The sequence below is a fragment of the Micropterus salmoides genome, unplaced genomic scaffold (genome assembly GCF_014851395.1).
Source record: "Micropterus salmoides isolate LMB-PRFRI ecotype aquatic unplaced genomic scaffold, ASM1485139v1 Ms_hic_scaffold_15, whole genome shotgun sequence".
NCBI lineage: Eukaryota > Metazoa > Chordata > Actinopteri > Centrarchiformes > Centrarchidae > Micropterus > Micropterus salmoides.
In genome coordinates, this window is record NW_024040596.1 from 25,553,661 (window position 1) to 25,842,018 (window position 288,358).

The 288,358-nt window shown below is 39.7% G+C and overlaps 6 protein-coding genes across 8 annotated transcripts in view; 4 read left to right on the forward strand and 2 right to left on the reverse strand.

Annotated features, from left to right (window-relative positions):
- Nucleotides 1-8,963: 8,963 nt before the first annotated feature.
- Nucleotides 8,964-86,128, forward strand: cntnap5a (contactin associated protein family member 5a). 2 transcript variants are annotated; one of them, XM_038721288.1, is made up of 25 exons: nt 8,964-9,214; nt 24,944-25,054; nt 26,291-26,484; nt 34,408-34,555; nt 37,366-37,569; nt 38,060-38,244; nt 40,059-40,202; nt 43,036-43,303; nt 51,282-51,425; nt 51,533-51,692; nt 54,503-54,609; nt 56,396-56,515; nt 60,398-60,598; nt 62,934-63,014; nt 64,555-64,711; nt 65,782-65,909; nt 67,721-67,891; nt 69,073-69,291; nt 73,236-73,475; nt 75,444-75,671; nt 78,463-78,596; nt 80,138-80,225; nt 80,435-80,635; nt 81,923-81,997; nt 84,007-86,128. In XM_038721288.1, exons 1-25 carry the CDS (start codon nt 9,142-9,144, stop codon nt 84,198-84,200), a joined length of 3,975 nt encoding a protein of 1,324 aa, XP_038577216.1. In that variant the 5' UTR covers nt 8,964-9,141; the 3' UTR covers nt 84,201-86,128. The 2 variants fall into 2 exon arrangements, with proteins under 2 accessions (XP_038577216.1, XP_038577217.1); XM_038721289.1 differs by lacking the exon at nt 62,934-63,014 and having other exon boundaries at nt 8,966-9,214.
- A 7,980-nt stretch (nt 86,129-94,108) lies between these two features.
- LOC119903700 (proline-rich protein 2-like) lies at nt 94,109-94,868 on the reverse strand. The gene is made up of 2 exons (XM_038719923.1): nt 94,784-94,868; nt 94,109-94,674 (listed from the first exon to the last, which is right to left on the reverse strand). The coding sequence occupies exons 1-2, from the start codon at nt 94,866-94,868 to the stop codon at nt 94,109-94,111; spliced, it is 651 nt and encodes a 216-aa protein (XP_038575851.1).
- A 20,260-nt stretch (nt 94,869-115,128) lies between these two features.
- ndufa10 (NADH:ubiquinone oxidoreductase subunit A10) lies at nt 115,129-124,700 on the reverse strand. Its single transcript, XM_038721290.1, has 10 exons — nt 124,545-124,700; nt 122,788-122,956; nt 121,993-122,208; nt 120,710-120,796; nt 120,310-120,431; nt 119,951-120,030; nt 119,051-119,105; nt 118,854-118,939; nt 118,523-118,631; nt 115,129-115,351 (listed from the first exon to the last, which is right to left on the reverse strand). The coding sequence occupies exons 1-10, from the start codon at nt 124,617-124,619 to the stop codon at nt 115,283-115,285; spliced, it is 1,068 nt and encodes a 355-aa protein (XP_038577218.1). The 5' UTR covers nt 124,620-124,700; the 3' UTR covers nt 115,129-115,282.
- Nucleotides 124,701-133,746: 9,046 nt separating this feature from the next.
- Nucleotides 133,747-170,246, forward strand: LOC119904529 (aryl hydrocarbon receptor-like). Its single transcript, XM_038721292.1, has 11 exons — nt 133,747-134,232; nt 144,055-144,245; nt 159,464-159,570; nt 162,046-162,135; nt 162,563-162,677; nt 162,801-162,928; nt 163,137-163,330; nt 163,580-163,689; nt 164,064-164,205; nt 164,360-166,076; nt 166,795-170,246. The coding sequence occupies exons 1-11, from the start codon at nt 134,174-134,176 to the stop codon at nt 166,870-166,872; spliced, it is 2,931 nt and encodes a 976-aa protein (XP_038577220.1). The 5' UTR covers nt 133,747-134,173; the 3' UTR covers nt 166,873-170,246.
- Nucleotides 170,247-192,853: 22,607 nt separating this feature from the next.
- LOC119904531 (aryl hydrocarbon receptor-like) lies at nt 192,854-237,259 on the forward strand. Its single transcript, XM_038721294.1, has 11 exons — nt 192,854-193,459; nt 197,180-197,367; nt 221,554-221,663; nt 225,222-225,311; nt 227,752-227,881; nt 228,881-229,014; nt 230,644-230,846; nt 231,201-231,310; nt 232,334-232,475; nt 232,802-234,422; nt 236,026-237,259. Exons 1-11 carry the CDS (start codon nt 193,419-193,421, stop codon nt 236,173-236,175), a joined length of 2,919 nt encoding a protein of 972 aa, XP_038577222.1. The 5' UTR covers nt 192,854-193,418; the 3' UTR covers nt 236,176-237,259.
- A 15,530-nt stretch (nt 237,260-252,789) lies between these two features.
- Nucleotides 252,790-288,358, forward strand: part of kalrna (kalirin RhoGEF kinase a) — a 155,225-nt gene continuing 119,656 nt past the window's right edge. The window contains exons 1-2 of one of the 2 annotated variants that reach the window (XM_038721295.1): nt 252,790-253,088; nt 287,460-287,534. In XM_038721295.1, the coding sequence (XP_038577223.1) occupies nt 253,022-253,088; nt 287,460-287,534 (142 nt within the window). In that variant the 5' untranslated portion in view covers nt 252,790-253,021. The remainder of the gene's footprint in view (nt 253,089-287,459; nt 287,535-288,358) is intronic. The other variant, XM_038721296.1, reaches the window with a different exon arrangement.

Below are 288,358 nucleotides of genomic sequence, written 5' to 3' on the forward strand. Positions count from 1 at the left end.
TTCATACTAGCCAGATTTAACACTTATGAATCCTTTGTCACAACTTTGCATGTATCAAGTCCTACACTTTCTAAATAGTAAATGGCAAATAGCATAAAAACTAAGTAACATGCTGATTATGTACCAAAGCAGACAAAAAAACTAAACAGGGATGTGCAACACAATAAGTGGTTGAAAACCCTGTGAATATCTGTTTCATCAAAATGAGAGCGAGGTGCACTGCGAGTCCATTTAATTAGCTGCTTTGTGAATGTGCTGCAGTCATTGTATGTGTTAGAATGCGTGTGACGTAAATGCCGCCAACTTTCTGCTGCTTTATGCATTTCTCCCATCAAGTAGGAAAGAAATGAGAAATGAACAGAGAGAAGCACAAATGCATCACACTCGTAGATTATTAAATATTTGACATGAAATTCTTTGACTTTTATGAACTGTAAGCCCACAGTACAATGTTATGAAACCTCCCACACCCAGTTACTTCAGCAAATCCCCTGCCAAATAAGGCTCTTCTGCCAGGTACCGCAGCATGTTATTGTGTGCAGGGATGTACTGGGACTGAAATTCAACCTGGGACTTTGAGGCGGAGAGGCCTTTTACGTGAGCGCCGTGTGGGGGCGCGGCGAAAGATTTTTGCAGTTATTTTAATAAATAGTGTGGTACATATATACAGTCAATTTCATAATGATGAAGACCTTCAACAAACTTTTGTGACACCCACTTCTTAATTTTGTATAAGCAAGGTACCATTGCACAGAACAAGACCAGGTCAGGCAAGCCTGAGTCAGTCACAATGCTAAAAAAGTTAAATATAATCAAAAACTACAACACAGTCCAATAAAATAGAGCTGTGTGTGTGTGTGTGTGTGCATAAAAAACAAATCCCTCAGCTTCAGCTCTGAGTAGGCCTCTCCCTGGCTCAGCTTCCCCTGTGCTGGATCCTGCCCAGCCCTGCATAGGCCCATGTACCTGTCACTGCATCTCCTCCTTGTCCTGCTCCTACAGCTCCTCCTGTACCTCCTCCTCTTCCTTCTTCCTTCAACTGTTTATAATATGTAAATATATGATATAGCATATATGCCTATACATAAAAGCATATATAAATAATCTCAGGTTATAATAAATGCATTCCTAATCAGTGGGTCCTGCCTCATCTGTGCTGCCACAGCACCTTTCCACAAAGGAACAGGTCGGTTAATTAGGCGCATTTAGCTGCCTCTTGTGCCAACACTTTTCTCTTCTAAATTCTTGTTTTTTCAGCTCCACACAATTCTTTTTCCTCTTTCTTTCTTTTCGACATATGTACCTGCTCTGTTGTGCTTGTCACACAACCCAGGGCTGAGTTCAGCCCCGACAAAACGTATTGAGATTAAACTCGTCCTAGATGGAAAGTAAACTCAGAAAAAGAAAAATCAGATTTCAGCAAAAACGAGGATAGGTCCAAGTTGGGAGGGGCCGCCCATACCCTACCTCAATATTGAAAGTATTGGTTTGGTCCAGTCAGATAGACACAGACAGCATTCACCGCAGCTGACCGGCCAGCACAGTCGGGGATCTTTTAGAGTTGAACATAAGAAACTGAAAAATAAAAACTCTTGAAATGGACCAGCCGGTCGGGATTGTTCCCAAAGATGGCCAGTCCGCCCCCTGATTGTGTGTACAATGTGACATGAAGGAATATAGCAGAATACAGCATCAGTGCAAGTGCTGAAGGTGGACATTGTGTTAGCTTGGTTGTAAATTGACTTACTAGTGCAGATAGCCCAATGTGGGCACATGAAATATTTCATAGGACAAAATGAACCTGTCTCCTGCTTGTTATAACTACAGTCCTTGGTTCAGGAGTTTTACAGAAAAGTAAAATGAACCCATGATATTTTACAGAGGAGGCAGTGACTGAAGATGCTGCTTTAGTTGTTTCTGCCAAGTCAGGTTCCTTGATTTAGTACAGTCGTCTTCTATTTATTATCCAGAATGATTTTATTATATTATAGAATTTTAGTATTTTTTGTCGTTGCCCTGGCACTGAATGCTGTTGTCCCCAACCTGGAGATCAGGGCCTCCCTCAAGTGGCTGCTGAGACGTGACATGATTAAAAGGACTGGGAAGAACAAACATATTATATTGCTAGAGAAAATTGTTGTTTCCTTTTCTCTGATCTTTGCTTTTTCTTTTGAAATAAACGAATAGTAGTTTTAGCCCTCCATGCTTCTAACAATATTCAAATTAAACAATCTGAGAAGTTTGATTTAGCATGTGAAACCACTAATCTAATTTACGCTCAGCTGATTGGTGGAGGATTTTATTTTCAACTCAACCCACCCTACTGCATCTTTTCTCTCTGTGCTTTTTAGATTAGCTGGTTTTCTCTAAATTTGCTTTTGTAACTGCTGAGGAAGTCTTGCATTGATTTGCTTTTCAAACACTTAGAGAGGCTATTTTCTGCTGTCCCTGGTCTGACAATTGATATTGTCTCCACCAGAGAATAAAATCAAGGAGTTTTGTCAGGTTCCAATAGAGGAAAAGGGAACTTCTGTCAATGTCAAGACCAAGAGACCATGTGATGAATGTGACAAAAGAGTAACTATTGTACAAGATTTAAAAGAGCTTGAATTATTCTAATTATTTCATCTAGGTTTTTGTGGGAAAGAGAGATTGTTCTGCTAACCCCCTAGACAGTGGTATGACCTCTTTCACATTTATGTGAGCATTTTTTCTTGGGGTGGACAAAAATGAGATTCAAATGAAAGCATGAAGGGACTTAATTGGCTTTTCAGTGGAAAGAAAAGCTATGAGAGAGCAATAAAGCAGGGAGGAACGTGAAAGGCAATGAAACAAGAAACATTAGCTTTGGAAACGAGCTCCATAATCCATGCAATTAAAATGAAGTGGTCGACAATGTCAGTTGGCCATTTCCTATTGCTATTGTAGCATTGCTCGTGTTCAGCCCCTCGCAGCAACACGCTCCTTTGATCATGACTCTCTGGAGCTCAGTACAGAGGAGGGGAACATTTTGGAGCTTTTGGTTCAATGACTACAGCTGTAGGCTATTTGAAAATGAGCTACTATGTTTGCATTATGTGGACACAAAAGCCCACATAAAGATACAGGAACACATTACGACCATTCAAGCTGAGTCTAATTCCCCTTCTGACGCTGGAATTGCAGGGCTTCTGTCCACTTGGCAGCTGTGAAATGATGTTGCTAAGGCTGTCTGGGGGTGCAAAGTATGGGCTTCCCTTTTGGGGGCTCACAGATCACCTGAATCTGTGACACCTTTCTGATTGCAGCTTTGTCAGAATCCTCTATCTGGCACAAAACTACTGAGTGAATCGTCCTCTGATGCAGCCACTGTGGAGAATTTAATTTGGGAAACACAGACACTGCTGAGAGTTTCACTCTTACAGATGATGGATGAGCAAGAGTTTTCAGATGCAAAGAACTCTCACATTTAGGCCTAAGCACTTCTGTTGACAGTGTCCTTGAGGAAAGTGTTCTCCTTCATAATCAGTGTCCAACTAACCAGAAAACAGGTAGAAATAAGTTACAATTACACTTCCAGGTTGTGATGAAAACCTCTTCCTGAGTTCAAGGGCGGATGTTAAGGTAGGAAACTGCCTGAACCCCCCCAGCTATGAGGACCCAAAATGAAGAAATAAGTTTATCTCAGTGGGCATTCCAGTCACAATAACAGGATAATGGTGTGCTAAAATGGAAATGCTAAAATGTAGCTCTACAGTAGCAAGAGTAGCAAAGAGTCATATAATATTGTGTTTTCTTTTTTGTTGTTTGTTGTTGTACTGCCTTGTAAAGTGTACAGAGACTCTCTGGGTGATATGCACTTTAACTAAAATGAAGTTGAAGTTGAAAGAGTCATAAAGTCAGCAGGCTGACACACTAATGTCACTTACACAGCAATATCCATCTAAAGTTTGATCACATTAGCCACCACAAGCTGCTGGTCATACCAGACCGAGTAAGGCTGTGGCAGTAAAACCCATCAGAGTATTAAATTTAGTGTTTTATTGCTTCTGAGTTAAACTTATTATTTGTATAAGGATGAATATAGTATATCCTTATGTAATATATAAATGGCACCCCTGAAATCACTAGGAGAGTTACTAATAGTACAACTACTACTTACATGACAGGAGTCAGTTGGAATTTGTTGTCAGTACAGCCTGGTAACAAGGCTCAGCTCACAGTGTCAGCAGCACATCCACAAGACAGACATGAATATAACATATTGCACAATAAAAACAAATTCCCAGTTTTCCTCGGAAGCAGTGAGTTGCATGCTCAGAGCAAGATTCACAAATGTATGGAGGCATGCTGGTGTTTCCCTGCTCCACCTATTCACTTGTTAGATGAAGGCACGACGGATCCAACTTCCCTTGATCCTAATTACAGTGACCGAGATAATGCAAGAAAAGAATACTACACTCAAGCAAGAGGGAAAGAGAGAAAGGAAAGGCACAGCAGCATGATGTGTGAGTGATGGAAGATGTTTTCACATGATTTATTGAAAGCTTTAAAAACATTTTTACATATTGACAATCAATCAAATAACTTCACGTATTGCGAAAAAGTTCACCTATTGTGATTTCCATCAGGAGTTGGTGGGGGATCAAAAACAGAGCTAAAAGAGAGTGAACTGGACTTTGACCAGGTGAACACAAACATGACTCTAAATGAATGCTAATGGTTCTCTGTGTCTTCTTTATAAATCAGTAAATGTTTGCTAACACTTGAATCAACTTTATAAGGTGATAATATGTTGTGGTTACAATTCATTCAACTGCTCCACAAGTGGCACAAATAATCAATAAATATGGGTTTAAGTAAAAGTGAAAAATGCTGCTATATATATATATATATATATATATATATATATATATATACTCCATTACAAGTAAAAGTCCCCTACTTAGTAGTGTTACTATTATTACATACTGTGTACTAATAACAATGTAATTAGGGGTAACACTTGACTTGTTAGAGTGTTTCTCAGGAAAATAGAGACTACAGTCTGAGACAGTTAAGTTAGCTGTGTTAATTTTATAGCTGTTGATTTTTCAGAGGAATGTCTCTGAAACATTATTCTCCATATATGTTGATTTTGTACACTTGCCTGTAGCAAAACACTCAATTTTTCCATTTCTTCAGCTGACCTGCTGTGCACTGAATAAGAAACTATCCAGCTTACACTGGAGTTAACTGGAACTGATTTGCTGTGGACCAATTGTACGCTGTCTCAATAGTCCCATTTTAAATTGTATTGTATTATATTAAAATTATAAACTGCTTTATATCTCATCTTATAATATCTTTTTTTAGGATATGTTTTCAATGATTTGTTTTTCTACCATTATCATCTGCTATGTAGTTTTGTGATGCATATCAGGAAATGCCACAAATTCAACACTCTCAGACCAAAACAAAATCCAACATTTACGTGGGGAATAAACTGACTTTGCCAGGGAAGCAGCAATATGTGTCAGAGCCTGAGGGAAAACGCATGAAATTGTGTTGAGCTTCTTCAGAATCTGTCCCCTCTCCTTGTTTTTTTCATTTATTTTATTTTTATTTCTTTCTATAGCTCTCAGAAGAACCACTGTTGAAGTATATTTCATCTTATCATATATATATTATTTCTATTGATTTGTCTTCAATAATGTGTTTTACTTCATTATAATGGAGTAACAGGTGTTTAGTGTAACATAGTGTCTGTTGTACACATGCTGATGAATGCTGTTTCTTCTATAGTAATATAAAACACATTTGTCATCTATTTTACATTCTTAATCATTTATGACATGTTTTGGCAATACTGTACTTGAAGAAGTAGAAGAAGCTAATTTGAACTGAATTTAGGGGTAAACAGGTTGTTTTTCTGCTATTTGTGTTAAAAAATATGACTAGATGAAATCATGACAATATGAAAGCCCTTTTTTCAATCCAAGGAAATGCTTACATTTTACAAAAGTCACCAACTGTCCTGGAAAGGACAAATACATTACATACTATCTGCTACTCCAAGCTTATTTTGTTGTATTTGGTATTTCAAAGTCAGAGGAAAAACTTTTACCAAACCCATCCAACAGAACTAAAATGTTATTATATGGTAGTCAAGTCCCACAAAGTGCAACAGTGGATGTTGAACCAATACTAAGCTCTGTATTGCCAAAAGAAGAAGATGGAGAGAGTTTCCCTCAACCAGCTGGTCATGAGGCTCAGCCCCCCCTTGCAGCAGATGGCCTGCAGAAAAAGATGAGTGCAACAGCTCCCGGTCATCTACAGCAAAAACGCGTAAGTAAACTTCAATGCTATTTAGCGCTGAACAGACAACACAGAGCGGTAGATTATCTCAGTAACGTGACCAATCAAAAACTGAGAAAGACATTAATAAATGAAATTAAAAAATTGGATGACCACAAAAGTGAGCACAAATTGGCCATTGAGATTGGTTGTCACAGAAAATCCTGGCAACCCAGAGAAAACAGACTGACTCAATTCTGCCAACAAGATGTGGAGACAGAGCAACACTGCAGCCTGTTTAAAGATATAAGAATCAAGTTCTTTAGCAACATAAAACTCCAATACCAAGAATACAACACTTTCTCAGACCAAAGGAAAGACTAAAATCTGACCATACCATTCAGAGATATAGCCAGAGGGAAAACCACATAACAACACATAAAGCTGTAACGAGCTTGGAAATCTGCTTCCTCTTTTTATTATCTATTTTTCTAGTGCTCACTATATCACAAATACTTGTTAAACTATATTTTATATATTTTATTTTACATTAATGATGTATTGGACCATTTTTTTCCTGTTGTTATAGTATACTAATATATACACTAGAGTAACAGTGTTGTGTGTAGTAATGCAAACTATTTGTTTTGTCTCTTTCTCTGTTATGTTCAGATTTTGCTAGAGGCATGGCTCTAAAGATGGCATTGTTGAGAGGTCCACCACTTTGGTTCAGGCTGAAATATCTCATAAACTGTAAAATGGATTACCATGAAATTATGTGCAGACATTCGTGGTCCCCAGAGCATGAATCCCCCGATGGTTCCCCTAGTGCCACCAGCAGGTTGACATTTATGGTTTTGAGTGAACTGCTTCAACATCTATTGGATGGAATTTGGTTCAATGACTACAGCTGGAGGCTATTTGACATTCATTTCCTCCTCAGGATGAATTGTACAGACTTTGATGATCCCTTAACCTTCCATCTGGCACCATCAGGCTTGAAGCTCGGTAAAAAAAAATAGACTGTAGCACAGTGTAACCAACTGTCCCTGAAAAAGTTTCTGCCAGGTACCTCTAATTTAAAACAGGACACAGATTTATATTGGATGTATTCTACTACATTTAACAGACCCATTTATGTCAAACCAAAAGACTTATGAAATTAAGTATTTTTGAAAAATCCTCTCACAGCGTTTCAAAAATGTATTCAAAAGACACCAAAACAAAAAAGCAAAGCAAAACGAAGGTCACGAGGGCCCATTCAAGGGGTACCAGACAGGACGCCACTGCATTATATTACATTTTATATATTTTATAGTATTTTCTGGCTTACAGAATACAGTAATGAGTTGTTTCTCAGTACAAATAATCAACAACAGTACAACACTATTGTTGTGGACTCTTAGTCTTGTTCACACATATATTGTATATACGGTGCCACATTGTTTGGCAGTTCGATACTTAAAAATACACAATTACTTTTAAAGTGGTTATGAAACAGCCTCAGTTTAATAGTGATGCCTTTATATGACCTACATAAGCAAACAAGCCCATATGCAAGATGATTGGTTATTTATCCCTATGTAGTTATTCTAAATGCCAGACCAGAAGAGCCTATGTTTACCCAGGCAAGTCTAACAGTGAACAGTAGTTAGCCAGTCAAACGGAGGCAGGAGGAGTTTTCGTTTGCTCATTTTATTTTTTGACGTTGTATTTTGTGGTTATGGCTGATACCAGGGCAGGGTGAGCAAAGAGAAAAATGCAGTCAACCTTGGTCGGTCATTCAACAGATGGAGAAACCAATCCTCAAATGGCTCTCTTCCTCCAAGACAGGTAGGTAATGTGTCTATATTTTATCTGGCTGTGTACAGCCCATCGAGATAAAGCTAGGTCACGGTGAACACTACTGTAATACAACTGGCTTATAATGTGAAATTTTATGTTGGCCTTGCTATCGAGCTATATCTTGCTGTTGGCTTATTACTATGAAGACATCTATTGGTTGTAGGCTTACATATAACCTAGGTGCATGAACCTGAACAGTAGCCTACAAAAACTTTGTTTTACTATTGTCATACTACAGTTATACATCTCGCATAGCCACAGACAGATACATTACCTCATCACTATGCATCCTGCAAACAGCTGTATTTAAAGAAAAGAAAATCAGTGTAAGAAACAGGTTTTCTTTCTTTCCCAAACAAACAAATGCATGCACTAGCCAGACCATGATATGTACATGAGGCGGTGGAAACACTACCGCGTCTGTCCACAGGGGCCGCCAGAATCAACACAAATTGAAAGCTCCGTGCTTTAGTTATGGTCATGGCACTAGATTTTCTGCTCTTTGCACATAAAAAAATGAAAAACCTCCCTCCAAGCTGATGCACAATGATTTGTTCCCCCACCACACATACAGACGCTATAATAGCAGCGAGAATTTCCCCAGCCCTGCCAGATCACTCTGCTACTTCAAGCTCAAACCATACTTGCAATTTTACAATAAAGTTATGGGAATTCACAGAAGCATAGTATACAGTAGGAACTAGCCTAATGCTGCATACGCAGCTTTTTTCTGTCCATTGTTCTGCATTTCTGTAGCAATGCTTGGGCATCACAATGCTCTTCGCCTGCCAATAAAGACTGAAACAGAGAGAGAGAGACAGAGAGAGAGACAGAGAGAGAGAGAGAGAGAGAGAGAGAGAGAGAGAGAGAGAGAGGTGGGCTGTGGCTGTACCTCAGTGTTACAGAGTGTCGTCGTGGGAGCGGTTTGCTCTTCCACATCAGACTCCTTCTATCCCTCCGTGCTGGAGGAGCGAGGAGGAACCTCTCCTCTGTTTTTCCCCTGTGCGGACACACGGATAATACCACACCACGGCTGGGAAGATGGTTTTTCTGCGGCATATGGTTACCCTTTATACTCTGAGCGTCTTTAGCGGAGCATCCGCCGCCACTCACTGTGAGTACTTCCACATAAGCTCACCTGTAAGCTCCTCTCCTCTCCAGTCTGATAAGTGAAAGCTGACGGCGGGGCTGGTTGGGAGAATCAGACAGAAGCTGCTCAAACCAGCCAAGTTTTCACGCCTGGCTGGTACCTGTGTGCTCCTATTGTTGCAGACGGACTCCGGGGCATCGTGACTATTAAAGCTGTGCTGTTGTTGGTCATTTCAAGTCCACTTTGAAGAGTAGGCTACTTAGACGGTTTCCTTTGTGTCAGGATCATGCAGATGAACAAGTTGTAGGCATTACCTCGGCTGTGTTTCCTCACCTCTCTGTGTGCAATGAAGGTCAAGCAAACAGGTTCATTTATTTTCATTCACAAGTCAAACGCAGACCGGGCTGCAAAAGCCTGCTGTGCTCACTCTGCATCCCGCGGTTACTCGGTACACCCCGGGTTATTTAGCACACAGAGCCTTCATGTGATATTTTAAGAGTCGGTCTTTGGACATGTTTTGCTGATGTGCGTTGGTGAACAGAAACTGCTGACTGGCCACAGCTGTACTGTACAGCTGTATACGGCTGCTGTTATCGGTCGACTCCTATGTGAAAACACTATACACTGACACAGCCTGCAGAAGCTTCCACTAAAGACAGATTGCTTTTCCCCCAGGGGCTTTTCATTTTTAAATTGAAGCTGTACAGGTTTGGCTTTGTATTTAATTGCTTGAGTGGTTCCAATAACATGTGGAACAATTTTGAAAAAACATCAATCATTTAAGTCATTTTTCAAGCAAAAATGACTAAATGTAATATTTATTCTGCTTCTATAATGTGAAAGCTTCTACTTTCCTTGGTCTCTATAGAAAACTGCATATCAATGGGTTTTGAATAGTGTTTGTTGGACAAAACAACCATTTTACAGTCAAAATTGCTTGTTGTTTTTTTTAACCATTATTAAATATTTCAAAGACAAAATGATTACTGAAGGAAATAATCAGCAGAATAAAATAATCGTTGAAACACTATTATCTTCTTTAGGAGAATCTGTGCATATCGTGCACTTGTAGGCCGATATGTTTGTTGAACCTATTGTCTTAATTTATCTTTAAGCCATGTTGCAGTAGACCTAATTCACTTAGAAATATGCAGTGGGAACAATGAGCGGAGCTAACAGGTTAAAACTCTTCATACCTGAACTAAAGACAAACCCTGCAGGCCTAGATTGCTGTTAATACAAAAAAAAAGTGCTTTCTTTCACACATAGCAACTTTACACTTTGCCACACAACTAGCTGACATGTGTTTAATATTTAGTCACATATGGAACATATGGTTTCATATGGTTAAAGTGTTAGTTTCACAACAATCTACAGGAAACATGTCTCCATTTCCATTTGCTCTATTTACCACACACTATTATATATGTGTTGCCAAAGCATAGTATCACCCGGCGGCCCTGGTCTTCAAATGTCGCTTTACCGATTCAGTCTAACATGCTGATATTCAGGCTAAAATAATCCTGTTAATTCTCATCCAGCTAATTTGGTTCTTTGAAAGCAGTCGAAGGATTGATTTGTTAATTCTGTGTGAATTGATCCTAAGTAACTGTGCATTTATTATGAAATAAAGGCAAAATGAGTAGAGAGTAGAGAGGGTTGAAACCATGATCAGCATCCATATAATTGGCTGATCATGTGGTTGTGCTTACATGAGGTAGGTGTGTCAGGAACCCTCCCAGCATGCACTTGGGCAACACATTCATTCATAAGTGTAATTTCATGTGTTCCTTCATTTTATTTCAACATTTTAGTTGAGTTCATGTCTTTTGCTCAGTATCTGAAATCTCAAACTTCATTTTGATTGGTTCTTTTTTAATGTACAAACTTTTACTTTGTTGTTTATTTGAGCATGTATAAGTCAACTATATATTCAAATTTATTAATTAAGATAAACCCCTTAAGATGCACCATCTTGTTTTTCGAGGGGGTCCTAACATATATCACAATCACAACAACAGAGCAGTGACAAGAAATACTTTGTCAATTTGTTAATGTACAGAAAGACAGCAGACACACATACACACACACACACACACACACACACACACACACACCACCACCACAACAACAACAAATACAAAACAAACAAAAAAGAGTTAGTTAACTCGTCATTATGACATAAAAACAGTTTATAATGATTTAACAATAACCTGCATTTAGTATTTTAAAATCATTATTATATCGACATTATTTCATTTTTAATCTATGAAAGCCATTTGTATTTGAAAATTTCTTCACGTAAAAAATCTTGGCCATGATCCTGCTAAACCTGCACGTTTGCAGGTTTGGGCTTAAGGACATGTTGTTCTGACAAAAGGTCCAGAAATCGTCATCATTCTAATCTGGACAGCTCTGTTATCTACATACAAAGAACAGGAAAAGTTGGAAATATTCTAACATTATAAATTAGTATGTTTTGCTCCTGCTTCTTTTCTGGATATTTTAATCTGGTTTCCCACATGTCCCTGGAACTGGTACTGGTACTGGTACTTTACCTAGAAGAAAACTGTGGCACACTGTAAGTTATGTGTTTTAACATAAAATTAAGATTATTGTTTTAATAAAGAATTGAGGTTGAGTCACCATGGCTGAACAGAAAGATATCCTGACAAACTCAACCCTTTGCTCCACGGGTTACCAGATTTCCGTTAATTTCCCTGTGTATATTCATGCTAATATATCCACTTAAAACAAAATCTAATGGGCAGATTATCATTCTTTCCATTTTGGGGGTTTCTCTGAGTCTTGTTCTAGCATCACTTTTATTAATTTATTCACACAACAATCTATTATCTATCAAAGGATGGTCAAAATCAAGGGCAACTGGACTTGCTTGAAGATGTTTCACCTCTCATCCAGGGGGCTTCTTAATTTCTGCCAAACCAAGTCCAGTTGCCCTTGATATTACCCTTCCTTGGATAACTACGACCTGGATGACTGAGAATCTTCACATACAGTCTAATTTAAAATTATAAGCTAATGATCAGGTTTCAGTTGGCTTGGTGGCACATTCTTGCATACTCCCAAGAGTATAACACTTTTTTTTTGTCATGTCTTGTCATATTAAAAATGTAAAAAGTGATACAGTAATTGAATACATCCGAGGCGTGACATCATTTGATCTTTTTGTTTGTGCTCTCTGAGGACGAGTGTGACACCATGCTTGTGTTGGGGGTTTGGCAGTTAATATTAAGGTGAATAACTGAGCTAAACTGACAGCTGCATTACTCATTTATGACAGTCCTGTGGTTCTCAAATGTGTGCAATGATCAGGTCTGACATGATGTGCTGATGTGAAATGGTGAGATGCTCCTGGAGGTCAAAGAGCTGCTCTCGTATTTAAAACTGGGAAAATAAAAGGAGGGGGGCAGAGATGTGTCATGGCGGGTTTGGTTGGCCTTTGTCAGATGGCAGCTACTTCCTCTCAGAAAGCTTTTTGCACTTTGGCTTTACAAAGAGACAATAACAAGTACGTCATTGGATACATCAGCATTCGATCTGTCATTTTTCAGCTGGAGTTAATTGATACTGTATGGGTTGACCTTTACAGTACTTTCCAAGTAACTGGAAATCGAGGAGCTATTCACAAATGTCTTTAAACAATGTTTGCCTTAATCAATTATTATATTAACACAGTACAATACTACTTGTTCACTATTGGAAAGTTGTCTTAAAAACATCAACCCGCAAGGTGGTGTCCAGCAATTATGTCAGTAAAAGTAAAAGTGAGAAAATTGATTATACAGCGGCTATCTTTTAAAATACATTGAGTTTTGGATTCAGTTCCGTGCAGAATTCCCCTGCTGGTTCTTAAGATTTTTTAATTACTTTACTGGCAGCCCCTGCCAGGATGCTGAATTGTAATTGTTTTTTACTAGTGCCTTGTCCAGAATATTCTGGCCTAACACCAAAGCCATGTGCATTGCTGCAATACTGAGTAAGATGTAAGGGATTACAATTAGAAATTCATTAATTACATTAGTTACTTAACCAAGTGAAGCTCCCTTACTCAGACATTTTTGAGGTCAGCTTCTTTGCTGTCATGTCAGGAGTTGATGGGAGGGTTGGTATCCAACACAGTCTCATTCCCAACGTGTCCAGTATGGGCTCTTGGTCAAGATCTTGGCGTCGCTTTTAAACACACTGGATACCACTTTAGAGCAGATTTTTTTGCACGTGAAGGGCTCTGTGGTAAGCAATAATAAATATGCAATGTGCGGTTATACATATAACACACATGGTTAACGTTGTAAAACTGTTTCAGTTTGGATAGGTTAAGGGAAAGATCATAGTTTGGGTTAAAATGAGTATGTTAGTTAAGTGAAGTTACCCTGGTTAAGTTACGTATGTCACATAAATTATACACATTATGTAGCTTACATACTAGAGGTACTGTATTTGTATTCAGACAGACATTTGAATGTTGGTGTGGTTTAGGAATTTGTATTTTCTAACCCAATATTCATTGGAAATGCAATTGTTTTGCCTTCAACACACCGAATTGATTATGATAATATATACTTTTTTCTCTCTCTCTTTTTTATTATTTTTTACTAAACTAAGTTTTGCGAGATGTCTGGACCCGACCACCACCATACATACGCTACAGAAACAAAATAATTGACACTTAAATGGCAGAATAAATCTTCACCGAAGCAGACAACACAACGATGTATAAACTGAATAAACTCCACATTGACTGCACATATCAAAACAAAGAGAGCTGCACAGTTTTCACACGCCGCGTAACACGCTCACAATGCTAGATTGCTTGGTAACAATGGTTGTATCTAGCTGTCTGAACGTGATTGCTTGGGTCTTGTGCACATCAACGTCCTAAACAATCTGCTCTTGGTTCAACCTCTTTGCTTAGCCTCTTTGTCCCAATATAACAAGTCCACCACTGTGTCTCCCACTGCGCTCCTCAAAGTTTCAGTAATGTATAATGAATTATGTCTTCAGATTTGGGTACATCCCTGTTACGTATCTTAAGTCCATGCTGACTATTGGTTTCACACAGGAAATGAACACCGGTGTCCTGGTGAAAGTCTGGTGTTTTTATGATCCACAAAGGCATTAAAAAGTTAGGGTTGTGGTGTCAGTTTTGTGTTGGTACATTCTGTGAACAGACAAGTCAGGGACCTTAGCTTAGCTTAGCTTGATGTCGGGGCTGGAGGTCCGCCTAAAAAGGGGAAATATGACTTCCTCTAACTCTTTTGTTGTACTATTTACAGTCTCTTGCCACTAATGGTTTTGTCTTGAGTTGGATGTTTTGTGAACAGAAGATGTGATGTGTGTGTTGGGCAGCTTTGGAGCTATTAGAAGGCAATTTTGAGTGAACTAAGTAGCAGATAGTATTGTGATTAAATGATATCTGTTGGTTAAGGTATTGTAATTACTTACATCATGAGTGATTGATTACAGCAATTTATACAAATATCTTATGGCTGCAACCAATGATTATTTTCCTTAACTCTGATTTTCTCAATTATTTGATAAATAATTTGGTCTATGTCAAGTTCATCAAAACAGTACAATTTCCCAGAGCCTAAGATGAAATTGTTAGTTTTGTCCATCAAAAAGTCCAAACCAAAAATTATTTAGCTGTCTACAGTGTAAAAAAAGAAACATTAACAAATCATCACATTGGAGAAGCTGGAACCAGCAAATGTTTGGCATTTGTATTTGTTAATACTTATTAATTAATTGATTGATTCATTGATTATCAAAAGAGTTGATTGACTAATTGTTTCAATGCTAATCTCTCTAGATATTTTATTAGATAAATTTAGCACGTTACATATTTATCAACACAGGGGTGATTGCCATATCCTCTATGGAATTGCTGATAACTTTCCCAATCTTATTTTCCGATAGACTGATGTAGCACCATTCATTCGTGTAATCTGCTTCACCTAGCACGTCAACTTTTTGTATGTACCCTACCTAAGCCATGTCATGGGCAAATGTGAAACTTTTTTAAGGGAATGCATCCTGCCATGAGTAGAAACAAGAGTTTTAAAAAGTTTTTTCATACGGCTGGAAAAAGCAAAGGCTTTTATTACCTGATAATATGACACTCTTCACCACAGGGTCTGTGGGAGGAATATTGCTATACCCTGTCAGTGATTCCCTCGCAGCAGGTGGAGGCCGCGGCATCAGGCATCCATCTTTTATGAGCTAGAATCTGTTTCCGGTGTGGCAAAGCACCACACACATATATTTACTTAAAATGTCATGCTTCAAGTTAGCTCAGCGAGCTGATACTTCACAACTAATTATTTCCCATCTGAAGCACCTGGAACATGCTCGAGCAGAGTTGGCATTCAGCATCACAGCAGAAGTGACGTTGTGTGTGTGTGATGGAAAGATGCAGCTGCACATTCACTCGGCTAATGAATGTGAAGCAGGCACTCAAGGAACACCTACTGCTATACATATTCAAGGCCTGATGAATTTATCAGAGGGTAAATGAGGCAGAACACTGCTGTGTGACAGCACAGGCACTTTTCCTCATGTTTAAACATATAATACATTTCTTCTTAGAGACAAAACTAACTGGAAGGCATGTGCAGTTTAAACACCTAGATACATAGGCTTTACATTGTGATATAATTTTCATTACATGATATATGATGCTTTATGACAGTATGTACAGAAATAGTACATGATTATGTCCCGAGGATTATTGTCCTCATCATCCTGATCCCACTGTGAATGTAAACTGTTGGCACAAAATGCCAATTATTAGTTTTGATTTTATTTTGTTATGTCATATTTTGTTTTGTCTTTACAGTAAATACAACAAATTGTATTCTAATCTGAACAAAAAGATATACTCTCAAAATGAACCCCACTGAAATTAACTGAAATGAAACTGCAGCATTTTTATACAAACATTATCATAAATCATTATTAAACTTGTTTTGTTTATTATGAATTTTCTAGACATTGTGACTTCTTTTAATCTCGCTCAGTCAGTTGAGGCTCCCAGTCACTTCTTTACAAACAAAATAAATGAAATCAAACTCCAGGCACTCACACTGTGAACCCTCTCCATCATATTGAGGCTCTTTCACTGTGTACAAAGGGACACAACTGCCAAACTAAAGCCATCATCAAGTATCTTAGATGTTGCACCTGCCAGATTTCTGAAGGAGGTTTTAATAGTGTTGGTCCCACTATTTTTTTTACTGTAAATTGTTAAATAATGCACTTTTCATAACTTTATAACAAAAGTTTTTTCTTAATCATTGCACACTATTTTATCTGTCTGTTTCATTATTATTGTTTTTTTTTCTGATGTTATTGTTGGGTATTTTATTCCATTTTATTTTTGTATTATTTCTAATTGTCTGATTTTGTTTGTCTGATTGCCTCCTCCTGTAAAGCACTTTGTAACTGTATAAATTAGTTCTTCTTCTTCCTCTATTAGTGCAATTGCTATGTTCCTGTAATATTTTGTTTGGTTCTGGATAGATAACTGGGTCTACTTCATGTGAAATATCCACAAGATTATATTTCTATCATGATCAATCTACATCAGTCTGACTTGATTTTCAAAGCTGAAGTTGAATAAAGAGCACTACTACAGAGGACTGTGTTTATTCGGTTAAATTGAGTAAATACAGCATTTCAGAGCTCTCTGCATGATCTCTGACTGACTGCAGAGGCATGAAATGAAGAGACTTTTACAGTTTTTATTTTATCTTGGCCCAAGCATTTTCTTTCTGATGCATTGCTGTTTAATTATTTGGCTGCATGGAGTGGAGACGATACACAGACAGACGCTGCTGTCTTCACGCTGTTGTTTCAGGTTTTCAACCCAATATTTGAGTGAAATGTTGCTTGTAAAGTAATTTACTCTACTGCTACACTACAATCAGTGTGGCATCACGGCATATGTCATTTTATAACACGTAATCAATATACTATATATTTTCATATGTTACCTTTTCAGGAAAATGCTTTTAGAATTATTTTATTGAATAAAATAACCAGACACGAATGTCTTTTTAGCTAAATTAAATACCTGAAAAATCTGTAACGGTCTAGTTCATCTATAAAAATTAAAGGGACATATACCACATTGTGGCAACATCTTTGACAGTAGACTCATTTATATCATGTCACAATATTTATTATTTAATCACCCACCCTTATTGGACCAGAAGCAGCAATGCCATGCGGTATATGTGATTTTACTGTCTTAAGCTAATGTTACAAGGAAGCTTTTATACTACTGTACTCTTCAGATTCAGTGTACCAGAGCAAAATGCTGTTTGATTGTAATGAGTAAGAAGAAAATACATTAGATACATGATATAAGACTATTTAGAGAAAAAATTTGTCCGGTCCCTCAGGACCAGAAAAAATCTATTGTGATAAATGTGGCGCCAGTGGAGGCCTTTCCATTTCCAGCTGTATTGGTCACACACTTATGCTGCACCAATTCCTAATCTATAGTGCAATGAATATGCTTCAAATAGCTGTAGAGTCTGTAACTTTCATCCTCTATTTATTTTCAGTATTACTGGCAGAGGGTTTGAAAGGATTATCAACACCCACTTTCTATCGACTGTGCCAATAAGACTGATGCAATAATCAGCAAGGGACGGTTACAGTGATGAAAAATGAGACAAAAAAAAGATTGTTTTCAACATGCACTCTCAAAAATGGAAAAATTAGGTGTTAAATTAAAAGGACAGAAACAGCTATGGCCTGCTCACACGTGCCTAGCCATATTTCATGTTCTGTATAGCACTGTTTATTATATTATCTAATTACAAGTGTGATTATCTGTGAATCAGACACAGGCCTGCATGTTCACACGCTATGATTTGATATTGATTTTGGAGTATTCACAGGGAACTGGAATAAACACTTATTATCTGGATGTGCTGGTTCACAGTATCAACATGCAGAGTGGAAGAAAAAGGAAGCTTTCTGGACTAAGATGCAGAAAACAGTCACATTTCACATATGTACAGCAGTGTCGCCAATCAAAGTATTACATTGCAATACAAAAAAACAGCAGGTTGTCTACAGTGGTCTAGATTACAGTGGTCTAGATACTAAGAGATATAAATGTATTTTTTGGTTCAGTATATCTTCTGTTCACTATTTAGACACTGGCCGTCAGGAAATGACCCTTAACAACATGTTATAATTTAGAGGACTTTATAGTTAACTAGGGATGCACCGAATGTTCGGCCACCGAAATTAATCGGCCGAAAATATCAAAAAAGCACTTTCAGTGTTCGGCCTAATAAGTCAAAATTTTCCGAACAATTATGTTGACATCTCTGCAGTGTGGAAGCATTTTAAAGTGTCAGAAATTGCCGTTTGCAGACACTGTTCTGCTGAATTGTCTCCTAGCACATCAACTTCATCTGTGGCTGACTTCTTAGAAAAGGCCACAAACGGTCTGACCCGCTTTGAGTGTTTCCGTCACTCTTTTATGAGAAGTCGATTAAGCTAGCCTTCTAAATTTGGAGTGCACACGTATTCAGGCCTTTATGGTAAATCCACTGAAACGGACCAGTGCGAGCTGACAGGCAGGTTAGCGACTTTATCCTGTCAGTTTCTTCTGTCTTTGCAAAGACAAGTGTTGCAGTATGAGAGTCCTACCTGAAGAGAGGCTGTGAAGTCTTCATGTTGCGCGATACAAGAATCACATACAACATTATTTATCAAATTGTGTCGAACTTACACATGTGGATACACATATGACAACGTCCGGTTTTCAAAATAAGGTGTCTAAACAGGATGGAAATTAATTAATTAATTTCCAATTAATTTAATTAATTGGATGATATTCACAGAAAGTATAAAACATATTACATGTGTCCATTAAAAGAAAATTGACACATATAATTTACTTTACTGGACCCTCTCAGGCCTCGGACCCACCCAACATAGTCTCTCCATGTCCTGTGGGAAACAAAAAAAAGCACATTTTGACTATTTAATTAATTAATTAATGCAATGGAAAAAAAAAAACGGAAAAATAAAAGGCAAAAATGTGAATGTACTTGTTCGGTATTCGGAAATTTTTTTCATTATATTCAGTTTCGGCTTCGGCCAGGAATTTTCATTTCGGTACATCCCTAGAAGTAACCAGCAGTGTATATTGAATGCAAATTGTGCAAATTGAGTGCTGTTGTGGTTTATTCAGCCCTTCTTCAGCCTGTTGCAGCAGCTTTGAAGTAATAATTATCTCAAAACAGACGGAAGGCAGCACAGTGACACAGGCAGCATATCTATAAATGTGTCTTGAGTTACTGCACATGCACCACCACCCTCACATACATAATTATATGTAAAACTATAAGACCAAAACACCCTGAACCTCCATTTATCGCTGCTACGGGAAAGCCTCTTCCTTTTAAAAATCTGCACTCCATGTGACCCACTCTGTCCAAAGATGTTTTCCTCTTGTCTCAGCAAAGTCTGACTACTAAATCAATATAGTTTGTTTTTACTCGAAAGTAAATTGAGCCTTTATTGATATATTTGTGCCCTAATGATACCGAGAAGATGCGATTTCAATTAAGTCTCATTTTAGTTTGGGGCCATTTTAAAGCAAACTGCCCACTTTTGGACAGAAGCCAACAATCAAATCAAATGCAACAAACACAATTAAAGACAGACATTATTATGATGTAATTACTAAGCTGTTCCATCCCCTAATCTTACCCTATTACTTAATCCCAACCCAAATATCATAAATACATCATTAATGTTATTACCAATATATTAGCAACTCATAAGCCTAACTAACTTTGTAATTAACACAGCAGTACACATTATTACGCCCTTGTTAACAAGACATTATCTATTATTACCCTGTCTTATAAAGTCGTTATAAAATGCTCACGGCAATCCTACAGAAAATTAACACAAACGCTCTTTCACTTCATTCCTGAATGAGGGTTGAATAATTAATGTTTGACAGATGAGATGTGTATAATTACTGACACTATCGATAGCCCAGTAAAACATCCTGCAGGCTGCCTGTAAATGCTTACAGGTCCCTTTAGATTATATGCAGTGTTCAGAGAAATGAAGTGCTACAGTAAACTAGGCCGTGTTTCTCAATCATTTGTATTGATGTGTGCTTCCTTGAATTCAGCCAGCATATGGGACTAATTGTCAACCGATACCTCAGCTCTACTCAGGCTATCTCTGGGCAGAGGTCATTGAGCCCCAAAGCCTGTTAGTCCATGCAAGGTATCATATGAAACTTCATCAATACCACACAGAGGTCTGAGGTCGCTCTGTTACCAGATACTATCGCTTTACCCTTTGATATTATTGACTCTGTGGTCTGTGTTTGCTCTTCTGGGGTTTATCGCTGCTTTAAAGGTGCTTGGTTTTAAGCATTTCATTGCCCCAGCAGAAACAAAAAGAAATATACAGATACGGTTTGACATATGTTTTTTATGTTGTGACAGGATAAAACCAAACAATTAGCATATTATTGTATATATTTTTGATCAATAACAGTGAAGTAATGGTTTAAACCACTCCAGAAGTCATCGCAAAACAATGTCTTGCGTTTTGCCTATAGACTTTGTTCTGTGTTGCCAACACATTAGTCAAAATAATCACTCAGAGAACATTAATAGCTGACAACTTTGATAAACCGCTTAACTCATTCATCAAGTTAAAAATACAAACAGTCTCTTTCATGACTTTTAGATTTAAGGTTTTGCGGGGTTTTTTGGACTGTGTGTCAGAAAATTTGAAGCCATTTGAAAACATAAGCTGTGGCAACTTGTAACAAGCATTTGACATTTTACAGACCAATGATTTAACCCATATTGCTGCTTTTCAGATTTTGTTTAATGCTAGTTTGAATGCCTTTTTATACCCATTACTCAGTTTTTATCCTTATTCTTTATATCCAGTTTTGCAGCTTTTCTAAATGTTGGATTTTATTTTGCTTTTTGTTTGCAGTCATGCAAAATAGGATGACTTGCTCTTATTGGACCACCATGTATACATGAATGAATGAATGATTATTCTGCTAATTCTGCTAAAAAACGTTAAAGGGAGGAAACATAATTTGCAGCTATAGTTGTGGAACATAATCTGACTATTGATAAGCTATGAAAAGCTACACAGACACACAGAGAGACTGCTTTTTCAGCTCTTCAGTGATCGAGAAATCTACGACAAACACGTAGGCTTTTAGAGATCCATTCTAGTTATTAAGGATTTCAATTTCATTTTCTTAGGCTTTACTATATATATATATATATATATATGAAACAAGAATGTGTGCTGGAAAAGTAGAGGCCATCTATCTAGACAGATGGATGGATGAATGGATACTCCATTTCAATAACTATATAAATATATGCACACAAAAAGACTAATACATCTATTCATACATTGTCAGGAAAATGTAGTGACAGTGTTATATTATTGTACTACTACTACTAATATATAGGCATTCATGTTTAAACAGCATTTCAATGTTGTATTTTGTCAAATATAATTTTGATTATTTTCCTGTACATAGTGACTACAATTAATCAAATTGCCTCGTGTTTTTTTTAGCTCATATATTTTGTATATAAAATCTTAATCTACAAAGTAACCTTCAAAGACTTCAGCTGTCAACTAAATGTAGTGAAGTAAAAGTAAATTTTCCTCCAAAATGTGGTGGATTAAAATTATGAAGTTGCATAAGATGGAAAAACTAAAATAAAGTACACATACCTTAGATATCAACATGTAAATCACTTACTCAGATTAATTGGCATAAGTCAAATATCTGTCCATTATCATTGCTACTGCTCACCTCTGTGAAAAAGTGACTTCATTGTTTTGTGTCAAGCTGCGGAGACCTGTTGATGTCACAGTTGTTCGGTTTGGGAGCTCATTAAATTGGCTGTCTCTTTGAGCTATGTATGTGAGTTGCACTCTGAATTTGCAGCTGTAACTTTAATCACATGGGTTTGATGTAACGTAAAGGGGCTACCAGAGGATCAGCTCAGATTGAGAAGCCTGCTGCACTCTGCTCTACCCTTTGCCTATCTCCCTTGCCTGTTATATTTTTAGAAAATCCCTTTAGCATTTTTTTTTTTTCAAATTCAACTGTTTGTGCATTTCCTGAGACCATATATACAAGAGGAAACTCAGGATTACTCATATCTGGTGAGCCATGTTTATTTGATTTGGGCTCGTAGTTGTCTTCAGGTGCGATTATGTCTCTGCAACTAGAGCTTCAAATATTCAGCCCATGTGTGCTACGCAGCGCACTTTGTTGTGATAATTGAGTTTGACTGAAACAGCATCTGTTTTGTGCACTCAAGTTAAGGAAGGCTTGCCAATGAGTAGAGGAGACCGTTGGAAAAAGGGCTATATTTACAGTATGGCTGAGTCACTATCAAACAATGAATCTAATGTATGTAGCTAACAAAGAAGAGGATGAGTGGGTAGTTTTAAAGAACTCATGTTCTCCTGGCTTAAAGTGAACCCTATAGCCAAACAGTATTTCTTTTTGACTTCCAGACGTCTGATGTCATTCAAAAGGTTATTTGTCACACACTGTCATTCCATATGACATGACTTTAGATTTAATGATGAACAGCTGACGGGACCAAATGCAGAGTGAAAGCTCATTCTGAATCTGTTTGCAGTCATTCATTTGGAATGAATGGCTAAGAAGAGGGCGTCTTTTATTTTAAAAATGATATTACATGGTAAAGGGTATCGGAAAACAGCATTACAGGATAATGCCGGCAATATTCTATGTTTTTCTTATTGTCAAGAAATCCAATGAATAGATGAAAACCAACGAAACATATCAATAGTAACCACTTGTTTCAGTCGGACATCAGGTCAAGTTTGACCCAAATAAATTTGCAGCTTGGATTCAGTGTGCAGGCTCTCTTTTTCATCTATTATTTTTTATCTCTGGTGTGCTTCAAACCCAAGAGCGTCAACATGACACTTCTGTGCTGGCCTTCTGTTGGTCTCTACAGAAAACATCATCCTAGCAAACTGAAACTGAAAGCTCTTGCTCTATAGCAGTTGATGTACTTGTGATTTCAAGAGAGATTAAGTGTTCCCTCTTGGCTGGCAGATGTGCGCATGTGTTTATGTGTATGTGTTCAGATGCACGTCGTCTGGGTTCATTTGGCTATAAGATTCAAGCCCCTGAGCCTTGCATAGAGATCGTGACTCAGCTTCAGAGGATTTTCACTCATCCCACAGGCCAAGGAGCAGCTTTGCAGACAAATCATCCTCCATCCATAAGTCTTCCTGACTGACAGCCGGGCATTTGGCTCAAGACCAAATCTGTAAACAACAACAGGGTCTGTAAGATGCACATTTTGAACATGGAGAAACCTTCTCTGCACCTGCACATCTCACATCTGTCAATTTGAGAATGCGTGTTATACCATCAAAGTTTTGTTGGTTTGTTTCACCTTCACCTGAGATGTCAAGGTCTCGTTGAATATGGTGGTGTAAAGGGTGGATTGACTGAAGGAGCAAAGCATTTGCCCGGGTTTTGAGGTGTAACCTCACATCCGAGAAGTTTTGTCAGCTCCTCAACCAGAGATGCATTGTGCCAGAAAGGATGGATGGATGCTGATTGAAAGAAAAGATGGGAAGAGTGAGAGGGATCAAAAGAAGGATCTGGGAGACTTTTGACAGATTAAGAGTGCTGTGCTTGCATAATAAGCCCAGTTCCACTAGTGGCGTGTTAAGATTGCATGCCACTGTTCTCATTCCCCCAATGAACATGAGCAACTGCAGCTCAGCCATAATTTGAGTCTTGGACAAAACAGCTTGATCCACTTTAGTCACACTTGAAATCAGGATTAGAGAAATCTCTTGGCAAGCGATCTGAAAGCAGTCAAATCAGGTCAGTCGAGATTCGGTGGGACGCCCAAAAGCAGAACGAGCTCATGCTGTCAGTTCTGCTGTGCTCTTGTCTACCAGATGGATGGCCAATTGCCACTCCAGATGTGCTCAGAATCCATCTGAACTCGAAGTAGAAAGGCATCCAGAAACAAAAAGCCTCTCGCACTCAGAGGGGTGAACTGCACGCTGATGGAGAGAGTACAGGGATAATTGTAATCAGGCTGGTGCCAGTTTTCATTACGTTCTCAGATACAGGCCTTAATGCAGCTCTGCACTCAAGGAAAGCCAAACAGCGGAGAAGCTGTTGTTGTACGACTCGCTGCTCTTATTGTGGCGGGCAGGGTGGATCAGAGGAAGATGAGACTGACAGGTTTAGATCACTGGACTCTTAATCTGTTGCTGCCTGTTGGATGTGATGTAATCTCACACTGTAGGATTAAAAAGAACACACACATACACACATAGGGAGCCATAGTGTTTTCTGTGCTATTTTCAAGGGTCACGGCATGGGTTAATAGACAGTTTAAGGTGTCTGAGAACTGGATAAGTGAGCCAGACCAGTTATTTTCCCCAGCTCTTTCTTTAAAACTCTACCACTGACAGGTAAAGATGCACTTTGAACCAACATGTTTAACTACTCAAGGATGCATTTTCTATTCTGTCAGCTGAATAAATCCAAGTATGGCAAGCAGTGAAACCCCTTTAGAACCATTCTTCAAATAGCCATATTTACATGTGACATCAACAAATGTGGTGAATTTAATGGTCTCTGAATTATGAATGTTTTCTCTTTGTTGTCTTCCTCAGATAATTGCAATGGTCCTCTGATATCCACGTTACCCCATTCATCCTTTCAGAGCTCCTCTCAGTCCACAATCAGTTATGCTGCTTACAACGCCAAGCTCAACAGAAGAGATGGTGAGTACAAAAGAGGATATTCTTGCATGGATTCAATATTTATACATGCTTCAGATATGCACACTCCCCCCCCCCTGCTCTATCATTACCAGTGGAGCTAAACTGTAGAAGTTGCAGACCATAAAATGCTCATATGAAGCGTTTTTGTAATTGGTCGTATAGGTTGTTTTTGAAGGCAATAACAAATGGGCTATGAAGTAAAAGGACTTGCTGCATTTACCACATGTTGCAATTCAAAGAGATGCTGTTTCATTATTTCAAAGAGATGAAAAAGAGATGTATACTGGTAGAATAAAATAACATAAGTTAATTCAAACTAAATTCATAGAAGAACACAATACAAATACAGTGACTGGCAAAGAAAGTTACTAAATCTTTGTATTAAAATGACAAAAATTCACTACATTATAGCAGGGCCATAAGCAGATCCGGGTCTGTTGTCACATGGGCACTGGCCCGTCTTGGACCCACCCCAGAGCAGCCCAAGAAGTCAACTGGCCATAAGCAAGTCAAACAGCTACAGTGAATATAGAACATGATGGCTAATAAAAGGCAGATGTAAACAAAAAAGATATGTACTGTGGCTATTTAAAATATCAAATCAGTAATAAGGAAAAGGTTTGATTAATTTGATTTTGATTCTTGTGACACAGAAAACTGGCTTGTCATCATCTCTTGCTGAATTAAAATTTAATCTGCAGTAGAGTAAGTAGCATTCAACAACTACAACTCCCATGAGCTTTGGACATACTTCCAAGATGCCATCTAAACCTAATTAGAGCTACAGGTGGTGAATATGAAGATAATCATTTATAGATTGTAGAAGGGGTATGGAAATATTTCTAGCAGGTGCATTAGTGAATGGCTTATAATATTAACAGGCAAACATTTCCCCTTTCAGTCTCCGCAATGACAAATGACACACATTATTGTTGAATACTTTGTGGAGCAGAGGCTTTCAGGAGCTATCAGGATTCTGCTCTCTATAAGATTTCAAGCTAGACTGTACACATTTCATAAAGAATCAGCTGTTTTCCAAGAGAGGACCTCCACTGGTGCGGCTGGAGTGTAACTTCACCTTGAAGCCTTTCATATGCAAACACTCCCCGTGTCCAAATCAGGACTGTTTTTACATTTTTGCAATCTGAGCCCAGTGGCCACTGAACCACAACAATCCAACAATGTTCATCGACAATATCGATGTTTAATGTAATGCATTTCTCTGCCCTCCTTCAGGAGCAGGAGGCTGGTCTCCCATGGTGACTGACCAAGAACCCTGGCTCCAGGTGGACCTCAGGGAGCAGATGGAGGTGACGGCTGTGGCTACGCAGGGACGTTATGACAGCTGGGACTGGGTCAGCAGTTACCTGCTGCTCTACAGTGACACGGGCCGGGCCTGGAAGCAGTACAGACAAGAGGACAGTGTGGGGGTGAGACTTCACACAGATGTTTCACTTTGATGTTTCAGCTTTCTGTGTGACTTACATTGCTGATTTGTTGTTTACTGTTTACTGAATCTAAGAAGAATCAAGTTTTTTTTTCTGCTTGTGAAATAAATTAAACTATTTGGGGCTTATGGAAATGTTCAGATCTAGTTAATGTTCAGATCTATTTAAGGCTTATTCGTGGCTATTTGTGATTAAAGGAATAGGTTAACATTTTGGGAAATGTTTCTTTTTAGATTTAGAAGAATTAATTATCATAGCTTAGCAAAAATACAGGAAGCGAGGTGGTTCTGTTAGCTAAAGTTCACTAATTAACTTTTTTGTTCAATGCATACACACACCAAATTGTGAAAATGACAATTCAATTTCTTGGCTCAAGCTACACAAGCCATTTCCTCCTCCATCTAGTGCCTAATCAACTCCCGGGTCTGGGCACCACATTTAATGCACAGACATAAGAGTGGTAGCTTATTGATCTTCTTGTCTAACTCTCTGCAAGATGTTGAAGTTTTCATTTAGAAATGTAGACAAAAACAAGGAAAGCAAATAATATAAGTAGGCTGTGACATTGGTGTATTCCTACATATGCAACATTTTTGCAGGATTTTTATGGTCAGATCATAAACACTGACAGAAGCCTTCTGTCACATGGGATATCATCTCTTATCTGTTCTCCGTGGTGCCAATCTATTGATGACATTGCAGGTCCGGGTCAGATAGCACATTTTCTCACTTTTTCTGACACATTTCAAGGTGTGGGAAGTGTCTGGTGTCAATGCAATTATTATAGTGCTTTTGTAATGTCACAACTTGTTATGCCAGCCTGTACAAGGACTTAGGGTCTAAGAAAATAGCCTAATGTTGGCACATGTCATTAAGTCTTTATTGCGTTTGCCCCAGTTATGTCAAGGGCTGCTGACAAGATGTTAAATAGTATTTCTGTGAGTTTTTCTGCTTGGCAGTCCAATTAGCAGAGTGTGTAGTTGCCCACTGGCATGTCACTGCTGCAAAGTGGGTCTCTTTACATTGTGTTGAAATGTGTTGCGTGTTGTTTTTAATTATTCATCTTCCTCCATCTTTTTAAAAATGCATTATCTACTGGAATGTAGGAATTAGAGATGAAATAAAACATCACAAGGTTTAATAAGACAGTTCTAGGTTCTATGAGACAGGTCAACTGTCTTTTGAAGCCAAGTCAGAACCCCCCTCCACAAGCCCTGCAAAGATTTTGCAGAAACTATTCACTAATACATTACTACCACTAACACATTAAATGTCTATCAATCCAAGGCTGACAACCAACAAACCCAACATACTAACACACTATTTACTTCTGTTTGAGTAACGTTTACAAAGCCATTTCTAACATGTCAGCATACAAGGAATTTAGGATAGATTTTTGATGTCTTACTTCCAAAAACAACTATTTAACATATTACATATCTTGCAATGTGCAAATGTGAGCAATCAAATTCACAATAAATTGCTTAAACAATGAAATGAAAATGAATAACTCAAACAATATTTCAATTTTTATTATAGAGGGTTGTCTATATATCATATAACAACAAATAGTACTTAAACACTTAAATTATGAGCAGAGGTTTTCATATGTGTAAGCCTCTGATGGGAGTAGTTTAGCAGCAGAACAGTCTGGTGATGACTCAGACTAGATACTGAATGGTGAAGATTTCATGTACCATCTGGCACAACCGTCTTCTGTCTTTTTTATATATTTAACCAGAGGTTTATTTGTTTATGTAAACAGGAACACAGTAACATAGCTCAATATTGAATTAGTGCCAAAAAAAGAAACATACGTGTACAGTCCCCCACAAATAATCTGAAATATTTAAAAACATTTTATTTATGTGTGATTGACCGGTTGAAATATCACGATAAACAGCTCACAGCTTCTTCTACTCACTGTCAGTCCTCATATCATTATGTCTGAGAAGGGAAAGCTGTTGTGCAGCGAGAAGACGAGACATTATGTATAGATATTACCAATATGACCTGCAGCTATCGCCCTTTGTAAGTAACTAATGAGAGAGAGAAAAGAGTGCTGTACTTATTTCAAATTTTTAAATCATGGCATTCAGTGCCGTATCATACGAGTCAAAACAGGAATCATACTCTGAAACTTGGCAAGCATTAAAGCTATGTGTGACTGGTCTTTAAATTTACTGATGTGTATTAAATGCACACTCACACAGACAATTTAACCATCCCCCCTGTTTTTGGTGTTTGTCTGAACTTGGATCTAAAAATATTGCAGGATGAATGGCAGCCAATTAGTCCGCAATCTTTAATGGAACTCACACCCTAGCTGACTAACTACAGCTTTCACCAAGACCTTACTGATACTAACTCACATCCGTCTGGCATTTTAACAAGTGAAACTCAAAGGTAACGGCTGACTGCCAGGAACTGAACTGAGGGGCACTAATGAGAGAGCAGCAGCTGCTGATATGAATGCTAGCTCTCAGCCACTCAGAGCTAATGCCGAGCCAAATTAGCTCCATAGAAAAATTACCTCTGTAAAAAACAGGGCTAAATGTCGACAATCCTGCTGGCATTTCCATCTCCTGTAATGTTTGAAAATGAAATGGTATGGAACAAACAATTACCGATAATTGTGATATTCCCTCCAGTAGTCTGTTAAAATATATGGTGATATATAACATAATATAATATGTATATAATGTTTATTTGATGTTTGTCCTGAGAGTGGCACAAGACAAAGTCAAAAAATCATTTATCCTCTTGAGATTAAATGACATTCTTAATAGATAATTAGATATTTTGAGTGCAAAGCACAGTTTTTGAGATTAGTTTGGGGAAAAGTAAAAAAAAAAAACACTGAAATCAATGGCTTCCATCCTCAGATAAACATTTTATGTACACCATCTATGAACACATCTTTCCCCTGGATCAAAGCGTTGGAAGCCCTGACCCACAGAGATCTTCATCATTAAGCTCCACCACTTGCTATAAAGACACTTAAAAACAAGTAAAAACACTGACAATGGAAATGAAATCGCATATAGTCTTGAAAACAAGAATGCATAATTTCTTCTTCTTGTGCAAACATTGCGATTCCATAGTTTCTTCCTTTGTTCAACTTTGTGTCTTTTTAATGATTCACCTGCCTGTTTTTTCCCTGACCTCAGTAACAGAGCTGACATCATTGTGTGTTCCTGCAAACAGTCGCCTGTCTGTGGGAGTGTTCTGAGCAAAGCCTGTTGTTACACAGTAGAACCATGTGAATCAACAGGATCGCACTACTTTACAAGCTGATAATAGCCTAATTAGTGCAAGCCAGGGGAGAAAATCTGTGAAAATCTGTGGAAACGATGTGACGATGTAGAGATGAAATGGGGACTTTTATCACCTTGTGATGATGTGAAACTGATAAAACTACTGACTTAGAAAAACATACTCTTGAATGTTTGCGCCTGATGGTACCTTTAAAGGTAAACTCTTTAAAAAGGCCCCGGTTTAAAATCCTGCTTTAACCTAATTCCCTGTATAATATTAGCATTCTACCCAATGGTGAATTTACTGGATGCTCTTTGCAAATATTCATAGGTGGGGAAGGGGAATGTATTCTAGCAAGGGGTTCCAGATTACCTTCATTATCCTTGAAAAGCCTTATTTAAAAATCTATTTTTAATGCAGCTGTGAATAAATGTGTGAAACAAATTCTTCTCCTTTAGGGGAAAATTTAAGCATTAATGTGCATGCTTGTTAGCTGTTCAGGTAGATGGGGATCTAATAAGGATTCAAATGTGTTGGATGCTAATTTGTCTTTTATCTGAGTAATTTTCTGCTCCCAATTTAATGTCTTTTAATAACGTAACAACAACACCTCAGATTGGACTTTGATGATTACGCCTATAATTGTGTACAGCCAGATCTCACAGGAAATTCAAACATTAGTATGTTCAGAACACATGTTCTTAAGAGTGCTTTTTCACCAACACAGAGGGGTTTTTGTGGGTGTCAATGTCAGTCTGTTGGTCAGTTGGTTTACCACCAATACCTCAACAACTGTATAATGGATTGCCATGCAGTTTTGTACAGATATTCAAGGTCCCCTGAGGTTAGAAAATATCAAAACCTATAACTTTTTCCAAATATCTGACCAAATATCTGCAAAACTACTTTCACCGGCACTAGTTGGTCAGCACATAGTTTGAGGACCCGCCCACTTACACCATCTGGTCCTGCTGCTTTGTTGGTGTTCACATTCTTGAAAGCCCTTCTGATGTCATGCTGGCAAAGGGTGATAGGTGTGAAAGGTGCACTCACCCATCCATTAACCTCTGCTTCAGCTCTTTTTGCTTGTTGGCTGCTGATGCTCTCAAAGCAAGCATAAAAGTTGTTTAGCTTACTTTTTTTTTTACCTTGCCACATGCTTCTGGGACCTCTCCTGGAATTGTCGTTCCGCTTTTTTCCCGTTGTCACTTTTTGCCTCAGTCATTGTTGGCTGCTGCTTTATAACTGTCCATGTATTCAGACTTTAGCCAAAAGTTGCAGGCTGCAGTGTGTGTTTGTGTCACCTCGGATGGTTCTGGTAATTCATGGTTTCTGGTTGTGACTACTAACTGTAGTTACAGTCAGCCTCTGTTCTTACCTGTAGTGGAAATGCAGAATGGGCTGAAAACTGAACCAACTACATAACTCTGAAACAACCACCTTTATATTGGGATATTAATGAGTGAGGCAAATGATGAGGCTGATCAATCAAGGCAAACTATTGGGCATTACTCCCTGCTAGTAGATTGAGCCCACTGGTGTTTATGTCATGCACTGCCACAGACCAGCTCCAGAATCAGCACCATGGACAGCTCATGACAGTTGCCATGCTGATGTTAGCATTTAGCTCAAAGCATCACTGTGCCTAAGAGCAGCCTCACAGGCCTGCTAGCGTGGCTGTAGACTATTGTTTTGTTTTACATGAAAGAGAAACCTCGACAATACCTGAATCTCACCACCCAAAATTTTACTCAATAGTTGTAGTAGACATTTTCATTGACAACAGAACAAAACAGAAATAACTAAGACCCTCTGCTACTAGCTAAGATATTGAAAAATATCTATGGTCTTTTTGATCCTGGTCTGGGGACTTATGGCTCACTGGCAATCAGGGATTGCTGTAGTATTTTCACTCATGGCAAGGTCATGTACTCGTAGCTTTCTCTTTGCTATGTGTTCCCTTGGGCTGTTCAACTGGCCAATGACCTTTTGGAACATACTGTAGCGTCTTCATTGCCAGCAGCAGGATTTATCCCCCAGTGAATTGATTAAAATAAACTTATCTGCCTGTGCTGCATGCAGCACAAAGGAAAACTGACACAAGGGAGCTCATCACTGGAGAGGAAGAGTAAAGAGTCTTAATGAATGGGGAGGGAAACTGTTCCACAGTGACAGAAGCATAAATAGAAATAATGATGTCACTGTTGGGTGAGGACTGTTTATGTGGATAAGGACGGTCCTCTGGACCACTGGACCTCTGGACCTCTGGAAAATCCCCTGCACCCTCAGGTCTTTATATTGAGACTTTACTTCATCTCCCAGCTGGAACACACAGGATGTTCTGTTGCGAGTTTTTCCAAAGAGGAAAAAAAAACAAACGTCATAGCTCAGGACAGCCTCAGTTGTGTTCTTGTAGTGGTATTGCTCTTGAATACTAATGACTCATGCTGGTGTGAGATTTTCATAGCTAATGAACAGTTAGAATGACGGCACTGCAGCCTCAATCAGAGTTCATTTGGTTCATTAGATTTTCCAGACATTCAGTTGGGAATCAAGCGGAAAAATTGGATTAATAAACAGAGCAAAAAAGGAGAGGCAGTTTCACAAGCTAGGTACTAAACATATACCATACACACAGCATATACATTGATTTTGATTCTTAGGCTCTCTCAATTGTGGTTATTGCACCAGAATTTTGTATTTCTGTTCTGGTCATTGCTTTTCACACTGGTTTGGAATAGGCTCAAAGGTGATGTCATGTATTTCAGTGAACCAATCAGTTTGGAACATTTGAATCAGAGTCTATTACACTATTTTGCTTGTTTGCTTGCCAGTGCTTAAGTCTCTGACTGTTTTTGACTAATAAATAATTACTAAAGAGGGTTTTGTAATTGTGAAGAGAGTTTTTTTTCTACAATTTAATGATTTAATGATTGATACTTATCTAGTCATGAATATATTACATGAATGTTATAAAAAAATACTAGGATAGAAACTAGGGTAGGTATTTCAGAAGCATTTGTTATTATATTTGTTGAAATTCATCCTGACAGCAATCAATAAATCAAACGCTCTGATATTTTTTTCCCAGTATCTGTGGCTGTCACAGGACTGTAATAAGCCTAACTGCCTGTCTACTAACCTTCCTGCCCTGTCCACACTCTGCCTGTGTGCATGAAAATGTGTTTTGGGGGAGTGGCTTTGGAGGAAGGCCTGATGGGAGGGGGGCGGATGTTTGTGGTTGGATACTTGCAATATCTAATTGTCTCTCGCTAGTTTCTCCAACGTTACCAATCCTAGGTTTAAGATTTTACATCACATCTTCAGGGGTTTTAAATTACAGCTGTTTTATGCCGCGCAATCAAAAAGTCTTCTATTACACAAAGCCTGAAAATAACAAGGTCACGGCTAGAGTACTGTCTGACAAGCACAGCAGCATGTTTTCATCAGCCTGATTCACAATAAAACACTAATGACTACATTTGATTTTTTTCGCTGAAAGCATTTAGAAAACCATGTCATGAATATGTAGGTTTTGGGGTTTTTTTCAAAGCCAATGTGCTTTTCTTATTTCGTTTGGTCTAAAAGCTGTTTGCAGCTCTGAAGTAATACATTTGTTTTGACCAAATGCGTAAGCCCCGGTGCCATTTGTTAATCCCTCCTGTGCAGACGTGAATTACTGTGCATGTGTAAATAAGCCTGGCTTGTACGTGTGTTAAGATTCAGCCACAAGGCTCCACTCAGCAAATGGCTCATGGGAAAGCTGTAGCATAAATCACCATAACAGCCTTAACAGTCACACTGTTGCCTTGATTATCTACCAAGAAGCAGCATCTTGGTGCACTTAATGATGCTTCTGTTTTGCAGCATTCTAAAAACATCGGAGTGTCATTTATGCTGCTGGTCACTGTGTTTCTGTTGTTGCAGAAAGCTGAATTATTGGCCTTGTCCGACTGTGTTGAACTATTCACAAAAGCCTGGAGCTCCACTGTCAATGATCTATATGTTTGGTTCTTTATAGTACGAGTACTTATTGATTTGATATGTCACCTGCCTAGAATCGGTTATGAAGAAGGTGGTAATCAGTCATTTGAGAGGAGAGGTTGTTTGTCTCCCGTTTCTGTCTCCATCTCTCACTCTTTCTCTGTTTCTCTGTTTATGTCCCCTGGCTTTAGAGGAGGAAGAAGAAGAATGACATCTCACAATTGTACTCAGAGGTTTTTCTTTTTAGCTCTGCTTTAGCTCTGGGAGAAAACACAATACACAAGCCCTTACTTTGCCCCTGGCTTCCTCAGTGGTGATTTTTCCTTCGTCTCACATGGACCTGTTTGAACGGATATTCTCATATTTCTACACCACACGATGATTCTCATCAGTTTACATCAAATAGTATGTTCAAGGATAAGAGGAAGACATTGCCCTTGGGTTCGCCTTGTCAGCACTTTGCTGTTGTCTGTTGTCTATTCAAGGATTTAGATTTTTATTCTGCTTATATTTCAAGTGTTCAGCTAAAACACAGACTTTTCTTCTCCCTGGTGAAAATATTACTGTTCATTTCAGATCGGAGGTAATTTCTCATTGGAGCCTTGGTCACTTGTTTTATGCTGCCATCATAACCACAATCTTTCTCCCTCTGTGGTCTTGCAGAGATTTGTCGGGAACGTGAATTCGGAGGCTGTTGTCCAGAACAAACTGTCCCACCCAGTGAGAACGCGTTTCCTGCGTTTCGTCCCTCTCGATTGGAACCCCAGTGGCTGGATGGGCCTCAGAGTGGAGGTGTATGGCTGTTCCTACAGTGAGTAATACACACCCTGCAGTTAATACCACACACTAAAAGCACTCAGTCGACACATCAAACCTCTGTAGTTACAGCACCTAGAAGGAATTTCTTCATTTATACATCCGGCTTTGCAGCTACATTCTTGATGGAGAGTAATGAGGCCTATTTTCTCTTCACTTGGATTTAATACGCTGTTTGATACTCCAGACAGCAGTAAAACGATGAATCAAAATCCAGACAGCCATGGTGTGAAACATATATTATGCACAGTGATCACCTCCTGTTCCAGAAATAAAAAGGTATGACTGCTACTGTGGCTCTGGGTTCCAGTTGTTTGCAAAATGCTAGTACAATTAACTCCAGTATCATATTTTCACACTGAAAGCGGATATTATTTCAAACATGCGTGTAGCTTTGTAGACTGTATGTGTTATACAGCAAACTCTAAAATACTCAATATCATTACATAGCCTGATTATCTATTTTTATCTGCATATTTATTTTCAAAATAAACCAAGTTCATTGTAAAAAAAACCCAGATAAATAAATAAGATGTTGATCATTGTTTTCTGGTTGCCACAACTGAAAATACGTTTTTATCTCAGGATATGATAGCATAGATTGCTGTTATTCTTAGAAATCTATCTCGTCATGTGGGTTTTATCACTGAGTCATTGCAATCTGCCATGACAGAAAAAAAAAGTATCCCACATAAAGGACACATTAAAAATGACTAAGGAAAACCTAAGTGGGCTTATTCCATGTGCAGCACACACTGGCTAGCTTCAAGTAGAGAAGAACACACCAGATGTGCTAATCCTGGGGGCAAATGTGAAAATTGTTGCTTTTCTGGAGCATCAGCCTATGAGGAGGACGCATGCCAAGACTCCGCTGGTGTGTGGGCTTACATAGTAAACAATGACTACAGGTGTCAGTGTGTATTGCCTTTAATGCTTGGCTTTATGCCACCACGAAATTGCATAATTGAATTAGTATTTGGGAATAACAGTCTTCAAAGATTTAATCATACATTAAAATAATTCCATACTTGTAACTGTAATAATATACAAAAACCAACAGGACTGTACGGTAGATGATTAAAAGAAATTCTGTTTAGACTCAGAGTAGCATTTATATCCTGGGCAATCCTCAATAAAATATCTATAATGGGGTTTCACTGACACACCTCTCCCACATATTGTGAAGCAGCACTAACTAGATGAGCCAGTGAATTAATGCACTGTGAAACACAGTCAGAATATCCCACAGTGATCGGTTTTATGATGCCCAACCACCACACAGTAGTGAAGTGTATTACTGTTGAATAGAAGGTATAAAACTAACACTACCTCATATACTACTTGTTCTTTTCTTTTTGGTCTGCATATGTATATAAACTACGGGAATTGCCATGTTAATCACAATATAGCTGATGAACGGCTTTAATTACTGAAACTGCTAATCTGGCAAGAAAGACTGAGAAAGAGATACGTGCAGACAAGTTACATTGTTATGCAGCTCGTTCTGCTGCATTACAGACTACAGTAATCTATGCAGAACTCTCTCTCTGAAGCAGGATTATATAGAGGTGACACTGAGAATGCCCCCATACTATTAACGGATCGCAGATATATTCTTCAAGACTCCCTGAAATCAATTGTATATGAATGAGGAGATTGAAACAGGGAGAGTGTAATAGAGATTGAAATTCTCTCCCAATTTGAACGCTGTACTGTATAACAGCCGGGCTCCCAGCACTGCTGCAGTGTGACAACGCAAAGCTAGACCACTTTAAAACAGGGACCAAAAGAACTGCACATCTGCTGAACCTGCGCAGTTATTTGGGTTTGAGTCCACTGTGGAAAAACTGTGCCAACTGTTACTGCTACCTAATTACATTTTTAATTGTCAGATTTTTTTTATATTGGTAATACTGAATGGATTATTGTGCTGTGTTTAATTGATTGTGGATACATAATATGTGCTATGCCTTGAATTAAACGCCTGGTCACTAGGGGTGGGCATATCGATCCCCAAAGTATTGTTAATAAATCTTGTATGAGTGTAGAGTCTAGCATCACTAGAATCGATGTCCAAAACATTGATCCATCTCATGTTAGATTAACATGAAACATGAACGGTCACACATGTTATTTACTATTAGACATTGTCTTGTGTCTTACTATGCATGAGATTCATTAATTGACAGTTGATAGTTAAATGAAATGACTACGCTTGGCAAATTATTTGGAAGTAATTAAGATGGAAGTAATTAAGATGCTTCCTAAAGTATTAATAATGAATCATAAATTCTGATTATGAACCCCCCTCCCCCTTAATAATATAAGGTATCAAATATTGGTATGGGTAATATTGGTATCAGATTCATCCCACAGAGATTAATTTTATCAGCAAAATCAACCACTCCGACCCTCCTAGCAACCATAAAGTGTTATATTAGTTGTAACAGTAGTAATATACAATCTTACAATCCAGTATTTCTGTATTTGAATTTAAAATGAAGCCAAATTTAAACCGGTAACATGCATTACATCATCAATAAATTAAACATCATCAAAAAACATGTTCAATGCAGTTTGATGAAAGTATATATATTTTTAGTTTTTTCTACAGTTGTGAATTTTACTGACATTAATTTTTTTCAGTCAAGCCTTCCTTTAATGTTTTTGACTAAATTGTGAGAGCAATCTTCCAATATATGACACTATAGAAAATGCATTTAATGCCACTTGTACAAGAATGTGGAAGTTTTTGGAAGTACAAAGTACCTTACTGATGTAAGAGTTATTTTGATTTTCTTTTAGAGTCATATGTGGCAGACTTTGATGGCAGAAGCTCATTACTGTATCGATTCAACCAAAAGTCCATGTCAACGGTGAAGGACGTGATCTCTCTGCGTTTCAAGAGCCATCAGGCCGAGGGTGTTTTGCTGCATGGAGAGGGGCAAAGAGGAGATTACATCACCCTGGAGCTTCACAGGGGAAGACTGGACCTCTACCTCAACTTAGGTGAACCACGCTTTCTCTCTTTTCGAAAATCAATTTTTTATTTCCACAAGAATTTAGTCTCACAGTAAAGGTTAGTTTGAGAAATATTGGTAGATTGAGGAGCTATGAAGCCTTTAAAAAACGTGTATTTTGGAGGATGTTGTCATGATTGAGACTTTTCACACCAACGTGGTCGTTGTCATTTTTACATCCTACCTCATTTCTACCCAGTAATGACAATCTTTTTTCACAACATACCAAAGATGTCTTGAATGTCTTCAAATTGATACATTTGTCAGACAGGAAAAAAAAACAAAGGATATAGAGGTATAAGGATATTCAAGTCAGATTACAATATGAAAGGGAGATAATAAGAAACTGGTCATATTTGAAAAGTTTAACCGAGCAAATATTTGCAGTTGAGCTCAGCCTGGGTTCCCTCACACATTTACAGGTTCACTGATGTAAAGCTCCTCACTGTGATCTCGCTGTTTTCTTTGTGTTGCTCCAGACGACAGCAGGCTGAGGTTCACCAGCGGTCGTGTTGCTGTCACTGTGGGCAGTCTGCTGGATGACCAGCACTGGCACTCTGTTCATATAGAGCGCTTCAACAAGCAGGTTAACCTCACAGTGGACTCCCACACACAGCACTTCCAAACAAAAGGAGAAGGACACTCACTGGAGGTGGACTACGAGGTGAGTCCATGGGATGATTAAATTACATAAATTGTAGGTGAGATGGCTAGAACAGCTTTGTAAATGTGAGTTCATCACTTAGTGAATTTATCCAGTGAAGGCCAGACAACCCTATCATTAATAACACCGTATGGAGCAGTGGAGTTAGTAATGGCCATTGGAGCACTATGGTAAACAGAGAGTAGTGCAAGTAAGCCCCGGGGGAAGGGGCATGTTTTGAAATGATGTCTCCATTAATGAATGATAGAAACGAAAGAAATAGGAAAAATAGCAGACGCAAGGTATTTTTGTTGTCTCAAGGGAATAACAGCCTGCCACGAGGATTGCCAACCTCTTAAGACTTTTGAACAGCATTTAACATTGTTTGACTCTACACGGTATGCTGTGGAAACTTGGCCTTTTTGCTTGAAGCCAAGAAAAACTGAAATTATTGGCAATTTGCATTATTGTTTTTTATTCCAGTTTCAATATTCTCAATTAACATATTGAAACATACATATTCTAACAAAAAACAAGATTATGAGATATGCTCTCTTACAGTAATTTAGAGATCATTTAATTGATTGTTCACTAAACCCCTCTCCCAGACAGCAATTTTCCAGTTCTAGTTTAGCAACCGTAACTAGGCATGGCAGGCCTGTCAGGCTCTGGATTTCTCCACAGAAGTGGTGTGAACGGGCCTCTAAGAGCAATATTCCATTTATTATAAATGGTGAATAGCTCTTAGAGCCAATTGCACACCAGGTATGAAGGTACCAGGTAAGAAGAGAGCCATCCTTTAAACTTTTTTATTAAAGAGTTTAAAGGACGCCTTTTTTCAGTGTTTCCAAAACCAAAAAATTCAAGAGGATCGCTTTAGTTCCAGCCTTTATAGCTCTATCATTATATCATTTACTCATTTGGCAGCCACCAAGTATATAGTTAACACTCTTTTACAGGATTCTACCTTTAAAATGAATCAGCCTGAGAGAGTGCTTTCAGCCAACTCAGGGAGCTAAGGTTAATTAGCTAGCTAGCCAGAGCTGATAAAATATTCTAGCTAAGGGTCAATTCCTAAAAATATCACCTTCAAAGATGCAATTTGAATTTGCACAATTAGAGCCGATGCTTAAATACAACATACATACTTACTCCTGGCTTGAGCAAACATATGTGGACACCCGAATATTACACCAACATGTGAAAATAATGTTATTCCAAACAGGGATTAATCTGCCTCCGCTCTTCTGGGAAAGCTTTCAAAAAGATTTTGGCTGCAGGGATTTGCTCCCATTCAGCCACATAAGCATTAGTGAGGTCCAACGCTGATGTTGGGTGATAAGGTCTGGCTCACAGGCAGAGTTCCAGTTCATCCCAAAGGTGTTTGATAGGGTTGAGGCCAAGGCTCTGTGCAGCCCAGCCAAGTTCTTTCATGCAAAAAAAAGGACCACTCTTTGTCCACGGGGGCACTGTCATGTTAAGAAAAAGGAAAGGGTCTTTCCCAAACTGCTGTAGCATTAATATTTTCCTTTGTTTGAACTAAAGGACATTCACCAAACCATGAAAAACAGCCCCAGACCGGAGGTACACACACTGTATCCATGTAGTCGCTCTACAGTGTATGTTTGACTCCATTGAGTGGGTGTTGTTTTCTCACTTGCTGAATCATTGGCTCAGCTGTTCGTGCAATTGCTGGTGTATGTGTGTGTGTGCATGTATTTTGGGACTATATGTGTATACAATGGTGATAGATTATCACAAATTCATAAAACACAGAACATATATTTATTTCTGAAAATGAATAAACATTTCTGAACTTTTTCCCTTTATCAAAGCTGAGTTTTGGAGGCATCCCACTGCCTGGTAAACCTGGCACCTTTTTGAGGAAGAACTTCCACGGCTGCATGGAAAACCTCTACTACAACGGAATCAATATCATAGACTTGGCAAAGAGACGAAAGCCACAGATACACAGCGTGGTGAGTTGCATAGAGTTTCAGAGATACGATTTTTAGCCAGTCAGCTGCTTTTCCACCAGCATTAAATGCACATGTACTGTATCTGGCTATCAAGATTCGTCCTGAAGAGCTTGAGTTGGATAAAAAGGGGTGAACACAGAAATCAATGTTTGAGCTTTTGAAAAACTGATAACAATATAGAATTGTTTTTACATAAGCACATTTACATAAGCCCACAAGATATCTTAAATTTGATTATTAAACACCAAGAAATATACTGAGCTAGACATTTGACAGTTGAAAATGAAAAATAAACTTGTCAGTGCTGTCTGGTGGAAGCTATGTAATAATGAAACTGTTTCTAAATGACCTCAAACATACAGTATCTTTTACATGTTTCTTTTATCTTAACAGCGACATATATCTGTGATGATCTGCCATTATGTCAACCTATTGGTTGGCTCTATTACTGACAGAGACCGGGTCAGGAAAAATCTTCCACTCTCCCTGTAGATCCAGGCATGAGTCTTTTCAAATGACTTCTTGGAGCTCGGAATAGTACTGTGCTTCTCTTCCAAGAACAGATTTATTGCATTTAAAAGCTCAGTGATGTGAGAAAGCACTTTTGCCATTTGAAAGCCATCTTACAGAGCAGAGCATCTCTATTAAGGATAGAAATAGATTCAATGATATTTAAAGAGGGAGAAAAGGAAACAGAAGGCGCACATGTGTGGGCAAGCAAGAGAAAGTGGGCGAGTGAGCATACTGAGAGGAGAAAAGTAAAACGTTAACTTAGCTTGATTTGGAAATCATTCATTGCATACTGGAGCCTCTGCTAAGAGTGACAACCAGAGATGAACCTATGACATGTGAATAATAATATAGCCTGTGTGGATTGAATGGACATGTTTTTGTTCCATTAGCTGTGACTTAACTGTAAATGGCTTATAGATTATTGCAGTGCCGCTTCCAGGTTCAATTGTGTTCTCCTGTATGGATTTTACAGTAAAGCGTGTTCAAAGTGTTTTGGTTGAACCAAAATTTAATTTTGTTATGAACACTTGCCAAAACAAAAAAAAAAACAAAGACTCATGCAGAAACATGCAGTTAATTTTCCTTTACTACCCACAGCAAAAAAAATAATACTAACAACAATACCATGCTAGTGGCTCAGTGAAACTTTCCTTAGGCCTACTTAGTGCAGCGCTGCTTTGAGCTCATTGCTAACATCAGCATGCTAAAATGGTCACAGTGATAATGATAACATGCTGATGGTTACTAGGTAAAAAATTAGCATTATGTCATTAATTTTGCAGGTGTTTTGTCCTGGACAAATACAAATGTCAACCTCATGATGGCGCTAGAGGAAAAGTCAAAGGATCACCAAAGTCATTATGATTTTTCATCAGGGGCCCCTGTATGTCTGTACCAAATGTCCTGGCAACCCATCCCCTAGATGTTTAGATATTTCTGTCTGGACTAAAATGGGGGGCCGACCGACCAACAGACCAGCATTGCCATCCCCCAGAGCCATGTGGAGCTAAAATTTTGTGTAATTTCTCATTGCTGTGAGTTTTCACGTTTTTCTCCTTCTGCTGACTTGGGACGATATTTAATCAGTCAGATTTAAAGTATTCTGGTCAGAAATTGGAAAGAGAGAATAACGTGAAAACAATCATTACATATATTGAGATCCTAACTACTATATCATTAAGTCAAAGTGTGTGAAAGGCATCATCAGCCTCCCACACAAATCAGACTGGTCGGCCAGAGATCCACATGCCACATCTCATCTGAGACACCCTCTGCCTTTAAAGTCTGATTGCTGCGTTAAAAGGCCTTTACTGACAACAGAAGCAGAGAGGGGGAGACAGAATGTAAGCTGTAATGGAATTTCAATGGGACTATCTCCCTGAGGTTGATGGGAGTGAATCACATTGAGAGTCAAAGAGCTGTGATTGCTCTGTGCTGCCCTGCAGGCACTGGGACTGATAGGACTCTGACCTTAGCAGACACGACCAGTCTGTGTTTGAATGTACCTAACACAACCTCTGCACTGCACAGAATTAAACTGAAATGTACACTTAATGGTTGTTATATTGGCTGCTCTACCATATTGGTTTAGACCAAATACATTTCATAGATTCATCTTCCCACATTTCTGCTTACTTTGGAGTTGAGACAAGTTCCATGAACCACATGGACAAGAAATGGAATAAAGGTTTTTAAGTATTTTATTAAGGCTCTCAGTGGCTCCATGTGATATTTTTAAAGGAATAGTTCAACATTTTGGGATATAAGCTTATTTAGTTTCTTGTTTAGAGTTTGATGAGAAGATTGATGCCACTCTTACTGAGATATATCATATTTATTCATGAGCTTTAGAGGTTGCGGTTTGGCTTGCTACCTTGGTACTGAGCCAGCTAAGCTATGCTAATCATCTCCTTGATGATACTTAATGGACAGATATAAGAGAGTGTGATGTTCTCATCTAACTATTTTTACTGAAATTGGTTAAATTTTCATATCATGCACTACAAAATGTAGCAGACCTTCTGTACCATTACTATGAATTTATATTTTCATCTAAGTAGTACAAGTTGCTGCTGATGATAAATTGACAACTGTTGACAAAGCATTTAGTTTGACTGGTAAAAGGTTACCTTTAATTATTTTGGTTGGGGTTAGGCTAAGGTTTTGCTCATGTTCTTTAATCACATGTTCCCTTTTTCTGCATATCAAGATGACATTAATTTCCAGACATGTCACAATGAGTTTCCCATGAGACCAGCTTGCCCTAACATGTAGCTGAATAGACGTTTAAATCTGTGTCCTTGGGTTTGTCGTCCTCCAGGGCAATGTGACCTTCTCATGTTCGCAACCCCAGCTGGTGGCCTGCACCTTTCTGAGCTCCAGCAGCAGTTTCCTGTCACTTTCATCAGCAGCATCTGCCACAGGGGGTTTCTCTGTTCGCTTCCAGTTCAGGACGTGGAACCCAGACGGGCTGCTGCTCTCCGTGCAGCTGAACCCGGAGCCCCAGAGACTGGAGCTGCTGATCAGCAACAGCCGGCTGCACCTGACCCTTCACAGCACAGGACGACAGAAATCAGAGGTCTCTGCTGGTGAGTCCATAGGCCACACATCCATATACAAAAAGCACACATGAAAACATGTATTAAATTCTGTGTTTGTGAGGACCATCCCTGACTTGAGTTTTTAACCTTCTGTTTTTTTTGTTTAAAAAAATGTTTATTGTGAATAAATAATTATGATTATCAGACATTTTGTGCATGTCGTACTTTTAGTAGATTTGATAATCTCCACAGATCAGTTCACCTTTAAACCACACAATACATTAAAATACATATAAGGCATTAAACAGAAAACAGTGTTTATCCTCAAAATTACATTTAAAATATTTAAGAGTTTACTTTATGTAGTAGGATGAAACAAGCCAATTTGGTGTTTGAACTACTCTATACTACTAAATATTCAAGATTTTCCAGGAATTTTTTTCCCATGCAAGAAAATGGAGCGAAGGTCCAAATCATCCTAATACCGACTCCACTTTGAAATGTCACTAGTTTGGCATACTTTCAGCTACAGACTAAATTTAAACTTAAATTGGCCATAAGAAGTTCAACTACTAAAGTTGTTTGTTTTATAGTAAAATATTGCTGTTTTATTTTTGTGCTTTTTTTAGCTCTTCTGTGAGTTTATAATGGGTGTATATTGCGTGAGTTAGAGTGTGTGACATCGATAGAGTGGAGAAGCCTTGGAAAGTGATCTTAAAAAAATTGTCTTTAATTCGCTGGCTTGACTACAATTTTTAACTCTTCATGCATAATTTTACACCAGAAATGTAGTAAATCTTGTTCTGGTTCCTCACATGGGCTTATTGAATCCATTGAAGAGTCACAAGCGACTCTGGCTCAAATGCCATTTGTAGTGACTTCATGTCGCCGATATGACCTACAGTTTAGGCTTTTTTGAAGCTTTTTTGAGACTTCTTTGATGGAAATTTTCAGAGGGATTTTACTGTCTTATCTGTGTGGTAGAGCTGGTTACTTTGGTGATGTTAATTAGCTGCTAACAGATAAAAGGACTTGGTCCTCTGTACTGATTGGTGGACTGAAGTTGAGCTGTTTTTTAATACCTGTCTGGGTCCTCTTCACTGATCTTCACTGTACTGCATACTGACAATAGGGTTTATAAAAAATTACACTGAAATACTGACACATAAAGGCACAACAGGGCTGACCTCCAGTAGTCGAAGATTCCATGCTAGGATGGGTGTAGCCTGATTAGACTGTCAATCTCACACTCGAAGCTTCGCAGCGAAACAAGGATCATGCCATTTTGGCGATATGGGGGTATGATTTACATAGAACTACAAGTTCATATACAGCCTATTACAATATATATTCCAACGTTTAATGCTGAACTTGTAAACAGAATAAAACTTTCAATAAATGTTTTTAAAAGTGCGTAAATAAATCCAAACTTGTAACCCTAACCCTGGGTCGTCAGTGCGCGCGCGTGTGTATGTGCGTTTGTGTGTGTGTGTGTGTGTGTGTGGTGGCTGGAGAGGAACACTTGCTGAAGAGACCGAGCCCCGGCTTCACTGGTGTTGCGCCCAAGTTGTCCGCACCTCGCGGGACTTTCGTAATTTATCACCGTTGATGAACCACACAAAGAATATTTTATCGTTTTTACATAGCCGGCTACTTGAAATAGACCCGCGAGGAACCGCGACTTGCATGCAGATGTTGGCAGCACAGGCATGCACACCAAAGTCACACAAGACTGGTGAATGACAGGCAGAGAGAGAGAGAGAGAAAAGGGTTTTCAAAAGCCTCAATTTAGCTGGAAATGTACAGTGTAAGTTGAATGAATAGAGACTGCAGCTCTGCAGTCTGCATTTTGAAAAGTAGTGTACAACCGATGGTCACCAGCCAAACCCTGTATACTATCATGCATTGCGCTGAAAAAACGGTCCACCAACTGATTGTCCGACGGCAATGACATAATTAACGGCGCTGTGGAGAACTTTACACACAACAACTACTTTTGCTACCTTTGTGGGGACTTTCATGCACCAAACCTGGCTTTGCCATCTGTTTTGCTACTGGATAGATGATTTTAGTCATCAGAACAGCCTTTGATTTTCTAGACCTTTGAAACTGAATGCACATGCAGGCTCGTTTGGTTGAAATGATACACAGTGGCGTCTCACTATTCCACTGATCTACAGGTGGCAGTAACACTCCAAGATATGCTGCAGTGCACTAGCAGAGGCAGGGTAGAAGAAAATCTTGATCTAAACAATTCTGAATTACTTAAATCGGCTTTGTAAATCTTTTAGGGAGAAAGGAAATGTGTTCAGTTGTTTGTTTACAACAACACTCCATGGGGTACCTTTACCAGAACCACTGACTTTTTTTTCTGCATAAATTAAAAACCTTAAGGAAAGAAAGAGTAAAAATCTAGCCATGGAAACAGAACTCAAATACATTTGGGCTGTGATGTAATTTGACCTTAGAGATGAGTACACTGGGGCATATTTTTTATCTTGCTTTGACACACACATCCACATGTGCATGCTGACCCCTAAATGCCCTGTTTGCAATATGGACTGCACCAACTCCACCTGGCCTCTTGTTTGTGTGCTTCACACTACTGAGACAAAGTAGAGAGAAAGACAGAGGTTGTGCAAGTAATTTCATCCGACTTACTTTTATCACCTTTGTCCTCAGTAAACTCAAAAAAGTTTATTTTCTTGGAATTACTTGGAGAAAAATATCATTCAATCCTCTGTATTAGATTGCTTAGCAAAGATAATACAGATAACCATGATTGTTTGGGGAAGCTAGACATTCAGCAGATGGTGGGCTGCAGGGAAATATAGATGAAGAAGACAACCACAGCTAAGGAACAATATTCCCTTTTATATAATTTACCTCAAGCAGCATTAAATTACCTATCTGCACTAGGGACTATCAGCCCTAGAGCTGCAGCACATGAGGAGTATGACCTGGAGTCGACTTGTTTTTTACAATAACAATGTGTAAGTAAAAGTTTCACTGCAATTTAATTTAGCAGAATAAAGAGGTAATCTGGTATTAGTTTGATATGAATAGATTTTTTCTCAGTAATTTGGCGAATCTATCTATTTATTGACCCACTTATTAGGATTCCTAGCTTTACTTCTTCCTTAGAGGGATTTTTGGAGGTCACAGCTGAAATTATTATTGAGCCAGAGCTCTGATAGGATCTTGCTTACAAATTCAGGGGGCTCATCTGGCTACTCTGCACAGAGACCGGTAACATTTTAAACGTACTGAGAGATAATCCCTGGGATCTAGTCTGTAAATGTGTGTAAAACGCAGATTTGCTGTATCAAACACAGACATGGGGGTGTAAATTCCTTAGTTTCATTCGGATCCCAAAGTAATATTAGTTCTGTGTGAAAAGGGCGCATGATACTGGGAGCTGCAGGAGATCTTCTCTATGATAAATGTTCTGAATCATAACCAAACAGTGAGATCCAAGCAGAGAAAACCGGACTCACCGCTCATAAATCTTTATTGTTCCTGTGGTGCGTAAAGATTGGCTGGGTCTGTAAACCTGAGTATGTTGTGCAGGTCAGGGGTTATTTTAAGACAAAAGTAACATGTTGCTGCCATTTATGTGATATTATTCTCAACTGCAAAATACTCAAAATTATTAGTAACGTGAAATTGCTGCACCGGTAGTGAAAATTCATGCATTTCTGTATGCATTGCCAGCAGTGTTAAAGCAACTAAAAGGAGCAATAATTTTGTGTTGATTCTGGCAGCCTCTGTGGATAAAAGCGGTAGTATTTCCTCCGCCTCGTAAAGATCTAGATCTGGCTGGCATGTGCTTTTGTTTTGGAAGCGAGTGAAAAGCTGTTTTGCAGGATGCAACAACGAGGTAATGTATTTATATGTGAGATTAATAACTGTAAAATAATAATTGTGAAACAAAGTGAACTTTGTTCCAGTACTGTTCAGACACCTATGTGACATGTAAGCCTATACTAACAGATTTGGTTGATCAGTAATAGTTATTTTGTTGAGAAAGTTATCAACAGTTATCAATATTCCCTTGTAATGTTATATCTCTGTAATAACTATACCTCCATATAAAATAGACATATCACATACCTGTCTAGGAGGAAGAGGGCCAATTCAGGATCGGCTTTGAACCCTTTAAATTCCTGCAATTCTCTCCATCTTTTGAATCACAGACCATGATCTGTTCAATGTTTTTGTCTCTTTGCTGATCCTGCCCCAGTATCAGCCATAATCATAAAGTATAACGTCAAAAATAAAATGAATTCCGGTCATTTAGACAATATAAATAGCCATTCTTCTCGCTTATGGTCTTGTTTGCTTATGCAGGTTACATAAAGGCATCACTAATAAATTGAGACTGTTTCATGAACAGTTAATAAATCCTTGTAGTTGCTTTAACAACCAGAGAGGGAAGTTGGAAGTCAAATGTATTTAAGTCAAGTTTATACACACATATAATATTCTCACATTTCTCCCCACTTTCCTCCGAAGTTATAACAGTATCACATACCTCACAGCAATACGCAGCGAGGATGTGTCAGTGCAATCATTAAGCTGAGCTGCAGGGCTCACCAAAGTTGCTGCAAATCATAAACTTTTTTCTAAATTTAACCTCCTGTTCTTCTTCTGCTTTCAGTTTTATTAGAAACGTCATTCTTTAAAACTGTTTCTTTTTCAGTTTGACAAGTAGACAGTAGAATAGCTTAAGGATAAATGCAATTGGACCTGTTTAATAAAGTGCTGTACTTTAGCTAAGTGCTCAACAGCATTAATGTGGAAAGAATATTGATCTGTATCTTCTTCAGTTCAGCCCAGAAATGATCTGCGCCAACACTACAGGCTTGATTTTCACACAAGCAAAGCTTTGGTTTCATTCACCTCATTCACCTCACTCTGCATCTATTGCCAGTTGGGGTTGTCAAGGACTTGAGGCAGCTGCCACAGCATCCTGGTGCAGTAATGACATGAAACTGTCACATGAAGCTGTGCATTTCCTGGAGGCAGCAGTGGGTCGTCTCAGACAGAGGAAGAATAGGCAAATGTTTTATTTGTCTTAACAGTTGAATAACAGTCATGCAGATCACTGATGTGATACAAAAACATTAGATTTGTGTCTTAGTACTTTGACACTCCAAGCTTGGCCAGCAGCAGGACAGCAAGGGCATTATATATATATATATAAGCTGAAAGGGGGCAAGGGAAACCCCCCACTGATGCTCGCCAGCAGTCCCCCGTGGCTACACTGCTTATTCCATGAAACAGTCAATGGAGTGGAGAAAAAACACCCATGGCACTCACAGTCTTGGGATAAAAGGTTTTTCTGTAAGCGACAGGCATCATTGGATTGTGAGTGAAATTCTTAAGTTTTTTCCAAGAGCCTGGAAGGATCTGATTTTAGACTAACTAAAATAACTCCCAGTGTGCACTCTGCATGACCATCTTGTCCCCTCTGAGCTCCCAAGACACAGCACAGCTCAATCTGGATGCTAATTTAGTCTGGGACCGACACAGCCAAAATGGAGGTGTGGCTCAGTAATTTCCATTCACAGCTGCCATTGTGGCGTTAGGGCCTCTTGAAAGCTACAGCTCTGTGAGATGAGCTGTCACTGTCAGTCTCAAGCTGAGATGTCTTGTTACTCATCTTTTTAGAATTTTATTTCCAGGTAAAACATTTTTGGGTTAAGCAAATGGAAAAATAGACACAAAGCTGGTGGGGGGAAAAAATAACGCAGATGAGCCAGACTGACACAGACCTGCGTATTTCGATCATTGCTGAATGCATTGCATGATGGTTAGTGATTTTGTCCAACTTGCACTTGATGCTTGACTTGCTTGAAGCATGGATATGGATATGTCGCTGGACAAAGACGGGTGAGCTAGAATAGAATGAATCTTCATGAGCTGCAAAAGCAAAATGCTTGATGGGAAACGGCTTGCCAAAAAGTGGAGCTAAGTGCTCATGGACAGTTTTTACCCTGTGGTATTGATGAAACTCTATTATCAATTTTCATCATTAGTCCATAGTGTTTATCCACAAGAACTTAAGCAGTAACGCTGCAAACACATTCTCACTCCCGACTCGTCACATATTGACGCTTGGTCAAGGCCCTTTGGCGTCACTTGTTAACACCCCGGGTACCCTTTTTGAGTCATTTTTAGAAGTTCAGAGCTCAAGTTAGCATCGCTTAGCAACAACAAATATGCAGCGTCTGGTAAAGTTAGTAATAATATGCAATGCCCGGTTACACTCTTACGCTAGTATTTCATAACAAGGCCATTTTGAAACGGCACTTTATTAAAGTTGTGAAACATCGCAATTTGGTTATGTTTAGGCAAAAAAACGACATGGTTACGGTTAGGTTTGTGCGTTACAAACTGACGCCAATGGGTCTTGACCATGCATCCGTATGTGACGAGTCGGGGAGTGAGAACGTATTTAATGAGCACATTTCTGACATTATCAAACGAAGGTTGAGATCAAGGGCAACTGGACTTGGTTGAAGATGCTAGAAGACGTTTGGTCCCTCCTCCAAGAGTCTTCTTCAGTTCTGACTGACTGGTAGGGAAACTCAGCTATTTAACCTCTGGGATCGTTAGCTAGGATCGTCGATACTGCTGGTTCGTTAGTGCTCCTGGCTGTGGTAAAGACAGTCGTCATGGTCATTAGAGCCACCTGTGGCCAAGTCTGAATGACCATTGTTGGCATCTTTACCTGAGGGCAAGAGGAAATGCTTGTTCAGTTTCCTGGGAAGTGATGAAAGGACAGAATTGTATGTGGGGGATAAGTGGTGGCGCAGACCCCCTCCTCTGTTCAACGACGGCTTCTCAACGATCCTAGCTAACGATCCCAGAGCTGAGTTTCCCTACCAGTCAGTCAGAACTGAAGAAGTCTCTTGGAGGAGGGACGAAATGTCTTCTAGTATCTTCAACCAAGTCCAGTTGCCCTTGACCTCAACCTTCATTGGATAACTATGACCTGGATAACTGAGAACCTTCACAGACATTTCTGACATCACAACCTAAAGGTTCAATGTGTAATATTTAGGAGGATCTACTGATAGAAATGCAATATAATATCCATAACTTTTTTTAGTTGTGTATAAAGACCTTTCATTACATTACAATACCGTACAACAAGTAACATTAGTAACATTTGTAGTAGTAGTAGTAGTAGTAGTAGTAGTTGTCTGGTTTATTAGAATTAATAAAAGAAGAGAGATTTGGACAAATGGATTCCTACATGTATTATTTAGCACAAGAGGCGACAAAGGGCTTCTGCTGCACACTTGGAACAGGAGGGAGGGGTGAGAGGTGCATTCATATGGTGTCAGAATAATCAGAATTTTTTTTCCTCCTTAAATCTTTATTACAAAAAGAGAAATAAAGTGTACATGGGACATAAAGAAGTACACAGAACTTAGAGTTGTACTTAGGCCTAGTTGCTTTGCCCCACTGGTGGTAATGTACATACAGTATTTGGTAACAATAATTACACGGAGAAGCTGACTTTACCGTCATTCCTACTCACAAATTCATCTAAATGATAAAATATGCCGTAAGAATTTTGTTGACAAGTAACAGAGCGTAGGAGGGAGAGATTTTTGTTTTGAGGCTCAGAGTGATGGAGGAGGCTTGAAGCTCTGTGACTGTGTCTTGTGTCAGTGAAGCGAAAACATCTGTGTGAAGGAAGTCTGCCGAGAGGAAGTTTGGGAATTTGTCTGCAATATTGGCAAATATTTACAAAAGTAGAAGTGTATCAGAAGTCTATTTTCCCAAGCAAAGGTAAAATTAATATTAAACTGTCATCTTCTTCTGTAGCCATTGTTGTGCTGAAAACAAAGGTACTGGTGTCTGCTGAGAAAACTGACTGGTTCACACTCAGATGAACCTGAATTTTTCACAGCTTCCAGGTCTACAGGAAAATGGGCTCAAATACCTCCTTCTGCTTGCAGACCACTGTTTGCCATTTCAGCGAAGCTTAATGTGAAATGCTCTTCTCTAGGTCACAAAGTCAACGACGGTCTGTGGCACTCTGTGAGTCTCAACACAAGGAATTTACAGATCACTTTGGCTGTGGACGGTGAGCCATCCTCCACAATTGAACTGTGGGAACAACTGGAATCAAGAGGCAGCTTTTACTTTGGAGGTTAGTATATTCTTCCAATCCAATATTAAGATGCCTTCATTCTTTCTCTTGAACACACACTGCAGAATATGTCTTGAAATGCTCCATCATGTGTTATTTCCATCCAGGCTGTCCCACTATGGACTGTCAGTACCTGACCCCAGCCTTCCAGGGTTGTATGCGGCTCATATTCATCAACAGCCAGCCGATGAATCTCAATCATGTACAGCAAGGATTGCTGGGAAATTCTAATGAGCTTCAGTTTGACACCTGCAATATAAGAGACAGGTAAAGTAGTTTGAATTTCTCAGTTACAGCTTTAATTAGAGGACAGTTCTTACAGAGATCTCACAGAAAACTTTGACATTCAACAGTGAAAATGTGTAAAACATTATCCAAGTAGGCAGCAGAAAGATATCCATGCACACGTTATTTTGTGGTTGCAGTGTGTTGTGTGTGCAGAGCTGCCTGAAAGTCACTGACATCTTGTCCTATAGAGACAAACGCTGACAGGATCATCCAATTAAATTGTAACAGAAACTCGGCAACACCTTCTATAGCTGAGGACTATGCTAACAAGCTGCTCCCTACTGTCCTGTGTGGCATCCCTCCCTGTCCCTATCCCTCATTACCCTTCGCAGCAGTGGGCCCTGTGAACAGGATTGGCAGACCTACGAGCTCCATGAATGACTGCATGTGGCTCTGAACATTTATAGGAACGAGACAAACATGCAAAATGCAGTTTTTACCTTGTATATGCCTTGAGGAGAGTCTCTTCTTTGTCAGATTTCATATTACCTGCTTCTAGTCTATGTTGTTCCCCGTCAGAGGATGTGCAAACACAACAGCGCTGCCAGTGTGTTATGTCAGTGACCGAAGTGATGCACTGTAGGAAATGACAGAATAATGGAATGAAATGTTTTCTTTCCCAAGTTGAGATGCGTTCGTCTTTTGCATGTGTAAATATTTTGGGTTAAAAAAATATAAAATATAAATTTAATACTTTGATGGATTAGTGCAAAGGTGGTGTGACAATCGGGGAAAATAGAACTTCTGTTATAAATAGCTCTTGGTAAAATCTTTGTGAAGGTTACAAAAACACACTTCGAAACAAGAAAAATTCTTAAAGCTACACTGATCACTTTTTGGCCAGTAGAGGGCAGAAGAACTCCAAAACAAGATGACAAACACAGGTCCTCAATATTATTTCATATAAAAATGTTATGGTCAAGGTGTTAGCAAACTGTTAATCACTGTCACTGTGATCTTAAAAGTTTGATGTAGCAAATTTGCTAACTGCCTATTTACACATCAAGCGGACGCAGAACATCATGATCATTAAGTCCATTATTCCCTCACGTTTTAGCTCTGGTTTGGTCTTCACCAACTCCTGGGGGAAATATCTAGTTCCAGCTGCTAAATGTTCTACTTCCTTCACCAGCTAGTCATTAAACCACATGAATAAAGAAAGAGGTTAAAAAACTCTAGAGAGCTGCAGAAACGATTGATAATTTTCACAAAGCATTCATAACAGTCATTTCACTTGTTAATATAAACAACAGTGATTATGGAGTTGTGAAAAACTACTGTTACTATTGAGGCAAAGTAGTTATGACATCTAAATGCGAAATGTTACATACATTTTAATGTATTTTCTTTGAAAAATATTTATCACTGCATAATGTATTTCCTGTCCTACAAAGGAAACAACCCATCTACATGCATTATGCAGTGTATATACAACAAGAAAGTCATGCACAGCTAAAATGGAATTTGTGAGTTGGTGACATTATCCAAACTTCTTTTTCTTTGTGATATGTAGTTGATGTCTTTGCAACATCCTGGGCTGTCGTGAGGACATGACATGTGCGACTTCTCTATTCAGCTTTGCAAATGTTGATTACATTGATGTGATTTAACTTACTGTGGCCTTTTTAATGAACCCTGAATATGAGAAAATTAACTTTTATCTGAATTATTCTCCTTTTCTTGTTTCTAATTAAATCGTGTGACTCAGTATATGGTCAGTGTGTACTTAGATGTGCTGGCTACTGTAATTCCATGACCTGTAAGGGCACCAATGAACACAACAGAAAATAGCTTGATGGTAATTAAACCAATGGCTGCAACCTTATCCATGTTGCGGCCGGCCCGCTCCGCTGCAGTTAATAGGTGGGAGATGAAAGTGTATGAAATTATAGATGCATGCTCGAAAGGCTGGCAATTATGTGAAACTGAAGGAGGCTTGAGGAAGGGACTATTAATCAGAAGAGTGTGGTTTGAAATTTCTATGAAGCGCTCATTGTGTCAAAATCCCATTAACAGGCATTCTAGTCTGAAGGTGACAGTAATGCTTATATTTTTAGAGAAACTCCGTGGCGTGTCAGCTCTTTCAAATTCAGACAAGGGCACAGTATGAGACACCATCATTTCACAGTTGTTTGGGATTTTTAATGAAACATGAATAAACAGCACATTTGCCTTTTGGGTGAGTTCCAAAGCGTGTGTTCATAATTGCATACAAAAGAATAAAGAGAACAGTGAGCAGGGGTCTTGCTTACCTGATAAATAAAAGATCAGGTTTGTAAACACTAACAAAAGAAGTATCTCTATTAGTGCCTAATACAAATGCCTGAGAGGTTTGTATGATGTTTTGTTTTGTCAAGAAATTGTTCTTGTTTTGTGCTTCTCCTAGCTTAATTTGTACTGAAAGTATCGACATGCTGGAAATTTGACAAACCTTGAAGATAAAAGTGTATTATAAACTAAAGCTGATGTGACGATTGGATTAGTTGATTGACTTAATTTGCAACTATTAACAACTATTTTGAAATTCAATTATCTTGTTTTAGCTTTTTAAATGGGCCTATTTGCCTCTCTATTTTTGTTTTATACCATTATAAATGAAATACCTTCACATTTTCAACTGCTGGTTAGACAGAACAAGCATGTACATATATTGTTTATTGTTTTCTGACATTTTATAGACAACTAGACTCCTAATTGAGTTATCAAGAAAGTAACGACCAGATTAATCAGTAATGAAAATAATGTCCTGACAGTAAAACGGCTGCGTTAAAAAAAGTACTTTTTTCCAGATGCCTTCCTAACCTGTGTGAACATGGAGGCCGCTGCTCTCAGACTTGGAGTTCCTTCTCCTGCGACTGTTCGGGAACCGGATACTCTGGAGCAACCTGTCACAACTGTGAGCAGTTCATCTCGCTTTCATTTCTCCACCTAGTCTCGAACCTGCTATTACACCCTCTGCACCTTCCCATATATTCTAGGTCTACTGAGCTGTGTCATTTGATTTGGCACACACATCTTTACCTGTCTTGCTCGTAGCTTTCTTCACTTTGCAACTTAGAGGCAAAGCAAAAACTCGTGCTCCTTCAACTTGACATGACCTTACAATCATTGCTGCTATTCTAGCTTAAAATTTTTTGATAATCTGATATTTACTTTTTCTTGAAATAGCTTTAGACTTGCTTACTTTAGACTGACTCTACATGTAGAGTTTTTCCTTACTGGTGTCATTTCTTGACATCCTGCAACATCGCCTTGATATTTGCTGTGGAGATGACTGTTGGAAACTATGCGTGAAATTCCCCTGCCCCAGAATACTGATTTCTTGTTTATATGCAGGCAACCGCATTTCTTTGCATGTCAGAGGGAACACGACAGATAAGAGCATCTGCTGAATTCTAAATATTTTTAATTTCCAAGAGGCTTTATCAGTTCAGAACTGAAGAAGCCTCTTGGATGAGAGGCGAAACATCTTCCAGTGTTTTCAACCAAGTCCAGTTGCCCTTGATTTAACCTACCTTGCTAACACAGCATTTCTTCCAAAGCTAAGTAGGATTTGTGGGGCAACATAAAATAAAAAATAATCAAAGTGCAGTAAAAATAGAACATCCAATGGGTAGTATTTTCCCATGAGGCTGACTTTTTTTTCTGGAATCCTGTGGGTCACAGGATTCCTGGGTGTTCCTGCGGGAAAGTCAATTCCACTATTCATCACAGAACTGGGACGAGACTGGGAAAAAAAGTCAATGGAGTGAACGGGATGGAAATCATAGATTTATAGTTTTTATATGTAATTATGCAGCTTTAATATGAATAAATGCCATTTTCAGATTTTTCTATCAAATAATTTTTGTGCGAATGGGACAGGAGTAAAGATCCACTCCCAGGTCACCCTCTAGTTAGTGGCTCCGTCCTTCTCTTTATTTAATTTAGGCAACTTTACATTTATTATCCAAAATAGCATTACATTCCCCTAACACACTGGTTAGGCTTTATCCTAAAAGCCTTTTAACAAGGTTTGTCCGTGAAAATTGAAACTTATTTTAATAAAATAAAATATAACAATAAAGCAGAAGTCTAAACTCTGTCTTTCTTGTCTAAGTATGTAGCAGGCAATCGGGGTTATGTTATAATGAAATACAAGTATATAACAATAATCTTGTATTTTTCCCCATGATACTGATACTAACTAGCTCCATACTGCATAACGACATCAAGGCTGCTTCTTTATTTACATGTCTAACTATCTGGCGCCATTAAAACTGTAAAGGACTGTGAAAGAACAGAAAGTGACATAGCAACAATACGGGGGTGGGGCTCAGTGAACAGTCGGTTTGGTGATTGATTTCAGATACTTTAATGTGAAGGATTACATGTCTATTAAGCAATGAGAAAATTACATTTGGTTCATAAATCATGTTCGAATCCTCGACATTTTAAAGAGATACACAGCTTTAGCTGGAAAGTGAATACACAATAAAATTATATAGTAAATCAATTCTGATCAGGCCTTTCAGTAATCATATATCCTCTATAACTGTAGTATCCAAAAAAAGGAGTGGTTGCTGTGCCATACTGCTCTGGATAGAACAGAAACATGTCACCAACAGCCAATACATCACTTCTTTTAAAGTATGAAAACATTAGCACAGTTTTGATTTCTGTCCCCTATCCACTTCTTCCAGCCATCTATGAGTCGTCTTGTGAGGCCTACAAGCTGATTGGCAGCTCCTCAGGCTTCTACTCCATTGATCCAGATGGGAGTGGTCCCCTAGGGCCCACACAGGTATACTGCAACATGACAGGTGAGATCATTGTAGTTCGCATGTTGTCACCTTTGCACTTTTTGAGTTCCGCTGAGAACTGGCAGAAAGCTCTGAGTCCACTCACTTAAAGATGCACTGCATCGATCTATGCCACAACGGCTATCTGACAGTTTCACATCCAGTAAGAAATCATTACAGCCATTTGGCAGTTCCACGAGAGTTAAGAACATATCTGTGGGAAATCAATATTGTAAATATCCATGTGGTTACAATTAAACATCTCAGTGTCTCAAGGTGATTTCACAACAAACTTGTTTGGTTCAGTTAAAACAAACCATGGTGTATTTGCCCATTTAGTGAAGTTCATTTTGGCAGGTGGAAATGCTGTCAATTGAACCCTGGTATGGACCAAACAATCGGGCCGAGACCTCTTGAAAAGCAGGGTCTCAATCCACTTACAAGCGGAGGCTGTTGCGGTTCGTTTGTGGTGTGAAAGCAAACCAACCACAGTATTTTTAATAGTAGAAAAGGGATTTGAGCGTGATTATAAAAGTTAAACAACTATTAAATCTATCTTATGACTGTGACATGTTGAGGAAGCGATCCTATAATCGATCTGCTTAAGTGAGGAGGTATATATTTATCTAAATCCTTTGATAACCACGGTGTCAGCAAGTGAGTGTGGGGATTTTCCCTGATTAATCAGACAGTCAAAAGCAGTTCCCATGAACTTCTGTCCTACTCTGTGAACAGTGATTGCAGTTGATTAGGAAAGTTATTATTAAAACAATATTTTTTATTTGCCTCTTTTTCATCCTGTTCTGATAATGAGCTGATGGTGCAGGATAACAATGACCACAATTGTCCAATCAGCTAGATACATGTCATGTTTATGCCCCTTGGTTTGTTTGTAAAAAGCCAGAGTGAACATGATCCAGAGGAGAACTAAAATGCAACAGTATATCATTTTTTCCTTTGGTTGGCTAAGTGAAGCAAACTTAAATAGTCCTTAAACAGTCCTAAACATTTTTTTTTTAATATAAGAGAAAACAACCTTACAGCTAATGTGTGACAGATCATTATGTTTAAACTGCATCCTGCCTTATCTTGTCTTAAACTTTAATTAAAATGGAAAACAAGCTACCTTAGTGCCCCAAACAATGCAAGCACCCTTTGGTTCAGTTCAGTACATCTTGTGCTTTTCTTTTTTTTTAGGTTTTACTGAAGTCAGCCATGTAGAAGTTATGGCTTCTCAAATTCAAAAGAGTCATGAAAAAATTACAATTTAACAAGCTTACAAGTCTGACGCCCCACTAGTGGACCCAGTTTTTATTAAAGCATGGGGTCATTAAAGTCAAAAGGGTTAATCCCCATGGGAGCACTAATCTGCTCAGTAAATTTCACGGCCGTCTGCCATTAAATTATGAGATATTTTGTGTGCAAGACTGACATTTTGAACTGAGGGTGGTGCTGTAAAAGTGTGCAAAATGCAAATACATTTGTACATACCGTACAATAAATGCACAATACATTTCACAATGAATTCCACAGCAATCTGCTGTTAGATTTGGATTTTCCTCCATACAAATGAGACCACAAATGAAATTTCAGTGATGAGATCACAGAAATGTGCCACACGGTTGATGTTAAGGGTAAGGAGTCGATAAAATCATAACAAAACATGCTCTGGGCAGCACAAATATCCATACTAAATTTCATTGAGTTTTAGAGATGACGATTCCCATTGGACCTTAAATTATTTACATTATACAATTAGTATAATTTGACAGTTGGATTTGTATAACAAGTTTTATGTAGATAGTGTAGAAGCAATGGTCTTTTGAATTTGAAAACCTGGACCTCACATTTTGTCGCCCCATTAGACCTACTATATCAATGTGATCTTTTGATGGCAAGAACACAATGTGCTCTGTATCACCTGACTTGTCACCTGAGATGTGACATTTGACAGACAGGGAGAGGGACACAACCTGATCCACGGTCTTCGTGACATATAGGACAAAACATATTCAGTTAAGTTTTGACACTGTAGAGACAGTATTCATCACTGAGCTGTCACAACTTTCTCAGCTACTTTGTCCTTTGCAAGGTTAATGTACCGGTGATGTTACAGAGGGGAGCGCTACCACCACTTGCTGTCTGGTTTGGGCATTATGTAGTTTCACTCCCCCTCGCAAATCTGAATTGTTCGGCAGCAGATGTGCCTCAACTTGACCTCAATTAAGGAATCTATTAGAAATGTAAATAACTCTAAGCCTGACAACCTGATGTGAATAATCACAAAGTGGAGAGGGATTTTCTCTAAGGCAGAGTAAACATAAAATCTGTATAATGAAAATTGAGTTGGGATGGAAATAGGATGAGTTGCTCATCTGATTTTATTGTACAACCCCAGTGACTCCCTTTGTGAGGACAATAATATAAAATCAGTCAATTCACAATCAGCAGGGGTTAGAAATTTAAAGTCAACTGTCTCATACTATAAGCAATAAATGCAGACTGATAGCAAAAAAAAAAGTTCTTCTGCTGTGATACATTTGTATCTGGTAAGGTTCAGGATGTTTGATGTTTTAGGTGTTCACAGATTGGGGTTAGAGAAGGTCGTCATATTGTTGCTTGGGAACAAGTGCATTCATTGGATTTTCAATGGTGCAAAACTGCAAAGATTTGTGTTAGATGATTCATCCAACAACACAATCATTGACAATAGCCTTTGTATAGCAACATGATCAATCAAAACACCTACTGTAATACAATGTGATTTATTTCAATTCAACATTATTATTAAAGTATTGTGCGATATTTTATGTTATATTATCCGAAAGCACGTATGCATAGTTTGCATTTAGTCTTTAATTTGCCTATTTGATTACAATTTTTGCAGTGCAGGGGAGGAGGAGGTTAGTGACAATAATAAAATCATTCCAGGTTGAAGGAAGCAAGGAGACAGATTTATCAGTATAGTTTGGCGTTTTATTTACAATATTAAGTAACCAAGGTACTCTCAAAAAGGTATTTCAAAAACAACTTCCCAAAGACAAAGAGGAAGCGCCCAGTTCAGGTTACAGTTAGGACAACACTCCAGCAAACTAAAAGGGTAAATACCACCCTCCCTCCACTGAGGGAGTGAACCCCAACACGAGGTTCAGACTCGAGCCACACCACTGCAGTGTCACCCAGCGCTCCAAGCCATCTGTCTATCCAAGTCTGCTCTCCACGCTCTCCACACTCAGTCTGCCTGCTCGCTGCCCCTTATACCAGCTCCTGTGCTCCTGCTGATTGCAAACTGGGGACAGGTGTGCACACTAGCCGCCTGGCTGCAACATTGAGAGGGGGAAGGGCAGGACCTGCAGAGGACAGACAGTAGACCTGGGCAGATACACACGGCCTAAGGGCCGTAACACCTGAATTTAAAAATGCTAAATGATGTAATTATTTTATGTAGCCAATCATTTGTTCTAGGAAATAAACCTACTAACAATATAAATAAACCTACTGAAAGTATGTACATTTGTATTTAGAGGAAAGGGTGAAAGTGAAGTGTTTCAAAGATTATCACAACTTTTCTGTATGACGTGTGGGTGGTATGTTAACAGAGTAACATGTTTTTGTATTTGGAATCTAACAGTTTTGTGTTTAAAGGACATAATAAGGACATTAGGTTCAGGCTAACACATTTTATTTTTTAGAGCGAGAGTAAAAGGTGTGAACTGTGGTTTCAGGCTAACAGTTTTTTTTAGAAGGTGAGCAAAATGGAATCATGCTAACAGGATAACCTTTAACACAATTTTTTGTTTGTAGAGGACAAAGTGCTGATGAGATCATGCTAACAATCTAACATTTATTTAGGGAAGGTGTTTACAGTGGGTTCATGTTAACAGACTAACATTTTTCTTTTAGAGGAGAAGGTGTGGACAGTGTTGACACACAACAGCACAGCTCCAGTTACAGTCAAGGGCTCCTCTCTACGCAAACCTCACATCATGAAGTTCAACTACAGCACCTCAGCTGAACAACTTCGTGCAATTGTGTCAGGGTCAGAGCAGTGCCAACAGGAAGTGATTTACAACTGCAAGAAGTCCCATCTCTTTAATACAAAAGGTGAGTATTATTTTCCTCTGAATGTCAAACTTGCCCTGAGCTGTAGGATTTATGAATCTTTGTTTTATGCCAACAAAAACTGTAAAATATGTCTCTGAGAACAACTGAATTGTGAGTGTGGCACGATTAAAACACAGTGAATAAAGGTTGAAAGCCAGTGAAATTGAAATGAGAACGTCTTGCACTGAAAGCTGCTACGACTTATAAGCTAACAGTCAAGTTGGGTTTTATAGGATGGGCTACATTAGCTAGTCTTTTACATATATTTGGTATATACCAAGAAATAACTGGACAATTGACACCTGGTTACACGTGATTAGATCTAGTAAAGAAAGTGTATTTCAGTTTAAAAAGCTGAGATTTAGCATGGTTAATCATGTGAGTGAGCTGCTTGACCACATGTTGCCCGTGATGCCGACATACTGAGGAGAAGGAAGAAACAGATTTTGGTGTTGTTCTTTTATTTTGGAGACTTGCATTAAAAAAGGCAAAGGTCTGCATTGGTGGAGGCGTGTTGCTGAAGGAAATGGTGAGACATGAAATACGAACAGGAAGTGTAATAACAGATGAATGCGTTTCAAGGGTTAGCTAAGACAGCGTTCATGTTGATTGGCCAATGCAGCACCTGACATGACGTGACGTCATATTGTGTTGGGGGCAAAAGATGACCCAGGTTTTTCACACAGGACTAAAGTTAGTGTGGACGGTGAGTCTTGAATGTTCTGTACCTTGCAGCATCTGTGGAGTGTTTCTTTTTACACTGAATTGAAAGTCAGGCTGTCTGCATTTTGTCACACTGAGAGCTGCTGCCCCTTCAACACCCTGTCTTCAGCTTCACTCTTGTTATATTTTCACAATAACTAGAAAGTCGGTCTCCAATCTTCTTGTGTGCATTCATCCTGCACTGTTCTGGCACCTATGGTGTCGCAAACATCCAAACATTTGCTCTTAAAACATGAAACATTCATGAAGTCCCAGATTCCGCCATTCCCCCGGTGCCATGCATGTGCAAACAAACAAGTTCATTATCACACCAGACATCAAAGAGAGACAGAAAACTGGCTATTTTATAGATGCATGAACACTTTCAGAAACAGTCTGAATTTTTTGATGGTTGCCTTTGTTGTTTGAGCCTAGACATCTCCTGTGGAAGAAGGTGAAACCTGTCTTTGCGCTTCACTTTGCTGAGCATGTCGACACAAACAATATTACTCTTGACAACAAACATACTTTACAGCTTATTCAAATTAATTATTGGACAAAATTGCACGTATGCTAATTTACAGGGGAAAAAAACAACAACCGCAGCTGTTCGAGGCAGCCCACTGGGATTATAGAGCCAGGCATGTGCCAAGAAGTTCTGAAGTTCACCTCCATTTGTGAAGTTTAGCTGTGTGAAATGTCCCCTCTTTGCCATCTTTCCCGTCAGTCTTCAGTCTACACTTAAAACACAGATGTTCAGCCATTTAATGTCTGTAATGATTTGCGTTGTTTTTCTTTATTTAATACCTGTAATGAGTTTGCTTTGAGGGAACCATGATACCACTGCCAATGTGATAGTGAAGTAACAAACAGCAATTTAACGGCTTCTCTTCTTCAGTCCTGCTTGTTATTTTCACATTCTTATTTGTCTCCAGCGATCCTTTTTTTCACAGTTGTTATTTGTTTAGGTATTTCTTTGTTTGGGTATATTGGATGAGGCAACTTGGCATTTAGAAAACCTTCATTAAAGCCTACAACATGCTCATCTTTATCCACCTGACCGGTGTGGTTGTTTGTGATTCATACTGATTCACAAAGCCCAATTTTACATTTAGTTTAGAAGACAATTCTTTTTCAATCTTGTATATCTCAGCTACAGATGGGGCCTCAGAATGATGATGTTGGCCTATTCAGCCAGTCGCTGTTCAGACGTGTCTTGTTTTTTTTGTTTGTTTGTTTTTGTTTTATTAACGAAAGCACTTGTACTGTGGTGCTCCATTCACGCTGTTACTTGTTTGAGATTGATGCAAAATCAATTTTCAATGATAACAAGCTCTAGTTCCTAGAGAGTTTAAATACAGTTGTTTAGTACCATTCAAATTGGACTGTCTAAGTATTCTAGCATCACATTTCTTTTGTATTGTGGCTGTAATGAACATTGCAGACTCGAGCGGCTGCTTGTGGGGCCTTTTTCACTGGTTGTCAAAATGTTCATTTCCAGTCATTCCAGTAAAGGAGAGCTTTGCTGCTGTGAACAAGTCCTGTCAATATCTAGCCAATTTGAGGGAGAGTGGGACTCACCTTTCCTTCAGGAAGTATTGATTGTTGCCTTTTCTTATCTGTACCTGTTCAGGGTCTGGAAAGTGTTTTAAAACAAGCCGCAGAACAGGGTGGAAACGGATGACTGCAATGAGTGCCATGACAGGGAGAGAGGGTAAAGATAATAAAGTGTAGAATAATTTTAACCTTTGAAATGCAAATGTTGACTGGTTGGCTACTGTTCATCTAGCCCACATTATTTCTTATCCTGTCTGTGTTCCAGCACTGCATACAAGTAACCTTTGTCTTTCCATTTTTGGTCAGATTGCAGACATCAGATTCTTTTTGGGTTTAAGTGTTATCTATACAAGAGCAGAATTTCACAGGGTGGACTGACATCATTGACCAAACATTCTTTGCACTCTCAAACCCACTTGGTGTCTTAGATAATAATAACAATATAATATGTGTATCCATAGATTAAAAAAAAAACATTGCCTAATGCAGCTATAAGGTATGCTGGGGAGAAAGAAAGCACAGCATAAGCGTGACACTTGATTATGTATTGTGACATGTAGCTTAATGGGCTTTTCCTCGCTCGCATGGCCTCATCTCCAATGCAGGGTCATGTTGTGTGACAGATGATTGAAGCTGGTCCACTTAACCTCACAGTGGAAGTAATGAATTGTGCCTGCCTTTATGGCTTCGCTGTAGCCTCATTGACACTCACAGACAATGCATCATAAAATGTCAGGAGAGAATCAAAACAAATAAATTCATGCAGTGAAGACAATTATGCACAATTCATAAGAAAATAGGTAGGTCTAAATTGAAGAGAAGTATCAGAAATGAACTGCCTGACTTGGAAGCTCTGTAACCAAATCTCTTTTGCGAATTGTTTTGTTTTTTAATAGTTAATTCTTTTCTCTCCCCCATTTCTTTTAATCAGTTTGTCCTGAAATTGACTTTCTATCCCTTCTCATTATATTTCAAATCTAACCAGGGACGGGGGCTGCAAATTAGATGTCCTATATATGTTACATATGTTATATTGCTTATTTGTATGTAGCAGTGTTTATCTGAATGGTCCCTATTAAATACACAAATAAACAAATACATACATATAAGACATGTGCTAGAAGCTGAAGGCTTATACAGAGACCTTTCCGCAAAAAGCTTTCCAAGATAAATACACTAAATTAAATAGAGGTTAGTTGATAAAACAGATTTGGGTTTTTAAAAAACAGGACATATAAAACCGTCTACAAGTCTAAACGTGTGTGCTTATGTGTGTATGGAGTGACATCTAGTAATAGTTTTGTCTTTCCCAGTGTTTGAACACTTAATCTACTGACTTATGACCAAAATGTTTATTATCTGAAACCTGTGTTTTTCTTTATTTTGTGATCGAAATGCCTCACGTTATGTAAGCCTCTCAGCACAGCTGTCTCTGACAGAACAGGATTTCTGAAGCATGCTTATCTAATAAATCTTTCATTTTCGTTTGGTGTATTTGTTAATCTTTCTTTTTTTTCAATGCACTTCCATATATATGTGTACTTACTTTTTGAATTCTAAGATAAAGCCAGTGAAGCAAAAACAATGCAATCTTCCAAATATAACCCATGACCTTGACCTACTTGAGCTTGAGCTCTGGGACCGGGCAGGCATCGGGCTGCTGCAGTGGTCGCTGACTATCTGGTGTGTTGCTGCAGATGGCAGTCCGCTGTCCTGGTGGCTGGACCGGGAAGGAGAGAGACGAAGCTACTGGGGAGGCTTCTTGTCTGGAGTTCAGCAGTGCTCCTGCAGCCTGGAGGGGAACTGCATCGACATGAACTACTTCTGCAACTGTGACTCTGATACAGACGCATGGTAAATACACACATATACTGGCATTTGTAGTCCTGAAACAATATTTGTATTCCATTTTTTTTGCAACATATTTTTATTAAAAGAGAGGTTTATATTAATTTGCCTTTTGTATTAGCGAGGGTAGGCTTAACACAAACACCTCTCAAAATAGTTTCAACAAAAACTGAACATTTAGTTTAAAAAATTTATTGCAGTACTGTTGTATAAGACTGCATTAGATTTACTGTAGCTAGGTGTACCTAATACACTGGCAACTGTGTATTACCAAATGTATGTCTAACCCACACTTCTAGGATCCCCATCCTACTTAAATATGAGTTTCCAAATATGCATAATTAACAAACATGAAAAATAAGAAAGAAATAGACCAAACATAAAAACAAATAATTAACATCACTGATCTTTCAGAATTGCTCTGTGGTATATCCATAAACTACCACCCTGATATTCAGTAGATGCAGATAGATACAGAAGAAAAACACTAAACAGATTCTGGACTTTGAGCTGCTCTTGCTGCTTTTGTTGAACACCCACTGAATTGACTAGTTAGTCATAAGTACAGTACATAAGTACAGTAAAAGTGGGTATATATGCAGTGTTTTGAAAATTAATGTATAGAATACAGTGTCATAAACATACTCTGATTTTTGCTCATTATCTGTTTTCGATTGTGTCAGTATTTGTTCATCAATTTTTTTTTATATATATATACCTACGTTTTTACTCTGAAATGATTAATTACAGCTCATACATAATATACAGTTATGATCAAACTAATCAGAATTTCTAAGCACTGAATGAATAAACAAAGGCTGCATTATAGTTTTGTTTCTGAATGTCTTTGTTTACATTATGTTAATCTACTCCAAAGCTTCTCTCGATTCAGCCCAGTTTGCATATTTCCAGAGGCAGTTGTCTGCATTGTGATAGATTGCCGTATTTTTAATGTGTTTACTCTGCGTTCTGTGCTAATGCAGAGGAATGGATGCCTTTATCTGGACCCCCATAAAGGCATCCAGCCTCAAGGGCTCTGTGTTACCATTTATTTATTTCTTTTTTGTGTGTCACAGGGCTAATGACACAGGAATCCTCTCCTATAAAGACCACCTACCAGTGAGCCAGATTGTGATTGGAGACACCAACAGAACGGGCTCACAGGCCGTCTACCACATAGGACCTCTGCGTTGTTATGGAGACAGTAGGTGATCACCTCAGTGTTGAAGCTACTGTGCCAGATTTGGTTGCAGATGGAGCCCTTGATTTAGAGGCTTAGTGCTGATCAGAAACAAACCATGCTCAGATGAAGTCTTTATGCCTGTTTTGTTTATCCATGGATAGAGAGGTATATACCTCACCTGTTCTGTTACATGTCGAACACCTGGCTGTGTGGACTTTAACCTCTTAAAATCAGCTAGAACTACCAGTGGGTCCCTCTTTACAAACTCATGGTGTGCTTCCAGGCAGGGGTGCCAAAATGTGAGGAAACACGGGGGGAGAAGCTGGACAGCGGCAATGGGACATGAAAGAGATTGTAGACATTTACAGCTTCATGTCCCAAAGTGAGCTGTGGACACAGGACAGGGAATTTTTAGTAGCCCATTTGCAGTCAAATATGAGTCCAAACCCCCATGATTTTATTTTAAAGTGGAGATACCATCGTTTCCTAAAGACATCAAATATGTCAGGCTGAAGTATGTCTAGAATTAATATTGTGCAGAATATTTCCAGGACCAATAAACTGTACCTATGATTTGACCTATTTTAGGTTTCTGTCTGACACTAAACATTGAGACATTTATAATCTGGACGATAATAAATGTATGAACATTGACTTTATCTTTGTTCCTGGAATTTCTAAAGAAATTATTAAAGTTCAAGCTCCATCTGATTGTAACAATCTGCCCACTTCACTTCTATTACCTCCTTTCATTTCTTTAAGGCATCTCTTCTTACTTATCTTCAGACATCCTGCTCCTGCTTCTAATTATACTGAGATATTTAGCTCTAACATGTAGGTACATGGAAATACATGTATGGGTATGTACACATTTACTGTGTGTATTTCCATTGAATCAGTGGGTGTAGGAGTGGCTAGGCCTGGGGTGGCTTTTGTCTGTGTGGGTGTGAGTGTTTGTGTTTTACTTTATGTACTGTATTCTCTGTATGTTTGTGTTAAAGTCCCACATAAAAATGTAATCATTCTTCTCAAGGGGATAATCCTTCTAATAAATGTTTCTTGTTTCCACTTCTGCGTGTCAGTAGAAATAGCTTAGGTAATTTGTGTTAAGTTTCTAATAATGCTGCAAAACTAAAGACAGTACCTTGAAAGAGTCCTTTGCTGCTTCAATAAAAAAAAAAATCTCAGACATAGTAACAGAGAAACTGATTTACTTTTATAATTTTTAATGGTGTTTTTGACATCATTTAACCCTGGTACCATAGCATCCCATGGCAATGAGCTCTCCTAACAAAATTTGTTTAAATGTTTTATGCGTTTCGATAAAAAAGCTCATTGAAAAACTGTCACCTGGTGGAAATTATCATTCAATGTGAAGCACAAAGACTCACCACAAATGCATTACCATTGTTTTTAACACTTCAAATGCTTAAAACTGTTATCTATTTTGATGTTTTCCTAACAATGGACCTCTTGCAATTCCATGACTTATGTATATGCTCCTTCAGTGGAAAAGGAAGCATCACCTGTTAGGGATTGTTATACTAATGCAAAACCTCTTATGAACAGTCTGTTGGGTGCACAAAGTGTGTGAATTTTGACACCATATATTGCAGTTTGCTTCCTGTTTCCTACCAGAAGTCAACATTGAAACATTGGTGACAGATCAGATGTCAGAATTCATTAAATCCCTTCTCTATTGTGTTTTGTCAGTGTACATGTGAGGAAAGGATGCAAGTGAGGCAGACAATTTAGACAAATGAGACCTTATTTTGGACTTTCCCTCCTACCTCCACTTTATTTTCCTCTTTCCTTTCTTTTTTTTCTTTCAGAATCTATATGGAATGCAGCATCTTTCTACCAGGAGTCCTCCTACCTCTACTTCCCCACCCTACAGGCAGAGCTCGCCTCTGATATCTCCTTCTACTTCAAGACTAGCACTCCTTCAGGAGTGTTTCTGGAGAACCTGGGCCTCAAGAACTTCATCAGAGTGGAGCTCAGCTGTGAGTCAACAAGAATAAAAGAAGTGCAGCATGCACAAAGAACATGACAAGGTCATGCACACTGAATGTGAGAAAGAACAGCCACACATCCACAGCCACACAAGCTGTCAGAGTTTTTTTTTCTCACATGGAAATGCTAGCTGTTCTGTAGTTGACAGTTTAATTTCACCGAGAAGCAGGCTGTCAGGTCTGCACAGCATGATGTAATCCTAATGACACAGTCAACAGCAATGCCATGCTGTCATAGCAGACATTTAAAGCATTTCCGTACTACCCATGTAGCGAAGCTGAAATCCCAACCCCTTCTCATTCCCAGGCCGTCAAATACCGATGTATTGTCATGTCCCTCGGCGTCTCCTACAGACATTCGAGGCACCCTTTAGCATCTGTATGAGACGCCTTCAGAAACTACTTGGTTAGGTTGTTATACATCACGAGACGCAAGCAGTAATGTGACATAACTTAAAAGTTTGGTGAGGTTTATGCAACAAAACTACTAAGAAGTCAGTGTTGAGCTTTGAGATTAAAATCCGGTGTTTGTTTGACCCATCCATCTATCTTCGCACTTTATACCACGGCACTTGACTTTTTAAAGGCTGTCTGGCAGCCCTGTGCGCAGGGGGGAGTGACCAAAATGTCTGGGCTGGAAGTCCTTACACCAGATGGATAAAGAAGCAGGAGTTCATTAAATTACCTTGTAAAATTTACTGTAATAAAGGAGGAAAAAATGCTGCAAATCAGATAGATTTACACAAAAGATTCACTCGTTGACATGAGGACCAATAAAGAAATACACTGTAGAACTAAGGGACATGAGCTACTTACCAGACAGCATGTTTAATAAGAACAGGGTCCATATCCAGTCCTCAGAGAGACAGTTTAAGTATCAGTGGATTAGTTTATTTATTATACTGTAGGTGTTTTCATCACAAACCTGGGGGAGGAGTTCTCAGAATATTTGGAGCCACTATGTATTACTGCAGCATCAGAGATGTTGTGAAATATTGACGAGCTGTCAGCTGAGCCTCCTCATAAATCTATTCAGGTCATCAACTTTTCCCAGCAGCATTGTATCACATTGCATCAGAGAGGGAAGATAGAGAAGCACATACAAAACCTAATATCACATTCAGTCTGACCTGACTGTCATGTGTGTGTACGATTTCCCACTGGCCTCCCAGATCCCTCAGTGGTGACTTTCTCCTTTGATGTGGGAAACGGTCCAGTGGTCCTGTCCGTGAAGTCTCACCTCCCTCTGAATGACAGACAGTGGCACTACGTGAGGGCAGAGCGCAATGTGAAGGAGGCCTCCCTGCAGGTCGACCAGCTTCCCCTCCGCTTCCTGGAGGCTCCAGCTGACGGACACCCCCGTTTACGGCTCAGCAGCCAGCTGTTTGTAGGTAGGCTCGCCATCAGATTGAATAAACCTCCACCAGGGATGGGTTTTATTTAAACAGTGCAGGAAGCGGAGAGTTAAACCTCTTTTACAAGTGAGATCTAGCCAAGACAGGGTCACAGGGCAGCATCCAACACCCAGCAACAACAACTTCAGACCACACAGCAGCAATGGGTAGAACAAAAAATTCATTATATAATAGTGCATTAACAAGCCAGCAATATTTATCCATGTGTTTGTTAGTTAATTAAATCATCTGCAGCTAGCAGTAACCAATTAAATTTTTAATAAAAGTTTAAAATCTTTTAAACGGATAAAAGTCTCAAGTTTGAGCTTGGCCTGCAGATCGTTTCATGATCAAGGACCAAAAGAAAACCTCTGTACTGGTAAAAGACTCGTTATACTGAAGCCATTCATCACGTATAAAGTTTATATGATTAATAAGAAAATAATAAGCAAAATACCTATACTAAAGTACAGCTGAATCTAACATGAGGTTTCCAAATCAAGTGGGTATCTTCTGACATTTTTTTAGTACTGATTTTCCTCTTCATGTTCCTCCTTTGTTTCACAACTACCAGGACAAAGATACTTGATTTGGTTTTAGCTGAACTTGAATGCATCTTTACAAGGACTGTGGGTTTTGTCCTCTATCTCTTACAATGTATTCACACTGAGAAGGTGTCCCTTCACAGCCATAATGGAAAGGAGAAGTGATAACAGCTAACAATAACTCTTTAAAAGTATATTTGACCTGTGAGTATTGTATAAATATAGACTTGAAAGAATGCAAACCTGTCCTGTAAGCTACTGTGAAGAACTAATGTATTTAATTATTATTTCATTACTGCTCTGGTTCAGGAGCATGGCTGCTCTCTATCTCATCTCGCATTTCTCCAGAAGCCTTTCCCCCTCTGACATTTTAATGTGTCTCCTTAATAATACACCAGCCCTTTGGAGGAGACAGAGACACCTTTTTTTTTCATGTGTTCTCCATTTTAGGCCTCAGTTCATGCACTTCATGGATCATTTACTTTAAGAAATAATTTATCAGAGTGAAATGACAAATGGAAGCAATAATCGTCTGTGGACCTTAGAAGAACTTGTCATTAGATGAAGATTTAATTGTTTTCATAAGAAGGTACAAAGGTGTCACTTTATGAAAGTACGCATCCATTCTGCCAGAAAACTAATCAAAACTAGATTGCTAGTTTGGAACAGTAGATAATAAAAATGACTAACATTTTACAAAATAGGAAGTGGGAAAATTAAAAAACAGTGTTTTACTGGGTTTTTATTTTAAAACAGAAATCTTTCATTGCCAAAGTGCACAGTTCATATACGGAACCTGGTCAGTAAAGGTTCACACTATAGAAATAATATCTACAGGTACATACAATATATTCATTGAAACAAACAAAATACCATTATGTAATTTTGCTTACGTATTATTATTATATTTTACCTAAAATGTTTAACAGATTGTTAAATAGAGCACTATTTGCTTTGCTTTATTGTTGCTAGTCCTATTATTATTATTGTTATTATAATCATTAACATTACGATTGTTATCATTAACACTATTATAAATATCTGTACCGTTTTTCGTTTAGTCTGTAGCAACATTACCTTCACTGTGTGTACCTCTGTGTGTGTATATTGTGTAGGCTGCTTCCCTCCCCTCTCTCTCCTTCCATCCCTCTCTTTTTCTCTCTGTTCCTCTCCTGCCCTCTCCCTCTCCCTCTCTCTCTGTCTCTCTCGCTCTCTCTCTCTCTCTCTCTCTCTCTCCCTCTCTCTCCTTCACCCCAACCGGTCGAGGCAGATGGCCGCCCACCCTGAGCCTTGCCTCTGTCGCCTAGTGCTTGCTCTTGGTGGGAACTGTTGGGCTTCTGTAAATAGCATCATAGAGTACGGTCTAGACCTGCTCTTTTATGAAAAGCGCTGTGAGATAACTGTTGTTGTGATTTGGCGCTATATAAATAAAATTGAATTGAATTGAATTGAATTGAATTTGACAGAAGACAGATTTAGCTTGTTTGTCTTGTGATAGATAGCGGGATATTGGAGTGCACTACGCTGAATGAATGTTGAATTTCTCACCTAATACATATAGGATCATTACTGTAAAAATGTTTAAATATACAGTAGCTCTACACTATATAATGTAACCCAGTACGGCTGTTAATTATTTATTCAGAAGCTCCTTTCATTTTTATAGATTTTAGCAAACAGTGACAGATACATCGTGTAACAGAAGTTGCTCTTTACTATATAATGTTTCTGTATAATTACACTGCAATTACACTAGAAGGGTGCAACCCCAAGCCATATTAAATGCCTTCATTCTGATAGTCAACATGAACAGACATAGACAGTTTCCACTTTCCACAAACAACCGAGGATAAATGCAGTTCTGGGACAGAAAACACGTTTAGCTTATATAGGTAAGTAGGTAGGTACATTTATTATCACAAAATAACAGGATATATAATGAAATTGAGCTTTGTAACTCCCTTCTGCTACATAGCAGACAATATACATTAATACAGAAGCAATTAATAAAAGAGGAAACAGAAATAAACAATATTCAATGATCATTGGAGCAGTGCTGAGGATGAATTAAAGTTTAAGAGTCTGATAGCATGGGGGAAAAGCTGCTCTGCAGTCTGGTGGTGCAGCAGCAGAAACTTCTACATCTCTTCCCAGAAGGCAGCAGGGTGAACAGGCTGTGGCTGGGTTGGGTACTGTCCTTTAGTATCCTTTGGGCTCTTCACAGGCACCACACCTCACCGATATCACTGATGCTCGGGAGATGGGTACCAATGATCTTCTGAGCAGTTTTAATCACCCGCTGCAGAGCCCTCTGGTCCTGGGCCGTGCACATCCCATGCCAGTTTGTTATGTTTCCATTCAGGATGCTTTCTAAAGCTGACAAGAACTTGGCGTGGGAATTTGGCCTTCTTAAGCTTCCTCAAGAATCTCCTGTTTCCTGAAATCAATGATCAGGTCCTTAGTTTTGCTGACATTGAGTAGTAGGTTCTTCTCTGAGCACCACTCTCCAAGATTATGAATTTCCTCCCGATATGAAGTCTCATCATTTTTTGAAATCCAGCCGATGATGGTGGTGACATCCGCAAACTTCACAACAGAGTTATCTCCATGTCAAGGATGCAGTCGTCGGTGTACAGCGTGAACAGGACATTTGACAGTTGTAGCATGTAAAGTAGAGATACAAATGTGGTTCTCATCTTAGTATTTCAAAAAAGGTTTTTACAACATACAGGCTAAAGCTAGCTAACGTAACAATGAAATTTCAGTGAGATACGGCAGCTAGTATCATCAATTAATAATAACGCTAACCCAGAAAACACAAAATTGGCTTTTTCAGGTAGTGAGAAATGGCATATGTGTGGTTGTGTCTCAGACTATCAACAGGCTGCATTGGTAAATAGTATGAAAGCCACCCTCACATTATATATTAGCGCTGTAATAACAGTATAAATGGCCCTGATGTTGCCATCAAAATGTACCCAATGTATAATAAATGCCTGCAATAGCCTATATACAGGCAAAGCTTCACTGCATATGAAACAGAACAGGATTTAACAAGTATTATTTATCAGCCTTACGGGGTCATGCTAGGAAATTATACCCACCTGTTTGTATGTTTTTTCTCATAAATTATTAGCATAACAATGTGATAAATGTCCCACCCCTCAGTCTCCTGGAAACTCGTCTGGTCCATAATTGCATTGTATATTTAGTCTTAATGAGGTTTCATATGCTCAAGTGCCTACACAGTTGCCCTAGATGCACACTGGAATTAAGTAAATGTTTGTCGTAAATCCTCATCAGCCTTAAAGAGAATCATGGTTATAAAATCATCAAAGATGCTTCTCAGCACAGCCTGCAAGCATTTCATGTGACTAACGACTGTCCTCGCCTCAGGAGGAACAGCGTCCCTGCAGAGGGGCTTCCTGGGCTGCATCAGGACTCTGACCATCAACGGCGTGAGCTTTGATCTGGAGGAGAGGGCCAAAATGACGCCAGGGGTGAGCTCTGGTTGTCCCGGCTACTGCAGCGGCTCCAGTAGCCTCTGCCACAACAGGGGGAGGTGTATCGAGAAGAGCAACGGCTACGTGTGCGACTGCTCCCAGTCCGCATATGGGGGAACAACCTGTAACCAAGGTGAGCGCTGATCCACAACAAAAGCTTCACACTTAATGGAATTCTTTTAATAGATTAATGTTGATTGCAACAAACAAATAATCGATCATTGTCAAGGTTATTCCATTACTGCGCATCAATAAAAATGCGAGTAATGCAAGAGGCAATTAATACTTGTCCTGACTCTAGACTCCAAGAACATTTAAAATGCATTAGACCAAATTATCTCCCGCAATATGTGAGCACAGAACAGAGCACAGACGGCAACTCAACTGAAACCCACCAACGCCCAGTGCAGATAGAAGAGCAGGAGTCTGTGCAAACAGCCGTGTAGACATGGCATTGAGAGACAGTTTGAAGGCGTATTCTGAATGACAAGAGATGAATATTTTGGCTGCAAATGTGGATAACCACAATGCACTATTTACACGGTTTCCTCCTGTTCAGTGTGTTAAATATGAAAGTGGCACTCTTGCCAGGAGACAGCTAATCCAACTGCCGTTCGAAGGTATTTCTGGTGTATTGCAACTTAGATCTTACCACAGTTATTTGTGTTATTGTGGTTAGCCTATCAGATATTTCACCTGCAGGTTAGAGACACTCGCTTTGATCCATGTCTCTCTGTGAGTCGAACTTTATGAAATTTCAGGAGTAAAGTGCAGTTAAAAAGAGAAATGCTTCCAATGGCATGATGAGATGATGGCAGATTTTCCAAGCTCTGTGATGATGAGGTTTTGACTTCATATGATGAAACAGTGAACATTGCCTCTTTGCAAAGGAAACTGTCACTTTTTTTCCTGGTATTTATACAACGTATAAATATATTTGTGCTTTTGTGAAAAACAGTGCACCCAGTAATGGCATGCAGCAACAAGCAGAGACTGTAGTACTGTCATTGTAAATGTGTTACTGCAGCAATGTGAAACAAGAGAGTGATTTTATGGTGTAAGTTGGCGTACTGCGGTTATCATCCCTTCCACCTTCCCTTAGTCCCTTTTAACTCCAGGAGCTCTGTATTTGATTTGGAATTTTGCCTTTTCACACAACAAAACACAGACGAGTAAGTAAATAACTTTATTTATATAGCACCTTTCAAAAGCAGAGACGTAACAAGGTGCTTCACAAAAGCAAAGGAGCACCCAACGTACATACAGACATAAAACACCATAAAATACAAATAAAGTAAAAGAGTGTTTTAACTGTCAGCATATGTTTTCTTTCTTTCTAATAAAGTTTAATAATGTGCTTTTTTTAGGAATTAGAAACAGCTTTATTGCCATATAGATTCAGGAATTTGCTTTGTTATTTAGGTGCCTAACAATACACATAGAAAATATTAGAAACATATAGCAAGTGTTTTGTGTGTTCACTTCATATTTGTAATAGTGCGTGTGCATAATTAGCTAGCTGCTCCCTTCCACCAAGTATGTGGGCTACAGAAAGAAAGCAAGCAGGTTGGCCTTTTGTTTCTCGAGTTAATCCTAAACACCACGTTTATTCAGGCTTGGTGCCATTTTTGGTGGGACATCCATGCCTAGCAGGAGGGACGGTCTTAAAAGCTCAGGGAACAAAAGTTTCCAGTGTGCAGAGTACACAAATATTGTAACATGTTTTGCTGCAAACTTGCTGTGCAAGTTGAACACTAATGCGTATCTCTTTTTAAGTAGTTATACAGTAAATACACCTGTGCAGAGAGTTCCCATGTACTTGCATGCACACACTGCTACACCTCTAATGAAAGACAGTGCATTTGGACAAATTTTCATTCAAAACATGGTCTTCCCTCTTGTTACACCCATTGGGTAAACTAAATTCTTTTATATTTGATAAGGTTGTGTTGTTTTTTCACTTTTATATTATGCAGCATAATGAACATTACAGTATCTGGAGGCCATGAGCTGGGCTTTAATCTTTTAATCTTGTTTTAGAAAACGTTGTAATAGAGCTCCTTGCACTGAAACCATTTTTTCCCTGTCCCTGTGTGTGCAGAAGTGTCAGTGTCCTTCGACATGGAGTCCTCAGTGACCTACACCTTCCAGGAGCCCTTCTCAGTGATGCAGAACAGAAGCTCGCAGGCCTCCAGTGTTTCCACAGAAAGCAGCAGCAGAGCCAGAGAGGACGTGGCCTTCAGCTTCGTCACCTCCCAGAGGCCCACCATGCTTCTGACTGTCAGCACCTTTAACCAGCAGTATATCGCTGTCATCCTGGCCAAGAACGGTACATAGAGGTTTTACGCGGGCAGCTGTGGTTTAGGAGATAGAGTGGGTTGTTGTTAATCGAAACATCGGTGGTTCAATCCCCTGCTCCGCCAGGGTGCATGTCAAAGTGTCCTTGGGTATGATATTGAACCCCGAATTGCTCGCTGTTCTACATTTACTTACATTACATTACATTACGACTTACATTTGAGAAACAACATACAAGTATCAACAAAGCATCAAATACAGATCTACAACTGACAATACATACTAGTAAGAGCAGCAATAAATACTAGTAAGAGCTCATGGTACATATCACATCAATGGGGTAAATACCTAGGGAAGGAAGTAAGAGGGCAAAAAAGTGCAATCAATACAAAAAAGTGCAATCAATACAAGATAATTGTAAGGGGATAGAAGAAGAAGAGCACAGGAAGTGCATGTTAGAGGTTAGGAGTTAGAGGTGTTATAAGACGAAGTGTTCTCGGAAGAGATGAGTTTTCAAGAGCTTCTTGAAGTTAGAGAGGGACGCCCCTGCTCTGATGATATGTGGTAGCTCGTTCCACCATCGTGGTGTCACGTGAATGAGAACAGCCGGGACTAGGATTGCTTTGTGTGAAGTGATGGCAGAGCCAGGCGGCGTTCTTTGGAGAAGCGTAGTGGCCGAGGAGGAACGTAAGTTTGTATTATGGAGTTTAGGTAGTTTAGTTCTACCAGTGTGTGAATGTACGTTTCTGTTTGAGCACTGTATGTATGCATGTGAATGGTGAATGCAATGTAGTGTAACAGCGCTTTACAAATACGGAGCAGTTACATTAATACATACATATCAAAGAAACACAGTAATAAATTATGGCATTGAGAAATGATTAAAAACGTCTTTGAATGTGATATTTAGCCTTTATCACAGAAATGGAGAATTATTATTATTATTATTATTATTATTATTATTATAATAATCACATCTGCATTTTTTTACTGTGCTGATCTTTGAGGAAACAGGAAGTAGCGGAATCTCAAATGGAGGAAGCCATTCTATCTTATTTGCTGTGTGACACCATCCAGTTTAATGTAACCTCCTCTGTCTGACTCTCTAGATGCACTGATTAATTTTGCTGTGCCATTTTCTGATGAGACCTGGCCTTAAAGATGCTGTCACACCCGTAGTATGGTTTACTAAAATATTGTTGCCCTTCTATTTCTAACTGTCCCTACTGACTTATTACAAGCATTAGGACCAGAACAGGACTTGGGGTTGTGGAGTTGGACACAAGCTCAACACAACGTGGATGCTGACCCCGAAGTGTGAAAAACACAAAGTTGTTCCCCCCAGTAAATAATTTCTGAATAAATGTCATTGAAAATATATACTTCAAAGATATTCTACCCATCAAGAATAAGATTTTTTTTAAAAGGAACAAGACTGTATTTACCGCCTCAATAAATTAACTTATTCCCAGCCAGATCCATGTTTAGAGACAGCTTCACATGTGCAATATGCAATGTAATGTTACATTGATCCATGTTTGTTGTCCCCCCCTCGCTAACCCCCTCAAGCTGTAATCAATTCTGCGCCCTTGCAACACACTTCTGTTTTCTGTTAAACCCCTGTTCGTTGTCTTATACTCAGGAAAAATCCCCGCACTCACAGGCTGACACAAATGTGTTCCCATGGTTACCAAATGACCTTGCATAAATACACCAGAGTTCACCTGAAGCTCACACAGATCATCCTTTTTAGGCAGAAAAAAATGTTATCCACTTAAATAGCAAAGATTGAGTCATAATCCCATTGCACTCCAGTTACCAGAGTAGTTTCTTTTTACTGCCAAAAAGAACCACTTGAAAGGACATGTGCAGAAATGCCTGTTTGAAAAACGGGATGAGTCAGGGGGTTTGGGGCTACTTACACCTAATAGCCTGAAAACCTCAAAATCACATTTTTGGGAAAGTTTATTGGCATGTTGAAAGGGGTTGAACAGAAAATTAGGCTGACAATGAACAGGCAGTTAATATGTATCTTACTGGTGCCACAGCTGCCATCAAGTATTTCAATCAGAGCCGCCTCTGCAACTTTGTGCAAACATATTATAGGCTAATGAATAGATTTAACCCCCGTGGTTCCGCTCCTCCTCTGCATCTTTAAAAATACCAATAAACTTAAACCAATCCATATGTAAAATAAAAGCACTCATTTATTCAAAAGAAACATTTTTCAAAAGACCTTTGACAGTCCTCGCTCAGCAAAACAATAAAAGAAAATCACATCCATGTTCCTCAGGTCTCTGTAAACACTGAAGGGCAGAGGAGACACTTGGCCACAGTGACCTTCATCTATAGGAGCACACTTAGGATTTGAAATGAAACACAACACAAAGCCCTTCACCAACAGACCGGGAATTGTAATATTGACCCAGCTCCACCTGACAATGCATATCTTTCTGACTCTTTGATCTGGCAGCAATTGTGTGTGTGGGAGGAACACTGAGCACATATTGACTTATTCAGTGTGGGAGCGAAGAGCTATGCGATAAATATCTCAAAAGGCAATTGAAGAAGTTTAGATATAGCAGTCTATTTATAAATAAGCAGCTACATCATCTCAGTAAATGTGTGTGTTCTCTTCTCCTATTTGGCATTATAAAGCAGTGTACACATACTTGAAGCCAAAGTAGGATGTATTAAAATATGTCTTTCATGTAAATGGACTGGACTTGAGTCTGTGGCTTTTATATTTGCATTGAGCACAATATTGAATCAGTCATCAGAAAAGTGAGATTGCTACATGTCTTGTCATGCTTTGTGTCCAGGGAGTCTGCAGATCTGGTATCACCTTCAGACAGATAGGAGTCCAGACGTGTTCAGTCCTGCCCTCGGTAACCTGGCAGACGGACGACTCCATCGAATTCGAATCCATCGAGTGGGAAAAAACCTTTATGTACAGGTGAGCAGTACATGAGTGTGAACAGAGGTCAAGGAAATTATTTTCTGAAATTCTGTTGCGATACCTCACAATATTATGACCTCAGTGCGAGTGGGCGTGGGATTGAGACGAACTGAAGCTGCGATTTTAACTATGGCCTTTGGATGCAGCCGGAGATTAATGACCATATCCACAGTCACAGCTTCAACCAGCACAGCCAAGCAGAGCGGCTGCAGATGGGTTCCCAGCCACTGGCCAATAAATGCAGCATGTGAAGTGTCATGCGATTGTTTCCCTAACCTGGCACTGTTTCTGGATGGCAATGTGCTTTCCCCAAATTGTAATTTTTCCAATGCAAAATAGTTTGAGTCAGCCAAACAACAAAAAAAAATAGATAAACAGCAAGCAAACAAAATCTAACTAAGATGCAGAGCTAATCATCTACACATCTTTTGACCCAAAAATCACCAACATCAACGCCTCCTGGGTAGGCAAACATCTCAAAACCACTCGAATGGAAGTTAATTCTTGACCTTTGAATTCATAGTTTGACAAAATATATATTATAATATTTCTCACGGTCCACTTACTAGCTTTTTGCAGAGCTTTCACTCTCATATAACAGTCTTCATGAGCAGATGGAATTTGCTCTGCACAAAAAAAAAGTTTCTCCAAAGTTCCACACTTTCTACATGTGATAACAACTGAGCAAACTGATAAGATAAGACGAACTGTTAGATGTGGAAGTGGAGTAAATATTATTTTGAATCTGCAAGCGCAACCACCATGTATGTCTGGATATATTTCCAAAACTATTAGAAAATGGTTAAGCCTAGCTGAGTAGCTGAGTAGCTGAGTAGCTGAAGCCTCGTCATCTCAGCTCACAACTGACCTACCAACCTATGTTAATGACAGTGAAAAACAATTTGTGTTTCCACCCTGTGATTCGGATCTGCTCCAAAATGCAATGGGTTCTTCCTTGGCCCATGCTATAAATTGCCACTAGGTTTCATGAAAATCAGGCCAGTAGTTTTTCCATAATCATGCTGAAAGTCAGATAGATACACAAACAAACGCCACTGAAAACATAACCTCCTTGGCAGAGGTTACTAATCTACTTCTGTACAATAACACAACTCATCATATCAGCAAAGAACTAGAATTATATTTTCTATCCAAACACTTAAAAACAGATAGATGGTGTTAAAAATCAATTTTCCACTGCAATGAAATCTATTTTTAGCTGGGTCATCAGCTGGTCTGTAGATGGACCACTGTAGGCATTTTATAAACGGCAATGGACGTCATCAAAATCCTGCAGTGTTTTATTGCAGGTCATCAAGTTAAGTGATGCAACTGAGTCAGCATCATAGTGCAGAAGTGAAAGGTCTAAACCACTTTAAAGCTATCTGTGGGCGGATATGGTTTTGTGTGAAGCTGTAGAGAACACAATTCTCAATCTATAATGTATTGAAATGTGCTGCCTGCTGCTGCTGCTGGTGTTACCTCGGTTTAGATTTCTTGTAATCAGCTTGTTATTTGATTTCTCTCCACTCAACCAGATCGACCAGGACATCCACACAAAGTACACACTGTCATCTGATGCAGAGCTGATCTTAATCAGATCCTTGACATTGGGCAAAGTCACCAGTAAGTCCTCCCATGGTGTTTAGAAAATTGCATCTGCGCCCTCTATTGTTTGCCTGCACTCTTTTGTTCTAACCAGTCACCATTTCCTGTCACCATTTTTTTGTCAGTCTTGACTTGGTTGTTCAGAAATTAATGTAATTCAAAAAAAAATCAAACATGTGCCCATCAGTAACAACATATCTTTTCTCTAATCGACTGTATCTCTGTAGGGATGGAGAACTTCAATGAGGAAGTAATGCAAGCAGCATCTAAAGGTTTCATTGGCTGCCTCTCCTCGGTCCAGTTCAATCATGTGGCACCGCTAAAGGCAGCGCTGACAAATCGAGGAAGTTCACTGGTCACTATTCGTGGTCCATTGGTCCAATCAAATTGTGGAGCACTGGCAGAGTCCACCTCGCACATACTGCAAGGTAACAAACTGTCACACACTGCTGTGTATTTATGTGCATCTCGACCATGCACAGCACCACTAAATAGTTGTTTCCCGGTTTAGCTACATGTAAAGCAACAAACAGTGAGAACCGCATTAGCTGGTAACTGTTACACAAACATTTGAATGTTTGTGTTTGAAACTGTCAATCAGTGATTGGTTGTCTGCATCGTTCCAGCTATGCATTAGGCAAAAATATCACTATATTAAACATCTCTAAAATGAATGAGTTAGAATTAGACTTAACGATAAAACAAAAATTGATTGACAAAAAAAATACATCGTTGCAGATCCAATTAATTTTTCTGCCTTTTCCTCTGCACCAAGTGTGGGGATGGCTGCATTGAAACTGAACTCACGGCATTGCATATTGTCATGTCCTTTAACGTCTGATTGACATCTGATTGACATTACACTTGTTAAAGCACTTTGTAACTTGTTTTTGAAAAGTGCTCTACAAATAAAGATTATTATTATTATTATTATTATCTGTACCGCTGTACCACCTTTTGAGCAGGTTAGCTTTATGCAGCATGAGTACTACATTGATCTGTCCCAGTTAGAAGTGAATTAAGCCAGAATTAAAAGTGAGTTAAGCCTCAAAAACAGCTGCTAGCCCACTCATTTTCTTTTGTGGTTCAGGCCCCAGGCTGTTTTCCAGCCTCTTAAACCTTACCATTACATTTAAAATCTGTTGGGGTTTTTTCCAATTATTTGTGTTTTGTGTGAACGGATGCAGTATAATGAAGCTCACAGTTGTGGTTCGAGCTTTTTAATAAGCTGCAGCAGCTAATGTTTTGACATGAAGCATTTTGAAGCAGTGCCAGTGACTCTCATAGGATGGACAAGTTGTGGGAGCTTCTTACATCTTGCCAATGTCATATTGCCGCAACATATGTAAATATACATCATAAAAACTGTGATAGAAAAGGTCCCAGAAAAATTATGTAAAACGATAAAAGATGACACTTGACATTTAAAAGTCATTTAAACAACCAGAGAGTTGTAGTATAGAGAAATACGTTGGACAGACGTTGTCGCTTATACGGAGAGTCAGAGATAAGTGAAACTGAAACTAATTTGGTTATCGTGTGATATAATTCTGTGAAATTCTAGAGCCAGGCAGTGAGGTGTAACAAACTACCCTTCACATGTAAAGATGACAACCTGCATTTCAAGATATCCTACTGGCAGACATACATCTCCTGTATGATCATGATGATGAGACATTAATGAATGTGTCTGTTTCTCGTCTCTGCTTCTCTAGATCAAACTGTAACAGCAAATAAAGATAAGGAGCAGCATGGTAATGGCACCCAGAAGGATTTGGCTGTAATAGCAGGTCTGTTTTTTCTCTCTTCTGTGCTGGTTTATTTGTCTTTGGTTAATTGAAAATGAGACCCAGCTATTTGTTATTTGTCTTTCTCTCCATTTGCATCCGCCCCCAATTTCTTTTTTTTTTCTGGTCTCTAGATAAGTCAGTTTTAGCTCAAGCTCATTTTCATTACTGCCACTTGCTGTTTTGTTTAAAATTGAATTTACGTTGAAGATGATTATGTTAAAGGATGTCTCTGTGACGTCGGAACATTTATGCATTTGACTTCTCCTCACACTTGAACTGTATTGTTGTTGATTGACATAGAGATGCCCCGAGCTGATCTGCAAGATCAGTATGAGACCAATAAAATTATTTAAAGGAATATTTCGACATATTGGGTAAAACACTGTAGCTCTAAAACCAAATGTTATAGTATAGTTAGTTGAAGGGATAATTGCTTTATGGGAGAGTTTGGGGTTAAAAATAGAACCAACTAATGAACTGAAGTCTGCGCAAAACTTAGTTTGTATTGTATCAACACATGCTGCAACTTTTGTCAAAACACAATAAATAACTTGAATTTCACATTTGCTGCTTTAAGACATTGTCACATATGAATGTTGTGATATTATGAGTAGATACAGTTTTTGCAACATCATGTTTTAGATAAAAGCAATGGTTTGTTTTTTTTGGAAATCGTGCTTATTCGCTTTCTTACTGGGAGTTAGATGAGATGATCGTTAGCTTAGCTTAGCTTAGCATGAAGACGTGAGGCAGTGGGAAACAGCTAGCCTGGCTCTGTCCAAATGTAACATAACACACCTTCCAGCACCTCTAAAGCACCCTAATTAACATGTCTTATTAACAGTGTATCTTGTTTGTTTAATTTAACCAAAGTGTAAAAACCTACTTTTTCCATTTTATGGAGGTTTTGTGCAAAACTATATCTTGGCTGGGACCAGTTGCCCGGCAACCAGCGGAAACTACAAGAAGTCACCGCTCCCCCATATTTACAATATTGAGCGTGGTCTTCTAATCCTCTAATCTAACAACAAAAGGAATAAGCATATTTCATAATGTCAGGCTTTTCCTTTGGGATCAAGGATTAGATGAAGGCATTTTTTAAATTTATCAAAATCACCTCTAAAAAGGCGTTTCATTCCTGGACTTATTGATTATATGCTTGCATGTGCTTCAGATTAAACCAGCAAAATAATGTGGATCTTAATCAACTTTATTGTGTTGTGCTCAACATTTGTGATGTGCATTACAAGATGTATGTATGTATACAGTTAGAACATTGTGTATTTTGTAACAGTGATGCATTATCAAATGATCCAGTCCTACAATAACAAATTCTGATTCTGAAGCAGAGCAAAGTACTCAATGATCATTTCTTGTTTAGATTATACAAATATGTGATTAGATATTTATTTAATGCTGTACTTTCCTACATGTTACCCTTGTTAATATCATGATTTTAACTCTACTTCTGAAACAATGTTGGTGTTTTTTATACCAAACATTAGATATATGTATCACTTCTATGTTTGCTGTAAATCATCCTAAATAGAATACTTAAACACTTGAATGCTGGCAAACAAAAAACAATCAATGAGACTGCAATTACATTGTTAGCGTAAACAAACCACTATTTACATTTACATTTAAATTACAGTGGTGAAATAACTGCCAATTGTGCTTCTCATTATTATTAAAATACAAGACACTGATTTAATGATTTCTATGTCCTTAAACACGGCACTAATATTAGGTGGCTGTATTCTGAAAATTGAGCGTGTGGTGTAGGCACAGCATTGTGCACAATTAAAGTCTGACAACTGATTCAAAGCAAATGGACATTACTTTAACCAATTTAGATCAGGATCAGAAGAAACCTCATGGGGACTGCCCTGGTTGAAAGCATTGTCAGTGGGCTTTTTATTGTGTACAGTCTCTGACCTCCATCCTTAGACCCTCAATTTGGATTCCCCTTGGTACTTACTAACCTGCCTTCCTTGCTGTGTTCTCAGGTGTGGTCACAGCGGTGGTCTTTATCGCTGTGTGTGCTCTGGCTGTGATAAGCCGCCTCCTCTACCAGCAGCGGCGGGCCCAGAGGAGCAGCAGCATCAAAGAGGAGAATAGACACAGCATGTACACAGACTACAGGACAGAGCTGCACCTCCACAACTCAGCCAGAGACAACATGAAGGAATACTACATCTGACCACAGTGTGCACTCCATGGACCTAAGCCACAAACGTACCTCTCTCTTATAAAGGACTAACAGGTGGACGTGCTGCTGCTGCTGCAAAAAACATCTCTGTGCCCTGGAAGTCTCTCAGGAACACTGCAAACGCCTGTAGCCTGTAGTCCACTCTTATAATGCTCCAGTACAAGCAAGTGGCTGAATCTTTACGGCTGTTAGTGTATTTGATGTTGGTGAAACTGTCAGAATCAAGCTGCTGTGATTTCTGTCATTGCAAAATGTGTAAAGCAAAAGATGAATGTTCTGCAGGGGCGGAGAGAGGGACAACACGAGAGCAGTGAGTGAAAGCTGCTGTCCATCCTGAATGCGCACAACTTTAAACGTTTTGTTAGAATATTTCCACATTTCAGTGGGGCTCACTAAATTGTACTTGGAAATGTAGGCCAGGCCTGTAAGATCTGCGTGCATTCGCTGCTGTCTTTGTTTTTTTTTTCCCAGTGGTGGTGAATGTTGTAGAAGAAGAAAGAGGGACAATACTGCCTATACTGTATGAGTGCCTAATTTGCATACAAGTTTTTATTTTAGCATTTTAGAAGTTATTTAATGTGTGTTGCACAAAAAGCAGTCCCATTTACACATAGAAGAGCTTATTGTCATTCAGTTCTGCACCCGGCACTACAAAGAATAAAAAGGAATTTGAATTTCCCAGTCATGCACAATGTCTGCCAGTTGACCATTAGTAATGGGTGACTCTCCTGCACTGAGTTGTTTTCCACTACACCGTTTGATGTAGCATGGAAATTAACAAACCTAAAAAGTCCAATCTTTTGTTAACTGGATACGCTCCAGGTCTGTAAGGTTCAACACTTGTCTTTCAGGTGTTTCAGGTTTTGAAATCTTGTCCCTAGCAAAAGCATTGTACACCAGTCAGGCCACATATATTTAGTTCTAGGCAATATTTTGATGATGACTTATGAAATTGTGGATTTTTTGTATTTATTTAATTGTGCAAATTTTACTTGTGTATTATTTTTCCAAGCATATAAAATCGAAAAACACCTGTGTATATTATATCATCAGAGTAGCAGAAATAATACATGAATGGAGAGAATTACAGTATTTTATAAATAAATAGTCATTTACACAAACACATACAACAACCGGGGTAACTATCAACCAAACGGCAGCAGTCGAGAATCTCAACAAAAACACATACTGATAGTGGTATATTAAAAAATCTGGCAAACAACAAAGCACCCACAAGGTATTTTGGTGTTCTTTGGCAGATGGGCAGCAGTTTGATATGTACAGAGTTCAGCAAGTACTTACCGAAGCTGATATAACCACCGAGCGAGTTGAGTCAAGTTTGCAGCAGTATGAAACAGTCACAGCAGCAGGTTTATTGGGCGCTTGTACAGCTACAGTAAGTTCCGGGGTAAAATGTGTTAGTCAAAACCTACTCTACTACACTTTGTCACAGTACTTTAGTGAGTTTGTACCACTGTTAAAGGTTGTAATGCTTATATCTCAGTTGCTAGCTTGGCAAGAGAAGGTGGGCCAGACTAAGATTGGGAGGCTGTGATATTTCTTGGAAGTATTACTTACCGGCGTAGACTCCGGTACGTACCAAACTCAAAAAGTACTGGTACAAAAGTTTAGTTTGTCCCTTATTTTGCAACGCTAGCCAGCAGTGCTTAGAGCTTTTTGCAACCAAGAAAAAAAAAACACTGTTACCTTGTTTATTTATTTATTGTTTGGATTACAGGGATACGTGGTGTTTTCTATATATTTCAATCAGAATACTTTTTATATGTCTTTTACTGGTTGATCCTAAGAAAAAATCCCTATTCACACAAGCAAGACAAAAAGTCTAGAGCCGACGTAGTGGTCCTGCAAGCCTGTTATACACAATAAAATTACAGTAAGAATAAAGCATGGATGAAAAATGGAGATGACTTTGCTTTTTTTTAAGATCCTTTCCACTAGTGGGGCAACACATACTAGGTTTGACCTGAAGGTTGTGCCAGAGGAAACTCAATGTTGCATCATCAGATTTAGCTCATCATCTTCAGCATATCTGGCTCATGCTAAACATAAGGGTTAAGCCCAAAGAAAATCTGAAGCTGACAGGAAGGCATTAATTGTTTTATCTTGACATGAACTAAAGTGTTGGTCATTATAATTCATCCTCTTGGGATCATGAATGTCTCTACAGCAATTCAAGTAAAGCAATCCAACAACTCAAGATGTTTGATTCCAATGTTTGGACTAATGCAATGATGGATGGACAGATGGATGGAAAGACTGACAAACAATATCACCCTTCCTGGAGCCCTACCGTTACCATGGCAAACGATTACATGACTGAATGTGACACAGGAGAGTGGCATGGTCAGAAGATAGGGTCTTGATCATTTGGACCCCGTCTGTGCATGTCCTTGTTATCTAAGTATGTCTCAAGATGTGATCGTCTGCAGATCTCCAGTGTCAGTGAATGAATACATACCTCTCAGAGTGTTTCGGTTTTATTGCAATGGGTAATATCGCGTGGTTACTTCTTCTTAATGATTTGTATAGCTGCAGTTTTATTAAGGATCTATTGTATAGATGTATAATTTAATAATAAAAGTGAATATATTGTTAATCCTCTGTTGTAAAATGGCTTGACTTCAATAACTTTAAACGGGATCTTGTGACCTGTGACTTCTTTCCTGTGGCAGCCCAGCAGTGATTTCAGTCAAAAGTCCAATGCTGATCATGGTGTTTGCAGGTGGGAAGTGAGTGAGGTATAAACATCCTTGTTGCAGCGCTACTTGGACAGACCCGCAGACGGTGTGATCTGGAAAGGAACTGCGTGAACCTCCCATGTTGTGCCCAACCCATGAAGGTCCTTGCTTGCAGGTGAAAATATGTATTGCTTCTTTTATTTTTTTTAAATTATAGCAACTAAGTGGTTAAAAAAAATCTGACATGTGGCTACCAAGTTTCTAATTTGGCAGCAATAACACCTTTTGAAGACTAGACTTTTCACAATATTATATGGTGTCATTGCACCAAATGGTTGGTGTTTAAAAAATTCAGATTTGCATACAGATGGACACTTATTTTGGTCTAAATAATTTTTCTTTGCTTTCGATAAACATGGATTTTGAAAATATTTGAGTCAGACTCCTAAATGCTGAGTTATAGCCATTTAACTGTATCATGTTGCTGTAAATTACTTAAAATTTTGTTGGTTTGCTTGGAATATAATTTGGCTGCATAGTCATGAATTACAAATACACCATGCCCATGCAAATTTGGCAATTATATGGAAAACAGGAAAATGCAGTGGAATATTATAAAACAAATTAAGTATTTCAGTTAATTCACAAATGTCTTGTGCTTATTTTGATGAATTCTGCATTATTTTTGTAAGAAGAATGGTGAAAAATGACATTATTGCTAATAGGCAAAGGTAGTTTTAAGCATATCCATTCATGTTGACAAAGAGTGGATAGTTGCTGCACACAAAGATCAATAAAATAAGAATGATAAAGTAAAGTAGTTTATTAATAATATGTTATAAGCTTACATTTAATTACAGTCAAAAAAAAGCACAAGCTCAAGCTGCCATATCAAGAGGCTGGTGCAGTAGAGCAGCTGGACATGACATCTCAGATAACTACTGCAGAAGCTTTGATTTTTCTTTCCTTTTTGGAGCTCTTCCATTTCAATTTACTTCCTTTCTACTTATTAACTTACTCATTTAAAATCTTCCAGCCCACATAAAATAACTCTCCAATATTAAGGAGCACTTTATAAAAGCGACTGACTTTGGTATGTGGTGCTCCTGAGAAAATGTGACTCCTTTTTATATTCTCCATGCCTCTTTGTGCCGTTGTTAGTAGTAAAAGTAAAAAGAAAATTTCACATTGTATTTAATGGATTCTTTTCTTTTTCCACTGTTGACCTACCTTTCCACTGTTTTTATGTCAAGCACGTATTGTGTCCTGCTGCACATATTAATTTGACATGAGAACTACTACAACTCATAACAGATTACCATTATGTTTGATACACCGTGTTCCAATATTGATGCATACAAAGGTATCAATCACTTTAGTATTTTTCTCTTGTGCGCTTGGTTGTTTCCTTCAAGGTTTTCACACCGCTTTACAAAAAGCAGCTTCCCCCGTGCACATTAAATCCAACATGGATGAGAATTCTTACAGTAAAAGACCCAATGGCAGCGAACAAATTGTGCAAGGACGCCTCCACCACTTCTCACTAGTTGCTGTGGGCGAGTCACCTACCGATTTACATTTACAACAATTTGCACGACGTCGTTCCAAATAGCACTTCCATTTTGCTTGTATCAGTAATCCTGGAGGGCAGGGACAGAGAAAAGAGGGATCCCAGAAACTACAATAATGGCCTTCTCCTTCACAGACACAGCAGGTAGACTAAATTTACTGGCCCACCACTGTGGACCCACACCACATAACGGATAAAGCTTCAATTTTTCTAAATAAACTTGTGAAAAGAAAGAGGAGACTTGTCATATCAAGAACCTCATGTGTACTGCAGCCACATGACAATTAACCATAACCTCCTAATGGTAATCTTTCTAATTGGATGGTATAAATAGTTATTCTGTGTGGCCAAGAATTGAGGGATTGTGTATGGATTTAAGTCAGTCAGTATTTTTCTTTTGTGATATGTAATTCAAATCGATTGCTTCTTTTCAGCATGAGCTTACTGCAGAGCAACACTAAAATTTGCTATAAATTTACACCAAATAATTTTCTTGACCACTCTTGACATGAGTTATAGTTATTAGAGCACTTTATTTCTCAGCAGGGGTATTGTAAAACCAGGTACAAATCCCAACTTGCCGCATTCAGCTGTTGATAGCATTAACGTCCATGGCAATTATACTAAAACCAATCAGTGTCGTCTGTGTGCACAAGGGACTGAAAAGTAACTAATGATCTGTCTGAAAGCAGCTCTTATGACAGTATTTTTTTTTTTTTATATCTCCTGCTGACACAGGATGATAGGGGTGTTATATGCACAAACCACTGAGATTTCAGTTTACAAAAAAAAAACTCAAGGACTTGACTTTGGTCATAATAAATGATAGTAACAAGGGTAGTATGCAGGCAATAAAAATAATGAGGAAGGAGTCATTATACAATATCACATGAAAGTACAGCACTAAGTAAATAATTAATGGCTTTTTGTATAATCTAAACAAGAAATGACCAGTGAGTACTTTGCTTTGATGAGAATTACAGACGTCACAAAGTGTTTCACACTAGAAATAAGGCAACACGAAGAATAAAAGAACAACAAAAAAATGAATGAATTAATATAAGAGTAAATCTGAAAATTACACAACGGCAAGTCTAAATAGGTGCATGGGTCTTGAGCTGCTTTTTAAAGGTTTCCACAGAAGTCTGAAGGGAGAGAGTCACAAAGTTTACAAGCCACAACCTCAAAAGTCTCCTTTGGTTTTAGGCCTGGATTGAGGAACAACCAACTCTATTCAAACAGCACAACAGAAACAACCAGCACACAGATCTAGGTCTTGGTGCACAGACAGTGAGGCCAGTCAAGTGGACCTCTTACTTTTGCTTTTGGTACATTGCACTAAAGTGCCCGGTGTAGAGAACCACAGTTGCCAGTGTTGGTGTACAGTGTTATTCTCAGCTACCATGACCTTAAGCGACTCAATCCATGAATATAAATGAGTCTTGTCTACTTGTCTAATTGTGATGTTTCTAGTGCAGATGTATTTATTGCTGTATTTTATTTACATTGATCATGTTTTTTCATCAAGTTGTGCACACCATTAAACTAATTCTTTTCAAACTTGCATTTGCACTCGGTGGATTTGACTTTAATTTTTAATTTTTTTATTTAAATGTTTTAATTTTTCTAACCTCTGTTGAGGTGAGTTATGTTTTGTTTATTTTTCCAAGTATTCAGTGCCAGCACACTGGCATTGCTTACTATTGCTGCCACATCATTCACTGGCTTATACCATTAGTGTCTAAGTGTACACGAGGGACCAACAAATACTTTAATGACCTTCTTAAATCAAGCAGGTTGGAAAGCGTCCAACGGTCTAAACCAGTGGGAATTCAACTTCTGAAAAATTGTAGTAGTTTTATAGTTTAAACTTAAGACTGGAATCAAGTGAAGTCTACAAGTAACTGCTGCAACTTAAAAGGAATGATCATATTGAATAGGGATTCAATTGATGGCTTCTCCCAGTCTGTGTTCCCATTATTGTTTCAGGATTTTTGAGCTCCTGGAACAATTAAACAACAGCTTAAAGTAGGTGGGTTCATTGGATTTAGTGTGCTGCATTTTGAAAAAACTCTCAAACTCTCATTACATAAAACATTATGGAAAACAACTGCATGCCCATTCCTGCCACATTATTAATTATTCATAGCAGTTTGGCAGTGGCTGCAAAAGGCAAAACTTTGCACATCACAGAATTTTGCAATATTTATTGATTTGAGTCTCCTCAGCTTTTTTTTGTCCTCTAGACAAGCTGGGTACTCTAGTCTCAAGGCAGAAGACTCAACAAAAGTCAAGTCGCAAGTCCTCAGTTTCACAACTCAAATCTGACTCGAGACCAAGTCCCAATTCTCAGGTCTACAGCTCTGCAGCACAGTATAGAAATGGGGACTTTTTAACACTAGGTTACCTTTAATAAACAGTAATAGTTACATCAGACCAGCATTTATATTTAAGGACCTGCATACACATGAATGCATATAGGCAGATGCACAGGTGTATGTCCAGACATAAACTCAAGTGGTGACACTTGTTGTGTTTTGTCTAAAAGTTATAACAAAGTACAAACACTTCTGCAAGCCAAAATCAATCCTGTTAGCAGCATAGCTATTCTGAAGTTGCTATGGTGACACAAATGTGTGACACTATGCAATTATACATTTCAACTCTTATACTTTATATCTATAACAGCTTTGTGTCAACAGGCCGGTACATGTAAGTGTGAGAGATTTGCTGTGTGGATTTGTTCTGCTCCTGACTTCATGCTGGGCTTTTCACCTGCTGCACTACACAAGTGTTGATGGGATTTGGGGGCTACTGTCAGATAACAGCCTTTCTCCTAGTGTATAACCAGTTTCCCCCTTTTTGGTCCACAGTTCAGTGAAATCCTGTCGATACAGAACGAACTTGTTCCCTACAAATTACTTTTGTATGCAGCTATTCTGCATTAGCAATTATAGTCACTGTGGTAACATCCGTTGGGGTGTGAAAGTCGAGGTGAGGAGTTAGTCAACACTGCCACAGCAGGTTAACAGTCAGTCTTAAAGGTGTCATCATTGACAGTTTTATCATTTAACCCGGACCATCAACTTTCCCTAACCTTGATGAAGAGGTTTAGGTATCCATACTAACTACGTGCAGCAACCATGTCCCCTAGATACTGTTGCTACTCCTGTCAAGCTTTGCACTCTAGCACTGCATCTACGCAGTTTAGAATGATAACAATAGCAGCTTCACCACTCACAATTTGTAGTACCTTTTGAAACAATGTGTCCTTGATTTAAGACAAAAGTAGACAAAAACAGCTTCTAGCTTGTTGCCTCAAATGACAGCTGTTATCTGCAGATTTCATAACACTAACTCTGTGCATTAGTTAAAGCTGTAAATTGGTCAGGAACATACATTTAATGCAGCCACTGGACACTTTGGCTTCATGCGTGATAATATGATAATTTAGTAAAAGATAAAGCATAAAGTAAATGGTCAGCATCCTCACAAGTAGCTGATCCATGGATTACATGGAAATTAAAGAGCAGGTAGTCGATAGAAGGAAGGGAGAAAATGTAAGACCACATTTAATGTTATTTGTTTTTAACTTGGCTTTGTTTGGATGCTTAATGTTATACATGAAGGTAAGATTTATTTTAATTTTACAAGAGAAGGGGTTTGTTGGGGACTTCTGCAAATGTTTCTGATATAGAGTTCAGTACATTTCAGAGGGAAATGTTTTAACTTTTTACTCCGCAACATTTACTTAACAGTCACTTATTACCTACTTGCCCAGTTATAGTCGTTAACCTGTATTGGACAATCGCTGGGGTTTAGCGTGTAGCCAGTTCATGTTGCCTTACAGTGAAGCCTCATATCAAAATAGTCAGGCTAGTCACAGAACCTTTTGCTATTTTAATTTCAGCACTAGTCTTTGCAAACTGTGCAGACTATTGAGCTCAATAAGAGGGCTACATCTGTGTTTATCATGTTAAATTGGGCAGAAAATAGACATTACCAGAATTGTGATAAGTGAACATCTATCAGTTTAATGTAAAGAAATGATAGATGTGATGACTCCATGTTGGGAATGGCCTCACAGCTGGCACTCATTTAAAATTAACCCAGATGGATTCACATGTATCCCATTCACCAACTGTTGCCCTCCATGTATTTAAATTCATCCCTCCTTTGTCCCTGAGACGCTAATAATCACACACACACACACAACACAAACAGAGAAATGAGAGGAAGTGGTTAGAATCACCTCCACTGCTTATTCATTATATTCAGTACTTTCTGTTTTGACTTCAGGGCCACCTACACAAACTCCTGGGAGCACAGGTACTGTTTTTAGCATTAAAAAAAGTTGAAGACAAAGTTTGTTTCCTGACAAACTTCTGAGGTAATGAGCTGTGGTGTATGGGATGCTCTTTCAAGCGCACTTTTAACTTCCTGTGTGGGAGCTATTTGACTGAGTTTTCAACTAAAATATTAGAGGATTTAATGTAAAGATATGTATAATGAATGCAACAGTGCTGTATTTTCACAGCATGAACCTCTCCATGAGCCAACACGCATACAGTGCAGCTGCACTATATGTGCATGCAGAGGTTTGTGACTCACAGAGGCAAGCAGTATCTCAGAGATGGCTGCTGTTCAATTATTTCAGGTCCTCATTGTACATGTAATGACAGCCTGTAGATACTGAGCCAGGGGGGTTTGAGGATGAGGCAGACTTTCGAAAACTAATTAGATTCCATTAAAAACATCCAAAAGTAAGTAGAACTAATTCAGGTTTATTTAGGCTTCTAAAACGTCAGATACTAGGCACAGACAGGTAGTAAACCACAGGAACATATTTCAGCTTTTCAGGGAGAATAGAAAAAGAAACCTATACAGCTGAGAGCCAAGTGACAGGGTGGGACTTCACTAGTCTGCTTGCAGATGTCCACTGATGAAATGCTTCCTGTGGAGACTCCACACTTGGGGTAGAAATACACAGAACACAGCACGGCCACCATGAACCTCCTACACTTTGCTGTCCATCGAGCTGTCAAACCAAATGCAGTGCACTGCTACTTCCACTGTGTTTTTTCAGCTCCCAGTGAAAAACAGGCTTATGCAGGAGATGGATCTGAAGTTTTTAAAGGCGTAAAATACTGAGCCGCAAATTACATTTAGTTTAACTAAATTATATGAGAATCTTCTGCAACCATTAAATGCGTAGGTGCACAAGATGAGATCCCAACAAGAGTTAAAACAACAAAAGGCACATGAATTGTGACAAAAACAAGGAAGGTGGTTTTATTAAGAATATTCCACCTGTCAATTTGCATTCATTATCCAGCATGCCAAGAAGAAACAAAGTATCACCAGTAAAGTCCTTATGGGAAGCACAACACAGTAATAGTAGTAAGAGTAAAAGTAAAATAGCTCAATATGTTAGACCACCAGTAAATTAGCAGTTAGAATGTTGTCTTAGAAAACCATCCTCATGAACTGAAAGCCCAAAAAGAGTTTAAGAATCACCCAATATAATAAAATATCTCCACATAGACCACATTAGCATGGAGAGAATGTCTGCTTAAAAAAAAGCAAACTGACAAAATTCCAGTCTCTCTGCTCCCCATTTATCAACTTTATCATTCGGTGGGGATGGCTGTTTGCGACCTCGCTGCTCCGGTGGGTCTGGGGGTGGGAGGGGGGATCGATTCTTGGTTCTTTGTGGTGCGGGCGTGGGGGATTTTGATGCGATTGACGGGTGTCGGAGAATCGATTATGTGAATGTTGATTGATGGCATGGTGTTGGGGGGCGGCCACAGGCAGCATCCGGGCCATCTGTGGCCTGCGTGTGGGTGGTGATTTTGGCAGCTGTGCAGGTGTGGTGGCACTCGGCGCTTGGCTGGCTCCCTGTGGGTCCTGTGTATGGGGCCGGGCGAGTGGGGGTGGCGAGCGGTGGAGCATGGCGGTGGGAGTTGGTGGGGGGAGGTGCTTGCAGTGGGTTTCTGTCTGGTGGTGTACGTGCAGTGTGGGTCATGGTGTGTCCGTTGGTCTGCGGTTTCCCCGTCGAGGGGGTTGGTGGGCTTGGGGTTGTGGCTGCGCTGAGTTGCCTTGGGAATGTGTGGGGGCTTGTGGTTTCGGGGATCTCTGCGGTGGTTCTGTGCCCTGGTGGGGCTGGGGATGGGTGGGGTTGTCGCTGGTCTGGGTGCTGGCGGTGCATGAGGGGCTCTTGCTACAAGCCCTGGGCTGGAGGGACCTGGCGTCCTCCTGCCTAGGGGGGTGGGGGACAGGGATGAATGCTGGGGTCAGTCAGGAACCTGGCCCTGGAGGTGGGGAGCTCCCCGGCACGGCTCTCTGCTGTTCTCCCATGGGGCGGGGCGGGGCGGTCTCTGGGCGCCTCATGATTCGATTTGGTTGTGGTTCAGAGGGCTGCAGTGCCACTGTATGTCGATTGTAATGCATGTTGGTGCAGGGTCTCTGGATGGCTGCTGGGCATTTAATTTGCGCATTGAGGTCCGGGAGGGGCATCTCCTGGTTGGCTTGGAGAGACTAGTTTGTGTCCCTGTCGGGCATTGAGTGTCGCTGTGCTCGCACAGTGGGCCGGTTGAGGTTGTCGCTTCTGCATTGATGTTGATGATTGTGTGCCGTTTTGGTAGTTTGGTTGTTCGTTCCGCGGCGGTGGTGTGCTGGGTGCCGCAAGTTCTGGCATTTGCGTTCTGGTGGTATTGCGTTGTCATTTGGCATTTTGATGGTCGTTTGTTGGTCTTCCGCGTTAGAGTCACGGTGCGTATGGGAGTTGTTTGTTTCTCCCACCCTTAGTGGCAACTGGGGTTCTTGCCTGCCAGTCGCTGGGGTCGGTGCAGTGTGGTTGTGGCGTGCCATTCTTACTAACAACTACACTCTGTAACAGGGTTATACACACACAAATATACACACACTGACCTAAGCCCCTCTCTCTGTTCTCTTACAGGCTTCGTTGCTTTCTGCAAGTGGTGTTTTCCTCTGCTATTTCCTGTTTTCCCTACCCCCCATCCTCTTGCAGGTGTTGTCCTTTCTCTGTGGTGTCTGACTGTGCGGCTCATATCCCCATATCTGTCCCCCTGTCCGGCCCAGTGACAAATCAATATATATATTTAAAAATAATAAAACAGACAAAGGAGTATATTAATAGTCTCTTCTTAAAGTAAAATCTGTCTGGCACAACATGGTATCCAGCTCCTCATACTCTATACCAGGCTGCTGGTATAAAAAAAAAAAAAGAAACACATTGGTATCAGAGAGCTAGTATAATGACTAGCTTGGTTAGCATTTCTGGTATTTTCAGCACTGTATCTGAAGAGTGCAAGCTTCTGGTACAAGAACATGTGACTGTTGGCGTTATCTTGGGATTTGCACAGTCATTCAATGAGTTGCCTGGTATGGCAAGACTTTTTAACATTTATTAGCCAAGTTTGACCCATTGGAATTATCAACAATGTCATTTTGACTAGTTTTAATTTGCATTCAAGATGTCTCTAATGTTATTCTCACTAGAGAAAATGACTGTAGAAGATTTCTGTAATTCAGTTTTGACCAGTCAGTACTGATTTACAGATGCAGGCAGTGATGTCACAGCAAAACAATATTCAATTCACCACATATCCTGAAAGACAGTTGCAGATGGCTCAAACATCATCATGACTAGTCTAGCAATGGCGGTCACCGTTGTGGATGGTTAGAAAATGCTAAGAAATAGAAAAGAAAAGAGAGCTTTGTTCACTAAAGAGCTTGCGTAGAAATGTACAACTGTCAACCAAGACGAGAAGGAGGGTAGACGGCTCACCCGTGAGCTTCTTCCATCATCAGCTCAGGATAAAATGATGTGGCTCCCGACTACCACAACTTGCTGTACCTTTTTACATAACTACAGATATCTGCAACTTAATTTTGCCTAGTCACAACTCTAATTCAAGATATCTGTAATTACATTTTGACAAGGCAGAATGAAAGTTAAAGATATGTACAATTTGAGATATCAATAATTAATTTCATTTCAAGACATCTATAACTAGATAAGTTAATAGATATCTACAATTCATTTATGACTATTTATCATTTCATTTTAGATATCCATAACATCCTTCTGAGTAGTTATAATTCCAGTTTAAGATATCTATAATGTCATTTTGGCCATTTAAAACTTTATTTAAGATATCTCAAAAGGACAAGATATATTGAATTGGGGGGAATTCAAGATATCTTGAACTGGAATTATGACTAGTAAGAATTAAATAGTAGGTATCTGAATTACAGCTAGTCATAATTCAGTTGCAGATATCTACAACTGAAGTGTAGATCTATGAGAAACTCAAGTCAAAATATAGTTACGGTTTTCACTTTATTACAGCTTTGACTAGGCAAAATGACCTTGCAAATATTATTTAAAAAATATCCAGTCTAGCTAAGAGATGTTAAAACAGCTTGCCTCAGTCTAATGTATTTACTCAGTCAGGAGTAGAATTAGAGACAGGCTGCCATGGTCACGGCAGCCTTTTCCCTTGTTTTCCCCTTCACCGGTCTCCCCTACAGTGTGTTTTGTCTATCTCTTAGTGTCTGTGTGGGCATGGCTACTACTCTCTCACCTCCCAGATTCCTGGTTACCTACCAATGACACACACCTGCTTCTCATCAGCTCATCAGCCCTGCAGTATCTCAACCCTGGTTCTCTAGTCACTTCTCGCCAGATTGTTCAATCAGCTACTGTGGTAGTTAATTTTAGGCCAATCTTGTGTCCTTTCTAATCTCTAGTTAGTTCTTGTTGCATGCTTCTTCCGTTTAACTCTCTAACTCCATGTGTTACAGGATCACACTCGCCTCCCTGCCTGCCTGCTCTCAGCCAGCAATGCCAAGCCAGCCACCATTTTCATTCATTCACCTAGTCTGCTCCAGTCTCCATCCACCATCACTTACCACCCTCAGTCCTTTGCCTTCCCCAGCAAGGTCGCTACTCTCACCATTCACATTCCCCGTTTATTAATAAATAACCTTTTTCTCCTAAATCTACCAAACCTCAGGAAAAGTTTGGGTCTGCCTTGGAAATGTTTTGGTCATTATATGATCTAGCTTCGATCTCATCCAAGTGATGTCATTTTCGACCCCGGTCATAGTTCATTTGAACTTCCCACCTGCCTGTATCAACTGAAAGGTTAGAGATCTTCCCATAATTTGTTGTCCTAGCCAACTGCAAAAACGTTATTGCGTTTTCTTTTTCATATTGAAAGCAGTGAAGAAAATGATTCATTTTTTGAGGAAGTCAAATGTTTTTCTTTGTGGGTAAAATATTTTTCTCCTCTCAGGATACTGTATTTGAATATTCAATGGAGGTTCCACACTCAGAACATCTCCACTGTTCTTACAAGTAGCACCACCAGTACCAGTGTTCCTGGTGCTGCGAACAATAATAAATATATATTGGATTGACTATGTGGCCTCTGGGACTGTAGCACACTTGTTGTACATATGCATTAAGAATTTGTGTAAGACAGGAAATTTAGGCAAAACCAAAGAAAGAAGAAAGGAAATGAAATCCTCTTTATTGCTCTAATTGCATGAAAGCCTTTTATGTTCCCTCACACTCTCTGCTTTTTCAAAAATTGCAAATTAAAGCAATAATCTTCAATAATTATCATGTTGTTTAGTGTGTCAGAGTGGGCTGCACATCATGAAGCTGCAAGATTCTAACACGACATGATGCATTAATTGTTAATAAGTGCTAATGTTCATACATATTAAGCATTGAAAGGTGGCACCATAAGTGCTTGAGATGATATATCTGTTGATCAAATTTACAGTAAAATCATTGAATGGTGTTAATGCCTCTCTAATCTGCTTTCTCTCGCTCACAGATTTACATCAACCCCTTATCACCTCCATCACCATAATGATAGTAATTAGTACAGAGTGGACAGCCGCAATCATAATTAGCATATTCTCAAAGCCAAATACTAATGGATCTGGTATGCACTGTGTGTGTGTGTGTGTGTGCGCTTGCCCCACCCCTGTCACAAGCCTGCATGTCTCCTCTTGCTCCAAGGGAAAATTCCAATTAACCAACAACTTGCTCTCAAGTGGAAGTGAGAGATTGAGAAACTCAGACAAAAGCACAGGCACAGACCAGACTGGAATAACAATACAGGTCACTGACTATAGGAGCTACAACATATTTCTATAACAACTAACCCAGGATTTACTAGGATGAATTAAAAATAACTTTACCTGGACACACAATGGGTATGGTTACACGTGCATAATAATCACAATATAGCCAGTAAAGCTACACTAATTAATGTTTTAATCAACAACTGAAAAAAATGACTTTGTGTATTGTGCGTCACTTGTGCTCATTATTCACCTAACTCTGCACTTCTAAGTTCTAAGCTTCATGGACTGTATCAGCATCTTTTAGCTCATTGTTTTGGTTTTACTACAGTTTTTTTCATGGCGTATAGACAAAGTTATTGACTAGCTGGTGAAAGGAGCACACATGAATAGGTGTGTGTCATATGATGACCTCAGAAGTTGCAATACCCCATGCAGTTACTACTACATTTTTTTAACTTATACTATGTATTTAGCAATCAATTCTCGATCTCGTTTAGTTGATTAATGTGTCTGCTTTCAGGGTGTTTTCATTCTTTGGCTTCTTGTTTACTTTTATTTTTAACCATTGCTTCCTTAGAGTTCCACTTCGTGGTTGAGAATGATGCTCTCATGAGCAGGCGGACATGAATGCAGAATCAATATCCAAAACAAAGAAAACAGAGACAGGAAAATAGCAGCAATAAAAATGGCGACAAGCATGCGTGAGATGAAACATATGTCAGTCACTACTGATCATTGCGTTGTTGCAAATTAACACCACCACAAAAACAGTTAACAACTAACACGACTGGACCATTATGAACCAAATGATGATAAATCATGTCAGAGTATCAGAATAGGATTGTGCTGTCTTATTGGAGATATTTCTCACATTAATTTATTTTATTGACCTTTCATTTCCAACCTTACATGACAAATTGTCAAATTCCTCCTGATGGTAGCTTAATACTATCAGTGTGTGCGTAAATGGGTGAATGAGAAGCAAAACCCTTGTAAAGTGTTTTGGATAAAAGCACTTTATAAATGTATCCATTTACAATGTATTCAATCAACAATCAATTATCCAATGAGAAATACATACATAGTTATTCTATAAATGATGCTATGCCTGCAGTGTATAACTCATTTGGTCGATTGATGGGTGAAAGTACATAGTCATCATAGGCGGAAATCGTGGGGGGGTTGGTGGAGTCACTCATCTGCTGGTGCTGATGTCATTCATATCACAATGGCTCCATCGGTAATTAACAACAAGCCTCCACCACACGCGGCTCACCTGCTGCTGTGAAAACGGAATCGCAGGTGAAAAGTACGAAACGCAAGTTGTTTTTCATAAAACTGCTGACAAATAAAGCCAGAGCAGACAGATACAGGCAGAGAGTGAGAGAAACAGGTGTAGGTGTGTGCTTGTGTGTCTGAAGGGAAAAAGTAAGGTGAGCAGATCACTGTAGATTGTGAGTAAACACTAAAAGAACGTGGAGAATTAAGTAGAATTAAAATGGTGGTAAGTAAAATACTAGAAAAGGGGTAATTTATTTTTCTAATATTTTCAGTTGAAATATACAGTATTTTAAAATGGCCTAACTTTTTTTAGTTGGATTTTAACAAAACAGCTCCCTCCAGTGAAAATACAAACGTAATAATCAATGTTTCATTATGATCATACAATTGAATGGATCGCAGTGCGAATAGCCAATGTTTATACAGCTTTTTTAATTACATTTTTAATTTAATTAATTTAATTTTAATTAATTATTTTTTTATTATTTAGTCACAATACCCCCCAACTTGTTGCTATACATTTCCCTCTCATTTGCAGTAACAGCAGTGTTTAATGGAAACCTTGCATCCAGTCGTACACAGCAGGTTGCTGCAGTTCCCAGCTCCGTGTTGAAGATGTGTAGGTACAGGTATTTATTTCTTTGAAAAACCACAATATGATTACAAGAAAGTCATTTAGTTTTCACAGCAAGGCTGCCGACTTGAGAAAACAATTTTTCTGTGATCCACACAACAAGCTTTCAAGCTGACAAAAGACCGAACGGACACAAGACCAAATGACTAATGAAATGGGCAGTGTGGTGCAAGTTCACACTTCAAAAGAGGTAGCTCAAAGTTCAGTTCAAACATATTAAAATGAACTAGTTCACTAGTCCTGCAAAATGAACTAAGTGACATTAGTTTTTCCCTTTATTTCCATTACAGAATGCTCTGAGTTTGACTTGGGTGGAGGAACTTTGCGACTGATGGCTCGTGGTCTCACCCTTTGTTAAGGATTTTATTGTGATCATCATGCACTCACAGATATTTCCCAAGACTGATCGGATGCTTCAACTCCATGTGTCTTTTCACATTCTTTGCTGACATGCTGGGTGCCATAAAACACTGTGCGTGTGTGCATAACTCTTGCAGGAGTCAATGATGCTCACGTTCAAACCAATACGTTCAGTTCACCATTCACCAAAAATGTTAGCACATTCAAACAGAGCATTCATGCAGAGAGCAACGCTAGCAATGGGATCTGAAAAGACTAAAGCTGGGTGATATTGACAATTTAACATTTTTAACAAACACTACAGGTGTCTTCCTAAAATATGTAAATAGCAAGCATATGGTACGGTGAAGAAGCTGTTAGAGGCATTAATTGTTTTTTTGGATGCATCTGATTTCAGAAAATCCTGGCAGATTGCTGCTTCGAAGCATGGAGGAAGATGAAAAAACTATAATTAAAAGAATAATTGCACATTTTGAGGAATACACTTGATAGGAACACACTGAAAGCCTAGCAGGGGGTCTAGGAAGGTGGTAGAAGACAGACTCATAGACGTCTATGAAAAAGTCAGTGTATTTACACAGTGCAACCAAGTACACATGTAACAAAGACGAGAAAGAAATCCTTCTCTCCTGACTGACAACATCAAGAAATGCTTTTTTCCCTGCATAATCAGCTTTAGTCAGAGCCGCATTTCTCTGAGTCTCTGAGTCTTCAACACCTACAGGTAAATGACAAATGTTACTTGCATCAGTGAATATTATCCATCAATCACTACCAAAAAAAAACATCAATCATGAACAAGATATACAGTATATACTAATCAATATGACAATTAATTGGATGGATGGATGGACTTATTGATCCCTAATTGGGAATTTCTTGCAGGTTATCCAAGCATTGCACATGAACAATAAAGACAAAAAAAATATAGGGTACATGTCAACACTTGAAGAGAGAAAAATATATCGATAGAAAAATAAACACAACAAATAACAAAATAAATTAAAATAGCTCAATACAGAGTACAAGAAAAAACCTTAACATACTCCATAAATAAATTTAGTATCTAAAACACAATTAAAAGAATATATTTGAATATACTAAAAATATATAATGTACATATCAAATATAAACATAGGACAAGTGTGCAAAGTTGTTGATTTTTTCTAAGATGCAATGAGGTAAATTCACCATGAGCAAAGTTTTGGAGGCGCGAAGAGAGGGGATTTGGTTGAGGCAAAACATATAGAGCTGAGAGTTCTGAGAGTTCTCTTTCAGACAGAAGGGAGGTGTTGCAGAGGATAGGATAAAAAAGAATAGAATAAATATAATTCCCCCATACTTTTGGTTGTGTCAGGAAGAGCATAAAACACCCCTTTCAACCCCTGAAAGGATGGTGAGTATGGGTGAGTACAAAGAAACTGGATACATAACTCAGACACTCAAGATTGAAAAATAAATAAACAATAATTGAATTCATGGAATACTTGTCTGAGTTTTGATTTAACCAGAAAATATTGATTGTAACGATGACAAAATATAAACTGGGATAGTAAGCAAATTAAAGATGTAATACTGGTTAAACAAATAAACAGCAAGCATAATTAGAAATACATAAAACCACAACTTTAATATAAATGAATGAGATTTATTAATGAACTTTAAAGGTACTCGTAGTTAGATTTTATTACCTTTGGACAAAGCTAGGCTAGCTTTTTCCCTGGCACCAGTATGTATTGTAGCTTCATATTTAGTATACAGACATTACAATGGCAGGCATCACTGCACCCGCCGTGGTGCCTGGTCCAGTTGTTTGGGCCGGGTGGATCGTGGTCTGCTGCTCTTTAATCCAAAAATCCCGTCTTCATCTTCCAGTGACTGTGTTTATCTCAGAGGAAACATGTTTTGGCAATAATGCCGGAAAAAACAGATAAAAAACAAAAGTATAGCGAAGTTTGAAGTAGCTACCGGCAGCGCTACATTAAATCTGAGCCCCATTTATAAACAGAGTCCCTTTAACTGTCCGGGTGGGGCTCACGTTTCCCAAATACACATTACCGACAGAATGTGAAGAAGTTACCGCTCTGACTTGTCCATGTATAGTCTGACAACTTTTTTTTTTACTGCACAATCAGTTTAATCAGAAGCACATTTCTCTGAGTCTCTCAGTCTTCACCACCTAAAACAGGTAAATGACAAATGTTACTTGTATAAGTAAACATTATCTATACAAACAAGACTTATTCCTTATAAGAATTTTAGTCAGACTAATTCTGAAGAATTTTAGTTTAAAACATAAAAAAAATGAACAAAGGTTGTCAACAGAATGATGTCAAAGATGTCTATGTATTTTTTTTTTCAGCGATATCTCCTGAAGTTAGCATGCTAACCAGCTATCTCCTGCCCGTCCTGTCTTGTAATACCGTCGTGCCTCAAAAGGAGATAGCGAGTCACTGTAGCGTCCAGTCTGCCCCTCAGTCCAGCATGAGAGGATGATGAAGTAGAGCTGCCCCGAGGGCTTGTCAATCAATGCTGCTGTACTGCTCTGCCTCCCCCTCACGCTTGTCGACCTCTCATCCTCCGCTACCTCTATTTTTTAGCGTCCTGCCACCACTTGATCTACCCTGTCTCTGACTGGGTGTGAAAATGTCGTTGTCCAGGGATACACAGGAGGCGGGAGAGCCCTGAAGCACAGCACGCTTCCTGGTAAGAAACACACTGATAATCAACTTAAAATAATATAAACGATGTAATATAAATGATCTGATTCTAATGAATTATGAATTATGTGTCCCATACTTGCCAATCCTTTTGATTTCTCTGTCCCTCTCACCTCTGTTCTCCTGGAATTTCAATTCTCTGCACATAATGAAATATCAAAATCTGCCAATTCACTACAGTTATTAGAAATAGTATCACTGCTGTTTGTGATTGTGTTTATTTAAGTTACGTACTTATTTCACATATATGTCAGTTGTGCCTAAACAGAGTGACAGAATGGAGCAGACACACACAGACAGGAAAGAAGCAAATGTTGTAGAAGACACGATACCCCGCTAATCCAGGAAGACATAAAAAGCATAATTTATGAGGTTATTATAAAGAAAAGCTCTAATGTTGCATGTGATTAGAAAAGAGCAGGGGAGCAGAATCGCTTAGAGAGTAGCATGACACAGCGGGGAGGAGGAGGTGAAACGCTGCCTCCTATTTCCTTGGAGCACGTGGGCAGGAATTACACATTGTACCTTTAAAGCAGCAGATGCCATCTCTTAACATGTTGAAATTCAAGTTATTTATTGTGTTTGGATTTGTAGACTAAAGGTGTAGCGTGTTTTGAGATCAGCCTCTTTTTTACCTTTTTAGTCCAAACAAAAGACGCCAGTTCATTTGTCAGGTCCTCAGATTGGGTCTTTTTGAAGACCTCTTTTCACCTCAATCTCCCCCAAATTTGGGTAAATTCAGCTCAACTTTGTTATTCAGACGGATATGATTTCACCTAAAATTCTCCCTTGTGCAGCTTAAACATGATGAACACGTCCTTGTGCTGTCTAATTCCCAAACTTGACTTCTTATTCTTAGCGAAAGGGCAGTAGGTCCTGCAAGATAATTCAGCACTCACAGGGGAAGATTAACAACCCCACAGAGGGCTTGGCTGTAGCTTGTCAATCAGGCAACTCACTGCTCCTTTTCAGTGCTTTGTTCTTTGAGCTGATGCAAAGGGCACCTACTCATGTCCATCACTTGCAACTTCTTCAGAAAATCCTTGCTGAAGTGAGTCAAGAGAAAGACTTGAGAATGAAAAAAACACCACCACAATTGTAAGATGAAACAAAGGAATAGTTGTCATTCATCTCATGTTCATATTGCCCCACAATTTGAGAAGTAACGCGTTTTTAAGGGAAAGCAAGGCAAAGATAAGGAAATGGCTAGAAATTACATTTATTGTGCAACCATTTATACCAGTCACAAGATAACAAAGGACATTTCTATTCACATTATCATCCTTTGCAGACTTATCAAGAACCAATTGTAAATTTATCCTGCAAGCCTATATCACGCACATTAATTAGCAGAAGTTTTCAAGAGTATGTGTATAGGAACATCTGTCAGATATATGCTGTGCAACTGGTGCAATTAAATTTTCTCTACTTCAAATGTTATGAGGAAAAATCAAAGCTGACAAAGAAGAGGAAGTCTTCACTTCACACCCAATATTCTTTGAAAACGCCCAAATGACATATTGTCCATCTTTTGAAAGTGTGTCAAAGAAGTATCACAATGCACTGAATAAAGCAGCTCAGGGACAGACAATTACTGGCGGCAATTTCAGTCTGGAAATGGCACACTGGGTGGTGTTTTGCACAAAAAGACAAGATACATTCGTCCGTTCTTCATCCTATGTACTGTACATCCTGCAGAGCGTCTTGGACAAGCTGCTCCTTTCCTGCTGCTTCATGTCCACTGTTACACAGCAGGCAGGAAGTCAACAATGGTGATAGATACAGAAAGGAAAATGTTGTAATACTTATGCATTGATGGTCTTAATTTAAATGTTTTTACTCAGGAATTTGCAGCAGATGGAGAAAGCATTGATTTTGTGAAACTCCTTAAAATGCTGCAAGTTTTGACATGGAGATAATAAAAAAGAGAATAAGAACACAGCAACAAAAGAAACTAAAAGCTCTTGGCTTTGCATCTGCAGCTCATCTTCCCTAATCAATCCATATCTAGTTATGGTTAAGATTACACTTTGCTCCTATCAGAGATTTTACTGACATTGCCTCGCCAAATAGCTGGCCATGTGTTTAGATATCAACATTAAGCCTACATAGCTCTACAGGCACATATATGTTGGAGAGAAATATTGCTCACACTTTTGAGAAACAGATTGGATGAAAATAACAGGTCAGATCAATGGTGCATAGCATCAAGAAAGTGTACAGTTGAAAGCTGGTGGAAATGTCCATGAGTACTGGAGGCACTTTCACTCATATATTAGACTTGAATCACAGCAACACATAAAGTACTGAGGTGACAGATTATCAATAACCCTATTATATGACTTGTCAGGGGATATGACAGTGAACCCTGCCACCATGTCACGTCAAAACATCCTGCAAACATCATCTGTTGACAATCCAAACGGATGGCTCATGTTTTTACATTCTCACGCTCAGTGTAAGTTGAATGTGTGAACATTTTAAATGAGCTGCTTTTTGTGATAACAAGGTGAAGCGTGATGCCCCTTAACCAGGTGCAGGAGCCTTCACTACAATTATGTAGGTGTAAATTAGTCTCAGGCTGTACCAGAAATCCCCACCTAGTGCCTCAGTCTGTCTAACAGGATGCTGTGATTGATCATGTCAAATGCTGCTCGTAGGTCTAGGGGTACAAGGACTAAGCACATGAAATCATCGGCAGCCATTAAAAGGTCGTTGGTAACCTTGAACAAGGCAGCCTCAGTGCTGTGATACTTCCGGAAACCAGACTGAAACTTTTCAAAAATGTTTTTTCCAGTGCAGAGAGAAACTGTTTGGACACTGTTTTTTCTAAAATGTTTGATATAAAAGGTAGCTTGGTCTATAGTTTTGAGGGATCCGGACCAGACTTTGTTTTTGCAGTGGGATCACTCAAGCAGTTTTAAAATAATCAACCAATAGACAAGGAATCGTTAAAAACAGAAAGCAAACAGGACCTCATAGATTCATTACCTTTAATAAGAACTTTGTTGGAATTACATCAAAAGGGCTGGAAGACACCGCTCCTGAAACATCAGACATGGTAATTGGATAAAACTGGTTAAAACTATCTTGTTGCATTTGTGAGGGAAATCAGAGGTAAAGGCAGTGGGGGTAATAGAGGCTTTAATTGACTCCACTTTATCAGTAAAATAAGATAAAAACAATTCACAGCAGCATCACTTTCAGCTGGGGCCCATGGAGGAGCTGGATTTCCCAGCTGATTGACAGTATGAAATAAAAATCTAGGGTTACACTGATGGGCAAAAATAAGTCTGAAAAATAGTGTGTTCTCACATCCCTAGCCATTTTGTTATAGTGTAATAATAACTCTATATAATAATAACAATAGTTAGTGAAAATAAGCAAACTGAATTGAAACGGTCAGCCAGATCATGTACATACTTCTTGGCTTCTATCCGACACTGCTCAAGTCTCTCAAAATCAACAGAAGACTGATGTCCTTGGAAAGTAGAAACAGACTTTAGTTTTTCTCTCATGCTTAGTCCAATCACACATTGACTGTCCCAACACTTTCCAAGTTCCTGTTGTTATTATCCATCGCAACAATAAGGAGAAATGTTCTCATTTGTTCCACAAAATGAGATATGCTGAAACAGGTACCCCAGACATAATTCAAAACAAGTGATTTTGCATGTCACATCCGTCATTATCACAGGAATCCACAGTACCTGTGAAAATGACCCTGAGTCAATTGATTCCTGCTCGGCCCAGACCGGATGTCAGATCCTTCTCTAGTAAGAATTTTTATATTAAAGATCTCCCCACATGGTCTTCTTTATTCTTTATTCTTAACCAAATGTTGGCTAACCTCACTTGCCTCTGCCAAATTGGGGGGTCGCTGAGGGTTGCCCCTCCCCCCACCTAAAAAAATCATTAAATAATATAATGATATATACTTAAAATATATGTGTAAGTAGTAAAACAATACAAACATAAATGGAGCAATAAAAGTGCGTTTTAAATTTAGAAACGATTTGAGTCCCCCCTCCCTTGCCTCACAGTGGTTTGGTCCACAGCCTGCTTTTCCCCTTTCTTTACCAACACACAACTCTCTGGAGGGAGGTACAGTTTGAACCACATCAGTAGTTGTGGGACTTCAGTTAGGCTGGCATAGCTATTTTATTCACTTTATCAACATCAGATGAACAGATTTTTTTTTCTCTTTAATACAGATGATGCCGAGTCATTAATAAATTAATTATGACAAAAAATGATGATGAGTGATATATTTTTCCATGAGTCAATCTATTATAGCTTGTTTGGTCACTGGAATGAAGAAGACACAACACTCACTATTTACACCTGCAGAGAAACACACAGAAAGAGACGCATTTTTATATTAAGTTAGAAGACACGGTGGATATTTAAAGCACAGACCAGGTTAAGCAACCGTGAACACAGATGTTGGTGCTGATGTCATTCATACATTCCCATTTCTGAGCTGTTGTTTTTGGGCTGCTTCAAAACAGTGTAAAGAGACTGTTGTTGTAAAACAAATCCTTGATGCCAATGCTAGGACAAGGTTTTAAGATATTATGCATAATTTTCCTCCATCTAATGCTTGCTCACTTGATGATCTTGTGCATGATTTTAATAATTGTTTTAGGTCTTTTGACATTGCTGCTCCTCCAAGAGTAAACCACTCCTTAAGAACTGGTATTTGACCAATTACAAGGTAATCTGACTTTCAGTAATATACACGATAAATTCCTGCTTTCGAACCTACCATAGTACTGAGATTAACTATAATGACCTGAGAATTTTCAACCCACTCAAACAGCTGTCCTCTGTTTGATAGCTTTGTGTGGTGCATTCGATATGATTGGTCATACCATTTTAATTAATAGACTGGAGAAAAGGGTCATTTTCTCTGGCACAGTTCTTGACTGGTTTCGCTGCTACCTGTCATGAATGAAATGTGTTTGTAAGCTTAGGTGACTTTGTGTCACAGGTAACTGACATTGAATATAATGTTCCTCAAGGAGGCAGCTCCCTCTGGGCAACATAATTAGTTGCCATAACGTCAAATATCACTGTTATGCTGATGATACATAACTTTATTCTCTGTTCTGCCAGACAACCCAGGTATTTTAAATATTTGTCTCTTACCTGTCTCACTGATATTAACATCTAGATTGATTTAAATCAACATAAAATAGATATTCTACTAGTTGGTCCAAAAAGCAGAAAGGCAGAGACTAGAGTCAGTGTTTGCTAGCCTGCCTAAGCAAATTAAACACATGTTACAGATCTGGAGGTTGCATTAGACTCTGATCTTAATTTTATTAGCCAGTTTAACAAGGTCTGAAGAACAATGCCAAAATTAGACCTTTTTAAACCAGAACAATGCTGAAATGCTGTTATTTGCTTTTATTACACACCGCTTAGATTATTGCAACTCTTTTTAGGGATCTCCCTAAAAAGTATTTTTAATAATTACAGATAATTCAGAATGCAACAGCCAGGGTTTTGACCAATAGAAAAAAGGAGGCACATCACATTACTCCTCTACTTGCATCACTGACCTTGCTACCTTTATCTTTTAGAATTTATTTTTAAGTCCTTTTTACTTACCTACAAAGCCTTATCAGTGACTGCCTCTCATTTTATGTCCCAACAAGAACTCTCAGATCTTCCTCTGCCTTTCTTTTAGAAGCACCTAAAGTATCCCAAAAGAAATCTGGTGAGGCTGCTTTCTGTTTAATACCCCTTAGCTGCGGACTCCCTCCCCTTGGATCTTGGAACAGAAACTCCTTTGGTATTTTTAAAAAGAATTTAAAGACCTGTCTTTTATACTAGGTTTTTATTTGGGTTGACTTTGTTGGTATCATTTTTATGTTTAATCAAACTGTTTCTGTTTGTTTTTTTCTGTTGCCTTTGCTATTTATTTTTGATTTTTTTTTACCTATTGTTTGTTTGATCTTGTTTTGTTAAGCCCCTTGGTTCTGCTATGCAAGTTAGTGACAGTATAGGTCTAGTCGTACTTTGTGGTGAAAAAAACACATGTATAAGCTACATTTGTATAGTGTGGTGTTCACCGGAGCAACTTCAATTGCTGAAGCTTCTCTCCCTTTCCGCTATGTAGCCAAGATGGTGATAAGTGTCCAGCGTGTCCACACTCAACTTTTCGACCATTATAAGTACACCATCTGGGTACTCAGTGCACTGCATTTTCCATAATTGTCAGTGTGTAGACACTTATGATCACTGATGACTCAAAATAGCAAGTGTAAGTACAGAAGTATGCAAATTGAGACACAGCAAAAGTCTTTGTGAGCTTTATCTTTTATAGATTTACATCTAGGTGGACAGAATGGGCTTACAGATGAGTGACAAAGTGAGGAAGTTAGAAAGCATTGATTATTGACAACCTAACGCATAGTTGGTTTTGGTCTTTTCATGGGATTTACTGACAAAAGGCAAAATATAAAAATACACCAACCTTTAAGGAGAGAAGTGAAATGAGCAAGGAGCATTTCTGTAAGAAGCATCCAAGCTGAAGATTAAGTTGCAGTTCAAACAGCAAGAAGCAGCTAAGGCTTTTGTTTTGTAGAAACCAGATACAATATTTAGCAGTTTAATCTAATTTATCAATTAACTTTCAGATATTGGGTCAATTTTGGAAGAAATTAGCAACTATGGTGCAGTGTTACCAACTGAAACAACAAAGCATATTGAATTTGCTACACTTTTGATTTCACCAATGACTGGCTGCTTCTCTATAGTAACAGCTGCCAAGGCTCATGGGCATAGGGCCAGCTGCCATAAGGAACTGTGAAAAATGATGATTTCTCAGAACAAAAGATGAAATAATTTAGACTGATGGGCAACACATACTGTACCTGCAGTATTGTTGATGACCCTGTGTGTTTCTGCAATCCATCCATCCATTTTCAATATCCACATATCCTGTTTTTATATCTTGATGAATACTGAGAATATCAATAAAACACTTTGGGAATATCCAATGATCTCTCACTTTGCAGCTCCACACGGCTATCCTGCAAACAACAGCCACAGTGAGGAGAAAAAGGTGTTCACACAATTTTCACATAACTCAAGTGTGTATTTTGCCATTCGGCCGTGTTACTCAGAGGCACATATGCCCAAAGCAACATACATACTGTCAAAACAATACATTCTCCTAGACCTTGCCTTCAGACGGCATGCTTCCAGATAGCAACACTGCCATCTGCTGCCTCCAGTCTAAAGCCTGATCAGACCAGCTTGCTTTTTAGCCGTTCCTATATACAGACACCCTGAAAAAGATGTTATAAAGATATTATTTTACAAATTGGTTATGTGCACGTGCTTAATGAATGGTAATTAGCCTTGTTAATTACAGTGACTTAACCTTGCCTTTACCTCTTGCTCGGGTTTTCTGTTCCAGGCTCAGGGGCTCCCATGACACATAGCTACAGCTCAGTGCAGCTGAGAAATGAATCCCAGCACCAATAATCTTCCCTCGGCTTCATCACTGAGTCATTGCAAGGCTTCCCAAGGCATTATTATGGCACGAATATTTGCTTTCTGGTGCAACACGTTCAATACCAGTCTGCTGTATAGCGTTAAATTAGCTTTAATCCTGGAAGCTGTGACTTATAGATGAAAGTTTAATGTCGGCTTTTAGTGAAGTGCTCTGCAGGGATGTAAATCCCTAGCACATGACAAAATTCCTGTATCCATCATTTGCTTCCAAAACCCAGAAACCCATTCTGTCTTTTGGTACAAACTCATACCACTGATTTTTTTATCTTCAAAATTCTAATCTTTATTTGTATTGAACTGTATATTGCAGAATCGCTTGGGCCAAGGCAAGGCAAGGTAGGATTAGATCAAGTACAGTAAACAAGGTAGGTTATATAAGGTAGTTTATGTATTGTTATAAAACACAAGGATGTATAACAAAAAGAAAGTATTGTTATATATGTTGGAAATTGATAAATACGGTAATAATACATTTACTACAAATAGTATGGTATGATTTGTTCAAAGTGAAAAAAATAATTGGAATAATGTTTTATGTAATAATAATACTGGTCAGTATAAATATTGAATTGGATATTTTTTTAAACAATACAAGTAATTTAAATTAAAGCAGCATTGATTAAAAAAAAACATTTGACCTCTTGGCAGCAGGGAAACAAGCTTAATCACCTTTTAAAAGTTGTTACAAATGTGTTAGCAAACAGTAGCATTTCCTTGGAGTAGTATTGCTGGCCACCTGATGAATGTAAGTCCAAGACTCATTCTGTTTGTACTCTTTTTGTCTGCCCCCAGCTCTCACTATATTCACCAAGTAATTGCTAACTTTGTCTGCTGTTTGGTGCTGGGCAGGTAGTGTACAGTGGGCTGAAAACAGCTTACTGCTGCAGCTGGAAACAAGGTTGATGAGAGGTGTGAAACTGGACCAAAGCAGTCAAGTTGCAGGCTATATAACAAAAACAAAACAATTACATTAGCTGAAACATGCTGAAACGCTTTGTAGTGCTGAGGATGTGTAATACTTCTGTACGAGTGACACCTTTCACATTACACATAGTCATTTGGTCTATTCTTAATATAAACATATTGGTACTGGATGTTGTGCAGCTGTAAGCATAGGATTCTTATTACAGGCATTCATGATTTCGTGAGGTTAGCAAGGTAGCTAATGTGCATGCTTGAATATCTCGCTGGCTGGTGTGGATAGTTTGAAGTGTGAAGGTACCAGTTCAGAACAGCTAGACTGTATCTCCTCAAAATCATTTTTTTTTCTGGCTTCAGTAACTGGCAAAGGTAGTGAGCAACCACCCCAAAAACCTCAAACTGAAAATGTTCCCATATAAAGTGACATTACTGGTGCTGCACTTATTTTCTCTGCAGTCTGTCGATTTCACTCCACCAATAAGTTGTGTCTGCTTCCAGATCAGTCCTGCTTCTGAAATGTCTGTAGAGTTACAACTCCATTCTGCAAAATAATCCACCTTTTCCCCTGTCTGAAAGGACCTCTGTGTTACATTATACCAGACAGGATCCGGTGCCAGCTTCCTTTCTCCAGAGGTCATGTTTTCTATCCTCCATTAGCTCAATGTGACGGCACCAGGCTGCTGTGCTGTCAATTATTCACACTCCCTTTGTCTGAGTAGCCCTGATGTTCTGGCACTAGGAGTGCAACCAGACAACCTCTTTTCAACCCCTGGCAATCATCTGGCCTCCACTGTCTGCTTTTTTTTCACTTAGTTACACTTTGAGTGACCTGCAAAGTACTTATTTTGTAGCAGTACTCAGCTCACAACTTTTTTTGTTAATTTGATCAGTCAGTTTGCATGATAGCATAATTAAGGTCTTCCGACACTTTTTAAAGTTTAAAGTATTGTATACACTACATGCTAGCTGATAGTATAACAGATTGGGAAACTCTCTAACAAGCACATTTATTTATTTTTTTCCTTCTGCCTGTAGGTGACTTTTCCTTCACTATCATTTCTCGCCTCTCCAGTTCCTCGGGCAGTTTGAGCTTGTTAAAAGGGATGTAAGTGTCTCCCAGACCTGAAATCTAGCAACTGCTCAGACAGAAATTTCCCCACTGCTCTGAGCATCTTCCTATTCAACATGGAGTATTTGGATCTGTCCAGGAACCTTCTGACAGAGCTCCCCTTGGGCTCCTTTAGGCACTTTGGGTTCTGGAATGGTGGAAAGAAAAAACATCACTTCTGTGGAAGTTTAATCTAACTCCAAAGTTTACAGAGGTTGAACCAGCTCTTTGTCCTGGGGGAGACTTCTCTCTGGGAGCTTACTCACACAGCTTGTCCTGGCTGAAAACTTCCACACTGTCCTGGAAAGTGCAACTTTTGAGAACCTGGACCAGCTTGTGAAGCCGCCTCAACATCATCCAGCATGTCAAGGGCAGCAGCTCTGAGCAGCCTGTTTTGTACCAGAGATGTGGTGCTGGAGGCTTACTGTGATCATTAGGAGCCAGTCATTCTATTTCTTTACGTTGAAGACTCATTCATGGGGAGATAATAATTAACTACATGCAGGTGGAAGAGTTATGTTTCACACTGCAACCTGTCGCTACATGATACAGGAATTCAGAGTAAAAGCTGCTTTTTGATGATAAGGCAGCGCATATTTTCTTACATAGCTTTTATCTGTTCTGTCAGAACGGCTTGGTTTGGGTCCTTGGAGGCTCTAGCATCAGGCTCATCCATGTCTGGCCTTCAAGATGCTAGAGATGCAAGAAATGCCAGAAAAAACTGATTGTCCTGATGACACACAGTACACTGTCACTCATACAACAGGTACAGACTCTGGTTTTTGATCATTCTCTTACCAGGCTTATGGTTACACACTGAGGCACATTAATTAGGCTACTCATTAATAAAAGCAGAATGCAAATTACTTTCACAGCAGCATAAGTGGAAACAACACTCTTCTTGTGCTTTTGATGTCTTGGGAAGCAGCCTAATCAGCTATCATGTGACCAAGAAAGGCATCATAATTTCTCTAGATTTCAGGTCATTTCAAACTGGAAAGCTAAAAGGATAGCAGGTGTTGTATAATTCTTCCATGCATCCATTTTAACATTGCAATGCACATCTGGCGATATGTGATTCTGTTTATCCTGTTGTATTCTTGGTCTCATAGTTTGCTCTTCTTTCAACCAGGGCTCAAGAGGGTATCTTGGACAGCTGAAAACATATTACGGGGTCTTGGATGTTTTGCAACCTGTTCACTATCCACTTGTGAGAAATCTAATATAGCTAGATTAGATTGTATCTGGGCGTTGTACCAGATTGTTGCGGTGAAATGGGAGCTTCAGTCAGAGGATGAAGGCGTAGTCGAGTGAGATCTTTACTAAGATCTGGCAGCAGGAAGCAAGTTACTGGAGATTTGCCCACATCTTTCCGTATACTCTGCTATTGAGCCCAGTTTATCCTTGTATCTGTGCTGGTGATCAACTCTTGATTAGAGCAAGAGCCTCAGCCAGTAAATAGGAACTCAAGCTAATCACGTCTCTCAAAGAGGGGAGCTCTGGCCCAGTCTTTCAAAATAAAACTCAAGGCCAAATAAACCGACTTAACACAACAGAGATGTCAAGCGCTGATGGAGGTTGGGATTGGCTAAATGATAAGAGAGCTGTGATTGATGACTACACCACTGACTGACAGGAAAAGTGCTCTTAGGAAATAAATCATTATTACATAAAACATGTGGGGTTTTTGCCCTTTATTAGAAAAGTTATATGTATTATATAATGTCTTGACAAAAATCCCTAACTTTTGTCAGAAACATACGTTTTTCCCCAATAATACAGCAGTGTTAGAAACAAAAACTGACTTTCCACTGCTACGTTCATTTTAAAATAACTGACTGTTCAAGCGGTGTCGCCCAGTTCTTCTCTAATCATGGAAGAGCAATCCATCCTTGTTTCATGATCCCATGGAAAGTGAATTTTTATCTTCCCTTCATGGCATGCAGAGTCACAACAAAAGAGAACACATTTTATGGATTCAAAGTGATTCTTTTAATACATACATATTATTTAGGATGTACAACAGAAGACAGCTGGATCAATAATGGATGAGCGGTCCGGGTTCACTCAGGGAAGCTGATCAGCCAGTGACAAGGGCTGAATTAGTGACAGGCCTGTTGCCTCACTTCAGCCAGATATATTTGTCGCCAACGTCTGCATTATAACCAGGGGCATACTTCTTCCCAGGGAGCTACAAGGAAAAAAACAAATTGACAATTAAGCTAAAAAGAAACAAGACTTAACATTCAAAACAGCACAAACTCATACAAATAATTTTTCCAACAAGCTTAGGCTTGTTAGAAAAATTAAGTATAATTTTGTTTTTCAAATTAACTGGTTCTAATTGCTAGGCTGCCTGCTGAATTCATTTCATTATTTAATTATTTGATACACTAAACATAAAGACATTTACCTTACAAGTAATGCAGGGAGGTTGATTATTTAATTAACAGTATTACTCAATGTTGACAGCTGATTAATCAGTTAAATCACACGAGTAAAAAACAAAAATCTTTCTAAACTTCAAACTGAATGCTTTCAGGTTTTTTCATGACTGTTAAACTATTTTTTTTTTTTTTTCCATAAAATGTACAATGGAAGCTGCAATACATCAGTGTCGCAAACGTCCTTCCGTGACTTTACTTTTGTCATCTGAAATGTGCTGAGGGAGATTACACCACTACAGTTCTCATTCTCTCTCCACAGAGATCCAGGCTCAGAACAAAATGTCAGGTCACAGCCTCCTGTAGCATTATGCAGCCTAATTTTTGCAGCACGGGGAGACAAAAAAAAAAAAAAAAGTCTCCAGTCAATAAACAGAAAAGGTCAGACTCAAATGTTTCCCTGCAAGACTGATGATATACCAAAAGCCTTGTAGAATATTCTGCATCTGACATTTGCCTTCTTCAAACTATGAGTTGTTCAATATTTCAGCAGAAAGAAATTAGTGTCATCAGACTGATGCACAGGCTTCACATGGCAAAGGGTAGAGAAATAAATGTTTTTAATATAAAGAGAACAGCAAAGGTTTAAACAGAGACAGGGTTCCTTAACATGATTTTGTAGGTTTCAATAAACACAATAATGTTTATCCTCAGATAATAATAAAACATAAAACCCAAGGCCAACTCATGCTCCTGCAACTTAACAATGGTTATTGGACAACACAGCTAATTACTGTTGCGCCAATAGCAACCAATGTCTAATTAGGGATGTCCACAGCTGATCCGCAGGATCTGCATAAGGACAGAAAAAACTCCTTTCTGGGTGATTGGTATTGGTTATACAACCATCATTCCTGATTCTGTTTACTGTGAAGTATAAGCACGGTAATAGATTTGTATTGGCTTATCAAAAATACAGAACATCTGTATTTGCTTGTATGTCAGCCAGTAAGTAACAACATGACAGTACTGAAATTTCAAAGATGTATTCACATCACAGAAAAACAATTGTTGCACATGCCTCTTCTTCATTATGTGGCGAGTCTCCCTGGATGCTCGCGGTGCTCAGAGCAGATCGGGGGTGGGTGCCAAAAAGTTAACATTTGTTGAACTTTGAAATTTGTTGACCCAAGCTGCGCTGAACCTTGTGGCCGCAACAAATTCCTGTTGACCAATGCTTGACTGAAAGACAGTTTCTGAACAACCAATTGGCCTGACAAGACCACACGGGATTAAAAACAAAAAATATAATAATAAAATATTCGCTTGGTAAAATGTGTAGATGCAGCTACAAGATTTGAGTCTCTAAAATGTAACAATCTGCTGCTAGCTTCATTAACATTGTAGCTAAGGCCTCCATATTGCATTGAAAAAGGTATACCTACACATTTTCTTACACACACACACACACACGTTTATATTCAGTGTTCCAATCCAAAATGCTTGGTGTGTATCCTTGAAGCCTGCATCCGTGATTCAGACAAACAAGGACAGGGACTCCATAGCACCATAAGCAAGTCATTAAATCCACAGGGTACATTTAAAGGATCCTTTTTAAGTCTCACATATATATTGTATCAGGCTAAAAAAATTCAGCATCAATATTCAGTATCATGTAATTTGAACCAGTGTTTCAACTCTACAAACTGTGTCACTAAGGTCTCTTGAAATACTAACACACACTGCTGAAATAAAAAAAACAGCCAAATGAACCATAAAAATAAATGCCAGTGTTTGCTTTGCTCACTGCAGTCCAAAAAATAAAATATAAACTTACGCACTTTGTCTGACAATTTCAGCATTTCTCAGACCAACGATGCCTCGAACGTGCTGGTGTTTTTTGAAAACTGGGTTTGAACTCTAGTATTTCATTCACTCCAAGGATCAAGAGCTGCGACAACAGAGCCACATTCCTATTCACATATAGGAACACTATAGAGCATACATCCAGCCACAGGACACCACTCAATAACCACATTAGACACTATAGATCAATGTGACATGACTATACAAAGCACTATAAAAAATAGAAGTTCTGAAGTAACGATAGGACACCACACAAAACCCAAATTAAAGGAAAACAATTCTGATAAAGCCGTGATGCAGATTCTTTCTGATGCTGAACTGTTCTCCTGTTAGAAATATACATCTCAATTGAATTGGCTAAGTGCCAGTCAATCATTCAGGATTTTCACTCTTTCCACAGCTGTTCTGCTTCATGCAGCAGCTTTCTAACATGACATGTGTGCAACCTGGGGTGCTACTTGAAAAGACATGTCTCTGTATATAATCTACTGCAGTGGTTCTCAAAGTGTGGTCCGGGGACCCCAGGGGTCCTTGAGAGGGTTTCAGGGGATCCCAAGCAAAAAGGGGAATAGTTGATTTTAACTATAATTCCATCCATAAGTAACACAAAGACAGAATGTCTGACTATTTTGGTCACATACACGTTCTGTAAGAAAACATCTAAAAGCAAAAATGCAACCAGATGAGTGACCTTGGGACAAAATCTTTCGTGGTCTAATGTGTGTTTCAGTTTAAGGGTCCTTGATGTGAAAAGGTTTGAGAACCACTGATCTTCTATCTCTATGTGTAGAGAGCGTGAGATAGAAACAGAGAGATAAATGGAGGGAGAGAAGGGCAGGGTTTGAATTACAGGGGGGGATTGAGGGGGTGTGACCCCCACTAATAAATAAAGACCCCCCCCCCTCCTCATTAAAGTCTATGCCTGCCAAAGGAGACACTGACGGATAATGTAAGTAGACTTTGTAAGGACGTTTGACTTCAAAAGTGTGTGTCGTCTGTTCATTATTATTATGTTCATCAAGCAAGATACTGTAGGGACATGGGGAACGACATGCCTTAAAAGGTACCGGGCCAGACCAGCAAGTGAGAATGAACATCTTGTCTGTACATACCGATTTATAAGCATAGTATTTTTCATCAAACTCGTGGGCGCCGATGGTTATCTCTGGCAGAAATCTTGGTATGTGGGTCAGGGTAGCCACCTTCTGTTTATCTTCCACGCTGTCAAACATGGAGAAAATAACAACACAAATCAGCAAAGTGTTTGAAAGCCCGCAGGGTAGAAACAGTTCTCTGTGTGATTCATTTTAGGTACTTTGCATTTTTATCCATAATGAGTATGACAAGGCTGAGGTTGCAATATGTTGGTGTCAAGCTTGAAGATGTTTCTCTGTGTAATTTGCATTTCAATTAGGAAACGTATAACACTAATCAAGAACTTACAGCATCCTCATGTGGTGGTAGGTGACATCATCCTGCTCCAGCCACGGCCCTTTTTCAAATTTCAAATACTCAATGTCTTCTGCCACCTGTGGACAGCACACAATAAATAAGCCGTCGACAGAACTAGTAAATAGTTCTTAGTGGTTAAAATAATATCCAAAAACTGATTCACCCAGCTACTGTCCACATAGTCTTACCCTTTCAACATCTTGGGCTTGGGTTGCATCATAAGCAAGCAGTTCTGATGTTTCGCTAAAAGAAAAACACACGAACCTCGCTTTAGGCACAAACTCGCAAATCATACACACGTAATCTGACAGTGGTCAGAGATCTTACAGGGCTGCTCAATTGCAGAAAAAAATCATAAATCACGATTATTTTGGTCAATACTGAGACGTGATTACTCAGTCTTCATCATATCGAGCATTTTTTGAACTTTTAAAATGGACAGCGTCGCATTGACAAAAAAAATCTAAAATAGTCCATGAAATAAGAAATGGTACTCAATAATTAAACATTTTTAACTTTATACAGCATCTGAGAGCGAAAGAGGATGACAGCAATGCAGTGTTTCCCCTGGGTGACTGCTTGGGGGGGGGGGATGGGGCGCTGCGTGTGTGTGTGTGTGTGTGATGACAGGTGAAGTTGATGACTACTCGTTACATTACATATGCTGAAATCCCACCATGGTGTTCTGTCGGGAGATGCAGTTACTTAAACCAACAGTGATTAAAAACAGTATGTTAGGCAATGAGCAGAGGAAAAATCCACTAGCCGCTAGGCTAATTTATGCAATGTAAAGTGCCGTAAGCTGAAGCTTATAATGTTGACTACTAAGTTATAGCAGTATAACCTCAGGTCATCTTGGGTCGAGCTGAACTAAAAATGCCACAGCTTGGCCGAGAGTGACTTCGGCTTTTGGGGGAGGGGTGGGGGTACCGAAGACAAAGCTAGAGCATCAGAATGCGGCACAAAGATTGTTTTATGTCAATTATCCTGTTTTCAGTATTTTTTATTTGATTTACAAAAAATTGTAAATCAAATAAAATCAGATTAATTGCACAGCCCTAACATCTATTACACATCGTTTTACTGACCTGATTTTGGGCAGGAAAGACTTCTTGTAGCTGTCCTCTATACTCTTCAAATATGTCAGCGGCACATTCTGAAGATAAGACTGAGAATAAAGAGGTTCCATTTTAATAAATGATTCACATGAAGCTTAAAAAGCCTGATTAGAAGATGACACTTTATACTGTCCTTTTTATATCAACGTTTTATTTGCAGTCAGCATATTTAATCTCCTATGTTTTATTCTTTGTTGTTGTTCCAGCTGAAAATAGAAGATTATGACCTCTTTTAAAAGTTAATGAGTGAGACTGAAATATTACATCGTCATTTCAGTATACAACAGAGGTAGCAGTGTCTGGTGGTTTCAGGGAGCGGGTCTCACTACCTTGCTGCTCTGTTTCAACTTCTTCTGCACCTCCTCAGCTGGCAGGTCAACATAGATGGCGAGGTGTGGAGGCAGGAACTCACAGATGCTAATGTCTTTGATCTCATTGTAGTGCTGCACACCTGCAAGCCACACGACATTTCTTTAAGAATGTGTGGACCACACTTTGGGTTTTCGCAATACACATCATGCATTTCTTTTTATTATTAACTAAATGAGATGGAAACAGAACTGAATTGGGAAATGCTTGCCAATACGTTTTATATTCACATGTATTTGAGCCTATTGAAATAAAGAAAAAAACTTAATGGTTGTGCTTGATAAGTGCTGTCATTTTTAAGTCAGTGGGAAGTCAAATCAAGATAATTTGCCAGCATCTTTAGTGATATTGAATACTCACACTCCTTCCTGATGTATCCCTGTTTGAACATGGCCTCCAGGAAGACCATGTCACTGAAAGGAGAACGCTCCAGGATCACTCCTTGGCCTTGAACACAAAAGATCAGGACATAGATGAGTGATTCTGTTAATACGCCATAAATCTTGTAATTCCCTTTACACAGTAGCAATCAAATATTTCTTCTCAACTTAAACATTAATGTAATCAAATTACATATTAAACCAAAGCTATTTGCCACACAGGGCATTAGCTTTTATAGCTTGTTAAAGCAAGTTACCATCAGAGTCCAGTTTTCTTGGGGGGGGGGGTTGTGAACAGGTATCAGCAGAAACATTTTTCTTTTATCAGGGAGCAGCGTAAACAGTCTATGTTCAGTAGCAAGTGTCCCTGTTAGAGTGAGGTGAAGTCGTCGTCTCACGCCCGCCACCAATGTTGAAACATCTTGAACTTTTTGTAAGTGACGCTCAGCACAAATCATTGGAAGAGTGACTGATCCTCGCTGTTTGTGAGTTTCCAGAATCTATTACTGTTTACTAAACAGGACATCAACAGGAGGGAATTCTGGCAGAGCATCCCCGCAAAACTAGATGTAGACCTATCAGGTAAAGTTACGTAGCCTATAACTTTAACTTAAATTAAATAGGCTACAGCTGTGTAGCACACAGAAGCCGTTGCCATGGTTACTCTCCATAGAGCGCCTGCCGCTCCTGTTTACCTGAGGAAAGAGCAACCCCGCGGGGCCATCCGACCACTTTGCGATTTTAAGGATGTTTCTAAGAGCGACATCTTCCCCAGTACTAATCAGCGTGCAGTGTGAAGCTTTCCACTTCGCTATGGCATTTGATCTCGTCTTACTTCTCCCACACGCAGCATCCTGCTGAAGCCTCCCTCCGCTGCTTGTCTGTCCTGTGACCCATGGTTTGGCTGTATGTGTATTCAGACCCAGTGAGCAACAGACTTTCAACATCCATTTAAAAAAAACAAAAAAAAAGCGTAAACGTGCTATAAAATAATTGTCGGCGTTAATTAATTAATGCGTTAACACGATAATAACGCGTAAACATGCCCAGCCCTAATTATAACTGAAATCAATTATTATTATTACTGACATCCAAATGACTGCAAACTTGTATATGACACAGAAACAAGATGTTCAAGATATTCACAATCCCGCTGTTTACCACGTGAAGGAGACAGGGAACTGAGGTGCGCATCTTAATTCCAAATCTGATTTCCTCGTTAGTATAACACAGGAAACTACAGTGCATCTGAGTCAGTGATACCTGTGGTGAGCAGGTGCTCGATGGCGTCGGCATACTGAAGCAGCCTCATGGTGTACATCCACAGCTGTAGTCTGTAGCTGTTTCCATCAGCAGCTTTGGGGTCGGTGTAGAACTTCTCCAGGCTGCACATCCCGTTGAAGTCAACAGGAAGCGGCTCCTTCTGCCCGGTCATCTTGTCCAAGTAGAAAGTGTCAGGCTCCGGCATGTAAAGCATCCCTTTAGATACAGACTTATACGTTACTGTTTCCAACACAAATACTGGTCTTCCCATAAATATATCCAAGCAGCTCAGCTCAGACACTAGCTGTGTTTACATGTGAGCCAATAATCCCAACTAAGACAACAAGCAAGTATATTTCACAAAATGTCATAAGTCTGCCTTTAATGCAGTCCATAGTAGACCCTTACAGTAGAGCCAAATAAATTGGATGGCTGTTATTATACTAGAATTTGCTTTGATGCTTTTTAGTTATCGGATTAATCGATTTAATTGATGAATCGTTTCAGCTCTATTTTGTATATGAATTAAATTAATGCATTTGATAAAGAAAACAAACACTGACAGATTCAACTCCTAAATGTCAATCAGTACTAGCATCAAAAGTACAGTATCAATAAGCATTATAACAATAGCATTTCAGCCATTTAAGCCTCATAACTGAGCAAATTCAACATTTTAGCTTGTAAACGCCTTCATCTATTCACTGCATGACTAAATAACCCTGAGCGAATCACTAATTGCCGGTGCAAACTCTGGTGAAGGATGGTAACAGATCCCTACAGTTAGACCATTACCCAGCTTGTCAGCCAGCTTCTGTGCCAGAGCGCCTTTCCCTGAGACCAAGTTTCCATCCACGGAGATGATTTTGCTGTACTGGCTTAACCTTGGCGTCGTCCTCTCGCCCAGTGCATAGGACCACCAGCCATACCGTAGGCTTCTCACTGAGCTTGTGTGGACACCTGCCTGGATGACAAAAACACTACTTTTAATTGATAAAATGGGGTTAACACAGGCGAGAGCCCAATTAATACACTAGCGGGCCCCAGGGTAAATATTTGCTTTGAGCCCATACTTTTGTCCGAAGTCCTAAAACCCACTAAATTAAGAATTTCTACACATCCTGCCCCTGGTTTACTGTTTGCAAGTACAGTAAGTTAGTTTAAGAAAATTTCAACTCAAATGTATTTCAGAATATGCATCACTTGAACTAACATATTACAGGTATAAAAACTAGATATGACACAAACAAGACAAGGGCCTCAGGATTAGGTACAAACAACTATACTGCCTTTACCATTTCAGTTTTGATTGTGTTTTAGTGGTACACATTACTAAACAAATTATCCAATTATTTATAATTACCACACCAACAACAGGGCCCGGCGCATTTTCACACTTGGCTCAGTTAGTCAATAACCAGCCTAACTGTTTTCATAGTTTTACTATAAGCGGTTTTTAATGACAACAACAAACTATACACATTACAGCTCACTGATAATGTGATCATGAATACTTAATCTTAATAATGATGTTTGTCTCTGGACACAGATCGAGAATCAAAAGAAAAGAAGAAAAGAAAAAAAGTCTCCTAAAACTACAGCTGTAAGGGTGCTCGCAAACACCGAAGAATACAAAGTGGTCACAGCAGTTCTCAGATCTCAGCACTGGCTTCCACTGCGCCAGAGAGTTGATTTTAAAATGACTGTATTGTTCTATAAAACTCTAAATGGCTTGGGCCCAAAACAGCTTATTCCATATGAACCATCAAGACCAAGCTCGTCTCGGTAAGGGACTAACTAGTTGTTAATAGACCTCAGACAATACTTGGTGAATCATCATTTAGTTACTTTGCTTTCCACACCTGGAACAAACTCCCTGAATCTCTGAGATGTGCCCCAACTTTGGGAATTTTTAAATCCTCCCATAAAACCTCAATGTTTTGTAGGGTCTATGAGTACTGACTTGTTTAGATATATGTGCAGCCTTAATTGTCCCATCTTGTATCGTTTTTATTCAATCTACTAATCTTTTAGCCTTTATTTAAATTACTTCTATTGCTCTCTTCATTTTTTTCCTTCCCATCATATTATTTTATCATGTAACCTCTCTATTTTTATGTCAAGCACACTTAAGTGCACATGAGCATGAAATGCGCTCTATAAATACATTTGCCTTGTCTATATGTAAGCATAATCACGGAGTAGTGTAACGTTACGCAGAGTCGAGGTAACAAGTTGGGCTAACGACAACTTTAAACAGGCAAATGCTCGGTTGACTGACTGGCTAGCTAAAACCAAATGGCATCACGACTAGGTGGCATCTCGACGTGTTTGAATAGGAACACACATGACCAACACACAACTTGTATGCGTGAATAAAATATCTTACATTTGGCTTTCGACCATCAACAACATCATAAACAAACTACCAGGTGGGATGTTGACAGACTGTGATGCTAGCGGCTAGGAGGCTAGCTAGCAAAGTTAGCTTGCCCTTGTAAACTTGAAACGTGTTCCAGGACACATACGGCCCGTGTAGTTTCTGTCTTTACCTTCTGTGCAATGTTCGCCGCTTTAAAGGCATTTGCTCCCGATGGGATGACCAGTCGGATCACCCTCAGGGCCATGATTAACTGTCCTCCAAAAACCCTCCGACCTGACCCGATAACCACCGCAAACCGGCGACTGAATAATACGTCAGAGGCAGGCGCCTTCTAGGGCCTTTGCTTAGTGTTGTCTCATACATTTTACGTTTAACTCGTTGTTGCCTGAATTTTTTATTTTTATTTTTTTTGTGATGAACCAAACAACGTCTGAAACTGCTAACAATTATAATAAAATACATAGCTGATAAAAGTGCATTGATTGGTAGGGGGGTTGGGAATAAAAATGTATAAATTATTTCATTATTTAGAAGCCCTCTTGCAGTGTTCGTATAAATCATTATTAATATTTTGTTTTGCCCATTAAATCTCGGAAAACACCGAAAAATGTCCATTATAATTTCCCAGAACCCAAGGTGACAGATTCAAGTTGCTTGTTTTATAACAGTCCAAAACTCAGAGATATTCAGTTTATTACAAAGAAAAAAGCTTTTAATGGTCCCATCTGAGAAGATGGAACCAGCTAATGAAATATTTAGCTTGAACACATGAAGCGATTACCAAAATGTCTCATTCTTATAATTATATTTTATTCCCGATCATAGATTCCACCCCTAACATTAATCTCTTCACATATCCTTGTGAGGGCCCGCTGGGATGCTACAGTAGCCTATACATTAGTCCATGCCTAGTGTGTGTCTGTCTTTTCACCAGCAGGTGGCAGTATTCATTTCTTTTCAGTAAGCCCGCCTCACTTTTGATGTCAGTAAATCTTTAAGGCGTCTGCTCATTAAGAAACAAATATATTTGCAGCGTAACCATCTGCAATGAAAAAGTAGACTAATACAAATTGGCCCCTTCTTTGACTGACCCCTGGGTTTTCATCCCCCAAGCTTAGCAGAAACCGCTAAAGGTTGGAGCACTTGCTTGGCCCAAGCTCATGAGGCAGATGGGATTAACAATTTAGCTAGGTCTGTTTTCCCACAAGAAATGTAAATGGCCGCAACATTATAATAACCGTCAGACAAAACAGGCAGGGAGATGTAAAAACATAGTGTGTATCAGGGGTAGGGAATGCCCCTGGAACCGGAAGGGGCATGATCTCAGTTTGGCCCTGAATTCAGCATCACATCAAAGGGAAAACCCTGAATGTCAAGTAAGTAATTTTACAAATGTTCAGCAGGAAAATATGGTTTTAATGTTATGAGTCTTCATGATCTGAACTGGAATTTACATAATGTGGGTCCAAACAATGCTTGGCTATGCTATGACTCACCAGTGGGGTCAGGGGTCATTTAAGAAGTGTGGTGGAGATGCTGTTACTTAAACCATCATAAGCAAGCTGTTATTGTAACACTGGTCTACTGAGAATCATAACAAAACAAATGATTACAAATCCCTCTTTTCACACTGGTTTCCCCATGATAGTAATGACTTCACACGTCTGCAGTGACCTTCTGTTTGGGTTAGGCTAATCTTTTCCTACACTTGCACTTTCCCCTACAGCTACAACCTCACTACGTTCACAAATGCAAATGCTCGAGACTTTACATAACACCTCCAGCCTGTCAGCATACAAGTGTGACTCACTGGCTGTTTCCTCTGCAGGCTAGGAAACCACCAATGCAAACATGGATGACAGTCAACTTCGCCACTTCATATTTCAGGCCATTCAGTATGAGCACTAGTGTTTCAGCCTTGCACAGTCAAGACTGCTCGTACAGACCTTCTGGCAGATCTAAATCCAATTAAATTCGTGTGGACACTGCCCACAACACCAATAGCCGTCTATTTATAGCATCTATTTCTGTTTACCAGCTTTTCTTCTGAGTACTCTTCCTCCCTATGTTAGTCACAGCTTGGATGTCGCATCTTGTTCTAGGTGACAGATTTTATATTCACAATGTGAGTTTGTAGAACTAAATGTTAGTAGTGCCCCCTAGAGGCTACAATGTTTATGACACCCCACAACGTTAAGGTGCATTAACATTAGTGGGAATAAACTGAGGATAGAGGTCAAGGGACAACCCTGTCTGCTAAAATACAATTTAAAAATTATTCAGCATTAAAAGGAAACACTTTTACAGTTTGCATTATGTTAATACAGAATTTCTCTGCAAAATATTCAGTGGCAACATGTTTTATTTGTTTCCCCTATAATATTCATTTATGGCCACTGAAGCATGATTAAGTTTCTGGTTATGTTCACACAAAGTGCTTGGTAACGGGTTTGGGAAGGTTTGTGGTCTTGGCGGAACACAAGACAGGATGTGTGTACTTTTTTCATGTAACCAAAACCACAATCTTTCCCAATCTCACCCAAGGTGTTTCCATTGTCAAAGCCCTTTACATGACTTCTGCGCAGTACAAGAACACAGCAGCTTGAGGGGCTTTGCCACTGAACATAAATTCTCATTTCTCCAAAAGATTATTAGGTAAAACTATTTAGTATAAACATAAGTTGTATGAGACAGAGTAGCAAGGAGGTCACCTAAACAAAAGGGTTTATCCTAAAGGAAGTAGAACATACTCAGCAAATTTCATTGACTTATCTTTTGTGCAACCTGGTGTTTACACTAGAGGAAAAGTCAGGGATTCATCTTTATGGCACTATGAAAGCAGCTATCACGGCAGACAGGTCAAGGGCTGTCAAGATTTATCTTGTTTTGGATAGATGGATGGACTGATGGACTGACATATTAATTAATTTAATGTCAATTTTTTTGACATTGAAAAATAACTGTCAAAAATAGTTTACTTTAGTTGACTTCACAGCAGATTGGAAAGAAGTTCAGGGATACGGGGGGAGAAATGTATGCAATAGATCTTTGCAGCCAATGGAGAGAAATGGACACACACTCATACACACATACTGTGCATGTACACACACGCACACGGTTACAGTACAGTAGCAACACTTTCCTGTGTACACATCCTGCCACACAAAGACACACACACCCACAGGAACCAGAATAATTAGTCAACAGTAAAACAACAATACTCCACATTCAGGTCTCACGGCTGAAGCCCTGTGAGGCCAGCCGAGGGGTTTGGCAAATCTTTCTCTGCCAAATTTCCCCTGGTTTTACAGGAGGTTTTATACCACTCCTCTGCAGTTTGGACTGGCTTTTAACTGTGCCAGTAGGGAGGAGGTTTGCCTGCATTGTTTATCATTAAAACAACTCAAAAGCATGGCAACGAAAATTGCCTACATTTGCCGCTCCACTCTGCATCTACCTTAAACTGTACAAAGAAACAGCAGATGAACATACTTCATCTTGACTTTACAGTGGTTATATAAAACATAATACTCTATGTTCCAGGGTTTCTAACTGTGATTTGTATCTTGTCTCGCAATCTAACTTATTTATCAAACACATATGACATGGATATGAAGTGTGATGTTGATAGATTAAGTGAGTGTTATAATTGTGAGGGGCATTATTCACTATTTTCTGACATTTTTAGACTAAACTATAAAAACCCTGAGAGGCGAGAAAAACTTTTTTTTCACCTGGCAAAAAGGCAAGTTTAATTAATTTCTCCATGCCCTCTAAACACAAGGTACAAGGCAAATTATGTAACATTATTGTCATTTTTTTCTTTCTCTGCTCTTCACCTGAAAGAAAACATTAATGCTTTTAGTCCTATTAAGAACAAAGGGTAGTTGTGCACTTCAGTCTTTCATTTGTTTCCCCCTACAAGCATAATGATGGCTATTTTAGGCAGATTACACCACAGCATTTGAGATCTTGGTAAGACATTTAAAAAGCTGATGCTCATGCTCTGGCATCATGTTTCAGCACTGATCGAAGAGTTTAAGTAGCCTAAAGTAATCCTAACCACGTATGGGACACAAGGTGAAAACCCCAAATAATGTTCTGATTAGCCTACTTGTATTACATACTTCCTGTAAAGGGTGCTCCCCCACTGACAAGATTTTGTTGTCAAAAGGGTTCAATTCTGTTCTACTTTTTTTTCTCGCAGTGGGGTCCCTCTCCCTCTGGCTGCCCACCACAAACACAGTAGTAACTTCCATAGCTAACTAATAACATCACACTTGAAACTATCTGACCACACAAGTGCAAATTAACAGAAATTAACAGAGACACTCACAGGGTGCTTTAACAACCTGACGTTCATTTTAAGGAGCTGTGGTTGAGGGTATAATGGATCTCAGTTACATCTCACTGTGTTCAAAACTGCCCGCCTGTCCTTCACACGCGATTCTTCCCTTCCCAGAGGGCAGCAGTCCTGCTTCTTGTCAAGTCTCTGGCTGTTTGAAAAGGACTCTGCAGTTCAGAGAATATCAGATGGTAAATGCAGAGTTGTCTACTTTTCCACTCATTACTTCAGCTGCAGCATCAAATCTTATGGAAACCCATTCCCACCACCAAAACAAATACACTGATAAAGTTTGAAGAGCAAAGGTGAAAACTCCCATGAGTATGTCATAGTAAATCAGAATTAAGACTTAAATGAGTGCCTGGTGTATATAATAACTTATATAGACTTGAAAATGAAGGAGAATCTCAAATTATGAGACAAACTTTTAATTTTACACTTCATTCAGAATAGGTTTGCTGACCATGGATATTTAACAATGTCCTGCTCAACGCTCACACTTTCATGCAAATTGTGAAGAGTTTTAACTATAAGATCATATAATTAGTACGTCAAAACCAGGTTACCCCTTATTTATGACTATTTATGATTCTATGATGAATACCTCATAATTATGACATGTATTTGTTACACTCTCAACTATGAGATAAGAAGTCATACATTTGACTTAGTCAATGATAAGTTATCATTAAACTAAGACAACTTTTGATTTTGATACCTCATTTTGCCAAATGAGAATTTGTATTTTTATCATAAATCCTTTTTTAAAAATGTGTCTATTTACCTGGTTGGAATGAGCTTCTATACATCTTACTCAGAGCAAAAGAAAGAATTAATCACAGAGGATGTCTGACACATCCAAGTGTCTAAGCCTCATTGCATCAGCTTCAAGTACTTTGTCTCGGAGGGCAACAGACCCCAGGGCAAGACTGAACTGTTCAAAGGATGAAATCACGTCAAACAGTAAAAAGCAGTGTGGTAATAATTTTTAAGGAAGTTATGGAGTAGGTGGAGAACAATAAAAGGCACTCAGGTAGCTGGCTTTCCTAAATGAAAACCACTGCTGGGCTGGATAAAACACTGTTCTAAAGTTAGTGTGAACTGAAGACATTGCGCCTGGTGTTGATGGCCATGCACCAGTGGCTGTCACAGGAATGCAATGGGGCCAAATAAACAAGCACACAGAGTGGGTTAAACGCGTGGGAACAGTTGCACAGCACTCACCAGCAACCACATGCCAAATTCTGTGGTACGGCAGCTGCCATATTCACATTTCCCATTTTCCTCAGTACTTGGCTGCTACTATTATTCTCAGTGTGGTGGTCTCTGTCACTTCACACAGCCTGTGGACGGCTTGGTTAGCTTTAACTCGCCCTCAGGGGAGTGGCCGGATGGACCAATGTCAACATAAACTGAATGGAGGGTGCTGAAAAAAACTTCTTTAACTTTATTTATTGTTTTTCAGATGCAGAATTAGAAAAAAGAGATTCAGTAAATACAACAGCATTATTGATTACTTTTACGTGAAATATAATTGCATCTTTCCAACAGCTTACAGCGGTCTCTAAAAGGTCCTTCCCCTCCTAGTTCTCGCTCCACAACATTGTTAACAAACCACAAATTTTGAGCCATTTTTTGCTCATTTAGTGTCACTGATTGGCACTATGGAAACATAGCTCTTAGTTCTGAGTTAGCCTGCAGGTGGGGCGGTGAACTTTTTAGGCTTTAAAGAAGTCAGTCTTCATTTTTGTGAAACATTATTGCATGAGGCTAATCTGAGAGCAAAATGAAGACTGGCCAAACACTTCAGACCGGTCTAAAATGTCCTTGTTGAACAGGCCCCAGGAGCTATTCTTACCGTTATAGCAAGAAGTGGCTCTTTTTCCACCACCCTGCCACCAGTGTTGGGGATTATCTAGTTACATGTAATTTAGTTACATAATTGGCCTTAATAGTTTATTCTAAACTTAATGTAAATTCAAAATAATGATTGTGTTTTTTCCTGTGTGCATGAAGGACAAGCTATGACACTTCTGTTGTGAATGATCATCCCTGAATAGACACTTACTCACATATTTGTACATCATTGTGTTAAATTGTTTAATTTAGCATATTTGCCTATGGTCTACTTGCTTAACTGATTACTTTGTAGATGGAGCAACCTCATTATCAGTGTTGTTCATGCTAACATAGGTTATTAAGGATGATGTAGTTATGCGGTTAACTGTATAGTACTGCTCACAAGAGAAGTGTATGTATTATTGTGTGCTGATGAGAGTAATTCTGTACTGCTTTGTTAGTGCATAGTTGAAATGTTTATTACTCTCCTGTTAAAGGTCTATGTGCCACGTACCATTCCTTATTTAAACATATATTTATTTCAGACCAGACATATACCTGTATATTCAACTCAGGTTTTGGAAATAAACAATTGCTCCTACAACAAAGGATTCTCTGACTGGAATCATTTCTATAGTGTACCAACACATACCAGTTTACTGAGGCTACGCTTCTGCATACTGATGTTTTGTACAACATAAAACTACTTCCCTGTGGTGCAAAGGTTGTTGCACGATGTGGCTGACAGTGGAAGGTACAATGAGCAAGACCTATGTGTGATATTGATACAGACAGTGTAAGTGAGACTGATTAGTGGCATACAGAGTGTGATAACGTGTGAAGACACAGTATCAAATGATGATGTTAATGATAATAATGCTGTTCACAAGTTTCCTTGCAGAGATCACAAACAATAAAACTGTGTCTGTAAAAAAGCCAAAACATAATAATTCCCTCAAGCCAAGTTCTTTACACCCTTTTGGACGCAGTTAGTGCCAGACCTCAAAATCAGGAGAATGTAACCTTGATACCTATTGCCTGATCCTATCCTTCCTCAGAGACGAAGACATGGCAGAGCTTCCATGTCAAAGCCTCCACCTCGGGCGTCTCTCAGTCATCCAGCAGCCAAACTGCTGTCAAAGATGAGCAAGTAAATGTGCAATCAGGCGTTAAGGAGATTGTGCACTTTGCTACTTTTACTGGTACGGAAAGTGCAATTTGTAACTATTGGATCGTGCAATATACAGCAGTTGTGGGTGAATATGTAACTGTTTTTGTTATTCAACTGCAATTGTTATGATGGTTGTGCGCTGATGCTGTGGTCTCTTGAATGCCCAAGATAAATTTCTCCCAAGGGAGACAATAAAGGCTAATCCTATACTATCCTATGATCAAAAGTAAAACGGCATTCTTACTAGAACCAACGACAAACGTCGAGCAGGGAATGTGAACATGACAGACAGCTGTTGAGGAAGTAGAGTGTGCCCAAGATAAACACTGCTGTTTACAGAGGCAGGATGGGGAAAGCTTAGGGTGTGAATGGTCTCCATGGGAACATTCGGCAACATGTCTCTAGCTGTCACTGATGTGTGGTGAGGTGAAGTGAGGTGATAAAAATCTCTTTTGCAACAGCCTGTGTTAAATGCCAGAAAGCTGCTTTTCAAATAATAAGGAATAATAATCATTCCTTAATCAGGAATAAGGAAATAAGAACATCAAACAAGCATACAGAGAGGTGTTTCTGTGATTTAGCCTACTCTCATTTAAATACATGGGGTGAGCAAAATGATAAAAACAACAAGTTGATCATAAAGTTGAATCAACACCTCTCTAAAAAAATTTCAATAAGAAGTGAACAGCAGGATTGTTGTTTTAGACTGCATTTGTTTTACGCATACCTAATAAAGTGGCAACTGAGTGTAAGTTTGAATACACTCATAGGATGAGTTACAACTGTTGACAAAAAATTCTACATCAATAAACACTTTAAAAGGTCTTTATATCTGCTCACAACTACATTATAGTGTGGTACAGACCACTTATTAAACATTTAACTGCTGCTTTTAACTGCTAAATGTGGGGACTAGTGTATCACTAAAGTGTTACCAAATAGTGTCCTAAATATAAGGGGACACATCTGTCCACATACATTTGAGTAATTTTGGTTTTTCAGATAGTTTGGGGGAAGGCTCGAGTTCCAAGAAAAGGAAGTCTGAATGCTACAGCATACCATGATGAAGACAATAGTGTGCTTCCAATATTGTGGCGGCAGTTTGGGGAAGGCCTTCGCGTGTTTCAACACGACAATGCCCCTATGCACAAAGACGGGTCCATGAAGAAAAGGTTTTCCAGTTTGGTGTGGAAGAGATTCAAGCCAACCCAACATTAGAGGCCGATCTCACCACTGCTCTTTTAGCTGAATGGGAGCAAACTGCTGCAGCCGGGGTCCAGAATCTTGTTCAAAGCATTTACGGAAGAGTGGAGGTTGATATTAGCAGAGTAATGCCCATTGTTTTGGAACATGGGTGTAATGCCTGGGTGTCCACATAGTTTGTTTGCATGTTAACATAGTTTTGACCATGTAATAAAATATGTAGTATGAAATTGGTATATAGTTTACAAGTTAAAAGCCCTCCCTTTTTTAACCTCTACCAGGACAAATCTCTGTTTATCCTCACCCTTGCATAAAATCTGCAGTGCCCAGTGGCCATTCTGGACATTGTATTGCTTGAAGCTGTGTGTCAGCCATATTAATTCAATAATATGCTAATAAAGGTTTTTAGAATCTATCTCTAATAAGAGTCCCTTGGAGTTTGTTTGCTTGTGTTGTGTCTGTTATTAGTTGAAATAAATCATTGGTGTGCAAGTATTAGTTTATTCTCAAAGAGAAGGCACAGTATATGTTTGTATGTATACAGTAATGAAGTGGAGAAATGATACTAAAACCAGGATGTAGCGAGTTACAAAAACAAGATCATGTGTGCATCAGATATTATAGAAGTTATTGGGGTAATATTTCTATAATAGTCCTACTTCCTACTGTGGTGAGAATATTCAGCCAAAGAACATGTTTCCCTACTAAGTTAAAAAACAAACAAAAAAACAACACATTCTGGATATTACAAAAGCTTGACAGTCACAAAATGTCCAGTCCACCTTAAAACACAGCTCTGACAGAGATACACATTTCCTGAAAACGCCCCGTTCAAGAAAAAGAAGGAAAACTCGAGTGCTTCTGAATAATAATAATAATAAGCCTGGGTTGTTTATCCAAAGACTCGGGGGTTGGACATAGGCAGATTCTGCTCCAGAGTTGTTGTTTTTTTAACTTCTCTTACTTCCCACTCCGAGAATTTACTAGCAGCATGAACTTACTCTAGTGCGTCAACCTCACCCGCAACGCACCGCCAACCAAGGTCAGCGACAGCGACCGCCCACGGGATTTGTCAACGCGGCACCAAACCTGCGCGGGCCCCGGCAGCTTTTTAACTTTGCAGTTTGGACTCAAAACCGACTGTCGCCGGATGGATAGAGCGAGCCTCGGAACCGAAGGATTGAAAGAGCCAAACAAACGTTAGCCCAACCTCAAGTTTGTGAGCATTAAACGAAGCACCATGTTGGGAAACCCAGGGTCTTACGCCAACAAGAAGAGGAAGAAGCCTGTTCTCAAACAGTAAGAATTGTCAGAAACTGTATTACTGAAAAGATTTGGGTGATTTAAGAGCCATTGTACTTCATGCATTCAGATTGTCGTTTTTGTCGTTAATCCTATTATAACCATGTGAAACTGTACGCGATTCGAAGTCCAGCATAAAGTTATACGTTTCTCTCTGGCCAGTGCAGTAAATGCACCATAGAGCCAAAGCCCCCTGAACTTTCAGTTTACCTAACGCACTGCCAGTTATAAAGAGGTGGGTAGTGCATTTAAGGAGTGTTTTCTTTTCAAAACTTGTAATAAATTAGACTTGCTCATATTCGGCAAGCTATAAAATCTAAATTTGAGATTAAGCAATTAACCTCATCCTCAGTGTATCAATTTAACACGTAACTCGAACGCAAAAGCTGCCAGAGGAACGATCAGCCTACTACTCGGTAATGAGGCCGTGTGTTTTGTGTTGACGGCTGTGGTCTCCTCTGGTTTTGTTTTCCACTTGTTGTGGACTACCTTAACTGTCTAGCTCGAAACTGGCATGGATATCTAGCCCTCGCGCATTAATCACAATCAAGTTGGAGAGTCGGCTGCTGCTCTCACGCGATGCTCCGAGGAGGGGAGATGGGAGGGAGAGGGGCTCGCAGGCTCCGAGTATGTTATTGTAATCTGATATGGCCTTGCGCTTCATGGTTTTGGGATCACTGCAGGTTGTGTGTGTGTGTGTGTGTGTGTGTGTGTGTGCGCGCGCGCGCACTGTAGTGCCTGTGCCCCTTTCTGTTCCTCCCGTCTTGTTTTGTCTTCTTACCTTTTTAAAGTTTATCTCACAGCAAATTACAGCTAGGTAGGAGTACTACATAATACAACATCAAAGAAATAGGTGCATTACAAATTAAAGTCCAGGTTTTTGTTTCTTGCCACCATCAAAGTGTACTTAAATAACAACAGAAGAAGGGCTCTTGTCAGGGTTAAATTATCAATGTATTAACATACAAGCAGTATTTTAATGTTGGTGCTTGTCCAAGTGTAGTCTGAGAGAGTTTAAAATGCATTAGACTATGTGTAGGATGCAACAAACGTTTATTTTTAATATCGATTAATCTGCAGATTATTTACTTGATTAATGGTTCATGTAATCTCCATCACATTCTCATAGGACAAGTGGACATCTTCAAATACCCTCTGATTTGTAGTGTACACTACCTTCCCAGCACCAAAGGACAGACAGACAAAGTAAGCGACTAGCTGGTGAACAGAAAGGAGCATCCATGCTGAGTTTCAACCAAAGGAACTATACGCAGGAACTAGGAACCTTTGGAGGAACTCACTGCGTTTCCACCGAAGGGACCAGGGTCTAAATTTAATTCTAGGGTCTTTATTTTACCAGGGGGGTAGCACTTTCTGAAAGTACTGGTACTTGCCTTGCAGTGAATTTCTGAATGGGCAAGTAGAGGCTACCGATTTTAAATCAAGCGTGTCGGCTGTTTTTCTACAACTGCTCCTCTATTTTCCACCTTGTTTGCAAACCAATAAATCACAATCAACAGTCAGATAGCACACAAGTCTCGCCAATGTCCGCCTGAGATCATACATCGGCATTAAATGTATCGCTCAGAAACAGCAGCCAGTGTGCAGCGGTGTGTTACAGCAAACAGCTGATGGAGTTACGCTAAATACTGGGTCCAGAGTTCTTTTAAGTTTTCATCAGTCAGGAGAGCCAAAGTCGGTCCCCTCCTCTCCAAAATAAGTGGAACAGCTGATTACAGCAGGTAATAAAGCTCGTTAAAATCACGTACCTCCGAAGATCAGGCCGACACAGACGTGAGTCTGGCCAGCTGATCTGCAGCTCTTGTCGGCTGTTGTGTTGATTTCTCTGTGCTGGAGTTATTTTAAGAACTTGTAACTTTATCCAGTTTGTTGTTAAATTTGTAACATACTTTATCGCGTGTCTCTTCATTATACTCCCACACAAAAAAAGCTGTTTTTAACGGTCAAGAATAGCCTTTAGCTTTTCATTATATTCCAATCAAATCTGATGTTCATTTATAAATTTTGTGGTTACTAAATAATGATGCCTGTGCATCGCTTTGTACGGCGTACAGGTCTTTAGATCACGGTGGAAATGCACACAACAATGGGCTGAAGGAACCTTTTAGTGAAAAGAGATCCGGGGTCGAAACACGGCTTTAGTTGCTCCAAAAAGCAAGATATTTTTCTCAGAAGTTGGTGGAGACCAAAATCAAGCAAAAAGGAGAGTGAATATTGGACCGACCCCAAATGTGATACTTTAGTATGAAACTTGAGCAATATTATATAATTCTACCAGACTTCTGTTAATTAGAGACACATTTTCTGGTCCAGTTATATATCTTTTGTTACAAATCAAAACAGGACTATTTCATACTTTTGCTTTTGAATTTAGTGACATCTCTTATAATACAGGGATTAACAACAGATAACAAATAAAATCCAAGTTGAGGTTTTTTTCACAAGTAGTATTTGTGTATCATGTTAGTAGTTGTAACAGTACCATTTTACAATGATTTTAAATCATATTTATAAACAGATGCAATATGAGTCCGCACAGTGTACTATAGATATGTCTTAGAGCGATCTGGCAAATTGTGTATTGGCTGTTCCCAGTGAAAAACCCAAAATAAAAAGGTGGCCTGTGTGCAAGACGTCTGTGTTTCTGAAGATGTGGGACTGTGTGCAACAAGGACTGAGGTTTCCTGGAAGGCCAGCTGGGCTCAGCTGCACAAAGGCACCATTGAGCCTGACTGTAAAAGGCTGTGGTCACTACACAGGGGCATTCCATGGCAGATCTGGCCATCCAACTTCTCTGTTTTATTACCCAGATGCCTTCTGTGTATGTTGCCAGTCTTCTTTGCCATCCATCCTACATACTATATTACTAAAAAATGCCTATCTAATTTATTAAATATACATGCACCTTTCAAAAGAGAACAAGCGCTACACTCTTACAGCAGTCATTTTTAATTCATTTGCAAGCAATGTTGTTCTCATGCATTTAACTACTTAAAGTCTGGGTCATGTACTTTACTTCCAGTGTCAAAAATGCAAACCATGTGCCAAACTGGCAACCATCATCTCATCACAAACCCTCTTGTAGTCCATCAAATTGACAACTAAATGACATCAAATGGCAATGGTATTGCAAAACACAGAGAATCATTCCTGCTTTTTTATACTTTCTTACCACATGCGCAGGATTGGTTTTAAACAGTAGCACCATTCCTACAGGTTGCTGTGAAAAATGAATTATCACATACCACATTTAAATCCCTTCCCCCAGAGTACAGCTGTAATGTGTGTTTGAGTGCGTACTTTAAACTGAGTGGATTATAAATTAAACACTTTATAATATGACTATGCATTTATTTAACAAGTAAGGGTGTCCTTAATAAGAGGGGATAATATGCCTCACCAATGGAAATATTTTTTGCACAGTAATCTAAAGGGATTGTGAGAAACACAGACATGCTGATAAGAGATTTGGCAGGACACCAAAGCACGCCTGGTGAACAGCAACAAGTTGCTCTTTGTTCTTTGCCCTTTGTTTCATTTTTCAAGAGGAGTCCACACAAATACCATTTTAACAGTTTTTATCATTGTCTAACAGTCTTACAGGAAAAATATCTCCATTTATGAAAGACCTTGATTTAAAACCTAAATGGTGAGTGTACATAGCTAACAGCTAACAACAGATTAACTAAAACTATAGGTTGTTGTTTATGCTAAAGTTGTGACAGGGTATAAATTCATGTAGCTTACATTTTTTACTGTATTCAATATCATTAATATTTGAAAGATGTGATGTTTTTCAATCAGTCTAATATATCATTAAATAAATCTGCATAGTGGAGTATAGGGTAACAAATGAGGCGACTTTTGCTCAGAGGAATGAGCTGGTAAGCCATTAAAAGTAGGGCTGGACGTTTGACCTCTGGCTATACCTGTCCACATGTTCAAGTGCCCTACAGGAAGACACTGAACCCCAAATTACTTCAGATGTGTTCAGGTGAAGGACAAAAGTGTTGTTTTGTATAGATGTGTCTGCTAAATGAATGTAATGTATGTAATGTGGCTCGGGCTGGGAACTCATGTTTTGGACTTGATTTTTTTCCAGATGTGGATACTGTACAAGTACTTTGGAGCAGTATCTCTAAAAGTTAAATAAAACAAAATACTAGCAACCAGCCCACCCCAGTAGGTTTCTACTCAGGCCATAGGTTTTTGCCCAAACCAGTCACAGTCCAAGATCTACCAAAAAACGTTTGGTAATAACCTGAACTGAAGCTACTGTTTGAAAGAGTTTGTGGCTTGCTCCTTCACAGAGGATAGTAATTTCTCTCTTCTCATAAAAACTTATGCATCCAGTTCTTCACTGCATATCCACATGTTTCAGACAGTTTCTCTAGAACGCTGTTGCCTTTGCTTAACTTGGAAATTTAGCAATTTATTGGCAAAGTGATGCCTCAGATTCTGTCTGTCTGTGGTTTCTGTGTGCAGTCAAATGATCAATTCAGCACATTAAACTTTTGCATGAGCATAAAGTAACAGAGAAGTTTGGATTAACTGCAGAGCTCTGTAGGATATGGTTAAAAAGAATTGCTTTTGTTGTAACCCATTCATCATCTTTGTTCTTGTACATTTATGTACAACATATGTTATTTTGTGGGAGTTCTCTATTATGTTTTTTTACCTCCCTGTCTGGAAAGCTCTTTGTAGGCTAGAGCCTCCTTTTGTAAACTATCCTACTTGCAGTCTGTGTTTGTCAGCCGCCAAACATGTGTATAGAAAGCACACTCTCCATACTTGTGAGCCACTGAGTCATCCCTCTGGATCTGGCAGTGTTACATACTTTGAGCAAATGTGTTTCATTTTCATTACAGCTGACTAAGTGCAACATGGGCTGCCTAGACTGTGAGAAAGAGGTGCTTGGGTTCAGACTCTCTTTTGTTCTTGAGATAAGGAATCCTAATAGAAATCGAGGGATGAGGTAAAACATCCCCCTTCACGTCCTGATGTCTGCTGCTCAACCCCGTGATCCATAGCAAATCAAGGTGGAAAAATGGTTCTGAATGCTGGCTTTTGTCTCCACTAGGCATTTCTTGAGAATGAGATCAGTCCTGCTCCATTTCTGAAAAGGTACAACTCGGGTCTGAAGCCAGCAATGAAGTTCAGGCTGTATTCCCAGCAGACTATTCAGTGGCAGTGGGGGAAATTTTATTGCGTGTCATTAACCAAAGTTTCAGTAAAAAGAGAAATTTAAGCAAAGAAAGAGCATAAGAAACCTGAAGCTGCAGACATTCTTAGGTAGTAACTGACCTGGAAAAGTCTTTGACACTAAGTACTCTGATGTGTTTTAGGGCTGAAACCAACTGATAATGTAATTAGAATTTACCGGTCTGATACAGATTATTGATTGGTTCCACTTCCTAAATGACTACAGATATAAAATACTGATGCTTCTCTGAATGAGCCACTGCTTTTAACTAATGTCTAAGAGTTACCCATAAGGCTTTGTGATACCTTCATAGCAATTGTATCAGTTTTGAGTGTAGCGAATTGCCTGAGTGACAGCATCTGAGGGCCGACCATGATCAACAGCTAGAGAACCACAACCATAACCATGACAAAGCAGGCAATGAAAACACAACAACACTTGAGGGATGTTCATTTCCATGCCTTACCAGATTTCTTCCAAACAATGGGCCATTTGTCATGAAAGCTTATTTTCATTATTTGTCATCAGCTTATTTTCAGAGCATACTTAGTTGACACCAATCTGTTCACAATAAATAAATCCATATACCATCAATAATAATTTTACATCGCAAATGTCTTTAATGGAACAGATTGGCATTGCTTGCTACAATCTCAACCACACAGATCCGTCAGAGCTCAGCTGTCCCTCAGAGGCATGCAATAATAGGTGTCTCCTGCTTCAGCTGACCCGAAGCCTCGTTTACCGGCTTCTCAAGGCCCGCCTTACTCTGCTTCTGATTGGCTAGTAGTCCTTAACTAGGAACTGCGCATGTACAACTCCCAACAAAGATCATGTAGAGGTAAGATGAATCACTCCATAGCTATAATGAAGCCTTCAACACACAGGGTGAAAAGAGGAGCTGCAACAATGTGCAGTATGACAAAAGATATGCTGTTTTTGAAAATAAAACCATTTAAACCTGTTCTGGTACAACCCCTAAATAGGATTTTGAACCAGAAAATTTGCATAATACCACCTCTTTAACCTTTATAATTCATATTTCATAAGCAGATCATTGCCATTAATTTAATTGATTTAACAGTGCGCACAGCAAGACGTGTTTTTAGAAGAAGGCTTGGCACTTGTGAGGATTTGTTCATCATTCAAGGGGGATTTTAATGCCTCCAAGAATTGATTATTTTCACACTAAACCTTTAACTCCTAATCCTGCATTTGAAATTTACTAGACTGAACTTGCACAAGAAGATTATTCCTACTAAGTAAATTGTATCTATATCTATTCTATCATAATTTTATTTGACAATGTCATAATTGTAAGATACCTATCTCTTGAGACTAGGGCTGCAGCTAATGATGATTTTAGTAATCGAGTATTCTACAGATTAATTCATTGATTCATCGAGTACTGTTGCTTGGCGCCTCCCCCCTCAACGGGATCAGCTGTGAAACTCATGACTCTGACATTACAACACAAACTCACAGCCCAAATTACAGAGTTGTTGTTTTCTTTTAGCTTTAAACAATCTCATACTTTGGACACTTTCTGTGTTTTTTTTTCTGACCAGTCTCTTCTTCGTCCCTCGCTATTTTCTCTCTCCTTCTCCAGTTTGCAAACAGTGTCATCAAATCACCTCATCTTAGCTTGATCACAGCGTAAGCGCGATGAAAGACAGGAATAAATGTCTGTGAAACAGTTAACATACAGTTAAATGGATTAAATGAAGCATCGGTGCAAAGAAATTGTGTCGATGCTTTTTAGTAATCAAATTATTTGAAAAACTCGATAAATCGTTTCAGCCCTACTTGAGACATATCCCTTTTTCTCTACCTATTTAATTCTTGACAGATATGAGTTTCCATATATTGAGAATGAATTTCTGAAAACTCTAAGACAGTTCTCTAATATTAAAAGTTGTAAAATATGAATAGGCTTTTTAGGACCTGAAAGCTGTAAGCCGGTGTGTAGTGGAGGAATGTCAACAGTGGTGTTGTATGCCGTCCCCATTGCTTCCTTTCACTGATACTTGGTTTCACTCCTGGTGGAGCATGTGTGTCTGATTTGTGAGTAATGACATGTATCTCCAGCGAGCCTTGTGAGTTTGCATTCTTGCACTTGAGCATGGGTGGTCTCAAACCCTGTTTGTAACCCTGTATCCCTAAAGTGAAAGTCATGCAGAGCAACTAAAGCAGCTGTCATGATAAAAACTGGTTTCCATTTTGACAAACTACATAAGTAGCAAATGGAATGACTTGTGGTCACGTTGTATATTTTGCATTCTGGTGTCTGGGAGGAAAGATTCAAGTTTCCTTGAGAGAAAAAACCCCCCACTGTTGTTTTCATGTCTGAAAAGAAAGAGAGTGGGCTGTCTTGCTGTTCAAAAAGATGCAACAGAATGGTCCAACTTTCTCTTAATAAACAATCTTGCTTATGTCAGTACTTTATTTTCAGGTACAGAACAGGTAGGCAGTTGTCAAGTGCCAGCAGTGGACAATCCACCAGTTGAAAATTTAAGCAGCAAATGTCACTGTTTAATGTTTATCACCTTAAAGTGAAACTTTGGTATTTTTCAACCTGGACCTTATCTTCCCATGTTTTTGTGTCTATGTGACCAATTGGGACAATTTAAATAAAGTCCTTTTTGTTTAACCAGAAATAATCAGTATATCACTATTGTCAAAGCCACCAGGCTTCATTGTTAAAAGCGGTAATTTTACCTCACAGAGCTAAGGAGTTGCTGGTCTAACACTGCCTCGATCTGGTGGTGTGTTTGTGTGTTGTTCTTGTTTGTTTCTGTTATTGTGTGACTATGGTGTTTGTAAAGGTTTAAAATGACAGAAGTCGCACAATAAGACAAACCAACTAATATAGGCAGAGGTAGACCACAGAGGTAAAATTGCAAGTTTTGTCAAGGGAGTCTGGTGACTTTGACAATAGCGATAAAGTGACTACAGTGTTTCCCACAGGATTTTAAGAGACTAGCATTAATTTGGTGCAAATTAAGAGGCTGTCTATGAAGAACTTGGTATGCTTGTAAACAATGTTGTGCTCTAATAAACTATTTGATCATAAACCCGTTGTAAATGGTGATGAAACAGCAACAAAAGTCCACAAATTTATTTAATGTTTTCCCAAAAACCCTGAATCAAAGAATAGAAGACAGAATAAGTAATTCCCTAACATTTTATTGTTTTATTTTTTTTACTTTTATTGGACATGTTATATGTTTTAAACTTTCTGTGAATATATTCCAATTAATTGTATTTCCATGCTGTATAGACACCTTATTCTGAAAACCGGGCGTTGTGTGTATCCTCGCGCTAAAGTCCAACCCGAGTACGAACCGGCACGAACTTGATAAATAATGTTGTATGTGGTTCTCGTATCGCGTAAAATGAAGACTTCACAGCCTCTCTTCAGGTAGGACTCTCATACTGCAACACATGTCTTTGTAAAGAGAGAAACAGGGGCAGGATAAAGTTGCTAACCTTCCTTTCGGCTCGCTCTGGGCCGTTACAGTGGATTTACCATAAAGGCTTGAATATGTGTGCACTCCAAATGGCTTGCTAAATCGCCTTCTCACCTTTTTATATACAGTCTATGCTTCTCACAAACGAGTGAAAGAAACAGGTCATTAACGTTACCGTAGTTACCTCAAAAGAAAAGTGGATCTCTGCAGGGATAATTAACTTACCATAATGCTGGACACTTAAAATAACAATCTGACCCTTTCAGTGGCAAAAACAAGCACTTTAGCAGAAGTACTGATGGGGCGCAATTTCCCATAAGGATTACTTTGCAGCCCGGATTTGCTGCCGCAGACTCCAGCACACTTATTTAATACTGGAACGGTTTCAAAAGATGTTGTCCCAATTAGTCACAGAAACAACAACATGGGATGAAAGGGTCCAAAAATTTCAAAAGTCACCCTTAAATTGCGCATAATTTTGACTTAAAGGATCCTCTGAGTCTGTGAAGGTATAAGCACAAGCAGCTGAAGTGAGGAGGTCAAAACCTTTTACAGTATTTGAATGACGATAGGAAATAAGGTAAGAAGGAGACTTTTCTCTCAATGGTGGAAAAAAAGAAACCCTGTGAAGATGGTGACATCCTCAAGTTTTGTGATTCTTTTTATGAAGAACCAAGATGTTTGTGATGCGTGGTACAGTTTTATGTTGTCCCTCTATAAACAGATAAGCTAGCTTCTGTTCCACTATCTTTGTCTCTAGGTGTAGTTCCTCATAAAAGATTTCTTTGATCTGTTCTGAAAAGCTGTTACTGCATTCAGCAACTCCAGCTCTGATAAGGTTTTTTGTATAACACTCTTAAAGGGAGCTGATTTACTATTGACTCACCTTAACTGCAGTGTTTGTTGGTCACATCAATGGCTGACGCTCTTCTCCCTGACTAAGTTTGAAGCTATTTGGTGCGTTGCTAAAAGTTAATATGGCTGGTGTTTAATTGGCCTGTGTCATACTGCACCTCATAACAGATGGCATGCTGTGCAGGGCTGGTTAGCAAGGCCTAAACTGAATCAGTCTTGGTCCACAATCACAGGCTTGCTCAAACAGCTATATATTTTTATACTCCACAGAAAGAAGATCTCTGAAGGTAATGGAGTTGTTAAATCAAACCCTTCGAAGCGCCACCGGGATCGGCTAAATGGGGAGCTGGAACGCCTGACGGACCTCCTGCCCTTTCATGATGAGGTTCGCTCTCGTCTGGACAAACTGTCGGTCCTTCGCCTCAGCGTTGGATACCTGAGGGTCAAGAGCTACTTTAAAGGTGAGGAACAGCCTGGTAAAGTTTCAGCCAAGTCTGTAATTGCATCTCCTAAAATTTACTTCAAGTAACTATGTCAAAATAAATGCCAACATTGACTGTTTGTACAAGTCAGGATGTGATCCCGGGACACCAGTTTTTAAGACACATGCTGATAAGCCCATCCATCACTTTGACCTCCACACCTGTACTTTACACTGCACTGTATGAATTTCACACTGTTTAGATTGACACAAGCTGCATTGTTTATTTAGCTTTAAAGCTTGAGCATTTTTTCATAGTGTTTTTTTATTTTATCTTAAACACAGGAGTATATGTATGAAGACATACACGGAGTCAAGCTTGGGTAGAGTGGCTTACATAGAATTAAAGCTTGAATAAATGGGCAAGACAGAATTGAGGAAACTAAGCCAGCACTTACAATCGTTGGAATTGGAACTGATTCGAGAGTAACATATGCAATTGCCCCAGCAGTGCAGCTGACAGCCAAGGCAGGAATGAGAAGCATGCAGGAATCTAGTTTTAGGAAACAACACATCCTCAATACTTGTAACCTTACTCCACCCTCTTTGTTAGCAACACAATAATCACTTTAGATAATCACAAAAAAAAAAAGTTTTGTGTCTCCACTGTAAGTTGATTAAACTTGCAGGCACCCTGGCTTTGAAAACCAGATGAGTCATGTGTGAGTCAATTATATGTGAGTCACGCATATACCATCTCCACCACCCCCAGATGATAGCTTTCTTTGAATTAAACAAACGTTTTAGCTGAGGTGTTGGCAGACAGGCTGCTGAGTAAGTTGCTTGTTTGCCTCTGGATTCACTCATGTTAGAATTGATGTGTCTTGTCTCTGTTGCTTTTTACATTTTCTGTGCACTGTTTTGCCCATGTGGCCTTATAGTTATACTGGACATGTGCCATTAAATCTCTCCATCAACAAAAACCCTACTGAATTTCATTAGTGACCAGCAAAATACAAATAAAATTGCTTTAACCAGTGTAATCTTTATAGGCATTGGTTAACCATTGGTTAATGATAGAAAAGATGTTTTAATCAAAGAATAAAAACATCCAAAAAGAGTTGTACTGAGGAAGTGACCTAAATGTGCACAAAATGTATTCTAACACCATGATAATATCAGGATAAGACATCTTTATGGTCTTGCTAATTTTCACTTTTCATTAACGTACTTGTTTGTGTGAAAGGGTGGCAGTACATTATACCCTCATCCTTCTATAATGTATTTAAAGCAACCTTAATAAGCACCTGTTATTACCTAGCTAGTTCTTAAATATCTAGCAGTGTTAACCCAGTGAAATGATGAATCTAATGAAAACCTAGCAGCCAAAAAATAATCAACAGGTTTGTAGCTGCAGACTGTAATTCCCTTACTTGCTAAGTTGTTGCAGTGTAAACAGCCAGTATGAATGGACATGTTACGTGCAGTTAGAGGAGTTGTGACATTCCAGTGCTGCTTGTTCTCACACCCTTTAGCATACTTTTTTGTTATGCAAGCAAGATCTGATGGAGTACTGTAGTTGCGCCATCATTTCAGATAGTCTCCATAAACTTTAACCTGCATTTACAACATGACATTTCTAATCTATGATAAACCTTTCAGTTGCTTTTATTATCTGCTTTGCTTCATTCTGCAATAGTTCCATTGATAGATGTCTCGGAGATTCCTTTTAACTAATATGCAGCGGGTGGATACCAGGGAACATAACTTATATGTAGTTTGGATTTGTTCAATTATATTATTAAGAGGAGTTTGTCAGTTAGCTTGTGATTCTCTATTTTTAAAATAGGTAAAGAATGGAATGTGTCTCTCATTCAAATGAATGGTTTTGAATTATAAAATTAATTGTTTTCCATTTTAATATATATGGATATCTGTCACAGCCAGCCAGCACAAGTGGAATATCAGTGGAGCCATGTGAAACTCCTATCCATAGCCTGGGGCCAGATAGTATAAATTATGCTTAAACACTAAAACTATGCACATGCCATTTCTCACACATGAAGTGGTATTGATAAATGAGGAACATGCAGTGAGAATAGGTGCACATCATGCATACCTCAGACCAAATACATGGTTTTACAGTGCCAGACATGTACTATAATGATAAAAATAAATGAGACACTGAATCAATGACAGCATTTAACTGCTATTCTGCTCCTACTGTCCTAATTTTCACCCACAACACTCTAGTCAAAGGTTAACCCAAAACATCCCTGCACCAAAGTGACATATGCCAATATCCACACAAAACAGAAATGTAACTATTTTTCTCTGCAGCCCTGAGTCGGCTACCTGTGTTTGTGTGTTTGGTGCATTCATTTGCAGTCCTTTTGGAAAAAATGACATCCTCAATCAATTGTGGTTCTGAATGCAGTGCTGTTTTCTGCAGTCTGGTGTTGGATTTTAGAGGTTTGACCACAAATAAACTTTAAAACGGTGGGAAACAATAACAACTGCACATTTAAAATATCCAGTGGTGTTTGGTCTTTTGTTGAACATCTCATTTTTAGTTTTCAATTGAAATAGCAATATGAATTTTTAGCTCAACTTTAGTCATTCTCTTCAGACAGTTGTGGAGAATTTGATGGGCTGTCATTTTTATTTTTCTTCCTGAAGTTTCTCCAGTATTTATGCCAGTGCTCGTCTCCCTGACACTGCCGTACTCTTTATGCCTCTCCTTCAGTTCCTTTCACATCAGCAGTAATCAGGCACACTGAAAAGATGGTCTGTACCCTGTAGCTGTGAAGGGCAGGATCAAAATCACATGTCACATCACACTGCCCATGTGCAACCCATCAGCCCATAAATGCTGCTGCTTTGTTACAGCAGATCTGCACTCACAAGTCTTATTTTTTTTTTTTTTGTGCTGTGTCAGCAGGTAATAAGAAGCTATCTTTGAGCTGTTACAGAAACACTGTCTTGATTATATGGTCTGTTACTCATTAATTTGGGTAGAAACACAAAATTAGCCAGCTATAGCTGAGAATCACAACATTTCACAGGGGGAAATAAGGATCGTTCTGTTGATATTTATGTTTCAGTGCTTGGGAGCAGAATCTGTGAGTTACTGGCTGAAGACACCCCCTCCACTTGAAGATATTTATTGCTTTCTGAAAGATGCACCACTCAGTAAATTGCTGTTAGCAGGCTGTTTAGCTAGAAGCTTGTTGGAGCTTTGAGAGCATAAAAAATGAGACAACAATGGAAAAGACAAGTAGGGATACACTGATCTGACTTTTTCAGTCCCGATATAAATACCTGGGCTTTGGGTATTGGCTGATGCTGTATACCAATCTGTGTGTGAAATGAATAAGCTCTATTCCTCACTATGAGGAAGAGACTAAGAATCTTGTTCTTTTGCACAATGCTGAGCCCTTGTTTTTAGCTCCCTCCATGCTATGTTTCCTCTCCTAGTGAAATGTTGGGGTCTGCTGGCGAACTGCTGATGCATTGTGTAGTAAGCGTGTAATTGAATTGAATAGATCTGCCCCTTTATCACCGATACAGATCTAGCTGTTTGAATCAGCATTGGGCCAATATCTGACATCAGTGTTGGATCGGTGCATCTCTAGAGACAAGTTTGAAGCATGACATTAAAAGAACATCTTTGGTGTGTTTCATACAGCAGTTTACTGACAGCTGATGGAGAGCCATTGATGGTTTCCATATCAACATTTGAATGCTGCACAGATTTTTTTTACCCCATGCCTATCCATTCTGCAGCACGCAGGATGTGAGGGCGGGACTCTATAAATCGCAGCGACCAGGTTGCATCGCTGTCTTCGTCTCTCTCTTCTGCTCTCTGTCAGGTCTGTGTGTATGTTCGTCCAAGGGCGGGGCTGAGCTACACAACATACGCAAGCACAGCGGACATGAGGAAGCGTGACTTTGGCTGCATTCACACAAAATCCAGCAATGTGTCCTTCCTGCAGGGCTGTTTGGAGGTGTGGCCATGTTTATTTGTGCTTTAGAACATAACCGCCATGAAACAATCAGAAATAAAATCTTTTTATTTCTCCAATTCACTGCTTTGTTCTTGCTAACGACGCTCCCTCTCCTCATTTGTTAAAGTCAGGATGCCGCATCTTCTGCTGCTTTCATATTTTCGATTTTTTTGTAATCTGTCTTTTAGGAGCCCACTAACTTTGTGGAAATGTAATACTAAATCAATGGACTACACTGTGATGGATGTGAAGGTAGCTTTTATTTCTGATGCCCTTTTCACACTGACACAGTGTTGTAGATCAAATCTGGTTTAACACACCGGACATGAAACTCCTCCTGAACTGGTTGAAAGTTAGTGGGATGCTACCTGCCCGTGTTGACCGGCGTTCTTTATTAGGGATGTAAACTTAATATTGTTGATGTTTAAACGTTGACTCTTTGAAGGGAAAGTGCATGTTTTGGTGAGTGAAAAGGAAGCTTGACTGGTAATTATGTACAGCAGACACTGTGCTAACAGTAACAACCAGAGATTAACCCGCGATAATCATCCCATATGAATAGGTCCAACACTGGTTAAATGCCTGTCTCCTGCATGAAAGTGGTATTATGGTGTGGATTAAAACGGAACGCCCCTGAATGCTTTTACAGGCATCAAACACGTTCTTATAGACACAGCCTGTCACTCTTTACCTGTTGGCATTGGCATGAATGTGACACGTGATACACTTATAACAATATGCAGTGTCGGCTATGCCAACGTTCTTTTTGTGTACCAGCTAAGCTCACCTGAAAGGGATCTGTGAAAGCCAAAAATAAGTGAGTTGTTCATTATAAGGTGGAATATTAGAATGCAGCATTTTGTATCTCAGCATTTTGTTTGTCTACTTTCAATAAAGTAATCAAACAGCTTTCATATCACTTTTGGGAGGACAAGTTACTGTTTATTCCATCTAAAGTTATTATGATTTTGTTGCTGTTACTCATGACAGACAGAATATTAATTCATAAAATCTTAACAAACTAGTAAAATGGATATTATCAGATTATACACAAATGCAATTTAATCTTTGTAAAAAAAAAAACATAAAAGCAATTGAGGGCCCTAGTTTTATGTTTTACAAATATTTCTTTAACACTTCATTTGTGGGCGTATGACTGCAGAAATATTTTATGAATTCTCTGTATTCTAACGTTAACATAGTTGCCCATAACAGTTAGGCTCCTCATGCTTATAACTTATTTGAAGGTGGGTCTTTGAGACTGACAGCATTGTGTTAAGAACATAGATAAACTAAATCATCAGAGTTAACATGACTGCATTTGTTTTGGAAAAATTTGTGCAGCGGTGTTCATGATACCAACCATTCAACTCAGGATTGATTAAGGAATCTTTTCTGCGGGAAAAAGCTGGCAACAATCCTTATTTCAGCGTAATGTTTTGATTCAAATTGTGCACGAAGAGGAAGGGCTATTCAGACACGGGTCTGTTGTCAATTGTTTGTGAGAGAGAGAGAGAGTGAGCGAGTGAGCTGCGTGCAGCTCTACAATGAAATTCGATTTTACCCATTTTAAATAATAAAACGAAAAATGAACATCAATATGTGGCGGTTAGCATTAGTATTGTGTCTGGCTGCCACAAATAAATCAATGTATGAAAAACACTGCAATGAGATGAATGGTGGCCTGTGATGTAGAAAGTTTCATCTTTCATCTTATGTTGCCTTTGGGTGGAATAGCTGGTACAGCTACCTTACCATACCTTTAATAATAGAGTGCATTTTAATTTTTATTTAACAGAATGTGCACTATACGCAGTTGTCAACTCACTGCATGTTTTCCAGTGAAAGTATGTGTGAAACAAACACACATTAATGTTAAGGAAAGTGTAAGTGAATGGATGAAGACAGACAGGGCTACAGAGGCAGGATGAAATGATGAGGAAACTTTTGAGGGATGTGTAAGAATGCCCTGGCTTTGACATCAGAACTACCAGTGTTTGTACAAAAAAATATATAATTCCACAGACATAAGGGCCCTGATTCATTGTCTAATTGTTGCCCTTAAGAGAAAAGCCAGCGTTGGAGGGATGTTACATACACTGAACAAAATTATAAATGCAACTCTTGTTTTTGCCCCCATTCATCATGAGCTGAACTCAAAGATCTAAGACTTTCTCTATGAACACAAAAGGCCTATTTCTCTCAAATATTGTTCCCAAATCTGTCAAAATCTGTGTTAGTGAGCCAGAGCCGGCCGAACCACCAAGCGACCTTTGCGGTGGCATAGGGCCCCGTGGCCAGCAGAGGGCCCCCGACAGTCACTGCTTGCTAGTGGTGGAAAATATTCACTGAAAAAAGTAACCTAAAATAATGACATAATATGAAAGACAGCTCTCTATATATTACGGTACCATAATAAGCATAGTGGTTATTGTGAGTTATATACTACGGAAAATCTGCTGCCCTCATTGGTCAGCTCGCTCCTGACCCTGACAGACTGTCATGCTGAGTCAGTCAGGCTTGATGTCTGACAAGAGAAGATCATATTTATCTGAACTGAATGTTCATTTTTCTACCATAAGCTGTCTCCAAAGGTTTTTCAGAGAATTTGGCAGTATATCCAACATTCCAGAAGCCACAATCAACAACCTGATCACCTCTATGTGAAGGAGATGTGTTGCACTGCGTGAGGCAAATGGTGGTCACACCAGATACTAACTGGTTTCTTGACCACCCCGGGCCCCCCAATACAGTTAAACTGCACATTTTCGAGATTTTGCCAGATTTGTGAACAATATTTGAGAGAAACGGGCCCTCTGTGTACATAGAGAAAGTCTCAGTTCATGATGAATTGGGGGGGGGGCAAAACAAAAGTGTTGCATTTATAATTTTGTTCAGTGTAGATGCAAAGTTCTTACGGTTCAAAGTCCTCTGCACTCTGGAGGGAAATGGCTTAAAATACAGTAAAAAATCACTGGATTCATGCAGTTTAAGTCAGCGACGTTTCCCCCAAAACAAGCTTTTGTGAGAAAGTGCAGAAAGCAAACACACTTTTACAGTTTTACACACGGCTGTGCAGTATGATAGGCTCCAAATCTCCACCGTATTGGAAACTCTAGAGTTAAATAACTTAAAAATTGCCATTTTAATTGTATCAAGTTGAACAAAATGAATTTGCATTTCAACAGACGATAAACATAGAGTCTTTGCTATATGTCTAAACGAGATCACCAAAGTTGACTCTCAGGTTATCCCAGTCAAAACATAAGTCTGGGATGGGTGTTCAAGTGGGGACATGCCTAGAATTTAAGATAAAGATCCCATAAACCTTTTGAGTCTTGAGAGAAAAGAACAAACATAAGCAATTTCAGGGGGAACGAGTGAGATTTAAAGACCTGATAATGAAACAACTATTTATGGCTCCCTTGAAATGGCAGCTCTCTCTTTGCAAGCTGTTCGCCTCATAGCGTGACTTTATGGGGCAGTACTGGATATTTTGAAAGGCTTGTGGCTCACTGCTGCTGACATATTTGTGTGACGCTGTTAGAAATTTGAGAAATATGTGGACTGGCTTTCCAAGTTCATTGAAAACATCCAGGGCCTGTTAGCAATCATAGTTGATGTGGTAACACTGTGGCGTGTGCTATAATTTCATATAATTTGGTATTTGGGATATCTGAACCATGTACGCACAAACCCATACACATGACACAAGTGTAACAGGGAATGAAAAAGGTAAGTCCTCGCAAATGTTTGCAGCTTAGAGGAGAGAGTACCAGTATGGGGACGCCCAGTCTTGCTTGTTATTATGGGCTCATTATGAGAATAATTTTTTTGAAAGACGTGTATTTTACATATACGTGCCCTGAAAACCTCAGCATAATTCACCTGTCAACTCAGTATTATAATATGTGAGAAGAGGGCATGTTGCTGGGGTGACAGTAGATGCCTGTTGGCTCTTGATTCCTGACTCGCCTTTCAGTATATCGTGAGAATGCAAGCAACCGCTGGGAGACAGATTTAGTCATGTTTTCATTTTTTCCAATTTCCATTCTCTGGAAGATTTGTTCTCTCCAGCTTTTAAACCACAGCGCTACATCTCCCTTCATACCCAAACTCTTTTTTTTCTTTCTGGTTCCCTGTTGGCCGGAGCTGTGCTCGCCCACCAAGGCTTTCTTTGACATTTAGAGTCTTCCAAAAATGCTGTTGTTTGTTTATGTGTCAAACCAAAATCAGCTGTCGTCCCACTCAAACTTTGGTTGGAGGAACAGTATTATCACATTTATTATGACTATGATTCAGATCTGTCAGGGTTCAGAAGGAATTTGAAAATATACCCATAATATAATATATTACCCAGGACACTAAATTAGCTTTTAGTGTTATAATTTGCATATATTTCCAGACTTCAAACATTTATGTTCATCCATCTGCCAGCAGCTTTAACATCCAAGTTCTCACTATTTGATTCGCCAGGGCTAAATTTAGACATCTTGTAAGATTTATTTCAGCCTCAAATTGTTGCCTTACATGATTCCTTCTTTCTCAGAGCTTTGACTGACTGCTTGGAGACTGATAGGGATCATTAGCGATATGAAATGCGAGGCACGCCTAACATTGCACCTGAATTTTGCTTTGTTTTGTTTTTTTACTCTGTCTGTGCCCAGTTTAAAACAGATGACTTGCTTTTCAAACAGATAGAAAAGAGTCCAGACAGCCAAAAATAGCTTGCAGTGTTGATTAAAAAAACAGATACAACCAGACTCTACTATCAACACTGCCACCATCAGCAAAAAAGACAATGGGGCTGCAAAAACCACACATACGAACAGATTTGTTATTAAGTGGCTCTGTGCGAGTGATTTAGGAGAATTTGTCATATTCACCAATTTTCCTTTCGTAGGAGTCATGTGCAATTAGTCTGCTGTTATCCTAACCTAAGTTTTTCACTAATGGATTGTATTCAGTAAAACTTCAGTTAATAGCCGAGTACCAAATAGCTATCTCCTTTACTGGCCTGGAGTTTGAACACATTTTGCCTCAATTAAACGCCTGGTATGGTTTTTATAGAAGCTCTTTGGATGAATAAATCCTCTGAAACCCCGCAGGGTTGCCACTTTAGCTGCTTCTAAGCTGCTTAGATTATTAATACAAACATTAATGTTTAAACGTATGATCAATATGTTAATATGGACATGCTGAACATCCTTAGATCAGTTAGATTCTCCACAATACCACTGTTAAGTTCATTTAAGGGAAACAACAAGACCCACATTCTAATTCTTCTGGATTTTCTGGTGTAACCTGCATGGTTACAAGAGAGGAAAAGGGGAAAAAAGTGCTTGACAGGTTGACTTTGAATCGCTAGTTAAGTCCGCTCGTTAAGCTCGAATGTGTCCGTTCCTTGATTATTTATATTCTATATAGTCTGTAAGGGTCCACCAATCAAAAGAATCAAAACAGCTTTTCATAAAAATGAATCCAAGTTGTGAATCCTGTCACGTGAAGTCCATTGCTCTCGGTCTGTTAACTTCTCTCATCCTGCACCGTGTTGTTATGGTGATGTTACAAAATAAAAGCGCATAAGCCGTCTGTCGGAGCTAGATCAAATGAATGATGTGTATTTGATATTATTTGTATTATTCTGTTTGAAATAAATAAACTGTTTGATAGTAGTGTCAGTTTTGTGCTAAAAGAATTAAAGGCCTGTCCCAAATAAAGGCAGGGTCAATTCAGTGATTTTAGCAAATAATTATTACTATTATTCAAAGTTTTAAATATATATTTTTAAATGGGTTTGTAAAATATATAACTTACACTTCATAAGCATGTTAAACATGATGCTGTTTGACTCTGTAGTTCTAATTATCATATAATTCAAACTGTATTCATACAGCCCAACAGTATCATTAATTTAAACTGGCTATTGATGCTACTGTATAACACTACAATATGAACATCTAAAACTGAAAAACAACTATAAATAATGCACTAATGGAAGGTAATTTGACTCTGTTTATAAAAAGGTCAGCTGGAAGTGTAATATTTTGGATGCCTTGGCTCATCAGGCCCCTGGAAGGGCGTGACAGTGTGGTGATATATTGGCAGAGACAGTTTAGGCTACAATGGGCTTCTGCAAATGTGAAACTTGTTAGAGCTGCAACTCCACAGACACTCCACTGCTGACGCTGTTAAAAATGTTACTTTCTTTATATGGATCTCCAAAAGCAATCTCAACCTTCAATCTCCAAACTCGTAAAGTTTTTATTTTTACTCTTCAATGTAATTTTCATGAATGAATACTTCCTGACATATGGGGTAGGATGCCTAGCCTTATATGGTATTACATGAGAATTTACAATTCTCATGAACGTTCACTCCTTTACACACAGGAGGTATTTATCCTGTTTACGCGGGTCATTTACACAGTTATCTGAATCTGGTGTGGCTCACTCGTACAAGCCCACCATATGAAGAACCATAAGAAAGATAAGAATAAAATCTGGCATGAGGCCCATTGTGTCTTGAATAATATATAATCACTGTTTATTTTGATCATCAAGGTTTGCTCGTGCTGCAGCACACAAAGCTTTTTAAACCTACAGGACTGGCTTTTTGGGGCCAGAGTAAAACATTCCCGGTACAACTGAAACCTTATGCATTATAATTATAATTATTAGCAAATGTACATACTTGCAATTTTAACATACATTCAATGATTTTGTAATAACACACTGAAATCCAACAATTTGCTATGTTAATTCCTTGTTTTAATTGCAAAACAGTGCCCCCATATCCATAATAAGCATTGGGCTGCCTGTGTAAACCTTTGTTTTCCATCCAATGCTGCTCTTTCCTTCTTTTCATTGACTTGCCTAGATGACACTGTCTAATCATGAAAAAGTTGAGGCTGTGTCCTTCCCCTAAAGTCATGGAAGTAAACGGGGACATTAATCAAAAGAACCTATGGACTGAGTGACCCAGATCATTGGCTGTTATTTGTTACTGCCCTTTCCTGCACATCTGCGTGAGAACAGAGATCTCTGTACAGGATCTACTGGAACTAAATGTTTTCAAATCAAGATAATATTCCCCTATGCATTGCTGGCATGCTTTATACTCTCCCTGACTCTGGCAGACTTCCAACCCGTGACAGCATTTCCTTTCGTCTCCTTCACTGTGTGCAGACTCCATACCACATACTAATACTTTAACAGAGAAACTGTGTAGACAGGTAATTGCAGTTCAACTTAAAGCATTTCAAGAATTGCTTCTGGTTTAGTTTCAGTTTTCTTTTTTTCTATCACCATCCAACATGTCGAACACTTCACTGTTCAATGCTTCAAGCTTCACTGCCACCACTTTATACTGGAATTTGTTTTCCTTTGCTTTAACTTGTTTCCCTGAATACTCAGACTTTATTGCGTATAGTATTTCCCTTAATTACCCCATGATGAAAAGATGTAAAATCTCTTAAAGGTTACCTCATTCGGGGAGTTTCGGGGATGTTTACCTGAAGTGAATCTTGCATTAAAAGTCTATAATGGCCTGATTTCTAAAACAGGAACAGGAAGTTTGATGTTGAAAGTGGCCTCTCTTGGTGTCTAATTACACCTTGGTTGAAAAATAAAGAGTTTGAAGGTATTGGAAGAAGCTTTTAGGGCGGCTGTGAAATATTTAGTATGAAAGTGTGTCATTACTGTTGTCATTAATATGGTAAAGGGACTGAAATTCAAACGTCAAAGGGAAAGCTAACAACTATCTTGTGGTTCATGGGTTTTGCAGGATTAAATCCCACCCCAACAAAGCGGTCCAAGTTAAAACAACTATGGTAACCTTCAGCTTTCATTCTTTCTTAGGTAGGTTCTGCATAAGGTTGGTCTAGATACCCTTTCTCTCGGAACTAGATGAAATTAATGATTCGTAATTGAAATGTTATTCAAATATTTCAGTATTTTTCATAAAAAACAATTTGACAGTGTTTCCCCATCTCTGCTGAGCAAGATTTTTATGTGAAAGGAATTAAAAGCCTCTCCCAATATTGGCGCCTGCCCCAATACAGGCAGGTTGAGTTCAGTGACTGAAGCAAATAAAAGCCTGACGGTAAGTGGTTTCTGAGCTGTTAAACTTATAAACAGTGAATAGGCCTAGTTTGTACTGAACTGAACATAACAGGTTAAACCAGCAACAGACCGAATGTACTACTGAATGGAAGGCAGTTAGCCCTGTAAAAGAAATGTATCCATCTAGTAGGGATGCAACCTATTATTATTTTAATTATTAGTTAATCTGTTCATTTAAATTAATCAGTCAAATCATTTAGTCTATAAAATGTTTATGTTGAATGTATTTCTTGAGCAACAGTCCAAAAGTGCAAAGTTTACAATGATATAAAACAGAAAAACAGCAGAAGCTGTAATGGGACAGTTTTTGTGTGATAAATAACAAAAAAATGTTGTAAATTTTCTGTCGATTTACTAATCACTCAATTAGCACTACACTCATCTATCTAGTGTTGCAGTGGTGCTGTGAAAATCCTGCACTGAACTGTTAATCAGGTGTTATGCCGTAGCAATCAACAGCATAAAAATATGAATAAACCTGGTGCTTCTTTCTGGTCACAGCAGCAACAAAGATACCATCAAATGATGACTTCTGCCTAGAGTGGAAGTTTGGTTATCGGTTTGCAATAATGACACACATCTCCCTAGTACAGAAAAAAATGGGACGTTGCCAAGTTTGACATGTTGTTGACACCCAGTGGCTCAAATGAATACTAGTGGTGTCTATTATTTCAGGTTCTTTAAATCACATGACCTCCAAAATGGTACAGATGAAGCTGGGAATCACCTGACATGTTTGAGTACAGTCACATATGTGATTGGTAACTGGCCTAATTATAGTAACAGAGTCCTCTGAGTGTATTTGCCCTCAGAGAATAAACCTGTGAAACATTTTCACTCATATTTAAAGGAGTGTTTCTTTTGCCTAGCCACGGGCTTCAACACAGATACCATCAATATATATTGAAGAAACTATTGTACAATATTTGGCCTTTCCTGCTGCTGTGAAGGCAGTGTGTGTGTTTTGATGTTACTTCCTTCACTGCCTCCCACAAACTTACAGCAGTCTCTTAACAACCTCTGGTCAAACTCTGACCAGGATCATTGAACATATTTCCTACATATCCTGCAGCCACATGCACATGAACAACTGTGCAGCGCCATAAACTGTTAGCAGCAGAAAAAGATGGGAAAAGGGGAAAACACAATGCAGAGCTCACCACTGGGGAAGAAAACTAGAATGAACACAGACGGCCACAGAGGCCCACTTACTCACGCAAACTCACTGAATAGAGAAAAAAACAAAAAAACAAGAGGGATGTGGTGGGTTATCCCGATTTGCACTTGAAGTGGCATGGTCTACATTTGTTTACATATGTTTGACTAAAGCAGTAAGTATTAACTACATGTGTGTTAATTCTTACTGCTTATTTTTAATAGCTTAACTTTAAGTCTATCTGACAGTTTGTATTTCTATCCTGTACTGCCTGCACATCACATATTATGCTAATTGTGGTTGTATGCAGGCCTGCAGCTCTGTGTGGTGTAAATGTGTGATTGTAGAGCTGTGCAGGTCTGGTGTTTAAACGCCGTGTGAGTTATAGCTGAGTGGTGTCTGTGTGTCTGTGTTAGAGGGGGAGAGTGTTCAGGGGCCCCTTCCCTCCTTAAAGAAGTTGCGTGACAGGACTGGACGGACGGGTTGGGAGAGGCCATATCCTGGGATTTTCCTGTAGTGGCTGTCCAGATAAGGGGAAGCACTCTTGCCGGCTATTGCTTGCAAAAAACCCCAAGGGGCAGATGCAAGAGAACTGAGTGTGTTTGTGCGTGTTATTTCTGTGCATGTTATGTGTGTGCAGAAAGGCAGGCAGCCAGATCAGTTCTCCAGCAATGAGAAAACCTGTCTTCTGGCAGGGGATTAACAATTGAAGCTCGACTCAGGCCAGCGAGCCAGTTTTGCTGTTGTTTTTTTTTTTATTGCTGCTGCACACTCGTGATCTAATATTCAGATTATTTATAGATCCCTAAAAGAGTCACACAGTAAAAACAATCACACACAGGCAAAGGCAACTATATGCCAGCACACAGTATGCCATTTAATATGGATTTTCCCTTCATATAACAAGCCATCACCTCATACATCTCCCTGATATAAAAACACAAGGGACGATGCCAGGTTTTTCGTAGTCTCTTACCAGGAAATGGTTGTCTAAACTGACTTCTGTCTGGCATGTTTTTGACACCCAACAGCTCAAATGAATGCTAGTGGTGTCCTATTACCTTAGGTTCTTTAAATCACATGACCTCAGAAATGGAACAGATGATGGTGATTGCACATAGTGATTGGCGCACAGGCCTTTTAAGTGACCCTGTTATATAGTTCACTGAGTGTATAGTTTAACTTTTTACTTCTAAATGGATAGGCTAATCAAGCAAGCTACTTACATACATCTGGAACGTGTAAAAGAGACAAGGCTGCATAGAGGATGTCTTCAGGCAAGATGCAAGATTTGAGCATACTGTCATGTGACGTATCATTTATTTCTGCAGTAAAGACGTGTGATTTTTATCTTATTTAGTACCGTCTGAATGTGATGATGGTCTCTACAGTACTTTGTTAGAGTCAATGATGATGGATAAGAAGCAGGTCTAAGAAAAGACAGATTAAAACTAAGTTACAGTGATGTTGGTTTGTTCCCAGATCTCAGCAAGTACTGTAACTCTAGTTATTAGTGAAAATAATATAACTACAGTTTAACTAATGAAAAGGGTTTCCAAAATAAATATTTGAATATTTCCTTTTAACACCTACAGAAGGTCTAATGCCTACCACCAAAGCCTTTTACCCGTTTAAATCATTGTCACACAAAGTGGAGTCAGCTGAGGGTGCAATCCATAACTGTGCTTAAAATGCTTAAAACCTTTAAGCTGGAATAGGCAACATGCAAACTAGCAAGAGATTTTTAAATTATCCCACTCCCTCCCTTCAGGCTTCCCTCCAAAGCCACTCCCCCAAAACACATTTGTGTCAGAACATTTGATTTATTGATTTCTGCCAGGATATTAAAGGAATTTCAACTAATATAACAAAAAAGTAAAACAATGCTTCTGAAATAAATGTCCTACACCAGCTCTAAAATATGTTAATATTATCTCTGCTGAGTCCTCTTGTTTTGTCATCTTCTGTGCAGCGACCATGAAGAACAGTAACAGCAGTCTGATGTTTCCTGTAGTGAACGGGCAAAATGGGAACAGCGTGGACAGCACGGGCTTCTCTGAGGGGGACCTACTGCTCCAGGTAAGAGACGGGGCCAAGTCAAAATCTGAGGGATAACTCCCATTCAGACACTGCATGTAAATGTATGTTATGGGTAATATTTGTAATAGCTGTGACTCTTATCATACGTTACTTATTTTTCTAAATACCTCTGTACACTGTCATGCCATGTTTGGGACTTGACAATTGACAAATATGACAATTGAAGTTGAAGATAAACTCGGATTTTACTGACGTGACCTGCCGTGATGAAACTGCAATGTTCTGAAGATGGACAACAAAAAGCGCATCTTTGACACTGCGCCCCATGTTGTTGTAATGCAGGCCATCTAAAGGTGCACAACACGGTGGAAGATATTACTTCATAACCAAGATAGCAAAAAGGCAGATAAGGTAGCCTACCAGTCACTAAATAAAGGACAGGGTTGTCACATTGACAATGCTTGCTCACATTCACCCTCCTGCCCACCCATAGGCGTATTTATCAACATGAATCCCATTTGTATGTAAATACAGTGTTTCCCACAGAATGACAGCGTAACTGTGCCGAGAGAGAGAGAGAGGAGATGCTGAGAGAATATATATGCTGTGATCATCATCAAATACGATTTTACCCATTTTTAATAGTAACAAAATCAATCGAAAATCAGCGTTGATAATGTGGCAGGCCGCCACAAATAAATCAGTGATCAGGGAAACGCCTCCTGTAGGTTATCCAGCTTGATCTTTGCCTTTATTAAGGCGAGGGTGTCAGCATCTGTGACAGTATTAATTTGCAGAAGGCTGCAGTACATAACGTGAGGCTACACACTGCAACATTATCCTCACTTTGATCACGTTACAAGACAGCTCGCATGGGTTATTGTTGACAGTTATAAGAGAGAAAAGGCTTAATAGCCAATGGTAACTTACATGGTGATCAACCTCCTTTATCCGTCATGGATGGTTTAATTTTTTTTATTATTGTAGAAAACACTTTATAGCATATTTCAACAACCCAAAACATAAAACGGTGTTGAAACAGCATCAGATTACAGCAAATCCAAAAGAAAACAAGCCAAAAGAAAGAAGGAAACTGTGAGAGTCTTATTCAAGAATCATTATGTGCGTCTGAATTGCAAGGATCTTGTTAAATGTGGTTGATGGATTTTATCTAATTCGAACAGCTCTTATCATGGCTGCCACTTCCAGTTCACTTCACTCAGTTAGGAACCTTCCTAAATAAAAAAAAAAGACTTTTCGAACGCAGCCACTGTTTCCAGAGTCTCCAGTCTTCAACTCTAGTTCCATACACGCTTTCAAACCATAATATTACACAGAACATAAGATACAAATGTACTAAATCAGATTAAATAGAATGGAGCACCAAAATTAGTTTCAAATGATTTTAGTTTATTTTACAACATGCTTACACTTGCACTGTTTGCCTACTTCTTCTACTACTTTTTTCTTGATATTTTAAGACTTGTCATGGAGTAGTTACATAGCGTAAATGTAAGTTAGATGTAAAGAGCAAAAGAGAAATTTCCCATCCCCAAAAGATACACCTATTCTTCAAAGCTAAGTCATGAAGCCAAGTCAGATGAAATGTTATTTACCCTCTCTGATCAACTACCACCACAGGATAAAGCTGTGTAACTGTCAGTCTAAAAGCAGCACTAGACAAAATGACAGCAACCAGCAGAGTAATAGATTAAAGCCAGAAACTATAAATAGTGTAAATACACCTTACACAGTTTCAGAGAATGTTCTTAACAAAGCCTGTGCTCGTCAAGTTGCCTGCACCTTGTTTATTGACACTTACCTGTCAGGTTCATTTTCACACTTTGTTCTGCATAATGATCACATCAGACGGTGATTATGTAATATGAAGGGCCTTTGAAAAGCAGCTGTTGATGTGGTTTTGGACAATAAACTGGCAGCAGGATTTACATTTCAGTGTCCTCTGCAAAGCATCACTCAGACTAAAAAGTGGAATGTAGTTAAAAAATACAAAATGACATTACACAATCCAGATTCAAACCACTTTTAATTGACAGTTCGGGATTTAATCTGTGCTTTGTTAACCTGTAGTTTCAGTTTTTTATTTGCTGGTTCTTACCTGTCCTAGTCAGCAGAGGAGCCTGTTTACTGTAAACTCTGAACTGCCCTCTGGTAGCGGTGTCACACGTGTAAAAACGGTCCTAGGTATGTATTAGATTAGACTTTCATATTTTTAACGATTGTTCTAATTTAAAGAAAACAAAGGCCTTACTGTCTTAAGGTAAAAAGCAAAAAACATAACACTGCTTCTTGTTACATAATGTTATTGTACAATGTGTTTACATCCTTAGCATGTGTAGCTGTTTTGTGCTATGAGTGATTTGGTGCCTGTTACAGTTGATATGTGTACCTGATATGCATATGTCCATGTCTTCTTGGTCAGTGTGTCAGTAACATACCTAACATGTATGCATGAAACCTCTGTGAGTGCTGAATGTTCTGTTTTCTGTGCAGGCGTTGAACGGGTTTGTGATGGTGATCACGTCCGAGGGATCTGTGTTTTATGCCTCTGCCACAATCAAGGACTACTTGGGCTTTCATCAGGTGAGATGCAATCAGATACAATATTATTTTAGTGTCAGATATCATCATTTGGAGACTTGAAAGGTAGCTGTTCAAAGCTGGTACTTTCCTCCTCGAATACATGTCTGCTGCCATCAACAGATGGGGTGAAGAATTAAAGTGGTGGTGGAGATTGCCATCGAACACCTGTGTCTTAAAATCTAAACCATAGTTGGTGTCCTAGCTTATGATTCATATCATTTTAATTCTGCAGTATAAACCACTCATGAGTTGTCATTTTGTTGTCAATATGTTCTAAACACTCGTGGTTTTGCCCCCCAAAAGAATTCTAAATACATTGCTTCTATTTCACCACAATGTCACAGGAGGTGGAGCCTGATTGGTATACTCCTCATGTGTAAATGACTTGAACTGTTGATGAAATTTGTGTTCTCTCCTCTGCCGACAGTCCGATGTGGTTCATCAGAGTGTGTTTGAGCTCATCCATACTGATGACCGGGCTTCGTTCAGGGAGCAGCTTCACTTTGCTCTAAATCCCCCAACTGTTGACACGGATGGAGATGGTAATTAAAAAATTAGGCATTTCTTTATTCAGGCTTTAACCATGAGTTTGACATAAATCAATGGTTCACTGTTTAGGTAAATCATTCTGGCTCCTAATCTTTTATCTGAACCTGTGTTCTCAGTCTTGCAGAGTTTTGGTAATACAGTGATGTACAGTCCTGAGCAGCTTCCCCCCGAGAACTCTTCCTTCCTGGAGAGGAGCTTTGTGTGTCGCTTCCGCTGCCTCCTGGACAATTCCTCTGGCTTTCTGGTCAAAACTATATTTTCATATGTTATGTTTTGTCAAAACATTGCCATATTTGGGTGTAATGTGGCCTAATTACCTTTACTTAAATTGAAAGACTCATCTCAAACAGCAGCAAATGCCGTTCTTGGGAGCCATTTGAAGAAACTGTTTCCATCCTAAGCCCTTAAAAATATCCCCAAGTTACTCATCTAATTTTTTTAACCCAAACCAGGCTCTGAAGTTCCAGGGGCGACTGAAGTACCTCCATGGCCAGAGGGAAAACGGCACCTGTAACAAACCTCAGCTGGCGCTGTTCACCATTGCTATGCCCGTCCAGCCTCCATCCATTGTGGAGATCAGAGCGAAAATGCTCCTCTTTCAAACCAAGCACAAGCTGGATTTCACACCCATGGGCATCGATAGCAGGTGCTACTAATTGTTCCATTCTTCTTTTTCAATGTATTGTTTTGGCTAGTGGATTCTTTTTAAGGGCAGGTAGTTTTGATCTCAAATGATGCCCCATCTCAAAACACCATCTAGTGTTGGGCAGTTTTCCTAGGTCTTATTACAATACAATTAACCATGGCTAATTTCTTAAATGGTTGCTTGTTAACAGAATTTCATTCCGGCAAAACAAAGTTAATGTTTTGCTGTTGTTTTTTTGTCTCTCACCAGGGGGAAGATTGTTCTGGGCTATTCAGAGACTGAGCTGTGTATGAAAGGCTCCGGCTACCAATTCATCCACGCAGCTGATATGATGCACTGTGCTGACAATCACATCCGCAGTATGTTGGCAATTTGAACTTGACTTTTACATTAGAATTTGATAATTTTATTTTGTATTAAATGGAGATGCAAGTAGTAGTCCAAAGGAAAATATTTGTTTTTAAGAAAATAAAGTAAGAATCATAGTTAATGTTGAGTTCTTTGTCCTGTTGACTAACATTATACAGAATGTATATATGATTTTTATTTAGATCTCTTACTGACTGTTAGAGTTACAGCGTGTTATGATTTTATTCACCATGGATTATGGTATAATAAAATCATGACAGGCTAAAAAATGTCAGGGTTACCTTTAAGAATAATTATAACAGACATTTATTGCCACTATACTGATAGCCTCTCTTTGTGTGCTGTTTTTGTCTTTTTATCACAGTGATAAAAACAGGGGAAAGCGGTCTGACTGTTTTCAGGCTCCTGAGTAAGTCCGCTGGCTGGGTGTGGGTGAAGGCCAACGCCAAGCTGATCTACAAAGATGGAAGACCTGAATTCATCATTGCTTTTCAGAGAGCTTTAGTGTGAGTGTTTAGTCCTGTCTGTGGCTCTATCGTTTGCTAAAATTATGGAATTAGACAGCAATGGCACACTGTCAAGCGAGGGCAGGTTGAAAAAAACCTCTTCTACAACATGTCTTACTAACTAGTAAAACCTGTGCTATTTGGTCTGTTTCAGCAACGCTGAGGGTGAGGAGTATCTGCGTCAAAGGAGGCTGCAGCTTCCCTTCAGCTTAACCACAGGAGAGGCCGTCCTCTACAACACCAGCCCCACAGTGGACATCACACAGTTTCAGTTCAATAAAATGTTTAGTAACAATGACACAAACACGGATGTGGCCCCCAGCTCTTTGCTGGACTGTTTCCTGAGACAGGATAAAAAGGCCTACATGCAGACAGTGGACCCCCCTTTACCTGTGGATCAGGTGTTCATGGACAGCCGGGCCCTGGTCAGCCTTGCCAGTAACACGTGGCAGGAAAGTGGGACTGTACCCACAACAGGTGTCGTGAAAGAGGAGGCCACACAGTCAGTGATGGCTGTGATTGAAAACCTTGAAGGAATTGCTCAAAATGGTGATTTTTGTACAGCGTTGCAGAATCTGGACGTCGGTGATACAGAGCTGGTGGAGTGGGAAAATGCCCTCAAGAGATTAGGTCAGGGTGAGAATCCGGAGAACAATGTCAGGTCTGAGCTAGACAGCATCCTCACTAATGAGATATTTGACTACATTGAAAATGTTTTGTTTAAAGAAAAGGAAGAAGAATGTCTAAACGCCAGCCCTCCCAGCTGCCTCACAGCAGTCAACAGTAATCAGCAGGACCCCTTCACTCAGGCTGCTCAGCTCCCAACCAGTGGACTCTGTGAGCCACAGTTGTTTCAGACACCAAGTCCTGATTGCACACACTCTCCAATGAATGGTCTCTACGCTCACCAGCAGGATACAGGGAATGGACCAGTGATTACAGGGCAAAGCTTTGCAGAGTCTGCTCAGATATTCAGCAGCACCCAGACACTCCACCATGGTTCCCTGATTACTCAGGCTGACACCAACATGCCCCCACTTCAACAGCTGCAGCTCCAGGACATTTTCAGCCTGTCTATAGACCTCCCAGAGCTCACTGCCTCAGCTGATAATGCCTCAGCCTCTTTTCAATCCTGTGGACAGGCATCTATCAGCCACACGGGCTGCCCTCAGGGGATTTCTGGACAGATTCTGTCCAGCCAACGTTTGCTGTATCCTCAAAATAATTTTCAAGCTCCTACAAAGGCAGCAAATGGACAGATGCTGCAGAGCTCTTTTCAACAACCAAACAATGTAGCAGACGGTGTAATGGACATTTTGCCACCCCTGATTCCTTGCAATGGCTTTAATTCTCCAAGCACACCTAATATTCCCATTCCCTTTGCCACAGCTTCTCTGCAAGGAAGCCCCCCTTTGAAAACGCACAACCACCAGGTTCAGCAGAACCAGCAGCAGAAGCTGCCTAATACTGGCATCATGCAGAATGGACATGAGGTGATGCCAGTATGCCACAGCCAAACTTCAGAAAGCCAAACATTGCCACTTGCTGGCCTTTGGCCAAGTAGTGTCACTGGACTGAACCACACTCAGCAGGGAGAGTTGGCATGTGGCCAGGCAGCTACCCACAGCAGCTGCATGTTCAACCAGCACTTTTCTTCCAGTCCAGCAGGCGGCGACATCCTGGCTCTCTCTGGGTCTTCAGGCCTGAGGTCTGACACGTCTCTGGATCAGGGTTCCTGCTACTTCCAGACATGCACATCAGCTGTCACCCAGCAGAGCAACAATATCGGCCCTCTGACTGCTCCGTCCAACGTGTCGTCTTCACAGCACGCAGTCATGCAGCACTACCTGGAACGCCACAGACAGAAACAGGTAAACATGTCCCACTGTGGGCTGGATAATTTCACCCAACAGGAAAATTATAAGAGAAAATGAATGATAAATTATTTTTGTTAAATATTAATTCTATTAATTTTTAGATGAATCGATTCATTATTAAGCCTATATGATATCAGAACACATGAACAAATGCCATTTACAGTTTCCAAGAGCCAAAAGTAACATAATCAAAATTTTTGTTTCGTCAGACCCAAAGATACTATTTTTTGTGATATAAAACAAAAAGTGGCACGTTCTCCATATTTGAGAAGCTTTAATCAGTATTAATCAATATTGACTATTTGAATGAGAATGACCTGACTTGAATATTTTCAATTATTAAAATAGTTAATATATTGTTTTAGCACTAATTAAATGTAACAGGAAAAAAAAATCATTTTGAAATGATAATTGAAAGTGGAATTGTAAACCAGAATTATTAAGAAATCTTCTGCTAAAAGATAGAAGTTCACCCACATCTCTATAAAACAGTGGAGGTATATGTCATTTTATTATGTGCTGCATAAAGTTCTGATCACAGATTAATTTCAATATACACATACCTTTACCAATTAGCATTTTTCTAGCATTTAATTTTATGGCTATTTTCTGTTTTTCAGATTTACATTTAGTGTTTTTATTTTACTTTTGGCTTTGTTTTCAACAAACAAACGACTCTTTATTCATGTATCCTCTCTACTCTGTTCTGCAGGAGGAAAGAGTCTGCACAGCACGTAATGGATTTTTTGCCACTCCTGCTCAAGATGTAGCCATATATCTGTCTGAGTAGAGCCAAGCCATGTTTTTATTTCTGTTGCAACAAGTCCAAGAGAAGGACAAAGTCAGTATAGTCTGCCTGTATCAGTGCTTATCCACAGCCTCTAATGCTTACCTTTTATTGTCATTTGTTTTATATCACTCACTGTATCATATACTGCTGCTAGAAAGTTGGTGAACTCTTTAAAGTTTTCTGTGTTTCTGCATAAATGTGATCTAAAATGTTAAGTCCTAAAACTAAATAAAGAGGACCCCATTAAAAAGTAATACAAACGGATTATACTTTTTAATTTCTTTCTTTATTTAGCAAAATGACCCAACATTAAGTGTATTGGAAAAAGTATGTGAACCTCCAGGATTTGGTTTGGCTTAAGTTACTGCTGCTCAAGGGGCATCACTAAAAGGACTGAAAATAAAGGTTCAGATATTTTTTCCAACAAAGATAATTAATGTTAGATAATTGCTTAATAAAAAAAGTGGATCTTTTTGTGTTATTTGTTTGACTGGGCTCTCTTTGTGTGTTTTCAGCGCTTAAATGAAGATCTGATAACATTTGCGATCACATTTATGCAGAAATACAGATTCTAGAATTTTAATGGGTTCACAAACTTTCCAGCAGCACTGGCTACTTTGTCAATTCTGTAATGTTTAATAGCTGTTTCTTGTCCATTTTGTAGTGAAGATACACTATAATAATAATGAAGTATAAAGCCGCAAGTGCGTTTACCAGGATGGACCTTGAGCCAGCTAGGAGGATTGGTCAAGTAAATGATTAGCCAAAGAAATATGTTTTTATAAGGGAATCCTAAAAGTACTTCAAAAACACAGAATGTTTTTTAATATAATCAGTCTAAACCTTGATGCTGACAAAGTGGAGACTTTTTTAAAAGAAGTCCTCATTTATGTATATAGCATTGTAAATAATCACTGAAAGTGATCAATACCTGAAAAGCTGTGCCTTCAAATTAATATTATTACAGATGAAATAATCTGTATATTTTAAATGAAACTCATAAGTGGTTGACATAAATGTTTAAATGCAATCTTAAATTCACTGTACTAGTAGTATTTTTTTCACCATAAGATCATAAAAATCTCATATGTACAGAATGCGTCAAAGGTTATACACCTGTTTATCTGTGTGCAATATAAATGTGCCTTTGTAGAGAATACTTTCCAGTAAGAGAATACAGCAATATCTTACTTAGACCAACACTTAACATGTCAGAAATAAGGAGACATGGTTTGGTTGTCACCAAACTACCTATATGAGAGTCAGATTTACCTCACTTAGTGATGCAAACATTTGGATTTGTTGCATTATTTCCATTTCAGTGAAGTATTTACTAAAACTGAAAATAACCCTATTTGAGTTGAATGCACAGCTGCTAATTAAGTGGGATATTTTGAGGTGCATCTTTCTCATAAAGCAATGGGACTACAATTAAAATGCCTTCTGCCACTGAGCTTTAAGAAATTAGCCCATCAAAAACCAGACAACTCTTCTCCAAAATCTTCTTCAGGGCCACACCAGCGAGAGTTGGGACTATAACCAGAATGCACGCAAACCCATGGGGACTTGTGTCAGAGACTGCTTTTTGAGGGGTAAGACGTGGTGTTAGGGTTCAGGTTACAGTAAGGTTAGGATAAGGGTTAAGGTTGGGCATGTAGTTATGATTGTTAAGGTTATGATAAGGGCTAGGGGGATGAAGTCAGTGATATGTCCCCACAGGGATAGTGGAACAAAGATGTGTGTGTGTGTTCTCAACAACTCAATTGAAGAAACCAGTTACCATATTTTAGAACCGTATTCATGCACTCATCTCGAACAAAATGCTCAGTGATTGCAAGAAAGAAAGCCCGATGAGTGGAGTATGGCACGATGATAGAGTTACAATAGAAGCCTAAATCTTCTAGGTCAAACAGAACTCTGACATAGTTATAGGGACAAATTATTCTTTCTCAGAAGTGCTCTACCATACAATTCTAACAGTTACCAAACCCAATGGTGTGTTCAGGCGCCCCTCATCAACTTGAAAGTCAGCCAGCAAACTCGCCCTCAAATGGACAACAAAGTTATAAAAAACACAGTGGTAAATTAACCAAGACAACACATGGAAAACGACATTTCACAGTGCGAGTAACAAAAAGTGATATGTGTGATTTCTGTTGCATTCTCACATATTTTGTGATCCTACATGGGAACACCCTAAAATATATACTGCCTTAACCCAAACTTAAATTTATGATATACCCACACTGAGTCACATGACCATATATATTTTCTTGTGCCTTCCTAAGTGGCTGAAAAGTATCTCCATATAAAGTATCTGTGCCTTCTCTGTATAAAGCATCTTTTAATAACATTTTCCTCAGTAGTTCTTGTTTTTTAAGGCAATCCTTTAGAGCTGTACTAATTTCTGGGAAGCCATGTTCATTGTCCATTTTCCATTACATAAACATCTTAAACAATGGAAATAAGGGAAAACACTTCACTTCAGTCATGACCTATGTCTAAAGAGATGGTAAGGTTTATATCATTGATGGAGAGAATAAAAATGTACCAAGCAGAGTATTTGGAATCAAGAATGTGGAGCTTATAACTGGTCTCATGCATTCAGATCATATTTTCTTTGCTGTGTCGGTTCCCTGTTTGTGCTCTTCATTCTATTAAGGCTTCTTTTCTATCTGATTTTCACCAGATGTTTGTAATATCCACACTACATGAACTACAATAATGGTTTGGATTAACATGAGCAAGAACAGCATTAATGGCAGCTTTAATGTTTTCCTGCTGCATTGTGGGAAATCACTCAGTATTTTACCTTTTCTCAAGATTCTATTGTGTATGTTTTTGGAAATACCTTTCAGTACAATATTCAAAAAATGACAAATGGCCATCTCAAGTGAAATCTTAAAAGAAAAAAAAACCCTAAGAGTCCTTGGGCAGATTAATATGGCCTCCTTTCCTGTTGTCCCCTGTTGCTCATTGTTGTTATATTAAAAGAACTGTGATGGAAATCTCACTGTTCCTCCAGTAGAGGATCTCAGCATGAAGCAGACAGGATGGCCTATAAATCTCTTTTGATATTGGACTTTGATACAGACAAGTTATGACTGTAGCTACAATGGAAAACTTGGAGCCAAATGTTTTTTTTCAAAGCGATGTTAATGTTTTTAAGGTTATTTGTAAAAAAAAATAAATAAATAATGACAAAAAAATGTAATCCACTTATATTTAGCCAAGTAGTTATCATACTTATATCGTGAAATAAATGTCAAACAAATAGCCACCCTTTGTCTACTATTGAATGCTTTTTTTTCATGAATATGTGCTTAATGATGTCAACTGTTTGGCTTATGGTTTAATAAAATCTATGTTAAAGATCAGATGAAACTTTATTGGACCGTGGAGGGAAATTTCAGTGACCGACCCCAGTCATCAGTCATTGCTAAACATAAATAGTTTCTAGCCTCCTTGTCAGCACTTAAATGTCATCTTCTTAAATGTCCTTCTTCCTACTTGTTTCTTCTCTTCCCTCATGTCCGCTTTTGTCTTGTTAGGCGGTGACTTATGGGAAGTGAGAGGAAGGGGAAAAGGGAAGGAAGTGAACAGTTGGGTCAGTTGTTTGGTTATGTTTTCTTAAAAAAAAAAAATAATGAATGGCAAAACAAATGTGCAAGTCAACAGGAGAGAATCACATAAGCATAAAGAGCCTGTAAAACTGGAGACCTTTTTATATAAATATATTTAATCACCTTGGGCTCAAGGAAATTGAGATATTCCTATTTTCTTACATTTCATAGATAAATTTGTTAATTAACCGGAATATTACATGATAATAAAAAATAACCTTTAGTTTTAGTTTTCTTTTATTCATTAAGGAAAAAGTATTAGATGTGTGTAAAATGTAAATTATAGAGTAAGTTCATCATTAAACTACCTGTGCATTATGGAAAAATAATTGTTTTAAATTAACTCAGTGTGAGCAAGGATGTTTGGTAAATGTGATTCCTCCATCCAAGCTAATATGTGAACACGAGATGCAAATGAGGGAGGCGAGGTGGCACAGTGGCTAAGGGGAAAACTCCCAAATATATAGGAAGTAAAAGGAGGAGTTAAAAATGGAAAAACAAAATGCAGCACTTCTCATGTGGCAAAGACGGTAAGACTAACAGAATTGGTTTATCCACCAGAGGGCTCACTCTCGCCGTCATCACCCATCAGTGTCTCATTTAAACAACACTTTATATTGTATACTATATATTGTAGCCCTGAAATCTTTGAACGAGTTTGGGGTCATGTGTCGATCAATAAATATTGCAATATAAATAAGAGCTGTAAGTCTTATTAATAGTACTTACTACTACTTGTAACACACCATTAACAGACAAACATGTCTTGTCTCCTTTAATATATATGAGACTAATTTTAGAAAAGGTACATTTTAAATAATGTATAATAAACACATCCTGCCTGAATTGCTATTTTTTTTCACTTTAGGGAAATACTTCAGGTGGTGTGCCTTGTGGAACAATAAATTCAATCAGAATATCTGCATCATTAAAAAAGCCAAGGCACAAATTAGAATTAGTCAAATTAGCACCTGCCAAAATTTATGGCAAACATCGCAAAATGTTCAGTCCAGTTTTAAACAAATATTTCCACCACTCTGTCTTTGAATTAAAACCTATTGAATGAATGGTTATTATCAGCTGCCACTGATTAAACAAATCTGCAAGATGTCTGCCATGTGCCAGTGGCACTCGATTGGGATTCACGGGAGGGAGGCGGTCTGCAGGTCGGACTCAGACCAGGCAAGATAACACATCAGTATCATCATGATCAGCATTACCAGGGACAAGGGTATGTCATTTGGCTTTCTAAAAAAAAAAACTTGAAATATTAAAAGTAAAAGTACTCAATGCAGAACAATGCAGCGTGCAACTGTTGTACTATTATATATTAAGATATTTAGATTATTACTTGTGCATTAACATAAAAGCAGGATTTTACTGTTGTAGTGGCTTGAGGTACAGCTCATTTTCCAGTTGTTTAATAACTACTGCATAACTTTAATTAATAGTCGGGCTTTTATTTGCTTAAATCATTGAACTCATCCTGCTTGTATTTGGGAAACATGTCTGGATGGGACAGGCCTTTCATTCCTGCCAGTAAATGTGAATACTTTGGTGCTCGTTGTTTCCATAAAATGATCTAAGCGATTGAATTGTGGGTAATCTAACCGATGTAACAATGTGTAGCATCTATTTTATAAAGGACTGCAACTAATGATTATTTTCATATGGTTTAATCTGCTGATGAATCATTAAATGTTTTTGCATAAAAAAAATACTTAAATGATTATCAAAATAGTCTGCAATTGCATACTACAGTCAGGAACATTGGCCTTGATGCTTGGTATTTCAGCCCCCAACATAATTCTGTTATTGGTAACTAATGGGAAGAATCCATAATTAATGATCTTTTATTTGCCTCGATTGAAAACTTTAAAAAATATTCTATCTGACAGCAATATAATGATTCTTGACCAATTTCCCTTACCAGCAATTGCTTGTGGTTTTATTCAGAAGAAAAGAACAAAAACATTTTTGCGGCCTGTGTACTCATTCAGTCTACATGTTGTTATACTTTTGTAAATTTAAATGATCACTTCCAAAGCCACAACCCTCATGCATTTTTCAGTAGTTTATTTTTCTTTCCACTGCAAAGGCACATTCCAGGATTGGAGGAAAAAGCCTGTGTGCTGCTGTTATATTATACACAATGATTGTATTTCCCAGTTCTCTTTGATTGCCTATCCCTTTCATTTTAAGGCATAGTTAAGTTTAGAGAAGCAGAGAGTTGTATCAGCACAGACAATAAGCAATGTACTGCTGTGGACAGGGTCAGCGGCAAAATTTAGCTGCCTAAAAGAAGGCCCAATGAAAATAATCCATCTCAGTTCAAGTGTATGCTATATTTTGAAGACTTTCAGTGCCTTTTCTTTGTGTACTACTTTTTCCTCATTGTGTCTCCCATGAAATGCTAAAAGCTTGACAAAAACAGCTGACCTCTGGTGGCATTATACAGCATGGGGCCGAGTTGTGCTTATGCGTAGGAATATGGAAGATCTACAAGTTGAGAAAATAAAGAATACTGATAGTTAGCATCATGCTAACACAGTAGCAAAAGTGTCTGATAATTTGCAGACAGTCAAATTAACAAATATTTTAATCTAATTTACTTAGCATTTAACTAACTTATTTCCACAAGTTGATACATTTAAGGACTTTTGGGGATATTGACAGAATTATTGTCAGAAATGGAATATAATATATAAGTATGTTTTCATTACTGTACAATCACCTGAAAAAAAGTAATGTGTTTTCGTTTTTTCTTAGAATGAGGCCTTTATATCAACATCGGGAGCAGGTCATTAGATCTGAATACATTTTATGTGTTGCTACACCGTTAGATTGATTGTCATTATTAGAAATTAAAAATGTACTGTTGAATAAGGTTTTTCATATCTTAAGTATATTCCTCTTACATCATTTAGTTCAGACAGTTTAATTTCCAGTGATTAAAAAACAATTTGTTATCTTGATTTGAAAGATAATTTTGAATAGGCTTCTTTGACTGACAGAACCACTTTTGCGCATGTGCAGAGCAGATCCGGCAGGCAGTACGGATTTGGCACTGACAGATGCTGCGCTCCATTGACCTCGGAAGTCGGAGGTCAGAGCTGAGAAGACGTCACACCCGAGTTGATGGCGTTCCAGTTAAAAGGTTGGAAAACCTCGTCCGGCCAGCTATTTGTTTACAACTAGCCAGGTTAGCTATTGTTAATAAATTAGCTATTGCAGTATAAACTACAGCTTGATACTCAGGAGAGCCATCTACAGCTGCTTTAATCTGTACTCTGCGCATGTATTGGCGTCGTAAAATAAAACTGTTATCCAGTTTTAATCCACACTTACATTTCTTATATCCTTTTTATTTAACTGAAGTTTTTAACTTAAGTTTTACGTGGGTTAAGGATTTTAGTCATCCGACATGGATTTTAAGCTAGATGACCGTAAAAACGCTATCAACGCTAATGTTACTGATCACAACAAAGGTGACTAACGTTATGCTAGCCGAGATAACTCTGCCCCATGAGAACTGCACACTCCTTAAGAAAACAAACAAAAAGATTGCTGACCTTATGGAAGACATCCGACGACTTTCAGAGGAACTCAAAGAGAAAGATTCCCTGCTGACTGGCTTTATGGATGTGGCTTCAGTACAAGCCAAACAGATTGTTTCTCTTAGCGCAACCGCTAACATCCAGGACACCGTGCTATGGGACCCCTCTAGCCTTCCCAGGCTTTCATCCTGCTCGACTCCAAAGCGTCAGTCAACCTGGGCTGAAGTGGTGGTCCATGGCTGCAGGAGAAGCTTGGACGGGGCTGCCTCTCCTCCGCACATCCACCTCTCCAAACTCTATGCAGCCCTGTCTGACGACACTCCGGTCCATCCAGCAGAGGCACCTGCGGCTTCGAGTCTCCCTGCAACGGATCTCTTTCGGCGGACAGTGCCTGCCGACACTGTTGCATCTCCTTCACTGGCGGCAAACGGTGATTAGCTGGGCCGCCGGTCTGCCACTTGGCCTGATCGGCGGCCGTAGGATCCTGAAGGAGGCTGTGCTCAGACGCTCCGGAGGCCGTCTCTACCCTGCACCGTCGGGTAGCCCTTCTCTCAGGTCTGTTACTGCTACTCCAACACAACACTCGGCAGCTCACACGCTCCATCCTCAGTCCGCAGGCAGTTTTGAAGCAGATTCTGCTCAGTCCTGCTCTGGAACCCCACAACCGGCATCTCCTCGTCCCCTTTTCTCCCCAACCACACTAATAATTGGTGACTCCATAACCAGAAACATCCGTTTCTTTAACGCTACCACTCACTGCTTCCCCGGTGCCACAACGGCTGACATTTTAAAAAAACTCCAGGACCTAATGCCATCGCTCCCGTCCTCCATCACAAGAGTGATAGTCCATGTGGGAACAAATGACACAGCTCTTCAGCAGTCTGACAAAATCAGATTTTAACCGTCTTTTTAACTTTTTAAAGCAGTGTGGAAAGTCCGTTTTTATCTCTGGTCCCATTCCCACAGTTGGTTGCGGTGCTGGTCGCTTCAGTAGACTCCTTGGCCTCCACGACTGGCTCCAGTCCGCCTGCAGGGCTCACGGTGTGTGTTATGTCGATAACTTTAATATTTTCTGGCAAAGAATGTCTCTTTTCAAGACAGACCGACTTCACCCAAACAAACGGGGCTCAGAAATGTTAGCTGCTCACATACAGCATGTGGTGCGGTCCACACATGACTTACGTGAATGACTAATCATTCATGCAGCACACCTGGACACACCACCGGTCACTGAACAGATCTCTGCCTCACTGCCACAAACAACTGTCTCCACCTGCTGGCATGTAAAACTGTCTGCTCCCAGCGTAGTTCCAAAGACTTCTATTCCTGTCATCATCACGCAGGAAAAATTTTAAATGTCATCAAGTACGCTGTGATGAATTTAACTCCTTTGAAGTTCTCACTCTTAAAGTTGGAGGGCTGCAACCTATCATATTTGTTATAATTTATCGCCCCCCTAAACCGCCTGCAGGATTCTTATCAGATCTTCCTGAATTTTTATCTACTCTGGTTTTAAATGATGACAGAATTGTTCTTTGTGGCAATTTTAATATTCATGTTGATGACCCCACCAATGTTAATTCAATTGACTTTTTAAATACGGCCACTTCTTTTAACTTCAAACAACATGTCAAAGGGCAAACACATAACCGTGGTCATACACTGGACTTGGTTTTTACCCTGGGTGTCAGCATTTCCTCGGTGGAATTAGTGGACATGACCATATCTGACCACAGATGTATTGTTTTTAGCTACGATTCGCCTGTTACTCATGCCGCCTCACCAAGCTCTGTGTGTTCTCGCATCTTTAATAAACAAAGTATTTCAAAGTTTTGCGCATTCTTTCAGAGCCAAAGCCAACACCTGTCTGATTCCAACACCAACAATCTGGTCGATCACTTCAATCATATCTACTTGTCGTCACTAAATATTACTGCTCCTCTAAAGGTTAGGTCTACGTCTAAAGCTAGTAAGCAACCCTGGATAAATAGTTTTAACCAGTTTTATCCCATCGACTTGTCTGAGCTTTTAAAAACAGTATCACAAATGAGAGTGTCCTCCAGCACACTTGATGTAATACCTACAAAGTTTTTACTGAAAGTAATAGATTCTGTTGGGCCCCATTTGATCTCTGTTTTCAACAGCTCCCTATCTACTGGTTGTGTCCCTGATTATTTTAAAACGGCTTGCGTGAACCCGCTTTTAAAGAAACCTGGTTTAGATCCCTCCCTCCCACAAAATTTTTGACCAATTTCAAAACTGCCTTTTATTGCAAAGATTCTAGAAAGAATTGTGTCCAAACAGCTGCTCACTGTGCTGGAAAATAACAAAATATTTGAAAAGTTTCAGTCTGGTTTCAGGAGGTACCACAGCACTGAGACTGCCCTGCTTAAAGTCACCAATGACCTTTTAATGTCTGCTGATGATGGCATGTGCTCAGTCCTGGTACTCCTGGACCTTAGCGCTGCTTTTGACACCATTGATCACAACATCATGTTAGACAGACTGAGGCACTGGGTGGGGATCTCTGGTACTGGCCTAGAATGATTTTCATCCTACCTGTCAAATAGGAAGTTTTGCGTGTCTGTGAACAACTATGTCTCTTTGTTCTGTCCAGTTAAATAAGGTGTGCCTCAGGGGTCGGTCTTAGGAGCCATTTTGTTTTCCTTGTATCTGCTTCCCCTTGGACATATTATCCATAAACATGGCATTTCTTTTTATATTTATGCTGATGACACACAAATGTACTTGCCCGTCAGATCCACAGACCCTGGAGTGCTGAGTTCACTTAACAACTGCTTTTGTGAAGTTAAAAAATGGATGTCAAATAATTTCCTCCAGCTGAACTCAGACAAAACAGAAATCCTGGTCATCGGGTCTCAGCAGATGGCAAAACAAATACTGCCATCTGCTGGTTCCCTAGTAAATCACATTAAGCCTGTGGCAAAGAACCTTGGTGTTTGGTTTGATAGTAATTTAAATTTCGAGCAGCACACCACAAAGCTTCTTCAATCATGTTTTTATCAACTTAGAAATATAGCAAAAATGTTAACTTTTAAGGACACCGAGACCATTTTACACGCCTTCATCTCATCACGCCTGGATTATTGCAACAGCCTTTTCACTTGTGTAACTCAAAAATCTATTGATCGACTCCAGACTGTCCAGAACTCAGCTGCCAGGCTTTTAACCAGAACAAAGAAATATGACCACATCACCCCTATTTTAGCTTCATTACACTGGCTCCCAGTATGATTTAGAATTGACTTTAAAATGTTATTGATCACTTTTAAAGCTCCTCATGGCCTCTCGCCTTGTTATATTTCTGACCTTTTAGTCCCATACGCACCAGCACGTACCTTGAGATCCTCAGGCAGAGGTCTGTTGTCTGTTCCAGAGTCTTGACTGAAAACTAAAGGGGACAGAGCGTTTGCTGTCAGGGCCCCGAGGCTCTGGAACAGCCTGCCCGAGGAAATCAGATCGGCTGAGTCAGTGAACTCTCTTAAGTCCTTTCTTAAAACATACTTTTATAGGAGAGCCTTTCCCGATCTTATTTGACTGTATTTTATCCCTTTTATTTTATTCTATTTTACTTATTTTATATTTATCTTAAATGCGTATTTTAGTCTTTTCAATGTTTTCTTGCTTTTATCTTGTATTGTTTTTGTATTATTGTCTTTTGGGTATTATTGTCTTTACACTTGTTAAAGCACTTTGTAACTTGTTTTTGAAAAGTGCTCTACAAATAAAGATTATTATTATTATTATCATCATCTTGTATCACGAAGTCGTGGTAGTGCAGTTCTCCCAACTTTCCAAGTCAAAAATCCAACCTAAGGGGGCGTTCCCTTTGAAATTGCCAACTTTGAACTGGGAAATTCCAACTTCCCATGTCAAATGGAATGCTTCTTATCCAGTCTGTTATAGACAGACTGTATATAAGAAGTGGACGTAGTCATCGTGACATCACCCATTGGTTTCCAACTGCAGACCTCCACTGTCAGGCCACTTCTGCTACAGACCTCCTCTGGCAGGCCAACTACACTGTCATATTGATTTGAGCCTATTCTATTTAGCACTTAACGTGCCAATGTAGCAACAAAGCCCACTGTATATTGCTTCAATCATTCAACTAGTAACAGTATCTTTTTTTCTGGTTCTGTTTTTTACTTTAGATGTGACCTAAAAGCATTTGTCACACTCCGGGGCATAGTTATAGACAGTGCAACTGCACTAGGGCCCACACTGTTCTGAGGGCCCTTGATGGGAGCGGCCCCGCCGAGTTACAGGCTGGTCTTTGTCAGTTACATGATAAAAATGCATCAAGTTTCAATAGTAAATGCACATTTCACCTCTAAATGTGCTTATGTTTTTTATGGTGATCAAGTGCTTTATATACACTCATATGTGCATTTCCCCCTTTGCTGTGGTGTCGGACACCACGGACTTTTTTGGGTAAAACTCTGACTGCAGTTTTACCCACAAAAGTCTGTAGCAAGCAGTAGTTTATAAGCTATACGATGAAATATGAAAAAAAAAAATTATCCATTTGATCCATGTGACACGAAGACTAAATTCATTCTGTTGAATCAACAGTCTTTGTGCCAAAAAATGACGATGATTGCTGGGTAATATGTAAATGAATGCCCAAGTTTCTGTTATGGGATTGTGTGGTGTGTGGACAGAGAGGACCCAAATGCAGCACTCTGAGGGAAGGAGGTTTATTGAGGGAAAAAGGGTGAGAGGGACTGGAGTGGAGGGAGAGGACGTCGGGGAAACACAGGCATGGGGAACCAAGGAGCCTGGGGGCCAGGGAGCTGGGGAACACTGGGGCCGAGGTAGCGAGGAACGGTGGGAGGACAGGGAGGACGCCGTGGGGGAGGTCCGAGGAGGAGAGGGCCGGTGGATGAGCCCAGCCGACTGAACGGAGGACAAGGGTGAGTGTACCTGGGAGGGAAACAGACAGAGAGACAGGGTTAGGGATGGCAGCGACAAGACACAAGTAAAATGTGGAAAAACAAGAAACATGAAAGCCTGAACACGGAAGTGGCACCGGGTATGGAGCAACGACAATCAAGCGAGGATGGTGTGGAGAACCGGGGTTGAAATACAGGCAGTCATGAGGTGATTACTGGCAGGTGTGGCAGGCTGACGAGGTGGCTGATGAGATGCAGGTGCAGGTCGTTGGCTGGGCTCAGGAGCAGAGGGAGAGAGAGCACACAGGGGAGAAAACACAGGGAGGCAGGCAGGGAACAGACAACCAAGGAAAAAAGCAGAAAAACTGATATAACGGAGAAAAAACCAGGACACTCATCGTCAGCCGGGCTGCCACCACAACAGTTTCTATTTGATCATGTGACAAGACTCCAGAAATCGGGTGAAATGCAAAATCTGACAAGCAGACTAGTAGAGCCCATGTGCAAGCTATTCACCTGCTCCACCTCAGCACCACTGATGTAGACAGGAGTGTGTGTCTTTATCTCCTTCCTAAAATCAACGGTCAGGTCCTCAGTTTTGCTGACGTTAAGCAGTAGGTTGTTCTGCTGATCGTTGATTGTGGAAACAGGAGATGAAGACACACAGTCCTGTCTACATCAGTGGAGCTGTGGAACAGTTTCAGGTTCCTGGGAATCAGCATCACAGAGAACCTGACATGGTCATCTCACATCTCCACACTGGTGAAGAAAGCTCAGAAACGACTGTATTTCTTGAGGAAGCTTAAGAAGGCCAAATTCCCACACCACACCGCCTGGCATGTTCCTGTGAATAGACTCCTCTGCTGAATGCACAGCTCCCCTGCAGACCAACAGGACGACCTTGACTAGCAGACCGAGCCCATAGCACACCTCGTTCTGTTGGCCTCAGAGCATGAAAAACACATTTACAGCTGTGGTGGCGTATGCCCCGTGGGACACACATTGTCCAAACAAAACCTTTCTTGTCTCCAACCCCCATCCATCCATCCATCCATCATCTTCAACCGCTTATCCATGCGAGGGGAGGGTGGGGGTGGGAATACACTGGACAAGTCTCCAGTTCATCACAGGGCTAACACACAGGCAAATTCTGCAGCATTGTGTACAGGCAAAAACCACAAACATTTACACTTTAACAAATGAGCTGATCACCACATAGTCAAGGCAAACTCAAAAGGAATGCTAATATATGACTGTGTTTGAGAAGTGAAACAGGTTGACATAAATGTTTTATTTTATTATCTTTTTATAAATTAAATAAATTTACATACCGGTACGTACATTACATACATTGTCATATTTTGAAGCAGTGGAATGTAACAGAATTGGGAAAAGGAGGAGAGGTCTGCTTTACAAATGACACAAAAGAAATGTAATCGACTACAACACAACCTATGAGCATGTTGGCCTAATTTTCTTTCTACATGTGCTGTGGGGGTCTCCATCACCCTAAGGGGTCTTATCTGGTCATGTGACTCAATGTATAGACTTCCATAGTTGAACATCTAGACATATCTGTCTTTGTCTGCTTTCAAAACACAGTTGTATTAATCCTCTGCATGTCTGTTTTCACACAATCTGAAAAGCTACTGTGCATGCTCATGGTGTTCAGCAGTGCAGGGCTGTAGCAGGGATTTTACAAATAGCCCAGTGTACGAGAATGGTCCAAGTCCCCCCAATGCACCAAACATTTTTTTACATTTACAGTAACAGCCATCTGTCTGTGGGATGTTATATCACGCCACAATTTGCAATGTAAACATTTATTTTCAACCTATACCAATTTTTGTTGTACTAATTATATCTTTCACAGTATGCACCTCTATTGTGTGGATTCTTGCTCATCTGCTCTGCAATCACCACATCCCCCTCACCTGAGCTTTCCCACCCATCTCCCCACCTGCACCTAATTTCCTCATCAGCCACCCCCTTTTCCCCAGTCAGTTGTCAGAATGTTTTTTAGCTTTCAAATCACCTGCCCATAAACACAATAAATTGAATGTTCTTAATTAGATTAATCTTGTTAAATGTCATATTTTAATTTTAACTATTTTGATTTTGTTGTAAATTGCTTTGGCAACATTGTTTAAATGAAACAATCATGCCAATAAAGCACGTTGAACTGAACTAAACTGAATTAAAATAAACTTTGAAATAACTAAATCATCACTGCAAACACAGCTGCCCTGCAGAATGAACAGCACTAATGGTAGCCGAAATGTGAGAGAGTTGTGTTTGTAACCAGATATTTTGTAGGTGGATTTATGGGAATTGACACATAAATTAGAATGCTGACTTTCTGATCTCTTTGATGGGCTCGCAAGTGCTCAACACGCTCGCTCTGTTCCACAATCTGCACTTGCTATCAAGTTGATTTCTGAGACTTTGGGCGCAAGGACTCAACGTCTGATTCACAGGCATCAAGCCGTCCTGGCCCAGATGAAGAAAAACAGGCCCATATCATGATACTACCCAAACCATGTTTCACAGATAGAATTAGGTTCTTATCAGTCCCTCCAGAATTTTAGTGATTGTTGCGTTCTAAAATGCCTGATTTTGCAGCAGCTTTTCTAAAAAATTGCGACAAAAGTTATGATGTGTCCTTCAATGCATCCATGGTGGGAATACATGTGAACAAGAAGGTCACATAATAGGATACCATGGTTTCATCTCGATCCACTTTCAGATGGCTGATGGGCCTGTATGGGGCTCCTACTTTATGTGTCTTGGGTAGTCCTTATATGCATGGGATGGCTTCTCCAGGATACAAGATATTGTTCATGGGTGATGATTTTCATCCACATAATTTGAGCAGGAAGTCTGCATTTTGTATTTGTTCTTGTCAACTCATTTGGCATTAAATAATATAAATTTAATAGGGGTATTTTGTTTCAAATCAATACAACAATGCAATCATAAAATAAGTCCTAATAATGTGTGAGGTGGTAATGCAACTTTGTGACCTGAATTTATTTGCATTTACATTATATTATATTTAAGTTTATATTCCATTTATCCTAATTGTGCTGTGATTAGTACATTTTAAGTAGATATTATCATTATACTGATTTTATGTGGGGATCAACTAATCAAATGGAAGTTAATGCCTTTTGCCTTGGGATGACCCCTTATTATTTTGCAGACAATGCATAGGCAAAGTACATTCACTTCCAAATAAGGGTCAAAGTCTGAGTCTGTTGCCTTTGTAGGGCAGACGTACAGCATACAAGAATACTGTGACTTGCATTTTGGTAAAATGTGCAGGAACACAGGATATGGTTTGACACGATGGAAAGATGGAGAAAAAAAGTTTTGAACATTTCTAAGAAAAATATTTTAACACAGGCAAATATGGACGACTGATTTGCCCATGATGGGTAGGATCCCCCTGCATAATCTGGGCAAAGCCATGACTACTTGGCCTATTTGAAATTGGGGCAGGCATAGTGTGCAACATGTTCTTGCACAAGAACACAAGACTTGATTTGGAAATAGTATAGATAAAATCCTACAGTGCAGGATGAGGAGGACATGGTGTGTGCTTTGCCCTTGAAAGGAGGATGTGTATTAGGACTGTGAGGTATTCCTATCACTGATCCCTAATACACAATCTTCAGGGTCTAATGCCCCTCTAAAAGTAGAATCTTGAAAAACATTGAAAAATGGCAGTAATGGCCTCAAGACATCTGACATGCAGATTTACCCTAATGGGGTTAGCCTGCTATCTCATAACTAGTCATATCAGTCTTTCCATCAACCTGTATATTTCCTAATCCCAACTGCAACTTCTATTATTACTACTAATAATACTGCTACTACTGGTGTACTTGCAAATATAGAGACAGTTCTGGTTCACTTACTATTAGCTCAACAGAGAGATGGGGACTCGAGTCGCACTTAAGTCACACACACATTTCAGACTTCAGACTTGACCTCGAGGTGCGGAACTCATAAACAATCTGTATTTTTAGGAATTGTCTGAAGAGCTTGCTGTTATTCCCTTCCCTGTAATACCTATAACTTACCTACATACAACATATACAACATATCTGCTGTGCACAGCCACACGTGAGAGAGGACAACAAACACCAGCAGCTGCTGTGCCATTCATCATAAACTTTGGTTTCATACAAGACCCAAACAAAGAAGCGCTGAATGCAAAATAGGTGAGGTTAGAAAACATGCTCAGCACTGACCATCTAACGTTAGCTTGGTTCTTGCTTTAGCAACGACCTACTAGAGGTTAACTCCGACTGTCATTCGTTATGAAAAGATGAATGAGCGTTTGTTTACTTGCCAAACTTGTGGTAGTCGATTAATGTAATCATTTGGGTCCTGCTGGCTGCCATCACGTTAATTATTAACGCTGACTGCAAACAGGTTATAGGTTTATTGTTGATCATTTAATGTTATGGTTTTTTTTAGTTATAACGTTACACTGGGGGGGGGTTAGTTAATAAGCTGTCATTAGTTGTAGACACATTGTACATTAGGCTACATGGTTGTGCTCGGTAAGTGAAAAACAGGTTACAGGTTTATTGTTGATCATGCAACGTTACAGTTTTATTTAGTTTTAATGTTACACTGGTTTGAGAGTCGAGGGGGGTGGGTGTTGACTTACAGTAGTTTATAAGCTGTGATTAATTGCATTGCACATTACATGGTTGTGCTTTATAATTGAAAAAAAGCAGTCTGGATTGAACGCAGCAGGTGATACAACATTCGTTATAACCATGAGTGACTTGAGACTTGACTTGGATTCTAGCTCAAAGCCTTGTGAGCATCTCTGGATAGATCTGGGTGGTTCCACGTCCTCGCACCACTGTACACTACCTGCCCTGAGCCCTCCAGCATTTCTTCCTCCATTGAGGGCATATTTTCATTCCACTGCCTGACTATTTATGGTGTCAAAGTCAACATGAACAAAGCCTACCTTCAGTAATCTGACACTTTGCCAGAATATGTTGATAGCCTCCTTTAACTCGTCAGCTTTTGCAACCAACAGAGGGGGCAGTCTTTCTAGCCTGCTAAAAAATTTGGGTTAATTCTCCTTTGCTGTGAAAAGCCTGGACAAAGCCCTGCCCTGTTTATAACCTCCTTCTACACCGTACCTTCCACCTCTGAAACCACAGGAGTGGCAGTTCTTGTAGTCTGCTGATACCTGATTCATTAGTACTCTCAGCTAAGCAATCATTCAAAATGGCTCGCTGCAACTAAGGCCCCATCCACACTACTACGATTTAGTTTAAAAACAGAGTTTTAAAACAAATACGATCTCAGTCCACACCAGCGTTTTAGCTGCGTATCAGAGCTTATCTGCGTCAACAACTCAAAACGCACATCTAGTAGCCCTTCACGTACACTGGGCATGTGCATGCTGGTGTAAACATGAAGCAGATGCTCTATTCTGTAGTTACAGAAGATATGGCGAAAGGATAAAGCAATGTAGAGAAATTATTAGTGTTAATTTTGTCAGCCATTTTAAAATGTAGTCTTAGTCTTGTGTCAAAAGTCCTTGTTAGTTTTTGTCATATTTAGTCCACTGTATACTATTTTTTTTAGTCAAGTTTTAATTGAAGGAAAAACCGTCAAGACTCACCTTTAACTGACTGGATATATTCCTTTATTGCAGGGGTGACAATAAGCAAGACAAGCGGCCCTGCCGGCCAATCAGACAAATGTTGAGTCCCCCCCTCCAAAGTTTCAGAACACAAGATCTCTGTGAAGATTCTCAGTCATCCAGGTCATAGTTATCCAAAGAAGGTTAAAGTCAAGGGCAACTGGACTTGAGGCTTGAAGATACTGGAAGACGTTTCGTCCCTCATCCAGTTCTGACAGTCAGTCAGAAATATTACTGTTTGTATCCTGGAGAAGCCATTCCATGCATATATGGACTACCCAAGATACACAAAGAAGGAGCCCCACTCAGGCCGATTATCAGCAGCATCAACTCGGTCACCACATATCTACCATCTTAGCTCCCTTGGTGGGAAACATGCCACACCACATCCAAAACTCCATTGACTTTGTAAACAAAGTTTGAGGACTGAAACTGGACCCAAAGAAAACCATGGTATCCTATGATGTGACTTCTTTGTTCTTTGATGTTTACAGAAAACCCCTACAGACAGACCAATACCTACTCACATACTGGAGCATAAGCTAGGGGTCATGAGAACACTGCACCACAGAGCGGAAAACATACCAACAAGAGCCCAAGCCAGAGAGAAGGAACAGGACCACCTGAAGGGGGCACTTACAGCCTGTGGATACCCTAAATGGACCTTTGTGAAAACAGCCACAAGAGCCAAGAAGAACAAAACTACAGGGGAGGAGGAAAAGAAGGTCAAACGCAACAACATTGTGATTCCATACGTGTCTGGAGTATCAGAGAAACTCCCTGTGTTTTTTAAACCCAAGAACACACTAAGACAGATACTGATACACCCCAATAACCGCACCCCCAAGCGCAAGAAAAGCAATCTAGTGTATGCGGTCCAATGCAGTGAGGAATGCACAGACCTGTATATTGGGGAGAATAAACAGCCACTGCAAAAACGCATGGCTCAACACAGAAGGACCAACTCCTCAGGTCAAGACTCTGCAATTTACTACTACTACTTACACCTGGAGGACAGAGGACACTCCTTAGTATGAGCCCTAAATCTCTCCTGCTGTGAACAGCCTGGACCAAGTCTTCTGTAGGTTTGCCAGAGCTTATATGAGACCTCCTCGAGCTCTTCTGACATTATCCTCATTCCCACTCCAGTCCTTCTGTTCTGCTGATGCTTGTCTGTCAGTAGTTCTCCTCTGATGAGAACAGTGCCTCTTTTTCCTCAGTCCTCTAACCGTGGCCTATTTGAAATCCTCCCTTACACCACCTGATTATATCTGCTTTCAATGTCAATAGTTCTTCTCCACTGCTAAGATCAGCTTGGAAAAGACCCTACCTCTCGTCCCTAAGCTTGCTAACTGTAGCCTCAACATAAAACCATTCAGGTTTAGATCAGGCAGGATATTCCTGAAAAGTACATTTTAAACAATACTAAAATGTTTAAAATATATCCCAGTGTGTCCATTACACCCACTGTGGCTTGATGAACTAAAAGCCTGAGAAAACTGGACCACGGTCTTACTGCACTTTGGAAATGACCAATTTAACCTCTTTGAAATAACTGAACCCTCTTGAGATCTCCTGCAGCCTCCCACACCAAAGATATCTTCTGCAACTGCAGAAGCTGCAGTCATTCTGGTCTGCTGAATAAACTCCACATGGTTTGGAAAGAGCACAGCCCCACCCTCCCCCATCATCCTGTGTGACTCCCCAGTCACCACTGTGGACTCCTTCCGCTTCCTGGGCACCATCATCTCCCAGGACCTCAAGTGGGAGCTGAACATCACCTCCCTCACCAAGAAGGCCCAGCAGAGGATGTACTACCTGTGGCCGCTGAAGAAGTTCAGCCTGCCAAAGACAATGATGGTGCACTTCTACACCGCCATGATTGAGTCCATCCTCACCTCCTCCATCACCATCTGGTACGCTGCTGCCACTGCCAGGGACAAGGGCAGGCTGCAGCTTATCATTTGCTCTGCAGAGAAGTACATGTACACAATATTCTCTTCCGTTGCGTTACTTCTGCACGGCACAGACCCAGAATAATGCACATGTATATACGTATCTGCAACATTGTTCTTCCATTCCCTATTTATATAGTTCGACATTTATTGATGTTGACTGTATGTTTGTCTACGTTTAGCACCTTATCACCACATCAAATTATTCGTATGTGTAAAACACTACTTGACAATAAAGCTTCTTCTGATTCTGATGGTTTGCATCAGTCATTTGCTAAAAAGTGTATTTTAAAATTACAAAGTACACAAGTAAAGGTTTGTCTCCAATCCACCTGAAAATCAGTGGAATAGACTTTTGAAACTGGACTATATTTTAATTCAACACATTCTCATCTCAGTGCATCAAATACAGACGCTTTGAGACAGCGTGACAAAACGTAGTTATTTTAAGCGAAAGGTACCCTTCACCCTTCAATACAGAGGAGACATGCATATATATTTAGGGACTTAGGTTTAAACACAAACTTTTGTGATGGTTAAGGTTAGGGTAAGTTGCTTCGGGGGGCTGTCAACGCCTTAAACACAAACTTTGCTTGCTAATTAGCTAATTAGCGACATCCCGGGGCGTCATATATCTCCTGACAAATGTTAAGATTTTTGTATAACTTTGTGAAAGAAATTAGATAATACAATTTAAACTTTTACTGTTAAAACTTAAGGGTTTACAGGGCCATGATCCGTTGGATTTTATATCATAAAGCACAAGTTGAAAGTCAGTTTTAAATACTATGGCAATGTAAAATTGTAGATTTGTCATGGATTGGCTTGAATCAACATAGGTATTCTGGTGTACAAAACGAATGATTTATTGACAGAATATGGATAGAGGGCTTTGGTGCGTGGTGACCGAGAGCGGCAGGCAGGCAGTAAAATCCACAAACTCCGAGACAGGCGGACGAGCAGAGCTTCCCCAAGCAAAGGCACAGGAGTGTAACTTCTGGTCTAGTTCTGAGCGTTGTGAGAGGACTGCTCCAACCCCCACGTCAGAGGCATCCACCTCCACAATGAACTGGCGTGTGGTGTCTGGCTATAATAACCCTGGGGCGGATGTGAACAGGGTCGTAAGTTTACAGAAGGCCTCGTTGCCTCTGGGGTCCACACAAACGGGATTTTGGAAGAGGTAAACTTAGTGAGGGTAATGGCTACACAGCTATAGTTCCGAATGAACAGTCGATAAAAATTAGCAAAGCCCCAAAACGGTTGGAGTTGCTTACGGGTCTCCGGGACAGGCCAATCCACTACCGCCTGTATCTTGATGGGATCTGGACTCACCTGCCCGATCTCGATGATGTACCCCAAAAAACTCAAACTTCATGTGGAACTCTCATTTCTCTCCCTTGACAAAAAACTTGTTCTCCAGCAGCCTCTGTAGGACCCGGCTGACATGGACAACGTGATCAGACTCAGTCTTGGAAAAAAAATTGAGTGTCATCCAGGTAAACAAAAGCAAAACAGTTTTAAAAAATCCCTTAGCACGTCATTTGCTTGATTAGTGAGGCCGAAAGGCATTACCAGATATTCAAAGTGTCCTAGAGGGGTGTTGAACGCCATCTTCCACTCATCCCTATCCCTGATGCGGACCAGATGGTACGTATTGTGCAGATCCAACTTAGTGAACACCGTGGCCCCTTGCAGGAGTTCAAAAGCAGAGGAAATGAGTGGTAAGGGATACTTGTTACGCACGGTGATGCTGTAACCCGCGGTAGTTTATGCCGGGGCATAAGCTTTTATCCTTCTTGGCTACAAAAAAGAAGCCTGGGCCAACCGGGGAGGACGAGGGGCATATAAGACCAGCTCTCAGAATCCCCAATGTAGGCCCCCCTCTCAGGATGGGACAGGTTATACAGACAGCTACTAGGTAAGGGGGACCCAGGGAGGACATCTATCGCACAGTCATAGGGACGATGCAGAGGGAGAGAAAGAGCTAAGTCTTTGTGAAACACCTCGCTTAGATTGTGGTACACAGAGGGAACGTGGAGCAGGTCTGGAGTGGAATTACAGGGGCAAGTGACTGACCCCCCCGAGGGATGAAGCCGAAATTAGCTGAAAAGAAATTCTCCCTTTGATTGTCTGACAAAATTAACTCTATGGGGGTGGTTACCTGCGTGACCCTAGCCCAAATCCTACCATCTAAGGATCTAGCAGTACATGGTTCAGAGAGGTTCTCTACGGAGAAGCCAGACTGGGCAGTGAACCTTTTATCCAGCAAGTTACCTTCTGGGAGTGACAACAGGTACTGGAGCTTCCCAGGGCTCAGAAACCTCCACTGCATTGGACTTCTCCCTGCGCCGCTCTCGCAGGCGGTTGTCCAGGCATATAGCCAACGAAAAGTCAACTGGTTCGTCTCAAGAAGCTAACTCGTCCTTAATTTTTTCACAGAGTCCTATCCTGAATGTTCCCCGAAGCACTGAATCGTTCCACCCCGAGTCTGCTGCTATGGTCCTGAACCCAATGGAGTAATCAGCAACACTGTGCGGACCTGCGGAGGTCTAGCATCGCCGCTATGGTCAGGGTGATCGAACACTTCTTTGAAAGCAGCAATAAACTGGTCAAACGTCAGAGAGGAGGCAGTCTGGTTAGTGTTAGCAGCCTCCGCCCACATCAATGCCCTTCCCCATAACAGTCCCATTATGTATCGTATCTTAGATTGATCCGAGTAAAAAATTAAGGGGTGCTAAGAAAAAAACCATAGGCACTGAAGCAAAAATCCCCGGCACTTATTTAACTCACCGAAAAAAGGTTCTCAGCGGAGGTGGGGGAGGGCTGGGAAGCTCTGGCGCTGGCTGGACTAATCGGTTAAGTGCAGACACTTGTTCAGTTAAACAGGATATTTGATCCTTCATGGCTTGCCTGTGCTCCAAGAGCGTCTGGATCATCTGGTCGTGTTGGCCAAGCAAAACTCCCTAGTGAGCAAGAGCGGTTTGAGCCTTAGCAGCCTCCAACTCCGTATATGCTGGATCCATGTCTTTTTGGCCAGATAATTCTGTTTGGCAAAACAAAACGGATCCAGCAGCAGACACAGGGTCAGGGCAAAAAACCAGATGATTTATTGACAGAATATGGATAGAGGTCTTTGGTGCATGGTGACCGAGAGCGGCAGGCAGGCAGTGAAATCCACAAACTCCGAGACAGGCGGACAAGCAGAGCTTCCCCAAGCAACAGCCCCCTGACACAAAACAATAATTCGATGATGGCAACACAAGGTGAGAAAAAACACTAGCAGAGTGCTTGGCCTGATGAGTGGTTTACCACACAGGTGAACGGACGATCTGGTGAATACCGGAGGGATGAACCGGGTATAAATCAGCAGTGGTGATTAGTAGATTGACTACAGTTGTGTGAGAAACTCCAGGAACTCTCGCTGCCGTACACCTGCCCGGTGACCCGCTGACACACCTACAAACAGCAACAGACAGTAGACACACAGACGCACAGGGAAGGGGGGAAGAGAAAGGACAAACTAGGGGCTGGGAAGGACGAGCCTCCAGGTCATCACAGGCGTTCTTTTGCAGAAACAGATATCTCTGTTTGCGTTTATTATCCTAAACCTGGTTCTTTTTGTGTGTGCTGCAAATTATCTTAAATTGTGTTTCTTTGCGCACTTCAGGGAAAATCAATCAAATGGGTGTTTGTTTATTCAGAAAGGCTTTAAGTCTATAATACTCAGAGGTAATATTTGTATTTATTTTACACAATAGTAGGCCTATTCATTTCAAACCATTTCATCCTTCAGCCATGTGAGTCGGCGTTTCTCATTTCTCTTCCATCCCTCCAGTAGAGTTCACGGATTTGACGAACTGATGAAAGGCAGCGGGCGGCACGGTGGTGTGGTGGTTAGCACTGTCACAGCAAGAAGGTCGTGGGTTCAAACTCCGGTTACCCCGGCCTTTCTGTGTGGAGTTTGCATGTTCTCCCCGTGTCTGTGTGGGTTCTCTCCGGGTCCTCCGGCTTCCTCCCACTGTCCAAAAACATGCAGGCTAGGTTAATTGGTTACCCTAAATTGTCCTTAGGTGTGAGCGTGAGTGGTTGTTCGTCTATGTGTGGCCCTGCAATGGACTGGCGACCTGTCCAGGGTGTACCCCGCCTTGCGATGGATGAAAGGCTGCTCTTACTACAACACTTTAATTTGTCACCCATCTTTATTTGTTATATATGACATAGACCTAGCCCCTTTCCTGGCCTGCAAGGAGTACAAAAAGAGTAGTAATAGGCATCACTCTCCAGGGGAGATCACTTGTATTTTGGCCAAGGAGTACATTAATATAGAGCCAGGAAGGAAGAGTATTCAAAACCTTCAATTAGTATAAAGTAACAATACCACAAGGAAAAATATTGTATTACAATTAATAGTCTTGTATTCACAAAATATACACTTTGAGTATAATGTAAAGTAGTGAGTGTACAGCTTGTATAACAGTTTAATTTGCTGTCCCCTCAAAATAACATAACACACAGTCATTAATGTCACTACTTTATAGCAAAGTGTCATTTCTTCAGTGTTGTCACATTGTCACAAGATTTAATCAAATATTTACAAAAATGTGTGTGGTGTACTCACTTTTGTGAGATACTGTAAATAATGAATTAATAAACAAACAGCATTTTGATATTCTAGCTGATCAAGGTGAAGCCCATTACAACTACATTAATCTATAACAATGCATCACATTTTAAAACCCTATCATATGATTTTAATGTGTAAGTACCATAACATGGATATAACTCAAATGTAACTGAGTACAGCCTATTTGAGTTGATGTGCAATTTAACTGATTAAGAGGAAGGAGGAGAAGAAGAAAATGCTGACAAATTGGCACGACCTATACTACTTGTTCATGTAACATGAGAAATGTATATCCAGTAGCTATGTATCAGAAGATGGTGTGAATGCTTGATCACATTCTTGGTTGTTTATTTATTCTTTAAATCAGGAAACTGATCTAACTTTAGACTATAGTTTAGTTAGCGTGTAAAATAAATAAATAAATTCTCCTTTTGGCAGTCAAAAATAATGTCAATGTGTTTTTGAATGTATTGTTAATAGTGTTATAGGCCTAGGCTACTATTAAAAGGAAGACAAATGGTATAGACTACTTTCATCTCTGGGGCTTGTTGGTGTCTCTGTTTGATTGACAGCCGCTGACAGGCTGTAGTAGTTGGTAGTTTACAAGCCATGGGACAGACAGCATGTCATTAGTGGTATTGAAGATTGAGGACCACCAGCATCTAACCGGACCGAAGTGACAATTTGCAGGTATGATTATGCTGATTAATATGTTACATCTGAGCAGCTAATTAACTATCCAGCCTGAAAATTATTCATTAGAATTGCACTTTCCATTAGTGAATGTTTGTTTGGTGGCTCATTTATAGTGATTTATAGACTTTTCCACTGTTGTAGACAAAAAAATTTATTTATTTCCAGTTGGACATTAAAGGTGCAGCATGGAGTTTTCTTGTAAACAAATAAATGTTGACTGTACACTCATCAGAACACATTGTCTGTGTCCTAACAAACGATGAGTGCATTTTCTTCTTTCCTGCCTTTGTTGGACAATACTGCAGAATGACACTATGAGCGTGAGATTGAACCAAAAGCTTAGTAAAGCCAAGGTGATGATTCTCTGTCCCTTCATCACTAGAGCAACACCTTTCATTTAATACATTTTGATCTTACAAAAGTAAATTATTTAAAGTCACTTTAAACTGGCTAATAATTTAAATAACCCTGTTGCAGATAAATTAATTCCTTAAGTTCCACTGCTCATTGTTTATTGCATGATGATCACTGACTGCAGGTTCTTATTTCCTACCACCTCACCTGGGATAAAATATCAGTCCAATCGCTGCAGGTAAAGACTTTATTTGAATGTTGATATGAATTCAGTTACATTATTTAAAAGTCTAACCCCTGACCCATATTCTGCACGGGCCACTGCAGGCTCAACATAAACCTGAGCGCTGATTGGACGACGGGACTCGCTCGGGAACGCACCGGCGTGGACGCGCTCGGCCTGTGTTTCCAGGAGACTCTTCCACGTGCCCGAGCGTGCCTCCTGGCCAGTGCTGTAACTTATTGAGCGCGCGCTCGTCAGAAATCTGTGTCGGGCGTGCCCGTCAGTGGAATGCGCGCACCCGTTGTCCCCCCCCTTGCAGCTCTAGTCCGGCGCTAATTGGAGTGCACCGCTGATGTAGATTATAACATGGAAATGCTTGAAGCTTTTACTGCGTTTATTTGAAGTTCATTTGTTGTATTTATAAAGTGGAGGAATGATGAGGAGGATTGATCTGCAGACTGCGCCTCTTCTCTGATAATCCCTTCGTTTTTTTTCTTCATGAGGATGAAAACTCAACATCGCCTTATTACTTGGAACAAGTTCATCTTTCCGTAAGGGTGATGGGCCAACGACAGTTTCGTTATTGAGTTGTTCTTCTTTTTTAGCAGATCAGATTCTGCTGCGTCCTTTGTTTGTTTGTTTTTTGTGTGTGCAGATATTTTGATTTAATCCGTAACCGGCGCGGCCCATAAAAAGCAAAGCAAAAGACGCCCCGTTCGACCTAACTTATTTCGTTAGGTGTCTGGCTGTGTTATCTGTTTTTTTTTATTAGCTTTTTCATTTTTTTTTTAAGAATGCGTTTACAGTCTTGATCTGGAGGATTATAGCAGAATATTCTTGCTGGCTTACATGTAGCGGAGAAAGAGGCTCTGTGTATTTCTGATTGATTCATCAGAGGCTTATATAAGAAGAGCCGTCATGTATGCAGGACGCAAGAGGAGAAAACCAGTCCAGAGAGCGTAAGTTGATTTTATTTTCTGTCTTTATTGACAATTCCAATGCTGTACACTGAAAATAGCTTCCCATTAAAATATAAAGTCGACCTGGCAAGCCTGTATGAATTGTGATGTCTGTGAGTCTGAACAGTTCTATAGAATATTTAAGGAAAACAGTTCCTTAATCGAGGAAACATATTTTACTTCGATATTTCGTTTGCTACGAAAATTCATTTTAATGCACTCGTAAGGTTCTGAATATTAATATTTAATCCATACCTACTTATATGGATATTTCGTGATGTTCTACATAGGGTGGAAATTTGCGCTGTAAAATGTAAAATGTGCAGGGTTGCTTTAATGCTTGCAGATTATTGCAGGCCTGCAACTGCGGCCTGATTTTAACCTTCAACATGCCCATCTTTGATTTTTATTATTAGTGCTATTGTTGTTGTTGATAATTCCAAAAATAAACGAAAAGTAGAATTAATTAGACTTTTTCTTTCTTTCTTTTTCTTTTTGTCATTTTCTTTTTTTATTTTACTGACTTAGGGGTTCATAGTGTTAGCCTACGCCATTTTCTGTCAAAACGCCCTTCAGAAGATATGAGGGACCGTTTTTCCCTGTCATATTGATTGGATTGGTGTGAGATATTTAATGTTTAGTCGTTTCTTCATAAAATAATGCGTTAGATGGGCTAAAACCTTCATATGAAAAAATGTTGATAACCGGCCCTGAGTCTTTTTTACGATGTAGACCTGCTCTAAGACTTTGGCTTGAGTGCAACAAACATCTTTTTCCCTCCAGCATAAACATCTGATTAAATCCTCAGCAGTGATGATTACAACATTCAAATTAAAGATGAACAATCTGATGTTATTATAAAGTCTGAGAAGCTACATTAACTGCTTTGGTGTGACATCATCTCAAACTGACGCCATTTCCCTGCCAGTATTTAAAAAATAATGTTAAGTAAAATGCAAACAGATAAAGAATCCAAAGCAGTCCCTCAATTGTCTTTGTTCTGTTATGTGATCACATGTGACTGACTTTGGAAAATCCTCAAACTGTGCAAGGTAAGACACAGTAGTCAGACAGCAACTGCTGCTTGATGAGATCATTATTGACCTGCTGTATAAAATGACCCTCTGTAAGTGTCAATAAATGATCTCCCTGCTGTGGGTTTGCTTTACTTGTAGCAGTCATTTTTAATTTAGGTGACTTTTCATGACTCATCCCCTGAGTGAATCCTTCTTCTACGCAGTGAGACAGTTTTTATTTAAAATCTAATCTGGGAGAATTTGAGGGCAGAAACCGAACCGTAGAGCATGATAATTCCTAGAAAGGACGCTCGGTGTCTGCAAATGTAATAATAATCCTCCTTTGTGATGAGACAGGTTCATGCTACAGTAAAACTTTAGCTGAGACTTTTCAGGTTATAAAGATACTGAAATTGGACTCATTAGGTCAGGTTTTCAGGACCAGTATAGCGTTGTGGTTCAGGACATTTCAAGTACACACACACAAACTTCAGATTCAGATCTCCATCCATATTCATGTTCACTGATAAAATGTGACATTGCTAGTGTGGATGAGTTAGGAATAGTCATGGCACATGAAATGTATACTGTCAACTCCAAAGTAATGTTTATAAACAACAAACTCACTGTAAACTTCACATAACAATATTATTAAACAGTTAAACACTATACCACTATGAGACATGAGCAGTTCCACCAAAGGGTGTTTGGTTTTCTGTTCATTTAAGCACAGGCCTGATGAGGTAAAGCTGTCTACTATTTAAGACAAACAGAAAAGAGTAAAACCTACATTTGTGCAGCAGAAAAATGTTGGTTTTTTTTCGTTGTGGCATTTCTGACTTGTTAATCATCCAGTTTATGTTGAGATCTCACGCAGGGTCTCAGACCCCATTTGGGAATTGTTGTTATAGACTGTGTACTGCTCTCTCAAGAGAACATCAGACAATGACTGAATGGTCAGTAAGTAATGTCCAAACTTACTAAGGGTGAAATACCTGAGAAACCAAAAAAATACTGAATGAAATTGAATATGTCAATGCTTAAAAATTGGGTGGTTGATATAATAAATTGTTAGTATAGTAGTATCAAAATAACATAATAAAATAGGTGAGTTAACATATAAATAGCTAATAAGGGAAAAACAATGCCATAATTTCTACATATTAACCTGATTTAATTCATTTTTTAATAATAATGTGTTGAGACTTCTGGCAAACACAGAACAAAGGGTCAGAATTCACACAGTGAGAACACTATTGAATCACTGCCTAAACACTTTATCTACCAGCCATCCCCAAATGAACTTTGGTCGAGTGTTTGCATATCTTTATTTGTAGTATTTGAGTTTACACTTCACTCTCCAGATTACAATCTAGGGGTCTATTTATGGTGAAAATAAAGTCCGCGGTTCATTTAAACTGAAACTTTTTTGTTCCATGACATAAATCACACCCACAAATATGTCAAATGTTTTCTTTCAACTTTTCTGTGTGTGTGTGTGTGTGTGTGGATCAAACAAAGTGTGTTTATCTTGAGTCAGTGTCTAAGAGATTATTTTCTTTAAAACTCATTGTAGAACTCTGCAGTCTGCACAGAATACTGTACTTCGTCGTTGTGACTTTACTAGTTTGCCTTTCAATTTGCTGCATTTTGAAACACGTTAAACTGCCAATATTCTGTGCAGCATTAGAGAAAAAACATATTCGATCAATATATGTAAAAAAAAATTGATATATATAAAAAATCACAATGTCAGCTTTGCTATGTAGAAGTTGTGTTTTTTATTATAAATGATTTGCCTTTCAGACCATAGAAGATTATATTAAGATTCTTATATTTCTTCACTAAAGTCATTACTTAACTTAAAAAAGTACTGGAATCATTTTTAAAACACAAAAATGAGAAATGTTATTGTGTTCTGTAGATGAAGCATTTTTGTTTGTTTGTTTTATAAAGAAATACTGTACACAAACACTATGAAACACCTGCCACAGGTAAAATCACTGATACTGATTCTTTGGTCAAAGAAAAAAGTAAATTGATTTGCTTCCTCTTGTAGTGCGTGTGTTAGCTATCATCAATGGGCCTCTACAGGAGACATGTTTATGAAGAAAACACTGCTGGCAGCACAGATTCCGCTAATTCCAACACTTGATTGAAGCTTTATAATGTATAAGTGAAATAACTAAATTAAATTGCTGTTAAATTGCATCATTTTCCCATTTTCCCAAAAGGTTTGTTTGACACAAGTGGTGTCTTAAGTTAAGTAAATGATAACAGTCTTTCTTAGCACTCACTGAGATCAACACGCTGCCAATTTAAGATGATTTTGGACGGCTAAAAATAGACCTCACACAAACACGTAGCAAAAATAAAGAAAAATTAAAAATAAAGACTAAATTTAAAAATAACGCTGTAGTACTGTGTCATTCTTATGGAACATTAAAGTAACTAAAGCATGCATATCATAACTCTAAAATACCCTTTATGGAACTCACAAATCCTATAATGTGTTAGCGTAGTTGTTATAATCTCAAAATATGTGGTTTGATCCAAAATGTGCTCAGCTCAAGAATGAAAACTTGACAAAATGAGAGGAACCCAAAAAGCGGTCACATTTTAAATTTGTTTAGGGACCCCATTTGACTGAGCGACTGCTGGTGATTTAGCTGTGACCGATTTCTCCATTTACAATGTTCATCAGGGTGAAGCAGCCACCAGCTGAAGGGGGCAAATCCAACCCGTCCAAACGGCACCGAGACAGGTTGAACGGGGAGCTGGAGCGGTTGGCCAGTCTGCTGCCTTTCCCTGAGGAGGTCACAGCCAGTCTGGACAAACTCTCCATCCTCCGCCTGAGTGTCAGCTACCTGCGAGCCAAGAACTTCTTCTCTGGTAAATTTGCCACTTAAGAAAACGTGAACGGAATCATTATTGCTTGGGATAAAACAGGAATGGCTCCTAGTAGTCAAAGGTCGAACACAGTGCACAGAACAGCTTCTGTTCCACTAGCTACTTGTAGTTTAACACAGTTTTAACTGAATTAAACTGCGGCTGGCTTTTGGTTGGATTAGTGGCTACCTTCATAGACAGTATGTAAATAAGACAGATGTAAGTGTTTCTTCTTTCCACGTAGACCACTCTGTCAGCTGATCACACTGGGATGAAATTGAAATTAATCGACGATGAAGATTTCCCAAAATTGTTCATTTAAGCTTTATTGAAGCACAGAGCCCTAGCAGCTATTTAGCATCTTTGAGTTGTGTGTTTGAAAATAAAGAGAAGTGAGTGATACATTTCAACAGGAGCATTCAGTTTAAAGTGGTTTGATCCCTCCAGCTATTTCGATAATGTCAAAACAGCCGACCTGCTTGCTTTGTATTTGTGCTGGATGTGTTTCCTGACATCTCACGGCTCATCTCATCAACCAGAGATGTGGGGACCACCACACCATAAGAGGAGCAACCAGCCACCGCCTTAGTCAGATGATTTCATCCAAGGATAAGGCCGTCAATATTTAATTGAGATGTGTGTGTATGTGTGTATGTGTGTGTGTGTGAGAGAGATCACTTATTTGGGGATTAGGAGATAGTGCTCTGCTTGCTGTCCATTAAACCTGTGCGCCTAAGCATCAGAGTTGCATGCCAATGGATGGATGAGTACCGTATTCTCTACTATGTGAAGACATTGTTATTTTAGGAGGTGATCTTTCAAAGAGAATGCTGCAATGCGGCCGTCAGATGCTCTTGAAGCATGAATAATTGAGAGAAACCCTGGCGTTTAAGAATTTATGAAACGGAGGCAGAGCTATGTTTGTTTAAGACAGTGGCTTTTTTAGATGGCTGTTTGGGGTGAGACGGACAGGATACAGCACCGGTGATATGAGTGCGTTTCAGGCGGATGAAGCAAATGCACTTCATATTCCTATTGAGTGTGTGCTTGTGGGTGTTGCGCGGCTACTTGGTTCAAATGTTGTGTACACGTAGAGGCTTTTCATGCTCTGAAGAAACAAAATGAAGCCACACCGAAGTGTTTTTTTTCTCATGACAAATTTCTATTATAACCATTTCAGAACTATCAATAGAAGTTGTGTTTATTTTTCTTACTTTTTAACTTTTCTTATTATTTCATTTCAATAACATATGGAAGTATTCGCCAGCTACTCGACCTGTCAGAGTGAATTATTGACAGTGGATTTCAGCACCAATAGGTCAAAGTGTAGCCTATGGACAGACCCTCTTGTCTAACTGCATTAGCCTACTTCCTGGACAGTCTCGAAGTAATTAACGAGCTCAGGGCTCCTACCTTAAGGAAACAGCTCCACAGAGAGAAAGCTCTTTAGACCCACAGGGCCCATCGCTGTGGGCTGCCTCTGTGGTCAGCCATAACTTCTTGTTTGTAAACAGAGCAAATCCTGCTTGCCAGACATATCCGAAACTGGGTGGTCTGTGGAGCGATGACTTAGCTCCAGTACACTCTGGGAACACTGCCATTACTTCAACACTCTGCTGTCGTTGCTTTGTTTGGATGTTTAGAGGAACTGTTGAACGCTAAGAGAGGCTCACCTACATAAAATATTAAAATGCATTAGAATTGCATTGTGCTGCGGAGAGTTTTTCTACCTGGACACTGTATCTCTTTAAAAGATTTTGTTTGTTGTACCCAAACACTCACTGGCTGTGCATGTAACTGAATATGTCATAGGAGTTGGACAAAGCCCTGGCAGAGCCCAGTTAATCTGGCTGTCAGTATTATCTACCCCAGCTACCATCTTTGTTTTTGTCAGGAGCTACAATGGTCTCGTCCCTCTCCACCAGCTTGAAGAGAGGGGCATTAACTCTCATAAAACTGATAACACTGAGATCACCCCACTCTAAGAGTGAGGCAGCTCAGGCTTCACAGCTGTTGCCTGCCTTTTGGATCATTTATGCCCCATGTGTGACAAGAGAGTTGTAGTAGCTGATAAGTTAAGTATGGAAATGTATCTGTGAATCACCTGCTGTATCCCCAGGTTGTAAGGCGACAGATGTTGGAGTGTTAAAATGTTTTCCTCTAATGGGTCGTGTGCAACTGATGCCAACGTATCCTGGCAGATTTACACTTGTAAAAAAGCTTTATACCAACTTTCCGGTGGTTTTATAACTTTTATAACAGTCCTGTACTTAAAAGGCCACATGCAGTGTTTCCAGCTGTGTTAGTATTATCACAAATAATTTGGTGTGAAGAATCAGTGATAAGCTTATTAGTATTGGTCTGCTCTCTCCTCTTTATCCATGCTTGGGGTGAGTATTCCAGTCGATGCTGATCTAGAGAGACATTTCGTAACAACTGGTGGTCAGGCTGCCATAACATTTTGTATTGATAACAATTCTCTAAGATTAACATGCTCTTCATGCTCTGCAGAGGATGAACATTTTATCAGTTAGCGCCACCCTCGGGACAAACTTAAAGTTACATTTAAAGTTGCATACTGCTGTTAAGGTCCAAACAGCATTGTTCAAATGCTTGGCGCACTCAACACTCTTTAGGTTGTTATTATATTATACATTTTAAAGGTATCCATTGGAGATTTTGACCGCTATGGAGCAATGTTTTTCAAGAGTAGGTCCCCAGTTTGTTTGTATCTTGTGCACGCAAGGATGATGAGATACACAGTCTTGCTGATGGTTTCACAAAATTCCACTGATCAACATTTGGTGGAGGTAATGTGGCAATAATTTATGTCAATAAAACATTTTAAACAATGCAGGCTTCAAATTCTTCCCCAAATCACTGCTGCGAAATGTTTTATAGAAAGAAAATGCATTCAGCATGTTTATTTGGCATCAAGGATACACACAAGACAAACAGTGAATGTAAATATAACTTATTAGTAGAAGCTACTGTAGCAGGCCTTCAGACGTCAGTGTTGTCAAGGCTTGCTGACACTGACACAAAAGGCTTTCTTCACCACAATGTAAATGTTACCCATACACCCTGTACTTGTTGAGAACAGCTTGTTTGGATTTGTTTTCGCTTCTGTCTCTCTAAAAAAAATTGTGTATTTCCTGCAAGACTTTCCATCATCCTTTTCAAATGCTTACAATCATGTATGTAGCCAGATATGAGGTTGCCGAGGTCTGGACCTCGGCAATTCATTTCCTAAAGAGGAAAAAAATATATATATATAAATTGGCACTATATAACCATATAATCAGGAGTTTGGTCTGGTTTGTCTTTTAGTGTCTGCTACTAGTTAGTTGTATAATGTGTTGTGGATGAAGATTGGCATCATTTATACAAATAAATCAGCATTACAAATAAAATTGTGATTATCATTTGCTGGCACAACTCGTGACAGTATGTCATATATACGTAACAATTTTCACTGTCTATTCACTCTGTGGTTGCGGGGGCTGTAACCTATTTACACACAGCACTTACTACAAGATCAGTCAACACTGTGTTTGAAAAGTGGGTGCACTTTCAAAGTACGCATGACTGGCCTTACCAATATGGGTAATATGGGCAAAACTGGTAACTACGAAATACAACACAGGCAACTGCGTTCAAGTTCTGAGCACACAAACTATTAACCTACATATTTTTTGAAACGAGACATGTCCCAACATTTGTGCACAGAATCAATTAGAAGTTTCTGCTCTGATATTTTCATTGGCAACAATATTTTGGGTGGGAAATAGTCTAATACATTATTATAAATTTACCCTGCATGGCAGCAGCTTTACATAAACAGTTAGCCTACCTTGCTGCACTCACACTGTCTGTTATTGCATAATCCAAAAGTGGCCTTGCCCTTTGCAAAGTTCATGGTGATGAAGGATCACATCAGGCATATGTCCAAAATAAATATGTTACAGAAAATGAGGCACTGATAGATAATTGTGTGTTCAGTGACTATTACCAAAATATTTAATGCTCCTCATTTGTCACTCTAATTCAATGATTAATATGAAATGAGAGAGAAATACCTATTTTATATTATTGCAAACAAGAATTACATTTGCAATATTTTTCTTATTTTAAAGGGAATATTATGTATTGGTATATATTTATTTTAAGGCATGTTTCTTTTTGACAATTTTATACAACTTCCTTGGGTTTGTGGATTTTTTTTTTTTAATCAGTTGTAATTTTCCAAGTCAAAACATTTTCCAGCTCCTTGTATTGAACACACCATTTTAGTGGGTGTAGCAACCATAAAATCCCTATTTGGCTACCCCACACCCAAGAGGAAAAATAAAAATTACAAACTGGGCAGTAGGTTACAGCACAGTGTATGTGTATATGTATATGTATATATGTATATATATGTATAGGCCTAAAGTTATGTTCGGAAATATTTGGACATTGACACAATTTTCATTATTCTGGCTCTGTTCACCACCACAGTGGATTTGAAATTAAACAACCGAGATGCAATTGAAGTGCAGACTTTCAGCTTTAATTAAAGGTTGAACAAGAAAAAAATCATGTGAAACATTTAGGAATTTAAACCATTTTTAAACACAGTTCCCTTATTTATGGGCTCAAATATAATTGGAAAAATTAACATAATCATAAATAAAATGTTCATTTTTAGTACTTTGTCGAGAATCCTTTGCAGGCAATGACTGCTTGAAGTCTGGAACCCATGGAAATTACCAAATGCTGGGTTTCCTCTTTTGTGATGCTTTGCCAGGCCTTTGCTGCAGCCGTCTTTAGTTGTTGTATGTTCGAGGGTCTTTCTGCCTTAAGTTTTGTCTTCAGCAAGTGAAATGCAAGCTCGATCGTGTTGGTATCAGATGACTGACTTGGCCATTGCAGAATATTCCACTTTTTTGCCTTAAAAAACTCCTGGGTTGCTGGGTCATTTAGGGTCATTGTCCATCTGTAAGTGTAAGTGAAGCGTTGTCCAATCAACTTCGCTGAATTTGGCTGAATCTGAGCAGATAATAAATTCCTATACAATTTAAAACACTGCTTCTGTCTTCTGTCACATCATCAATAAACACTAGTGACCCAGAGACATTGGAAGCCATGCATGCCCATGCCTTCACACTGCCTCCACCATGTTTTACAGATGATGTGGTATGCTTTGGATCATGAGCTGTTCCAAGCCTTCTCCATACTTTTTTCTTCCCATTATTCTGGTACAGGTTGATCTTAGTTTCATCTGTCCAAATAATGCTGTTCCAGAACTGGGCTGGCTTTTTTATATGTTTTTTGGCAAAGTCTAATCTGGCCTTTCTATTCTTGAGGCTTATGAATGGTTTACACCTTGTGGTGAAGCCTCTGTATCTGCTCTCGTGAAGTCTTCTCTTTATGGTAGACTTAGATCTGGATATGCCTACCTCCTGAAGTGTGTTCTTGTCTAGTTGGCTGGATGTTGTAAAGAGGTTTTTCTTTACCATGGAATGGATCCTACAATCATCCACCACTGTTGTCTCCTGTGGATGTCAAGGCCTTTTGGTGTTACCAATCTCACCAGTGTGTTGTGTTTTTTCTCAGAATGTACCAAACTGTTGATTTGGCCACTCCTAATGTTCCTGCTATCTCTCTGATGGATTTTCTTTTTTTTTTGCAGCCTAAGGATGGCCTGTTTCACTTGCATTGAGAGCTCCTTTGACCTCATGCTGTGGGTTCACAAACACAGCTTCCAAATGCGAATGCTACACCTGGAATCAACTCCAGACCTTTTAACTGCTTAATTGATGAAGAAATAACGAAGGAATAGCCCACACCTGTCCACCTTGTGTCCAATTACTTTTGGTCCCTTGGGGCTAAATATTAAAGACCTGTAATTCCTAAACCTTTACTCCAATGTGGATGTGAATACCCTCAAATTAAAGCTGTGAGACTGCACTTTAAGCCCATATTTGTTTTGGTAAATAGTCAAAATAACAAAACGTGTGTCAGTGTCCAAACATATGTGGATGAGTTAACTCCACTTTTTTTTTTTGATGCACGATTAATGCATGTGCATTCCAATTATGACCCTCGACCTTCTGGGGGAAATCAGGAAGAAGTGCAGCAGTAACGGCATGGATGGCAATCAGAAACAAACCTCCCTGAGCAGAAATGAGCCACTTCACACCAAAGAAACTTGAAACTTGCAACGTGCCAGTCTGCAATGTTTTTTGTTTGTTTGTTTGTTTTTTTAAACCTGTCCTGCCCAGCAGCCTGGTATAGAGTATAATGACCTGGATACCATATTGTGCCAGACAGATTTTACTTTAACAAGAGAGTATTAAAATACTCCTTTGTCTGTTTTATTATTTTTTTAATTATGTATTGATTTGTCACCGGGCCGGACAGGGGGGCAGACACGGGGATGGGGGGGCACAAACAGACAGCACAGAGAAAGGACAACACCTGTAAGAGAAGGGGGAAAGGGGGATGGAGGGTGGGGACAACAGGGAAAAGCTGTGGGAAACACCAATTGCAGAAAGCAACGAAACCTGCAATAGAACAGAGAGGGGTGCTTGGGGAGGAGAAAAACAACAACAAACAAACAAAAACAAACAATAAAAATAATAATAATAGTAAAAGACAACCAGCCGAACAGCAGCAATGAACAGCTGACATAGTAAGACAACTAAGAGAACAATGAAAACAAGAAACAGTCACACACACTAAATAAGCAACACAGCACAGCCATGAGAGCTGGAATAATAATTAATTTAAATAAGTAACTGAAAGAAAAGCATCAGGAATAATTCTACCAGGGACAACCTACATTTGTTTGTGTCTGTGTGTGTCTGTGTGCATGTGGGTGAATGTGTCTGTATGTGTGTATGTGTACATGTGTGTGCGCATAAGCCTGTTAAAGAATGTAGTTGTTAGTGAGAGTGGGATGCCACGACTGTGCCACACCTACCCCAGCAACAGGCAGGCAAGAACCCCAGTAGCCAATAGGGGTGGGAGAAAGAAAAAGAATAAATCAATCAAAAAAAAACAAAGACTCCCACATGCACCGCGATGCAAACGCAGAAGACCCCGACCCAAATGCCAGTTGACAACATAATGCCGACGGAACGCAAAAAGCGTAACCCGCAGAACCACCCACCCGTCAAGGGCCGAGAACTCCAGGCACAAACCCAGAACAAACCGCGCAGAGACCCCCACCCCCAGAAGCCAGGACACCCTGCGACCCCCCAAAGCGCAAAGGACCCCAGACCGCATGTCCCGGGGGAAGCTATACCCCGCCCCAAGGAAGAACACCAGAACGCCGTGCCAGGAAGCTCCCTGCCGCCAGGGAGCAATAACGTGGGAGAACCAGGCCAACGGTCCCCCAGCCCAGCCAGAGGCATCCGTCCCCAGAGTGCAGGCAGTGACAGATCCGAGGCCGATCTCATCCCCGGACAGGGGCCCAGCCCCCCCCAGTCAAGCACCCCCAAGGAGGAGCACCAAAACCTACCCCGACAACACCGGCCATGCCACCTCTGCCGAAGAGGGCCCAGGCGAGGAGAGGAGACAACGGGCCCCCAGGCCCAGGGACACACCACCCACCCAGAAATGAGCAAAGGCCACAAGACCGAGTCCCCGGAACCCTAGGTCAAGGGCGGGCCCCCACGCCAGGGGAGCCCCGACCCCCCACCGCTCACCCCAGATCAGGCAAGGCCGTCACCAACCCCACAGCACCCCCGACGCCTGGGGCTCCAGGGGTAGGACACGAGGCCAATGAGAATCTCCCCCACTCCTTCAAACCCTCTGCCTGCCTCTGTAAATGTATTGTTTTGTGTTGGATGCATGTCATGGATTGTGAAGTGTTGTATGGTGGAGTAAAGATAAGGTGTGTGGTAACTAAGGTGCAACTAAAATTGGAGGGTAGTTGTGACACAGGCACCCCACAACTGTCAGGTAGTGGAGCCTCCCATCGTGCCCTCCCACCCCCAAGCCATCTGTGTCTAATGTGTAATTAAAATTGAGGGGCGGGCAGTGAGGGAGGAAGAAGTGCGAGGCCGCAATAAAGCAGCCCCACCCCCCAAACGCCCTGCAGGCTGCCCGCCCCCCAGGGTCCTAAGGGTGTATGTTGTGAGACATGACCAAAAGGGGAAAGGTGATGGAGGTCATAGGGAGACTAGAAGACCAGATTCCTGACTGGCCCCCATCATTCATTCAGTCCCGTCCCCCACGCAGGAGGACGCCATGTCCCTCCAGCCCAGGGCTTATAGCAAGTGCCCCTCTAGCACCGGCAGCACCCCAGAGTCAGCGACAACCCCAGCCCTACCAGCGCGCAGACCGGCCCCAGACCCAGAGGCTCCAAAGTCCCGAGCCCCAGACCCCCACACATTCCCAAGGCAGGTCCCTCCCCCCAACCCGGACCCACACACAGGACACACAGAGAGGCAGACCGAGCGCCACCACATCCGCACAGCGCGCGAGTCAAAATCACCACCCGCGTACCGATACCAACAACCGCGCCCCCCTTCAAACAAACGCCCCAGGCATCCCGAGCGCCGCCCCCCCCACCCCCCCCGCCAACACCATGCCATCAACCAACATTTAAAAAAAAAAATAGAAAAAGTCCCCCACACCCGCACCGCAATGCATCTAAGAATCAACCCACCCCCAGACACACCTACCAGCCATACGGGACCCTGACCAGCAAGGCAGTACACACCCACCCCCATTAAGTGATAAAGTTGATCAAGGGGGGCCAGAGAGATTAGAATTGTGTCAATTTGTTTTTTTTTAAAGCAGACATTTTCTCCATGCTAATGTGATCTCTAAGGTGATTCCGATATTGGGTGATACTTATATTCTTCAGTCTGCAATGTTCTAAAACCTGCTTGTTTACACCGCTGCATTTTATCTCAAAACATGGCAGCAGGGGTCTGCAAATACATCTGGCATTGGGCCAATTTTTTTTCAAGCCGTTACATGGCGGGCCAGAACAAAGTCAAATCCTTTCAAATCCTTTCATACTTGTGTACACGTTTAGCACAGTCGGTACTGTGTGGGATTCCCGTTAGGAAGGATGTAAGATCTATTCCAACTAAATGCGGATATTTTTTCTCCTGTGTTAAACAAATTGATTATAAGGACACTTTTGCACATGCTCACAATAAAGCATGTGCAAAATTGTGTGTGTGTGTGTGTGTGTGTGTCTCGGCGTTTGATCCACATTCATAAACTGATGCACGCTTACTTTCATTTCCCTGTGGAAATTCAGGGAAATCCAATCATGTTTACTGACGTCTTTTTCAGAGGTGTTTCAAGCAAGCCAGAGTCTCTTCTGAAGCTCTTCTTCAAAGCAAAAGCTCAATAAACTCGACACAAAGCGTTGCTGGAATAAATGTTCCCATGCTTTTATTTTGGAGGCACAATCACTTAAGAGGGCCAAATAGACTTACAAGGGTTAGATTCCCTGTTTTCTCCGCTGTTAACATGTTGACAGGGCCCACTGTCAACCACTTTTACCAGAGTTTGTAAAGTGGACAATCTGGATTTTCAGTGACGACTGTATCTGAGGAAGGGTTAGAGTCCCCTTAGGGTTAGTTACAGTCCCTGTATCTAAGTAATAAGGGTCAGTGTCCCTAAGTGTTAAAAAAAAAGTTAGAGATTGGGATGAAAGGAGTAATATAATTAAAGGTGAGAGACCTACCTGTTTTTATTTTCTACAGTTTTCTATTATATTTCTATACTATTATGTTTATATTTCCCTGTTGCTTTTATGTTTTATGTTTTATGTAAAGCACTTTGAATGACCTTTTTGTTGAAGTGTGCTATACAAATAAACTTACCTTTCCTAAGTGGAAGTGATTGTGTGAGTAATTGTAGCTGTCATGACCTATTTCAGCACCAGCCGCTATCAATTTAGCCTATTTATTTTTTATTATCCTGCTATTAAAGCAATGTCGCCATTATTGCTGGCAGGCCCTACAGTATGTATGACAGCATAGCCATAAAGTTTTTCTTTCACTTGTCAGTTGCAGTAACAGTGTTCATTCTCTATAATGGGGAATGGTGCTGTGAGGAAATTGTTACAGTGTTTACAGTGGAGAAAACCCTGGATGATCCTGGATGACACAACTAAGCCAATAAGGGCTCTCCTGGTTTCTTGGAAGAGTTAAACAGCTTGATTATCTCCCCCCCCCCCCCCCAGTCCAGTTTTCCAGTTTTCTGGAAAAGTTTCCTGAGTTTTAGAGGCAAGCTGCAAGAATAAAACCTGTCATCATGTGACAGTTGTTGCATAACCCGATGCATGTCAGATGGCCATTACTGTGCTTAGAGCTTCAGATAACACAGCAGGCCCCGCTGCAGATAACACTGTAGTTCATGGTTAACAGTTTAAACCTGTAGTGGACAGGATATGAAATTATGATTAATCCTGTGATTTTATCATAGCAACATGCCTGTTGTTAAAGTGAACTGCAGCTCTTTCAGATATATTCTTTTGTAAATATAGATGGAGATTAGAATGAATAATCCCTGACTGCAGAGGGATTCACTGTACTGTCGTTTGGTGATGTTTGTGTGTGTGTGTAACACTAAAGGCTAGTGTGGGGTTGCTTAGTATAATGCTTGAAAATTGTAATGCATATTGTTTCAGGTTTTAACAGTATTAAGGTTGTGATGCTTCCTCCTGCAAGAGGCACAGTTAAACAATCAATATTGTATATTGTATATGTATATAAACAATGGGTCAGGTGGCCTTGTGTAAAGTGGAAGGGATCACTTATAGTGATAAACCCACAGAAAAAGTATCACCTGACACTCCAGCTCTTCTGAGCTTTAGCTCATTGTTTTGGTTTTATGACCCGCAATTTTACTATTTGGCCTCACTCTCACTATTCCCATTAATGATAGTTCCCAGATATATTTAGTAAAAGCTTTGATAAATCCACTGTACACTACCTGCCCAAAACCAAACGACAGACAGACAAAATTAGTGAATAGCAGGTGAACACAGTGGAGCATCTAGCAAGCTTGAGAGCCAGATATTTCTGTCAGGAGTTGGTAGAGACCAAAACTGGTCTAAAAGGAGTGAAATGTCAGGAGAAAACAAGACTGCTGAAGATGTTCCCATTAAACCTGCAGTGTGGAACTTTTGTCTCCCCTTCTGGCAGTGACAGTAATTACACAAACACTAGTGACGCGTGCTCATGACGCAAGCCTATAGATAAGCTTGCCCTAGGCTCAGTTCAAAGACAACAATGCTTTATTGACGTAGAATAAATATAATAGCTACATAGCCTATTTTACAAACACCAAGAGCAGATTTTTCCACCATAGGCTCCCCCATAGTCCGAGTTGTGTTGTCTCCGTTCAAATTCAATTTTACTAGCGTTGTTGGCATGACTGGATACAATTCAAGGTTGCCAAAGCATATGAACACAAACTATACAATCATAATAACCATAAATAAACAAAATTTAAAAAATTACAATAATAAACTCTCTAATGGACCTTTTTTTTTTAACAACAATGGCAGATCATGGAGCTCTCTACGTGGCTCTGGGTTGCTCCCCCCTGTAGCTCTGGCAAACCAATCATTGCGGGTTGGCACAAAATGCATCACTACTGGTGTGCCAGCGCAGGAATGTCACCACAGATACCAGATTTTAAAAACTCTTGTACATTGCAAATACAGAGAGATTGAATTGTTTTGGCCATCCAACTTGTATTACTCCTTCTACTGCAGTAGAGTCGAATTTCATTTCAAGTTTTCATAAGGTAAACCATAATATCTGTTATGAAAGCCCTGGCTTAAAAGGTCTTCCATTAATAGTGAAATGGCAAACATGGACCTGCGCAGCATCTCCCACTGGATCGGGATCAGGATATAGAAAATGAATTATGTAAAACACTATTCTTTGTTGTACACATGAAGTTAGTGTGTACACTGACTGTAGACTTATTCAATAGAAATGACACTAAAATAGCATTCTGCATCTCTTGTTTTTCTGCAAAACATCACTAGACTGTTTGGTAAGATGTCTATTGGCAAATAATGCAGCTGAATCTATGTCAATCAATTCAAATTAATTCAGTGGGTACATGTGCACAACATGTTGCTACATGCCCAATGTCTGAAAGAAAATAAGGCCAAAAAATTAAATTAATGTTCATACATCGCTGACATGACATGGCACACATAGAATTGGCACACAGCTGGAAATATCTGTCAGAGCTGCACTCCACAACCTTCCTACAGCCTGTCAGCACTGCTGCTGCTGCTTCAGTATTGGTTACGTAACCTGTGTAGCTGTTGTGAAAGTCTTGTGACATGATAGCCATCACTGTTTTGCTCCGAATGAATGCGATGTATTTTTTATTTTAAATACTGCCTGCCCATCCCCTCCTTACTGTGGCTCATCTATCTGCACATGCACGATAGATAAAAGGCAGAGCTATCTGGGCTACATGATCAGCAGTGGGTCATTCCTTCATGACAACGCTCCCTCCCTCCCTTCCCCTCTCTACCCGTCCTTCCCTCCATCCTTCCCCTACAGGGCTTAACCCCATCCCCCAGTCCCGCTGATCACGATACGGCACAGCAAGGAATGCAGGCCACCAAAGAGAAAACCTGGTAATCAGAAGTGACCCCTCCCTACCCCACCCAAATCCCATCACTCCTCACCACCTCCTCCTCCCACCTCTCTGGATCGGCTCCCATAAGCAAATATGCAACCATGTGATCGAGAAACCTCAGGAGACACGAAAGCAGCAGAAGTTGCATGCTTTCCTCCTGCATTAGTGACCGCGTGTTCATGTTCAGCCTCTATATGTGTGGCTGTATGTGTGTGTTGCGTGCATCCGTGTGTATGTTGGTGGATGTGGGGGAGGTATGTGTGCATCGCGTGTTCATTTGCCACAGAGTTTGGGGGGATGAAGGAGTTGAAACATTCTATATTTACTCGCTGCCATTCACACTCTGGTAGAATAATTAACACATAAACACAGTCATGTACTGTACTGTGTGTACATGCTGACAGATACATTCACTCTCCTGCTCTCTGTCCTGCACAGAGAAGGGATGTGAATTTTTTTTTTAATAATCTCTGTGCAGAAGTGAAATGTAGCTTGTTAACTTTCAATGGTTGAATGCTGTGGTTTTGTTTTGTCGGTTGATGCACACGATGGCATGTAGTTTCTTTTACATACTTAATGCAGAGTAGGATCCTAACAGATTAAATAATGTTTGTTAATTTCAGAAAGTTTTTAATGCTGCCATGTTTTTAATTTGAAAAACAGTATCAACACAAGACCCCAAAACACACAAAACCTGTATGAAAAAGCTCTACAATTTAATTTATTATGAGACCAAATCATAACATCCTAGTCAAAAAATAGCGCTACTGAAAAAGCAAAGGTAGCAGGAGCAAGTGATCTTCAATGCACTGCAAAACACAATTTTGACTAAATGTAGCAGAAGTCAGGTTGCACTGTGATAGGCAGAGGAGAAAAGTAGCAAAAAATTACAAAGATAACACACACACGTGCACACACACAGCATGTCAATTGTCACTGCTGATCTGCATCCAGAGTGCCTTCTCTGTGTCTACAGTACCAACATCCAACTTCCTGATTAGCTGCTAACATGTTACTGTACAGATTAACACTTGAGCTGAGCAGAAAGTTTTAAAGAGAGTTGCAGCGATTTTAGAAATCCTGGCGACAGTGTGATGCTAAACGAAGCTCATAGAAACAAACAGGGACGAGGGTTCCTTTTTTTTTTATTAGTAAATTTTATTCTTGTTCCAAACTCAGTTGCAGGTGCACTGAAGTCTGGATATGAATGTTTGATAGCCTTCCCTGAAATATTATACTATATATTAGTCTTTGTATGATTATTAGATTTTCAGAACCTGCGAATGCTGCTTGAATGCCATATCTTGTACTTTACTTCCCAGACAACAACACAAACTCACAGATTCCATTTAAAGGTGTCAGAACAGTGATTAAGTGACTCTGCTCTTACAACATTTAAAACTAGTGAGTGTACAGTAGGTTTAAAATAAATCTGCAACCAAGTGACCTTATTCCTCATCTCTGATTCTGAAACAGATTTTTGGGATTATGGAGACATTTCATGCTTCTTCTGAGCAGTCGTCAGAAACAAAGAGCAATGACAAACAGGAAGAGAAGAATTTGTTGTTAGTTTAGTAAAGGATATACAGGTGCTGGTCATATAATTAGAATATCATCAAAAAGTTGATTTATTTCATTAATTCCATTCAAAAAGTGAAACTTGGATATTATATTCATTAATTCATTACACACAGACTGATATATTTCAAATGTTTATTTCATTTAATTGTGATGATTAAAACTGACAACTAATGAAAATCCCAAATTCAGTATCTCCGAAAATTAGAATATTACTTAAGACCAATACAAAAAAAGGATTTTTAGAAATGTTGGCCAACTGAAAAGTATGAACATGAAAAGTATGAGCATGCACAGCACTCAATACTTAGTTGGGGCCCCTTTTGCCTGAATTACTGCAGCAATGCTCAGGTGTTATGAGAGCCCAGATTGTTCTGATAGTGGCCTTCAGCTCTTCTGCATTGATGGGTCTGGCGTATCGCATCTTCCTCTTCACAATACCCCATAGATTTTCTATAGGGTTAAGGTCAGGCCAGTTTGCTGGCCAATTAAGAACAGGGATACCATGGTCCTTAAACCAGGTACTGGTAGCTTTGGCACTGTGTGCAGGTGCCAAGTCCTGTTGGAAAATGAAATCTGCATCTCCATAAAGTTGGTCAGCAGCAGGAAGCATGAAGTGCTCTAAAACTTCCTGGTAGACGGCTACGTTGACCTTTGACCTCAGTAAACACAGTTGACCAACACCAGCAGATGACATGGCACCCAAACCATCACTGACTGTGGAAACTTTACACTGGACTTCAAGCAACGTGGATTCTGTGCCTCTCCTCTCTACCTCCAGACTCTGGGACCTTGATTTCCAAAGGAATTGTAAAATTTACTTTCAGAGAACATAACTTTGGACCACTCAGCAGCAGTCCAGTCCTTTTTGTCTTTAGCCCAGGTGAGACGCTTCTGATGCTGTGTCTTGTTCAAGAGTGGCTTGACACAAAGAATGCGACAGCTGAAACCCATGTCTTGCATACGTCTGTGCGTGGTGGTTCTTGAAGCACTGACTCCAGCTGCAGTCCACTCTTTGTGAATCTCCCCCACATTTTTGAATGGGTTTTGTTTCACAATCCTCTCCAGGGTGCGGTTATCCCTATTGCTTGTACACTTTTTTCTAACACATCTTTTCTTTCCCTTCGCCTCTCTATTAATGTGCTTGGACACAGAGTTCTGTGAACAGCCAGCCTCTTTAGCAATGACCTTTTGTGTCTTGCCCTCCTTGTGCAAGGTGTCAGTGGTCGTCTTTTGGACAGCTGTCAAGTCAGCAGTCTTCCCCATGATTGTGTAGTCTACAGAACTAGACTGAGAGACCATTTAAAGGCCTTTGCAGGTGTTTTGAGTTAATTAGCTGATAAGAGTGTGGCACCAGGTGTCTTCAATATTGAACCTTTTCACAATATTCTAATTTTCTGAGATACTGATTTGGGGGTTTTCATTAGTTGTCAGTTATAATCATCAAAATTAAAAGGAATGAACACTTGAAATATATCAGTCTGTGTGGAATGAATGTATACATTATACAAGTTTCATTTATACAAGTCAAAATGTCACTTATAAGAAACATGGATTAAGACACATAACCAGAAGGCAAGATTACACGCAAACATGAATATATATGAGAGAGATGAAGTGGGACGTGTGATGGCTTTGACCCTCTAATGACTGACAGCTTTCTCAACCATGAAAGAAAAAGTAATTCTTAATTTTGCTCTCATCCTCGCTGCCTGAGGTCTGAATCAGTCCTGGCACGGATACAAAATAAACTGTAGCACTTCCACCAGCCTTCACTCCATACCCAGTTTGGGCCATGGTAGGGAGTGTCCTCTAATCGTCAGCATTAACACAGCAGCTGAGGATGTCCAGCACCATAGGTCTCTGTCACTGTGGCCTAATAACCCCCCCCCCCCCCCCCCCACCCCCACCCCCACACACACGCACACACACACTCACAGGCTTAATAGACTGGGTTAATGCTGTCCAAATATAGCACTGTGTCATGAATCAGACTCCTGTCATTGTTATCTCATGTGACCTGACAGCAGTTATGTGGTGTAAACAAACAAGCTTATTCTGAGTATTATATACACGGCTTAGTCACAGACCATGAAAAGAAAGCAGTGGGTTATATAGAAAACTTTTGTATATATAATAGTAAATTAAAATTATCCATCCATCCATCCATCATCAACCGCTTATCCTGTGTACAGGGTCACGGGAATAAATTAATATATAATTTTTATTTACTATTTTTCATTTTTAAATTGATAAGTTAAATGATCTATACACAAAGATATTATCTACCACCACTACCAATACTACGAACACTGTTGCTTGAACTTGTAAATCATGGCGATGCGTACTGAAGTCTGCGCTGCTCCAGCTGTCTAAAAATAACTCATTAATAAAGAGAAAGTGTCACTGGTGTTGGTTGTAACAGTAGCTGTTTGGTGTTAAGTAACATTTTATCCTAAATCTTTCCTGTGATTGGTTGCAAATGCTTTGTTAAGTCTCTTTGGCGGTGTCATGTGTGGGGCTTTTTGTTATCAAGGGTACACGGTGGCCTATAACAACGCTCTGGAAAGATTCCAGGATGGCATGTAGGGATTGGGCAGGAAATTGAAGCGCCGCAAGCACAGAACATCCCTGTTAATCCTGTTCTAAATAGCATGATGGGACAAATTGAAAGTGGTCGAATATTTGTTAAATATTTGCAGTGTACTAAATGTTTTTTTGGGTCTAAGTCTGAGCTTCTAGCACAGTAAAGCCCTCTGAGATAAACCCCAGCATACCCGGCTCTCCGTGGAGCGGTGTCAGTAAGTTTTATGCTGGAGACTCCATGATGAAGGCTGGGACCAGAGCCAAGCTGGCCTCTGGGTCACAGTCCCAGGACAGAAAGATTTGTTTTCTGAACGTATCACAACTGGACTTCATTTGGTTTGGCGGGACTATGCAGATCTGAAACCAAAATGTTTTTTTTCAGTCCAAGAACAGCCCCACTCTTCTGGGGTGGGTGGTGGGCAGATAAAATGCAGGAATCTTGCACCCCATGCATGATTAGCTTTGAGACACTCAAATATCATATATTTACCAGGATAAAATCAAGGTTTTTGTTAGAAAAAGTAATGACATACTGCAACATTTTCAGTATTTAATAAGCCCTCAATTATTGAATACAATCCTAATTAGGCAATAGAAAAGATTAGTGAGGTTTTTCAATCCCCAGCTTCTGAGTTGTGTTTGCCACACTGATGATGCTGATGATGCTGACTAAGTGGTCTGGACTAATGTGAGCAAGCTGAATGTTAGCACGCTGTCGCACAGAAGTATGCAAGGAGCCACAGAGGTTAGCCCCTGCTAGGTTATACATGCTAACCCTCACGATTTTCACGATTTTCACGATTTTCACGATTTTCACGATTTTCACGATTTTCATATTTCATCGCCCGGTTTCCCCCCGGGGTCACATTTGTCCCAAATTATGACAAATGTTCACAACTTTCTGTCCTCTCTGTGACATTGATTGCTGTTTCTGGTACAGCGCCAGGGCTAGACTGGGACAAAAAATCGGCCCTTGGCTCAGGCGGCCCACCAAAATCGGTCAGACACCCCCCACCAATACACCATCCTTCCATTAAAGGGCTGAGATTAGGGGTGTGACAAAACACTTAGCCTATGAGACGTAACATTGCACAAGATTGGGGCTACGGCAACAAGACAAGAACATATTTTAATAGGCTTACCATTTAGAAAAAAAAACATTTATTGAAGAAATATTTTGAGCATGAAACATTTAATTTCCTGCATTCTGGAGACATTTCCTGCACCAGGCAAGCACAAAATTCAGGTGCCAGGTAACAATTGAGAATATAAAAATATAATAGAATGCATAGAATGCAATAGAATGCAATTGAGAATATATAAATATAATAGAATGCAGTTATTGTTTTTATTCTATTTTATTATTTATTTATTTTATAGTTTCTTTTTTTGGACAACATAGGATTTTCTTCTAGATTTACATTTCGCAGCAGGTTTATTCTGCAAATAAACCTTTTTCATAGTATTTTTATTTGTTAATTAACATTTCTTGGTGCAAGCTATTTTTCAGAACATTTTTAACAAATGCTTTCAAAAAGTGGAGGCTACATGTCCCCAACGTCCCCAGTGTAAATGGCCCTCCTCCTCCCTGCTCCCTCCCTCCAGATTGAGCTACTCCATGCTTACCGCTTCACCTCCACTCTCCTCCCCACTCAGCCCTGTCACTTTGTCACTAGTTAACACACACCTTCTCCTCTGCCTGGCAGTGGCCACAGTTCTCTGTGCCTGCATGTTAAAACTACCGCAGCCCCAGTAGCAAATATATCGGTTATTTTCATGCATTTGGCAGCATCCGTCTGAAGATCTTTTCTTTTTGGGGTGGGGTGGGGGCGTAACGCAAGAAACAGAGAGCAGAGGGGGTGGGGGCTAGTAAGAGATGTGATTGGGCCGGCCCAGTATCAGTATCAAAAATTACCCAATAGGCTGTTGGCCGATTTTTTAAACAGTTATAAAAATATATAATTTACGCATTGGCCCACCGGACATTTGTCCAGTATGCCAGATTACCAATCCAGCCCTGTACGGCGCATATGTAACACACTCACACTCTCAGTAGAATGCACATAACTCAGAAGATAGCTCGCAACCAGGTGAATTTCAGGTAGAAGAAAGGGAATTTGCGATCAAATGATGGCAAGGTAGAGCAGAACGAGAGCCACATGTTGAACAATGGCCTTTATGGAGCTTTCTGCCTAAAGCAGAATTGGCTGCTGTAGCGTGACCTCAGAGTTGCATCAATTCCGCTCTGACTGTCCGGACTGAGAAAAGGTTATGACGTCACATATGCGATGTAAGGGTTTGTGGTCTTTCTAGTTACGTATTTTCACGTCTTGTACTTTAATAGTTTTATGATAAACTGCGACTTTCATGACGTATCTTTTAAATTGACAAGCATCATATGTGCGATTCAGTGCACAATTCAAAAGGGATCAAAACATTTGCTGTCTCTGGCCATTGACTACCATACATATTCTTTCCAAAATAAGATCCCATGGTGGTAGGGACTTCAGCTCCCTAAAGCCTGACCTGAAGATATAGCAGAGACACTCAGGGACAACTCCTGTGGTGGAAACGGTATTGCCAAATCTATATCGGTGGACACATTTCTACTGTTGCATAGTGACCATATCGCCCAACCCTATGACATAGAAATAGAAAACAAACTAACTGTATTGGAAAGCTGCAGCTTTATGGAGCTTTATAGTGAGTTTAAGCTAATTGTTTTTCTGTCCAACATTACTGTTATGGTTTACTCTCACTGCTCTCATAGTGTCGGCTTTTTTTTTTTTCCCGCAGCAGGCAGCTGTTTTCAGTGAAAAAGCTCTAAAAACCCACTGTACACTACCTGTTCAGCAACAAACAGCAGGCAGACACAGTTAGAGACTAGCTAGTGAACATAGTGGAGCATTTAGCAGCTAAAGAGCAAGATATTTCCCTCAGGAGTTGGTAGAGACCAAGAAAGCAAAAAGAGAGTGCATATTGAATCAGGTGGCCACAAACAAGATGAATGATAATGTTGCTATATATATGCTAACAAGTTCACCATATCATTTTAAAAGTTGATGGATGGAAGGGAAATGTCAATGTTGTGTTCAAAAAGTGTTTCTGCTGTGCTGAAGAAAACCTACTAAGTTTAGTTATTAAAGAGTTTTAGCAAACATATGTTCTAAAGGCAAGCTATTTAACAATTCAATGACATAAACTCTTGTGTTTTTTTTTAATGAAATATTGTCTGTTAAGCCACTAACTTGGACAGCAGGGAAAAAAACATCCTCCAAAATGAAAAATTTGACCTGTACTTTAAATTTAATTCAATCCATTTCAAAGAGTAGGCAGAAAAAGTTGAATGCGGCTGTGGGGACTGACCTGTCCATGTCATAGTAGGCCACTTCTGTGTATATGTTGTTTGTTGTGCCATAACTCTGGAGCTCCATTATATAAAGAGAAGCATGTTTGGGAAAGCCAAGCTGTTCTATTAAATTCACTGGAAACGCCTCTGGGTGATTTCTGGCGTGCTATTATGCCACATAAATGTGATGGCAGTGGGAATGTAAATTTTTCATTATGTACACTTGTGCCTACTGAAGCCTGATAACAAGATCTGCCCTTTGTCATCCTCTGGCCATTGAACAGGCTTTATGTTGGCCCACTTATTCTGGCTGAATTATGATTCTGCTATGTACCTGTGGTTTCTAAATGTCTAAACCACCAAAATACAAACACACATGATGAATGGGAAGCATGTCAGTGCAATGATTTGTATATTGTCTTAACAACCTTTGTTTTCTCATAATCTGGAAATAATTATCTTGATGCAATAAACTTTGTTTTGTAGTGATGACAAAACAGTTTAGTTTTGACATTAACCAAAAGTGTTTTTGTGATCACTCGAATAAAAACATGTAAGATTCTACCGTGGTAATCATCAGCAGACATCACTGCCTTTAGTGATTACAGCTGCAGCACAACCACACTGAATCTCCCATAATGTTCCTGCAATGTTGTTTTAGTGATTGATAGTGAGCCTGTTGTAGTCGACAATAAGCTTACAGGAGTTTATAGCGACCAAATGACACAAGGCACTGCAATAATATAATTAGAGATTCATAATGTGCCTGTTTGACTGTGGTAGGGAACTGTTAGTTAGATTAGAGTTTGATTTAAATCTGTTAATTATCACACCAGAGTCTCACAAATGTTTTTATAACAATCACGAGAAGATAAATAAAGCCTGTTGTGTCATGGTCACAAAATAATTATTTTGTGATCCAGACATAATTGTTTTGGGATTACAAGCGAGGAAAGCATGTTAAGATCATTTGACGATCACAGTTAGCACCATAAAATGCACAGTTTGCATCTGACATGTTGACAATGCACTTTTGGCAGTTGTCAGATAAAGAAATTAATTATTTTTAATCATTAATGGAAGCATGTGAGATATTTCATAAATTCAAGAGGGTCTGTTAAAAAAAATTCAAATAGGAAAACTTGCACTTAAACTAAAGAATAGCAATTAAAATGATTTTCCAAGAAAGTGGTAATGTTTTATTATTTTACATATGTGTATAACTCAAAAATATAACACAAAGAAACAGCAAATCCTCAAATTGAAGAAGCTGGAACCAGCGAATTATTGTTGTGGGAGAATTTTCTGTTTGTTGACCAATGTATTAACTGACCGAAGTTTCAGCACAAGTTGGCATTTGTATTTTTTTATGTGATAGCTGATCATGGGCACAGACAGCAAACAAAGGGATCAAAAGGAAATCGATGCATCAAAGAACTATAATTAAACTGGGGACATTGTGCTTACATTATGTGCGAGCAACCATCAGACCATGAATATACCACAATTTTGAATCTTTTGTTTTCCAAGCTGCCTGGCAGCCATTTATTTCCCAGCTGTGAATAGCTCCTGCATTTCTTTATGGGACAAGAAAGACACACTCAAGCCTATCTAGCATGCTAGAGTGTAGCATGCCTTGCTCGCGCCATTTCCTCACAAATATGTTGGATCATGTCACACATTGTGCTCAGCAGTCCTCTAAAAGTCGATCCAAGATGTCTGTACGGGAATAAGGTCAGGGGTGTCCAACCAAAGCTCTGTCTCGTGTAAAGGTAGAAGCCACGTCGGACTCCCCACACAAAGCCCATATGCTATCCAGTAACTGCTCTAACACTCGTAACACCGCCCCACCCCATAGATGGACTCCTTGTTAACCCCCTTAGCAGACAACAAAAGATCTGACCTAGAACCCTGTCACCCAATCATGTCATACGTCACCTTTAGGATCAAAGTTCATCACGGGTCGCAGCATGATGCTCTTGTGGGGGTCAGAGATTAATGTGTTTGACCACTGCTCTCTTTCTCATGACATCACTGCAGCTTATCATCTCACGTTATAAGAAATAACTGATTGTTATGATAATATTAGCTGCAACTAACTATATGTTTTTTTTTATCATCAATCAGCTGATATATTGTCAGCTATTGATGATTTCACACAAAGGAAATGCTGGTGTCATGTGTCATGTCTATCATAGAGAGTCTAAAGTGATGTCTTTTTAGACAACTTCAAAAGTAACAAATAAATAACTTATTTTTGTTATTGTCAGGCAAGACAATATGGGACGGCTGTGGCTCAAGAGGTTGCCTGTTTATTTAAGATCGGCGGTTCAATCCCTGGCTCCTCCAGGCTGCATGTCAATGATACTGAACCCCGATTGCCCCTGGTGGCTGTTCCACCAGTGTATGAATGTGTGTGAATGGTGATTGCGATGTAGTGTAACAGCGCTTTCAGTGGTCGCAAAGACTAGAAAGGCGCTATACAAATACGGAGCATTTACAAAACCAGTAAGACAAAATCTCAAAGAGCAACAAGAGTAGACATGACTCAGCTATATAAAATAAAATTAATTAAATGCACTGAGTTGACAGCTTATTAGGTCAAACCTGTCTCCCAGCAAGCAGAAATGACATTTACATGTTACAAAATAGTTTTCCTAATTACACTGTAGTAAGAAATGTAACTGCTACCTGGATTATGTTCAGAGGCAAGTTTTTTGAGTGAATGAAGCATTACGTTTATGTAATGCAGTACCACTAATCACAGCCTCATAACAACCACACAGTTGAATCATCCCCTTTTGAATACAGTGTCTACTGACACTGAACATTATAATGCACATAAATCTAGACATTTCTGAAGGGCTTTTGTATTGGATTGTACAGTTTTTCCAACATGTAAATTAATCTGGACAACAAAGACGATTATAAAAAGACTGAAGACTGAAAAAAAAAGGCTTGTGAATATTTGTTTTTATATATTTATTTTGGTTATATATATATATATATATATTGGACTTAAGTATCTCACTTTATCAAGGTTCCCTGGGTCATAGTTTCTACAGCATTATTAGTAGTGAAGCTCATTTTCCCGAATTATACTGGGCCAATTTTATTTAGTTTATTGCTCTTTTTCTAAAGGCCAAAATCAAACTCACTCCAGAGCTGGATGGCTGGAAGGGACAAAAAGTTATGACGTCACAGTGGGAAAAGGAGAATACCATTTGGAAAAGAACAGCTGGGGCCACCAGCCAATGAACGGCTGGGTGGCAGAGACAGGGAGGGTCGGCAGAGGGGAGTGGGGCAGGAGCAGGGGGAGTGGTTATACTGGATACAAGAATGGAGGGGGAGGGGGTTGAGCTGAGCTGTGCGAGCAGTATAGTGCAAAAATAGTGACGCCTGAAGGAACTGTCGCCTCATCTCACTCAAATTTGGCAACAACACATTTCTGGGAAAGAAAGAAAGCATTTGCTGACACAACGGTTGCTCCTCCTTCAGCTCTGGCCAACCAATCATTGCTGGTTGGCACAAAACACATCACTCGCCAGCATGGGAGTGTCGCCACAGACACCAGATTTAAAAATTCTGGTATACTGCAAATGCAGAAAGATTACCTAGCGGTGATAGCCCTGTGTGAACTTGTTTGGCTGAAGATGTCAAAGACTCATATTCATTCACTTTAGTCAATATGTAAAGTAGCCTATTTACAGTACATCAAACGGCAAAGTGTTTACATCTGTAGGACAGCAACAAAAAGAAATGTGTTTTTCTGTTGTAATGTCTATCACTGATGTGCTGCTGTCATTGAAATCATGATGTTAGCAGGCTAGACAAAATAAAATGTCTGGATTTGATGACTTAGACTTTTAGATCGCATGTAATGAATATTTAATGAGCTGGGATCAGGCGTGCATGCAGCATCTTTAGCGTATGAAACATAAGGCAATATGACAGTCACAGCAGTGCTTTGCAAACATTATCACAGGAGAAAAACCTGTCTTCCTCTCCTCACCACCCCCACCTCCCTTTATGTCGGCCCCTCTCTACAGTTGCCCTGAACAGTCGGAACGGAGTGTCTCCAGCTGCTGTGGATGATGGTGACAGCAAAACAGCAGGAGTGGTGGAGACCAAGATTCCTGAAGGTGAACTTTTGCTGCAGGTCAGTATTAAAGCTGTATTTATTGTTACTATACTGTTTCTATTTACAATATATTGTAAAGTTATCATCTCTTTAATTGATTTTAGGTTAATATCTGAGATTGTTAAATATTAAATATGTTTTGAGAGACAACAATTGTTGTCGAGCAACTGTGTTGATTTAATTTGTGTCTGGGCAGCTCCTGTATTTTCTTTTTATATTCTTCTTTTCAAAAACTGCCCAAAATATATTCAGCCCAGTGACAGAGGCCCACATGGTCAGGGCAGCTCAATACACTCAAAATGTCTGGCACAGTCTGCTGTGCCCCTGTTTAACATTAGTTTACTGTTTAGTCAAGCGAGTCTGCTGCTGAACAGGTGGGTAAAACTTGTGCCTGGGACTTGACCTAAAGACAGCACTGGACTTATATACTGTAAAACGTAAATTAAAATCCTAGTTCTAATTAGACACCTGTCCCTTTTACTGGCCTGGTGTAGCTAGACGTTTTGACAACTAAACACAGGGCTCAATTAGAAGCCTGGTCTGGTTTTTATAGAAGTTCCCTGGTTGTATAAAACTCTTGAAGCCCACCTGATCGCCCACTCGAACTAGTTATTTGCTGCTTAGATTGCACATACAAATTTTTGAACTTTGGTCAATATGGTCATGCTATACGTCATCAGATTTGGTTAGATTCTGCAAAGTTCATTCATTCAGTTAAATATACGGAAACAATTCAGACTTACTGGTATGGTTAACAACTGAGACAAAAAAAGCCAGTTTTTTATACAAATTATAGTCATACTGGTTGAAATAATGATTGTAGGCTATTTCCCACCTTTGCTGAGCAATAGCTTTGTGCGAAAGGAATTAAAGGCCTATCCCAAATATAGGCAGGGTGAGTTCAGTAATTGTAGCAAATAAAAGCCTGGGCTATGAATTGAAGTTTTACAGGTGGGGGGTTATATTAAAAAATAAGATAATATTGGCCCAAGATTCAGATTAATCTGGTAATCTGGCATAATGGGCGTTTTCCCGTTGAGCCAACGCAACACATTGCCCACACAGTATGTGGCACTGTGCCACTAGAGGACGGTGTCACTGTAGTATTGGAATGAGATGTTAAACAATCGCAAAAAAGTGTAATATTTCCCATGTGTGCATACTTTTGGTAATAGAGTGTAGAAAATGACTAAACTGTGTCCTGATCATCTGACTTCTCTGACTGCTCTACTATGCTCTGTTGCAGTGATGTTGCTACCTCTAACGTATTTCTTTTAATGCTTTGTCTGGTTTACTATACGTGATGGTGAAGAGTTGCACCAGAGCCATATGTGCTATAATATGACAGAAACATTGGGTTCAGTTTGAAAATCTCCACATTTTGCAGGAATTTCAGGTCACAGTTCAGCTTTTAAAGAAAATTCAATCGACAGTGCTGCTGTTCATTCCATTAAAACTGGAGGGGGTTCTCCTGTCTCGTTTTGTGCCCTCTATGCTGTATGTGTGATTGAGTGGAGAGCGAGCTCGCTGGCTGCCAGATCTTTTTGGGATCTGCTGGAGTCATTGATTTTCCAGTCCAGTTCCTCCCAATGTGCATCACACTGGCATTCCAGGAGAGGAGAGGAAACAGCCGGTCCGCCATACCCGACCCTACCAGGGAGGTTTCATTATTATGATAAGCGTACATTTCCCCAGCTTGTTCATAATGAGAAATGAAAGCTCATTTGGTGATAAAGAGGGTGAGTGATCCACAGGGGGTCTCCTCTTCTTCTTCCCCCCGCTTATAATCGTTGGGATGAGAGGGGAAATGGACAGCAAGCAGTTCACAGGCTGAGGAATGTGAGTTTTATTCTGGAACTGAGCTGGTTTCTTTGCTGTTCGTCACATCAGACGGTGGTGAATTATAGAGGAGCTGTGAGCATATCAATTATTCAGAATCAGAAAATGGAGGAAACATGGCAGAATGTATTAATTGTGTGTTCACTTTTTAGTCATTGTTGAAAATAATCACACACAATTGGTTATTTTTGACAATAACTGACCTGCTCTGACAATGTAGATTGGCATTTTCTTTTATTAGTTTTATTTATTTTAATACAAAACATGTAAGCCATCACCCTTCTTTTGCTCATGCTCATGACTAAATCAAATCATTTGCAGCTGGGAGGTTAATGAGTGCACATCATGAGTACACAATCTGGTATTAAAGGATATGGCCTAATTTCTGATGGTTGCACAGCCTTTCACATCACATTGGGTTCCAGCAGCAACAGACCATTTTGGAATTATCCTAAATTTGAACAAACTTTGTGGGAAATTAAACAAGAGGTTAAATTATTTAGCTAGAGAAACTGAAAAACTGAAACTGAATTTAGCATCCATTTGGAGGATGTTTATGTGGAAGAACTCAACCTTGACATTTGGGTGTTTGTGTTTACTTTGGAGGAAGTGTGGCAGATAATTGCAGTGAATCACTGTTGTATTATCAAAAAGAATAACATGGCATCTCCAGTATTAGTCATGCTGGCACCCTGTGGGCTGATTTAGAAACGAAATGATTGCGCTCGTACAGATGTTTGTGGATGTGTGAGGACAGTTGTTAATGTGTTTGTGTGTTTGTTTACCGGGTGAGGGCACGTGTGTGTTTAGTGAGGTGGAAATGTTGGACCAGCTGTTCCCTTTTTAAGAGAAACAATGAGTGTGCGACATTTCACTTGACATGCTTCCACATTATCCTTTATGTCTCCTCCTACCCTTTCCTAGATCTTCATTCCCTTCCTTCCTACTTCCCATTGTTAGCCAAACAATTATATTACTGTAGTGCTGCATCACAAACCTGAATATTCACGCTGATAAACAACTGCAGCTGTGGCAAATGGAGGAAATTTTACAGAAATAAAAGACATAAAATAGTTCATATCAGTCAAAAGCTTATAAAGGCAAAATGTTGACAGGTGTCATATTGTATATAGCCATTCGCTTCATCTTTCTTGACTAATATCCACATGCATCAAGGAACAAAAAATATTATATAATATTGAAAATCCTTATGCAAGAAAAACATTGGTCTACATTGGTCTCTAATTTGTACTTGTCCATAATCACAATCATTCAAGCAGAACAATTATGGTAGGTTATAGTCATTTTTCCGTTTTTCACGAATCTATTATTAGGGGTATATAACATAGAAATTTATTTCCAGGATGAAAAACCCTTCAGATGTACCATCTCGTTTTCAAGAAACATACTGTAATATAAGACTACACAATATACAGCAAACATCAAACACACTTACAAAAGTAAACATTTAATACAAAAAGACACACTCACTCACGTGCAACAAAATCTAGACACTAAAACAGTAGAGTATAACAGTAAGTAACAACAATTAAGGATAATTAATAGGAGCAGTCTGTTGTTAGGTGAATGATATATGTGAGTGAACTCTGTAGAGCCACCGGGACCCCTGACTCTGCTGTTTTTCTTTATTGGTGTGTGCCAAAAATTGTGCTGAATCATTAGTAAAAGAAACGGTCTCTGCTAACTGTCTGTGTGCATCCTTTGTTTGACCCACAGGCTCTCAATGGTTTTGTCTTGGTCATCACTTCCAATGGGACCATTTTCTACTCCTCTCACACCATCCAGGACTACTTGGGTTTCCACCAGGTATTGCATTGGTGCCAGTCTTTTTCTTTATCTCTGACTTCTACTCCCCTCCAATAATTCTTTCATCACTCCTCAACAATGATAACACAATCAGAATAAGAAATTGAAACAGCCTAGGGGTAAGGAGAATCACTCTAATGTGGTGAAGACATGAGCGAAATCCACACTGTGATGTGGGTCGCCAGAGCTCATATACCATCAACACCTGTGGTTTGACTTGCAGTCTGTATTTATTAGCTTTGTCTCCCAGGAAGGGCAGATGTGTCTCCATAATCAGGAGACTCTTGAGAGAATATGATGAGCATGAAGAGAGTCAGGTGATCAACAGATACATCCAATGAGAATGGTTTCCTTTCCAGAAGGTAAATTGCGAGTAATATGAAACCATCAGACGGAGCGGAAGGAAAATTAAATTGTGTTCTACATCAGTAGTGCCATAGCAATTTAAATTTGCTCAACTTTCTTTGGGAGCCTCCAAAATACTGGGGCCATGGGGTTGAGCTCCAGTAAACCTATATATTAAAGTAGTTCCTGGGTCCAAATGCTTACAGTGTAAGAATAGGGCTAGTGCTTGCTTGGCTACCTTGTCTGTTACATGTCCATCATCATGCCCGCGACATTCAAGAAACTCGCTTTCAAAATCAGACAATTGAGTAGTTTTGGCACGTGGGAGAAATTTGCCTTCAGGGCTTTCTGTCAGAAAGGTTTTCTGCCTTTCTATGTTTCTAAACTTAACCAAGTTGTGTTGGTGCCTAACCAAATAGGAAGGCTTTCTGGCAGAAAGCCCTGAGGGCAAACTTCTCCCATGTGCACATGTTCCAGCATCTTGTTGGATTGCCAGTGGTGAAAGAAAATCATGTAAACAAGAGCTTGTAGCTGCTGTAACTGCACACACAGTTGATGCCTATGCTTTAGAGCGTACTTGAAAACAGATCAATTTGGGATTTTAACATATTAATTAACATTTGAACCCATCATGTTTAGCATCATGATTTAATTACATCATTCCTATTAAATCTTGCTTACATTTTCAGAAACATAGTTAGACACAGAGAGGTGCAAATCCATAGAGGCACATATGTTATCACATTCAACATGTTGAAGCTCTGTTTCAGCAACTGATACATGGGTCTGGATTGAAGGCTTGCGTGCAGCATCTGATGGGAGCAGTTCAGGGGTCTTGTTTGATCCATTGGTCTGGTCCCTGCATGGTGCACAGTCAGAGGCTCAAACAACAGCACCTGACCTGACCTATTTATAGCTTGGCATTTTGTATAAACCACCAGTCACAGCAGAGAGCTGCAGTAAACAACACATCTCTGCCCCACAGCTCAACTGAGCAGCACACACTGAGACTCTTTGGACAGCTCAGTGCACCTATGCACTCATGTTTTGAAGAAGTAAACACTGCGGGGAGAGTTTGAAGAAGTAAACACTGCAGGGAGAGTTTGAAGAAGTAAACACTACAGGGAGAGTTTTCTCATACATACTGCTGAAGGCACAAACACTGAGCTTATGGAACTACTGCTACTACTTGCTACTGCTGCTGCTACAACTACAACACTAATACCACTGACTGCAAAAACTTTAGAGTAGCACACCCAGGTGACTAGTAACTTGTCCATACCATGCAACACCCCCAAACACCCTGGAAACCACCAAGCAACACAATGAACATCCAAATAAACATCCCTCTGAACCGCTATGCCCCAGAAACAACAAATACACTAATCTAGCAGTGCCTTAGCTGCCATGTAGCAACACCTTAGTTATGCCTAACTATGAAACATTCTATGAGGACAACCAGCTACCAGCTAGTGACGTTCTGACAGCAAACATCCATGGCAGATATTTCAACCTTTTGTAGTTTGTATTCATTGCTCAAAGAAACACCCATTCCCATTGTGCATAATCAACTGGATATGGCATAATGATGGCACCATGATTAAGGAAAGGTAGTTACAATGTAAAGAAACTTAATATTAACCCCTTTTGTTTGTCATTGCTATGTTGAAAGCCACTTGACAGCATGTGCCAGCTATTAAGAGGTAATCAACTCTTTAATATCAAGATGAATGAGGAGACATTTTCTGAGTCCAACCTGCAGGGGCATCAGTGTAGAAGACCGGAAAGATGATTTAATAAGACAAAGAAAGCTATCTAGTCACTCTGACAATGAATGGCACACAGACAAGCTGCATTGATGAGGAGGAGCAGTAAAAAACGGAAGCTATTCAGGGAGATGATAGACAAACAGTATAGATGGGATTGACAAACTGATGACTGCAGTGCAGTCTGATATGGTTCATATTTTTATAATGGGTTTGTTGCTTTTTATTTTTCTGGTGTATAATTTTATCTACATCCTGTATGTCTCTACTTGCATGTAACTGGTTTATTTTAGCATAAGATCATTCTTTCCCTCTTTGTTTTTTCTCAGACGGATGTCATGCACCAGAGTGTGTATGAGCTGGTCCATACAGAGGACCAGCAGGAGCTCAGGAGAAACTTGCACTGGGCTTTGAATCCTCCTGCCGCTGCATCTGCCATTACGCAGGACTCCCCCCAAGGTGATCACTCTCTGTACCTACATGAGTCTGTTATTAAGAACACAACAAAACTGAGAGATCCTGGTAGGACTGAATACAGGTTTCTAAACTGAAAACCTTGTTTGGGCAAACACACCAGATTAAGGCATAATCATATTTGCTGGGAGGTTGGTTTGTTGAGATGAGGGTCAGTTTTATTTGACCTTGGTTCCTAGTAGTGTTTGCAAAATTGATTAGTAATATTTTGCAAAGTTTGCAAGGATTCATGGCCATCTTTTGCAGACGCTTTGTACAAACCTTTGGAATGACTCCTCTTTTTGCATCACCAGTTCCTATAAGTCACTGTACACTGACTATGGATAAGTACCTCACACTACTAGAACTAACCCTTTAAGCTATTAAACCATCCTCAGGTCAGGTCACGACCCTTGTAATCTTCACTGTGGCTTAAGAGGCGAAGATCCCAGATCTGTATTTGTGTTTTAAGATGCTTATGGTTGACACAACAAACCCACTCCTGTACTGAAAAACATTATTCCTTTAATTGCAACAAATGCTGTTGCTTGGTGAGTTAAGACAGACTTCAGGGCTCATTACATAAGTGCATTTCGTACAATGTAGGGCAGCTGATATGAGACAACAACCAGTCCAGCTCAAGAATAAATACAGAGTGGCATGATGCGGGGCCACTGTTTGTGCTCTTAATTTTCACATTTGTGACCTTAAGGGATTCTAACACACCAGGACCGTTGCACTGATGTACAAACTAATCATCTTATTTTTTTGTAATCTAAGTAACAGTGAAATGGTGGTTAGAGCATCTTTGGCTTTCATAATGTGACATATTTACAACTGAAACTAAGTAGTTTGTGAGCTGAGGATCACTTCCAATACCAGTCAAAATCAGAGCGATAGGGAGCTGTATAGAAATACAAAGTTGTAGAGAATTGTTGAATGTTAAACTAACTATACTTTATAGTCAGTGTCACTAACATCAGCTTGTACTTGTTGTAATTACAGAGATGGAACCGGACAGCAGCTCAGCTGTGGTCACCTACAACCCTGAACAGCTTCCCCCCGAGAATTCGTCCTTCCTGGAGAGGAGCTTTATGTGTCGCTTTCGCTGCCTACTGGACAACTCCTCTGGCTTTCTGGTTGGTTAAATGTTCCAACAAAAGAGAGAAAACCTGCAGGATGAATGTATATTTTTACCAGAGCTTGAGACATGAGAGTTTGGACTTGTGACCTGTTTGCTGCAAATAGTGCTGCATGTCTGTGTGGGACTGTTCTTTCATGCAATGGTTTTCATAGACATACAGTCCAGCATGATTTCCCAAAATTTGCACCTGCTCCCACAGATGTACCATTTCACTCGTGATGCCTGATAATTATTTTTTCTTCACTGTTGTGAACCGTAAATAAGACATATGTAGCTCTTTTAGATTATAGGCAAGGCAAGGCAAGTTTCTTTGTATAGCACATTTCAACAACAAGGCAATTCAAAGTGTGGGTGATGGTGGTGAAATAGAAAATAATATAGAAATACTACAGCGCTCATTAAACTGTTTTTAAGAAAAATTATCAAAAACATAGGTCTTCTTAAATGCCTTTAAAGGTTTAAAGCTTGAGAGAGGAAGAGCTAAAGGATTGTTTCCTTTAGGGCTGACCCCGAATAGTCAAAGGTTCAATGCTTTGATGGGCGGAGCCTGATTCGACTGTCAATCTCACAGTCGAAGCTTCGCAGTGAAACAAGGATCATGCCATTTTGGCGATATGGGGGTGCTCAATGTCTGATTTTACATAGAACTACCAGTTTTCTCCCAATAACAGCCTATTACAATACACATTTCAACGTTTAATGCTGTAAATAAACATGCAAAAAGAATAAAACATTCAATAAATGTTTTAAGTGCTTAAATAAATCCAAAGTTGTAACCCTAACCCTGGGTCGTCAGTGCACATGTGTAGGCCTAAAGTGTAGGTAGTGGCAGAAGAGGAACACTTGCTGAAGAGACCGAGCCCCGGCTTCACTGGTGTTGTGCCCAGTTGTCCGCACCTCGTGGTACTTTCGGATAACTCACCATTGATGAACCACACAAAAAATATTATATCGTTTTTAAATAGTCGGCTATTTGAATTAGAGAGAGAGAGAGAGAGAGGGAAAACGGTCTTCAAAAAGCCTCAGTTTAGTTGGAAATGTACAGTGTAAGTTGAATGAATAGAGACTGCAGCTCTGCAGCTTCTCAAGATTAAAGCGAAGCTACCATGTGTAACAGTCGACTATAGGCAAGACTTGACGATTCTGATTCGACTATGTAAATCCTTAGTCAGGGACAGCCCTAGTTTTCTTTTCTCTCTTATAGTTTACAGTATGTGGTGTGTGTGTGTGTGTGTAATGAGATGGAAACATTATTTTTATCTACATTTTTGTTAAAAATGTAAGCGTTCAGAACATATGCAGTACATGGATGGACAGCAGAGAATTGAGAATTGGATTACACTGAAAGCCATGGGCTTCATATAAATACAGTACAGTAGTGGCACTAGATAGGAGTGCATCATCCTAAAATACACCTCCATCACATTTATTGTGATACCCATGGAAACATGTCAATCATAGTAATGCCTTGCAATGGTAGTTGCTAATAATGGATTATTAAGCGAAAGTAAATTTAGCTACTGTGGGGATAAATGGGGCTCTGCAGTCTCTCAGATATTAACCCATTTGAAGGACTTATACAAAATACTATTTTAACAATTTCCTTTGTTTTCCTTTTTTACAGGCTTTGAACATCCAGGGCAGACTGAAGTTTCTGCATGGACAGAACCAGCGGCAGGAAAATGGAGGAAAGGCCCCGCCTCAGCTTGCCCTTTTTGCCATTGCAACTCCCCTGCAGCCTCCATCCATCCTGGAGATCAGGACCAAGAACATGATCTTCAGAACCAAACACAAGCTGGACTTCACACCTACTGCCTGTGACGCAAAGTAGGCTAACACTTTGCTAACTGACATGCAACAGTGACATGAACACACCATACATGTAACATTTGTTTGTTCTCAGTCCTTTGTGTTTTATGTGCCGTATCACTAGTATTGTCACTTGGCTGGTTAAGATGATTGATTCTTGTGAGGATAAAGTAATAGTACCAGGAATTCATTTTACATTCATTTGGAGATGCTTCACAATTAGGCTGATTGAATGGATAGCACGTGTGGGTTTTTTTCCCTTTGTATTTGTTTTGCTGCAGTACTTTGATGATCAATCACCAGATATGGATGTAAGCTGTGCCGTGTACTAATAACAATGTTTTGAAAATAAATTGTGTATTTTTTAAACAGGGGGAAGATAGTACTAGGGTACACAGAGGCAGAGCTGCGGGTACGAGGATCTGGCTATCAGTTCATCCATGCAGCAGATATGTTGCACTGTGCAGAGAACCATGTCAGAAGTAAGTTTTATTAGCGTGCCCCCGTGGCTTAGGGGGTTAAGACAACGATCATAAACCACAGCGTCCTGGTTTGAGTCAGGCTGGGGACCTTTGTTGCATCTGTCTCTCCCTCATTTCCATCATCACTATCTAATAAAGTCCATAAAAAGCAAACCAAAGTGTTTACCACATATTAGTTAGGAAAGTGAAAATCACATTATATGTTGTGCAAAAAGTGGTGAAAGTGCCTTTTTTTTGACAATGAAACTCTCTTCACCTCACAGAATGCAGTATTCTCCAAACACTTTGATGAGGGTCATTTCAAGACTTTACCCATGTAAACACATTTTAAGGGTCATTTTATGCCTTACAGTAGACAGTAGAGAGCTGACATGAAATGATGGGTGAGCAAGAGAAGGTTGACGTCAAACCACGGCCACTGCAATTACCTGGTTAGTGCCTTAAACCCCAGTACCACAAGGACACACATGATTTATCACATTTTTAGGTCACTTCATTTGCTAAGAGATTATTGTTATGTAGCCTGGAGCTGTTTAATTACGAAGAGAGTATGTAAAAAGAATACATCCATCTTTGATGTTTTTCTGACAGAAACAAGTTGCTATTTTAGATTTAGTGCTGTCAAAAAAAGTTGAGAAGATCTGGTCCAACCTGGTCAGAGAGTTCAGACAGCTTTCGCAAGTAATCCTGCTGGATTACGGAGCAGATAGAGCAAAGCTGTAGAGCTGCCAGAGGAGAGGATATAGGTCTCACAAATCCACTGCATGAGCAAAGCATCAGAGATGATCCATACAACAGCACCAACACACAAACACTTCAGAGGTCAGATATGTTACTAACCACTCTCTCCTGACTGTAGGGCAAAGGTCAGTGTTTTTTCATCAAGTAGAACTTCTACACGAAAGGGCCAGCTGATCTCCTCTGTTCTAACAGTGACTGTTGAAGTGGGGCTTTCAGTAGGTTCATATTCATTTTGTAATACAGTTTACTTCTTATAACTGTGTTTGTGTTCCATATTTGTAGTGATGAAGACTGGAGAGAGTGGTCTGACTGTGTTCAGGCTCCTCACCAAGGAGAATCGCTGGAAATGGGTCCAGGCCAATGCCAGGCTGGTGTACAAGAACGGCAAACCAGACTACATCATCGCGACCCAGAGGCCTCTTTTGTATGTTCCTATTTGTTTATGTTGTGGTTTAAACCTACAAAATTTACCAGTTGTATTCAAAGACAGACAAAACAAGTTTACAGCAACAAAACTTATATAATACACTGCACATGTATATTAAACATGTTTGATCATATTTATGCAGGGAGTTTAAGAGTTTATCTGAAGAGGGAAGTGGGTCTTGTTTTCAGTTACGATGTGAGACTTCTAAGACACCTTGAGTCATGGAGAGCCAAACCAGCAACATAGCTAGAAACTTTGATCCTTTGTAAATGAATTGCCACGACGACGTCCCCACACAATAATCATGTTTTCTGTCTTTACAGGGATGAAGAGGGAGGAGAACACTTACGTAAGCGCTCCTTGCATCTACCTTTTACCTATGCTACAGGTGAGGCCCTACTCTACCAGTCCAACCATCCCATTGCGGGCTTTAGAGATGGAAGCATTGAGAAAAATGGCAGTAAGTCAAAGAAGAGTCGGACTGACAGGCTGATAGGCGATGGTGTAGACCCTGGCTCTCTTCTAGGGGCACTCATGAGTCAAGATGAGTCAGTATACGTTTGCCAGCCTGCCGTGGAGCCCAAAATGTCCTTCCACAGCAGCTTCTTTGGAGACCAAATGGGCTTCTCTGACTCTGAACCTTCCAGCTTGCACAGGAGCTGGGAAGGGCCGAGCAATGGTGTGCTGGGTGCAAGCATCACAGGGCTAGGCACCAGCTTTGACCCACTGCTGGCTACTCTGGACTCCCTCTCCCTTGAGGGCCAAGGGGTTGTGGACTCAGAAGAGGCTGTTTGTTCGAATGGCGAGCTGTTTGGAGCTCTGGAAGGGCTGGGGCTAAGTGCAGAAGACCTGGAGCTGCTGCTGCTGGATGAGCGGATGATCAGAGTTGAGATGGACCCTGAACGTGTGCCCACATTGGACGACTTGCTCACAAACGATGAGATTCTGTCATATATCTATGACTCTATAGAGGGTAAAACTGATTCCACAGAGCATGGAGGACAGGTGCCTCCCAGTACTGCCTCAGCAACAGCCACCACAGTGTTAATACCTGAGAGCGATCCCACCTCTAACACTAATGTGCAACTGCAGTTTCCCCAACATAAGAGCTCCCAGGTGGGGCAGGCTCCCATCGTCCAGCTCTCCCAGCAGATGCAACAGCACCTCAACTTACGTCCAGGTAAAGTGGCAGATGACTGGGGCCAGCAGAGTGACCATTTGGCTAACATGATAGTCAACGGTGAGCTGCTGGGGCAAAATCAATCGATTCCGAATGGACAATGGACAGCCCAAGACATTCTACTCAGTGCAGGGATACCACTGGGACACTGTGACACACAACAGACTATTTTCAATGGCAAGGTTTCAGAACTGGATGGTGAGCTTCACCAGCAGCAAACGCATCCACGCTACCTTCAGCAGCAGCAGCAGCAACAACCCATGATGCAGAACCATCTGTCACAGCAGTGCCATGCCAAACAGAAGGCAGCCAACCTCAACGGACTGTGTGGCATCTCCAGCACAGAGCATTCAGTGGGGAAATCCCAGTGGCAGGACTATGAATTCAGGGAGAGTCTAGGCAGCAACCCCTGCCTTGATAACAGCCAAAAACCTCTGACAAACACCTCACTAGATTCTTGCATGGATTATAGCATGCCTGATATTGACAATCCGGATTACGCTATAAGTGGAAATGGTTTGTTTGGGAGTAGTGGACAACAGCATGGGGCTGAGACCACAGTTTCATCGTTCCAGGGAATGAACCATAAACGGCAGCAGGAGCAGATCACAGTCCCTTTGGCCCAGGTCATCTCCAGTCTAACACAGTGCCCTCCCCCCAACGCCTCCCTGGAGCAGATCCTAGGAGTGAGCAAGCCTTGCCGGCAGTTGGACCACTATGGCATAGTGACCACTGAGATCCCTCATGAGCCCAGTCCCAATAAGGTGAGGTTGCTGAAACACCTTGACATCTTGTGGTGCCAGAATCACTTGGTAAAATTTTTGTTAGTTGGGAAGTTAATTCTTAAATTTTGGGAAAACTATGTGTAACAAAGTAATATAAGCATAGTATCCAGCTACTCAATAACCCATACTGTTGGGAAAATGGTTCTCAAACCTTTTCAAAATCTTCACTGTGTTATCATACATTATTACTATCATGTTTTTTAGTAGCCACACTAGTAGTGGTGCTGTAGGGGTCTGTCTTATACCTTGGTCTTGAGCTGCAATGATTAGTCGATTAGCTGATCAAAATAAAATTAACTGGCAACTGTTTTAATAATCAATTAATCATTTAAATAATTGGTATTATAATATTTAGTAAATAAAAGTAAAAATGCCAGACATTTGCTGATTCCGGGGTCCTCAAATGCAAGAATTTGTTGCTTTTCATGGTGCAACAATATAGTAAAATTCAGACTGTTGGTCGGACAAAACAAGACATTTATTGACGTCACATTGTGCTCAATAAAATATTGTGATTTGCATTGTCTAACAGCTTTCTGATGTTTTACAGATCCAACTAATTGATGATGAAAATAATCGTTAGTTGCAGCCCTACTTTGGTCCTTAGTGAATTGTCGTGGCTTTTGAATGGGATGTTGTGTATTTTAGTGCAGGCAGGACGAATCTCATTTACGTGATCTGCATAATTTTCATGCTCAGCTCAAATTTTTCACTTTTCACACCAACATTACATGTTTAAATACCTAAATAACTAATGACAAATTCTGTAGATATTCAGGACATACAGAGGGTGAGTCAGAGGTGTACTTACATTGCAGTATTTATCCCATTCTTAAAAATGTTTGTAAAATAGTTTACTGTATGGCACCCGGTTTACATACTTTTGTCTTATCAAATTAATAACATACACCCAAATTTACAGAAAATATCAATAACATATTTCAAACGTTATATAGTACAGTACAGTACATTATACATTATACTACATTATACTTCAGCAGAACTGAATCAAATGAAATTAATTAGTGGTGGCAGGCCTAATATGTCTATATGCTGGAATAGGAAAATAGTTGCCAATCCAAAGCAGAAACATAAGAAGAGGCACAGAGCTGTCTTTCCTCTACATTTGTGTCTTGTTTGTTTTGTTCATTTAGGGTCATTGCTCAAAGATTTGAAGATTGAAAAGACATGATGTGCTGGCGCAATTTGTTTTCTCTCTCTCTTGTATCTCTGACCTACAAAAAAATGGAAGATGTTTTTATTTGTTTCAGAGACAAAGGGTTTGCAGACAGAAGAAGAAGCGATGTATCAGGTTTAGTTAATGTAATGCAGAGTTTCTCCTTACCAAGACCAAGACTGTTCAAAATCTATCCAATAAATACCAGTTTATTAAGCAGAACATTTGATTTGTAATAGTATTTCTATATGTTTCTCTGCTAGAGAATAACAGCTACCAGCAACAAAACTGTATGTTGAGAGATTCAAATCTACATAACAGCGGTTCTATTTTAAGACCATACTACGTATATTACTGTGTTACTTCCAGCTGTCTGTATCCACGATGTCCTCTTGCCTTGTGCAGATGGAGAATGGCTGCATCCTGAACAGTACTTACCCAGGGGGCTGTGCTTTGCCCAATAGGAACGGAGCAGCGCCCCCTACTGTGCAGATGCCCGCCCCTGAGACTTTGTCCAGCCTTCCCGACCCACCAGCCACCGGCTTCTACCTCTGACCAGCTGACCGGGAACAGTCATGCAGCAGGACACTGTTAATGGCCAGAAACACACAATGACTGGACCAGCCTTATACATCTAGATAACACAACAAACAAAGCTTAATAAACGTAGGCCTATATGTTTTTCTTTCTTTCTTTCTTTTGAATTTGAAATTTTCTTTTATGGGAGGAGGGGATCATTGTGTTATATTTCAAGTCATATTATCATATGAGTCCTTTGTTTACAATAATGCAGTAAGGAGTGCTCAGTTGAGTTTATTTTAATAAGTAATATAGAGAGGTAAATATGAGTTTTTAAAGCTGAGTTTTACAAACATGCGTTCAGATACAACACGAAGCACAATTTAGATTAAGAGGCAACAAATATTATAAATAGTTGTATACCCTTTTTAAGGGTTAATTTAATTAATTATTATTCAATATTTAAACATTATACATCTATCATTTAATGTGAGATATTTTTTTTATATTTTGGATGTAATGAAAGAACACGATAACACAAGGAACAAATCTCTTAAAAATGGTTATTGGTGGTTAGGTTATTAATACCAGTGGACGCTGAATATAAGCCAGAAAAAAAAATTCAAGTTGACATTTGCAGGTTCCAGCTTCTGTGAATGTCAGGATTTGCTGATTTTCTTTGACTTATTGAGAAGCTGATTTATTATCTTTCAAAACAAGACATCTGTAAACATCATGTTTGACTCTATATCCGATAATGATCATTTTTGGGCATTTTATATACAAAGTGATTAATCAAGAAAATAACCAGCAGATTTATCTATAATAAAATCTGTCATTGGTTGCAGCCCTAAATTGTCAAATGCAAAAAAAGGCAAAAAGATGCTGACAAAATGAGGTTGCAATGAGAGATTGTTGTATTTCTCCACTTCATGAATGTACAGACACGGGAGCAGAAAGGAGAGAGTCTGGAATATTAGTATATGAGCAAACATCAGATGCAGTTCTTTATCATGTGACTTTATTATTAGATTATTATTATACATTTTTTTCTGATTTTTAGGGTCAGGTTATTTTGATTCGCGTTGTATCTGAACGCACCATAAAACACACATAAACACACACTCTGTCCCTGTCAGTTCAACTCCAACGTGATTACAGCATCTCATAGTTTTCCGTCATGCTACAAGAATGTAATCTCTCAGTGTTCACCAATTTCATTGTTGAACAGATTTACTTGTCAATGATGAGATTGATCTATATATGTTTGAAAAAAGTATTGAATATGGAAATTATGGCTGAATATATCCTGCACTTTACTTCAAGCACCCACTTAATGCAGATCTGTAGTCAGGGATGCTGGGCTTCATAAAAACAACAGATGCTGTTTATCTATAAAGCTACTGATGCAAAATGGACCAGTTTGCATTTGAATTATTATTTTGAGGTACATTTCAGGTGATGGGTTAATGTCCTCACAAGCACAAACACTTCTGTACAATTGTTAGTGTCATTATGTTTTCGCCACTTGAATTATTATTATTTTTGTTGTTGTTGATAATGTTGATAATCTTGGACCTCTGGATGAGTTTTTTCTTTTTATTATGGTCATTGTTAAAAGTTTAACTTGACTCGATTATTTTCTGTATTTATTCATGTCCTACAGCAAGTAAACATTCTTGATTGTTTTGAAATTGATGTGTAAGACATTCTCTTGTACAAAAAAAAAAGAAATAAGGAAATGTAATGTTTTGTTATCCTCTGACTATGCAGTGGTTGCATGAGGGAATCAGTGAAAATCTAGTGAATTCAGACCCAACTCCATTACAGTACAATCAAACCAGTTTTTAAAGGAAAGGTCTGACATCTTGTTTGCTGTCCTACCCAGAGTTGAAGAATCTATGTAAAAAACCTCCTGGATTCACACAGATGACATAATACCAATATTTTCACCTGGCTTGTCATCTAAGTAAGAAAACAAACATATTTCCCTAAAATGTGGGCCTTTTCCTGTCAAATGGTAAAAAAAAACTCGGTGATATATCTGCGTTGGTGATATGGTCAGCAATTTCAGGTCTACACAGCATCTTGGAGCAGTTACAGAATGGCAAACACTGAAAAACCAAATGTGAGTATTAGAAAGAGATCTCTACTGGAAGGATACCGTTCTGAATGTTTCTTGTACATAGCAAAATGACCGGGAAATGATGCAGAGAAGAATTATTTCATCAAGTAGAGAGGCTGAAAAGAGATTTCCATTTAATTGTTCAAATAATGTCATTACTATTGGTATTAATATTATTGTTATATGTTTTATGTTGAAATGTGATACACACGTGCTTACATGTCATTCAAATTGACTTTCCCTTTCTTTTTACTGCAGCAGAAATGTTTGCTATATTTAATATGATTGATGTGACTTATTAACAATGTGAAAAAAAGATGTGTATATAAAGGCAAACAAGCTTTTGACAAATACAGGTATGTACATAGTTTTATGTCAAGTCACTCGTTTCAAGCACTATTTTTAAAACACATGCTTATCAAACTCTTTTGTTGATATTTGTTTAGTTTTTTTTTTATTGTATATAGTACTCTCATCACAAAACATTGGACTCTTATGACAGCCTGAAAATGGTGCCATACTACTGAGACTTGTTAAATAGGCCATAATGTTGGAGAGTTTAATTTTGTCTTTGGTTTTAGCCACTGTAACTTTAACATGCTAACAGGACATCGTGTAGATGTTACAGATTTGATCTGTGACCTTTTACTGCTTGTTTCAAATGTATTATTTTCTTCCTTTGAAATAAAGGATTTCTTCAATCACAGTGAAAAACACAAACATCTTGCAAGCATCTAGCTCTGACCACTCATGCGTCTCCCTCTCTGAGCCCTCCAGTTTTGTATTCACTTGGACAGGAAAGAGGTTTCCAACCTTTGTCAGTGACTCCGTACTGTGGACCCCTGACATGCAAAGGTGCTATGTGTAGCATTTTAACATCAATAAATCTATACCACATTAACTCTGAGAAGTCTGCATAAATACCGTGAACAAAACCACTGCCATGACTTATAGGTAACAATCCACAAATCATTTTTCCAACAGAGGATCACATAAAGTGCAATGCTTAAATGTACCGTACAGTATCTTTCACCATTTTTAGTGTACCACCCAGAATGACAAGACACATTTGATCAATGTCATCAGACCTTCAAATTATATTCAATTCAGTTTTATTTACATAGCGCCAATTCATAAAGTTATCTCATTGCACTTTTCATATAGAGCAGGTCTAGACCGTACTCCTTGTTATATTATTTACAGTGACCCAACAATTCCCACCATGAGCAAGCACTTGGCAACAGAGGCAAGGAAAAACTTCCTTTTAGGAGGAAGAGAAACCGTGAACAGAACCGTGACTCTGCTCGGGAGGGAGCAGCCAAAACAATTTCTACAAAGAAATACAAACAGCAAAAGTAGTAGTGGCACAGAAAGTGAATGATGGTACTGGCAATAATTAATATTAATGATAACAATAATAGGACTAGTAGCAGCAGATGCTTCGTTCATTTGACCTAATCTACTATATGACTTAGGAGGAACAAGTAGTCTATTTTGTTAATTATGTGACATTTAATAAAGTATAACATTATTACAGCGCAGTGATGTTGTGCTATAGTTTTAACACAGCCGTACCATAACTTTAGTCCTGCTAGTGTTTAAGTTACAGCCAACAGCTGATGAGAGTAGTTCTGGGTCTGCTCCACTTCAGTGCCCTGACAGGGTTCTACCGGGAGCCGAATTACCTCAGAGGTAGTTTCCTCTCCAAAGGATGTACCTACTGTAATATTCCCCCAAACCAGCTGAGTGGTATTTGCCGTTGATAAGTGTACCAGTACTCATTTGCACTTATTTACAGACTCCACTATGGTTAGAGGTGGCCACACAACTAATACTCAAGTACAAGTAGTCAACAAGTCTTTTTTAAAGCAGTGTGGGATTAGCCAACGCGATGCTGACAAAATAACCTCACCTAGTTAGCCATTAGGACAGTTAGCCGAATTTAAGACTGCATTAGGAAACTATGCTAGCCATGTCTATGAAGATTCTCAGTCATCCAGGTCATAGTTATCCAACGAAGGTTAAAATGAAGGGCAACTGGACTTGGTTGAAGCTACTGGAAGACGTTTCGTCCCTTATCCAAAGGACTTCTTCAGTTCTGACTGACTGGCAGGGAAACTCAGCTATTTAACCTCAGTGGGGTCGTTATCTCGGGTCATCGATACCGCTGGTTCGTTAGTGTTCCTTGTTGCTGTGACGACAGTCGTTACAGTCGTTGAGACTACCTGTGGCCAAGACTGAACGACCATCGTTGGTATCTTCACCTGAGGCCAAGACTGAACGACCATCGTTGGTATCTTCACCTGAGGCCAATAGGTTACGTTTGTTGAGTTTCCTGGGAAGTGATGAAAGGACAGCATTGTAAGTGGGGGATAAGTGGTGGCGTAGACCCCCTCCCCTGTTCAATGACGGCTTCTCAACCCTGGTGTAGATGGCTTCCTTGACACCTCTTTCAAACCATCCATCTTCTCTGTCTAAAATGTGCACCTGGTGGTACAGAAAACCCACACACACAGACCAATACCTACTCTTCGATTCACACCACCCACTGGAGCACAAGCTAGGGGTCATGAGAACACTGCACCACAGAGCAGAAAACATACCAACAAGCGCCCAAGCCAGAGAGAAGGAACAGAACCACCTGAAGGGGGCACTTACAGCCTGTGAATACCCTAAATGGGCTTTTGTGAAGACAGCCACAAAATCCAAGAAGAACAAAACTACGGGGGATGAGGAAAAGAAGGTCAAACGCAACAACATTGTGATTCCATATGTGTCTGGAGTATCAGAGAAACTCAGGAGGATTTTTAACAAACATAACATCCCTGTGTTTTTTAAACCCAAGAACACACTAAGACAGATGCTGGTACACCCCAAAGACCGCACACCCAAACACAAGAAAAGCAATCTAGTGTATGCGGTCCAATGCAGTGAGGAATGCACAGACCTGTATATTGGGGAGACTAAACAACCACTACACAAACGCATGGCTCAACACAGAAGGGCCAACTCCTCAGGTCAAGACTCTGCTGTCTACTTACATCTGAAGGACAGAGGACACTCGTTTGAGGACCACCAGGTGCACATTTTAGACAGAGAAGATGGATGGTTTGAAAGAGGTGTCAAGGAAGCCATCTACACCAGGGTTGAGAAGCCGTCATTGAACAGGGGAGGGGGTCTACGCCACCACTTATCCCCCACTTACAATGCTGTCCTTTCATCACTTCCCAGGAAACTCAACAAACGTAACCTATTGGCCTCAGGTGAAGATACCAACGATGGTCGTTCAGTCTTGGCCTCAGGTGAAGATACCAACGATGGTCGTTCAGTCTTGGCCACAGGTAGTCTCAACGACTGTAACGACTGTCGTCACAGCAACAAGGAACACTAACGAACCAGCGGTATCGATGACCCGAGATAACGACCCCACTGAGGTTAAATAGCTGAGTTTCCCTGCCAGTCAGTCAGAACTGAAGAAGTCCTTTGGATAAGGGACGAAACGTCTTCCAGTAGCTTCAACCAAGTCCAGTTGCCCTTCATTTTAACCTTCGTTGGATATGCTAGCCATGAAAACAATGTCAAATAGCTTATGCAGCACTGTATGACAGTGAGTGATCAGTAGCAGTAGGTGACAGTCTCATGATAGTATTAAGCAACATCAACATCAGCCCTTTCAAAAAGTCATATCCCCAGTGTAACACCTATGACACTCCTTCCATATACTCCCTCCTACAGATTGAGCTACTCCATGCTTACAGCTTCACCTCCACTCTCCTCCTGCTCTCTCTGTCCTTCGGCCCTGTCACTTTGTCTCTGCTTCTATATTGTCTTTGCTACAGAATAGGAGCTGCTGCTATCCAACTAGCTAAACTCTTGCATTTAAAATGATGGCTTGAGTTCTAGTTAAGATTTTCTTGCTGTTTACTGTGGCTCTTAACATCATGTTACAAAGAAAGGTGAATACTGCAACAAAACAGAACACCAATATCACCATTTTGTTAGCTTCATGTGTTTTCCTATGTAAATATATGTTTAAAAAATCGTTTTCAATTATAAATGCTATTCTTGTGTTTCCATGTAAATATTATCTTTAAACATTAACTTAAGTACAACTATGAAATTATTATCTCTGGCATAGTCATTAAGCAAGTGATTCAGCTGGCTTCCTGAAATGACTAACCAGGAAGTCCTTGAGCATATCCAGTATCAGACACATTTCAAAATAAAAGCATTCTTAATATAATGCCCTAAGGGCAACACAGCTTTGCTAACACACACCTCTTCCTCTGCCTGGCAGTGGCCACAGCTCTCCTTTACTCCTTCAAGTGCCTGTGCTGATGTTGAAGCTACTGCAGCCCCGATAGCAAACATATCGGTTATTTTCACGCATTTGGCTACTTTTTTTTTTGTTCCTCAACGCATGAAACGATAGTTACGTGTTGTAACTCCAGATTCTATGAGTATAGGCGCAGCCCTCTATCGCTATTGGGTTTACCCCTACGCGCGCATGCACGGCACTGAAAAAATATGCGGATGTTGTCCTCCAACATTCCACCGTGCAACGCCACAGAGGAGGAGACGCCTCTCGTAGAGTGCGCCCTGATGCCATCTGGGGGCGATTCACCGGCTGACACATAGGCCTTTGAAATAGCCTCGCACAGCCAGTGAGACAGGCGCTGCGCTGACAGGGGAAGCTCCTTGGACCGTTCCCTGTAGTGCACAAAAAGCAGGTGGTCTTGCGCGCCACGTAGCAGCACAGCACATGGACCGGGCAGAGGAAGTCGGACGTAGCTTTGTCCTCAGACCCATGGGGGAGGGGGTGAAACCCAAGAGAGTTATCACCCGTGACTGAAAGGAGCTGGTGATCTTCTTAGGCATGAATTCAGGATTAGGGCACAGGACAGCAGAGCTGCCGTCTTTGTGGATCCGGAGACATGACGGAGCCACAGAGAGGGCAGCCAGATAGCTGACCTTCTTGAGCGTCAGAGCCATGAGCAGGGTGACCTTGGCCGAAAGGAACCACAGATCCGCGGTCTCCAAGGGCTCCAAAGGGGCTAGGGCCAGTGCCAAATCCCACTGAGGACCTGTGCCTCTGCACTCCCTTCAGGAAACGCTTCACCAGAGAGAGGGAACACCGTCCTGTCATCAAACCCTTCGAGACAGGACGAAAAGGCGGCAGCGTAGGTCTTAACCGTACTGAACGCCAGACCTCTGTCCATGAGCAGCTGGAGGAACGAAAGCACCCCCGGCAGAGGACAGGCCACCGGGTCCAACCCCTGGTCCAAACACCAGCACTGGAACGCCGACCATTTGGAGGAATAAGAGGACTGAGTAGAGGATGGTACACATCACCTCCCAGGAGAGACCTAGAACCTCCAAGTGCCACCTCCCAGCTGTGGGGCTGGCCGAGAAGTGGATAGCTCCTGATCGCGCCTCCCGCCTGAGTGAGGGCATCCCCCCTCCGGAGGAGATACCACGGCTGACTCGACAGCAGCTACTGGAGGCAGGGAAACCAGGATCACCACCAAGGCTGAAGACTGCAGACGGTCCAGGACGCGCAGTATCAGCCAAACTGGCGGAAAAGCATACAGCAGCCGGAGAGGCGACATGGGGGTCGTCCCACAGGGCACACTGAGCGTTCTCTCGGTTTGCGAACAGATCCACCTCTGCCACGCCAACCCTGAGCTAGATCTGAGCAATCAGATTAGGCTGAAGGTACCACACGTCTGGTCAAGGACTAGACATGACATGATGTCCGCCCTCTGTTCAACACGCCAGAGATCTACTCCACTCTGATGGAGAGCAGGTGAGTGTGCACCCACATATCAGCCGGCTGGCCAAGCCCAGCAGCTGTGCCCGAGCGTACCCCGCCCTGGTAGTTTATGTAGGCTGCTGCAGCCTTGTTGACGGTGCTCAGCAGAGGGGCGAAGTGTCGCACCACCTTTCACACCGTGAGAAGCTCCAACACATTTATGTTGAGAGGCATGTGGGCCTGCCGCAGATCGCCCACCAACTGAGAGAGGCAGGTCCCGCCCCAGTCCATCAGGGAGGCATCGGAAGACCGAGATATGGGTCCCTGCCCAGTGGGACCCCGAACGACAGAAAGAGGGGGTCCTGACAGTAGGCTAGATCCAAACGCACACACAGAGGAACGGCAACCAGTCGCCGCTTCAGTCTCACCGGGTCCACACACATGCGGATAAACCACAGCTGTAGCCTCCTCATGTGCAGGAGGCCCAGGGGGGCCACCACGTGAGCCGCTGACATGAGGCACAGGAGTCTCATGATAGAGAGAGCCCTCACCACCGTCCATGGGACCACACAGCGGAGCAGCTCCGTCAGGGCGTCCACCATCTCCAGAGAGAGGAATCCAGCACCACACCCAAGTAGGTGAGCCTCTGGGAGAGGAGCGCTCTTTTTCCAGTTCACTGTGAAACCCAGGTGAGACAAGTGTGCAACGAGCTTAGCTGTCTGCACTACCGCCTCATCCCGGGACCGGGCCAGCAGCAGCAGGTCGTCCAGGTAAAAAAGGACCCTGATGCCTGCCCGCCTCTGTGTGCGGGGCTAGAGATTAACTGAACGGCAGGTGGTTGCACTGAGACCGGACGCCCCGGAAAGAGAAACGTAGGAAGTTCCTGTCTATTGGGATGACGGGAACGTGAAAGTACGCATCGTTTTATATATACAAGGTGCGGACGTAGGAGAGGCCCACACCGCAGGTGGGCGTAGACAAGCTTTTTTCAGTGCCGCACATGCGCGCGTATGGGTAAACCCAATAGCGATAGCCTTAGAGGGCGAAGCCTATACGAAATAGAACAGAGGTCACAGGGGGAGGGGGTTTGGCCAGTAAGAGATGTAATTGGGTCAGCCCAGTGTCAGTTGGCCTGCTGTCCGTGCTATATGGGCCAGCTGTTGGCAAATTTTTTAAACAGTTAAATAAATAAATAATTTACGTTACACCAGCCATAAAAGGTGCGTCGTCAGTCCACCAGATATTTGCCTTGTATGCCAGATTACCAGTCCACCCCTGCACCTGAGCCATCCCTAACTCATGTATAAGCTTTGTTGAAGAGGAAAATCTTAACAAAGACTTAAGACTACTCTTAAATGTGGAGATGTTGCCTCCTGAACCCAAACTTGAACCTGGTTCCACAGGAGTGGAGCTTGAAAGCTGAAGGCTCTGGCTCCTATTCTACTTTTAGAGACTCTAGGAACCACAAGTCAGTTCTTTAAGAAATTATGGTGCCCGACCTTTTAAGGGCTTTGTAGATGAGCAGAATTATTTTATTCTGGATTTTACAGGGAGCCAGTGCAGAGAAGCTAATACAGGATAAATATGATAAGAGATAAATTTTAGTGACTGCAGACACACCAGGAAATTCGGCGTGGGATCACTAATAACAAAATATATATATATATATATGTGTGTGTTTATGTATGTGTGTGTATACACTGTGGGTCTATTGCTGAAGGAGCTGCTTAAGGCCCCCCACAGTGTCATACAGGGGTTGAAAGGTGTCCATCATTGACGTCAGCTTTGCTACCATCCTTCTCGCCTAAGAAACCTCCCAAACCTCCCAAATCTATGTTACAGTATATGTACATACAATGCTGTTTTAAGCATTTCTTAGATTTTAAACGGTATAACATTGTGTGATTGTTTAATCGCTTAAAAAAGTCCTATGTCTCATGAAGTATCACACTAATTTAAATGACAAAATATGACACCTTGAAGCAGATAAAACACATTTAGAAAAAAGAAAGTACAAAGCATTCAGATAACAGACTTCCACCAAGGCTGCACAATCAACAGACTTTTCGACATTTTGAGTTTAGATTTACGATATAGTTTAGTGGCATCAAAATACACGTAGTCTATTAATGGATACATGGGTCAGATATTTCTCTATGTAAATTTTGTAGATCACGAGAGATTTGTCAAAATGATTATGCAGTCGACATTCTTTCTCACAATGTTAAGAAATCTCTGGAGCTGCACCAGAAACCGGCACATGTCCCAACAAATGTCAGTGAAACTTGTTTTGCTAACTAACAAACAGGAACATAAACATGATCTGCTTGGCAGAGGTAAAGAAAAATGCTATGGTAAAGAACTGAACCTAATCCTCATACAGCACGAGCAGAGCAGCACAGTAGTCTCTGCTAAACATGAATTATACCCCCTACTGAACAAATTAGGTAGATCTTAGGTTATCATGTTAAGATTATCATGTGACTAAGAAACAGCTGACGCACATGTGGATGGTTTGAGTCTAAACCAATTATTTGAATGCTGCCCCATTTTAAGCCACAGAGGAAACAACTATGCTAAATTCCAAAGTATCCTGAGGCTCACTGACATCACTATTATTGAAAAATAAAACCATAAAATAAAGGGCAATACTCATTGTTAATGGCAGGAAAAGAGAGCAGAGGGTTGTGGATGGGGGACAGATAAAGATTCAGTGTGCACATATAGATTTATATTTCACATACAGCCTTGGGAAACTTGTCTCAGGTTATTATTGTTCAAGATAAAGCCAATAATAGCAGAAATGTGTATGAGCATTTTCAGATGAATGTCAGAAAGAGGCAGTGGAACTGTCACATTGAGTCTCCTGAGGGTGAGGTTGGGTGTTTGTTGTGAGGAGGTAGGGGGGAGAGGCCCTAAAGCTGTCCGTGTTTATGCAATGACACATCTCTTATTTTAGTCCAACAAGTCAAAAGAAAGAACAATGGTAGTAAGTGTGCCTAAAGGACATAGCTATAGCTGTTATTCAGCATGGAGATATAGGCTGTGTCGGGCTGAGTTGGCCATACAGACTGCAGACATATTTCGATAATAACTCGCCAATTAGAAACTCTCTGAAGTAGAGAGTGAGTGAACTGCCGCCTTGGACAAGTGACTCATCTGCTTCCCCCCTCTGAGTCTGTCATGGCCATGCTGTGGTTTTTATGGATGCCAAATACAGAAACAAAAGCTGCCAAAAAGGCCCTAAAAGAAACATCCTGCATGCAGAAACATATTGGGCAGTACACAGTATATCTTAATTCACTAGACTGTGAATGTCAATAACAGGCCTTTTTCACAGAAGACAGATTGACTAGTCAAAGTAGGAATAATACATGTGTTACTAGCGTTGGAAAGTAACTAAGTACATTTATTAAGTATTCTACTTTACTGAATTATTTGCATTTCATGCTACTAGTTTGATTTGACAGATGTAGTTACTTTTTATTTTTCAGATTTTCTTTACATAAACCATGTGATAAGCTTATAAAAGTTCATAAAAATTAATATACGTTAAGGCAGTGGTTCCCACCTTTTGGTTTGTGGCCCCGTACAAAGAGGCAGTCAGTTTCAGTTTCAGAGTTTTTAGCAGTTCCACCAAAGTTTGAGGTCCCATATAAACTTTTCAGATGTTTTTCTTTAAATTTAAATTACTGTCCAACTACACAGAGATAAACTTTTCTGTACATTTTGTTTCTATTATGTGTGTACTTTTTTTCAAATGCAGGAGTTTTACTTATGATTGAGTATTTTAACATTGTGGTATTGGTAATCATGTCATTGTCATTTATAGTAGAAGTTGTGTAACAATGGCCTGATACATTGTCAGTGCATTCAAAATCATGTACACCCTCACAGGTGTTTTCACTAGTCCAGCTGATCAGACCTCTGCTGTCTGAAGTTGGGCAGAGTTATGCTGGTAATTACAAGAGCTCATGAAACAGGTGCAAGAAACCAAACAGAAGAGTAGGGATTCTGTCTGTACATCCAGACAGTCTGGTTAAGTCCCATAATTAAGTGAAAACACCTGTGTGGGTGCACCATAACTTGGTACAGGTTTTACAATATTTAGCACAAACCCAAAATTTCTATCTGATACGGTAATTTGTATATTAATTTAGATTCATAATTTTGCATGTGCGTGCAATAGTCATAGTTGTGTGGCCAAATGTAGCTTCTTTGAAATAATTATACTTTATTATAATCATACTGTGTGTATACTATAATTATAGATACTTAAATAGTTGTACTTGAATGCAATTTAATATGAAGCAAATTGAAATAGATTGAATCAGTGTTCTGAGTCTCCCTCTATTGTTCACTTTGGGTTCTACACTGGTTTTTAAAATGTTTTTTGTCCCTTTGGAGGGGAGGGTCTGTAGGATCAGCTTAACAGCCATGTGGTGGAAACTAGACATGAAACCAGACAGGTCAAAAACCTGCATTCTGGACAGCAAAGAATGCTAAATCCTTTCACCTGCATCCCCTTGTACTGGAGGTTTTATGAGTGCTAGCCTCCTCTTTCCCATGTGAGCTGGTATTTTTAAAAGCTGTGTACACCCACACAGGTACTACGTGAGGTCATTATGGTCCATGTGCTAAACAAATGGTAAACATTTAAGGTTTCCCATCCTAACAGGTGAAAGAAGACAAACCAAGTGGAAACACGTGTGAGGGAGAACCAAAGGCCAATCTGTTGACACCAGTGACACAACGGTGCAAGCTGGAGCACCTATAGTCCAACAGCAAAAATGGATGTCTGACACTGACCTCTCTGTGGAAAAATAGCATCAGTGCAGAAAGAACAACTTGCTTGTGAGAAACAAATACTTGAGGGGTAGCAGAGAGATAATAGGAAACGAGGGAGAGAGAGGCCTCATTTTTCATTCAGTGTGCTCCAGGCTCTACTCATGTTAGCTGGATAGCCTGAAGGTGCTGGCATTGTGCATCCTTCCTGGACAACAAGTCTTCACTGCATGTCTGCTGATGTATGACAATGTGACATTTCTTTCTTTTGTAGAAAGCCTGAGCAATGATGTAGCAATGGGCACATATACGCCCATCGCTCATGGGAGTCTTTACTGACCTGTGTTGCTGATGGCCTTGGATAAGACACATGCCTTTGGTGTGAGAGACCTGGGTTCGAATCCACTGTGAGACACCAATGTGTCCCTGAGCAAGACACTTAACCCCTAGTTGCTCCAGGGGCGTGCGACCTCTGACATACAGCAATTGGAAGTCGCTTTGGATAAAAGCATAATGTAATGGATATTTAGGTGGTTCCTCAGGGTTAAATGCCAGTGACCAAGAATGCAAAGTATGGTGCTGTTGACTAGCCCTGCTAATTACAGTTTCTTTTGACCCAAGAAAAATGCAAGTTGTTTTGTCTGGTGGAACAGTTGGCCATCCTGGTAATGTGTCTTGCTTGTAGAACAATCAGTATGATCTATCATATTTTATTAGATATCTTGTATTAATTATCTAAATCTAAAATTATCAAATAAATGTAGCTAAAAAGTTGGATTAAAGCCTGTGTATCCACTCAAGAAACAGCTTTCACCCATAATAGCGATATCAAACAGTTTTGCGTCCTTACATTCATGCCCTCAGGAGAGATGTTTTTTTCTGAGTGAGAGTGTCTACATTTCTGTTGTACTGTACACCAACACTTTGTTTACCTTCTACCTGCTGTGGTTTAAATGCAACTAAATGCATTTACTCAAGTACTGTACTTAAGTACAAATTTGGAGGTACTTTGAGTGTTCTTTGAGTGTTTCTGTTATTTTCAACTGTCTACATTTGTCTGACAGCTTTAGTTATTAGATATTTTTCTGATTACAATTTTTCACACCCTCCTTGTCCACTGAAAACCATGTATTTCCAAATGTGGTGATTTTTCTGATAATCTGATGGGTGAAGTGAAGGGTGAACCCTTTATGGGTTGAGAAAACTATCCTCCTTCTTAAGCTAATTGCACTATTTATATGGATCTACTGGAACAGCTGAAAACAGCACGGTTTTGTCTGAGCTCATGAAAACTTGACTTTCTAGAGATGCATGGTTCTCAACGGACAGCGACATAACAAAAATATACTTTAAACATCGACAGCAGTAAAATTAGCACACACATTAATGCCTTTCGCCCGATGTCAGCTGGGATTGGTTCCAGCCCCCCGCGACCCTGTACTCAGGATAAGCGGTTGACGATGGATGGATGGATGGATGGTTCACGACCTTCTTCCAGAGTGAGCGTACATCCAGAGGAAGAGAAAATCCTTTCTTCTGGACTGTTTCTGCAAATTACTTCCTTACATTTTGTGACATCTAGGACCCTCCCTCTGAATTCATATGTGCAAAACACCTTTTGGAGTTGAAGAAAAAGGCTTGTGTCAAGTAAAAATGTCTAATGTTAGGACAAGAAATAATATATTAAAAGGACGTGTTTGAAATTAGTAACAAGAGGGCAATGATTTATGACCAAACAGAAAAGGAGGGCAATACAAAAAAAAAAGAGCCTGATCATTAATTCATCCTCAGTGTCACTGAACAAGGCAGGAAGCATGTAAGAAGTCCATTATTTGGAAAAAGCAGAAATCATCTAATTAAAATTGACTTGAGTAAGACTTTAATGGGGCCTTCTGGGGCTGTCAAGTGTAACAAAAAAATCTTATGACGAAAAAACATTACACAACTTAGACATATCTGTTTTGTGCAATATTCCCCACTAGGTGGCAGTAGCACACAGTGAGAGGATGAAGACACTGGAGAGGGAGCAGCTTGCACATAGCCGCTGATACCCAAGGTGGTGTGTTCAGTGAGAGGAGGAGAATCTTACACTGGAAGGAAAACCAGAAGAGAAAGGTCTAAGGGAGTGAAACAGACATGTTGAACATGGTAACCTCTGGACAAAGGCCAACACACAGCTGACCTCTTCCTGGTTGGTACTCAAGAGTAAAGCTTAGGAGAGGAACAGGAACGGCTTTTTGTCAAATACTTCATTTGCCATACATAAATTAACTTAATGAAATCATAGAAGAGGTAAGTGAAAGGAGTTGGATGGCTTGTTCATTAGTTGTTGTGATTTAAAACTCCCCTGAATTAACAAAACCTAAGGAAAATAACTGAAGACGTCACTATTTGCCCTCAAGGTTGACTTTCCTGCTGGGCCTTCATTGACTCTGGTTTATGGCTACCGAGAGATTACATATGGCTTTGCTGTAAAAAAAAAAAATAAAATAAAAAATGACCACAACACTCTCTATTTGTGGCCATTCCTCCTTTTTTTAGGGAGATTTTTGTTTATAGCCACCTCACAAACGTACACTGATATTCACTCTCCTTTTATCTCTGGTTTGGTCTTTACTAATTCCTTCGTTTGTCTGCTGATAAGGTAGCATTAAGACGATTTATTAAAGCTTTTCTGATAACAGCTTGTTGCTCCCCCAGAGCAGAGTGAATGAGTGTTGAACAAAATAGTGAATGTACTATAAAACCAAAACAATTTGCTAGAAGCACAATAGAACTGCAGACTTTGGTGATAATTCTCTATTGGTTTGTCATTGTAGGAAACCCCTTCTCAGGTGTAGTCATTTGATTCACTGATAATATGCAGTATATTGATTATTTAGGCTTAAAGACCATAGAAAATGTAGTGTACATAGTTAGTACATTGTGTGAAGTGTATACTACTCTTCATCATGGTCCAGCATTGTTCTTATCACCTCGATACATGCTGACTGTAGTGATGTTTTGCTTTAATGAATGTGCAGGAAAAGCTTCTGCTCTACCTTCAAACCAGAAAACTGGACCTTAATGGAGCAAACATACATTCCAGCAAGTGATAATCCAGCAAGGTTACAATTTAGATAGTAACCTTTTCGGTTCTGCTTTTCTGATGCAAGTGGATGAATCACGTCCAAAGACTCTTGGCATAGTATCATCCCCAAGGCAGCAGAATCATTTTCTCCAATATTAGTGTCATCATTAAAGCTTCTTGTTGTTTTGCTGAAGTGAGTGATCTTCATATAAAATCACCTGTTTGACTTTGGACTTATGTGAGTAAAACAACACACAGAACAGCAGCTACAGTTAGCAGAGAAATGTTGTATGTGGCTGTTTGTGGTCCCGAGAGAATGATTCATAATGTTTTTGGTGACCCTTCCTTGTAAGCACCTGCACAGTATAGTAGGCCTACTTATCTCATGGATACAACTCACATACTGGTAGAAGAGATGGCAAGAGAGGATGAAACACTTAGTTGCAGACAACACAGACAATGCAGGAACACGTAGGAACTGGAGACAGCATTATAAATTGTACACAAGAATAATGAGCACAAGGTTATGCTCCCCAGAGGATGCACTCTCATCATTTGGAAAGTAAAATTGATTTCTTTCAGCTCCAACATCAGGACAAAATGTCAAGTTGGCACACAAGATCTTTTCAAAACAAATGAGCACACTGCTGTGAAACCCACAGCACACACCCACACTCCAAAGAGGACTTTTTTTTTTGGATTAAATTAAAATAAGGATAGTAATATTAATAATAATAATAAATACGTTGCTGTTATATCTGTTTGACAATAATTTATAAATGCTTTAACGGCACACACATTATGTCTTGCCAATAAAGGTCAATGTATTGAATTGAGATAGAGAGACTGAGGGAGACAGAGGGAGGGGAGGTACGGGCGGAGAGAGGGAGGGAGGGAAGCAGAGAGACCCTGGCGGACAGCAGCAGAGAGGGAGGTTGGACCGGGAACAATAGAGAGAAACGAAGCCAGCCCTGAAACACCAAACAAACCGAGAGGGCGACAGAAAGAAAGAAACCTAGCGAGGGAGCTGGAGGAAGAGAGAGATAAACGGAGAACATGTGAGGAATAAAGACGGGAGGATTTTTTCCGGACCGGAGGGCTTGATTTCTCTCTTTCTTTGTCGGTGGATTGTATTGAACCGGATTCTGGTATGAACCCTGCAGAAGCGGCCGAGGAGGCGCCCAGCGACCCCGACACTGATGCCTTCTACAAAACAGGTAGGAAGACCCGGCTACAAATCAGCAAAATCTGCCACAAAAGCATCATAACTGTGGCGAATGTCACCAACTGAACAAGCACATGAAACCAAGTGAACATCAGCAGAAATCTGCAGAATATCAAAATCTGCTCCGTGCTGTCACACAGGCACAGCCAGATGGGGATCAAACAGGGAATCGTTCAAATTCAGCTTAAAATCATGGGAAATTGGCTTTTTGATGGTTTACATGCATTTACAGTGTAATTGTGTTTGTGTGTGTTTGTGCGCGCTTGTGCATATGTGTGTGCAATACTGTGAGCTCATGTGTCTGATGCTGATGGTCTCGAAAGAAAGAAAGAGGAATCATGGAGGAATGACATCAGATCAGCTCCTGGAAATCTCAGGAAGTCTGTTCTGTATGAGACTAAATTGAGATTTATGTAGAACTGTGAGACCTTTTAATAAGCAGGCTGTGTGGCTGTGTGTGTGTGTGTGTGCGCGCGCGCGTGTTTGAGTCACAGTATCTGTGTGTGTTTGTGTCTTACACTAATACATTTAGAAAATCAAGCGCTCATTCTGTGTAAACTGATCTAAAATGGTCAGAAGGTGAGAGAGAAAGTGTTTGTGGGCAGAATGTAATGATGCAGATTTTATGTATGTGCGTTTTGGTTACGTGTGCGTGTGTGTTTATGTGTGTGTGACACTGCTACCAGAGCATAATGGCTAAACACACAGCTGCAGCTGGCAAGTCTTTTCATAGATCATCCTTGATTAATTTCCTGGTCAGTCACACTGGACCTTTCTGGTTCTAGCTACCCAAATGGGAGACTTTTCTTTGTTATATGATTATAAATTAAATCTCTCTCTCTCTGAGTTGGTCACACAAAACATGTCACCTTACACTCTGAGAACTTGTGATGGGCATTTCCACAGCTTTCTGCCATTTTGAAGACCAAAGAATAAGTGATTAATCATGGAAATCATTGACAGATAGAGTTAATAAGCGAATATGACTTCTTCTGTGTGTGTGTGTTCGTGTGTGTGTGTGTAATGGCGAGAGAGAGAAAGAGGGTAAAATGACCCCAATAGGAAAATAGTCAGTTTAGGAAACTTGTGATACACTGGAAACATGTTTGATACATCACACACACATAGAGCTGTATGGAGGCACACCCTGAATCTCTCTCCGTCACTGTAATCCAGTTCAATAACTTTATTATGAACAATCCTACAAAGGTAGTTTATTAAATCGAACACACACACGCTCTGTGAGACATTGTGTGTGTTGTATAGAGTTACGTGTGTGATCTCCTTGTCTTCATTTTTCCCATAATATTAGATGACTGTCAGCTGGAACATTTCCAGGAGATGGACGTGGAAATCTGCTGGTTGACTCATCAGTGCAAACAATGAGACACAAAAAAAGGGGGGGGATACTGATTTTGTTCTGGCCGAAGTTACAACAACTGTCGGAGAGAAGTCAAGTATGTGTCCCTGAGAATGTTGATGTAAAAAACAACCAGTTATTAAGCTGAACACTTGCTGTGCTGCTGATGGCTAGCTGAAGTCCTGCTGCTCAAGGTGTCTTTGACTGCATCAATGGTCCAGATGCTTTTTGAAAATAGGAGACCTTTGGCTGACATTTTCTATATAGTGAAAGCCTCCGAGGCTCACGAGTACTGTAGGATTCATATAGTGCCAGCATTCCAAACTGAGACAAAAAACATGATTTGTCAAAAAGACTATGTGGTATGGTCCAGTTATCCAGCAGACTCTGGTGTTTTTGTGTTGACAACATCGAGATTCAGTGTAGGGCTATTTTTATTAGCGATTATATTGTCCCACAATTGCTTGAAAAAAACCCTGAAATGATTAACTATAAAAAAATGTTGCTTCCTAACTTTTTATTAATCAAGAAATCGATCAATCGACTAATTGTTTCAGCACTAGTTCATTGCTAGAAATAAACCTTCAAATCCCACTTCTTCAGTTTATTATCTGTGTGTGTATGAAATATTAGTGTGTCCCAAAGGCTGATTATTTAGAAACATAGAGAGTTTCAGAGGTGGATGTTCACCCATTTGATTTTAATAACTTTTTAATTCAGGTAGAACATATTCACATTTATAAAGTCCTTTCTCTGAACTTGTTTTTTCTCCACAGCTGTTACTGCAGTGCTGACAAGAGACTCTATAAAAATGTTTTATCTCATCTCTAAAGAAATAATGTCTCCACTCTTGGTGTGCAGAAAGACATAAAACTCCGGTCTCTTAAAGTGTGACCCCCTCTCCCATTCCCACTTGACAGGGTACAATAAATGACAAAATTATTTTTTAACAAAATGATTCACATACAGGTGAAAATGTAATGAATTTTGACAACAAACAAAAGACAAAACAAAAAGCAACCAGCACACATTAAAATACACCACCCTGTCTGAACAGCTGTGAGAGCGAAGATGAATGTCTGTTTGATTTTAGTACAGAGGAAATTACAGATGGCTCCCTACCACTTCTCCATTTCTAAAACCAATTCCACATTATTGAGTATCTGCCAATACAGATACGAATCTGATATTATACTTAGCAGTTAATAAGCCGATCAAACGTCAGTTTGCATGTTCCTGACATTGTCTCATAGAATTAAATCTACCTTACTCTTTTTAATTTGCCATTGATTTAACATCTCCATTGCTGCCATAATAGATTTCTCCATGTGGAGCACCGCTTTTTTCCAAAGCTGAATTCAGTCTATCCAGAGTGCTGTCAGACTTACTAATGACATAGGGCACACGTGATCCCCATGCTGACTAGTACTTCTGGCTTGTACAGTCCAACTTTGTCCTTATGCATCTGCAAGTATTTAATTAGATGTGTGATATTAACACTTCCAGCACTGATTCGGCCCTCAAAAAATTCTTCTTACACATTTTGCATTCTGCTGTTTTACTCTTTTTTTGTTTGTTTTGACACATTTTGCATTCTGCTGTTTTACTTTTTACATGTGTTGTAACACAGTGTAAAGTATTGTACATATTGTAATTTGACATAACTGTAATATGACAAAGGACAGTTTTGTGTGTAACTATAACATCTTAGGAAACAAATCCCATTAGACTGCTGACATTGACTGATAACGTTAATGACACCAACAAGCGTGCCAAATCCAGTCTTAGAAATTTAAACTTGTCGCCACAGACTGTATGCTTGTGACCCAAACCAGAACTACAGTATAATCGACAATTTCCCAGACTGAACAGACAAACAAAAAGGTCTTTGTGGAATTTTCATTATTAATACATAAGCCTGAAAAGGATTTGTGTTCATTTTATATACGTAGTGTTTAATTTAAGCTTTCTTTTTCATGCATATGTCTGAGGAACTTGATGTGTTTTCAAAAAGTGATAATTATCTACTTGAATTTTGTATTTATAGGAAACGGTGTAGCACTGAGAGAAGATAAAAACATGAAATGGAAATTAGACACTCAAAATTATCACATTTTCAGATAGCAACAGCAAAGAATAAAAAAAAAAAGTCAGAATATATACATACACAGGATGCATCATCACACACATACACACTCTCTCACAGGAAAGTGCGGGCGGAACGGCTGCTCAATGTTATGCTAATCAGTGGTTTATAAATAGGATCCTAAATTATCAGACAGAAACAGGAAGTGACACACACGCATTCATACCTACACGCATGCAATCAGAGCGCAGTTGTCTGAGTGTTTATCAGACAACTGACGCCAGCTGTCTGTCAATAGCTGCTGCTGTTGCTACGCTACCAGAATAATTGTAAATCACTCATTTTATTAGAATAACACACTTAACAAGCAGAAGCTAGTGATGTCATTCTGGCCTTTGTCGTGTTAGAAACAGGTGAAGCACAGCAGCTCCTCATGCAGGCATGCTGGGGGATTGAGACTACCTTCACACCAAGTGGCATCTTGGCTGAAAGCTGAGGACAGTGTCCATGTGCTAAAAACAGCATCAGATTTCTGCTAAATGCTGCTTCTTATAACTCTTTGATTAATCTTAATAGAATCTAATTAATAAGGCACAACCTCTCTATTGAAATACAAAGTGAGTACATTTTTTTTTATCTTTCATGTTACTGTTTGGCATTCTCATGAGATTGAATCTCGGTGTATGTTATTCATATTCCAGCAGTGAGGAGCAAAGCGAGCACTCTGTGCATGACCAAGTAATTAGGGATAATTTTCTCAGCTAATCTGTTAAAAGCCATGAGTAATGTCTGTAGCCATGGAGATGTTTAGTAAAGAGAAGATGGCGGTTTCAGCAGCTTTTCAAAGGGAAGTTTGCACACCTAGAAGATGACCAACATCACCAGCATCTCGTAGTTTAAATGTATACAACATTAGTGTTAGTTTGTTCATTTTGTTTACTATCCTTTTGTGTCTAATTATCAGAGAACAAAGGACATACAGTTAAAGAGAGACATAAACAATGCATCCCACAATTTATGTAAATCCTACAATCTGACAATCATGCACACTTTACACAGTGATTGGCCAGGTGTTCAAAGGTGTGCAGGTAGGCATTGTTTGAACTCATATCTCTGTTTTCATTATTCTGTCACTTTTCATGTACAGCTGAGTGGAACACTATGAGGGGCTTTGAGGAGAGACTGTCGAAAATTGTATGTAGTTACACACATTGGTACAATTTTTCATATCACGACTACAAAAACATGAGAAATAAATTGGGGAACCAGTGGCATTCAACAAGGAGGAGACTATAACAGCAGGTGCAATACACATATAAACCCCTTTGGCTTTAGACAGAGTTGGATGTCATGTTGGAAGATCTATATCTAATATGGAGTTGGTCCCCCCTACAAAAGCTTTCACTCTTCTGGGAAGGCTTTCTACAAGATTTTAGAGTTTCTCGGTCGGAATTTTTACCCGTTCATCCAGAAGAGCATTTGTGAGGTCAGACACTGATGCTGGACACGAGGGCCTGGCTCAAAATCTATGTTCTAGTTCTTCCCAAAGGTTGAGGTCAGGGCTCTGAGCGAGCCAGTCAAGTTCTTCCACACGAAATTGAGAAAAGCATTTCTTTGTGGAGATGGCTTTGTACACGGAGGCCTTGTCATATTGAAACTGGAAAAAGGCCAAACACACTGTTAAAAGAACTGTTTTCAAAAATTGTATATTGTAGCATTAAGATTTCCCTTGAGAAAGACCACACCGTGAAAAAACAGTGCCTACCAAAAGTATTGGGACATCCCGGTGTTTTTGTCCATATAGTGTAGTTGGAGTTGTGCCAGCAGTCCCTACTCCACTCTCTGAGTACTGATCTGATACCAGTGCTCTGATTTCCCCAAATTTAAAGTCTTAAAGTTATTGGAGTAATTTTTATACATGGTAACATAGAATTGCTGTGGCACTAATAACTAAGTCAGCTGCTTTCTGTGACTGAATGAACGTAACTGAAACAGGACAGTTCATTTTATAATGACAATGCAGGACCCTAGTTAGAGCTAGTTTGGAGCATACTAAGTACTTAAGGTAAGACCTTATTTCACCTTAGGGAGAGCTCATATTTCACGTTGACAAGACCTCATTTCACTCTGAAAACAAACACTTGACCAGAGGACAAAACTGAGGAGAGACCTTATTTTACCCTGAGAAGGATCTTGCATCCTGAAAACAGTCTGTAAAACAGACCTCATTTCTACTATCACAGGTTTTTCACAGTGCTGAAGGAAAGAATTGAAAAAATTACTATTTATGGTTGACAGTATTTGTGTTTTAGGCAGGACATCTAAGAATGAATGAATGTTGGTCTGTGTATGGTAGTGGATAAGTGTGTGTGTCTGTTTGAGAGTGCTTTTACATGGATGAGTGACCAGTAATCCAGTCATTCACCCTGATTCAGACACACGCACACACACACACACACACACACACTGCTTCCTCCAGGCTTAGAGCCAGATTAACCTGCAATATAAGCAGAGCGACAGAGAGGGGGAGAGAGAGTCTGGATGAACGGTAATTATGATGTGTGGTTTTGTTTAGTTAGGCTTAGTATTGCTTATCAGAATCCCGCTTTCATCGAGCTGTAGTTTGGATAGCCTCACGTCTTGGCAGAGGTGTCCTTAAAATCCATTACTGAGTTTATGCAGAGGGATTAAAACTAATGATAAAGGCTGTTGTTTAAATAAAGCTTAATGAGATCACACTGTCAGTAACACTACTCGGTCTAATACTAATCCACTAGTATTGCCAGCACTTACACTGATGCCTCTGCTCATGTGCTGCCATGAATACATATTAACAGACTTACTTCACTGAACATCTTCAGCTTTCACTGCGCATGTAGTTGCACAGCTGTGCAGGTGAGCTTAACACTATTCAAATTAGGACTGAAGACAGGAGTTGGTTTGGAGGCAGCTGTGATTCTGAAAACAGTACTGGATAAAACTGTAAATTCAATTAGTTTGACCGAGTTGTTGAATGAAATGAATTAGCACAGTAACAAGAGAACTGAAAAAAGTTATATTGTTTCTCATGCCTGTAAGAAACACACAGTTAAAGAAAATAGATTTTTTTCTTACTCTCTTTTGTCTTTTGGCACTTTTCCCTTTGTTGGATAGTTGACAGCATAGATACTGACAGGAAACATGGGAAGCAAGAGACATATGACACACAATAAAGGTCTCCATCTGGAATCAAACTGCAAAAATTGCAGTTATATGGTATGTAACCACATGACTGTGGCCATTCTGACTTTCAGGAATCACAGCTGTTTTTTTATTTGATTTGAGACATGCTGACTCCAGGAAAAATATATATATTGTAAAGCTTTTTCTGAATCTGACCAGCAGCCTTTTTAAGTTAATGTATGTATTCATTCATTTATCAATTGGGTTTACTGTCTGGGGCATGTGCACGTTTATCAGCATCACTGTAAATGTACCAGTGTTAGGCAAAGTGCAAAATTCAGCCCGCTGGATTAGCTGTTGTAGCTAAATGCATTGGGATCTATTTCTGGGGCGTCTCACTGGCTTTAAGAGAAGTAGTAGCAAACAAGATAAGTTGTAATGTTTTCAGAGGCGACCATCTGAAATTATTTATCTAACACTTAAGTTTACATGTAAAGTTATAGGCGTCCCACACTGGCGTTTATTATTTATTTTATTATTTATTATTATTTCATGTAATTTTCTATTCTACGGGTATGTTATGCTAGTTGCAGCTAATGTAGCCTCAAGCAGATGTGAGAAGGACTGGTAAGCTTACGTTTTTTCGGACTAACTAACTTGTTGTCTTCAGGACCAACCAACACTAACTTTAAGTGACATCAGTTCAGGCAATTTCTCAAATTCGTTTTTTTTATATGTATATGTTGTGGTACTCCCCAACTCCTATAAACAGACTTTGAGTTCTCCTTTAACAGTGCACATCTGGCCCCCACAGAAAGTAACTAACAGAAGTAAAATTGCATCATAAAAGCATTCTTCAGCTAATGTTCCAACTCCCATCTATGAATAATGAGTAGAAACCCAGAATCTATCATACGGACACAGCAAATGTCTGTTGCAGCTAAAACAGTCCTCTTATGCATGTGTAGTTATCTAAGGTTTCAACAGACAAATCATTTCTTAAAGCAGCTTTGGCATGGAGATAAACCCCGCAACCACCCCTCTCCCCAAACCCAAATATGTCAGCTGGAGTACTTAGGCTGAAACTGTGATATTGTGGCAACTCCTTATCCAAGACTATTTAGTAGTAAACCAGTAATACTGGGCTAAAATATGATGCTAAACAATATAATGAGGATCAACACACTGAATGAAAGTAGCAGAAATGCAGAGGAAACTCTGTCATTGTTCTTGTCTTTCTGTCTGCTTAAGGAAAATTCAGCAAATAGGGTTAATCATCCAATTCCTGCTGGTTCATTGATTTGGTGAGCTAGTAAGTATTTGTGATAGAAGGACAGTGTGTGTAGGATTGACTCAAAATCTACAGTGCCCATATTCATGGTAATGGAGGAACAGTGTATAGAGGTGTGGCTCAGAGGTGTGCTGTACTTTACTGGTCGCACAGCATGCCAACAGTTTAAATTGCTTGCGTTTTAAGTAAGTAAGATTATGGTGAATGAGTCGTCTGTCCTGTTCCTTTAAATGAGGCCTCAGGCCTGAGTCATGGTGAGGAAACCTGGAGGGAGGAGCTACACATATATTATTTAAGATTGTGTGTGTGTGTGTGTGTGTGTTTATGTGTGTGTCTGTGTGTGTGAGAGAGACCGAGAGAGAAAGAGAGAGAGTCTCTCATCCCGGCTGTCATCAGGAACAATAAGATGCTGCTGTTGAGGAGTGAGGCAGGGATTCCCTCCCTCCATCTCTTTCTTTGTCTCCCACTCATGCAGCCAGTCTCGCACAGTGGCAGATGGGTGTGAAGAATGAAATGTGTGGTTCTGTCTATGTGTGCGTATGTACGTGTGTTTGTGCATGTGCGATGTTGGGGTGACAGACAGGAACAGAGAGTGGGAGAGAGAGAGGCCGCTTAAGTGGATTAGTCCTTATTACCCACCAGGGGACAAACGAGAGAGAGAGCTACAGAGGCAGAGAGAAAGAGTGTTAAATAGATAAATACAAAGAAAGGATTTCCTGTCCTCCTCATCCTCCTCCTTTTGTTCCCTCCCTCCTTAAAAGCTTTCCAGTCTTTGGACAGCTGCAGCCATATGGTGTGTGTATGTGTGTGTTTTAGTGTAATGAGCATCCATTTTAACTATAATCGATCACAAAGACATTTTACTAACATGTATGTGAGTTTGTGTGTTACTGGCTGATTAGCGGTGCTAGCTAATAGACCTTGATGTTATTAACTCCTGTGGGCAGGTGTTTGCCTTTGTCTTTGTGCGTGTGTAACAGAGACAGGAAGCTTTTATCCTGATTGACAGAGCTGTTAAAAGTCACAAATAGGAAAATGGAAATAAGAATTTAATTCTACTATGATTTAAAGTGTACTTTCAATTTCAAAATATTTATTTATTTACAATTTAAGGTGTGTATTTTATATGTATAACACAAAATTACGCATGTGACAACGTCCGGTTTTCAAAATAAGGTGTCTATACAGGATGGAAGTAAGATTAATTGGACTATATTCACAGAAAGTATAAAACATATTACATGTGTCCATTAAAAGTAAACGGAAACATGTAATTTACTGGACCCTCTTGGACCAACCCACCATAGCCTCTCCAAATCCTGTGGGAAACAGTAAAAAGTACAATTTGACTATTTAATTTATGAAATGGTAATAAAAATTTTTTAAAAAGAGGCAAAAATGTGAATGTACTTGTTCTGTATTCGGTATTTGGCAAATTGGCGGGGGAGGGGGGGGGGGGGGGAATCAGAGTTGGACTAAACAACTCAAGCTCAAGACAGTTTTCTCATTAACATTTTGTCATCCCACTGGGATACACTTCTGATTTGTTATCCAATAACTTCCCTGGGATTTCTTTACAGGCTTTCCTGTTAACCTCTGATCATCTTGGCTGAAGGTTATTTCAATTACCTTAGATGTTTTCTCTCTTTGTCTCCACCTCCAGTATCATTTATACCTAGGGGGATGTACGATGGGTTGCTATTTATAGCTTCTGTAAATTGCACATATAGCACATGAAGCCACAGCAGTCATACTCCTGATGTTTAATTTAATTTCCCATGCTTAATTTGAAATTACCCTCACAGAAGTTGCAAGAATGAAGATTGAGAAAGGTGCGCATTTCACCTTGAGTCCCTTGAGAGGCTCCACTCTAGCCAACGGGCCAATCAGAATAGATTTCTCCCTGTTACCCAGGCCAGTTGTAGCCTGAGTAAAGCTGTCAACACACACACACGCACACACACTTAATAGGGCTTCCTTGGAGATCACCAGTACGCTTGACTCTGAGTAATTACTCACCACCCACCGTTTAAGTCTGTTTATGTGCGTGTTGGTTTGATGCAGAGAAAGATGGCTCTGTCAGAGAGCCAAAATTTCAAGCAGAACAATATCACATTGGCTGATTTTATATTTGCTATGTTTTACTGCTAAAGCAATTTTAAGTTAATTGATGAGTTTGATCGGAGGTTTCTGAAATGTGAGGCTTTGCTGCTTTTCTCTGATTCGCAGGCTCTGTTAAAGTGCAATGCATTCTATACACTGATAAATCAATTTATTGTACATGAATTGATAATGGCAAAAATTGCTTGTTGCAATCCTGCCATACTGGCAAATTTTCCATTTTAAGAAGAAGAGAGATTGATGTCTTGACCAGAAAACAACACAAACACAGTTTGAAGTCCAGCGTTTGAAATGGAGTGCATCTTGCGGTTCTGTCTCTGGAACAGTCTGTGTGTACGAGTCTCTGTGATATAACAAGACGTGATGAGGTTATTTTTGTTTTGGTCCTAGTGTACCGTCATCTTTGTGATTGATTTTTTTTAACTCTCTAATAATCAGAGTGATGTTGTGCCTGATTCTCTGATTGCATTGAACCACTTGAAGGTCAATAACAAAAGGCTCACTCACATTCAAATTGTGATTACAACCTGGAGACTCCTCAAAAGGAATGATAAATGATTCAGAACTGATACGTAGTCTTTACGTAAGTATTAAAGTAGTTAAATAGTTTTTCTTGAAAATGTTTGTCGAAAAACAACTAAAACATTCACGAATAGACAGCTAACTTAATTTGAAACACTGGCCTCCTGTTTGCATTACAACGTTACAAACAAGTATTGCGCATTTAAAGTTGTCAGCTCTAACTTGATTCCACATTTGGGGATTTTTATTAAACATTTACTACTAAGTTGCAAGTCAGAACCATATTATTATTATTATTATATTACCATAAAAATTACATGTGGTTAAACACATTAATTCAGGCACAGGTGTATGTATAGAAACTCCCAGAAATTAAAAAAATAAATGTTCTCATCCAAGTCTAAGTTAGACAGCAAAAAAAATAATTTTCCTAAATGACAGAATAGTCCATCAAGGGCCAGCTCACCAAGTTTATAAGTTACAGTAAAATTTCTACTTGCATATCTAACAAATCCAGGGGATTTGTTGGGAATCCTGGTATGTCTGTTTCCAGATCATCACTAATGCTTGTTTTATTGAGCTCACCATCAGTTCCTCAGCTGACGGGTTCAGGAAAAAACGCTTTGTTCCATTGAGATGAGGCAGCAGAAACAATTAGAAAGATCAAAAGATTCTTAAAATCATTCAAGCTGTGCTTTTAAAATCTCCACATTTGGAACATTTACTACTGAGTTGCAATTCAGAACCATATTACTGTAAAATAATTTTCTATTTCATGTATATTTTTAAATTAGTCTTAGTCCACTGAGAAACTCCATATGGGAAGATTTGAACAGTGTAACCTATAAAAGTCCTTTTTTTTTTCAGTTTTGGTCCTTTTTACTAGCTTGTTTTATTTGACCAACAGTCCAAAAATCAAAAATTATATGTATTTACAAAAACAGCAAATCCTAACAATTTATTACAAGTGAATATTTGACATTTTGGCTTGAAAAATTACTTAAAACTGACCTGCATTCAAATCGTCGTCAGACTGATGGAATCCAAAATTGCTAATTGGCGCACAGAAGAGGATGTCTTGGTGGTATCAGCATTAGAAATGTGACCTTGCTAGGAATTACCATATATATATATATATATATATATATATATATAATGACCATATTTACAGTTCCGTATAGTCCAATTTGCATGAAAACATCCTGGTCACCAAATACACCTGGCACAGAGCCATCACGTAGGAATATCTATTTATAAATATGGCATTGGTTTGACAGTTTGTCATTTTAGATTAGTTGGGTCAGATTTACGGCTCTCTCCTTGTCCCAATATCAGTGCTGTTCATTGGTTCACTGCAGTCAGTAATTAGCCTGTTATCCTGCACTACACTGCAGTAAAACGCTTTATTGGTCGCTCGTTAGTAAAAAACAAACAGCAAGAAACTACTGTGTATGTTTACGTGTGTGTGTGTGTGTGTGTGTGTGGGAGAGTAAGACAGAGTGAGTACAATGAGGTCCGGGAAAAGAATGTGTTTGTGATAAAATGTGATCTAAATGGATAGAAGTGTGACAGATAAGATTCCTTGTCTGACTCCTACAGTGTAGTTTGCCGGCTAGACTGACAAATGGAAGACTGTAATAACAGTTGGGGATAACTTAGGGAAGACATCTCTTTACAAAACTAGAAACTGTAATACAGCCATGTGTGAAACATATGGAGAGTCTAGCTCTGTCTGGGGACTCTTAAACAACCACACAGTGGTTTAGAAGAAAATTACATTTGATTGAAGACATTTCTTCAGGTACAGGTGATGTATACGAATTAAATTTTCTCATCTAAGTTTCAATTAGACAGCAAAAAAAGCTAATTTCCCTAAATGTCAGAGAAGTCCCTCCAGGGCCAGCTCACAAAGTTTATAATTTACAGTGAAATTTCCACTTGCATGTCTAACAAATCCAGGGGATTTGGTGGGAATCCTGGTATGTCTGTTTCCAGTTCATCAGTAATGCTAGTTTTATTAAACACACCATCAGTTGCTCAACTGACAGGTTCAGAAAACCTTTATTGTTCCCCTGGGATGAGGAGGCAGCAGAAACAAGTATAAGGAGCAAAACGCTATTAAAATCGTTCATGCTTTTCTTTTAGTGCCAGATACCCGTGCCTACTGTTGACAGCAACACAGCAGGGCCATCCTCAAGAAAAATATGCTATATTAAAAGTCAAAGGCAGACACAGTTCTACATCAAGTTAAATAGAGTTAAAGAAAACGTGTTTATCAAACGACCACACTCAAAGTTGTGGTCATAGTGTGGAATGTAATGTAATGTTGTACTTGGTTGTACACGTTAAAACTGACAGAAATAGTGAAACAGTGAAAGAGAACTTCCTTTCTCACATCTGCGCAGCTGAGCGGCTGTTATCCCCTAAAGGTGTGGGTGTAGGTGAGTTTCCTTACCAGTCAGTCAGAACTGAAGAAGTCTCTGGGATGAGTGACGAAATGTCTTCTAGTTTCTTCTACCAAGTCCAGCTGCCCTTGACCTCAAGCTTCATTGGATAACTATGACTATTGTGTGGGTGTAGGGGTTTCCAAAGCTATCTGACCTTCTGACAAGCAGTTCTGATGAAGCATACAGGTCCCGTAACACACTGGTATGGAAGGCATAAGGAGAAAGCTGTTGGTAAATGCAAATAGTGACATCTTTAACAGCCTGTTTGCTGGCTTAATAATGATTGTGTGGCTTACTTGATTTAATAGTGAGGTTTTTTTTATAGAAAGGATTTATTATCCAGTAAAATACAATATATGGTAAAGTGCTGAAAGTGGGGAGTTATCCTTGGTGTGTGTGGGCCCTTGTGTTGACCACCCATGTTACCCCCAAAAACCCAGATGGAATAAAGTCTCTCAAGCTGTGAAGATGAGCTCTTTGAACACGCTTACTCTCTATACTCCATAGCCAAAAGTTTTCTTTCAATATTCAAACTTGGCTATAGTCTGCAAATACAATAACGTTTGTGTTCCCGTTTGTGTTGAAGGACTCACAGGACAATTAATCAGATAGAAAATGTAGGTTTTGCACTGTGAGTGCGGGTTGAGGGTTATTTTTATCTTGTAAATGTTTTTGTTATGTGGTGTCTGGTGTGACTCATTTAGTTTTGACCAGTCACTAGCTGAGTCTCTGGACACAGAACTCCTGCCCCAAAGAAATGATATACATGCATTGGTATACTGGTGAAAGTAACTCTTATGGAGTGCCACCTTATGTCATAAAATCTGAATTATACTTTTCAATTAAAAGATTGTGTGCTCCAAATGACATATGTACTGACTGATGAACTGACTAATTTACAGGCTGACTGTTTACTGACTGGTATGCTTTGCTGTGAACTAGCTGGTTTCTTAGTTTACTGACTGCTTGTCCTCAGTTTAACTTCAGCTCAGCCTAAAACTTTGAACCTCTCAGGCAAATGAAGATTTAGTATGCTGCGGTTTGGCCTGAGTCAGTGAGTTTGTGTGTATATGTGTGTCATGGACAGTTGGAAAACCCTCCAGTACAACCACAAGTAGCTCTTGTGGAGAGTCTGTGCAGTTGTGTGTTCGGGTGTGCATTAAAATCCTGAATTTCATTCATTTTCAAAGTTCTGTTCATAGTTTCCATGCAGACAGAATGAATGAAGCAGCTGGGACTGATTCACAACACTCTTCGTTTTATTCTCTCTTCCTTTGGGTTTCTTTTTAAAAGTGGTTTCTTTGGGTAGGCATTTATTTTATTCATTTTCAAAATTTGTATCCGTCCTCCACTGTTCAGTAGTGTTTCTACCTTCTCCTGGCATTCTTTTTTTTCTCCTTCTTTCTTTGAACCAAGTAATCAGAGCTCATTCATCCTTAGAGGGGGCTACACACACACACACAAACACAGGAACATTTGTGTCAGGCTGCAATTGAGCGAACAGAACCTGGCTTACTGAAGAGTATTAATAGAACAGAGAGAACAAGAGTGGAAACATTAATCCTTAATATTCCTCAGTTCAGGGTACAATTATCATCTGATCTTCTGGGCTTTACATCTATGATCTGAGAAATTTGTCTCACTGCTTCCTCTTCCCATGATGCTAATCCAAGATTCATTAGAGAATACAAACACTATCATTACTGAGACAAGATTTGGACAGAAAATGGCAGCGTTCATCCTGCCAGCTGACAGGTAGGATTCGGTAAAATGCCAGACTCAGCTACATCATCTCTTTAACTGGCTGATGCTGATGTACTGGGATATGGTGTATTGTGTCTAGTGCATATCAATGCCCTGAAGGCATGGCTAACATGTATTTTTAGGATCATCCAAATTTTTGTTCAGTGTCATGTTGACATGCATTAAATTCACTTACACAAGTTCGGATTAAAGAATTGAGATGTCAAGGTGTTACTTTAACTGTTCTGGACTTCTCTACCACCCGTGTTACTGTAGGCTGACGATATGCATTTCAAACACAATATAATGTATTGATTATCAGCTTTAGGAGCCAAGTTTGCCAAATATAGCCAAATATAGCCAAAATAATACTGTTAAATATGTCAACATGGCTATACACATTACAGTGTTTAATTGATTGCAAATTTGTAGTAGTGTTAAATGTGTTCTTGCATGTATTGTATCATACTGCTCTCAGAAATGTAATTTCTGTCAGGCTGTAATTACTATGATACCAGCCAGATCTGTGAAATCAGAGCTGTGAAATCAGTTTGAGCACAATCGGAAAACAACAATCAGGAACAAACCCAAGCACCAAGCACTGAAGTTGCTGAATAGATCGAATTTTGATCCAAGGTTTTAAAAATCAGTTGATTAAAGTTGCTGAATTTTTCCAGCAAGATCTAATAAAGCTTACCCTCTTCAGCCTGCTATGTATTGCTGTGTTCACATGTGATTCTGGATATTTCTGATTATATTGGATGGATGGTAGAGCTGGGAAAGATTCCCACGTTTAAGACTTGCGAATTTGCGAGTTGCTCGTGTAAGGGTTAAAAATACTGGTTGTTGACAATAAAACACTATGTTAAATTTAGGTTTAATTACCTTGAATGACCAACTTTCACAAGCAAAAAGGATTGGGAAGCACTGATTAAATCTTCAAAAATGTGGTTTGGGTGATATGATGGTATATATATATATATTGTGCAACAGTAGAAATGTGTCAACTGGTAGAGATTTGGCAATACTAGTGTATTATATTTAGAAATCAGGGCAGGATTCTCGTAATCTCGTGTGATCTCGCAAATCCAGCTGTTTCGCAAGGTAGGATGATTTGGGCAGCAGGACAGCTTTGCATGTTTTCTTTCATGTGACATGAGAGCTACAGTTGGTAGCAGCACCTCTGAGTTGGTTTGCCAACCTCTACAGAAGAAGAGAGCGAGAAGAAAACATGGAGGTGTAGAGTGAAATGGAAAACACAGAGCAGGAGGATTTGTTTTTGTTTGAATGTTCCAAATAAAAGAAGAAAATAATCAAATGTGATGAAGTATGGGTATTTTAAACCATTATTTTATTGAATTTACAAACAATTACTTTATCGTGATATATACAGTGATATAAAATTTCGTGTCATTATAGATGATTTTGGCCATATCGCCCAACCCTACTGTGTTAATGTAAAAATCTAGCTTCAGCTGTCAAATAAAGGTAGTGGAATAGAAAGTACAATATTTATTTTTTATTTTTATAGTAGAAGTGTTACGTAGCATGAAATAGAAATAATGTAAAGTACTTCAAAATTGTACTGATGTGCAGTATTTCACTAAGTTACTTTCCACCACTGCTAATAATTCATGTAATAGTGATATAAATTACAGATTTGAAATGTGTTTGCTGAATGTGGCGCCTCTAAGTACCTAACTGTCACCAGGCTCTTCACACATACGCACACTGACACACACACATTCCATGTCTGACCACTCAGTCTAAGTTTTTCCTCTCTACAGACAGCTGCTGTCTGGAGACTGAAAGCTGATCCAGAGAGGGAGAGGGCTAGAGAGAGTTTCATCTGATAGCTGAAACACGTGTTCCATGTTTTAACATTTGGTTCCTCTCTGTTTCCAGCTCTGTATTTCCTTGAGGAAGGCAACTCGGGCTTCCTCCCGACCTCTGACCTCTCTGATTAATCATGTTCACGTGTGTAGGATAGTGTGCAATGAATGGATGGTTCGCTGGTGCAGCCAAGGCTACACAGTCCAGAACGTTATTTTCTATCAGTAAAAGAAGACATCTACATTGTCTTTGGTTTGTCTTTCTGCACCCTCGTAATTAATTGTGTGTATATGCTGAGAATATCTAGCATGGAAGTAGCCACAGAAAACACTGATCATCATTGATCAGCCGTTTTGCAAATAGACCCATTGTTGTACAAGCTAGGTTCGGCTTTAAGATACCACCAGAGGTAAGAGAGAAAATCAGTTTTTCCATACCAGATCCTTCTAACCAGTGAATCAGAATCACTGCAATGTTTCTTCTTACTGAGACCAGTAGTTTGATCCAAGGCTACAATACTAAAGGATTCTGCTGTACTTCTGTGTGTGTGTGTGTGTGTGTGTGTGTGTGTGCTGAGTCAGCACCCTCCAGATGGCATCTCTCTATGTGGTTGGGACGCAGCACAAATGATGTCATCACCCCCAAACCGAAGCTTTGATTTGATTGGTTGCTGCTGAATGAGTCAGATGGTGGCGATGGACATGAGAGAGAAAGGGACATACACACAAATATAGATACAAGTGTACATTTTAAGCACACATACACAAGGTCTTCCTCGGTTAGTGAGTTCCTTAGTAGGTGAGAGTATTTTGTTTTTATGGCTGAAGGCCTGTGTGTGCAGCAGCCTTGAGTCCTTAATAGGAGGAAAAGCTCATTGTTGTCACGGTGGAAAGAGCAGGGAGAGTCAGTCAATTATCTATAAATGAGGAGTGAGTAGTTATGCTGACTGTGTAGAGACATGGATATACAGAGAGAGAGAGGGAGAGAGAGAGAGAGAGAGAGAGAGAGAGAGATGCAAACAGTTGCCTCTCTAATAACTGCATTGTATGTAGCGACTGTCCCTTTATGAGAAGAACCTTCTCTATGGATCTGCTGTGTCTGTGACCTGAGTGTGATGCCTGGCAAGCACTTAACAGTTACAATCTCTCTTTCTATGTGTGTGTGAGTGTGTGTGTGTGTGTGTGTGTGTGTGTGTGTGTGTGTGTGTGTGCACGTTTGGGAGTGTGGTTGTCAGAGACAGGGAGTGAGCGAGCAGTGTGTGGTTTGTGTTGGAAGGGTGATGGATGTGGTTTTCCTCTGCAGGGGAAACTGGAGCCGAGGCCATTAAAATGTGTGTGTGTGTGTGTGTGAATCTGAGAGATTCAGACGGGAAACGTATTCACCCTGCAGTGCTGAAGAATATATCCATGTAATATGTTAAAATAATGAGAGATATGAATTATTTAGATTCAGTATGATACAGCGGATACTTACATTACACAACTACTGACTGCTGCTGAGACCTGGGAAGCTGGACTGAGGGTGCTCAGGTCTGGGTCAGTTGTTGTTGAAAGTCCAGGGATCAAATAATGAAAATCAGACTGTGTGATGTCGAAAGACTCTAATGTCTAATGTCTTCTATATACTGGCCTCTAGTGTGATGGTACAGCTACAAAAAGACCAGCAGTAGTATGTTCAAAACCAGCGAGGAGACTGAAAAGGTGGGAGGTTAATTAAAAATAATGAGTTGCGTGGGTTTTCTCTCTACCAGCCATATCAGCTACTGATATCATGAACCATCGCAGTTGAACAAGTTTTAAATCTGTGAAACGATGGTTCAGCACTGAGAGGCACATCATATTTACTGTATATATAGTGTCTATGAAGATTCTCAGTCATCCAGGTCATAGTTATCCAACGAAGGTTAAAATGAAGGGCAACTGGACTTGGTCAACCAAGTCCAGTTGCCCTTCATTTTAACCTTCGTTGGATGTATATATAGTGTATGGACAGAAATCTGAGGAGGAAACCATTCAAAACAACAACTTGCCTAAACATGACATTTGAGTTAATGTGGCTATTATATACTGTGTCTGTTTCATGAAGCAAGCAGGAGATATTATTAGCAGTTGTTCATGAGCACTGACTCTGAAAATTGGAAGCTGTTTGAACAAGCACAAATGGGAGATTTTGCTTGGCACAAGTGGACATCCACATCTGCACAGGTATCAGCTGTTTCCACTTGTTTACCATCATGAAACTAGAAGTCATAGCATTTGTTGATAGTGACTGATATCAATATTTTCCTCTTTAATATCTGCCAAGCCGTTCATATACATGTTGCTCACAGTAGCTATAAAGATGTGCATAAATAATATTATGTATATCCAGTGTCTGAAGTACTAACCACACATCTCTCACCTCTAAACTCCATATGTCACTGGTTAGACTGAAAAAAGAAGTTCAAGAACTTGCATACAGATCTTTTTTGTTTGTATCATGTGCAGAGGGACACACACACAAACAGTTTTAAGCTATTCCACTGATCAACAGTTGTGGTGGTAATAAGCCAATTAACATAGCAATGTGCCAGCAAAAGCAATGAAGAAGACTGCTAGTTTGTAAACATGAATGTAAACAATGCAGGTTTCAAAATAGTCAAATAATGGACTTTGCAAATGTTTCATGTGAGAGAGGAAATGTATTGAACATGTTTGTTAGGTCTCAAGAATACAAAGTGCATTTCAGTCAGAAACACTGACTGTGTTTGTTTACAAGAAAACTCCACAGGGTAGCTTTTAATTGCAGAGCCGCAGCTCTGCTGAAGTTACAAAGTTCACTCACCTCCAGCTCTCTCTGCAGAGTTCACAGTTACACTGGTGTACAGTATGTCTGCCTGTCCACCATTCCATCCCACTTTCATTATTTACCTCAATTTTTTTTTACTTTTCTGTGCACTTTAAAGCATAAATGAGCAAAGTAAATTTATTATGTTTTAGATGGACATCCATTTATGTTTTAGTTGCAAAGCTGACCTCCTCAAAAATGTAACCGCACATCGGAAACATGTTTCCGTGAGACCACAAATCCTAAATGTTATCCTAAACTGAGGTAAGATAGGATTTTAGAATTAAGAAGTTTCTGTAATGAGCCCCCAGTCCTATAGATCTGTGTTTAAAGCTCACTGTCGCCCTTATTCACAAAGTAAATTGAAGAATGTAAACACAGTTCCTGTGGGGAATTGAAAGCACAATACGGACTGATCATATACAATAAATGCATCTAGCGTTGCAGAGGTGATATCAATGGTTGAAAACTACAAATCACAATATTCACCGTATGTACTTATAGTGGGACTATATTCCCCCTCGCATTGACTATAAAACAAATTGGAGTTTTTCCTCATTTGAATTGAGGCTCTAAAGATAGAGAACATTGCATGCTAAACAGATTGGAAAGCCCCTTGAGGCAATTGTTATTTGTGATATTGGGCTATATAAATCCAGCCTAACGCTGCTGCTGTATGGACTCTTCTTTCTGATTGGACATCTATCCCTACAGATGTTTCTCGGTGACCACTTCACACATCACTAAGGGCTTTACTATCTAACAAATCCCTGCTGTTTTGAAACTCAATGTGAGGGAGTGTACGAGCTTAATAAGGACTCAAACACAAATGTGGTAATAGATACAAACAGCTGACGCAACCCAATCCTGACAGTTAACACATGCTGACGTGACTGGATGACATGTGTTACTTTGATCAAACAGTTGTAACCTGCACCAACGTCATTGATAGATGAATGGATGATAACTGCTCGGCTGAGGCTTCAGGGGTTTAAGCTTCTACAGCTATTAATTCAAGAATACTGTACAGGGTCACTTTGAATTCTTTAACATGTAAGCTAAGCAACATTAGATATGATAGACCCCATGTAACACATGAGGTCCGACAGACGGTTGTCGGAGCAGCTGTTGCGAGCGTGCAAAAAGCCTCACCTGTTGCCTTCTAAAGACATTTAGGCAGACACACACAAACACACACACACACACACACACACACACACACACACACGTCCTGTGTATGTGTGTGTGTGTGTGTATGAATGTGTATAGCAATGGTCGCAAAAGCTGGCCCACCAGCAATAAAATCTGGCCCGTGGCCAGATTACTTTGATAGCGATTTGATGGCAAAAAAAAAAGAGACAATTATAGCGGCTGATGCTGAAACAGATCTCAGTCATGACAGTAAAAGCTACTCACATAATCACTTCCTTTTAAGTGATTGTGCCTACAAAATAAAAGCGAGAAAATCTTTGCAGCAGTGCTTTATGTCGTGTTTAATTGAGAGCTTTTACTTTGAAAAGTTCTGAAGGAAATTCAAATGAGTCTCTGGCTTGCTTGACACACCGCTGAAAAACCCGTCAGAAAACGCGAGATCGGATTCCGCTGAATGAGAAACGCAGGAATTTCTTCTGCATGATCAATTTGTTGAAAAAGGAAGGAATAAATACTAGCAGCAAGCGAGGAGTTAACACACAACCCTCCAAATGGGAAACCTGTCCACTACCAACTGAGCTAATCGCACACACAGTAAATGTGAGAATATGAATAGTCAATGGACAATGTTGTGGCCCACCATCTAATGACATGAACAAAATCTGGCCCAATGCCAGACTTATTTGCTAACCCCAGGTGTATGGCCTCTCACTGACGCACTTGGCAGTTTGGTTTTGCATAAAGCTCTTTAACTGTGTTCGATCGTTATTCAAAACTACTAGATGGAGCAAACACACACACACACACACACACATCCACTCACACTTTCATTCCCAGATACATTAGGCTCCTGTGACCTTTTGAATTTTGGCTACAGTTATGCAGGTCTTGCAAATGAGCCTCTCTCCTCTCTCATATTTATAGTGATTTATACAGCCTTAATTACTAAAACGGATGTCTGTTGGCTGTCTGAGCATCCTCAGTGTCACCTTCACTGTCTAGTGACAAGCGTGTATCTCTCACTGTTACTACGTGAACAGAACATAAAATTTAAAAAAGGATCTCACTGCGTATCCCTATCTCTCTGCATTGTGGATGCATTTCAATGACGGTAGCAGTCCTTCCTGTAAGGTTGGGTCATCATTTGGTTCCTGTGTGCTGCTTCGAAGAGCTTGTGTGTGTGTTGGGGGGTGGGGATTAGCAGTGTTAATGGTTCCAGCAGGACTGCATGTTGACCTTTAACATCCACACGTCTGGAAACGTTGAACACCAGCTATGTCTCTCTGCATGTAAGCGCACGCGAGTGCTTGGGTGTACGTGTGTGTGCAGTCGAGCATATTGTGACCTTACCCCTGTAGTTAGTCATAATAATAGACATAGATAAAATGGATCACACACACTGACACACTCACACCACTGGCAGTGACATCACTTCCGGACTCCGTGACCTTGCTGTGGCAAAAGAGGCACACACCAGAGTACATTCGTGGTTGTGAATTTTACTTTGGTAGTGTGGGAATAAATGTTTCTCCTGTGAAATGTGTGCGTGTGGGTGTGTGGTGGGGGTGCTGTTGTGAAGTGAAGGTTGTATGTTCAAATCCTGCCATGTCCAGGTTAAAATGCCTACCATTACCAGGTTGTCCGGGAGTAAATGAGAATAACACACGGGACATACTGTTAATCTAAGACATGTACACACGCAAACTTCACAGGAATAAAACATTAGAGCAACATTTATTCCCACTACCAAATGAAGAAAACATGAACGTTCTCTGAAAGACTTCTGAGGACTTCTGTGTGTGTGTGTGTGTGTGTGTGTGTGTGTGAGTTCGAGCGAGAAAGCGGTTGGTTTGGTCGCAGTGGTTTTTGTGTAGCTTTACTTCTTTGAAACTGTAAGGCACTAAATCAGCAATATATCACAGAGACACTGTGTATTTCTGTGTGTGTGTGCGTCTGTGTGTGTGTTCATTTGCAGAAAATGCTCCAGTACTTCTCCTTATAGTGCATTAACCTTCTGATGTTGTTTTTCTGATATTTCTTTAGCAGTTGCATAGAGCTTTTGAAATCCATTTTATATATAGCTATAGGTTTATAATAGTTTTACATTATCTGCTGTGCTAAAAGGTGGTGGAAGAAGCTGACTTCACACTCTGAAAAGAGCATCAGAAAGCCGGTGGATAAATTAGACTGGTGTGAAAAAGAAAAGCTGTGTGTTAGACTAAATCTCCAGAGGACACAAACTCCAAAGCCTAACAAAATGACAACCGTTAGAAGTTCTCCAAACATTTTATACTCGTCTATGAGTAACCATCCAAAAGAATTAGCCAATCTTCACCTGTTGGCTTAATATTACTCAGGGGTGTGATAGTGTGTCTGCGTTTAGAGATTGGGGTAAGTTTCAGACCTCTTCTGCCCCTGTAAGATTTTTAGTGTTTCATCTAGATGGTAACAGACTTTTCTTCAAAACGTCTGTAGTTCAGATCATCAGGTCATTGATCCGAAATCCTTTAATATAGTTCCAGCAGCATACTCGTCTTAATTGGGGCCTGCCGTGGTTTAAAAAGTTTTATACCAGTATTCTAATCATGGTGTTTACATGAGACATTCTTCTTCTTCTGGGATGTGATTTTGATGATCAGTGAATAAAAAAGGCTCCATGTAAAAGAAGATTATTGACTTCCATGTGAAGCTAGCTCCAAACAGCAGCAGTGTAAGAGAGCAGAGATTGCAGACTGTGACCTGCCTTGGCTCCAGTGTTCTAGGGTGTATGTGTCGACTGAAGCAGCCTTAATTTGAATGTATTACTTTCATCATTGCAAGCATGTAAATGAGGCCAGAGACACAGTCAGTCATTCATGCTTATTAGACGTTTATTCAGCGTGTGAGTGGTTTTTATGCTAACAAGCTGCTGCAGAATGACGAGCTAGTTTCTGCTGGTTGTCTAGCAACACTTGCGGAGGACTTAAAAAGCGGAGAATATGATGGCAGTTCAGTCTTTTCAATTTCCTCCATTTTCTGTGCCTTTTTTTTGCAGGAGGACAAAAAAGTAACTGTACTCGTTTCTCCACTGGTACTGGTACACACGAAAGCAACCCTCCTCCCAATGAGAAATTGTCTTACAAGGGATAAATGAACGAAAATTAAACACTAAGATAAATAGAATCAGAATCAGAATCAGAAGGAGCTTAGTGTAGTGTTTTACACATACGAGGAATTTGCTGTGGTGATAAGGTGCTACACTTAGACAAACATACAGTCAACATAAACAAATGCAGAAAAATATAAATATGGAATGGAAGAACAACGTTACAGATATATACATGTGCATTGTTCTGGGTCTGTGCCGTGCAGAAGTAACGTAATGGAAGAGAATATTGTGTACATATAAATATATAAACTGACAACATAAAAATATACAACAACAAAGATCAACAATCAACAACAAATATGTGCGACATGGCAGGTCTGTGCCTGACACGAGATGAAACAGTATTTACATGTGCAGAGACATTTGTATCATTTGCAAGGGGGGAGAGTCAGTTGGGGACCCGGGCGTTGTAAATGAGGCTAGTTGCAGACGGGAAGAAGCTGTTTTTGTGGTGAGAGGTTTGGGTCCTGACGGACCGCAGCCTCCTGCCAGAGGGGAGAGTCTGAAACAGTTTGTGTCCGGGGTGGAAGGAGTCAGCTGCAATCTTTCCTGCTCGCCTCAGAGTCCTCGAGGCGTACAGGTTCAGAAGAGAAGGAAGATTGCAGCCAATCACCTTCTCTGCAGAGCGAATGATACGCTGCAGCCTGTCCTTGTCCCTGGCAGTGGCAGCAGCGTACCAGATGGTGATGAAGGAGGTGAGGATGGACTCAATGATGGCGGTGTAGAAGTGCACCATCATTGTCTTTGGCAGGCTGAACTTCTTCAGCTGCCGCAGGAAGTACATCCTCTGCTGGGCCTTCTTGGTGAGGGAGGTGATGTTCAGCTCCCACTTGAGGTCCTGGGAGATGATGGTGCCCAGGAAGCGGAAGGAGTCCACAGTGGTGACTGGGGAGTCACACAGGATGATGGGGGAGGGTGGGGCTGGGCTCTTTCTAAAATCCAAGACCATCTCCACTGTCTTCAGAGCGTTGAGCTCCAGACTGTTCTGGCTGCACCAGGTCACCAGATGGTTGATCTCCCACCTGTAGGTGGACTCATTCCCACCAGAGATGAGCCCAATGAGGGTGGTGTCATCCGCAAACTTCAGGAGCTTGACAGACTGGTGACTGGAGGTGCAGCTGTTGGTGTACAGGGAGAAGAGAAGGGGGGAAAGAACGTAGCCTTGAGGGGAACCGGTGCTGATGATCCTGGAATCAGAGACATGTTTTCCCATCTTTACGTGCTGCTTCCTGTTCGTCAGGAAGTCAGTGATCCACCTGCAGGCACGTCCAGCTGAGAGAGCTTGTCCTGCAGCAGGGATGGTGTTAAAAGCAGAGCTGAAATCCACAAACAGGATCCTGGCGTAGGTTCCTGGGTAGTCCAGGTGCTGGAAGATGTAGTGAAGGGCCATGTTTACTGCATCATCTACAGACCTGTTGGCTCTGTAGGCAAACTGCAGGGGGTCCAGGAGTGGGTCTGGGACAACACAAGGCGTTCAAAGGACTTCATAACCACAGAGGTCAGGGCGACGGGTCTGTAGTCGTTTAGTCCTGTGGTCCTTGGCACATGGTATGTCTCCAGTGAGGTGTTAAAAATGTCTGTGAACACCGGTTAAATCTGATTATCATGCTACCTCTGCCTTTATTTGCCCTTAATATAATATCAAGCAACGTTTTACACGTTATCCTTTTCTACCTCCAGCAGCTGGGTTAATTTTTTTATCTACTTCCCTGTGTGAGTGAGAGTCCAGGTATCTTGTGGCTATTACTGTTCCAGTATGCTTGGTCTAACTGTTTTTATATTATATTGTAGTATATTTTGAACCACTATTTAGGTTTTTATATAGTTTTATTTTTTTACTGTTGTAAAGTGGATTCCAGTAATATCCTAATAGACTGTCTTGAGCCCTTATTGGAAGTGTGTCTAGCTCACTCGCTTTCAAATGCAAATTGTTTATGCTGATGATACTGTTATATATTGCTGTGCATCAACTCTTGTACAAGTCATCGAATAACAGAACAGGCCACATAACATCCCTCTGGTGGGAAGTGAAATAGAGGTTGTTAACTCCTATAAATACCTGCGTATTTTAATTGATGACTCCCTGACTTTTAAGCCACATGTGCTGTTCCTGGTGAAAAAGCTGAGGCTAAAACTGGGTTTTTATTTTCGAAATAAGTTGTGTTTCTTTTAATGTGAAAAAGCTACTTGTGGCCACCACTTTTTTTATCTGTTCTGGACTATGGTGATCTTTTATATGCATACCTCTGCAAAGAGTCTTCATATGATTGACACAGCTTACCATGCTTCCTTGAGGTTCATTACCAATTGCAAAGCTCTGACTCACCACTGTGAATTGTACTCTCGGTAACGGTAAAAGTAAAAGTTAGGGGCGACACTCTTTGCGTTCTCAGGACTTCTTTATGCTCTCTTTGCCAAATACTTGTACCGAAACCGGAAAAAAGGCATCTCTGTATATTGCACCCTCAGCATGGAATACATTCCAAAGGGTTTGAAAATCATTGAATTAATCTTGCTAAATGCTTTTAAATCCAAAAGACTTAAAGGCAGATACCTTAATATGTAAATGTTCTTAGATTGTGAAAATGACTCAAAATTACTTTATGAAATGTTAGCTTACTAGTCTTCTGTGTTATTTGTCAAAAAAGAGGTTAAATTAAAAAACAACAACTAACTATGGACCTACAAGCAAAAAAAGGCAGACGAAATACTGTGTTCCATTAAGCCTTAAAACCATATTTCAACAATAATTAAAAAAATCATACTTATATATGTACTTACATACTTACATAGAAATCCTTTATTTATTAAGTATAACTCCCTAATGTTTGTTGTTTACTGTACCCTAAATGTAAGAATTCCATATCATATATAAATAAAATTTTGAGCATTTAAACTGTTAGTCAGACAAAATTAATTAACAACAATTAACATTGGCTGACTTATTTTAAAACGTCATTCTTCTAATGTTACTGATTCCATTTCTGCTGATAGTGATGCTACTGGTACCACTAGTACTCCGGGCTCTAAAGATATGGCTGGAAGTACTACTGCTGGAATTAAATCTCACTCTTGTATGGATGATACAGAGTTAACCAAACACACATAAACACACACACACAAACACACACACACACACACACACACACAATCGTCTTCTTCCATCAGTGTACCAATGGTTACCAGATGTTTCAGTTGGTTTCTGGATGATGTCAGCCTCAGTGTCAGGGCACACAAAGAAGGTGCACTGCTTTGTTCCGGGGGAAGCGTGGCAGCAAAGATGAACACTGTCAAACCATTCAAGTTTTCCTCTGTCTGAGGATCTGACTTTTTTTGGCTTTAAGATCAGTCTACTAGCTCTGTGTGGGAATATGTGTACGTGTGTCAAGTCAAATGGCCCCAAGTTATTCGGTCTAGTGTGTTTTACAGCCATATGCTGCTGTAATCACGGCTGTATTGCTACTCTACAAACATACGCTCAATATGTATAGATGTGGTGAACATCTCTGATGGAGAAAACTCATGCTGGATCAAAGGCGTGTGTGTGTGTGTGTGTGTGTGTGTGTGTGTGTGTGTGTGTGTGTGTTTGTGTGTGTGCGTGTGAGAGAGAGAGAGACAGAGAGATGAAAGCATAGTCAACATGCTGTTGCTTTTTGTCCTTTCACTCTGTTCCCTCTGGGAGCCCACAGAGGCAGTGTGTGGATTTTTGTTTTTAATCTTGTTGAAACAACCTCTGCTTTCATACAATCTCAACAATAAGAAATGAAACAAATGTTGCTGTGTCGATTGGGATACTGATTTTTTTTTTCAAATCTGAAAGAAGACTAGTTTGCTCAATGTAAAGAGAGTCACCTGTATTTCAAATAGGTCTGGCGTTTTTCCTGGTTGTAAAAACACCCGAGGGATCAATTCAAAGCTTTGTAGACAGAATTAGGAATGGGAATGTCATCTTTATGTGCCCAAGACATCAAAAGGCAACAGAAAATAAGTGTGGATAAGATTGGCACAGCTGTGACAACTCTTTTATCATTCCATTTCTTTGAACAACCTTGAAATCCTTAAATTAACTCGTACCAGCAGTATCTAATTAGCTGAGTGTCTGTGTTGACTGAAAATGGCATTAGTGGGACAGACACACCGCTCACTACTGGTTGATTAGGGCAAAATAACAACCCCTCTCAAACAGAAAACAACTAACATGAACACAACAATGTCAGTCTGAAAAATGAAGTGGCACAGAATGGCAGATCAGTTTAATTATCAGGTTAGGATTTACTATTATGAACAGATGCAGGTCATACAGCAGTAACTGCCCACTGTTTGTCCGCATGACAGCAGCAAAGGGAGGAGTCCTCACTATTTGTTTATTACATATTCAAAATGTGACTTTTGCCAAACTGTTAAAGTTTTGCAATTCTTGATTTGACCACCTGTGTGTTTCTCAATCTTTTTATTTTTTCCATAAAACCACAATGTACAAACTACAGACCTCCTATGGAACTGATTTTTAATGAATCCAGGTGTTCACAGTTGTTTATGAGATGTAGTCAGTCCCCGTTTCTCAATACTTTTACTTTTATCTGGCTTTTCTGAATAATAAAATACATTTTCTCTACACTTCTTGAGGTGGTTTGCCCCCTGCGGTCTTTACCCTGAATTTTTTTTTGTTATAAATCATATTTGGAGAGTTTATATAAACAGCAGCTGTATGCATTAGCATTCTTTTATAGCATCTACAGAGCAGAACATTATTGTGCCCCTGCTGTTACAGTGCTGTATGAGTTAACCGAATGACTGCTGGCAGAGGGTGATAAGTAAAACAATATTATGCACAGCTGTGGTGCTGAAAGTTCAGCTTGAATAAATGCAGCGAAAACATCCATTGTTACCTGTATTGTACAATTTACAAGAAACTAACAGTTTGTCATTAGCAATGTAGGTACTGAATCTTTACAGAGCGTACAGTCATATTTGTCCTAAAGCAGGAAACACACAACTATAAATAGTAATACAATGATCAATCATAAATATGATTTAATCATAATTGCATTTTCATTGTGGATGGTCACCACTGGTCTGGCATAAGCTTCTAGTTTGTTGTTCACCTCCTGTCTGAGCCATCAGAGTTCTCTCCAACATGTCAAGGCCACTCAGGAGAGTGAGTTTGTGTATGTCTGTGTATGTGTGTGTGTGTGTGTGTGTGTGTGTGTGTGTATGTGTGTGTGTGTATGTGTGTGTGTGTGTGTGTGTATATTGTGGGCATGAAAATCTGATCCCACAGGCATCTTGTAGGGATAAGAATGCGCATAATATAGATTATGGTTAAGGTCAGGGTAAGTATTGCTTCTGGAATTAAAGTAATGCAATGTCCTCCTAAAAACAAGTGTCTCTGTGTGTGTGTGTGTGTGTGTGTGTGTGTGTGTGTGCGCACGCGTGCGTGCGTGCACACCTCCCTTTATACAGGTGTCTGACTTTATCAACAGTTGGAACTATTTGCATAATCCTCTCTATCTCTGTGTCCTGTTTTCCTGGTGAGAAACAACTATTACACAGAGAAAGAAATAAAGAATCTAAAATAGCACTATAACAACTATAAAGATATAATACATTTAACAACAAATCTATTTTTGTTTCAACAAAGTGTTTTCATTCCGTTTTTTTTTCTTAATATAAAATATGATAAATTAGATAGCATGCCTGCCCTTATTGATATAAAGGGGGTGGACTCAATATTTGACACACCTCTACTGTACCACACAGCAACTCTGGTTTTTTTAACTAAAACTGAACATCATCACCTTCTCGATCAAATCACAATTAGTTACACCTGTTAACTGAAAATCTGACCCTGAAAAATGGTGAAGCACAGTAGCAAGTCAGGAGGTGCGACTTTCATCATGGCCTTCCACGAAGCTTCACCAGGTACTTTACATACATCTGAGTTTTCTGTGTGTCCTTACGGTTCCATACAGGAACAAAACCTCCTTTTGGTGAGAAACCACAGAACCACAGCCAAACCTGACTCTGACCCACCGTCGCTTTCCTGTAAAGCACGAGATTTAAGTCGGTCACTGCTATATGTATGTGTGTCTGTACAGAGACAAGACTGACAGCTTCCTGTGTGTGTTGAAATGACAAAAGCTGTTTCCTCTCAACAGTGATGGACGAATGAGTTTCACTCACTCACCGGCACACACACACACACACACACACACACACACACACACACACACTTCCTCTGGAGAATGTATTATGCTGTTGAAGACTGTTGGCACACTCTCCTCCCTCTATTATTTCCTTCATTTCCTGGAACACAAACTGTTTTTATATGCAAATCATTACATTTTTAATATGAATGAACAAATACAGACTCATCTGTTCTGGGCTGGATTCTGCTTCCGTCTCCAGCCACCCAACTGTGTCTCCATCATGGAGCAACATTGTGAAATAGTCCGTTAGAAAGAAACCACAAACTAGCTGAAGCAGCTTCTTGTGTCTTTTTTAGATCCATTAATTTACATTATCAGCCAAAGTGAACAGTCAGATGACACTGAATTAATTTTTACTATGACGCTGTGTTTAGCTGACACTGTGCTGAAATGGGAGGCTAGTGTAGGTGCAGAACATGTGTGTGCAGGTTTAGTATTTAAGCTTTGTACCCGATGCTGTCTAGAATCTATCCATATTGTGTGTAAGACCAGTTGGGTCATCTCCCTTTTGACACTTGACAACTGTCATGTGATTTGATTAAAATTTCGGGATAATGGTACTGCTATAAATAATTATTTTGTCTGTCAGTCTGTGTCTACATTAAGCCTTCTAAATTTTGAGATTTTGTGAAAAAACCTTCTACATTAGTTTCCTAGTCATTTTTGTAGGGACCTCTGTTCACAGTAAAACAACTGAACAACATAAAAACAGCTAAATCCTTTCTTCTTTGCCCTCTTTTCAGTTGGCAAACAACAAAACTGCTTTACAGCCGAATCTGATACTGATTGGACAGGTTAAATGCAGGTGGATCAGCTGTGCATTCGGCAGTTGACATTTAAAATGATCAGTCACACAAAAAGTTTCAGATGAAAACTTTGCTGCCACACAGCCCATTGTTAGTGTAGGCTACAGCCGGTGACTCTGCTGAGTGTCAGCCTGTTAAACCTCTGATTAATGTTCTCCTCATCTGTGGTCACCGAGGCCTATACTGTGTTTTGATGCAGCAGAATTCTTGATATAGTTGTTCTCATTTACACATTTTTCTCTTTCTATTGTCAGACAACTGAACAAGTATGAAATAGTTATTTTATCACAGCCCATAAATACTAACTGTTAGCCAGCAGTAATTCCCAAGCTGCTGCACTGCAGTGAATATAATCATTATTTTATAATACCGACATCATCTGACAAAATCAACATGAAACCAAGAGTAATGACAACAGCTCTGCTGTGTATTCGGCTATAAAAGCATTTAAAATGATCAATCACAGAGAAAGTTGGAGGCGATTAAAGGTTGTCTTCTTAACTTTACTGCCACACAGCCCCCGACCCTCACAGGGCAGCTTACATTATTGTTTTTCAAGGGATCAGTTTACCACACTGAAACACCAAATCGGCATTTTAAGATTCATACTCTGGGGGCTGCTTTGGTAAAGCTCCGTTTAGTGGGGAGGATTTACGCTGTTTTAGTCTGGACGGAGGGCTACAATGGAGAGAAAAAGTTGCATTTACGAATTTGACTGGCTTTATGTTCAAATACTCGGTTATGTAGAGGAATGCTGGTACCTTACTTGTGTATCTGAGTTGTTTGTCATGCAAATATCTGCATCAGTGTTGGGGATGTTTGTCATATTAGTACAAAGTGATCACTAGGTGATCCTGCTCATACTACATATGTAGTTGACTGCTTTTTAAATATCTTGCATTTATTAATGTTAATTGGTGGTTTGAAATGTTGTTGTAGGAAACCAATAAAAACGCAAATAACTGCAAGACGCATCACTTGTCCTGACTCCATGCTTCAGGAATATGGTTTCAGCCCAATATAAAACACAGAAGATCAGAAACACAAGCGCAGAGAACAGTATGATTTTTAAATGGGGTTTAAAATGTCAACATAACAGCTCGTAGTCTATGTGCATGTTATACTACATGACATTTAGATTCAGTTTTAAACTTTATTGTGCCTTCACTAAGGGGAATATAAATGGAATGGTACAAGCATGTACAGTAGTAGTAGTAGGAGTCGATGTGCAGTAGGTCCAGTAGAGAGAAATGGAAGTCTGAGGATGTATTCAGGAAATATTCCCACATTTTCGAGTGGCCCTTTATTGTGGCCAGCCTAAGGCACACCTGCTGTCTGATCAGCATCTTGATATGCCACACCAAGTTCTCACTAACACAGATTTTAACAGATTTGTGAACCATATTTGAGAGAAATAGGCCTTTTGTGTACATAGAGAAAGTCTTACATCTTTGAGTTCAGCTCAGGATGAGTGGGGGCAAAAACAAAAGTGTTGCATTTATTATTTTGTTCAGCGTAAATTCAAAATTGATAACTGATGAACAAATACAGCTTAAAGTCCAAATGAAAAGAAATGTTTTGGGCTGCTACACCTTACATACCCGCTCTGTAAATCACTGTGTTCTGCTTCACAAAAAAAATAAGAAACCAAAATGGATTTTGGTTTCATGATGGCACCACCTGGTTGTGCATTATTTCGACAGAATGCCTTCTCCGTTATTCATCTATGTAGATGGATACATTATTTCAATACAGCCAATCAGATCTGTGCATAAAGTCAGCGTTCTGTCATCGGCGGATCAGACGGTCAAATTGACACACAAACAGACACACAGCCAGATAGCAGGCTGCTATTCACCGCAAGAGCTACAGACTTTGAACACACATGTTGTCCTGCACCTTAGCTTGTTGAACGAGCAACGTAACAAACATTTACCCGAGAAAAGTACTAAAGTCACTTTGCAGGCTAGATGGCTAATTGGCTTCTCAGCTGCAGCAGCACATTGAACAGCATGTAAATGTAGCTGCAAATGTCACTTCTGTTAGATGCTGGTGGTGCTTACTCCTTATACCACTAACAGCACGATATCTGGCCAAGACATGTAGCTACCAAAGTATATTGTATATACACTATGTTCCCTACGGGCAGCCTGCCAGTTGTTGTCAATCAAACACAGATACTGACCCCTCAACCTGGCTGAGAGGAAAAGGAGAAATTATTATATTTACCCAAAGACCATTTTTCGTCCTTAATAATATGAAACAATATAACGATACATTTAAAAAAAAACACACATTGACATTATTTTTGACTATAAAAATGGATTTCAGTATTGAACTTTCAGAAACATTAAACTACACAGCATGTGTTTGAAACTGGGATACATAAATATACACAACGTAATTTGTGATTAAGGAGCAAAAACTGCTCCTTTAGAGACAGTAGAGGCACCTCCACCTGCATACAATTCATCTGTGTACTGTACATTTATATTTACTCATATGGCAGAGGCTTTTATCCTAAGCAGCTTACATTTGAGGAGCAACATGCAAGCATCAATAGGTTAAACCACTCCATCAGGTTTAAATCAATACCTTTTCTGTAAACCACACTAAAGTTACATGAGCCAGCATAAAATGGATCAATTAGATCATTAACCTTGAACAACATCAATTGCTGTGGCTAATTGCTCAGATGCTGAATTGTGGACAGCTCTGATTTATCACAAGTGTCACAAACGACCACTGAATATGGCTGAGCGATCTGATCCCAGTACATCATTCACACGTTGGTTGAAAACTGTTCACACAGGATCAAATCACCTGGGATGTGTTTGGCCAAATATCGTAAAATTCTCTTGCATGTTTCCAAACTAAAAACGACAGGTTTGAACATTAAAATGGACTCCTCCGCCTCACTTTTTTTCATGAATATAAAACAGATTTGAGTTGATGTCAGTGCTTTTTTTTTTTTAAACATAGGAATTACTTTTAAAATGGAGTCAGTCGGATCTGGTGTCTCTCTACTTTTCTCTCTGTTGTCTGTGTCCTCAGTGATTTTGCCAACTTAGCGTTCTCACTGTGGAATGTTCTTGGAATGTGTGTGTGTGTGTGTGTGTGTGTGTGTATGTGTGTGTTTTGCAGCCAGGACATGCACATACACACAGCAGGACATGGACATTTGGGCTTGTTTTCTACTGAGACAGAGAGAGGGAGATGAGGAGGTAGAGAGAGCATTAATAAAAACAAGAGAGAAAAGCGAGAGAGAGATTTCATAACATGACAGACGGGTGACCAGATGAACTGAGAGGGGAAGAGAGAGAACAAGAAATCAAATCAGAAAGATATTAAGAGATTACAAAGGATAGAGGACCGAAGATGAACTCAGTGTATTCTTGTTTCACCACATACTGTACACACATTATGCTGTAGAATGACTGAAAAAAATACTTCTGCTACTGCTGCTTCTACTGCTAATACTTCCACTGAAATAATAATAATAACGTTGTTACAGCATGTTTAAGACAAAAACCTTCATAAAGGCTGGATATCTGTGTATGGGGGTGTGTTCTTTCTCACAGGAATGTTGATCTGATAATTGGATTAATACTTAAAGCCCCGCTGACTGAGTGCTTCTCTCTCTATGTCTCTCCCCAGGGTCATTCAGGACTGAAGGCGTCAAGGCGTCTGATGTTCTTCCCGTGTTAAAGGAGAAAGTTGCCTTTGTGTCAGGTGAGTTCAAGTCAGTGTTGTAGTTAAATCAGCAGGAATCCAAGCTCATACAGTATATGCTAGAGTCGTTTGAGATCACATCCAAGTCACTGGGGTCACATCAAAGTGAGAGTGAATTCATGTCTGAGTCACCGACGTTATGTCCGAGTTACTGGTCACAAGTGAATCACAAGAATGTCTGACAGAAGAAACCTATATCAATTTACATCTGAAAGTGGGGCAGAACTCCAGGGGCTGTATTATACACAAAGGATCTTATCTTAGCACTAGGAGTCCTCCTAAATTGTGGTACAAGTTCATAACACAGAGTTTCCTCTTAAGAGCTTTTCACAAAGTTGCTTAGAGCAACTTTTGTAAAGAACTGAGAGAACTCCCTCGCTGTGAGAGGAGGGGCTACTCGCTGTGTCTACAGTGATTGGTTGAGCAATAACAGTTTAACTGATCTGTGTCGGTGTATTCATTAATACACAGGATCAAAACACATTGAATTAGATAAATCGATAGATTGGTAGATATAATTTAAAATATTAAAGGAATTTTCATTTGTAAAATATTGTATATGCCAATGTAATTTTCTTTTCCCCTTTAACCGAACAAATCGGCATACTTTCAAAGGGCAGTTCTGATTCTGAGTCACAGTAGTGCAGAGTGGTGCAAACCATCCTCTCTGGTGTAACTGGATGGTTTTGACTTGTTGTGAGACGATCTTTACTAACTCACTGCCATCAAAATATACTTTGAAATGTTATTGTTGTCTTATTCCAAAATACTGACATAACAAAGCGCATAACCCACCGCAGCTCACTGTGATTAAGTCTTAAGGA

Coding starts and splice junctions, on each gene's coding strand:
- cntnap5a (XM_038721288.1), top strand. CDS start 9,142: ATGGTTTTTCTGCGGCATATGGTTACCCTTTATACTCTGAGCGTCTTT. Junction 73,476..75,443: donor GGGAACAACCTGTAACCAAG/GTGAGCGCTGAT, acceptor CTGTGTGTGCAG/AAGTGTCAGTGTCCTTCGAC. Junction 80,226..80,434: donor GACATTGGGCAAAGTCACCA/GTAAGTCCTCCC, acceptor GTATCTCTGTAG/GGATGGAGAACTTCAATGAG.
- ndufa10 (XM_038721290.1), bottom strand. CDS start 124,619: ATGGCCCTGAGGGTGATCCGACTGGTCATCCCATCGGGAGCAAATGCC. Junction 120,797..121,992: donor CGAGCACCTGCTCACCACAG/GTATCACTGACT, acceptor TTTGTGTTCAAG/GCCAAGGAGTGATCCTGGAG. Junction 118,632..118,853: donor TACCACCACATGAGGATGCT/GTAAGTTCTTGA, acceptor CATGTTTGACAG/CGTGGAAGATAAACAGAAGG.
- LOC119904531 (XM_038721294.1), top strand. CDS start 193,419: ATGTATGCAGGACGCAAGAGGAGAAAACCAGTCCAGAGAGC. Junction 197,368..221,553: donor AGCCAAGAACTTCTTCTCTG/GTAAATTTGCCA, acceptor CCCTCTCTACAG/TTGCCCTGAACAGTCGGAAC. Junction 225,312..227,751: donor ACTACTTGGGTTTCCACCAG/GTATTGCATTGG, acceptor GTTTTTTCTCAG/ACGGATGTCATGCACCAGAG.
- LOC119904529 (XM_038721292.1), top strand. CDS start 134,174: ATGTTGGGAAACCCAGGGTCTTACGCCAACAAGAAGAGGAAGAAGCCT. Junction 162,678..162,800: donor TGTTGACACGGATGGAGATG/GTAATTAAAAAA, acceptor CTGTGTTCTCAG/TCTTGCAGAGTTTTGGTAAT. Junction 166,077..166,794: donor AACGCCACAGACAGAAACAG/GTAAACATGTCC, acceptor TCTGTTCTGCAG/GAGGAAAGAGTCTGCACAGC.
- LOC119903700 (XM_038719923.1), bottom strand. CDS start 94,868: ATGAGGCGCCCAGAGACCGCCCCGCCCCGCCCCATGGGAGAACAGCAG. Junction 94,675..94,783: donor CTCCCCACCTCCAGGGCCAG/GTTCCTGACTGA, acceptor ATGCACCGCCAG/CACCCAGACCAGCGACAACC.